Source organism: Macaca mulatta, chromosome 10 (genome assembly GCF_049350105.2).
Source record: "Macaca mulatta isolate MMU2019108-1 chromosome 10, T2T-MMU8v2.0, whole genome shotgun sequence".
In the NCBI taxonomy this organism is placed as follows: domain Eukaryota; kingdom Metazoa; phylum Chordata; class Mammalia; order Primates; family Cercopithecidae; genus Macaca; species Macaca mulatta.
Window position 1 is genome coordinate 104455750 of NC_133415.1, and position 288358 is coordinate 104744107.

The following is a 288358-nucleotide window of genomic DNA, read 5'->3' on the forward strand; positions in this document are numbered from 1 at the left end:
CTCCAGGCTCAAGCAATCCTCCTGCCTTGGTCTCCCAAAGCTGGGATTACAGGTGTGAGCCACTGCGCCCAGCCTTAAATTTTTTTTTTTGCCTAAAACTTAACTGACTGTTACTAAATGTTCCATCCCTTGATTAAAAAAAAAAAAAAAAAAAATTCCAGAGTCATTAAGGTCCGTGTATAGAAATACAATATGAAGCTTATGGTTTTCATCTTATTTTCCATTTATATCTATCACCTTTTGAAATTCTGACATGTCTGGGATGGACAATAGTACAGAATAATAAATAACATGCATTGATTTGTGTGTGTGTGTGTGTGTGTGTGTGTGTTTTTGCCAAAATCAAAATAATTTTTTGAACTGGAAAGAGTTTTCTTTACATTTCATGTACCATGAAATAAAGAGAAAATAGGAGCATTATAATAAAAAGTCCTCATTTTGACACCAGAATTCATGTTTCTGTACAAATTAGAATAATCCCCCAAGGCAGAACGTACACAAGCTTTATTGGGTAACAGCAACGAGCCGCGCTGGCAAACAATGAAAGTAGAGTCGCTCAGAAACACGAAAGATCCTATGTGTGTCATCACAGCATCAAGAATTTAAATCATCTGGAAGTTCCTGCTAAATTAAAGCATACTGTGCCAGAGCTCCCCTCTAATCAAAAAATGCTGTCCTGGTGAAAATTTGCAACGAGGATTACAGAGACAGAGATCAACTAATGAGGAAATCACGGACTCTTACATGAGTTTACAGTTAACCCCACTGCAACAAAATAATAAATTAGCCATAATTTGTTTTTTTGCAAATACCATGCCCCCCACCTGACCCCACAAACACAACAGTCACTGACAGGGCCCAGCTATGTTAACAGATTGTGCCTCAAACCATGCTGTGGTGGAGAAGACGGATTCACGGGTAATGCCGCTTTGGCCTGAGAAGATGTGTCAGAGCTCCAGGTGGAGGGGTGCTCACGCTGCAGGATGCTTTGCAGTTCCATTCAAAAACATAATATATTTTTTTCCAAGAAGAACTGGACATAACTCATGGGAATATTTTAAGTATATATAAACAGCAAAAAAGCTGTACATTAAAAAAGGGGGGAGAAATAAAATCTGTTGTATTTACAAAGCTCTTTGTATATTTTTTTAAACGAAAACAAAGCTGGAAGTGATAGAATTTTAATGCAATGAAAACCAAACAATTCTTCAAAAAACTTTACATGATATTCTCTCGCTCTTTCACACACACACACGCACACACACCCCACACACTTCAAACATACAGAAAAGGTTAAAGATAAAAATAGCTGATAGGTGTTTAAGTAGGATGGAGCAGAAGAATGTACACGTCCCATTTGCAATTTTGGCAAAGATTTAAAATGCTGCCCTAAAGGCACGCAAGCATGCCCAGCCCACTCCAGTAAAAACAAGACAAAGTATAAAAAGAAAATTCTGGCGGGGGTTGGGGGAGTCATTAGCATATCGATTTCCAATGAGCACAAAATTCAAAATACATTAAAAAGTAGCATGGCATACATTTTCAGCAGAGAAGAAACTGAGGAAATGTTCATAAAGAGACAATGGTTTTTAAGGTTTACTGTCACGAAAAAAAAAAAAAAAAAGGTTTCACTCCAGGGGAGCGGAACTGGGATGGAAATTTTACAATGCTAGTTCCAGCACGTGGCCTATTGGCCCCAGGGGCTGGAAACGGGAGGTTTGTTCCAACTTTAAGATGCTCCCTGGGATGCCTTCCAAGCAGCTGGAGTTAGTGCCACCTGTCTCACCTGGCACCACAGGCAACACACATGTGCACATGCATGCTTTCAAAATGAGGATCAAAACTGTCCCATATAAGAAATTACTCAAGATGGAAAAACTAGTCTGGTGATTTTCTTAAGAGGAAAAAAAAAAAAGAGACAAAAAGGAAGGAGGTGGAAAAAAAAGAAACCAAATAGATCCTGCTGCCCCGTCACACAACCATCACCAAAAGACATATGAACAATAAAAAAAAAAAATAACAGAAGTTCTTACTCTGGCAGAAATAGCTAGTGTTGTCAGAGGGCGCAGGGAGCTGTGAGTTTTGCTTTCAGGAAAAGTGTTCAAACAGTGCTGACTGTGTACCTCGAGGCCCTCTGACCTCAAATTAAATTGGCTGTCAAAGACTTAAGGCCCATGGAGCTCCCAGGTGAGAGTGTCAATGGCGCTTTATGTAAGTTCTTTCCAGATTGATGAACCAAGAAAAAGGTCAACTGAATCCTTATGCTTAAGGTTTACAAACTCAGGAGAGTTTCTTGTACAGTAACTCTAGTTTCTTGTTTGCTTATTTCTTTGTCTTCCCCACCACAACTAAGATAACCTCCGAGAAGTGCCCAAGCACCCCTGGGGTTCTCTGCTGGGCTTACAGTCTGATTCGTGCAGGTAAAGATCGTGTACTCTCACCGGACTGAATCCTCCTGCCTTTGCGTCTCCAGCGTTTAAGAAGCGTGGTGTGGGCATTCCTAGATGCTCAGGGACCGTCCAGTGAATGGCGTCAGCCAGCTGCCCGTGGATGGGATGAGCCAACCACGTGGTAGTTTGCACTTGAGTTCTGGTCCTTCTCACCCTTGACTGCCTCCGCCCCAGTGCGGCTGAGACAACAGAGTAAAAAGGTTTGTGGAGAACACTGACGAGTACCTTCCACTTCCAGCTGTGGCTTCTTCAGCCCCTCCTGGAAGCATTCTCCCTTGAAGATGTCAACCAGTATCTTAAGTGTTGGCTTTAACGGTCAACTTGTGCATCTCAATCAAAATTGAGAATAGAAGGAAAAGGCCAGGGAGACCATCTTTATTCTGCTTCTGCTGGAAACCTCTAAAACCTCCTGATGAGGCTCCCACACGCCCTGCCTGCAGGATCCAGCATCCCGAATCTCCAAGCAAAGCCAGGTAGAGTTTCCAAAGTGTTGACAGAACTATCTTAAGACTTCCCAGAGTTACAGAGCCAGGTTCAGGGTCTGCAGACTCTAAACAGGACTATCTTAAGACTTCCCAGCGTTACAGACTGACTTCCAAGAAAACAGAGGCTTAAAAACTTCCAACACAACTTTCTCCTCCACCTTTGAAAACAGAAACTCACTCAATGAAGACATCAGATTTGCTCAATCTTTCTGAAATTTTTGGACAAAGATCCTATCCTTAACTATTCATTCAATACATCTTTTCTGCTGACCTTTTCCCTCTGGCAGAAATGGCTGAATCAGATAGGGGAAAATACTGCAAAACTGCAGAATCATAAGACAAAATAGATGTGGTGTCAACAGCCAATTTATCAGTACCTGCAACGTAAAACATAAAGTCATTCTAGAACGTTTTAAAAGGACAACACAAAATACAAAAGCTTATCAAGAGTGCTCCAAAGGCAAGGGACTATCTGATCCTCATGTCTCCAGGTCTCCAAGAGCAGGAGTTAGTAGGCGTCAGACACCAGGCTGTAACGCACATCTCTGAAGCACACAGAAGTAGCGCCAGGCGGAGGGTTTGAAGGATATGTACTCATCAAGAAGTAAACGCAAATCCAAGATTTCAACCACACTTGGCTCTTGAAGATCCACCAACTTAACCCTTATGGCATGCATATGTGGCTTCTGCAAGAAGTGACTTGAAAACCCAAGAATGCCTTGCTCTACCACGGCCAGCGACTGCAAACCCCCCTCCTCCTCTGAAACAAACCACAGCTTTATAAGAAACATGCACGCATGTAGTCCATCCTGGTAGGGGAGAAATCTTTACCACTGGCTGCCTTTCAGCAAGTTCCCCTTGAAATCTGCCGGCAGTGGAACAGATCCCAGATCCCAAAGCTGCAGCCTGGGCGTCCTCCCACCGGGGGTTCCTTGTTCTGAAAGCTGCCACCAATGAATGGCAGGCCGGCAAGATGCCTCCGCCTTTGTGGGGTCATCCTCCATCGTGCCTCCTAACAGGAAACAGGCTTCTATGGAAGAGAAGAGTCCCAGCCCCCTGACCTTTCCGCTTTGGTCTTGGAGGATCTGAGTCACATCTGCCATGTTGTCTAAAGAATTAGTTGAGTCTCTTATCATACTGTCGACACATTTAGGGGCCATGCAGTGGCACGTTTCCGGCTAAAACAACTCTGCTGAAAACGTCTGAGGTCGTTCTCAGACAGCCACTGGCTTTGTAATTGTTACCAGGTCCCAATAAAGCGGGATCACACCTCTGAAAGTCTTTTACGAGGTGGCAGGTGAAGTCAACTCACACACTATGGTTGCTGAATCAGATCAAGGATAACAGACTGGATTTAGGACACTCTCTCTCCCTCTCATTTACTGGTTACGATCCCAGGAATCCAGTGTAACTTGGGTAAGCAGGGCTGGCTGGAGATGATACTGAGCATTTCCGAATGGAGGTGATCGTGTGGATAAGTTTTTACCAAATGTCATTGTCTTTTCCTCCCAAACTGACACCACGAGCTTTCTATTTTCCTGACACCTCTTTGTAAGAGCAAGAAAGACATAAAGAATACATACACATTAGGACTGTTAGAAAAAAAAAAACAAAACAAAACACAAGCCTTCTACAACCTTCAGCTACACAGAAACTTTTATCACGTGACGACAAAATTCAAGTCATAAGGAAGCTCGCACAGTGACCCACATAAACCTCCCAGCTGAGCCACCAGCTTTAACATATTCACATTCACTCAGACATGAAGAACGAGGGGTTCAGACAGGCCCAGATGGGTCTCTTTCAGGACCTTCCCTCCCGTTGATGCAGCGTTAGGGCTCCGTTTAGGCGCAGAGCCTCTTCCCATTAAAACTGCACGTGTTAGCAATTGCTGCAAAATCCACAGGTGGCGATTAGTAGAAATGGAACTTGAGCTCTGTCCATCAGGGAAGCGCCGAGACCAGGGCCCCCTCCAGCGAGCACACGGCCTACGATGTGAGCTTTGAGTAGCTGGGGGGAGAGAACCGTCTTCGCAGGTACTTGAGGACATAGAGAGGGAGGCAGCTGACCAGAGTGATGACGGAGACTTTCCACAAGAATGACAAGGTGGCGATGAAGTACACATCTGCAAGCAAACGGGAAGACAGCAGTGAGCAGGCAGGAATGTTCCGGAAGGCACGTGTGGTCCAGAAACAGGTGTCACAGCTATCAAAGGGAAAGTCATCTCCTATTACAAACACACAGCCTCCTGACATTGGCCCTCTCCTTCCATGGACTGTAAGGGAAGGTACCGTGGCTGAGAGCACACAGCGCCGCCAGCTTGATATTCCTCGCTCTCTCTTCTGTAGCTTCCTGATAGTGAAATGCTACTTTCAACACCCAGGAGAAGAAAACTATGGGGGCCACTAGATGCAGTGGCTCATGCCTTAATCCCAGCACTTTGGGAGGCCAAGGCGGGCAGAAGACTTGAACCCAGGAGTTTGAGACCAGCCTGGGCAACATAGCAAAACCCTGTCTCTACAAAAAATACAAAAATTAGCCAGGCATGGTGGTGCACGCCTATGGTCCCAGCTACTCGGGAGGCTGAGGTAGGAGGATCATTTGAGGCCGGGGAGCTCGAGATGACAGCAAGCCAAGATTGCACCACTGCACTCCACCCTGGGCAACAGAGTAAGACACTGTCTCAAAAAAAAAAAAAGAGAAAAAAAAGAAGGAAAGAAAATTACAGGGGAAGAAAACCCAGAGATGCTTTTGATTTGGTATTGTCTAACAGTTGGAGAGTCTTTCTTCCTAAGCCCCGGCCACTGGCGAGCGGAAAGTGACATTCAAATGCACCTTCTGCTTCTAGTGATGGTCGCAGAAAGCCACGGGATAAATCTGGGTCATGGTGCAAAGTGGGCTCAGACCCGCTTGTCAGACACAGGCTTAGGCTGAGCCTCAGGGACTCTGATGGAACGTGTGGGGTGGGCGCGCAGGGGTACTGCCTTTCCTGCTGCAGGATTATAAACCTGGTTATGAAGTTTTCTTAAGAGAGGAGTGACAGCTTGTGGCTTTCAATATAGCAGAAGCCAGAGTAAGCCCCTTCCCCACTTTTTGAGCACAGGATGCTGAAATGCAGCTGGTACTGAGGCAGCACCTACTAAGTGCCAGGCCCAAGGCTCAACCCGCCCTGTGGTTTTCCTACACCTCTGACCCGGCTCTGTGGTGTGTCCCTATCAAAAACAAGTTGAGATTCCTGAGCAGGGGCCACATCTCTGTGACCACCTCAGGCCCAAGCCTTTGAGCACACAGTAGGTCTCACAAAACGCTGTCTAGAGACTAGTGACAAGGGTGAAACTGCTTTAAAACTCCACTTTTTACAGCGATGCTCCCTTAGTTCTTGGAGCGTGCAGTAAATGCTCACAAATCCTTTCTAGAAACTGGTGCCGCAACTGTGAAACCTTTGCTTTTCAGGGGATGGTTCTTTTACCTTTACTAAAACCTTCAGGAGCTTTGGAAGCTGTCAGAAGAGCCGTGATCAAAGATGCTTCCAGGGTAAGGTCGAGTTTCTCTGCCTTTTTCTCGTTATTGCCCCTTAAGGAAGCTTTTTAGACTTCTTTTCTTCCCTAATCAACCAGCTCCATGAAATGTTAATGTCACAGGTATACTGTGTATCTGTTTATAATATTATAGATACATCTCCTTTATATCTAAAGGATCAGGGTTTGTTCACACCCCACCAAAGACCAATGTTTGTTCCCCAGGTGGTGGGGACCACATCACCCCCACTGAGAAGGCCTGGGGCAAAGGAGCAAGGGATGGGCCACTGCGGTCCCCTGCAGGCTTCCCACGGAGGATGGGGCGTGAGAGGGTTGTCATAACTGAAAGTTTCCCCCAGAGAGAGTCTATCTGCAATCTTGAACACACATGAGCTTCTTTAGCAGAGAAGCAGCCTCAGGGCCTTGCTCCCTCAGTTGATAAAGGAGAAACAGTATCACTCTGAGGGTTTTTTGTTTAAATAACACAGACAGAAACTTAAACGCTTCTACTGAAGAGGAAAGAGGTGTAAAGAGGGCTGTCTGCTGCACCAGCTAGACTTTCAGGATGACCCCTGGCCCTGAGGTTTCAAAGCCATAGCGGCTTGAGTTTGCCCTGCGCAGGGGAAACCAAGATTAGAGTTCAGAATCTATCCACAGCACAACACAGAAAATGCTGGGTCATCTGAACTGTGCCCGTGTTCCAAGTTTATGACACTGAACTAGAAACAGGTTTCTAGACAGGAATTAAAGCCTGTGTCAGCACCCGATGGGGTCCGTAGCACAGCATGGGGTCATGTGGGTGGCCCTGCAGGGACTTGTGGCTCATTCAATTGGGAAGAAATTAACTGATATGGCAAAGCAAATGAGGTCAGCATGGAAGGGTGATGAAACCAGGCTTGTCCATCCAGAGACAGTGGCTGACACTGGACAAGCCCAAGAGTACCTGGAATCACTACTGAGGTCAGAGAAATCTGCCGCCACCCCGCCTTAGGATGGGCCGACAATCCCCCATCTCTACATTCCCATAACTTTATTTATTTATTTAGAAATGGAGTCTTACTCTGTCACCCAGGCTGGAGGGCAGTGGTGCGATCTCAGCTCACTGCAACCTTCGCCTCCCGGGTTCAGGCGATTCTCCTGCCTCAGCCAACCAAGTAGCTGGGACTACAGGTGTGTGCCACCATGCCTGGCTGATTTTTGTATTTTTAGTAGAGATGGGGTTTCACCATTGTTGGCCAGACCAGTCTCGAACTCCTGACCTCGTGATCTGGCCCGCCTCAGCCTCCCAAAGTGCTGGGATTACAGGTGTGAGCCACCGTGCCCGGCCTCCAAAACATTTTTTATTTGGGGTCTGCCTGGGCATCTAGCACCTCACCCCGTTTTTCTCTTGGTAACTTTGATCACATCTGATACTCCTGTGCTCACAGACTCATTAATGTGTGTTTATCATGTGTTCCCAACAAGAACAGCAGCTCCCTGGAGAGCCCGTCCACCTCATCTGCCACCATAATCCTGGCACACAGCAGGGACTCCCACGTCTACGGAACTGGCGAGTACCTTCAGCACTTGGTTTGCTGTGCGGAGCAGTAGATTTTATTCTGAGATCCATGGAGTCCCTAAGGAGCTCTATCAGGACACAGCAGCAAGGCAGGGCTGCACAGGCAAGGTTGTGGGGCTCGGCACCTCCCAACACTGCCACTTTGCCATCACAAGTCCCCTTTTATCAGTTTCATAGATTGGACTTCAGATTAAGATTTCAGGAGAACAAAAAGGTTTTGTGGCCCAAAAAAGGTGACAAAGCAAGACTCCGACTCAAAAAAAAGAAAAAGAAAAACACTGTCTACTGCAATCACACCCTGTCCTCAATTTCACACCCTGAAGCACAACTACACCTGTCCCCAGGGAACACCTGTAAGAAAACGCGGATGGCTGAGCGGAAGGACGGCTGGAGCAAGAGCCCAGGCCGAGCGCTGGGAGCCCCCTTCCCTCATACGGCAGTGAGACCTCTGGGCCAGATTCACTGGGGGTGACGGACGGGGCTTAAGCATCCAGGGGTCTTACCGATGAACTCGTGTAAGAACACCAGGGAGGCGATGTAGCAGGCCAGGCTGAGCAGCTCGGCCACTGTCATGAGCCAGTGCCAGGTCTGGATGGTCAGCGCCACCATGAGCAGCTCGGTGAGGATCAGCGAGGTGAAGGAGATGGCCACGATGTGCACGAACTCCGACTCAAACAGCAGCAGCGCGCCGTACATGATGGTGCTCCCTGCAAACGCCAGAGACGGGTGTTCCCCTCGCCCCTCCCTGCAAAAGCTGCGCCCTGCTCGCTCACACCTGGTTCCTTTCCGCGTTTTTCATTTAGACATGAAAGGTACCACTTGCTACATGAGGTTAATGACTGGTGCATTGTGCAGGTCTGATCCTATAGTTTTCTGATTTTTCCTCTTTGACTTTGTAGGATAAATAATCTATAATTACAAAGTGAGAACAAGGGAGAAAAAAGGAAGTAAGGCAGGGAGGGAGAGAATAACTGTCTAGAGTTGATGAAAGAAATAGAAAGTTAAATATAATATTTAAAATGAGGGAGCCACGGCCAGCTGCAGTAGCTCATGCCTGGAATCCCCACACTGGGAGGCCAAGGTGGGCAGATTGCTTGAGCTCAGGAGTTCGAGACCAGCTTGGGCAACATGGTGAAACCCCATCTTTACAGAGAATATAAAAATTAGCCAGGTGTGGTGGCATGCACCTGTAGTCCCAGCTACTTAGGAGGCTGAGGTGGGAGGATCACTTGAGCCTGGGAGGTGGAGGTTACAGTGAGCCAAGATTGTACCATTGCACTCCAGCCTGGGTGACAGAGTGAGACCCTGTCTCAAAACATTAAATAAATAAATAAATAAATAAACAAACAAACAAACAAATAAAATGATGTGGTGACTCACACCTGTAATCAGAACTTTGGGAGGCTGAGGCGGGTGGATCGCTTGAGGCCAGGAGTTCAAGACCAGACTGGCCATCATGGCAAAACCCTGTCTCTACTAAAAATACAAAAATTAGCTGGGTATGGAAGTGCATGCCCGTAGTCCCAACTACTCAAGAGGCTGAGGCACGAGAACTGCTTGAACCTGGGAGGTGGAAGTTGCAGTGAGCCAAGATCGTGCCACTGCACTCCAGCCTGGGTGATAGAGCAAGACTCTGTTTCAAAAAAAAAAAAAAAAAAAAAAAAGGAATAAACCCCAATAGGTGACATGAACAGTAAATTTATTTAAAAAAAAAAAAAAAACCCATGGCCAGGCACAGTGGCTCATGCCTGTAATCCCAACACTTTGGGAGGCCGAGACGGGTGGATCACGAGGTCAGGAGTTCGAGACCAGCCTGGCCAATATGGGGAAACCCCGTCTCTACTAAAAATACAAAAATTAGGTGGGTGCGGTGGTGGGCACCTGTAATACCAGCTATTCGGGAGGCTGAGGCAGGAGAATTGCTTGAAACCGTAAGGCGGAGGCTGCAATGAGCCGAAATCATGCCACTACACTCCCCAGCCTGGACAAAAGAGCAAAACTCTCTCTCTCAAAAAAATAAAATAAAATAAACCCCAAATATACATGTTTATTTGTAAGTTATATATATGTACCTGTCCAGATATATAGAAATATTAGGACCATTTCACAAACATATGCACTACAAAACATACATAAAAATGGAAATACTAAAAAAGAATGAGGATTCCAGGCACAGTGGTTCGTGCCTGTAATCCCAACACTTTGTGAGGTTGAGGCAAGAGAACTGCTTGAGGCCAGGAGTTTTGAGTTCAGCCTGCGCAACACAGTGAGACCTCAAGTCTCTACAAAAACTACAAACATTAGCCAGGTGTGGTGGTGCACACCTGTAGTCTATGATGCTGAACTAGAAACAGGTTTCTAGATAGGAATTAAAGCCCGTGTCAGCACCCGATGGGGTCCACAGCACAGCATGAGGTCATCTTGCTGGACCTGCAGGGGCTCTTGGCTCACAGTCAATTGGGAAGAAATGAACTGATTTGGCAACTGATTTGGTGGTGGTGCACACCTGTGATCCCAGACGCAGAAGGCTGAGGTGGGGGGATCACCTGAGTCTGGGGAGGTCGAGGCTACAGTGAGCCGTGACTGCTCCACTGCACTCCAGCCTGGGCAACAGAGTGAGACCCTCCGTTGCCCAGGGTCTCACTCTGTTTCTATATATTACATAAAATATATTTTGTAAGTATATAAAATCTATTATGTGCACCACAAAACATACATAAAAATAGAAATACCAAAAAAAGAGGATTCTGGGCACGGTGGCTTTGCCCTGTGTCTCAAAAATATATAAATAAATATATATATATATATTATATATATGTAAATGTAAAAGAGTTAGAAAAAATAAATACAAACAGAAGTTTTGCTGTTCTCTTCTTATATCCCAATAGGTCATCTTACAAAGCCTCTGTAGTCTGGGAGACTCCCTCTGGAGGCCACTGAAGTAAACATGTTTTTCCAAAACTAAGACTTGATCTGACTCTCAGAAAAGGTTTCAGAACATCCCAGAAAGCAACCACCTTTTGCCTCGTGGGTAGAGCAGCCCCACAGGCTTTGACTACTGTCCGCTGCCTTCCTCTGGCTTCACTACCTCATTTCTCGGGCAGCACCACTGCGCATGTTTGATGTTCAAGTCCTTATACAGGGTGATCAGTGTCTCCCTTGGGTCACGCTGCCACCCTCCTTCCTGCTTCTTCTACAGGCAAGAAGGGGACACCCTTGAGTCAGTGCCAGAGCACAAGACAAACAGGTGTCTCCACTCATCCTTACCTTGATAGATGCTAATCAAAACCCATATTAAGAATGTCTTGTAGGACAATGGTCGTCCCTAAATGAGAGACAGAGAAAGGTTAGAGCCGGTTTCGTAGGGGCCTCACACAGCATCAGTGTTCACGTTATTCTCCCGCTAACTAGATAAGGCAACCCATCTGTCTTCATCAAAAAAGTGGCTCACACACATTTGAACACATTGGAGGAATTAGTTCTTTAAAAAAAGAATTGGCCAGGCGCGGTGGCTCACGTCTGTAATCCCAGCACTTTGGAAGGCTGAGGCAAGTGGATCACTTGAGGTTAGGAGTTCGAGACCAGCCTGGCCAACATGGTGAAACACCCTCTTTACTAAAAATACAAAAATTAGGCATGGTAGTGCACGCCCATAATCCCAGCAACTCAGGAGGCTGAAGCAGGAGAATCGCTTGAACCCAGGAAGTGGAGGTTGCAGGGAGCTGAGACTGAGCCACTACACTCCAGTCTGTGTGACAGAGACTTAGTCTCAAAAAAAATAAAAATAAAAAATAACATTAAATGGGAATAAATCTTCCCTTGGGTAAAAAACCCTTGAAGACAAATAAAATTATGCACATGCCTACCCACACACCATCACACACACACACGTTTTGGAAGTGTACACAAGAACATCTCTGGGAGCAAACGTAAGTCGCAGCTGCAAAGCAGAACTGTCAGGGGCTTTTTCGAAGTCGTGAGTTGGCTTGTTTTCAGTTTATCTATTACTGTACTCTTTCACGTTCTTTATAATAGTGCATATATTACCGCTTTAAGAAAAAACGTAAACTCCCACACCTTCCCCCCAAAAGTAAGAAAGCTACCAGTTCAAATGTGTCCAAATCAGAAATGGAGGGTCTGTGCGAAATAAATTAAAAGGGAAAAAGCAGGGAGGGAAGGAAGGAAGAGAAAAGGAAAGGAGGAAGGAGGAAGGAGGAAGGAGGGACTGAGAAGCTAACAGAACCTTGAGAAGATCCTTGTAGAGCTCAGGATACAGCATGGCAACTTCCGACTTGACATCTTTGTCCAGGACCAGAGAAAACACAGGAAACATGGTGTAAATTGTGGAGTACCTAGGAGAGAAAACCGCCATAGGTAAGACCTGGCCGACGCCATCAGAGCTATGTGCTATGCCAGCCTCTGGCGCCCAAGTCCCATCCATGCCTCTAACAACTATTTACCGCTTGTCTATTATGCTCCAGAGCTGGCTGTAAGCACCAGAAACCTAAGAGGAAAAATGGACAAAAATGTCTGCCCTCAAGAGCTTTCATCCTGGTCAGTGAGTCAATAAACAAATAAATTAGGTAAACTCTATGTGTGTTAGAGATAAGTGCTACAGAGAAAAATATAATGGGGTAGAGGAAATAAGGTGTGTGTGTGTGTCTGTGTGTAGAGGGGTGATGGCACAATTTTAGAGGCTGAGGAACAGAACATTTGAGTGAACACCCACAAGAGGTGAGGGCCAGCCAAGCCAGTCCCAGGAGGATGAGCTTTCCAGGGAGAAGGAACCACCAGTGCAAAGGCACTGAGGTGGGAATGGCTGTCATGTCTGAAGAACAGCCAGAAGGCCAGTGGGGCTGGGGCTGGGGCTGAGGGCGACAGAAGAGGAAATGAGGACCCATGGGGAAGATGGGACCAGGCCATGGAAGGTCACACAGAGCAAGCTCAAGGAACCCCTGACTCTATTCTGTTATGTTCCTGTACTCTTCCAGAATCCGACAAAAGACAGGCCGCTTTTCCAGTTAGAAGCAGGCAGCATTCCAGTGCCTCCTCTCAGGCTGAACTCATCGGCCAACACAGTAGGATGGAGAGCAGACTCTGTGAGACTCTCCAGAGCACAGCTGGGCTTCCGGCGCCCTCCGTCTCCTCCTAACCAGCAGTGGCCTCAGCTGCATGTATCTGTATCTAGGGCACTCGGTAACCAAACTCCACCTACCTGGGTGATTCAGAGACTGAGCACATTCTCTGAAAAGGTCAGAAGGATCAGCCTGAAGTTCCAGGTCAGTAATGGGAGTGGGTTTGCGGGCTGCAAAGGCTCAAGTGACACCATCTCTGTCACTGTGGCACAGCAGTCAAGCTCTGTTGCTTGCACGTCCCCGAGGCAATGGACTCGGGCCCTCCTTGGAGCTCCAAGGACAGGACTTCCACAGGGCTTGGTTCAGGCCAGGAGGGCATTTTTCAGATCCCCCTTCCCTTTTTATTAAGACCCCAGTGAAATCACCAAGTCTGCAAACCTTCTGCCTTGCTCTCCTCAATCAACTGATAACCCTGGAGTATTTTTTCAAGACCAGGTATAAATGGCAAAGTGCAACACACCACATACATCTCCAACTCCACTTCCTCCATCTGGTTAAGGGCTCAACAGCTCAAAACCTGGTTAATTCAAGGAGGTTCTAAAGCATGGTGCTGGGCCTGCATTCGCTGGGGCTGGGAACCAATGTGGCTTAGGAACCCAAGAATTTTCCCACCATGTTTCTTCTCTCTGCTGTGGCATATGAAGAAGGTTTTGTAAACAATTAATTCCTTGGCAGGATTTCCTTACCCAATGATGAGGAATCCTTGATAGAGAGGGACGGAGGCAAAGTAAAACACGGAGGAAAAGACAGCCTGTGCCAAGGAGAAAGGAGGATGTCACCAAAAGTCATGACAAAATCCCTTACCTTTACAGAATAAAAATAACACCTGATACTTACATAGCACTCACCCTCGCCGACACTGCTATAAGGTACTTTACATGGATTTGCTCATTTCATTCTCACAACATCAACAACAACCCTATGAAGTAGGTACGATTTTCGTCATCCCCATTATGCAAAGCAGAAAGTGAGGCACAGAGAGGGTACGTGGCTTGCTTAAGCCCACACAGCTCCTAAGCAGCAAATCCAGGAATCACTCCCGGGTAGGGTGATGTATTACAGCTCCAGGGTCTACTCAGCCCACTGTGAACATTTACTAAGTTCCAGGACCCAGGAATGCTTTGCACGTGAGCACAGCTGATCTCCAGAGCAGCCACACGATCAAGTTCTACTATCACCCACGCTTTACAAAAGGGGAGGCTGAGCAGGTGAACTGTAGGACTCAAGCCCAGCTGTGGCCCCAGAGCGCACACTTCTAAACAGCTCGGAACCCCCACCTCTGCAGGCACGCACGCTGCTAACCGCGCTGCCGGAGATACGGAAACGCATACGGAAAAAGAGCCTCTGAAGTGTCTACGGGGGCTGGGATGGCAGAGAAGGCTTCACTTCTTATATTACATGTTTCAGTATTTGGGGAAATTTTTGAAAAGAACACATGGTGACAGATTATTTTTGCAATTAGACAGAAGCAATGAAGATATTTACAAACCCTCATGGAAATGTCTGCTTCCTGCTTTGGAAAATATTAGCTGCTGGTAATGATGAATAGGCTGAGGAGGACCCATGGGGAAGATGGGACCAGGCCATGAAAGGTCGCACAGAGCACAGCTCAAGGAACCCCTGACTATATTCTGTCATGTTCTTGTACCCTTCCAGAATCAGGCTTGAAGCTCTGTTAGCTCCGTCTCTGGACCTCTATGGGCTAACAGAGGAAACATGGTCTCCAAGCTGCTACCTATTCGTATAAAGCTGAAGGAAGGCCAGAGACAAACGCTGCCTGAAAGCTTTTAGAAAGAAGGAGAAAGCAAGGCAGAGATATCCTAGTAATTTGAAATAGCACAGACCAGGGCTAGCTCCCCAGAGCACCTTCAATGGACACAGAGAGAAAGCATGTGAGAAACACGTGCTTTCTCGGCACAGAGCTCAGAGCGCAGGTGCTCCTGAGCGCCATGGTCACGGGAAGTCACGGTTCGCCCTGGCTGCGCCGGAAAAGCCACTTTTCTGGTGACTTTTCACCCAGGCTGGGCTGCTGCATAGGAAGGACGGTTGTAAAAATATCAAGAATCTGGTGTTTATTTTCCAAACCAATATCAGGAGCCCCCTCCTCTAAAAGAGTCATCCTAACCACACAGTCTTCATCTTGATGATAGCACTTTGGGAAAAATAAAAGCACGGTGGTCTCTGGCAGACCCACGTCCTGGTGCAATTCTAACTGGGACTTGCTCTTGGCCATTTTCAGCACAGTGGACAGGGGTTAAAGGCATTTTCTTTAGCACAAAGAACAATGCCTCATTCTGGAATTCTTTTTCTACATCAATGTTAACGGTAACATCCAGTTTTTGAAGAAGTCAGCTCATCCCGGCCAGCTTTTGTGTATGTGTCCAAGGAGGGGCTGATTAATCTCCCAATGATTAAAACCACAGCATTATCCTGTTCAATTGGCGAGTTAACATAAAAGTACAGATGTGGTCTGGTGAACCACAGCAGCTGTTTGGGTTTAGATCATTTTGATGAAAGTCACTTTAAGGCTCCCCTACTCACAAATGCAATAGATATTTAAAACATAAAATCACCCCCAAAAAACTGGGGTGTTGCCAGTGGATGGTGAATTCTCACATACCCAAAGCAGCACTACCTGGTGTTTGAAAGGCACACTGCCTTTCAAGTATGATTAAACAAATTAAAGTATCACCTGATGTTTACATATTACCTTGTTTCACTGCTACTAGTCATGGTAAGGATGCCTTAGCACTGATGTCTTAAAAACCTCTCTGTTTTTCACAGTGGCCCTGTCCGAGGGCAAGGAGGGTCTCATCATCCCCATTTTCCAGGTGGGAAGACTGAGGCCTAGAGTGGTAAAGTTATTTGCTCAAGGTCTCACAGATCCCTAGTGGTATGGCCAGAAAGAGATGTGAGTTCCAGGATCTACTGCACCTACATTCTCACCACTCAACTGGGAGCATTTTCACCTCAATGCCCAAAAAGGAAGATCAATCAACAGCTTTGCAACACCAAAAATATTTTCTTTCCCTCCTTTGGCCTCCTTTCTACTCCACACTTAATTGCTACAGACTGACGGCAAATTTTGTTGTTGTTGGTTTTGAGATGGAGTCTCACTCTGTTGCCCAGGCGGGAGTGCAGTGGCGCGATCTCAGCTCACTGCAACCTCCACTTCCCAGGTTCAAGTGATTCTCATGCCTTAGCCTCCCAAGTAGCTGGGATTATAGAAGCGCGCCACCACATACAGCTAATTTTTGTATTTTTAGTGGAGACAGGGTTTCACCATGTTGACCAGGCTGGTCTCAAACTCCTGACCTGAAGTGATCCGCCCACCTTGGCCTCCCAAAGTGCTGGGATTACAGGCGTGAGCCACTGTGCCTGTCCTGTGATGACATATTTTGAAGGAGTTTGTGAGAGAGAAGGTGGGAAAACATATACTCTAGAATCCTTTTATGAAAAAGCAAGAGGGGAGCAAGATGTTAACTTCCAAGGGTATTCGTGATCATAATAACCACACTCAGTTCCCCCACTGGGCTCTGCCGGGAGACAGAACCGTGATGCCAAGGCAACCTCAGTGCCAGGTGTCATGCTGACCCCTGCAAGTGGACACAGTCCCAGGCCCTCCATGACGAGTGTATCAAGAAGGATACTCAGATTGTGACTGCAGGCTTTGAGGTCCACCTGCCTGAGCTGACTGAATCCCTGCGGGACACTTCAAAATTTATCATCCATACTCAGCCTCAGCCTCCCCATCCGTAAAATGGGCTCAGGCTATTGTGAGGCTTATGTGAGACACTGCATTGCGAACACTTAGCCTGATGCCTAGGGCACAGGAAGCACATAAGCAAAGTAAGTTCTTCTTCTTTAGTGGTTGTTCTCTGATGGCCCTTACCTCTGCAAAAGGTGAAAATCTGGGGGCTGAATAGTCATTCAGCATTTAACTCTGCATCTTTCACTCCAGCAAACAAATTATAACAACCTACCCACAATTAAAATAACTCATGTACATTCCACTTGCCCCATGCCAGGTACTGGACGTCACCACTGCTAACACACACACATCCACACCACATGGCAGGAATGACCAGCACCGCTTAACAGGGGAGGAATCTTGAGTACCAAGAAGTTCAGGGACTGGCTCAAGGTCTATCAGCTGGAATGTAGCCAGGTGGGGGATTTAAACTGGCGAGGTGGGGGTGACAGCTCCAAAGCATAGTCTTCTAATTCCCAGGCTTTTTCCATGATAATCACATAGCCATATGCACCTGTGCAGAGGGACCAGCTGTCCACTTACCTACATGGTACAGCCACATGTACATGTGCACAGAAGCCAGCGGTCCACTCACCTGCATGGTGCTGATACACAGGCTCCTGTGAATCACGAACTGGCTGAGGGCGGCTGACCGCTTGTAGCTGTTCCGGCCGTGCACCATAAGCAACCGGCCAAGATGCTTAAATTGAGTGATGGAGAAGTCTGCAGCCAATGAAGCCTGTTTTCCTTCCTAAAATCCAATAAAATGAGGCGCCGTCAGAAGCACAAGAGGTCAGGGCAAATACATTTTCTTTAATTGAAAAAGCAAGACATTGTAAGGAGATCTCTGAAGAACTTCAAGAAAGAAATTCTTTGGCTTCAAGCTAAACGCAGTTGGTGGTCGAAGTCTAAATTTAATTTTAAAAGGGGAATTTATTTAAATAAAAACCATTCTGAATCGATATAGTCATAATTTGGAGGTCAACTGGATCTAATATTAGGCCTTGGGAGTTCAGCCCACCCCATAACTAACAAAGAATCATTTAAAGATAGATATTTTAAAACATTTAGTTCCCTTAAGAGCTAATTAAACATGAGGCGAAAACCCGGAGCTACTAAAAATGTTAGACAGGATATTCCTGAATATACAGCTCTGCACACTCACAGAAGTGGGAATAACTTGCAGTGCAACCACATAATGGAATTCTCCCATTTTGTATTTTTTGTTATTTTTTCTTGAGACTGGGTCCCACTCTGTCACCCAGGCTGGAGTGCAGTGGTGTGATCTCGGCTTACTGCAACTTCTGCCTCCCAGGTTCAAGCCATCCTCCCACCTCAGCCTCCCGAGCAGCTGGGAGCACAGACACGCACCACCACACCTGACTGATTTTGTTATTTTTCGTAGAGATGGGGTTTCTCCATGTTGCCGAGGTTGGTCTCAAACTCCTGAGCTCAAGCCATCTGCCCACCTCAGCCTCTCAAAGTGCTGGGATTCCAGGCATGAGCAGCTGCACCTGGCCAAATTCTCTCATTTTAAAAGGCGGTGACAGCCAACATTAAAGGGACAGAAGGAGATGAGAGCCTCTGGATGTGACGTAACAGGAAGAACACGAATTCCCCTTGTGCAGTGCTCATGCCAAAGCAGAATCGGAACCGAATCAATCTGACGGGCTCAAGGACTGCGTGCCATGAGACACTCTACAACTGTCCTGAAAGCTTCAAAAATACCACTGACATGAAAAACAAAACACCCTCCAACGAAAAAAAAGAGAGAAAAGTGTTCTACAACAAAGAAGATCAGAAACACGAGGACATGCTAATAAATGCGATTTGCAATCCTTCCTGGAGCTTTTATTATTTAAGCTATGAAGACACTTAGAGGACAGATGGGGGAATTTGAGCATGAATATTATATAGTCCATTATATCAATGTTACATGGAGTTGAGCATGAATATTATATAGTACCATTATATCAATGTTACACGGGGTTGAGCATGAATATTATATAGTACCATTATATCAATGTTACACGGGGCAAGGGGGGTTATGATGTTACTTTCTTTGTGTGGGAGAATGTCCTTGTTCTAAAGAGATCCAGCTGAAATATTTAGGGGTAACATTACATGCAATTTACTTTCTACTGATTCAAAGAAAGAGAATGTGGCAAATAGTAACAATTGGCCAAAGTGAAGGGTAGATGGATGCTCACTGTTCTATTTCAACTTTTCCATTGTTCTATTTCAACTTTTGACATTTTTCAAAATAAAAAGGTAGAGTCAGAGCAAGAAGTGATGGCTCTGTATGCTCTCACGTAGGAACAAATCCATGATGTAACAGATTTAAGCAAGGTGCATAACAAAATGTACTGTGTTTTCACTTAAAAAAATACATGAAAATTATATATATATATACATGTGTAAGATATGTGTATAGATAGCAAATATACACACACTCATAACCAGTAATATACACATAGAAAAAATGTTGGGAGAAAAACCAGTGTTACTCATTTGATGCAGTTACCTAAAAGACGCGTTTTACTTTTAGATTTTTTATGTTATATATTTTTTTGAGACAGAGTCTCACTCTGTCACCCAGAGTGCAGTGGCACAATCTCCCTCACTGCAACCTCCGCCTTACAGGTTCAAGCAATTCTCCTGCCTCAGTCTCCTGAGTAGCTAGAATTACAAGAACCCACTACCATGTCTGGCTAATTTTTGTATTTTTAGTAGAGATGGGGTCTCACCATGTTGGCCAGGCTGCTCTTGAACTCCTGACCTCAAGTGATATGCCCACCTTGGCCTCCCAATGTGCTGGGATTACAGGTGTGAGCCACCAAGCCTGGCTTAGATTCTTTTCATTTTTTATAGTGAGCAGTATTACTTTTATATCCCAAGAAACAAAGGAATCAGAATATGATTTTTAGTAGAAGAGAAAATGCTTTAAGTTTTATAAGAACTGGTAGAGAATTCCATTAAACTCAAACATGCTTCTTAAAAACTGTATTCAGGAAATCTATACAGACTTCTGATATATCTCATTCAAAAATCATTTCATTCCGCAACTTCAAATCATCGTCATCTTGCTGAGAACCAGAGAACCAGAGAACCAGAAAGGGTGGGAAAGTGGGGGGAAAAAAAGCTGTAAGGGTCAGCCAAAGTCATGAAGTTATGCAACAGTCTGGACAGGGGAGCATCTCTCCTGCTCCTTCCGGGCCTTGGCACTCCGATACTTCACACACACTTCTTTTCCTTTTTTTTGAGATGGAGTTTTGTTCTTTCACCCAGGCACGAGTGCAGTAGCTCAATCTCGGTTCACTGCAACCTCCACCTCCCGGGTTCAAGTGATTCTCCGGCCTCAGCCTCCTGAGTAGCTGGGATTAGAGGCACCTGCCACCACGCCTGGCTCATTTTTGTATTCTTAGTAGAGACAGGGTTTCACCATGTTGGCCAGGCTGGTCTTGAACTCCTGAGCTCAAGTGATCCTCCTGCCTCAGCCTCCCCAACTGCTGGGATTACAGGCATGAGCCACCACTTCCAGCCCTTCACACACAGTCCTAACAAACTCGGTGACCCATCTTCTTGCCTCTTGTCATTTAGAGGTCACAAATTAGGGCTGAGTAAACTATAAGAGGCAAGTGCACAATTGGCAAGGAGAAAAAGACAGAAATAATATTTTATAACACACCAGCTTTTAAAAATTGTAGCTGCCAAGGCCTTTTGGTGAGAAGTGAAGCAAGCGACATTCTTCCGTTGCGCGCCCAAGAGCTCAGCACAGAGCAGGATAACTAAGGCTTTTACTGACAGTGCTGAGTGTCCCAGGGAAGTCTGAATTACACTTACCATACCCTAAAGATATGGAGAAATGCTTCTTTTTTTTTTGAGACGGAGTCTCACTCTGTTGCCCACGCTGGAGTGCAATGGCACGATCTCGGCTCACTGCAACCCCTGCCTCCCGGGTTCAAGCAATTCTCCTACCTCAGCCTCCCAAGTTGCTGTGATTACAGGCACCCACCACCATGTCCAGCTAATTTTTGTGTTTTCAGTAGAGACAAAGTTTCTCCATGTTGGCCAGGCTGGCCTCAAACTCCTGACCTCAAGGGATCCACTTGCCTTAGCCTCCCAAAGTGCTGGGATTACAGGCGTGAGCCCCCACGCCTGGCCTAGAAACACTTTCTCTTTTTTTTTAAATTTAGGTCTGGGCAAACAAAAAGCCAACATTCATCTGTCTGCACGATGTAGCAATACAGACCTCTATCTTCCCAGTGACATGAGGTAATTGTGACACATGGTTCCTTATGTCTTATCATTCTTTATCTGGAATTTCCAGAAGCCTTAAAGCTCTGTCTTTGAGGGAAAAAGAACCAAGAAACTCCAGCAAGTGGATGGAGCCCAGCAGAGGGAAACACTCTCACCTTTCCCTCCACTCCCACGCCGCAGTCAGATTCCTGAATCATGCTGACGTCATTGCCTCCGTCCCCTGCGAGCCACAGACCAGAGAGAAAAGAGGTTTCATTCTTCCCTTAAACGAGAACGCATGCTTGTCTTTACTGCAGTCTCGTCTGTCACGGAACGCTCGCCGAGTGCCTGGCCTGCCCTGTCCATACCATGTCTCCAACCCCTTGCACTACCAAGATCCTGTTTCACAGGCAGAGTGGCTCAATGTCAGAGAGCCCAGCGACTTGCAGAGGGTCCCGGCACCGAGCGGCAGCAGTGGGACTGTGTCCACATAGGACAGGAATGACCACTTGTCCTCCTCGGAGGCCGGGATACCCCAGGATTACCATCGGCGGCAACTCGCTGTGCTCTTATTGGACACTTTCCACACGGCGTGGCAAGCACATTTTAAAGGTGATCCTTTTTAGGCTGGGCACAGTGGCCCATGACTGTAATCTCAGTACTTTGGAAGGCCAAGGTGGGGAGATCACCTGAGGTCAGGAGTTCGAGACCAGCCTGGCCAACATGGAGAAACCCCGTCTCGACTAAAAATACAAAAATTAGCCACACGTGGTGGCACGTGCCTGTAGTCCCAGCTACTTAGGAGGCTGGGGCAGGAGAATCACTTGAACCCGGGAGGTGGAGGTTGCAACCAGCTGAGATTGTGTCACCGCACTCCAGCTAGGCGACAGAGCATGACTCCGTCTCCAAAAAAAAAAAAAAAGTGACCCCTTTGAGTCCTCGTGACACCATTTGAGGAAGCCACAATTATTATTCCCATTCTACCACGAGCAAATGGAGGCTCAGACGGGTGAAAGAAGCCATCTGGGGCACCCACTGGGAAAAGCCAGTGGAAAGATTTGAACCCAGATCCAACCCCACAGTGTGTGGTCTCCACCCACTGGAAGGCTGCACTCTTCAGCCACTGGCAAAGGAGTAGAGGCCTGGCACACGCTTATCTGCTCTCCAGGGGAAATATTAAAAATAATAACAAAAAGAGCCAAAGTCTGCGAGGCGAAGAAAAATCATGACCTGAACAAAGGGGCTGGGGAATGTGAAGAACGAGCAACAGTGTCCAAACATCCTTAGGGTAAGGGAGCCTGGTGCACAGGCAGGCCAGGGCCAGCGGCACAGCCTGAGCCGCGCCTACCTACGGCACAGGTGAGCTTGCCCGTGCGCTCCTGAAGCAGGCGCACGATCTGGGCCTTCTGGGTGGGGGCACAGCGGCAGCAGACTACGGCCGGGCACTGGCAGGCCAGCTCCATGAACTCGTACTCATAGTACTTGAGGCAGACCTGCAGGGTGGAGGGAAAGGTGGTGCATTGGTGGAGGTCACTGCCCAGCCTGCAGTGCCCCTGCCGAAGCCGGATAAGCCCCAGGCTGCCGGGAGGACTGGCTCTCAGGGGTCCCCAAGCTCACCTCCAGGGAGTCTCCCGAGATGACCAGGGCGCAATCGTGCTTCCTGCGGAAGGCGTTCAACTCGAGGTGAGCCTCCCCGCGGTTGGTCACCTGGAAGGGAACAGGGATGGAGAAGGAGGCATTGCTCTCCGGAGATGATAAAACAATAAACAGTGGCTTCCTGGAGCCGGCATGAAGACAACGGCCACCCCAGCCAAGGGTCCCTCCCCTCCCCTGCCACCAGAGGCAGCAACAAATGGAATCCTATTGGTTATGACTCTGCAGGAACCAAGAGAGCCCATGTGCCAACCTCCACCTACAAATTCCCCCAGGACTAAAAATGCCTGTACTGGCCGAGCGCAGTGGCTCATGCCTGTAATCCCAGCACTTTGGGAGGCTGAGGCAAGCGGATCACTTGAAGTCGGGAGTTTGAGACCAGCCTTGCCAACATGGTGAAACCCACTCTCCACTAAAAATAGAAAATTAGCCAGGCGTGGTGGCGGGTGCCTGTAATTCCAGCTACTTGGGAGGCTGAGGCAGGAGAATCACTTGAACCCAGGAGGCGGAGGCTGCAGTGAGCCGAGATCGTGTCACTGCACTGGCAGCCTGGGCAACAGAGCAAGACTGATCTTTAAAAAAAATTTAAAAAGCCTGTACTTTCACCATAAGCCAGGTATTGGACAACACACCCTGTGGAGTGCGTAGTCCACAGCTCTATGAGGTGCCAAAAGAAGACAGCTCTATTTTGCATCTAAGGAAACTGAAGCATGGTGACATTTGCTAGCCTGACTAAAGGCACGCGGCTAGTATGCTATAGTACAGGTATGCAGAGCCAGGCACCTAGCAGGGCCCGGGCCACTTTTCTGTAAAGGACCAGATGTTAACTATTGTAGGCTTTGAGGACCACGTGGTCTCCATCACAACCACTCAGCTCTGCCGTTATAATCCAAAAGCAGTCGTGCACCATACGCAAACGAGTGGATCTGTCTACACTCCAATAAAACAAAATACCTGCTGTTGAGAAAAACAGGTGGCTAGCACATAGGTCACTAGTTTGCAATCCCTCAATTCTAGAACAGACAGTCAATTCTCATTATTTATAGTAGCTACGTTTTCTAAAGTCACTGTGAACACTGAAATAGCAAATACTAAACCATCCCCTCTAGGGGAAATACAGGGTTAGGTTTTTGCCCCTGGTCACGATATCTTCATAAATTTATAACCTTATTTTATGTGTGTTTCTATTTAAAGACACCTTGATTCATTAACATTGAACTCACAGTCATCAGCGCTGTAACTCATGCCTGAAGGAAGCTCATCTAGCACATGCATTTTCTCCATAAGTCACATCAACAGCCTTCCTGCACTTAAGAACATGAGCCAGCAAAGCAGCGCTGTGCCGGGGCCATTTTAAATGACAAACTGCCAACGAAAAGCACAGAAATGCGAAAAACCCCATACTTAAATGGACTGCAAAAAGGACACCTGTTCACCACGAGGCTGAAAAAAGGAGGCAGTGCATGGCCTTGTTCGACCTCAGGTGGGAATGTGCGTCTCAGGCAGCTAAAATTTTAAGCCACTCTAGGCCGAGTGTGGTGGCTCACACCTGTAATCCCAGCACTTTGGGAGGCCGAGGTGGGAGGATCACCTGAGGTCAGGGGTTTGAGACCAGCCTAGCCAGCATGGTAAAACCCCGTCTCTACTAAAAATACAAAAATGAACCAGGTGTGGTGGCAGGCACCTGTAATCCCAGCTACTTGGGAGGCTGAGGCAGGAGAATTGCTTGAACCCGGGAGGTGGAGGTTGCAGTGAGCCAAGATCGCACCACTGCACTCCAGCCTGGGCAATAAGAGCAAGGCCCCATCTCCAGAAAAAAAAAAAAAAGATTTAAGCCACTCTACGTATAACTGTGAAAGCATCAAGAGTACCGATTCGGAGGTCACAGACAGATTTTGGGAGGAGGAGAATTCACCAAGAATTTGTGAATGATGAGAACTGCCCACACCTGCCTCTACACAACACTATGGTATTCCAAAAATCCCTGGATTTTTTAGGCTTCTGTGTGCTGTGGACCAAAGGCAGGGGTGAGGGGGAGACCCCCAAAGATCTAGAGACCCTCCAGTTGTTTGCCATCGTGGCTCTGATTTCAGTGGGATTACTATATCCTGCCCCAAAGAGGACCCAGTCCCCCCACCTCCCCAGTGCAATAAAGCCTAGAACAGTCCTCACTGGAAGCAGTTCCTGACGTGTGCCTTGCCTCGGTCAATGCCTGCCACAAGGGCAGGCGATTTCTCATTTGCCCATGCAATGCACCTCCTTCAAAAGGCTCCTCAATGGTCCTAAATGCTTCCCCCCTCAGGAGGGCAGATAGACCAGTATCTGTGGCCTGGAATTTCTTTCTTATCCAAGGACTTGACTTTCAGGGGTTCAGTGAAATCCCAGGAATCCCATGCATAATTTCATGTGTATGAGTGGATCTGCATCTTTCAGGGGGAGTGCCTGACTTTCACCAGCTTCTCAAAGGGACCACGACCCCCTAAAAGGTTAAGAGCACGGCATTAGCACAGGACTAGAAGGAGGTGCGCCTAAACCACTCCTGGAAGGAACTCTGCAGCCGGCACCTGGGTCATTAATCATCCCACCCAAGGCAACCGTGGTTGACGCTCCCCACCCTAGGTGACTCACATGCTGCCCCTCCCTTCTCAAGGGGCCCACTCGAGGTTATAGGACAAATCGAACATCACCCCCACATGGCCCTAACACAGAGGACACTTTACCAGCCGAAAAACGTGGATGTCTTGGTTTCTGGTCACCAGATGCGCATTCTTCGCTGTGCATGTGGCTGTCTCCAGCTTGTCCCCTGTCAGCATCCAAACCTGAAATCATGGCATGACAGAGGTCCTGTCTGTTAGTTTTTGAGGCTGGCCTGTCATCTGCAACAGATGAGTTTCCAAGAACATGGAGCTGAACTTGGTATGTTCCGTTTACCTCCTGCCGACTCATGCTGTCCCCAACACAACACAGCAAGCGCCCTGGCTGAAGGGCTGTGGGACTCCAAGCAACCACTGCTGGTAGTGGCAAAAACTGGCAGATGCTTCTAGAAAGGGCCGTTTGGCCACATACTACAGGAGGTACTATGAAGCTCAGTCCTTGGACCACATAATTCCCCTTCTGAGGATTTTTCTTAAAGTGATAAATATCCTAAAAGAAGGGAAAGGCTGCATGGGTGAGGGAGCACTTCTGTGTCCTAAGGAAACACTCACTTTTGATGCTGTGGACTTTCTATGTAGCTGGATGAGCAAGACAGACCCTTCTGGGGTTTAACTCAGCTTATAAAACGCTGACCGTAAATGAGTCAGGTTCTCCCACATCATGTATTAGCTCACACTGCATTTCTCTGCTGTGGGTTCAGAGAGGGTAGATGACTTGCCCCAAACCACACAGCTACCTCTTGCCCTAACCAGGCCCAGAATCCGGGTCTTCAGAGTCCTCATGGAATGTCCTTCCTGCTCTGTGATTTTACCTCATTAACCCTTTTGTTCTCCTTGCTCCCAGCTGGGAGCAGTCTTGGGGCTACCGGTCAAAGCAAATCTGGAGAGCAGGGAAAGTACAGGAAAGAAGATTACGACACATGTCTCCCGAGTGTCCACTACGCGCCCAGCACCCACGCTGAGCTCCCTGTCACCTTCATGACGGCTTCTGGAGGCTGGAAATGGAAGCGCTAAGAGGTTCAGTCATTTGCCAAGGGTCACAGAAGTAAAGGGAGAGGTAGGATGGGAACCCAGGCAGTGAGACGGGCAGAGGGAAGGCACCGGGCACCTCTCAGGGCTGAGCCTCTTGGGCCCTCTCCCCTGGCTAGGTCTGTTTTCCCTCAATATCCCGCCTGTCCTAAAAACAATATTCTTTTTGGTGAGCCTCGTTTAGTCATAGTTCTCAGGGTTTGATGTAAGAGAACAAACACTGGGGAAGGAATTAGGAAGCTCAAGTTCCAGAAAGGCATGAAAAGAATGACCAGGTGCATGATGTGACTAATGTCCCATGCTGGGATGATGGGAAGGTGGTACAGAAAGGGCCCGAGACCCCAGCTCCAGTCCCAGCTCTGCTGCTTCCCAATGTGAGAACCTGGGGAATAGAGATGCCTCACTCAGCCTCGGTTTCTACATCCATACAAGGGGCTGAGGTCGAAAATATCCTGTGCAGCTGGCTGGGCACGGTGGCTCAAGCCTGTAATCCCAGCACTTTGGGAGGCCGAGGCACGTGAATCACCTAAGGTCAGGAGTTCGAGAACAGCCTGACCAACATGGTGAAACCCCACCTCTACTAAATATACAAAATTATCCAGGCATGGTGGCACATATCTATAATCCCAGCTACTTGAGAGGCTGAGGCAGGAGAATCTCTTGAACCTGGGAGGTGGAAGTTGCAGTGTGCCGAGATCACACCACCACACTCCAACCTGGGAGACAGAGTGAAACTCTATCTCAAAAAGAAAAAAAAAAGAAAATTTCCTGTGCAAGGTCCTATCTTAGACTTTAATTACCAACCAACCTGCCCCATCCCAGGCACTCCCCTCCCCTTCTCATCTAACAGGAAACTAGAAAGAGAAGAACCCGGGAGGCAGAGGTTGCAGTGAGCAGAGATTGTGCCATTGGTACTACAGTTTGGGCAACAAGAGTAAAACTCTGTCTCAAAAACAAAAAAAAAAAAAAAAAGGAAAGAAAGAAAAAGAAATTAGGGAGCCGAACCAGGTGCGGTAGCTCACACTTGTAATCCCAGCTACAAGGAGGTTGAGGCAGGAGGATGGCTTGAGGCCAGGAGTTTGAGACCAGCCTGGGCAGCATAGCAAGACCCCCGTCTCAAAATAAATGTGCAAAAAAACTAGAAAGAGAAGTCGCATGCACACCCTGTGAATAAAATATCTCGTCCTAGGATAACACAGTTTTGAGAAGGAGAAAAACTCCAAGACAAAGATGGAAGCAGAAAATGGAAACTCCAGAAGTCTTAGGAATGGCCAAGGCCCAACTGCAGACCCCACAATGGAGCAGAAATGGGCCAGACTTCCGGAAGCAAGGTCCCGTTGGTGATTTCCTTATGACGAACCAGGCCTGTGAGCCGAATGCACGCGACAGAATTGTGTTTACAAGGAAACAGGCCACGCAGGGGTGGGAGTCCCCAGTGGGCCCAAATGTTGCCAGACGTCTAACCTGTCCTCCTCCCAAGGCCCTGCTGAAAGGACAGGCCCCAGGATGCAGCAGAGAGCCACTTCTGAGTGGAGGCCGGTGGCAGGCACACGTTTCCAGGAGCTCCAGGCCAAAAAGTTTGTTTGTTTACACCTCCCTTGGTCCACTGAGGACCAGGTCCTCACGCGCCCTCTGCTGGCCTCTCCAGATTCAACTCCTAGTTTTTTTTTGTTTTTTTTTTTTTTTTGGCCCCAAACGGTAGAGTGCAAAATGCTAATAGGACAGTGTGATGGCACTGGTGGTCACTCTGCTGGGTGGTCACTCACTCACTCGGCCACACAGCAGACAGACTGGCATGCTGCCACTCAACTGGAATTTAATCAGCAGCCGTGCACACCAGACGCCGCTCGGCCCTGAGCACCAGGGAGCCCAGTAGAGTCAGGGGAGTCATCGGTACAGTAAAGGCAAACGCTATACAAGACACCTTCCAAAATCAGGGCTGGAGGGCCAGGCACAGTGGCTCACACCTGTAATCCTAGCACTTCGGGGGCCGAGATGGACAGATCACCGGAGGTCAGGAGTTCAAGACCAGCCTGGCCAACATGGTGAAACCCTCTATCTACAAAAATATAAAAATTAGCCAGGCGTGGTGGTACATGCCTCTAATCCCAGCTACTAGGGAGGCTGAGGCACAAGAATTGCTTGAATCCAGGAAGCGGAGGTTGCAGTTAACCAAGATCGTGCCACTGCACTCCAGCCTGGGCGACAGAGCAAGACTCCGTCTCAAAAAAAAAAAAAAAAAAATCAGGGTTGGAGGAGCAGAAACAGTGGCTGTGGCCCATTGCAGATAAGGCACTCCTGGTCTCCTCTGCTGCTCCTCCCGCCCTTTCCCTCTCTGATCTCTCTGCACTGCTAAGGGATAACTGGCATCGCTCCGGAGTGCCCTTCCCTGCGGCCAGCCCACCCTACCTTGATGCCAGCGTTCCTCAGGGTCTCCAGTGTGGGTCGCACGTCTGCCTGCAGCTGGTCCTCCACGCCCGTCAGACACAGTAGTTCCATCTCCATCTCCAGGCTTTCGATCACCGTGGCCACTTTGAGGGAGCGGTCGTGCACACTCAGCTTGGCCTGGACGTAGCGGGCCTGGGACACATCGGCAGATGCAGTCACTGCTTAGGGCGAGGAGAGGCCAGGCTGACTGGCCAGTGCCAAGAGTGCAAGGGCCGCACCCGATCCCCGCCACACAAGGTGGGGACCCCAGCAGGTGAGCTGCATGCACCCCACTGGGGTGACACAGGCTTCCGGCTTCCTCACAAGTCCTCCATGTAGACACTGCACAGACCTGAGGCCCACCCTACACACTACACTTACCTGCTGGGAGACTTCCAGCAAGTCACTTAACCTCTCTGAGCCATGGCCATGAAATGGCAATAACAGCACCAACCTCACTGGATTGTCTCAGGGACGGGCACAGCCAAGAGCTCAAAAAAACAGTAAGTTCTCCCATACACAATATGCACTTTGTAAACCAAACTTTGAGTCACCAGGTTTTCTAAAGACCAAGTCGAGTTTCTGAAGACCATCAACCCAAACTTCCGCTTCTTGTCTTTATCATGTTAGCAAAAACCTGGAGGAAAACCAGTCATCTCCTAACGGGCCTGCTCAAAGCACATGCTTTTAAAATTAAAAGGCAGGTAGCATTTATCAGGGCTAGAACGCTTGTTAAATAATGGCTTACAAATAACTCAAATACATTAGAGAGATCCAGGCAGTTTCTCCGTGTGGAGCAGGGCAGGGCCCCAGGAAGCATTTCCCGCCTCCCTCCCTTGCATTCCTGCCCGCTGGCTTTAGGCCAGGCACCAGAGACACGCAGTGAACAAGACAAGGACCTTCCCCTCAGGAAACACACAATCTATGGGATGGGATGACAATAAATAAGTCAATAATCTGGTTCAACCCCAACATTTTTACAGCTTAAAGAAATTAGGGAGGTCGGGTGTGGTGGCTCACGCCTGTAATCCCAGCACTCTGGAAGGCCAAGGTGGGCAGATCACCTGGGGTCAGGAGTTTGAGATCAGCCTGGCCAACATGGCAAAACCCTGTTTCTACTAAAAATACAAAAATCAGCCAGGCGTGGTAGCACATGTCTGTAATCCCAACTACTTGGGGGGTTGAGGGACGAGAATCGCTTGAACCCGGGAGGCAGAGGTTGCAGTGAGCAGAGATTGTGCCATTGGTACTACAGTTTGGGCAACAAGAGTAAAACTCTGTCTCAAAAACAAAAAAAAAAGGAAAGAAAGAAAAAGAAATTAGGGAGCCGAACCAGGTGCGGTAGCTCACACTTGTAATCCCAGCTACAAGGAGGTTGAGGCAGGAGGATGGCTTGAGGCCAGGAGTTTGAGACCAGCCTGGGCAGCATAGCAAGACCCCCGTCTCAAAATAAATGTGCAAAAAAAAAGAGAAAAGAAATTAGGGCTCAAAGAGAATGATTTATGCCACATTTTCCTGAAGGCATACCATGTGCCAAAGATTATTTTTAACTATCAAGGATACAAGAATAAACCAGGTCAGGCGCAGTGGCTCACACCTATAATCCTGCATTTTGGGAGGCCCAGGCGGGTGGATCACCTGAGGTCAGGAGTTCGAGAACAGCCTGGCCAACATGGTGAAACCCTGTCTCTACTAAAAAAACAAAAATTAGCTGGGCATGCTGGTGGGCACCTGTAATCCCTGCTACTTGGGAGGCTGAGGCAGAAGGATCCCTTGAACCTGGGAGGTGGAAGTTGCAGTGAGCCAAGATTACACCACTGCACTTTAGCCTGGGCAACAAGAGTGAAACTGTCTCAAAAAAAAAAAAAAGAAGAAGAAGAAGAAGAAGAAGAACAAACCAAACTTGTAAAGTCCCTGCCCTCAAAAATATTTTATTCTGGAAAGGAGATGGATAAGATCAGTGTTAAATATATATATGTGTGTGTGTGTGTGTGTGTGTGTGTGTGTGTGTGTGTGTGTGTGTGTGTGTGTGTGTGTGTGTGTATATGAATAGGGTCAAGTTTATATTTTTCTGGCCTCTCCAGATTCAACTCCTAGACATATTTTTTGGCCCCAAATGGTAGCACACAATGATAGTGACAAGTGCAACGAAGAAAGTGAAATGGTGTGATGGATGGAAAGTGAGCGGCCGGGCGCGGTGGCTCAAGCCTGTAATCCCAGCACTTTGGGAGGCCGAGACGGGCGGATCACGAGGTCAGGAGATTGAGACCATCCTGGCTAACACGGTGAAACCCCGTCTCTACTAAAAAATACAAAAATTAGCCGGGCAAGGTGGCGGGCGCCTGTAGTCCCAGCTACTCGGGAGGCTGAGGCAGGAGAATGGCGTGAACCCGGGAGGTGGAGCTTGCAGTGAGCCAAGATCACGCCACTGCACTCCAGCCTGGGCGACAGAGCGAGACTCCGTCTCAAAAAAAAAAAAAAAGAAAGTGAGAAGGAGCCTTACACAGGTGGTCCAGCAAGACTTCTTGGAGGACATGGCTTTTGAACTGAGACCCAAAAGAAGCAAGGGAATGGGCCATGGGGCTCTGTGGGTGAAGAGAGTTCCAGGCAGACAGAACAGCAACAACAGTGAACCTGGTGTGCCCAGCAACGACATCAGAATGGCGCGCACAGAATGAGGGATGGTGGAAGGAGTGACTGGGAGGCAGGCATGGCTACAAAGGCAATGGAAAGGTTCCAAAACAACTTACTTCGAAGTCCTGATACTGCTCCTCCGCGAGAGACTTCTTTGCCACCACAAGCACCCGCAGCCCTTCTCGGGCCATGTTGCCACACTGAAAAACAGACCACGGTCAGAGTGGGAGTGGTGCCGAGAGCTCCTGACTTCACTGGGAGGAGGAGGTTGCAGTGAGGAACCACTGCCCAAGTGGACGTGCCCCTCCCACAGGGACAGGGAAAATGGCAAATCAGAAAGTTGCTTTCCCCTACAGCAATCCTCCCTGGACCAAACCTTCTACAGGGGAGGTTGCAGAGAGGCAGCCGGTGGGCCAAACACGGCCCACACACAGATTGTCTTTGACTAGCACATGTATGTTTCCAGAGTCAACGTTCTATGGTCTCACACACTAATCTGGATTGCTGAATGGGTGGAAAAACTGAGCATCTGACAAAACCAGTGCATTTTCCCAAATCACCACGATCAATGATGGCTGAGGAGCGGTGGCCTCCGCGTGTTCCCAGGACGCGGAGGTGTCAAGTGAAGAACACTTCAGCACATTTTACACGCCAAGTGCAACTCGGCTCAAAACCACAACCTGCTCGTTCATTTGCATTCACTGCCAGGCCCCTGGAGACGTTTGAGTTTGCAACCCTCAAGCTGAGAATCTAATGCAAAATGTAAATTCCCCACCTAGAGCTAAGAGATGGGACAAAAGTGGCCCGAAAAGCCTGAGCACTGTTTCCCCCCTGCTGCTGGCCAACTGTCCATGTCACAAACCAGGTTGGGCAGCCCCTGATGGGGCCCTCACAGACCCCATCTCCTGGAACTCACATTCTGTTATAATTGCCCATCCTTTGAGTGTGTGCTGGCCCTAGTGACTTGTCCCTAACAAACAGGATGGGTGAGAGTGAGGGGATGTCACATCTGAGATCAGGTTAGTAAAGACAGTGACTTCCATCTTGTTTGCCCTCTCTTGTTCCCTCACCTGCTCTCTTTGATGAAGCCAGTTGCCAGTCTGTGAGTGGCCCTATGGGAGAGGCCCACCTGCAAGGATAGAGGGCAGCCTCTGGCCAACAGTCAGCAAGAACCGAGACCCTTAGTTCAACAGTCCAAAAGGAGCTGAATGCAGCCCATAACCACTGAGCTTGCTCACAAGTGGATCCTACCCCAGTCAAGTCTTGAGATGAGACCACAGCCCCAGCCAACATCTGAATTACAGCCAGTGGGAGGCCCTGAAGCAGAGGATGCAGTTCAGCCACACCAGGATCCCTGACCGACAGAAACCATTATATATCAATTGGGTGCTGCTTTAAACAGCTACATTTCAGGGTGGTTTGTTACACAGCCACCAATAACAAATACAGAGACCCACCTTACCACGCAAGGGGCTGCCTCTGCAGAACGTGCTTCCAAGGCCTGGTTTAACTTCCTGCATCACACTTACCTCTTCCTCCAACCAGTCGTTATACTGCACAATGCCAGCCATGACCACATCTGCTCCCTTCATGTAAAACGTAATTTCTCCAGTTGATTCATCCTAGAGAGGGAGGCCGGAAGGAATGAGAAACTGAAAGGAACACCCTCTTTCGGCTGCAAACCTGCTTCCCATGACAGACGGTAGATAAAGTGCACTTAACAGACACCAATGCTTTTTCACTTGGCTGAAGATGAAAAGCAAGAAGGGGCTTCATTTAGGGGCAAAGGCTACAGAAAGTAAAAGGAAAACTCGAAGCATTTGGAAGATTATTCAATGATGAAAGCAAGATCAAATGGATTTAAGACCTTTGTTTTGAAAGTTATTACTATTTCAACTGGAATAAACTCGCAGGCTATGATTTTAGATTTACACTTGGAACTGCAGATATCATCAAACTGTGGTCCACCAAAAGAACAGGGAAGATAAGGACTAGAACAGGGAGTCTCAACCTCGTCACTGTACACATTTGGGGCGGGATTAAGTCTTTGCTCTGCGGGGCCCCTCCTGTGCACTGTACAATGTTGAGCAGCAGCCCTGGCCCCTACGCACCAGATGCCAGTCATACTCTCCATGGTGACAACCAGAATGTCTCCAGACTTTAGCAAACGTCTCCTGGGGGCAAACTGGCTGTCTCAGCTGAGAATAATTCCAGATCCCTAAGTCTGAGGACCTGCCTAGAGATCCAATTACCCAGAGTTTCAGTTCACCCTGACCAGATTTTCTGGGTAGTGGGTAGCACCATGGCACAGGCATCAAATGCTTGGGCCAAGTACCAGTTCCTAGTTGTGCGCAGCTGGACAAGCTACTCCTCTTCCCTAAACCTCAGTTCTCTCATCTGTAAAACAGAAATCAAGCATGTAGCACAGAGAATGATGCACAAAAAGGGCCCCTCAGTGGTATAACTGCTGCTGGGATGAGAGTGACTTCCCAAGTCCCCCAGCCATACTGTACATAGACAGCAAGGCTCAGCCCAGTACTCTCAACAGGGCAATGTGGCCCTCCAGAAGACATGTGGCAATGTCTGGAGACACTCTAGGTGTCAACGCAGGCGATGTCCTACTAGCATCTGACGGGTGGAGGTCGGGGCGCTGCTCACCCTCCTGCATCACACAGGACGCCCCCAACCACCACCAGGAATTCCTCCAACCCTAAAAGTCAACAGTGCTGAGACTGAGAAGTCCTGGCTTTGAGGAACGATGGCACAGCCACAGATCCTTCCCCCATTTCCCCCCAATGATTTGCGTCGCTGGGAGGTGGGAGGCAGCAAAGACAGGCAGGAAAATTCAGCATGGCCATCAATACCTTGTGCCTAAATTTTGCTACTCCAGGAAGCCCAGAATAAATGCCCGTAAAGTCTTCACTGAACATGGAACCATGGAGACAAAAGTGACTGCATCTCAAGCCGGGTGTGGTGGCTCACACCTGTAATCCCAGCACTTTGGGAGGCTCAGGTGGGTGGATCACCTGAGGTCAGGAGTTCGAGACCAGCCTAGCCAACATGGTGAGACCCTGTCTCTACTAAAAATACAAAATTAGCTGGGCGTGGTGGTGCATGCCTGTAATCCCAGCTACTCAGGAGGCAAGGCTGGAGAATCACTTAAACCTGGGAGGCGGAGGTTGCAGTGAGCTGAGATTGCACCATTGCACTCCAACCTGGGCAACAAGAGTGAAACTCCATCTCAAAAAAAAAGTGACTGCATCTCAGATGCAAAGGCGCCATGCTGCCTTCTGATTAGCCCAGTCCTGTGAACACCCCCGATTCCTACTTAATTCACCGTCCTTCACGTAAGAACATGTCAACCTTGATGTTATCACACAAATTACAGGTGATGACACACACAGCCTTCTTGCCTCTCCTGGAAGGTGCCTGCAATTGTCCTGCTGGGGCACACGGACTCTTTCCCTGTGGTATAAGCCCTGGGTCTAAGGAGTAACAGTGTGGAGATGCACCCGTTTTGCTGCCACCCAAAACTACACTTCTGTCTGTTCAGGTCCCCCAAAAACCACGCTTCTATCTGTAAGTTTCCCCAATAAAACACCCTTTAACAACAAACTGGATTTGTCTGCCTTGTTCTTTGGTTTTGGGCTCCTTCGGGGGCCACTTTGCCTATACAGCCCTTTCATGGAACAGAAATACCCAAAATCAGATTAGTGGTAGAGTTTCCTCTTTTATTATAACTTTCAGATGCCCCTTAATCACCGACAATCTTTTAGAACAACATGCTGACTCATAAAAGCACCCCCAGGCCAAGACAGGCACCCGCGTTGTAAAGCATTCAACTGCACACTTTATCTTTGATAGACTGCAGCTATGCCTGCTCTTGACGCAGGCCAAAGAGAGCTGTGGGGTCTGCACATTAAAGCATCAGAGTTTTTATTTTTTCCTTCCCCCCCACAACCAAAGGGTGCTCAACAACATGGCTGTAGGAAATGATGCTCCCAGCCCAGCTTCCTCACTATGAAAAGGGCTCGAGCGAGTTCAGAAGTTCTGTCCAATATAAATACCGCATCGACGATCTCCTCCTATGAGTCACTTCCTCCCACGGAGTTCATCACAAGTTTACTTCGTTCTCATATTATGGCAAGATTACGCCATAAATTTACAGAGATCGGCCGGCTGTGTGGCATTGTTTGGGGGCCTCATCTTTTCCCACTGTGGTCGGCATCTGGCACCTGCTCAAAGGCCTCTCTTAGTCCAGCAGTGACAGTGCTATGATGATCTACAGCCACGATCCAAACCCGTGGCTCCACGTGGGAAGGAGGAGAAGGCATCGGAACATCTTGTACGCCACGAAAACAAAACAGGGACACAACCTTCCTGCAAAAAGACAGCACACGAGTCCTTCTCCAACCTTGCCTGATTTCTTAAGAGACAAAGATTCACACAAGGAAATGGCCTTGTTTTGTGGGTGCAAGAAGGTGCCATCTTGCACTGTGCGTGTGCTCACATGTGTTTTAAAAAGAGACCGGGGAGACCCAAATTGGGGCTGTCCACAGTCACTAAACCAAGTTGAGAGAAGTTTTCTTTTTTTTTCTTATTCTTATTTTTTTCTTTTTATTTTTTTGAGACAAGGTCTTGCTGTGTTGCCCAGGCTAGAGTGCAACAGCACAATCATGGCTCACTACCTCCTCAACCTCCTGGACTCAAGTGACCTCAACCTGGACCTCCTGACCTCAACTTTCCAGCAGCTGGGACTACAGGCATGCACCACCATGCCCAGCTAATTGTTTTGCTTTTTGCAATGATGCCCAGGCTGGACGGAAACTCCTGGGCTCAAGTGATCCTCCTGCCTTGGCCTCCCAAAGTATTACAGGCAAGAGCCACCGTGCCAAGCCTAGGAGAAGTTTTATAACTGAACTAAAACTTCCTCACATCACGTACTTGGACAGTCATTTGCATACAGCATTTGGGTTATATGAACACATCACAATAGGGTTTCTCAGGCCCTTCCTCATGGTGGGGGCTGCCCTGTGCATTGCAGGATGCTGGGCGGCATCCCTGCTCTCAACCTATGAGATGCCAGCAGCACTCCCAGCCTCTGGTTGTGACAACCACAAATGCTGCCAGACACTCTCGAATGCCCCCAGGATGAGAATCACCACATTAGAGGAGTGTGGTGAGGTTTGTGCCAAGGGGAGAACTAGTCCAAAAGCCCCAGAGGCCCAGTTCCACCCACCCAACCAAAGATAAAGAGACAGGTCAGAAAATGAGAAAAAATAGCAAAATAATACTTATTTCATTAAAGACAACCTCACCAAGATGGACATTCACAGCACTATTTTTAGTAGTCAAAACTGAGAAACAGGCTAGGCGCAGTGGCTCACACCTGCAATTCCAGCACTTTGGAAGGCCGAGGCTGGTGGATCTACCTGAGGTCAGGAGTTCGAGAGCAGCCTGCCCAACATGGTGAAACCCCGTCTCTACTAAAAAATGCAAAAATCAGCCAGGGGTGGTGGCGCGCAACTGTAATCCCAGCTACTCAGGAGGCTGAGGCAGGAGAATCACTTGAACACAGGAGGCAGAGGTTGCAGTGAGCCAAGATTGCGCCACTGCACTCCAGGCTGGATGACAGAGTGAGACTCCGTCTCAAAAAAAAAACAACTGAAATGAGACACAGCCTAAGCAGCCAAAAAATAAGTTAATGAATGAAATAGTGGCATATTCTTTCAACAGAACATTACATATGCATTAAAAATCATTAAAATCAGATTTTAATAATATGAGAAAATTCTCATTGTATACATAGTTCAATGAGGGAGGAAGTTTAGGAAGCCTTCTATGGAGTTCTGCGCCAATTTTATCAAAATGTGTGTGGATATTTACACTCGGATATGCTTAGAAAAGAGACTGAAAGGAAAAGGTAAAAGGTCTTTTGGGGGTGAAAATGGAGATGAATTGGTCAAGCACGGTGGCTCATGCCTGTAATCCCAGTACTTAGGGAGGCTGAAGCCGGAGGATTGCTTGAGGCCAGAAGTTTGAGACCAGTCTGTGCAACACAGAGAGACTTTGGCTCTACAAAACAATGTAAACATGAGCTGGGCATGGCAGTGCATACCTGCAGTCCCAGCTACTTAAGAGGCAGAGGCAGGAGGATCCCTTGAGTCTAGGAGGTCAAGGCTGCAATGAGTCATGTTCATACCACTGCACTCCAGCCTAGGTAACAGTGAGACTCTGTCTCGAGGAAGAGAGAAGAAAAAAAGGGAGGGAGAAAAAGAAAAGAAAAGAAAAGAAAAGAAAAGAAAAGAAAAGAAAAGAAAAGAAAAGAAAGAAGGAAGGAAGGAAGGAAGGAAGGAAGGAAGGAAGGAAGGAAGGAAGGAAGAAAGAGAGAAAGGAAGGAAGGAAGGAAAGAAGGAAGGAAGGAAGGAAAGAAGGAAGGAAGGAAGGAAAAAGAAAGAAAGAAAGAAAGAAAGATAGAAAGAAAGAAAGAAAGAAAGAAAAAGAAAAGAAAGAAAAAGAAAGAAAGAAAGAAAAAGAAGGAAAGAAAGGTGGAAAGAAGGAAGGAAAGAAAGGTGGAAAGAAAGAAAGAAGGAAGGAAGGAAAGAGAAGGAAAGAGAAAGAAAGAAAGAGAGAAGGAAGGAAGGAAGGAAGGAAGGAAAGAAAGAAAGAAAAGGGAAAGGGGAAGGGGAAGGGAAGGAAAGGAAAAAAGAAAAGAAAAGGGAAAGAGGGAGAGGGAGAGACAGAAAGAGGGAGGAAGGAAGGAAGGGAGGGAGGGAAGGAGGGAGGGAGGGCAGGCAGGCAGGCAGTTTTGATCCCCCTCTTTACCTATAATTTTTTGTTCTAAATGCCTTAACTGTGAATGTTTTTCAATAACCTGGGAAGGGGGGCATGCCAGGTTAAATCGAAAATAGATTTGCCCATCTGACAGCATCACAGACTCTCAAGCACAGAGTCCCTGTTCTTCCTGCTGGAAGACACATGAGCCACATCTCAAAAAAATGTAACACGTCCTTCATAACTAGATGAAGAGTGGCATAAGCCATTCAGTTATTCTAGAATGGCTGATATTAGGGACTGTTCAATGATGAGTCAACCTTCAAATGACCTTAGCAGAGCCCACGGCCCTAGATCTTGACAAAATTCAGGCTGGAACAAAATTAAAGTAATTCCATAGGAGATAATGACACTCATTCCCCAGGAAACACCCCACCCACAGGATTTATGCTGCTGCTTCCAGACCACAGATGTTCTTGACATCAGATGCACACTCAAGATACAGTTTAGAAGCCAGGGATCCAGCCAGGTGTGGACCAGTGGGAAAAGCAGCAGCTGTGTGGGAGAGAAAGCTCCGTCTCCACCCAAGAGTTGCCAAGGACACAGGCCTACAGAGTCTGAAAGAACCTATTGGCCTCTGGACATAAAAATCCCCTAACGTAGGGCCAAACACGGTGGCTCACTCCTGTAATCCCAGCACTTTGGGAGGCCGAGGCGGGTGGATCACCTGAGGTCAAGAGTTTGAGACCAGCCTGACCAACATGGAGAAACTCCACCTCTACTAAAAACACAAAATTAGCCAGGCACGGTGGCACGTGCCTGTAATCCCAGCTACTCGGGAGGCTGGGGCAGGAGAATCGCTTGAATCCAGGAAGCAGAGGTTGCAGAGAGCTGAGATCATGCCATTGCACTCCAGTCTGGGCAACAAAAACGAAACTCCATCTCAAAAACAAACAAAAAAAAATCACCCTAACGTGTGACGTTTCAAGCACATTCATGGTGTGCGTCTCTGGTTCCTCAACACAAGAGCTCAGTGCCACCTCCATCTCCTCCAAAAGCCTTGAAAGTGGCTCGCAACGACCCACACCTCCTGGTACTCATGCCGTGCGTCAGCCACCCCGCCGGAATAGGGCTGGACCCAGTGACTTGCTTCTGATAACGGCATGAGGCTGACGTGAGGGGAGGTCACCTCTGAGAGTGGGTGACAGAAGACTGTGGCTTCCATCTCATTCACTCTTACCTGCCCACTCTGATGAGGCAGCTGATGTGGAGCTGACTACAGGGAGGCCCACATGGGAAGGCACTGAGGGTGGCCTCTGGCCAACAGCCAGGAAAGAACTAAGGCCCTCAGTCCAACAACCCACCCAGAGCCGAACTCTGCCAACAACACTGACGTCTGTATGTGGATCCTACCACCATAGAATCTTAGATGCCTTAAGCCCAGGCTGTGAGAGACCCTGAGCCAGAGGACCTAGCCAAGCCTGCCACAGAAACTGTCCTGGCCACAGAAACTATCAGTTAGCAAATAGAAAATAGAGCCCCCAGTTAGGTGTGGTGGCTCATGCCCGTAATCCCAGCACTTTGGGAGGCCGAGACGGGAGGATCATTTGAGCCCAGGAGTTTGAGATCAGCCTGGGCAATATGGTGAGACCCCATCTTCACCAAAATCATAAGAATTAGCAGAGCATGGTGGTGTGCACCTGTAGTCCCAGCTACTTGGGAGGCTGAGGCAGGAAGGTTGCTTGAGCCTGGGAAGTTGAGGCTGCAGGGAGTCGTGATTATGCCACAGAAAGAAAGAAAAAGAGAAGAGAAGAGAAGAGAGAAAAGAAGGAAAGAAACGGAGGGGAGGAGGAAGGAAGGAAGCAAGGAAGGAAGGAAGGGAGGGAAGGAGGGGGGAGGGGAGAAGGAGAGAGAATGAGGGGAGGGGAGAGGAGGGGGGAAGAAGGGAGGAGAGGGGAGGGGAGAAGAGGGGAGGGGAGGGGAGAGGAGGGGATGGGAGAGGGGAGACAGGAGGGGATGGGAGAGGGGAGAGAGGAGGGGATGGGAGAGGGGAGACAGGAGGGGATGGGAGAGGGGAGAGAGGAGGGGATGGGAGAGGGGAGAGAGGAGGGGAGAAACTTCCTTATTCCAGGGAAATACATTTTCTGGAGTGAGGGAATGCATTTCCCTGTAAGAAAGACCCCAGTGGATGTCTAAGACCATAAATAATACTGACCCCATATACATTATGTTTTTTCCTACACATACATACTTATGATAAAGTTTAATTTATGAATTAGGCACAGTAAGAAATTGACAATAACTTATAACAAAATAGAACACTTATAATATGCTGTAATAAAAGTAAATAAGGCTTGCTTGAACACAAGCACTGCAATACCATAACAGCCAATCTGAAGGTTCCTGAGTGTCTAGCAAGCAGGCAGGTAGATGGCGTGAGTACACTAGACAGAGATGATTCATGACCAGGAGGATGGAGTAGGATGGCATGAAATTCATCACACTGCTCACAATGACACACAACTTAAAACTTATTAATTATTTCTGGAACTTTCCATTTCATATTTTTAGACTATAGTTGACCATGGGTAACTGAACCTGCAGGCAAGTGGGGATTATCATATTGCTGTTTTAAGCCACTAAATGTGGGGTAATCTGTTACGAAGCAACACGTAGTTAATATCCTACCCTAACATTACTGTGGGTCCTTTGTGAACTTTTCAATGTCCCTCTCGTCACACCCCAGCCCTAACCTCTAAGTCCTGGGGTAGAGAGCTGGGAGCTGGAAGCCAAGCAGCCTGGAGTGAGTTCCAGCCCCCCCAATTCCAGCTGTGTGAACTGGGATAGGTTTCCCAGCCCCCCCAATTCCAGCTGTGTGAACTGGGACAGGTTTCCCAGCCCCCTCAATTCCAGCTGTGTGAACTGGGACGGTTTCTGAGCCTCCTTCCACTTCAATTTTCTCCTCTGCCAAACATCAGTCCTAATGGCACCTACCTCACATGGTGACGTATTAAATGAGTTACTTTATGCAAATCACTTAGAACAGCCTCTGGCACACAATAAGCCCCATTTAAATGTTACCTGGGCAGGGTAATCCCAACACTTTGGGAGGCCAAGGTGGACAGATCGCTTGAGGTCAGCAGTTCCAGACAAGCCTTGCCAACATGGCAAAACCCCGTGTCTACTAATAATACAAAAAATTAGCCAGGCCTGGTGGCGCATGCCTGTATCCCAGCTACTCGGGAGGCTGAGGCAAGAGAATTGCTTGAACCTGGGAGGCGGAGGTTGCAGTGAGCTGAGATGGTACCGCTGTACTCCAGCCTGGGTGACAGAGTGAAACTGTGTCTCAAAAAATAAATAGTTACCTGTCATTCCTGTCATTCTTCTTACTACTACTGCTGCTAGTGGCTATTACCAGTTCTACTACTACCCCAGAGGTGCCCATGGCACTAAAGCTACACAGTAAATGATCAAGGAGAAGAGTGGTGAAAAGCTAGGAAGGCGAGAAAAAGATTTGAGTTTTTTATTTTAAGTATCTTATTTGATAACTTCCCTAACATTAAAAAAAAAAAAAAAAAAAAAGACAACTGGCAATCACTGCTGAATCCTGCTCACTTCGGCAATGACTGTGAGTCTACTGTGTGCCAGGCAGGAAAGCTAGGCACCGGAGACATGGGAGGACCAAAAGGATCCTGGCCCCTGTTCTCACCCGCAGGGAGAAAAGACAGGTAGTGACAAGCAAATCCACAGGAAATCAAGAATTTCAGTGTGACGAATGCTATGGAAGAAGGAGGAGATGCTATAAGAGGTGGAACCTGTAAGGCTGAAGGAGAAGTTGACAAGCCAAGCCTTAACTGAAAATACTCCACCAGCAGGCAGGGGGCAGGGCCACGTGCCCAACAATCTACGTTACCAATTTCTACCTCTCCTAATGCACTCGATTTTTTTTTAATTTCCATAGGTTTTTGGGGAACGCATGGTGTTTGGTTATATAAGTTTTTAAATGATGATATGTGAGATTTTCATGCACCCATCACCTGAGCAGTATATACTGAACCCAACTTGTAGTTTTTTATCACTCACCTTCCTCCCACCCTTTCAGCCCCCCTGACTTCCCAAGTCCATCGTATTATTCTTATGCCTTTGCATCCTCATAACTTAGCTCCCTCTTATAAGTGAGAACATATGACATTTGGCTTTCCACTCCTGAGTTACTTCACTTAGATATTATCCAGTTTGCTGCGAATGCCACTAATTCATTCCTTTTTATGGCAGAGTAGCATTTCATCATATTCATATACATATATATGATATATATATACACAGATATATATGTGTGTGTATATATATATATCTCACAGTTTATTCACTTGTTGACTGATGGGTATTTGGGCTGGTTCTGTATTTTTGCAATTGCAAATTGTGCTGCTATGAAAATGCATGTGCAAGGATCTCTTTCCTCCATGAGGCATGAAACACTTAGGTAGATCAGGGTAGAGAGGATTCCCATTTGTCAAGAAAAAAAAGAAAAGAAAAGAAAAAAGTCCAGAAAAGATGAAAGAGCCTTATTCCAAAGATTCTTAAGATTTGAAGCAGAGTTTTCTCCAACCAAGCTAAATAATGTGAAGAACCACCCCGTTCCAAAATAGGTGTGGGATTGAACCAAGTAATTTGTATTTTTAAAGTTCCCTTGGAAAAATCAGATGATCATGCAGGCTTCAGAACCACCAGACCAAGTGGCATATGAATACCAGATTTTCCATGCTCCCCAGGATGGAAAGTGTGGTCTCCATGGGTAAAGAGAGAAAATAGAGGGATGGGCACAGTGGCTCGCACCCGTAATCCCAGCACTTTGGGAGTCCCAGGCAGGAGAATCACTTGAGGCCAGGAGTTTGAGACCAGCCTGAGCAACACAGTGAAACCCTGTTATCTATTAAAAAATGAGTCAGCCATGGTTTTGCAAGCCTGTAGTCCTAGCTACTCGGGAGGCTAAGGTGGGAGGATTCTTATGAATAAATTGAAAAACAACATATCAAATCAAATCAGACTCTTCAGACTGGCAAAATTTTTTAACGCGCCCGGCCACAAGGTATTCTTTTGGAGTGATGAAAATGTTTTGAAACATGAGGGAAGTGGTGGCTGAGCAACACTGTTAATGGACAAAATGCCACTGAATTTTTCACTTTAAAATGATATTATGTGAATTTCACCTCAATAAAAAAATCCATATTTAATATTAAACAAAAGAGAATGAGCGATGTACTACCAAGAAATCCCCAATGGATGTTCTCTTTAACTTTCACTCCGGAACCACGGACACCATAAGCTGATCAGAGTTACGGGGTGTGTCCAATCAATGAACTCGTTTCCCTTCTGCTTAGGGAATGATGATCCCTGGTTAGTCTGGGTGACAGATACCACAGTAAAGGGGGTTAGAAAGAATGTCAACCCGGCCGGGCGCGGTGGCTCAAGCCTGTAATCCCAGCACTTTGGGAGGCCGAGACGGGCGGATCACGAGGTCAGGAGATCGAGACCATCCTGGCTAACACGGTGAAACCCCGTCTCTATTAAGAAATACAAAAAACTAGCCGGGCGAGGTGGCGGGCGCCTGTAGTCCCAGCTACTCGGGAGGCTGAGGCCGGAGAATGGTGTAAACCCGGGAGGCGGAGCTTGCAGTGAGCTGAGATCCGGCCACTGCACTCCAGCCTGGGTGACAGAGCAAGACTCCGTCTCAAAAAAAAAAAAAAAAAGAAAGAATGTCAACCCGCAAGGACACATGCAGCACACCTGGGGTTCTTAACCACTTTAAGCCAGGAATAAAAATGACTCACCCGCACAATGATGCCCATACGTTTGCTTTCGTAGGTGAAAGGGAAGATCTGCAGGATGGTGAAGTTCAGGATCTGGTCACCAGGGGTCCTCAGCTGCATGGAAGACTGGTCTCGGCCCACCAGGGTTAAGCCCACACTTTCGGTCCACTGTACCAGGGCCACCTAAACATAACACAGGGTCGCAGGTCAGATGCACAGCCGAGAATCCGGGTGCACAGGCTGTGCCGTGCACACAAAGGCGGAAGGGGGCTCAGAGACAGGGGAATCACAGCAGTCACTGCCCTTGGGGACGCCGAGTGCTAGCGCATGACAGTGTCTGTTCCTCTGGGTCTGTGAGGGCTCTCACACTGAAAGCTGCCCCTCTCTAAGGCACAATTCATCTTTTCTAGGTTCAAAGCAGGCTGCACACCAGAGGCATGGCGGAAAGAGGCGGCACAGGATTGACAGTGATTGCAACCGGGCGCAGTGGCTCAGGCCTGGAATCTCAGCACTTTGGGACGCGGAGACGGGCAGATCACCTGAGGTCAGGAGTTCCAGACCAGCCTGGCCAATATGGTGAAACCCTGTCTCTACTAAAAATACAAAAATTAGCCAAGCGTGGTGGCACGTGCCTGTAATCCCAGCTACTCAGGAGGCTGAGGCAGGAGAATCGCTTGAACCCAAGAGGCAGAGATGCAGTGAGCTGAGATCACGCCATCGCACTCCAGCCTGGTTGACACAGTGAGACTCTGTCCCCGTCCCCTCTCCCCCCGAAAAAAAGAGTGATTGGCACAATTATGGATCACTCCTGGAAGACTCTGCAACAAGTTAAACCACAAAAAAGGAAGAGAATGCTGACTGACACAGCCCGTCACCTTCAGACTCTCCTTTCAGTCTCATGCACTGCACTGGGGGAGCGTCTTCAGTGGTTCTCAACTGGGCGACTCTGTCCCCCAGGGGACCTGCGGCGACATCTGGGGGAATTTGTACTTGTCACAACTGGAAGGAGGTAATGCTGGTATCGTGGGCAGAGGCCAGAGATGCTACAAAACATCCTGTAATGCACAGGACAGACCCCACCAGAGAATGATCTGGCCCCAAATGTCAACAGTGCTGAGGTGGAGAACACAGGTCACACAGAAGAGGAAACCGAGGCTCAGAGCAGTTAATGAAGTGCCCCAGGTGACAGCGCTGGCATGTGGTAAAGCTAGGCCAGGCTGGCACCTAGATCCTCCTGGTGCAAAGTTCCACAGCACACACTCTTCCCTTCCAGGAGGCACCACACAGGTGTCGAGTCAGAACCTTCTCATGGCCTCAGTTAGACGTGCTCAGCTTAAGGTCAAAGGCATGAGGGTTGCAAACTCCAAGACAGGGGCCAGAGTGGTGATGCAAATAGCGAAGAGGGCTGAGTGGGGGCTGTGGCAAGCAGGAGCCAGCCCCAACCAAAGGGGCTGCTGCCACTATACACACAGGTGACGGTTACTGCCCTGCAGGGATGAGGGCCAGGGTGGATGGAGTTTCCAGTTTCTCAAGAAAAAACAGAAATCTAGACTTCTCCTCGAGACGGCCTAACTGTACACAACTGGCCAGGTGCTGTGACTCACACTTTTAATCCCAGCACTTGGGGAGGCTGACACAGGAGGATCACTTGAGCCCAGGAAGGTTGAGACAAGCCTAGGTAACACAGGCAGACCCCATGTCTAAAAACATTTTTTTTTAATTATTAGGGTGGTGGCTCATGCCTGTAATCCCAGAACTTTGGGAAGCTGAGGCAGGCAGATCACCTGAGGTCAGGAGTTCGAGACCAGCCTCGCCAACATGGTGAAATCTAGTCTCTACTAAAAATACAAAAATTGGCCGGGGGTGATGGCATGTGCCTGTAATCCCAGCTACTCAGGAGGCTGAGGGAGGAGAATCTCTTGAACCTGGAAGGTAGACGTTGCAGTGAGTAAAGATCGCACCACCGCACTCCAGCCTGGGCAACACAGCGAGACTGTATCTCAAAAAAAAAATTATTATTAGGGTGCAGCAGTGCATGCCTGTCGTTCTAGTTACTCAAGAGGTTGAGGTGGGAGGGTCATGATCCTGGAAGGTGGAGGCTACAGTGAGCCATAATGGTGCAAGAGTAAGACCCTGTCTCAAAAAAAAGTAATAATGAAATAAATGTAAGCAACAAATTCTCATGTTCTAAAAGCTCATGAAGAAAACATGTCTGCAGATAGATCTAGCCTAGGGTCTCCAGGAATTAAAATGAAATAGAGTAGGAAAGGCAAGAAAATATGGGGAAAGAGGAGAGGCAGGGAGGAGCTGGAGACCCCGCCCCTGCTTGCCCTTCACCCCTGCTGGGCGTGGGGAAGCATGAACAGTATGAAGGGCCTGCATGTGCCTGCCCAGCTGGATGACAGGCTCATCATGCTCACTCCCGGGACAGCAGAGGCCTGGTGAGCTGCTCTTGGCTGGCAGCTGTGACAGGCTGGGACAGGATCTGCTCCTAGGTCTAGCTGACCTCAGTAAGAGGCACAAGGGACAGTAGTACCATCCCAGTTCATCAGATGCCCCTTCTTGAATCACAGGGGCCTAAGTCAGGGTGCGCGCACATCAGTACGTCTTCAGTGGGGGGTAACCCAAACCCGCTATCACCCATTAGAAAGTTGACAGGAGGTGTGGCAGACAGAATAATGGCTCCCAAAGAGGCCCACGTCCTAATCCCTGGAACCTGAGAATGTGACCTGACATGGCAAAAGGAACTTTGCAGATGGGATTTAGTGTAAGGACCTTAATAGGCAGAGCTTATCCCAGACCACCCACGTAGACCCGATAAGTCACATGGGTCCTCAAAAGGGAACTGCTCCTGGTTATGACCAGAGACAGACTCACGAACAGAAGAAGGGTCAGAGAGACACGATCATGCAGACTTTGAGAATGAAGGAAGGGGCCATATACCAAAGAATGTGGGCAGCATCAAGGGGCTAGAAAAGGCAAAGCAACAGATTCTCCCCTAGAGCCTCAGCAGCAACGCAGCAATGGTCATCAAGCGACCTTGATCCTGTCTCGGTGAGACCCTCATCCCATGTCCACCCCTGATCTATAGAACTGTAAGAAAATCTATTTGTTTCATTTTAAAACAGATGCTGGCCAATGCGGTGGCTCACGGCTGTAATCACAGCACTTTGGGAGGTTGAAGCAGGTGGATGATTTGAGGTCAGGAGTTCGAGACCAATCTGGCCAGCATGGTGAAATCCCATCTCTGTTAAAATTACACAAATTAGGTGGATGTGGTGGCAGGCACCTGTAATCCCAGCTACCTGGGAAGCTGACACAGGAGAACTGCTTGAACCCCGGAGGTGGCGGTTGCAATGAGCCGAGATTGCACCACTGCACTCCAGCCTGGGCGACACAGTGAGACTCCATCACGAAAACAAAACAAAACAAACAAAACAAAAAACAGATGCACAATAATCTGGTACAGCAATAACAGGAAAGGAATATAGGAGGGCTTCCAATTTCAATGCCAAACAAGCTGTCACTTTATTCCCAATCAAGTCCAAAGGTACAGTGTCTACAAAAAAACAAGAAAGCAAAGGAAGGCTCTCCCACTTTCCTCTCATAAAGCTTAATCTTTAGAGGGAGAAGGGGGAGGCAGCTTTGAGGAGGGAGTTGACAGGGGCTGTGGGTAGGTGGGTAGGTGATAGGGAGAGGGGTACTCGGGAGGCGTCACCTCCACTGGGAGTCTCTGGTTATCTTTTTTTTGTTTGTTTTTTTGAAATGGAGTTTCACTCTTGTCACCCAGGCTGGAGTGCAATGGCGCGACCTCCGCTCACTGCAACCTCTGCCTCCCGGGTTCAAGTGATTCTCCTGCCTCAGCCTCCCTAGTAGCTGGGATTACAGGCGCCTGCCACCACACCCAGCTAATTTTTTGTATTTTTTTTTAGTAGGACGGGGGTTTCACTATGTTGGCCAGGCTGGTCTCGAACTCCTGATCTCAGGTGATTCACCCACCTCAGCCTCCCAAAAGTGCTGAGATTACAGGCATGAGCCACGGCGCCCGGCTCTATGTTTGGTTATCTTTAAGCCTAGTGGTAGGTAAGTCTAACTTTCCGCATGCCTTAAATAGTTCATGGTAATTGCTTTTTCACTGAGGATGGTGGAAGGTAAAGAGTCCATTTTCAGGGAATCCTGTAGCAGCCCAGCTGCCTCCTGTATGTCTGTTTAATCAGGATTCCTGCTGGGCGCAATTGCTCACACCTATAATCCCAGCACTTTGGCAGGCTGAGGTGGGAAGATCGTTTGAGCCCAGGAGTTCAAGACCAGCCTGGGAAGAAGACCTCGTCTCTACAAAAGATTAAAAAATTAGCCAAGGATGGTGGCACGCACCTGTAGTCCCAGCTACTGGAGAGGCTGAGATGGGAAGATTGATTGAGCCTGGGAGGCAGAGGCTACAGTAAGCTGAGACCATGCCATGCACTCAAACCTGAGTGACAAAGTGAGACTCTGTCTCAAAAAAAAAAAAAAAAAAACACAACCCTGGGGCTCCTCTGGAGTTTCCGTTCCTTTTACCAAGAGAGCTCTGCAGAAGCCACAAGGCAAAGGTATGCAGCTGTCCACCCCCAGTCCTTTCTTTCTCTGGAACCCCTGGATGTCATCTTGGCTGACCTGCTATACCCTGAAGAAGAGATGAAGCTGGAGCTCAAAACTGGGGTTCCAGTCCCTGCTCTGCCCCCAGCCCCCAGCCCCCACAGGCCTCCGCAAAATAAAGATCTTGAAGCAGATGACAATTTCTCATTTCTGCTCCAGCTCTGAAAATGTGTCGTTATGCATCCTTAGTCTACTATGCTCAGATACCGAATTCAGTTTCTGTTGCTTCTATTAACTAAATTTACATTAGCAAGAAATCATTTTTCAAGACTCTACCTTATTTAAGTTCAAGCCTAATGAGTCAGCCAGCACTAACTAGCTTTGAGCTTTGACCAGTGGAAGAAACTATCATACTGACCTCTAACTGTCAAAGAAAGGACCAATCAAGTAGTGGGTTTTTCTGTTTTTCTGTGTGTGTTTTTTTAGTTTTAGTCTTTGGCTACTGGTCTGCCTAAGTCTTTGAAAACTCATTCACTTAGTTATTTGTTTAATTTAATGGCTGTGCTATAGACAATGTTTATGTCCCGTAAAATTCATATGTTGAAACCTAATCCCCAATGTGATAGCAGCTGGAGATGGGGCCTTTGGGAGGTGATTAAGTCATGGGGGTGGGGTTCCTCATGAGTAGATGAGTACCTTTATAAAAGAAACCCCAGAGAGCTCCCTCGCTCCTTCTGCCACGAGAGACGGCGTGAAAAGAGGGCCTTTTATCAGCCAGGAAACAGGCCCGCACTAGACACCCAATCTGCCAGTATGCTGACACAGGACTTCCCAGCCTCCAGGACCAGGAGAAATAACTTCTGTTGTTTACAAGATACCCAGTTGATGGTATTTTGTTGTAGCAGGCCAAACAGACTAAGATGCTCTAACTTTCAATACAGCCCTGTTTTGTCGGCTAACAATTGTCTTCCAAAGTTTAAAATTAACAAATCAGTAATGATTCGCATATATAAAATCACACCAGCCAGGCGCAGTAGCTCATGTCTGTAATCCCAGCACTTTGGGAGGCGGAGGCAGGAGGATCACCTGAGGTCAGGAGTTCAAGACCAGCCTGGTCAACATAGTGAAACGCCATCTCTATAAAAATACAAAAATTAGGCAGGCATGATGGCGGGTGACTGTAATCCCAGCTACTTGGGAAGCTGAGGCAGGAGAATCGCTTGAACCCGGGAGGCGGAGGTTGCAGAGAGCAGAGATTACACCACTGCATTCCATCCTGGGCGACAAAGAAAGACTCTGTCTCAAAAACAAAACAAAAAACAAAACAAAACAAAGCAAGAACGTTCTCGGTCTCTTTGGGAGCTGATTCCAACAGGATCTGAGCCCTGCAGGAAGTCCTTCCTTCTCCCCTTCCACTCTCCTCCACTTTAGCTTAAATCAGTGTTAATGTAAAGCTACTTGCTAACAGAACACATAACATCCCCCAGAGTCCTACTCAGGGAAGGCCAGTTTAGAAGTGGGGTACTCACCAACACCTCTCAATTGTGGGCCAGACAAACATCTGGGGAGTGAGCTGAGCTAACTGCATTCCCTCCCAAAATAAAGTGATATACAACAAGGTTACTTAACATTCTGGCAGTTCCGGGCTTCTGTTCAAAGAAATCACCCCTTATCACACAAGAGAGAGGATTTCAGGGACGTGGGTCTCACTGCTGTTAAGAGCCTGAGTTAGGGTCTCAATAACTGCAGGTCAAGCCAGCAGCAGAAAACGCAGCCTCGTTAAGGTAGATGAATGAACAGATAAATTAGACATGAACTGGATAAAATGCTGGAAAGGTAGAAAGCGCGGGAAGGGGATCTTGTCTCAGGAGTCTGTTGTGTTTTCTGCTTTGGGTGAAAAGAAATCAAAGGGGCAGAGCCCACACCTTTCCCTTCCTCAAATGCCCATCTGAGGAACTCATGCCGGAAACCATCCGTGAAAGAGCTTTTTCATCATTTCTTAGTCAGCAATAAACCACCTGTGACAAGTTCTTAAAGTTTCCTCTTTGTACCTGGGATGCTGTGCTTGGGAAATAAGCCAGATCACGCTCAGTAGCCTTGAATTCTTGTCAAAAGCAGGATACACACCAATCATCAGAGCACGTACAATAAGAGGAGGGAATGCGACATCTGATAAAAGGGGTTATTTGGTGGCATTCAATAAGATAAATACTCAAGCTCACAAAGAGTCACCAGTCAGGCCTAATCCAGCCTTTCAAAATTATAAATCTATCCAAAGACACACGGTTTTCTTCACTCAATAAGAAAATACATTCAAATGCACCAGACAGTGGTTGCAGATTCAAATGACGACAGGGGTTGGGAGAGGAGCAGACAGGAGTAGGGCAGAGCCATGTGGGGGTCAGAAGAAAACTGAGATAGCAGCTGCCCAGCCTGGCCAACCATTGCCAGGTAGAAGTTGGGCCCACTATTTCGAGACCTGATCTTTCTTGAGAAAAGCTGATTTTTATATAAAATCAAGTGATTTTTAAATACTGCTTCATTTTTTTTTTTAACACAGCATGAAACAAACAAAAGACAGCCCGCGAGGAATCCGCGGAAGAGACAGTTGCATAAAAGGTCACTTCTTGCTGGACGCAGTGGCTCACGCCTGGAATCCCAACACCTTGGGAGGCTGAGGTGGGTGGATCACCTGAGGTCTGGAGTTCAAGACGAGCCTGGCCAACATAGTGAAAATCCATCTCTACTAAAAAAAGTACAAAACATTAGCTGGGCGTGGTGGTGGGCGCCTGTAATCCCAGCTACTCAGGAGGCTGAGGCAGTGGAATTGCTTGAACCCGGGAGGCGGAGGTTGCAGTGAGCTGAGATCATACTACCACACTCCAGCCTGGGCAACAGAGCAAGACTCTGTCTCAAATAAATAAATAAATAGTCACTTTTTGATCCAAATGTCTTGTCCTTGAAACTGAACTTCCTATCACTTGACTCTGATAAAAATAAATACTTAAGAAAGAATAGCATCATCTTCCTAAAATGTGATCATTAAGAAATGACTATTTATGGGCCGGGCACAGTGGCTCACGCCTGTAATCCCAGCACTTTGTGGGGCCAAGGAGGGTGGATCACTTGAGGTCAGGAGTTCAAGACCAGCCTGTCCAACATGGTGAAACTCCATCTCCACTAAAAATACAAAAAAGTAGCCAGGCATGGTGGCGCACGCCTGTAATCCCAGCTACTGGGGAGGCTGAGACAGAAGACTCACTTAAAGCCGGGAGGCGGAGGTTGCAATGAGCTGAGATTGTGGCACTGCACTCCAGCCTGGGCAACAGAGTGAGACTTCACCTCAAAACAAACAAATAAATAAACTAAAAATACAAAATTATCCGTGCATGGTGGCGTGTGCCTGTAGTCCCAGCTACCCTGGAGGTTGAGGCAGGAGAATCGCTGGAACCCAGGAGGTGGAGGTTGCAGCGAGCCAAGATTGCGCCACTGCACTCCAGCCTGGGTGACAGAGCAAGACTCTGCCTCAAAAAAGAAAAAGGAAAAGAAAAAAAAGTAATGACTATTTATTAACTCCATTCTGAGCCAACACTAATACCACACGGTACAGAGCTTTTGCCTCGAAGGCCCAGGGATAAGCTAACACCAAGGGAGGCACATCTGACAGTTTCCTACAGTGTCTGTACAACACTGTCCAGCCCTGCTCAAACAGCCCCCACTGTCTTCCTCTGAACAACCACAATCCTTCGGTGGTTAATCAATAACACGGATGGAGGAGGTCCCCTACAGTTCCTGACCTCTGTCCTTTGACCTTACCCCTTGGGTCCAAGGTCATGGCAACGTGGTGGTAAAACTCCAGCACCCTCCTAAATCTTTCTGCTTCACACTCCGAGCTCATTCGGGTACACATCTGAATGCTGTCATTGTCTGGACCTGAGGCTGAGGCTCAGACTATGCCCAGGCATTGAGGGGAACTGCATACATCTTATGGTTCACCAAGAATGTGCTCATAAAAAAACAAACCAACCGACCTCGTAGCTGCAGAAGGACCACGAGATTGCCTGCCCTCTCCGGCGCCATGTACTTGAGCTCCCTGGCAGTTTTTACACTCACATTCAGCAACAAGGTCAAGACGACGCAAAAGGAGACAACTAGGACCTTTCACACACATGGTCACAGATGTGCAGAGAGAACATGGAAGGCAACGCATCGTGGCATGATTTACGATAGCCAAAAGTGGGAAACCTCCTAAATGGTAAGCTTGGGAGACAGAACAAACAATCTGTGGTGTACGTAGGCAGAAGAATATTGTATAGCCATTAAAAATCCTCTTATTGGCCCAGTGCAGTGCTTAAGCCTATAATCCCGGCACTCTGGGAGGCTGAGGCAGGACAACTGCTTGAGTTCTGGAGTTTGAGATTGGCCTGGGCAACATAGCAAGACCCCCATTGCTACAATAAAATACAAAAATTATCCAGGTCTGGTGGCATGTGCCTCTCATCCCAGCTACTTGGGAGGCTGAGGCGAGAGGACTGCTTGAGGCCAGGAGGTCGAGGCTTCAGTGAGCCAAGATTGCACCACTATATTCCAGCCTGGGCAATACAGCAAGATCCTATCTCAGAAAAATAAGTAAAACACACTAAAAAAGAAACAAATTCTGTCACTTGCAGCAACATGGATGGAACTGGAAGTTGTTACGTGAAACATGCTCATTTTAATTTTCCTTTCTAAGGGATGAATCCGAATGAGGTTGGCAGTAAAGGCAAGATACTCAGAAGGTAGGCTGTCAGGGTCTGGTAGAAAAAGGCTTATTTTCACCAAACTCGGAAGCTTCCCCAGATGAGAAAAGAGGGAAGCATTTTGCAGATGTAGATGTAGGCTGAGGTGGGTGGGTCACAAGGTCAGGAGTTTGAGACCAGCCCGGCCAATATGGTGAAACCCCATCTATACTAAAAATACAAAAATTAGCTGGGTATGGTGGCATGCACCTGTAGTCCCAGCTGCTCGGGAGGCCAGGGCAGGAGAATCACTTGAACCCAGGAGGGGGAGGTTGCAATGAGTCAAGATCACGCCACTGCACTCCAGCCTGGGTGACAGAGCGAGAATCCGTCTCAAAAAATATATATATACATATATTTTTTTTTAATGAAGGGTGCGGGTCATTCTAATACATGCAAATAATTATCTCTGCAAGGATACTCAGATATTAATAACAGTGGGTGCCTCACAGGAAGAAGCCTGGGAGAATGGAAGTCAGGGAAGGAGAGAGACGGCCTTCTCACTCTGTGCCACGAGCATGTGCTAGCCACGCAGATACTCTGCATGTTACCTCGCGCTGCTGATGCATTGCTCTGGAATTATTCAGCTATTCAACGCAGGGTGAAATACGGCAAGCAGCTTTCATTCATACACACACGTGCATCCATGTGCACACACATACTCATACGGTACATGGGCAAATACATCACACATACACACACACACACACATATGCCTGCACACAAGCATAAGTCCAAAGAAATGTGAAAGTCATATGACTTTCTTTTAGTTTATTTTTTTGAGACAGTCTCGCCCTGTTGCCCAGGCTCAAGTGCAGTGGTGCAATCTCAGAAAGCCATGTGACTTTCTAAAGGACGTTACTTAATTCACCCTCCTTCCTGTTCAATTATACGTACTACAGCATGATTCTGTACTGGTCCTCTCTCTCTATATATATACACACACACACACACACACAAAGTAAATATTATTTTATATATTATGTCAATATTTATTTAAATTATATTTCTTTACATTATATATTTATATAATATAGTTTATATAATATGTTTACATAACATATATTTATATAATATGTAAACATTTACATATTATATAAATGTGCATGTCTTACATATTATATAAATACACATAAAATAAAATAAATATATATATATATATATTTAAATATGCATGTATTTAGAAGGCGTCTGAGAAAATCTATACCAGAACATAAAGAGTAGTAGTTAAAGCCAGGTGGTAAAAATCACAAGTTATTTTTTATCTTCTTTTTGATTCTATAATTCCTCCCTTTTCTGTAGTGAAGACATTAGTACTTGTGATTTTAAAAGCTTTTTTGGCCAGGCGTGGTGGCTGACACTTACAATCCTAGCACTTTGGGAGGCCAAGGTGGGTGGATCATTTGAGGTTAGGAGTTCGAGACCAGCCTGGCCAACATGGTGAAACCCTGTCTCTACTAAAAATACAAAAATTAGTCAGGCATGGTGGTGGGTGCCTGTGGTCCCAGCTACTCAGGAGGCTGAGGCAGGAGAATGGTTTGAACCCGGAAGGTGGAGATTGTAGTGAGCCAAGATCACACCACTGCATTCCAGCCTGGATGACAGAGTGAGACTGTCTCAAAAGCACCCGGCCAAAAAAAAAATTTTTTTTTAATATGAAAGAATTCATGGAAAAGACAAGTGAATGAGCCATGGACAGAGCTGATCCTAGCTGCTTGCAGGACAGCACCTCCTGGCTCACACCAAGAAACAAAGGCTTGGAAAGTTGCATTATCACCACGGCCCCCACTCCCACTCTCCACCACCCCCCACCCCCCACACCCCACTCTCAACGCTGTGGAACATCCTGGAAATGGTGGGATGTTGTCAGGGCCGAGGCCGGCTGGCTCCAGCGTCTGAGCAGTGCTCCTCCGGGTCCGACTGTATCCATTTCATTTCCCTGGTGAGTTACTGTACGGTGGCAGGGAGGGCCCAGCGCCCCCAGGCTGTAATCAATAGCTGAATAAAGACACTTCAAGGTTCCCAAACTGGAATGTACACAGGAAACCAATTTAGGAAATCCTGCTTTCTGTTACAGGAAATGAATCCTACGCCAACTGGTAGAAATTACTCCAGCAGCTCCCAAGTAAAATGCATACTGGTTTCTATACGTCTTCCATAAACTGACCTTGCCTAGACTAGCAATGTTTTATTGATATTGAATTTCAAAGGCACGATTCTAGAGCCAGCCAAGTCTATGTGGAATCCTACAGGGACTTGGAAACAGTATGACTTTCTGAAAGATTTCACTTGAACTAGATTTAGCCTCCTTTGAGCCTCATGAGGCATTTAGATAAACCTATTTGTATTTGGCAGTAGTTTAGAAGGCTGATCAGGAAGACATTAACAACGACTGTATCTTTAGTAAGATTATGGGTTACTTTTTACTTTTCTGATAATGCATTCAAGTGTTCTACTATAGCCATAAAATAACTATGCAATGCAAAATAATAAAAGTTGTTAAAAAACAAACAAAAAACACACATACACGCAACGCCGGGCGCAAGGGCTCACGCCTGTAATCCCAGTACTTTATGAGGCCAAGGCGGGCGGATCATGAGGTCAGGAAATCGAGACCATCCTGGCTAAAACAGTTAAACCCCATCTCTACTAAAAATACAAAAAAATTAGCCGGGCGAGGTGGCGGGCGCCTGTAGTCCCAACTACTGGGGAGGCTGAGGCAGGAGAATGGCATGAACCCGGAAGGCGGAGCTTGCAGTGAGCTGAGATCGCACCACTGCAGTCCAGACTTGGCGACAGAGCAAGTCTCCGTATCAAAAAAAAAAAAAAAAATCCACACACACACACAGCAAAAAGGTAACACGGGCCTCTGAAGACACCAAAGACCAAAGGAAAAGTAGTTCTTTTTTTAATCTCAATCATGATTCAGAATCTTAGAAAAACAAGACAAATCTGAACTCAAGTGCAATTCATCCACGGGAGAGAGAAAGTACCATGAGAAAAAGGGACCGAGAAGCACAAAGCATTCCATGACACATTTACCCTCACGGAAAAATCTTTGCACAGCCCTAAAACAAATACATCCAAGTCCAGTGGGAACAGAGGAGCGGGCGACAGGCGTTAAAGCCTCCAGAGATGCCGACATGAGCATCAGGGGCCTCGGGCAGGACTTGCTTCTCAGATCGTCAGCATCTGGAGCTTGCTCAAATTTGAATTCTGCCAGGCACGGTGGTTACGCCTGTAATCCCAGTACTTTAGGAGGCCAAGGCAGGTAGATCGCTTAAGGTCAGGAGTTTGAGACCAGCCTGGCCAACATGGTGAAAACCCTGCCTCTACTAAAAATACAAAAATTAGCCAGGAATGGTGGCGCATGTCTGTAATCCCAGCTACTTTGGGAAGCTGAGGTACGAGAATCGTTTGAACCCAGAAGGTGGAGGCTGCAGTGAGCCGAGATCACACCACTGCACTCCAACCTGGGCGACACAGCAAGAAAAAAACAAAAGGCTGGGCACGGTGCCTCATGCCTGTATTCCTAGCACTTTGGGAGGCCGAAGGATCACTGAGGTCAGGAGCTCAAATAAAAAAAAATAAATTTGAATTCCATCAAATACCCACAGGTTAACTGGTTCCCAGTCCATAGCTACCAAAAATATGGCCCTCTCTGACATCGTTATCCCACAGTATCATTCCCAAAGGGAAAAACAGACTAAACCTGCCAAGCCACAGAAAGAAGAAACGATGACAAACCTGGTCACTTACTACGGCACATGTCCAGGTAGATTAGGACGATCACCCAAACCTATCCTCCCTCCCCCTCTGTCTTTCTGCACACAATTCCCACCTCAGAAGCTGGCCAGGGGGTGCAACATTTTTCACTCCTAAAAAGCCTGGTTCAAATGTCAACAGTCACAGATGAACTGGGTTTTATAGCTTGAGCTGTTCCACAAACACCCTGCAGACTGGAAGGAGGAGTCTCCCAGGTGACAAATCCCGCCACCTAAAAAAGGGAGAAAGCAGCACCGGGACAGGGAAGGTGACACTCAAGTGTTATTTCATTTGTGAACTTTGGAAAAGATTTTCATTGTGCCATCCCCCAACTGCCAGGAACCGCAGGCTCACCGATACTTGCAAATTAGTCCGGAACTTTAGGAGCCCCATTCTTCCGAAAATGAATTTTAAAAATAATTGGGATTCCTCCCGATGTTGGTAGAAGAGTTAAATGGTTAAAAAAAAAAAAAAAAATTCTGGGAAGCACTCTGGCCATAGTTACCATGAGCCTTACACTCATTTAAAGCCGGGCATGGTGGCGCATGCCTGTAGTCCTGACTACTCAGGAGGCTGAGGTGGGAGGATGGCTCGTACCCAGGAGTTCAAGGCTGCAGTGAGCCACGATCGCACCTGTCAAGAGCCGCTGTACTACTCCAGCCTGGGCAACATAGTGAGACCCCATCTCTAAAAAAAAATACTCGGCCAGGTGTAGTGGCTCAAGCCTGTAATTCCAGCACTTTGGGAGGCCGAGACGGGCTGATCACGAGGTCAGGAGATCGAGACCATCCTGGCTAACACTGTGAAACCCCGTCTCTACTAAAAAAAAATACAAAAAAACTAGCTGGGCGAGGTGGCAGGCGCCTGTAGTCCCAGCTACTTGCGAGGCTGAGGCAGGAGAATGGCGTAAACCCGGGAGGCAGAGCTTGCAGTGAGCTGAGATCCGGCCACTGCACTCCAGCCTGGGTGACAGAGCGAGACTCCACCTCAAAAAAAAAAAAAAAAAAAAATTCATTCATTTTGACCCACAAGATATATGACTGCCTACTCAGGGCCTCACAACTGTGGGGGTTCCATGGCACAGATCTGGAGGCACAGCAAGCCTAAGTAACTGCCCAAGTGTGGAGCTGGATCCCGGGAGTGAGTCACACGCTATATACTGTGTCACACAAGCCTCTTCCCCAGGGGCCTGGGGCTGCTGTCTTGTTCAGCACTGTCCTCGCAGTGCTAGTCTACTCAAAAGTATCTCTTGAATTCACAAACCCAATCACGCCACTTCTAGAATTAGAAGGTTTAAGGATGTTCATTGCAAAATACTTATAAATATCATTGCTAAAAATTAGGAATAACCTAAGTTCCTACAATATGAGAAGTTCCAATTATGAGAATAGTTAAGATATTATAATGGGCACATGTACAGGTAGCAATTCTTAAAGAATGTTTTTAATAATATTCAAGATGGTTGGAAACAGAAATGATAAAATAGTAAGTGAAAAAAGGAGGATACAAACTATACCTATAGGAAAATTCACATTTTAAAAAGTAAATTAAGATATTGAAAGGTGGCCAGGTGCTGTGGTTCACGCCTAAAATCCCAGCACTCTGGGAGACAGAGCCGGGAAGATCGTGCCACTGCACTCAGCCTGGGCGACACAGCAAAACAAAAACAAACAAACAAACAAACAACACCTCAACAAAAAGACAAATAGACCAAGTAAAAATGGGTAAAGGATATGGATAGACATTTTTCCAAAGAAGATATATAAATGGCCAATAAGTACATGAAAAGATGTTCAACATTAGGAGCCATCAGGAAAACACAAATCAAAACCACAATGAGATACCACTCCACACTGACTAGGACGTCCAGAATCCAAAGAACTGACAGTAACAAGTATTGACCAAGATGTGGAGAAATGGAAACTGTCATACGTTGCTGGTAGATACATAAAACAGTGCAGCCACTTTTAGAAAACAGATCCTCAAAAGGTTAACTATAGAGTCACCATATGACGCTGCCAACCCACTTCTAGGTATATACCCAAGAGAAACAGAAATCTACACCCACTCAAATACTTGTACACAATTGTTCATAGCAGTATTATCCATAATAGACCAAAAAAACCCAAACATGCATTAATTGATGAACGGATAAATAAAATGTAATATAGCCATAAACAGATTATTATTCAGTTATAAAAAGGAATGAAGCATTGATGCATGAATATGCACGGATGAATCTTGAAAACATTACACTAAGTAAAAGAGGCCGATCACAAAAGGCCACCTATTGTATGGTTCCAGTTATTTGGAGTGCCTGTCACAGGCAAATCTATAGAGGTAGAAAGTAGATTAGTGGGTGCTTTAGGACTGGAGGAATGAGGAAGAGAAGGGGGTACAGCAGGAAAGTGGGTATAGAATTTCCTTTGTGGTGATAAAAATATCCTAATTTGATTGTGATGATGGTTGTAAAAAAAAAAAAAAATCCTCAAATATACTAACTATACTAAGAAGACATACTGACCAACACAGTGGCTCACGCCTGTAATCCCAACACTTTGGGAGGCCAAGGCAAGTGGATCAACTGAGGTCAGGAGTTCGAGACCAGCCTGGCCAACATGGTGAAACCCCACCTCTATTAAAAATACAAAAAATTAGCCAGGTGAGGTGGTGGGTGCCTGTAATCCCAGCTACTCAGGAGGCTGAGGCAGGAGAATCGCTTGAACCCCGGAGGCAGAGGTTGCAGTGGGCCGAGATCATGCCACTGTACTCCAGTCTGGGCAACAGAGTGAAACTGTATCGCGGAAAAAAAAAATAAAATAAAAAAGTCATACTTTAAATGGGTAGATTGTAAGGAATGTGTTTATCTTAATTAAGATCTTAATTATTTACATCTTTTTTAAAGAATGTGGTTTAAATGGGACCTTGTGCCCCTGTTATGCTGGCCTTCTGAGTTACAAAACAAAATCTCTAACTTTCCTAATTCAGGCTATACCTCAAGTCCAAGGCTATTCTTTTTAGAGGAAGAGCAGTTCTTTCTTGTATTTGAAAATGTGTCTCCCAGCAGCCTCGCACCATCCTGGCTCCTGTCTTCCCTGACACATGGTTTCCTTAGAAAATGCCTAATTCCAGCACAGAGAAAACAAGCAGGGCCTCCCCAGGCCTTGCCACACCTGCCCAGGTTTACCTCATCCGGGCTGGATGCCTGGTACACGCGGCAGGAGTCTTCGTACTGCTTCTCGGCCTCAGCCTGGTCGGTCACACCGTTGGACTCGTACACAGGAGTCACGTTGTGGCAGAGCGCGATGGCCTTCACAGCTTCGTGCACGCGGCTACTCATGGTCCGCCGGACTTTGGTGGTGAGCGTCGGGCCCTTCTGAGCAGGTGGGTCCTGGGATTGCTACAGGAAGGAGAAATGAATAAAGAAGATGACCAGAGGCAGGAATGATTTGGAGAGTGTGGAAGAACAGCCGTGCAACTATTGCTTTTCTTCTACTGTTCCAACACACAGAACTCTTAGGTATATCTACGATGATATTGCAAATAAATGACATGCAATTTTCAGGGTTTGTCATTTATGCTTGGCAAAAAAAATAAAAAATAAAAATAAAAAATAAACAGAGGAAAAAATTACAATTTAATGAACGAAAATGATTCTACCTGCAGACTGAGTGAATCTATCTTCCCTGGGGTGGTGTCAGGGGCTTTTTATTTAATTTATTTTTTTCTTTTTGAGACAGTCTCACTCTGTCGCCCAAGATGGAGTGCAGTGGCACGATCTTGGCTCACTGCAAGCTCCACCTCCCGGGTTCACGCCATTCTCCTGCCTCAGCCTCCCCAGCAGCTGGGAATACAGGCGCCCGCCACCATGCCCGGCTAATTTTTTGTATTTTTAGTAGAGACGGGGTTTCACCGTGTTAGCCAGGACAGTCTCGATCTCTGGTGTCAGGGGCTTTTGACAGGATGAGGACCCCACTGCACTGAAAGGGATCCCGGTAGTTCAGAGCACGGCTTCCCCATTTGGGTGCTCCTGTGTTGGGGGACATTATAGGGTGTTCAGCAGCATCCCTGTCCTCCAGTCACCAGATGCGCTGGATGCCAGCAGCACTCCCCTAGTTGTGACAAGAGATGTCACCAAATGTCCATGGGAGGCCAAAATCATCCTCGGCTTAGAACCATTGTTTAAGCTCACAATCTTCTTGGTTTACAACAGAAGGCAGCAACCTCATCGGGTACCCTATGCAAGTAACAACCATCAACAACAAGCAACCCAGGGCAGTCCAGCGAGGCGTCAGGAACAGCCGGAGGAAACCTTGGCTGGATGGGACTCACCGCAAAATGGCACCTGGCCCTCCACTGAAGCCAGACTTTCAGGAGTAATGGTAACTGTGCTCAAATTTTGCCTTGCAGGCTGACTTTAGACCCTGGCTCTTGCCTGAGAGGCAGCTCCATGGCACACACAGGCCTTCTCCATCCCCTCCTTTACAACTGGCAACACAGCTCAGCCTCTGGAGGGCCAGGAATGGGTTAAGTCCTGGAAAAATGGTTTTGAGCAACATGGTAAAAAGAGCACTGAAGGGTAACCAAAGCTGAGCCTTATTCTTGGATGGGTGGTAAGCAGCTAGGAGACCTGCAGCAAGCGATGCCTGTTCTCTGAGCGTTTCCTGTCAATGAGAGGAGTGAGCTAGAGGTCGTTTTCAATCCATGCTCCACACTGAGCCCCAGGAATCCTGAGAAACCCACTCAGCACCACCAACTGCAGCAGGATGGGAAATGCCGTCTGCGGCTCCGTTCCTGTGCCACACATCAGGTGCCACCTATGTTTCCTTTTCTTTTTTTTTTTGGGGGGGGGAGGGGACAAAAAAAATCTTTTTTTTTGTCTCTCCAAATCATTTTTGACTCTCCAAATCATTTTTTTTTTTTTTGAGATCACTCTGTCACCCAGGCTGGAGTATAGTGGCTTGATCTCAGCTCACTGCAATCTCCCCCTCCTGGGTTCAAGTGATTCTCCTGCCTCAGCCTCCCGAGTAGCTGACATCACAGGCGCCCGCCACCAAGCCCTGCTAACTTTTGTATTTTCAGTAGAGACAGGGTTTCACCATGTTGGCCAGGCTGGTCTCAAACTCCTGACCTCAAGCGATCCACCCACCTCAGCCTCCCGAAGTGCTGGGATTACAGGTGTGAGCTACCGTGCCTGGCCCCTACCTAGGCTTCCTTTGAAGAAAGGGTTCTACTGCTTTAGAATATAATGAAAATTAAGATTACTGCAGGGGTAAGGAAAGGCACTTAACAATCTATGGCTCATTGTTCAATACAAGCCAAATGCCCTCGCATCTGATCAACACCTGCCTGCGTCTCCAGCTGTTCCTCATGTCATCTTCCTCCTGTTCCCTCCACTCCAGCCATGCTGGCCTTTCTGTTCTTTGGGCACTGCCAAGCTTCTTCCTGCCTGAAGGCCTCTGCACTGGCCATGCCTCTGCTTGGAACCCCATCCCCCAGCTCACTGCAGGGCTGGCTTGCTCAGTCTCATCATTCAGGCCTCAATTCAACTTTACCTCCTCAAAGGGACTCTCCCTGGGCCCCCCAGTTCATGACACTCCGCTTGCCTTCCCATTGCAAGTCATGTTTCAGCAACACCGTGTGTTACTCTCTTCATTGTCTGAATTGGCCTATTTACCTGACGGTTCCCTCTCACTAGACCACAGAAACAGAAGGCTCACCTGAGTGAGTTACTCATCACTGTATTCTAGTACCCAGGGCACTGTCTGGTATGCAACAGATATTTGCTGAACAATTAAACAAATTAATAACTTAATATTCCCAAGGTGGTGGTGGGGAGTCCTCAATTGACATGAATTTTTTTTTCATTTTCAAGAAGAAACAACTATGAAATCAACATCAGTTTCAGATTTTAAATCACAGATTTAGACAAATGGTCACCTACAACAGTCTTATTGAATCCACAGCTAACTGAATCATGGAGGCTAGAAATGTGTATGGAGTTACCAGATTCTACATTCTATTAAAAACATATTCATCCAACGGGAGAGAAGTGATCTGATCCTTTAAAATAAGTCGCACTTTACACCCATGACACCCGATTGCCCAAAATAGAGAACAGATGGGTTACAAGAAACAAGAAAATGACTTTCATTTAATTTTTTAATACTATTTTTAGTAGTAGCATTAGACTCCTCAGGTAATTAGACAATTACTAAATTATTCTGGTCACTGTGGGGACACAGTGCTCTGGCTTCCTGCTCTGTTAACCTCTGGTGTCAGGAGCACACGAGTTTCACTTCCAGGCCAAAGGGCACTGCATGGTAACAATAATTAGAGTAATGAATCAGAACTCCGGTTTAAATGAATCATTATTTGCCGAGTGCTTTTAATTATAAAGAATTTAACTCTAAAATTATAAAGAAAAGATTTACAGAAAGGTTCTCTATTGGAGAGACTAAATCGAATAACTTTTTTTTTCAATTCTGTAATTTACGTTCTAGTCACGAACATGTGTCTTCATTTCTGTCCGCATTCCTCAGCACCTGGACCAAATCGTTATTTAACATTAGGTGCAATAACAAGACCTTTGACAAAGTAATTACTGTGGTTGGCAAGTTTCAGTAACCACGGGTTTAAATGAAAAGCTGTACTGAGGGCATCCTTCATGAACTTCTGGATTTTGTAAAGCAATCTGATTTCATGTCTACAAAAGTCAAACGCTTCCACTAATATTTCAAACATGGGATAACAGAGCCACGGGATTTTGTATTCCAGGTGAAACAACTCCCAAGCAAGGCAAAAAGAGACCCACAGACGGTCAGAGGTTCACAAAGGCCTCACTTGTGGCTCAGGGGACCATCTGACAATGAATGAACTGGAAGACAACTATGATAGCCTGACCAACATCACAGGCCACAGGTTCAATGCCTCCACCCACGTATCTTTATTTCTCTCTTAAATTAATACTTTCCCACCTTTCCTACTAAAATGTTCCAGGAAGGAGAGGAAATAGTCATTGGTCCTGAAACTGCTTCTTTTAATTGTCAAATAAAGTCTTATTTGCACACCAAATGGTCATGCACATACATCCTTAAGGCACTGAAACTGACCAGGGGCTGTGTTTGGATGATGCCTGTCTTAGGTCCGGTCTTCAAACATCCTCACATTCCCCATATGGAAGAGTTTCACATTGTACAGTGTTTATCTCTAACCTCCTCCCCATAGGCCCTTTAACCTACACACATTTCTTCTTACTTAAAAAATACCAGGGGAAAACAAAAACAGATGTGGCATCCACAGAGGCAGGTTATGACTCTTTCTGCCCTGGGGAAAAACCACTGGTCCCCTTATGGAGGGAGGGAGGGCAGAACAGCTCCACACAAGGTCAGAAGTGACTTCAGAACAAGCACAGGTCACTACTGGGAGAGGAATTAAGATCTCCAAATACAAAGGGCCCTGACTTGGGCCGCTGGGTGGGTGTCTCAGATCCTATAAAGCCCCCGAGTCATTTATAGCATCCCAGCCAATAAATGAGACACCAAGGCAGGGAAAATAGGCTTCCCTTTCCCATGAGTAATCCACAGCTAGGGCCATTTCCCGACAAGAACTCCAGCCTGTATTATAGAAAAGATTAATACAAAAATTAAGCGTTGAGTCACCAAGAACGCCAATTGTCTTTCCAAATGCAGTTAAGACCTCACCACATAGGGGCATTCATACTATTAATGGATATTAGGAATGGGCTGCAGTTGATTGAAATACACTTTTTTTTTTTTTTTTTTTGAGACAGGGTCTCACTCTGTTGCCCAGGCTGGAGTGAAATGGCATGATCACAGCTCACTGCAGCCTCAACCCTCTGGGCTCAAGTAATCCTCCCACCTCAGCCTCCTGAATACCAGGACCACAGGCATGCACCACCATGCCCAGCCTTTTTTTTTTTTTTTTTTTTTTGGTAGAGATAAGATCTCCCTCTATTGCCCAGGCTGTTTTCTAACTCCCAGGCTCAAGCCAATCTCCTGTTTCGGCCTCCCAAAGTGCTGGGATTACAGGTGTGAGCCACTGTGCCCAGCCAGAAATACACTATTAAAGATAAGGAATTTCTGTCATAACCCTAACCCGCCACCTCAAAAAAGCTCAGAGCTGATGACTCATTCACCTCAAAGGGCCACCATCACAAAGACAGGCTCAGAGCTACTACCTCCAAATGAATCAGCTGAGCTACAGGCTGATTAAGTGACTGAGTAAATCCAGTGTTTACTGTTTTAGAGCAGACATCATGATGCAAGACAAAGTCAATAAATTTCAGTGTACCCATATACCACCATCATTCTCAACCTGGATGATTTTGCCCCTCGTTTGGTCATGTCTGGACACACAGTTGGTTGTCACAACGGTGAGGGGACAGGGGTGCTATAGGAATCTGTAGCGTGCTGCCAAACCTCCTGCAAGGCACAGGACGGCCTTCCATGACAAAGAATAATCCAGCCCCAATACATCAATAATGAGAAGCCTGATAGCCACAGAAACTGTAAATCCAGGGCTAGGACCAGGGCGAGTTAGTGCAGCTGAACTGCGCTAGCACCAGGTTGGATCTTGCCTTCATTTAAAATTTCAGTATTTCGTTCTTCATGAATTTTTTGCACTTGAGTTTTAAAAATACTGCACTGCGCCAGGTGCGGTGGCTCACGCCTGTAATCCCAGCACTTTGGGGAAAGACGAGTGGATCACCTGAGATCAGGAGATCGAGACCAGCTGGCCAACAGAGTGAAACCCCGTCTCTACTAAAAACACAAAAATCAGCCAGGCATGGTGGCAGGCGCCTGTAATCCCAGCTACTCGGGAGGCTGAGGCAGGATAATTACTTGAACCTGGGAGGCGGAGGCTGCAGTGAGCTGAGATCGCGCCACTGTACTCTAGCCTGGTTAACAGAGCAAGACTCTGTCTCCAAAAAAAACAAAAAAGTTCACCAAAACGTGATTTGCTTTATTTTTTTTTTTGGCACCTGGTTGAATTTGCTATGTGAGTTCCTCACTTGTCTTACTCTGTAGTCTGGACTGTGTTATGAAACCATTAAAAACCTTGACAAGAGTGAAAAGAAGGAAATTAAATAGGGTTATTCTGGCAGTGGTTCTTAACCAGGAATAACCAATAAAGATTTTTCAAAATATACACGCCAGGCCCAGTGGCTCACGCCTGTAATCCCAGCACCTTGGGAGGCTGAGGCGGGCGGATCACCTGAGGCCAGGAGTTCGAGATGAGCCTGGCCAACATGATGAAACCCCGTCTCTACTAAAAATACAAAAATTAGCTGGCGTGGTGGCAGGCATCTGTAATCCCAGCTACTCAGGAAGCTGAGGCAGGAGAATTTCTTGAACCCACAAGGCAGAGGTTGCAGTGAGCCAAGATCACACCACTACACTCCAGCCTGGACAATAAGATCGAAAACTCTGTCTCAAAAAAAAAGATTATTAAAAATATGCATACTTAAGATCCAGACCCAAAGAATGCAGTAGAGCCCAGGCATAGATTTATATTTATATTTTTTAAACTTTACAGGCAATTCTGGTGGTCAACTCCAGTTAAAAAAGAAAGGAAATATGATGGGTTCTCATTGAAAAGAAAACACACACAGGGAGAACCAAAGAACACATCTATCCAGACACAAAGGCAAAGCATTTGGCGTTTTGTCCGCCCAGGTGTTAATACTGGTTACTGCTGAATGATGTGAATACAGGTGAATTCAATGTTTTGTCTTTGTGCTTGGCTGTATGATTTTTTCTGCAAAAAAACTTTCATACTTTTTTTATGAAAAGTTTTTTGAATGAGTAAAAAATGAAATAGGCTCCATGTCCCAGAGAAAACCACACTGACAAAAAAAAAAAAAAAATTTCTTCCTCAAGAGAACATAAACTCAGTGGCTCACGCCTGTAATCCCAGCACTTTGGGAGGCCATGGCAGGCAGATCACAAGGTCAGGAGATCGAGAACATCCTGGCTAACATGGTGAAACCTCGTCTCTACTAAAAATACAAAAAATTAGCTAGGCGTGGTGGCGGGCGCCTGTAGTCCCAGCTGCTCGGGAGGCTGAGGCAGGAGAATGGTGTGAACCCGGGAGGCGGAGCTTGCAGTGAGCCGAGATCGCGCCACTGCACTCCAGCCTGGGCGACAGAGTGAGACTCCATCTCAAAAAAAATAAATTAATTAAAAATAAAAATAAAAACTACAGAATAATATGCTTAAAAGAGCAAATTTTATGGTTTTTAAATTGTATCTCCATTTTCATTAAAAGTACTAGTAAATGGTCAGGCATGGTGATTCAAGCCTGTAATCCCAGCACTTTGGAAGGCAGAGGCAGGCAGATCATCTGAGATCAGGAGTTCGAGGCCAGCCTGGCCAATATAGTGAAACCCCGTGTCTACCAAAAATCCAAAAAAAAAAAATTAGCCGCGTGTGTTGGCACATGCCTGTAATCCCAGCTACTTGGGAGGCTGAGGCAGGAGCGTCTCTTGAACCCGGGAGGTGGAGTTTGCAGTGAGCCAAGACAGCACCACTATACTCCAGCCTGGGGCGACAGAGTGAGACTCCGTCTGAAAAAAAAAAGTACCAGTAAACGAATAATCCAGGGGAAAAATTATCACAAGTCCTTAGCTGGTTATAGTTTTCTCTCCTAATGTGTTGCCATTTTCTTACTGTTTACTTGGCCTTGTATTAATAATCTGAAGCTTTCCTGCAGGAATCTTTTAAAACCACTTGCTCTCTTTATGAGGCCAGTTTAGTTCAATCACATCCTTAGAACAAGTCACCTGGACACTCATAAACTGCGGCCTACATTTCAACACTGGAAAAATAAACAACTGTAGAATTCTAGCCCCTTCCGCAGGACACCTCAAGGACCAGACCTGACAAGTACCTGTCTGATATATGGAGTGAGGGCCCCTGGGTCAACCTCAATACTATTAGTAAGATTTTCATTTTGCATTAATTTTAGAGATGAAATTGAAATGTAAAGAGGCGCTTCCTGTACCCCGGTGGGTCATCTTGCAAGCTCTGCCTTGGAGTCCACAGGTTTAGATACCCATGCTCTGAACAGAGGTGAACCTCAGTTTCAAAGCAGCTGTTCTCCAATGCTACCGTCCTCTAGAAACACCTGGTTCACCTGTTAAAACTGCAGGTCTGGGCACAACTCCTTGTGCTCCTGACTCTGGCACAAATGATCTGGCCCAGGGGTTCCAAAGGCCATACTTTAAGAAACACTAGGTCGGGCATGGTAACTCACGTCTGTAATCCCAGCACTTTGGGAAACCAAGGCAGATGGATCACCGAGGTCAGGAGTTTGAGACCAGCCAGGCCAGCATGGTGAAATTTTAGTCTCTACTAAAAATACAAAAATTAGCCGGGTATGGTGGCAGGTGCCTGTAATCCCAGCTACTAGGAAGGCTGAGGCAGAGAACTGCTTGAACCCAGGAGGTAGAGATTTCAGTGAGCCGAGATCGCACCACTGCACCTCAGCCTGAGCGACAGAGTGAGACTGTACTTCAAAAAAGAAAAAAAAGAAGAAAGAAAAAGAAGAAAGAACCACTGGTATAAGAACCCCTTACGAAGCTCTAAAGGTGGGAGGAGTGACTGCAATGGGTGCGGGGTGGTGGGCATATCCTAAGGTTAGATAGTTGGGATGGTTCCACAGCTGTAAATTTACTAAAAGTCACCACACTGTGTATTCAACATGGCTGAACTTTCAGGTATGTAAATCATCCCTCAATAAAACTGGTTTTAAAAAAGCATGCAAAAGCTTCCATATGTCCCATCACACCCGTGTTCCTCTGTTTATGACAGGATTTTTAGACACCATGAGAGAAGGATGCACACAGCGTCACTTGGGTAGCTCTGTACTGGAATTCTGAGCTCACCCCAGCCTCACAAAGACCTAACCCCACAACACACAGCTATCTGAGACTCAAGGCCGGGATGGGCAAACTGATTTACGAGCTTCCCCTAAGGAAAGAGTATGAGGCGGGGTTCACGGTAAGAAGTGTGGTTTTCTGAATTTCAACACTTTACAGAGTGTTATCTGTGCCAAGCCAAAAATGAACCATAAAAGCTAAAATACACAAATATCCTGAGATGGGATGGCTTCCATAAACACCAGGAGCTCTTAAAAATACCAGCGACATGGCATGGGTGTAACTCCCACCGGATGTACACACCGCCACCTATGAAGCTGTCTAATATAATCATCAAGAGTCAGCAGAGCTGAGAGGGGCTGGGAGCAATACAGACATCTAGCTGGGTGCTGACATGCATGTGAGTTAGGTAGTGACAATCCAATCAATGGGCCCCCCAAGAAGGAGCCTGGTGGGCATTTGGGGTTGGTGGTTCCAAGGGAAGGGTCTAACTTAAGACACAGAAATGAGGCAGCTCACCCTACCTGGAAGGCTGAACTGCGGGAAAGGGGAGGGGATGAAGGCTAAGGCTGGATCCCACTGGAAGTCTCAGGCCCCGCCACGGAGCTGATGGTACCAAGAGGCTCCCACGCTCCTGAGAGGAGAGCAAGAAGGAAAGCCGGGCAGCTACTGTGCAGGGGGTCACGGCAGACAGGCGAGGGAGGAGGTCACCTTGCTGAGTGAGTGAGAAGGGATGAAGACAAAACGCCAAAGGTGGCTGGGCGCAGTGGCTCATGCCTGTAATCCCAACACTTTGGGAACCTTTGGGAGGTGAGAGGATCACCTGAGCCCAGGAGTTCAAGTCCAGCCTGGGCAATACAGTGAGAAACCTCGTCTCTATAAAAAAGAAACCAAATTAGCCAGGAGTGGTGGTGCATACCCAGTGCACACTTGCAGTCCCAGCTACCTGGGAGGCTAAGGTGGGAGGATCGCTTGAGCCCAGAAGTTTGAGGCTGCAGTGAGCTGTGACTGCACCACTGCACTCCAGCCTAGGTGACAAGGTGAGACCCTGTTACAAAAGAAGGAAGGGAGGGGAAGGGGAGGGGAGAGGAGGGGATGTGGGAGGGGAGGGAGGGGAAGGGAAGAAAGGGAGAAGGAAAAAAAAACGAAAGGCCGAAGGGGTGATCTAGTGATCGGGTGGGAGCAGGTACTGGAGAAGGGGCAGTGGCTGTCAGCTGGGGTGACGGGGGTACTGGGAAGGAGGGCGTGGCATGCACTGAGACAAGGAGCCCTGGGAGAGAACAGGTTTAAGGGATGAGGGAAGAAAGTCAGGAGGGGTCCCAGGTATAGCATCCTTATGAGCCACGTGCAGCGATGTCAAACATTCAGCTATGTTATAATCCAAAGCTCCAGGTCAGGCCCAGAGATGGAGATAGAGGCAGAGCCATCAGCATCCAGGGAGCGATGGAAGCAGGGTGAGGGGCCATCCGGGGAGCAACATAGCAGGGTCCAGCACTGAGCCCCAGAGACACCAAACCCGAATCACCACGCAGAGGAAAACGGTCAGAGAGACAGAAAGGAAACGGAGGCTGTGAGGCTCATCCTCCCTGTCCAGGGAAGCTCCTCGTCATTTCTTAACAGTGCTAAAGTACATCTTTGAAAAAGGTCCATGGATCCATTTGGAGACCAGCCACGACACCTCCCCATGGAGCCTGGAACAGCAACAAGGTCTTTGTTGCTGGTTGTAGATGATGGCACGAACTGTGTCAAGTCAGCTCTTCTAACTTAACATCTACTCCCACTGTCACACTGTCCCCTGCTCTGCCGTTTTCAGGAGACAGCCTGGAAATCCAGCCCACTGACAAATGTTTCAGAAAATTAAATGTCAATTATGACCGTATCAAGAAGTATTCAGGGATTCTGCCTTTAACCTGTATACAGAGATAATTCATTCATATTTCTTACTGGTCTTCTGACTATGGAAAAGGTCTCTATTTCGATGAATTTAAGCAAAATATGACCTCCTTATTCCCTTGTTATCTCCAAACAAGTGCTGCAACATGGAGCTGGTCTAATGTGGTCTGGCTCAGCACTGGATGTGCCTCAGAATTAGCAAGGAGTGTGTCTGTCTTGCTTTTAAAACCCAAAGCCACGCCCTGCCCTAAGTCTTAATGAATAAGAATCTCCAGTGTATCAAGCCCAAATAAATGTCTCTTGTTTTTGTTCTGTTTTGTTCTGAAACACCACCAGCAATTCTGACACACCGCCAAGATGGGGACCCACCGGTCTAACGTTTTAGGAATAGGAGGATATGTGCCAGTAGTACTTTCTCTGAGAAATGACTGGTTCTGGAAAACTTGGTAGGAAAAATAAAGGCAGGAACAGATAAGCTGCAAGTCATCTCTGATAAACTAATTTCTTCAACATGATTGTTGAGTTGAATGTAGATGAGAAACCAAAGGTAATCAATAACGTCATGATTATTTCACAAGCAGACCATTTGTTACTGGTGTTCTGGCTCATAGCCAGGGAAAGGGAAAACATCAATATGGTCGTAAACTTGAAGTATAATCAGCCAGCAGGTTCCTTCTGGTTCTATCTGTTGGGCATACAATTTTCTCCCAGGTTTTTCCTAATGTCCATTAGCACTTCAGTGGAGCAGATTAGCCCGGAAGATGAGGAAGGACCCCAAATGCAATTTTATTCAAAGTGTAAAGGAAGTGTGGGTGTCATGGGTATAGAAGGGAGGTATTGGGGAGTGGCTGCTGATGGGTAGAGGGTTTCTTTTTGGGGTGAACATAAAATCGATTGCAGTGACAGTTGCTCAACTCTGAATATGCTTTAAAGAAAAACAATGAATTGTACTCTTGAAATGGGTGAATTGTACAGTATTGTGAATTATATCTCAATAGAGCTGTTAAAAAAATGTCAAGGAATTGCTTTGGGTGTTGAAACGGAAGGCTTTACCTGGGTGTAAATGCTGAAGATGTGGCTTTGCACTTCGTCCATTGAGTCGAGGCCGTAGGCTACTGTTCCGAGATGGAGCCGTTTGAAAACCATCTCGTTCTGGGTAAGAGTGCCTAAAACACGAGACAAATGAGTGGCCGGCCTGTCTCTCAGGATGTTTGTTATTATTAATAGTAATGACAGCTGCCGTCTTTGGAGAGTTTGCTATATGTCACACACTGCAGTCAGTACTGTCCCTGCTGGGGTAAACACCTGTAGCATTTTGCCTGCCTAGAATCCCATTCCCCTTTTGAAAACAGCTTCCTAGGTTTCCCAGGGGAAATTAACCACACCATGCCCATTCCCTAAGGTGGTCCAAGAGGACTGTCCATCAGGGGCCTGGCCCACTCCGTTGGCCAAGAGGGTGACAAATGACACACTAGAGCAATCAGATTCTATCTTGAAGGATTCTGACCCTTGAGTAGAAAGATACATCCCTAATAGCAGAGCCCTACAGAGACCACCTGGAGGGTCCTAATGCTGACTTGTCCAGAACTTTCCTGGTTGCTCTCCTTCCAGAAACCTCACTTTTCTCTGATTTGGTGAGCTGCCCAGGATCTTTGCATTAGCTTCCCTTCTACCCCATGGACATTAAGTGGTAGAGATGAGGCTTAAACCAGATCTTCCCACTCCCAATCCTTGCTCTTTACCACTATGATCACTATAGCAGTATCAGGGTGTGGTCAGAGATCAGGCCTGACTGCCTGAGTTAAAGCTTACTTCGGCTACTATGCGCCGGTGACAAGTCACTCACCCTCTCTGGGCCACATTTCCTCATCTGCAGAAGGGGGACAGAAACACTACCTAACTCACAAGTTCAGGTGAGGACTGAAGGAGTGACCACACTGAAACTCCCCAGAACTGTCCTCTGCACATAATTCGCCCTCAGTAAGGGTTTGCTGCTGTTATCATCATCTTTATCACCAAAGAATCTTCATCAAAAGATGAGGAGAATAAAATAGCAGCAACACGCATCTCTCCTAAGTCCAGAGAGAGCCCAAGAGTCTCAGCCAAAGCCCTCAGGCACCTTCTCTCACCGGGAATCCTGTGCAGGTCCCAGAAAGCGGCTCACCTGTCTTGTCGGTGAGTAAGTACGAAATCCTGCCCAGCTGCTCGGGAATCGTGCTGGAGCGAACCACAGTCCCGGGGATTTTCGAGTCCCTTCGAATCACCCAGCTGTACACGATCTTGCCCATGTCCAGGTTCACGCGCAAACTAGTCACAAAACCAGGACAAACAGGTTAGCAGGACAGATGTAAGGCTCCTTGGATCTTTATAAAAACATGGACTCTAAACACATTAGTGCCATCACATCCGGACTCACTCCCTGCAGACGCACACTGCCGGAGCTGAACGCAGACTGAGCGAGAGCCAGAACCACCGTCAAGTCACACACAGAACAAATCCGTTATTGTTCCGAAGCTCATGTTATGGACTGAAGTCACTTAAAATACAGAAAGGGTAGTGGTTTCCGTCTTCACCTTTTAGAAAAATTACTGATCCCTTAAGCTAATGTGTTTTTGATGCTATATTCATTTTTTTAATTATGGTAAAATATACACAACAGAAAATTTACCATTCTACAGTACTGAGCTGAATTCACATTGTTATCAGCCATCAGCATCATCCACCTCCACAACTCCAATCTTCCCAAACTGAAATTCCACACCCAGTCAACAATAACGTCCCATTCCCCACCAACCCTAGCCCCAGCAGCCCCTGGCAACCAGCACTCTACTTACGTTTCTATGAATTTGACTACTTTTTTTTTTTTTGAGATGAAGTCTCACTCTGTTGTTCAGGCTGGAGTGCCGTGGTGCTATTTCAGCTCACCACAACCTTTGCCTCCCAGGTTCAAGCGATTCTCGTGCCTCAGCCTTCAGAGTAGATGGGATTACAGGCATGTGCCACCATGCCTGGCTAATTTTTTGTATTTTTAGTAGAGATGTGGTTACACCATGTTGCCCAGGCTGTTCTCAAACTCCTGGGCTCAAGCGATCCACCTGTCTTGGCCTCCCAAGGTGCTGGGATTACAGACGTGAGCCACCACACCTGGCCGGAACTTAACTAACTTAGATACTGCATGTAAGTTGAATCATACACTTTTTCTGGCCTTTTGGGGGGTTTATTTGTCTGGCTTACTTTGCTTAGCATAACAATCTTAAGGTTCACCCACACTGCAAGGTGCATTAGAATTTCCTCCCTTTTGAAGGCTGAAAACTATTCCATTGTATGTATTATATTCATTTTGAAATTTAATTTTATTGCACCAAGTAAACAGAAGTCTTCAAATTAATTGATCATCCTATAAACTAATCAAATTGCTTGCCATTTTACTGGCTAGCCTTGGGCCATATGAAGAGTCGATTCACCAATTTTTACTCACGTTACAGACACAACTTTGAAGGCTACTGTGTCACTTAGATCACACCATGAATACTTGTTTGGCTCACAGTCAAGTCACTAACATGGATGTATTTATCCTCTGAATCCACCATCCAGAGCACACTGACTTGGGCACAATCCCCCTCTCTTTGTCACACTGTTTTACATAAAACCACAATCTCTGTCCCCAGAAAAAGACAAATTCTCACCAAGATGATCTAAATATGCAAAACAGCAAGACAAAATATAATATATCAAGTATAAAAGAGAGTATAAGCACTGAAAGTTTCAGGGAAAAAGATACGTAGTTTAATATTTACTGATTATTATGGGGAAAAAGTACAAATAGAACAATATGGGGAAAAGCAGATTGCTAACCCACATCACAGAGAAGCTCTAAAAAATGATGGGCCACCCATACAAGTGATGAGAAATGTTATTCAAAACACACTCTGCTCCAATTTTTTTGTAAAAGCAGATTTTGGTAGACCAAAATCCCCTTTTTCTAAAATCAAAAGCACTCTAGAAAAAAGTATATCCCAAAGTATTAACAATGATTATCACTTGGTAGTGAGAGCAGAGGTGATTTATGTTTTATTCTTTTGCTAATACAGGTCTTCATTTTTTTCTACTATGAAAATCTATTCTTTATATCACTTTAAAAAACCAGGTCAGGCACAGTAGTTCATGCTTGTAACCCCAGCACTTTGGGAAGCTGAGGCGGGTGGATCACTTGAGGTCAGGAGTTCTAGACCAGCCTGGCCCACATGGTGAAACACCATCTCTACTAAAAATATAAAAAATAGCCAGGCATGGTGGCAGGAGCCTGTAATTCCAGCTACTCGGGAGGCTAAGGGAGGAGGATCGCTTGAACCCAGGAGGTGGAGGCTGCAGTGAGCTGAGATCGCACCACTGCACTCCGGCCTGGGCGACAGAGCAAGACTTCATCTCAAAAATAAAATAAATAAATAACCATTTATTCAACCTCCAAATCAGGTAGGCAAATGATTGGCATGTGCCACCAAGCTTTCATTGCACATCTACAGCAGACACTGCTGTCGATCACAACACCATTTCCCTTTGAGCCCATATTCAGGCTCAGAATCCTTCTTAACACAGCAGTCCCAACAGCCACTATCAACCTTGCAGAGCTGGCTGATGACAGGAGTTCTAAATGGCATCCCTAGTATAGACTGCTCAAGGCAAGGAAAGATCCCTGATTCAAGAAAGGATGGCTTATGGAGGAATGTGATCTTCCGGTGCTAAGCCTCAGTGTGGTCCACACTCCTGACTCTGATTGCTTTTGCTTCTCACTCTACAAAAAGATCTGCTTCTTTTAAAAGCCGACGGGCATGGTGGCTCACACCTATAATCCCAGCACTTTGGGAGGCTGAGTCAGGCAGATCACCTGAGGTCAGGAGTTCAAGACCAGCTGGCCAACATGGTGAAAACCCATCTCTACTAAAAATACGAAAATTAGCCAGGTGTGGTGGTGCATGCCTGTAATCCCAGCTACTTGGGATGCTGGACAGGAGAATCACTTGAACCCAGGAGGTGGAGGTTGCGGTGAGCCGAGATCGTGCCACTGCCCTCCAGCCTGGGCGATAAGAGCAAAACTTCATCTCGAATAATAATAATAATAATAAAAGCCACAGAATTATCACCTTTGAAAGAGTAAAGAGAAGAAGACGTCATGGCAGCCAAACTCAAGCTTGTCGCCTGCTTACCTAATGGGGATGATGTTGGAAAACAAGAGGAGGAAGCGGATGATCTGCAGGTACCAACGACCTGCAAAGTGCTGAAGGGCAACCATGACCAGCGAGACCACCACCAGGGCACCAAAGAGGATCTTGGTGAGGCAGTTCACTTCCAAGTCGAACAGGCCGATCTGTGGGACGAAGCACAAACCGGGGCTTGAGATTAGCTGGAGCAACTCACAGCCTGCCAGAGAGCCAGTCCTTCCCCCACAAACACCTCTACCCCAGGTAGGACAGTGGGACCCATCGATCCTCATATCTTTGGTCTGTGAACACTGTGCTTCCATGGGCTGGAGTTCATAACAGGCATCCAAGGGAACTCAAAGAATTCTGAAAATTCAAAAAAATGTTTACGACTAACGAAGATTTACACTTGGAAATATCTCAGCGAGTTACTGCTGCGCTGGTTGGTTGTGCACAGCATAGCCTCTACCACCCTGCATAATGCCTTGGCCTTGTAAAATGACTCAGATCCTAAATTCGGAGCACCCTACCCAGCACCAACTCGGTAGTGCCTGAAAGTCTGGGGCACACGCCAGCGGTGGAAACCTAATTTTTAGGTGATGCATTAATGGACGTTATTATTTTATTATTTATTTATTAATTTATTTATTTAGAGATGGAGTCTCGCTTTGTCACCCAGGCTGAAGTGCAAGGGCGCAATCTCGGCTCACACCTCCTGGGTTCAGGCGATTCTCCTGCCTCAGCCTCCCGATCAGCTGGGACTATGGCGCCTGCCACCCCACCTGGCTAATTTTTGTATTTTCAGTAGAGACAGGGTTTCACCATGTTGGCCAGGCTGGTCTCAACTCCTGGCCTCAGGTGATCCACCTGCCTCGGCCTCCCAAAGTGCTGGGATTACAGGTGTGAGCCACCGCGCCTGGCCCTGGACATTATTATTTTAATAATAACACACTTATTTTCATGTATAGTCTTTTAAAAAGTAGCAAATCATATCCACAACTTCACAGAAATATGCCCCAGGATAAGGCTAAAACATTAAACAAACGATTTTATCGTTGTAATGATGGCTGTAACGTCTAATGGTAGAGTGACCATGACGGAAATTTAGGAGACACAGCATTCCTTCCTGCTATTGACAAAAGACATTATTCCGTAATGTTCTGACTCTTAAAAATTGGAGGAGGGGTAAGCTGAGACGGCGGGTCACGGTTTGAATCACATAGGCCTGCCCGGTCCTCACTGTGTAGCCTGGACAGTGCATGGTGCTTCCTGAAGCCGTTTCTCACAGATAAAGGAAGCACGGCACTCGCAGGGCTGTTATGAGGATGAAATGAGATGCATGTGAAGGCTGAAACACAAGACGTGCAAACAGCACGTGCTCTGTAGTTTAACCTAAAAGCACAAAAAATGCTGGGTGCCATGGCTCACACCTGTAATCCCAGCACTTTGGGAGGCCGAGGCGGGAGGATCACTTGAGGTCCGGTGCTTGAGACCAGCCTACCCAACACAGTGAAATCCCATCTCTACTATAAACACAAAAATTAGTCAGGCATGGTTGTACATGCCTGTAGTCCCAGCTACTCAGGAGGCGGAGGTGGCAGGATCGCTTGAGCCCAGGAGGCAGAGGTTACAGTGAGCCAAAATCGAGCCACTGCATTCCTGCATGGGCAGCAAAGCGAGACCCTGACTCAAAAAAAAAAAAAAAAAAAAAAAGGCACAAAAAATGTCATATATCCACAGATATGTGACTACATGTTTATGTATTGTATTATATATGTGTATGTATATGTATTTATGTGTATACACACACGCATATGCATAAAAAGATAATGTCTGTATAAATATCACTCTTAGGTGTCCCTATTTTAATATCTCGTCACTCACCCACCAGAACCAACCAGCCCACGGCTGGTCAATGCACCCCATGACCTCGTACACACCTTACTTCGGGGATTTGAGGTATTCATGACACTCCGGAGTTCTCTGCCAGTGTAAAGAACAACACCCACAACAGTACCTAAAATGGAAAAAAAAAAGAAAAGTAATATTAATAGAGACAGGCAGGCTTGCAGACAGAAGAGTCTGATCCTTTTGAGAGACTGGTTTCTTTTTTTTCTTTTTCTTTTTTTTTTTGAGACAGAGTCTTGCTCTGTTGCCCAGGCTGGAGTCTGGAGTGCAGTGGTGCAACATGGGCTCACTGAAAGCCTCCCGGGTTCAAGCGATTCTCCTGCCTTAGTCTCCCGAATAACTGGGATTACAGGCATGCACCACCATGCCTGGCTAATTTTTGGTTTTATTATTATTATTATTTTTGAGACGGAGTTTCACTCTTGTTGTCCAGGCTACAGTGCAATGGTGCGATCTCTGCTTACTGCAACCTCTACCTTCTGGGTTCAAGCAATTCTCCTGCCTCAGCCTCCCGAGTAGCTGGGATTACAGGCATCTGCCACCACACCCAGCTAATTTTTGTATTTTCAGTAGAGACAGGGTTTCACCATGTTGGCTAGGCTGGTCTTGAACTCCTGACTTCAACTGATCCATCTGCCTCGGCCTCCCAAAGTGCTGGGATTACAGGCATGAGCCACCACGCCCAGTCCCTTTTTTTGGAGAGAGGGTCTTACTCTGTTGCCCAGGCTAGAATGCAGTGGCACAATCACATTAATGGCTCACTGCAGCTTCAACATCCTGGGTTCAAGCGATCCTCCCACCTCAGCCTCCTGAGTAGCTGGGATCACAGGCACATGCCACCATGCTTGGCTAATTTTTGTGTTTTTTGTAGAAATGAGGTCTCACTAGCTGGGACCACAGGCACATGCCACCATGCTTGGCTAATTTTTGTGTTTTTTGTAGAAATGAGGTCTCACTACGTTGCCCAGGCTGGTCTTGAATTCCTGGGTTTGAGTGATCCTCCCACCTTGGCCTCCCAAAGTGCTTGGATTACAGGCATGAGCCACGTCACCCAACCTAGAGACCATGTTCAAAACCCAACAGCCACACTATGAGAACATCATAGGTTTTACATTAGAGCCAAACCAAGGGCCAAACCAATGATCTGTGGCTACACTGACCAACAGAACAGCCACTAACCACTGAAAACCCTTTAAGTTTAAATTCAGTCAAATTAAATACAGCGCCCACCCTCCCTAGCCCATTTCACGGCCACACGAGCTAGGAGCTACCTCATGGAACAGTGAAGACCCAGAGCCTTCTCCTTACCGCAAAACCTGTACTGGTGAATGCTGGTCTACAGGACCCAGCGGCTTCTAACGGAAGGAGACTAGGGAAAGGGGTGGCTTGCCCTTTGTGCCCCCGGTCATAGAGGCTTTCAGAGGTGCCTAGAACATTCCTACCTTCATCAGCTATTATGGAAACTTGGAAAGAGATGCTTCTTTTTAGAGCACATTCTTCCTGCTCAGCCTGATCCCTTTCAGCCTAACTTACCCATTTGGGGGACGCCTGTCCCAAGGACAACTCTTTCCTAAGAACTCCCACCCCTTCTAGCCCCCAGGCACAACAAGAAAAAGCATCAATCCTTCGAAAGTCAACAATTTACTGAAGAAATAAACATGGCCAGTGAACAAGAGGAAAATGCTCAATCTAGGAAATAATCAAAAAATGCAAAATAAACCATTTTTATCCCAATTAGACTGGCAAAAATTCAAAAAACTGAGAACCACCAAGGTTAGCCAACAGCGGGGAAAGTAAATCCTGTCATACACACTGCTGGCCGACGTGCACACGGGTGTGATCTATTTTGGAGAGAAATTTGGCAGTATCTGTCAAAATTTTACTTCTCTCCCCTTCTCAGTGTGTGCCAAGAAAATCAACACAGCGGGAAAGATAGAGAATAAAGAAGGAAACCAAGAAATACTGCATCACAGGGAGTGAGCGGTGCTAGGCTGAAAGTCAAGTCAAGCGGAGAAACAGGCAGGACCGGGTGGCGGGGCAGGGGGCAGGAGGCGGAGGGGGCAGGCAGTTCGTACTGTCTCCGTTCACGTCATCTGAGCCGAAACTTGGAACACGAAGGAGCCAGCCCTGCCAAGCTCTCAGGGAAGATCCCAGGAATACAAGCAATTTGGTCTCTGCTGGAAAGACAAAACACCTCCCTCTATGTGCTCTCTCCCCCTCCCCCTCAGGAATGCCACTGTCAGGAGACACAAAAATCCAAAAAGGCTGAAGCACATCTGCGGTAAAGAGCCCACCCCCAAATGCAGCGCGGGGACCACATCTTGGACAAAGAGCCCTAGGAGGAGACGCTGAAGTCCCTCCAGGGTCTAACACACTCAGCCAGGCAAACAATGTTCTCCAGGACAATGCAGTTCCCTTCCAGGGTGGCTCCCAGCAGATGGCAGGCCAGGGAGAGCTTGTGGTGGCTTCTCGGCAGATGGCAGGCTCCTGTGAACACAGGCAGCCCCTCCCTTCAGGCCCCTGTCACCACAGCAGATGGCTGGACAGTGGGAGTCGAGCCCAGGCTGAGCTTGGGATGACCACACAACCGCTGCATCCACTCCTAAGCAGATGCAGCTCAGCCTCAATCCCCAGAGGTCAGGGTTAGAGAGGGCCCCAGTAACAAGGAGGACCCCAAAGGGAGTGTCTCCCACACCTGGCCTGGCCAACCTTGATGCCATCAGATGCTGCTGAAAATGGCCTTTCCCATCCCATGCCTTCTTGTGCTTAGGACACAGGCTCTGCCTCCACAAGATCCAAACCCCAGCCTCGTCCTCAGTGAGGCCACCACCTGGAGAGGATGCACACAACAGATGCGCATTGGCTTGGTCTGCACGGTGCTTTCAAGGTTCTGAATAACTGGCCACTTTTAAATTCAGGAGCCTGCCTATTAAAAAAAAAAAAAAAAAAAAAAGAGGCCAGGCACAGTGGCTCCCACCTGTAATCCCAGCACTTTGGGAGGCTGAGGCAGGTGGATCACCTGAGGTCAGGAGATCTCAGGTTGAGACCAGCCTGGCCGACGTGGCAAAACCCCGTCTCTACTAAAAATATAAAAATCAGCCCGGCGTGGTGGCACATGCCTATAATTCCAGCTACTTGGGAGGCTGAGGCAGGAGAACTGCTTGAACCCGGGAGGCGGAGGTTGCAGTGAGCCAATATCACGCCACTGCACTCCAGCCTGGGTGACGGACTGAGACTCTGTCTAGGAAAAAAAAAAGAAAAAAAAATCTTAAAAAAGAGATCTCTGGCTTTTCCTGGAAGAGTGGAAGATCTGATGACACTGAGTCCACGTTCCTCATGCTACACCCAGTGAGTGTTGACGAACAACCACTTCTTAGACACGTGCTCTGAGCTCACCATGGTCCCCATCCGCCACTATCCACTCCTTTAAATCCCCTGCCCAATTTGTAACTGTTGACCTGAAAGTATCCACCCCTAGGCCTCTGGTCCCCTCCTTCCCCTGCTGTCACCTCTGCAGTCCCTCCTTGCTCTCAAGGTTCTCTTCACTCCCACCCTCTGCAGCCTGCAGGCCACGCAGCCCTTTCCATTCTCCCAGCCAGTGTCCATCTGGTTTCTCCAAAAGGCCAAGAGGTCACGGTCAGGCATTTCACAGAGTTCTACTGACTCTCTGGAACAGTGTGGTGCTGCCTTGGGGTCAGGGCTATTCTGTGACCCCTTTGTTCCTCATCCACGACAAAATAAATGCTGAACCTGAGAATCAGCATTTGGAAATGTTGTTTTTTTTTTTTTTTTTTTTTTTTTTTGAGACGGAGTCTCACTCTGTCGCCCAGGCTGGAGTGCAGTGGTATGATCTCAGCTCACTGCAAGCTCCGCCTCCCGAGTAGCTGGGACTACAGGCGCCCGCCACCACGCCCAGCTAATTTTTTGTATTTTTAGTAGAGATGGGGTTTCACCGTGTTGGCCAGGATGGTCTCTATCTCCTGACCTCGTGATCCGCCCACCTCGGCCTCCCAAAGTGCTGAGATTACAGGCGTGAGCCACCGCGCCTGGCTGGAATTTTTATAGCAATTAAATACTGCTGCAATATTCGGGCATGTGATCAGAGGAGTCCTCTCATCAAATGGGGTATAGACCATGGAGGCACTATCAAACTGTTGTGGGCCGGGCACGGTGGCTCATGCTTATATTCCCAGCACTTTGGGAGGCTGAGGCAGGTGGATCACTTGAGGTCAGGAGTTCGAGACCAGCCTGGCCAACATGGTGAAATCCCATCTCCACTAAAAATATAAAAATTATGCAGGTGTGGTGATGGGCGCCTGTAATCCCAGCTACTGGGGAGGCCAACGCAGAAGAATAGCTTGAACCCGGGAGGTGGAAGTTGCAGTGAGCCGAGATCGCACCACTGCACTCCAGCCTGAGTGACAGAGTGAGACTCTGTCTCAAAAAAAAAAACTGTTGTGGCAAGGTGCACATAGTGTGGCTGCATATTACTCACGCACAGAGGCAGGACCACAAATCAATCTTCTACACAATAGGGGGAAAACCCAACAAACCGGTCCCCCTCCACTAAAAGCCTGAGAAGGTTTTTAGAACAGGGCTAGAGCACCAGTTCTTCTCACCTTCTAAGAGGTGGCTGTTCCTCAACCTAGGCTCTGTAACATTCAGGCCACCTTCTCTGCCAAGCCCCTGGTCCTCCTCCATCCCTTCCCTTATCCATCACTCTTGTGCTGCCTCAGCCTTGCAGCCCTGCACTGGCTACCATGGCAACCACATCCTCTACAAACTGATGCCAGCTGATGCAGCTGGATCTCAGCACTGCTTGGCAAGCTTTTTTCTTTTTTTAAAAACTTCCAACAGGTAACAGCAGACCTGTTATCTGTTATCTGTAACCGAGAGGCAGGAGTTACATCCCATAGGGAACACAGAAGTGAAATCTCACATAGTTAAGATGACTCTTGCTGGCTGTTCCTTGTGTTGAGAACTAGAAGGCAATGGCTTATGTTTACATTAGAATCAGAGGGCAATTAGATGTCTACTCAGTGAGATGCAGGGGAAACTGAGGCCAATTAAGGAAGCAGTCAATGCCCAGATGCTCATACTGACTCCAAATCATACACCGACTAAGGGGCAGGGCAGGCAATGCCATCAGATCACTGCTGTGCTCTCTCTCTCCTACTCACCCCCCAAAATAACCGAGCACACAGAGAGGAATTCAGACAAGGGATCTTTAACTCCACAAGGCATCTCCCATGAACTGTCTGAAATATCTTTCCTCTTCAAGATGCCAGTTTGCCTTCCACTCTCCTCCTCCCAGGAGATGACCTCTCCAAGGCGTGTGACCTTGAGCAAGTTGCTTAGCCTGAGGCTCAGTGCCTCATCCCATTAAATGTCCTCGTGTAATGTTATGAGACCAAATCAAGAGAATGGCAGCAAAACAGTTCGTCGATTAAAAGTAACTGATAATGAAGACGTAATTAGTACTGCTCATCTCTGAGATTAAGACTGACAAGCGGCCTTTCCAACATTGCTCCTTCCACCTCAGGTTTCTCTGCATTTTCAGCTCAACTATTTTCCTTTTTACTGGTTTCAAAGGAAATACAAAAAACTCTCTCCCATTTCTTCTATAGCCCATCCTAAATTTCTTTTTTTTTTTTGAGGAGTCTCACTCTGTCACCTAGGCTGGAGTGCAGTGGTGCAATTTCGGCTCACTGCAAGCTCCACTTCCCAGGTGCAAGCAATTCTCCTGCCTCAGCCTCCCAAGTAGCTGGGACTACAGGTGCGTGCTACCACGCCTGGCTAATTTTTGTATTTTTAGTAGAGATGAGGTTTCACCATGTTGGTCAGGCTGGTCTCGAACTCCTGACCTCAAGTAATCCACCCGCCTCAGTCTCCCAAAGTGCTGAGAGTACAGGTGTGAGCCACCACGCCTGGCCTCCATCCTAAACCTCCAATATACCATAAATCCCATGTTGTGGGCATAGGCATCTGTCTCTTAAGGCACTACCACAGCACTGGGACCGGCAATGGATCTCAACACAGAACAGGTGCACTCTTGCTACATGAAAAGGAGGAAGGAAGAAGAAAATCACCAAAAGGAAAAACAAACAGGCATATGAAAATGCATTTATTACTGAAATGTTAACATTTTCAGTAGCCAAGGTGGTGATTACCCTTGGGCGGATGCTGGGGGAGCTAGAAGGGAGTGGAGGGGAGCTTCTTCGGGGCTGGGAAGTGATAACACCCTGTTCCTTGATCTGGGTGCTAGCCACACAAATGTTAACTGTGTTAAAATCCATCAAGCACAGGGTGGAAGGAGGGTGAGGATCAGAGAACACTATCTACTGGGTACTATGCTTACTGCCTGGGTGACAATATCATCTGTACACCAAACTCCCGCAACATGCAATTTGCCCGTGTGACAAATCTGCACGTGTACCCCCAAACCTAAAACAAAAGTTGGAAAGAAAAAAAAATCCACCAAGCACTATGTTTAGGATTTTCTGTGTGTGTACTATCCTTCCACAAAAGGTTTAGAAAAGAAGAAGAAATGGTGAACTGTCCACAAAAAATGAAGTACATCCTATTCATGTGGCTGTCTAGTAAGGAGACGGGCACATGACAGGCAGTCATGAATTTCCAGCCCCGCCTACGCCAGATGAAACAGGACATGACAACTTTACCCTCATCTTGTTCTCATCACCTTTAACACCTCTCTGTTCCACCCAAAGACACAAGCATTTGACACAGACATCCTCTACTCTAAAGTGTGTTGCTTTTCATTGTATCCTTTTTTTTTTTTTTTTTTTTTGAGACAGAGTTTCCCCCCTGTGGCCCAGGCTTGGGGTGCAACAACGCACCTGTAGTCCCAGCTACTCGGGAGGCTGAGGCCAGAGAATGGCATGAACCTGGGAGGCGGAGCTTGCAGTGAGCCAAAATCACACCACTGCACTCCAGCCTGGGCGACTGAGCAAGACTCCATCTCAGAAAAAAATGGTGCAACTTCTGCTTCCTGGGTTTAAGTGATTCTCCCACCTCAGCCTCCTGAGTAGCTGAGATTACAGGCACGGGCCACCACACCCAGCTAATTTTTTGTATTTTTAGTAGAGATGGGGTTTTACCACGTTGGCCAGCCTGGTCTTGAACTCCTGACCTCAGGTGATCCACCCACATTGGCCTCCCAAAGTGCTGGGATTACAGGCCTGAGTCACTGCATTCAAGACGAGCCTGACCAACATGGTAAAACCTCATCTTTACTAAAAATACAAAAAATTAGCCAGGCGTGCTGGCTCACACCTGTAATCCTAGAACTTTGGGAGGCTGAGGCGGGTGGATCACGAGGTCAGGAGATCGAGACCACCCTGGCTAATGCAGTGAACCCCGTCCCTACTAAAAATACAAAAAATTAGCCGGCCTGGTGGCAGGCGCCTATAGTCCCAGCTACTTCGGAGGCTGAGGCAGAAGAATGGTGTGAACCTGGGAGGCGGAGCTTGCAGTGAGCCAAAATCACACCACTGCACTCCAGCCTGGGCGACGGAGCAAGACTCCGTCTCAGAAAAAAATAATAATAATAATAAATAATAATAATAATAAATAGGGTCTTGCTCTGTCACCCAAACTGGAGTACACTGGTGATCACAGCTCACTGCAGCCTTGACCTCCAAGCTCAAGCAATCCTCCCACCTCAGCCTCCTATATAGCTAGGACCAAAGTCACACAACACAACACCTGGATAATGTTTTGTTTTGTTTTTTTAATTTATTTTTTTTTTTTTTTGAGACAGAGTCTGACTCTGTCACCCAGGCTGGAGTGCAGTGGCGCGATCTCGGCTCACCGCAAGCTCCGTCTCCTGGGTTCACACCATTCTCCTGCCTCAGCCTCCCAAATAGCTGGGACTACAGGTGCCCGCCACCAGGCCGGCTAATTTTTTGTATTTTTAGTAGGGACGGGGTTCACTGTGTTAGCCAGGATGGTCTCGATCTCCTGACATTGTGATCCGCCTGCCTCGGCCTCCCAAAGTGCTGGGATTATAGGCATGAGCCACCGCGCCCGGCCATATTTTATTTTTTGTAGAGATGGGTTTTCATCATGTTGCCTAGGCTGGTCTCAAACTCCTGAACTCAAGCAATCCTCCTGCCTTGGTCTCCCAAAGTGCTAGGATTACAGGTGTGAGCTACTGCGCCCAGCCTCATTTTACACTTTCATTCCCCGTAAAGCTGCTTGTTCACACAGGGCCAGACACGCAGACTGGGCCTAAAGGTCTGGAGCCTGGAGTCTGACCTGAGGTAGTATTCCCTTGCCAGTTAGCTCTCCTAACTCTATTCCTTAAACCAAGTATTTTAATATAAGACTATATAAACACTCCAAAAAAAGTCAGTGGATATTTTTATAATTTTAGAGCAGAGAAAATTTTCTTAGCACGGCACAAAAAACAGAAACCATAAACAAAAGACCCCAGCCTGGGCAACATGACAAAACTCCGTCTCTACAAAACATACAAAAAGTTAGCCAGGTGTGGTGAGGTGTGCCTACAGTCCCAGCTATTCAAGAGGCTGAGGTGGGAGAATCATTTGAACCCGGGAGGTCGAGGCTGCAGTGAGCCCTGATCATGTCACTGCACTACAACCTGGGAGACAGATCAAGACCCTGTTTTGAAAAGAAAAAAAGATCAATAGGTCTGACTAGATAAAAACTGCAAACTTTAGTTCCAAAATACTAATGAGATCAAGTGAAACAGTCATTGCAATTAAGTCAACAAATAAAAGATTAACATTCTTATGACATAAACAATTCTTACAAATTATTTTTTAAAAACCCATAAGCAGAAAAAATAGACACGGGACACAAACTGGCCATTCACACATATATTTAAGAAAATACAAATAAATAGTAAGCATAAAGGAAGATGTTTGTACAAATAATTTTTCTAAAGGCAAATCAATATGTTAACATTTGTCCAATATCTATCACATGTGCAAAAATTAAAAAGTCAGACAAACACACTGCTGGCTAGGTACACATATAAGTTAAGACTATCAGGTGCCAGGAGGCGGAGTCTGGAGAATGGCATGTAACCGGGAGGCGGAGGTTGCAGTGAGCCAAGATTACACCACTGCACTTTAGCCTGGGCAACAGTGCAAGACTCCATCACACACACAAAAAAAATTATCAGGAGAAGAGGCAAGTTTGCTGGGTGAATCAAAACATAAAATGCACATGCCCTTCCAACAGCAATCCTGTTTCTATGAAAACATAGGCACATGCCTGTAATCTCAGCACTTTAAGAGGCCGAGGCAGGTGGATCATGAGGTCAGGAGTTTGAGACTAGCCTGAGAAACATGGTGAAATCTCATCTCTACTAAAAATACAAAAACAATTAGCTGGGCGTGGTGGCAGGCCCCTGTAATCCCAGCTACTTGGGAGGCTGAGGCAGGAGAATCACTTGAACTCGGGAAGGTGGAGGTTGCAGTGAGCTGAGATCACGACACTACACTCCAGCCTGGGAAAGGAGGAGGAGGAAAGGACAGGACAGAACAGGACAGGACAGGACAGAACAGGACAGGAAAGGAAAAAATGTAGGCAATACCAAAATTTAGAATTTCTATATGGTAAAAGAAAATAAAGCCCATCACAAACAAAACAAAAGACAAACAAAAAACTGAAAAAATATTTATAATCCACAACAAGTGTAAGTTTGAGATTCTTTCCTCTATAAGGCATTCTAACAGAGTAATGAGAAAAAGAACTACAAAGGAAAGCAGAGAGACCAGAATATTAAGAATTAGCTGACAGGCAGAAAGACGTTCAACTATATTTGCAATTAAATCAAAATTAAAACAGTAGGCTGGGCGCGGTGGCTCATGCCTGTAACCCCAGAACTTTGGGAGGCTGAGGTGGGCAGATCACCTGAGGTCAGGAGTTCGAGACCAGCCTGGCCAACATGGTGAAATCCCACCTTTACTAAAAATACAAAAATTAGCTGGGGGTGGTTGCACACACCTGTAATCCCAGCTACTGGAGAGGCTGAGGCAGAAGAATCACTTGAACCCGGAAGGCAGAGGTTGCAGTGAACCAAGATGGGTGCCACTGCACTCCAGCCTGGGTGACAGAGACAGAGACACTCTGTCTTTTTTTTTTTTTTTTTTTTAAGCCAACTAGTAACTTACAAAGAAACAAAACAGACAGATGCGAAGATGAACACCTGCCAGGTAATCTAGGAAATTCAAACTGAGATACTTATTTTTCAGTCAAATTATCAAAGAATAAAATGTAATTAATTATTTGTTAATAAATGACTTGAAAGTGGGAAAAAATTGGTTCAGGTGACATGGGTGGAAAGTGGCGAGGAGGGGCGGGATGTGAACATCCGCATGCTGCGTGCCCTGGGTGGCTGCGCTCAGGCGTGGCCCAGGCATGACCGTGCAGAATGTCTCGCTCTTTAGTCATCAGGGGGCCTGAGAGATGTTCCAAAGTATGATGAAAACAAAGGCACGCAGTGGAAATAAAATGTGGCAAAAGAACCTCAAGAGAGAGTGCATCTCTGCCTATTTGTATTAAGTAGTGCACGTGTGGATGGTGACACATGGTACTCTGGGGATAGTTTGTGCTGCTTCGTTCCCTCTCCTTGCCACACAGGATCCTAATCGAGTGTCTACTGGACTAAAGAGCGACAAAGAAGGAACAGGCAAGGTGGTTTACACCTATGATCCCAGCATTTTGGCTGAAGCAGAAGGATCATGTGAGTCTGAGAGTTTGAGACTAGCCTGGGGAACAGTGAGACCCCCATCTCTAAAAAAGTACTTAAAAATTAGCTGGGCATGGTGGCATGCACTTGTAGTCCCAGCTGTTTGGGAGGCTGAGGCAGGAGGACTGCTTGAGCCCAGGAGTTAGAGGCTGCAGCGAGCCATGATTGCACCCCTGCACTCCAGCCTGGGTGACAGAATAAGACCCTGTCTCAAAAGAAAAAAAAAAAAATGAATGAATGAATGAATGAAAGAGAGAAGCAACCAGCAGAGGAAAATGGCTTGATGGTGGGGAGTGGAGAATACTATGTTTGAAGAATGGAAAAAATTGATTCCTCTAATAGTAAAGACAGAAAGTCACCAGCAGTAGAATTATCATACTAATTATACTATTAAGTTAATGATATCACAAAATATAAGAAAATGATGGCTACACAGTAAGTTCTGTTTCTGGAGCAAAGTGCCTAGGTTCAAGTTCCAACTCTGCCTTTTACCTGCTGTGTAACCTCAGAGCAAGTTACTTAACCTCACTCAGCCTCAGTGCCGTCATCTGCAGAATGGGCATAATATGAATAATAGTATCTACCCTCACGGTGCCTTTAGGAGGGTTAAGTGCAGGGTGTAACACACATAAGCACCCAGCACAGGGCCTGACACATGGGCTGCATGCCGCTGATGTTAACCACTGCTATCAGGGGTCATATTCAGCCCATGCAGTCACGATCAGTGTCATCCCAGCACTGAAAGACACCAATGGGCCAGGCGCAGTGGCTCACGTCTGTAATCCCAGCACTTAGGGAGGCTGAGGTGGGTGGATCACTTGAGGTCAGAAGTTTGAGACCAGCCTGGCCAACATGGTGAAATCCCATCTCTACTAAAAATACAAAAACTAGCCAGTGTGGTGGTACGGGCCTATAATTCCAGCTACTTGGGAGACTGAGACACAAGAATTGCTTGAACCCGGGGGGCAGAGGTTACAGTGAGCCAAGATTGTGCCATTGTGCTCCAGCCTAGGTGACAGAGTAAGACCTTGTCTCAAAAAAAGAGAAAAAGAAAAAGAAAAGCACCAATATCCACTTCCTCTTGGTGTTTAAACACAGAAGCTCCAGCTCAATCAGGCCCACGCCCTTTCCTAGGGCCCCAGTGCCAGCAGTCCCAGCACAACATACCCTACAAACACAACCTCCAGCCAGAACATCCAGGCTGCCTCCAGCTCTGGGACAGATTAGAATGTCAATCTGAAGAGGCAATTACAGCTATTCCCAGCGTGGACACTGCAAAAAGGTCCACAGGCCATGCCAGCTTCTCCCCCAGGCGTCTCTAAGTGTCCAAGCTGCAATTAGATGTCAGTTTAATTCCCTGGAGGTGTCGGAACAAGTGGAAAACGTCATTTGAACGAGCACTCCTTTTACCAACTGACAGATGATTATTCTAATTACGAAAGGATTTTCTTTCCTTTTCAAATTGCTACCACATTCCTCGAAATGGCGCCTTACCTGATGCGACCACGGTGCCAGCCCACAGCGTGTTCTCTATGCTCAGGCTCTCGCTGATCGGGGGGTCGCTGTCTTCCTGGAAAAGACCAAACGGACACACGTTCACCCTGCACGGCTTCCCTGGAATCCACAGGCAGCTTCAAGCCTGGTCCGCTCGCGATAGAAAGAGAGGCTCCCCCTGAGGAAACTGGGGACCCGGTTTGGAAGCCGACGGCTCCACCATGGGGGGAGGGCCGAGCTCTTCCACCATTGCCCTTGGGGTTGTCACCTCCCACAGAAATACGTGAAAAAGTTGGCCTGTGATTTAAGAAGCGCGGGCCTCTCAGCACTGAAAAATGTTTTACGAGGTAAGAATCAAAATGTAAAAGCAAACCAATTAGGCTGTTTGCAGGGCAACTTTGTTTGTGGCTTATAGAAAGAGAACATGGACAATGTAATGTGGGTTCTAGAAATCAGTCAACCCATATTCCTAAAATAATTTTTTTTTTTTTTGAGATGAAGTCTTACTCTGCCACCCAGGCTGGAGTGCAGTGGTGCGATCTTGGCCCACTGCAACCTCCACCTCCCAGGTTCAAGCAATTCTCCTGACCTCAGGAGATCCGCCTACCTCAGCCTCCCGAAGTGCTGGGATTACAGGTGTGAGCCACCACACCAGGCCTCCTAAAACAAATTAAATCCAAATTTAATTTCTCTTTTGAAAGGTCTGGAAGTGGCTTAAAAATTATGAAAACGGCAGATAGGATTTGTATGAATAAAAGATGACCAAAGTTGGGTACGGTGGCTCACGCCTGTAATCCCAACACTTTGGGAGGCCAAGGTCGGTGGATCACCTGAGGTCAAGAGTTCGAGACCAGCCTAGCCAACATGGTGAAACCCCGTCTCTACTAAAAATACAAAAAATTAGCCAGGCGTGGTGATGCACGCCTGTAATCCCAGCTACTCAGGAGGCTGAGGCAGGAGAATCGCTTGAACCGGGGAGGCAGAGGTTCCAATGAGCCAAGATCATGCCACTGCACTCTAGCCTGGGCGACAGAAGGAGACTGCCTCAAAAAAAAAAAAAAAAAAAAAAAAAAAAAGGCCAGGCACAGTGGCTCATGCCTGTAATCCCAGCACTTTGGAAGGCCAAGGCGGGCAGATCACGAGGTCAGGAGATCGAGACCATCCTGGCTAACAGTGAAAACCTGTCTCTACTAAAAATACAAAAAACTAGCCGGGCGAGGTGGCAGGTGCCTGTAGTCCTAGCTACTCAGGAGGCTGAGGCAGGAGAATGGCGTGAACCTGGGACACGCAGCTTGCAGTGAGCCGAGATCGCACCACTGCACTCCAGCCTGGGCAACAGAGTGAGACTCCGTCTCAAAAAAAAAAAAACAGAGGACATAGATCCATCTGAAGGACAGAGAAAGAAAAACTGCTTTCAGACGTCAGCATTCATGTGAATTATAGCAAAGCTTGGCTCTAAGTTGTTGGGTCATTCAAGCCGTTCCAAGGTCGGAAGAAAATTCTAGTTGTGTCGACCTTACTGAGAAACAATACGTTGGCTTTCAAGGTGGTGCCTTCTTTACGTCCCCACCCGGCATAAAACTACTTCCTGACAAAGAACTATCAGTACTTCTCAGTCTTCATCCCTTACACACTCCCGGTGACAGGATCCTGTGGGAAGTAAGCTCGCTTACTCGGGTAAAAGTTCCCACGAAGTTGTGAATGTCAATATTTGGCTCTTCCGCGTACACATACGATCGAATCTGAAGAAGGTCCTGTTCAACAGAAGTCACATTCGGGAGTCAAAACAAAATCACTTCACAATTCAAGACTTCAGGAGGCATCCACTATTTTTCAAAAGCAACTATATTTCCCACACACAGCAAACAGGCCCTTAAAATTACAGGGAAGGTGGAAACAAGAGGAAAGTCCTCTGTTAAGTAAGTTTAGGAGTCGCCGCATACAGTATCTCGAGACACCCTGAGAGACTACAGTGAAGACCCTTGTTTCTCTATGTTTACCCAGCACTTTCCAGACTTGATGGGGTGATGCTACACACCTATGAATACCCTGGAAAGTGGCAGATCCTCCTCTGCTAAATTCTGGCTTGCAAGACTTGTCTGTACCATTGAAAATACTCATTCAAGCTAGGCGTGGTGGTTAATGCCTGTAATACCAGCACTTTGGGAGGATGAAGTGGGCGGATCACTTGAGGCCAGGAGTTCGAGACCAGCATGGCCAACATGTTGAAATCCTGTCTCTACTAAAAATACAAAAAAATTAGCCGGGCGTGGTGGCGCGTGCCTGTAATTGCAGCTACTCGGGAGGCTGAGGCAGGAGAATCGCTTGAACCCGGGAGGCGGAAGTTGCAGTGAGCTGAAATCGCGCCACTGCACTCCAGCCTGGATGACAGAGTGAGACACCATCTCAAAAAAAAAAAAAAAAAAAGAAAGAAAATACTCATTCAACAAATGATTACTGGGCATCTACTCGGTATAAACCTCTGGGAAGAGCTGAAAAAGCAAGTAAGAACGCCTCTCACCCATAAGGATGGCTATCAAAACAAAAACAAAAACAAGTATGATGAAGAGGTGGAGAATCTGGAGGCCCTGTGCACTGTTGCTGGGAACGTCAGATGGTGCAACAGCTATGGAAACAGCACAGCACTTCCTCAAAAAATTAATCAGAAAACTACCAAATAATCCAGCAATTCCACCTCCGGGTATACACCCAAAAGAACTGAAAGCAGGGACATGACGTGATCATCTGTCCACCTATGTACGTAGTAGCATTATTCACAACAGCCAAGAAGTGGAAGCAAGTCAAACAAGCATCAGTGGATGAATGGATAAAGTGTGGTCTGTCCATGCAATGGAATATTACTCAGCCTTAAAAAGGAAGAAGTTCTGACATAGGCTACGATACGGATGAACCTGGAAGAAGACCTCATGCTCAGTGAAATAAACCAGTCACAAAAAGACAAAAACTAAGTGATTCCACTTATAGGAGGAACTTAGAGTAGTTTAATTCATAGAGACAGAAAACAGAAAGATGCTCGCCAGGGGTTGGGCCAAGGCGGGAATGAAGTTACTGCTTAATGAGTCCAGAGTTCTAGTTTTGAAAGATGAAAAAAGTTCCAAAGATGAACACGGCTGATGCCTGCATGACAAGGTCAGTGTACTTCAGGCCACTGAACTGTGCACTTAAAAATGATTACGATGGCACATTTTATGTTATGTGTCTTTTAGTATAATTTTTTTAAAAGCAAACAAGAAGTCAACCTTAGGTGATAAAAATGCCAAAAGTGAAAGATCTGGGCAAAAACTACATTTCAAAGCAGCATATGTGAAGTGGCATAAGACAGGTACAGTCAGGGGGAGCAGCAGTCACTTCTAGAACAAAGAAGAAAGGAAGCAGACGGGGACTGGGCACCAGGAAAGGCGACGGAGGGGGCAGGGGTGAAGCCCAGGAGGAGGAAGGGACAGGCCAAAGCGCAGTGTGGAATGGAAATAAGTTCAGAAGCAGAAAGCCCCATCGAGCGGGGACAGGACGGAATGATTCCCTGCACTGGCACAGGCGGGTCCCGAGAGGAAATGGCAGGGCGTGGCCCAGATCATGCAACAAGTTAAAGGCCAAGCTAACAATGGATGATTATGTCATATACATACCCACTCACACATATATATGGCATGAGGACAGGAGGTTATATTATAGTGTTGTTTTTTTCTCAGTTGCTTTTCTTCTTTTTTTTTTTCTTTTTGAGATGGAGTTTTGCTCTGTTGCCAGGCTGGAGTGCAATGGTGCAGTCTCGTCTCACTGCAACCTCCACCTCCCAGGTTCAAGCCATTCTCCTGCCTCAGCCTCCCAAGTAGCTGTGACTACAGGCGCATGCCACCACACCCAACTAATTTTTTTTTTTTTTTTAATAGAGACAGTCTCGATCTCTTGACTCGTGATCCACCCGCCTCAGCCTCCCAAAGTGCTGGAATTACAGGCATGAGCCACCGCGTCTGGCCTACTTTTCTTCTTTTTTTTTTTTTTTTTTTTTTGAGACAGAGTCTCGCTCTGTCACCCGGGCTGGAGTGCTGTGGCCGGATCTCGGCTCACTGCAAGCTCCGCCTCCCGGGTTCCCGCCATTCTCCTGCCTCAGCCTCCCGAGTAGCTGGGACTACAGGCGCCCGCCACCTCGCCCGGCTAGTTTTTTGTATTTTTTAGTAGAGACGGGGTTTCACCGTGTTAGCCAGGATGGTCTCGATCTCCTGACCTCCTGATCCGCCCGTCTCGGCCTCCCAAAGTGCTGGGATTACAGGCTTGAGCCACCGCGCCCGGCCTACTTTTCTTCTTAACAGGAAGGTCATCTGCTACGGGGGGCTCTTGAGTTCCCATACTCGGCCAACTGCCTGCTGGTCAAAGATGAGGCTTTGCACAAAGAGAGCCAGGAGCAAACCCCAGCCCCCACATACCAGTCGTATGAATTTGGAGAAATCAGTGACCCCTCTGTTCTGGCCCTGACCTGTGAAACAGCCACACCACCACTACATTTTAGGGGAGCAGTACACAGACACCATGGGGCCCCGCTTCCACGCCTGCTGCCCAGAGGGACACAGCTGCCCTTGGATGGACAACAGTGACCACAGGACCTGTGCTTCATCAGGGCACCCTGAGGCCACGGCTGCCGTCACCGCAGCCAGCTCTGTACCAGCACCTGGTTATTGGATCTGTTTCTTCTCCTCTCTTCCTTTTCCAGATTCTTCTTACTTCCTCTTCATTTTAACACAATTATTTCAAACCCATACTGCCAATCCTGACGACGTGGCCCAGGGAGGCCCGTTACTCCTGCAGGAGAAGGCAGTCCAGCCATGAAGGAGCCAGCTGAGCTAGAAGCAGGCGTCTTGTCTAAACTTCGCAGCTCCCGCCAGCAGCCTGTTGTGGCATGTCCCCATCCCAGTCATTTACAAGTTTCTTTGTACCCTGTCTTTACCTGACCTTTTAAAGGGTAGTAGGAATCACTGCCAGAATAAAAGGAAGCAGGGATTGCCTTACTAGATAAATCTTACTTCATAACCAAGACACCCAATTATAAAGTGATAGATATACCAAAAAATGTCCAGAAATATTAAAAAATGGGAAATGGATATATTGTGATAGCCACATGTCTTGGAATATTATGCAGAAAAAAAAGAATGAAACTACACTCCAAGGTGGGACATAGTAGCTCACACCTGTAATCCCAGCACTGTGGGAGGCCGAGATTGGTGGATCACTTGAGGTCAGGAGTTCGAGACCAGCCTGGCCAACATGGTGACACCCCATCTCTACTAAAAATACAAAAATTAGCCAGGCGTGGTGGCAGGTGCTTTTAATCCCAGCTACTCGGGAGGCTGAGGCAGGAGAATTGCTTGAACCTGGGAGGTGGAGGTTGCAGTGAGCTGAGATCACGCCACTGTACTCTACCCTGGGCAAGAGAGGGAAACTCCATCTCAAAAAAAAAAAAAAAAAAAAAAAAGAGGGAGGCCAGGCATGGTGGCTCACACGTGTAATCCCAGCACTTTGGGAGGCCGAGGCAGGCGGATCACTTGAGGTCAGGAGCTCAAGACAAGGCTGACCAACCTGGTAAAACCCCATTTCTACTAAAAATACAAAAAAAAAAAAAATTAGCTGGGCGTGGTGTCACACACCTGTAATTTCAGCTACTCAGGAAGCTGAAGCAGGAGAATTGCTTGAACCCAGGAGATGGAGGCTACAATGAGCTGAGATCACACCATTGCACTCCAGCCTGGGCAACAAGATTGAAATTCCACCTCCAAAAAATATATATATATATACTGTAAATTTTGTTTGTTTTTGCAACAAAGTCTCGCTCTGTTGCCAGGCTGGAGTGCAGTGGCGCGATCTCAGCTCACTGCAACCTCCGCCTCCCAGATTCAAACTATTTCCCTGCCTCAGCCTCCCAAATAGCTAGGACTACAGGCACACACCACCAAGCCTGGATAATTTTTTGTATTTTAGTAGAGATAGGGTTTCACCATGTTGGCCAGGATGGTCTCGATCTCCTGACCTCGTGATCCACCCGCCTTGGCCTCACAAAGTGCTGGGATTACAGGTGTGAGCCACCATGCCCAGCCTTCTCTAAATTTTTAATGAAATGAACTATCAACATTTAAAATTTGGGCAGGGCGCGGTGGCTCAAGCCTGTAATCCCAGTACTTTGGGAGGCCGAGACGGGTGGATCACGAGGTCAGGAGATCGAGACCATCCTGGCTAACATGGTGAAACCCCGTCTCTACTAAAAAAATACAAAAAACTAGCCGGGCGAGGTGGCGGGCGCCTGTAGTCCCAGCTACTTGGGAGGCTGAGGCAGGAGAATGGCATGAACCCGGGAGGTGGAGCTTGCAGTGAGCTGAGATCTGGCCACTGCACTCCAGCCTGGGCGACAGAGCGAGACTCTGTCTCAAAAAAAAAAAAAAAAAAAACATTTAAAATTTGAGTGATTTCACATGAAAATCTGGATTTCTGGGTGCTCTTTCAGAAACAATCAGGCAAACTTGGCCAACAACGCCACTTGGCAACAAGGGCCAAGAGATGGTAAAGGCTACCAGCCACCCCTTCAGGCAGAGCCTGCACTCTTGCTAACTAACTAGGAGGCACCATATGCATACCGCCTCTGTGTATTCATAAGGCTCAGAGACACACTAAACGTGGAGTAGGGCCAGTCGTGGTAGCTCACGCCTGTAATCCCAGCACTGTGGGAGGCTAAGGCAGGTGGATCACCTGAGGTTAGGAGTTTGAGACCAGCCTGGCCAACATGGTGAAACCCCATCAATACAGAAATTAGCTGGGCGTGGTGGCTCACGACTGTAGTCCCAGCTACTCGGAGGCTGAGGCAGGATAATCACTTGAACCCAGGAGGCAGAGGTTGCAGTGAGCTGAGATGGTGCCACTGCACTCCAGCCTGGGCAACAGAATAAGATTCTGTCTCCAAAAAAAAAAAGGGCCAGGTACGGTGGCTCACACCTGTAATCCAAACACTTTGGGAAGCCAAGGCGGGTGGCTCACGAGGTCAGGAGATTGACGCCATCTTCGCTAACACGGTGAAAGCCTGTCTCTACTAAAACTACAAAAAATTAGCTAGGTGGGGTGGCAGGCACCTGTAGTCCCAGTTACTCAGGAGGATGAGGCAGGAGAATGGCGTGAACCCGGGATGCAGAGCTTGCAGTGAACCAAGATCGCGCCACTGCACTCCAGCCTGGGTGGCAGAGTGAGACTCCATCAAAAAAAAAAAAAGTGGAGGGTGAAAAAAACTGCAGAACAACGAATATAGTCTTATGCCATTTATGTGAAACCACATACCACAAACAAGTCTGCATTTGTATATTCATAAGTAAGTGCATTGAGAAACATCTGGAAAGACCACTATTGACTTCACATGACCCTTGATTCCCTCTGGGAAGAAGGTAAGATCTGAGGTAAAGGCTGTGAGCAGGATTTCTCACTTTTTCTTCCACAGCTTTCCATACAGTTGAACTATTTTTAACAAGAATATACTCATGTATTAATCAGGTCATCGTTTCATATAAATCTTTTTTTGTTTTTTTGAGACAGGGTCTCCCTCTGTTGCCCAGCCTGGAGTACAGTGGCACAATCTCAGCTCACTGCAACCTCCGCCTCCCAGGTTCAAGCCATCCTCCCACCTCAGCATCCCGAGTAGCTGGGATGATAGGTGTGCGCTACCAGGCCTGGCTACCTTTTGTATTTTTTTGTAGAGACAAGGTTTCACCACATTGCCCAGGATGGTCTCAAGCGATCTGCCTGCCTCGGCCTTCCAAAATGCTGGGATTACAGGCGTGAGCCACTGCGCCCAGCTCATATACATCTCATTATCTAAAATTGTGTTAAAATGCTGCTCCTCACAGAGACCACCCCCCAATAATCACACTAAGGCCGAGAGTTCCTTGACAACAAAGAAGACAGGATCTCATCTTTCTCTGAAACCTAGTCCGAGCCTGGACCCAACGAGAGGCAAAGCGAGCGTTTATTAAACTGCATCATGCTTCTAAAGCATGCACCAAGTAATGCGATCCCATGCTGCGGAATCTGCAGCACCTTCCCTTCCATGCCCCCCTAACCTGTCTCTAGAACAGAGCTTTTAAATTGTTTTGAGGATCAGAATTCTGTCGTCAGGTTAGCTACACCTCACAGGCATGACGGTGGCTGCTACAAGTCCCCAGGGGCTCCTAGCCAGTAGTTAGAAACTCACTGTTCTAACATTCCTGGTTTAGGCCAGGCGCCGTGGCTCATGCCAGTAACCACAGCACTTTTGGGAGGCTGAGGCAGGTGGATCAACTGAGGCCAGGAGTTTGAGACCATCCTGGCCAACACCACGAAACCCTGCCTCTACTAAAAATACAAATATTAGCCAGGTGCGGTGGCGGGCGCCTGTAATCCCAGCTACTCGGGAGGCTGAGGCAGGAAAATTGCTTGAACCCAGGAGGTGGAAGTTGCAGTGAGCCAAGATCACGCCACTGTACTCCACCCTGGGCAACAGAATAAGAGTCCGTCTCATAAATAAATAATAAAATAAAATTCCTGGTTTAAAATTAACAGTAATAATGGTGCTATTTCACTTTGTATTAGCCATGAAAAATCATTCATAGGGTGGCTACATTTCTTGTTATGTCAGTCCCACCAAGACGTGGACCTATCCTCCTCCCTCAGGGGACACAGTAAGGAGTGGCTTCGATACATGTGACGTGAGGACAGGGGAAGCTTCTGTGTTCCACTTCATCCTTCCAGACCACGGTGGGGCACGCCAGTCACCGGGCACTTAAGTGACACTTGACCAACTACTGCGGCCATCCTCTCAGCCAGGGCCGGCACCCCGCCATGCACACTGGGGATGCGGCAGAGAATACAACAGGCAGAGCCCACTCACAGGGACGCTGCCTGGAAGTGAGTGAAGTGGGGATGCAGGGAGAGGAGGGCAGAAAGAGCCTCTCCGATAAGGAGACTCGTGAGCAAAAGCTCAGTGGAGCGTGGAGATGACCTGCCAGGCAGACTCGCCAGAGATCAGAGGGCTCCCGGTGGAGGAAATGGCAACAGTAAACATCCAGGGACAGAATGACAGACCCGACAGGCTGGCAGGCAGAGGAGAGAAGGCCAGGCACTGAGGTCACAGCCTCAGCAGAGAGACAAATGGGAAGGACCTGAAGATGACAGCAAGCACCGCAGAACTGATTCTCAGTAAGATGAGAAATCTTTGGAGGGTTTTTTTTTTTTATTTTATGATTATTACTTTTATTAGACACAGGTCTCACTATGCTGCCCAGGCTGGAGTGCAGTTGCTATTCCCAGGGACAATGACAGCTCACTAAAGCATCGAACCCATGGGCTTAAACAATCCTCCTGACTCAGCCTCTCGAGGAGCTGGGACTACAGGTGCATGCCGCCGAGCCTGGCCTACCTTCGTAGGTTTTGAGCAGAGCAGTGACATGCTCTGGCTTACCCTTTAAATTCTGGTGAGGCACATGGGCAAGGCTCCTTACGGTTTTCAGCTTCCCACGGGACAGCGCACTGCCTACCCTCAGGATCTGCTTTTGGCCTGGCCACATCAGGGAAGCCAACTAATCCCAGGGGCTCTCCAGGACCCCACGCTCCCCCAACCGCCCCACTTCACAGCTGCCGTCCCATTCCTGGCCCCCAAGGCACTGAGTTCGAGGACCCTGCTAAGACAGGTTGCCAGCATGGGCTTCTGCAGGGAAAGCTACTCACGGCAGCCGTGGGGAGCCTCTGCGTGCAGGCCACGGGAAGCCGCAGCTTCCAGTCCGTCTCCCCATCCAGCTGATCCGTCCGCAAGAAGCACGACCCTGTGGGAAGGAAGTCGGGTGCTGTCACCTGCACCTCAAGCACCCTTCCCTCAGCAGCTCTGGGCAGCGTCTGCTCTGGTCCTTGTAAAAACAGCCAACCAATGGCCAGCGACCACAAGGGAAAATACATATCGTAACTCCCACTTCTTCCAAAATAAGCTCTGGGATCAGAAAGCTCAGAGTTCAAACCCTCACTCCACTACTCTCTCTCAGTGAGATCCCAGGCTAGTTTCTTGGCCTTGTTAAGCTCCAGTGTCTGTAAAATGTGGAGAAACGTAGACCTCACAATCTTGCTGTAGAGTTTCAGTGGAGAGATAGAACGGGGACCAGCACAGGGTGACCAGCATTCCTAGCTGTCTGGCCAGGCATCGCCAGCACCTTCTCAGGACCCAAACCACCTGAGTGCAGGTCCAGGCTCTGCCACATACTAGCTTTGTGCCCTGATAGTTGCCTATCCTCTCTGAGCCTCAGTTTCCTCGTCTGTAAAAGTGGAGATAGGGACAGTCCTGACCCTGCAGGGGTGATTCGTGCATAGAGCTCAGAACAGCACCGATCAATCCAGGCAAGCACGAGGTCATTACGGGCTGGCACATTTCAGAGGTGTATCTTTCAGTCTGACATACAGATCCATGCAAGTAGTCAGCTGTACACTCCATCAGATACAGAACACACCCCATTCACGACACTGCAGTTCAGTCTTTGAGAACTATTAACGTAGAACACACATAGTTTTGGTTTTTTTGTTTTTTTTTTTAAGAAAAAAAGAGCATGTCAGGGGCCCTGATAACTCCATAATGCTCTGTTTTCACTAAATAGAACACAAGAACAAATTTGAAGACAAAGCCGTAGTTTTTCAAAGACTGTTTTAATCTAGTGCCTTTTACCTCCTGTCCTGATTACATATCAGTATATAATTTTACTTGTACTTTAATTCCATTAATAATGAAATACGTTGCAGCGTCCTCAAAGGAATACGAATGTAAATTTTTCACGTGTTCAGAAACCTCCAATCATGCCAGGTAAGAGAAAAACAGCCTTATTTCCTCAGAACAGCTTAAATAACAAAAATTAAAATCAAGGCCATTTTGGCCGGTCGTGGTGGCTCACACCTGTAATTCCAGCACTTTGGGAGGCTGATGGATCACTTGAGGTCAGGAGTTCAAGACCAGCCTGGCCAACACGGTGAAACCCCATCCCTACCAAAAATATAAAAATTAGCCAGGCATGTTGGTGCACGGGAGGCTGAGGCAGGAGAATGGCTTGAACCCAGGAGGCAGAGGTTGCAGTAAGCTGAGATCATACCACCGCATTCCAGCCTGGGCGACAGAGCAAGACCCGGTCTCAAGAAAAAAAAAAAAAAAATTAAGGCAATTTTAGTAGACTGATAGGGTGGGCAGGCAATGGTAGCTGCCACCCTAGGGAACAACTGCAAGGAGTGAAAGGCCTTGTAGGAGACTTCAGAGATTCCCAGCCCGCAAACTCAGGCTACAATAAATAAATCAATAAGTGCTATGGGCAAGGTCCCCGACTCATGAACAAAGGGCAGAAAAGACAGCCCCCTCTCCCCAGTTTCTATACTGCCCCCACTCATGACACATCTGCTGGTATCAGCTTAGAAGAGAGAGGATTTCTGTTTACTTCTACATGTTAGAGACACTTCCTCGTCCCAGCTCCTGAGGCTGAGCTTAACACAGCCCGGAGAGGAAACCCAAGGCCACTGTATGCGTGACTTGACCAGCTGTGAGTCAGCCGGTGTTCCACAAACTGTATTTTTTAATGACCAAAATCTATGGACTTTTAAACACCAACAACACTGTTTAAAAAGAACGGTCTATTGAAAAAGATGCTTTTGATTTGCCTCCATGGCTCCAAAATGATAATCTACTTTGTGACATTTTCAAATGATTATTTTACCAAATTACCACTGAAAGGTTAATGGTTATTTTCCAAATTGATCTCAGATGTTTACCGTTTTTTTCTGATGTCCTCAGGAAGATCATGTCGGCAGGGACCCGCTGGTTCTGTGTTATGAAAAGAAAGACTGTTACTGTGAATGAATGACCATGTGCCGGGTGGGGGGAGGGAGGGTTTCCGCCTCCACCCCCAACCCCTCCTTGGGTTGTGGGGAGGGGGCACTGAAACTCACAGCCTCTTTTAAGTTTCTGCCTTTGTCAAAGACAGATTTGGGGATTTATTTTGAATCTGAAAAACCTTGCACACTGCTGCTACTTTACTAATCCCCTATCAAAATCTTATCTTGGAAAGAGAGCTTCTAGTTTTCTGGCGAATTCAACCATTACCTCCCAAAATCCCGAAAGTCTGCCTCCCCAGCTGGCTCTCTTCCAGGCTGTCTGCTGAGACTCAAGACAGACCCTGCGCTCACGCTTTCTGCATCTACCAACTTCCCAGCTTGATGTTTGGCTTTTAGTGGATTTTAATAAGGAAGGAAAGTAGTAAGCAGCAACAAAAGCCATTCTCAAAAACACTGGGGGAAGCGGGGGGAGCCAGCAGCCCCCATTTAATTATGAACAGAAAAGTATGTGATAACATAGAGGGGGTTTGTGTGGTTCTTCTGAGCTACCACCCAAAAGAGTTTCACTTTACCTCAAAGCAGCTTTGAGTTCTTGGATTTAATCCTTTTAAAAGAGCATAGCTCAATTTCTACAGAAACAAGTTAAGACACAACCCTTTTCTAATCAAATATTATTCCAAGCCTCTCCAGAGCCACCCCCCAAAATCCAATACCTTCCAAATATACACACTAGAAAAAGATATGAGTGTTTGCTAAAGTAACAAACACACTGACACAGCTATTTTTTAAAATGTATTTTTGGTCTTTTTACTGTTCTCAGGTTACACTTAACCCCTGCTCCCCATAAAATAAAAAACAAGCACAATGGTTAAGTTGGGAAATACAAGCTAAAATGGCTCAAAAGGTAAATTTTATAAATATTTTAAGTGTCTATATAGTAAGTAGACTTCTAGGAAAGATTTTATTATATTTTTTTTATCCCAAAATAATAAGCACATTGAACAGGAAATCAAAACTTGTACTTGTGTTTGTAAGCAGGATTTCTGGCTAACCAACACATATAAACCTTGAAAAAATATTTGTGTGTGTGTGTGTGTGTGTGTGTCTCACAGGAGATTTTTCTCCCGAGGCAAAGTTTTTGGATAGAATCCCAAAATGCATCCTTCACTTCGTCTACCAGATACACAAATGACACGTTAGGACCCATGAAGTGGTATTCACACACAAGCTTCCAGATCCTGCTCACCTTTTCAACGATGATAAGGTCTCCAACTTGGATGTTAGAACTCTTCACCTTCACTGTGCCTGCAACGCAACAGGTTCAAGATACATCACCATCTTAATTCATTTCATTTCAACATGTCTTTACAGAGTGCCCAGCCTGCAAACACACAGCACACCCAGAAGTACATGCTCCCACCCGCGGCTGCCACCGACTCCAGCACCATTATCTCCTGCCTCTCCAGGAAAGGGCTCAACCACTGCAGAGGCCGCTGCAGACAAAAATGCCCACTTCACAGAGCACTGGAATAGCTCGAGCCCTTCGTGAAAGACCATTTATTTGCCTTAAGAGTGACTTAGATGGAAAGTACTGGGGGAAAAAAGTCTTAATTTTCAACACCACTTAACAGTGACTTCGATGCAAAGTACTGGGGGGAAAAATGTCTTAATTTTCAACACCACCGAAAAGAAAGCAGCTAACTAATTCCAAAGGACTGATTTACTTTTTAATTGATAATTGCTACATGCTTTGATTGATAGGATTATGATCAGACTGTATAATTTTGCTGGATGTTTAAGCAGTAAAAGCTAACATTAAATGCTAATTCTGTGCTCAGCCCTGTACAGACTTTGACGTTTCACTTAATCTTCACAATAGCCCTCAGAAGAAGGTAGTTCCATCCCCAGCTTTCAGATGAGGAAAGGAGACTCAGGATGTTCCCCCTTCCCCCAAAGTCTCAGAGTTAGAACAGGCCAGTGCTGGGATTCACACCTGCATCTGACTCCAGAGTACAGAAGAAAAGCAGTGAGTTCCATTCAACCCAAAAAACATGGCTGGGCCAGGCACAGCGGCTCACATCGGTAATCCCAGGACTTTGGAAGGCCGAAGCAGGCAGATGGCTTGAGCCCAGGAGTTCAAAACCAGCCTGGCCACATGTCAAAACCCTGTCTCTACCAAAAATATAAAAATTAGCTGGGTGTGGTGGTACATGCCTGTAGTCCCGGCTAGTCGGGAGGCTGAGGTGTGGGAGGATCGCTTGTGCCCAGGAAATAGAGGCTGCAGTGAGCTGTGATCATGTCACTCCAGCCTGGGCAACAGTGAGACCCCGTCTCAAAAAAATAAATAAATAAATAAACACGACTGAGGTCTGTGTCCTGGGGAACCAAGGATGAAGACAGTCCCCATATTCTCAGAGAGCTCCTAGCCTAGGAGAGGAGCTGACACAATGATTCTGCAAAGAACCAGAGAGTCAATAGTTTACGTCCTGTGGCCAAGAGCCATGTCTTCCACCCTCCCAACTACTGATCCCCCTAAAAAGGCTCATAGTCTTTTGTACATGTATATTTTACGTTTTAAAACATAAGAAACATCCTCAGCTCTCGGGCCATACAAAACCAAACGCAGAGCTGAACTGGGCCCACAGCCTTTGGTTGTCAACCAAAAATCTGGCAAGCAAGACAGCCAGACAGATGCTGTTAGTGCAAAACAGCCTGCGAAACGCTGGCAGTGCACCCCGTGTACTGAGAGAGCGGGAAGGAGGGAAATTTCACCTCGTAAGAAGTACCTAGAGCAGCGCCCAGTACACAGAAGGCACTTGATTATTCACTCAACACCCAGGCAGCATTTACTGAACATCTGCTGTATGCCAGGGGTTCTAAGGGCTGGGGATACATGAGACCCAATTCCAGTGGAGGGGAGGAGGCAATAAACAAATAATGGATGAAGGGGGTTGGAGGATCAGAGGGATGGCTGTCAACAAACTCTCTGTGGGAGAGTTGAGGCCAGAATTAGCCGAAGGACACTGTGCTTCCAGTAACAGACGACAGGCACCCTGAGATGTGAGAAAGTGGGACAGGTGAATAGCTAACAGCATGCACACAGCCAAAGGCTAGAACTCTTTCAGCAAGACGCGAAGCATCAGGAAAGCAGGCAACAGCAAGAGATGAAAGTGGAAGGGGCCAGTTGGGGCCAGGTGACCCCACATGCTGTGAGTGAGTCCAGAGAGGAAGAGAGAATGTATTCTGGTGATAGGTTAAATTCACATACAGGGAGCAACACCCCAAAATCTTTGTGATACTGATATCTTGTAACAAGCCCATGTAACTTACAAATGTTCAGCTAAGAGAGAGGTAAAAAGTAATTACAGCCTGGGCACCACAGTGTATGGGCTCATAATCCCAGCACTTTGGGAGGCCAAGGCGGGTGGATCACCTGAGGTCAGGAGTTCAAGACCAGCCTGGCCAACATGGTGAAATCCAGTCTCTACTAAAAATACAAAAATTAGCCATGCATGGTGGCAGGCACGTGTAATCTCAGCTACTGAGGCAGGAGAATCGCTTGAACCCGGAGGTGGAGGTTGCAGTGAGCCAAGATCTCACCCTTGCATTCCAGACAAAACTCCATCTCAAAATTTAAAAAAAAGAGCTTAAAGACATGAAATAATCTAAGTGCACAACTCTAGATTTTTAGTGTCTCACATATTTTACATTTTAACATAATTTAATATCATTTGTTTTTTAAGGATTTCACTACCATGGAGATTTTTCAGAGGATTCCAATGTTCTCCTATTGAAACAACTCTCTTTAATCGGTTCCATAAGATTTGATTTTAACTAATTTTTGTATGTCATTAAATCTTGTCATTAAACAATTAGTAGAATTGGCATCAAAAGGTCTGATACAAACACTACTGACTTCTTTTTTTTTTTTTTTTTTTTCTTAGACAGAGTCTCACTCTGTCGCCCAGGCTGGAGTGCAGTGGCGTGATCTCGGCTCACTGCAACCTCCACCTCCCACGTTCAAGCAATTCTTCTGCCTTCAGCCTCCCGAGTAGCTGGGACTACAGGCGCCTACCACCACGTCTGGCTAATTTTTGTAAGTTTTAGTAGAGACGGGGCTTCACCATATTGGCCAGGCTGTTCTCGAAGTCCTGACCTTGTGATCCACCCACCTCAGCCTCCCAAATTGCTGGGATTACAGGCATGAGCCACTGTGCCCAGTCAACACTACTGACTTCTAGAAAGCACTCAACTAACGATGGCGAGCTAGACCAACCCTCAATTGCTGGTAAGACTTCTGGACTCTCCTACTGTGAGTATCTCACCGTAAGTGAGCATCTAGCATCTAATGGCACCTCATTTTCATAAAATGTGATGCTAAACTCAATCCAATGACCGGAGCTGACCTGCTAGAGAGAGACCCACTGGCCTCGTTTCATTATGTCTTGGGCTTTGGTCAATATATTTACAGAGAGACTGGAAAACATCCAATTAGATGACTAGAAATGGGCCAGATGCAGTGACTCACACCTATAATCTCAGCACTTTGGGAGGCTGAGACAGGTGGATCGCTTGAGCCTATTAGTTCAAGACCAGCCTGGGCAACATGGCAAGACCCTATCTCTACAGCAAACACAAAAAATTAGCCAGGTGTGGTGACGTGTGCCTGTAGTCCCAGCTACTCAGGAGACTGAGGTAGGAGGAATGCTTGATCCCAGGCAACCAACGCTGCTGTGAGCTGAGATTGTGCCACTGCACTGCAGCCTGGGAAAAAGAACAAGACGCTGCCTCAAAAAAAAAAAAAAAAAGAGAGAGAGAGAGAGGGCCGGGCACAGTGGCTCACGCCTCTAATCCCAATACTTTGGGAGGCCGAGGCGGGCAGATCACCAGAGGTCAGGAGTTTGAGACCAGCCTGACCAACATGGAGAAACCCCATCTCTACTAAATACAAAATTAGCTGGATGTGGTAGCGCACACCTATAATCCCAGCTACTCGGGAGCGCTGAGGCAGGAGTATTGCTTGAACCCGGGAGGTGGAGGTTGCAGTGAGCCCAGTTTGCACCACTGCACTCCAACCTGGGCAACAAGAGCGAAACTCTGTCTCAAAAAAAAAAAAGAAAAAAGAGAGAGGAAGAAAGAGAGAAATGGGTAAAGAGAGGGTCTCATTGGCAGTACAATTTCATGGCCTGAACCAATCTTCTTGCTCCACAAGGGGGCAAAAGGAAAAATAGACACAGACGCATCATTTTTCTGGGAGCTCAGGAAGGTATGACTTGAAGGAAGACCGTAAATTCAACGTGGCCCTCAGCGCCAATGAACTTTTCCTTCACTTGAGCTTGTCCCAACTTTCCCAAACATAAATTTACACATTGTCTTTGGTTTTATTACTAAAATTGATGTTGCTGGCCTGTCCCAAATGATCACGCCTGGGTTCACATCTTCAAGCTCTAGTCACAGGTTCCCTCTTAAAATCTAACTCAAAGAAGAGTATATGTGTTCATTCTTATTAAATAATAATCACCTATGTACATGTGTGTATGTTAGCAGGACAGAGGACAAACTCAGGGAGATTCTCCTGAAAGAATCAGCAGGGCTTTCTCTGGCACATTTATTTTCCAAATTTTTCACATGAATTATTTTTCCATTAAGCATAAGGTTGCTTTCCTAATAAGAAAAAATAATAATAATTAAAATTAGCTCAAATTTTTTAGTGACCAGACCCAGATTTTTCCCTTCTGCAAGTGAGTCCTGATTTACGATCCATTCATTTGAACTCTGCCTCTCTCTGTCCATCTGTTCTGCCTCAACAAAAACCCCTTTAATCCTCTGTGTTTGCAGAGCAGTTTCTGAGTAACCCCAGCAGACCAATCCTTCACGCAAACACACCTACTGTACCCGACTGTCCGTCAGCCAACAGGGCTCTTGCTCCTCCTCTAAGGGAGGAAGCAGGAGCCACACCATCGCACCATCGTGAGGTCACTTGGGTTTTTTACCCACGGTCATTCATTAGCATTTCAGTGTTTTGGGGGAATGAGCCTCGGATCTCCAGCTTGAACAAACACAGATTCCCAGACTCTCCCCTTCTGTTGAGCCACTGCAGAGTGCTGTCAATTTGGACTTCTTGCCCCATGTTGCCTTTTCTTTTGGTGATCAAAAATATGTAGTTTGGCTGGGCACAGTAGCTCCCAATCCTAGCACTTTGGGAGGCCGAGGTGGGTGGATTGCTTGAGCCCAGGAGTTTGAGACCAGCCTGCGCAGCATGGCAAAACCCTGTCTCTATTTTTCAAAAAAGTTAATTAGGCTGGGCGCAGTGGCTCACGCCTGTAATCCCAGCACTTTGGGAGGCCGAGGCGGGTGGATCATGAGGTCAGGCATTCGAGACCAGCTGGCTAACTTAGTGAAACCAGGTCTCTACTAAAAATACAAAAAATTAGCCAGGCATGGTGACAGGCGCCTGTAATCCCAGCTACTTGTGAGGCTGAGGCAGGAGAATCGCTTGAACCTGGAAGGTGGAGGAGGTTGCAGTGAGCCAAGATCGTGCCACTGTACTCCAGTGCCACTGTACTCAGGGCGACAGTGCGAGACTCCGTCTCAAAAAAAAAAAAAAAAAAAGTTAAATTAAATATCTATATGGTTTGGGCCTTCATGCTGGGCATGGTATGTGTGCGTGTGTGTGTGTGTGTGTGAGTGTGTGTGCATGTAATGAGAGAAAATACAAAACCAGAATGAAAAGGAGAAAAAGCACCAAGAAGAAAAGAGATTTAAAAAAGCAGATACTGTTATTTACATTCCCATATTTACTGGGAGTTTTCCACCAGCCAGGCCCTAGGCTTGGCTGTCAGTATTTGACTAAAACGTCCCCCTCTAAGGAGCTCTCAAGTTGGTAGAGAGAAAGAGGAAGAGAAAAGAGAGACCAAAGTTAGAAGTGAGGAATCACTGGGCATTCAGTGGTTAGAACTGACTCCCAGAATGAAAAAATTGGTAAGGGTGTAGAAAGGGCTCAAACACATGATTTCTAACCTCACATCAACCACTGTTCTGAGTCTTCTACATTGTTGCAAAAAAGGGGAAGAACAGGATACACAGAAGCAAACTGACAGAAAGGCTCCTATGTCCTAACAAAGTAACAGGAGAAAGAAAAAACAGCACATTGATAGCAATTATTACCAATCTCAAAAAAGGGCAGGAACCCTCCCTACAGTTGATCTGGCAGGGAAGAAAATGCCCTCCCAGCGCGCCTCCGGCTGGCACACTTCCCAAGCGCTCCTTGGTTTTTTGTCATTGTTCTGTTTTGGTCTCATCTTCCCCAGAGACTCCTAAGATAGAAAAAGGACCAATACACAGGGCTCCCAGCTTGGACGATGCTTTACCATTAATGTCTTAAAATTGTCAGTTTTTTTTTTTTTTTAACTCAAGATCTAACCATCTGATCTTAATAATTTTTGAACAAGCCCCTCCCCCCCCCGCACCATTTTTACTTTTCACTGGGTCCCACAAATTATGTAACTGGTCCAGAAGGCTAGTAAAAACTCCCAATAATACCTTCTTTATAAAGTGTGCAGGAAAACCTGGCCCTCTCCTAAGAACCAAGGCCACAGAACTCTGAACTTTTCCTGTAACACCCCATCTCCAAAATCAAGGCTCTAAGATTTTTTAATGCATTCGCAGAAATTCTACAAAAGGTAAGAGATTTTTGCAAAAGTTAAGCAGAAAATTCGCTGCCTGCCACATCCTAAATCATTAAAAGTCTTCTAATAAATCTATCCCTTTCAGCTTTCGCCACTTCACCCAAGTCGTCTCTCAATCAGAGTTTATAACGGGGAACAAACTTCCAATTATTAGAGCTGTTTATTTCTGTAGCGATGGACCCCAAGCCTTTCATAAGCAAACCTATTGAGCCCAAACCATGCCTTTCATGGATGACAGCTTCAGAATAAGAGCAGTTTGTCTACATTGCAGGGAGAAACCAGATGTTTCCCTTGAGTCGAAACAAGCAAATGACAATTCAGTCAAACTGCAGAACAGCCTACCAAAAAAATTTTTTTAAATAAATTCCAGGGCACTAGTATGTGTGGGCCTATTTTTTGACCCTGAACACCTCCAACTATACTTGTATTTTTCATTGTTCATGCAGGACATTGATTGCTTTTGTAGATCTCTAACAACAATCTCCATGCACTAACTCTGGTTAATGTATTACTCTTTAACTCACACTCTAATCTAACTGTGACAGTGATGAGTTGTAAATTCTGCTTCATGTGTACATTTCCTGGGGTTGACATTAAAACGCCTCTGCAGACCCAGCAGAGTTCAGAGGTTTAAAGTTGAAATTTTCATATTCAAATAGAGTTGTCTGCCTTCCCCAAAGCCAAAGAAAAGACTGTTATTTGAAAACAGGCAAAGAGTTGAAAGGATTATTATAAATAATCACCAGCACTTCCTGGGGCTTTTGTTTAAATAGTGGGAACTTAGAAAAAAAAGGCTGCAGTTTAAATGTAACGAGTTTATACCCAACAGTGGCTTTTAAAATATATAAATGGTCTTGCCGGTTTATGGTGCCCAGAAATGATGAAGCAGACGAACACCCTTACAGGGGGGAAGTACCTTTTGGGAATAACAGCGCAATTTGCAAGTTTGAGTTTTTGGTGTTTTTTTTTTTTTAATTAAACAATAGATCAGTTCACCAATTACTTGTAATAAAATGAAATTGAGTTCTCTGAAAGGAAAATTTGAACTTTGTGGATCTTGAATAACTTTATATATAAGCTGGGTACAGTGGCTCAGGCATGTAATCCCAGCACTTTGGGAGGCTGAGGCAGGTGGGTCACCTGTGGTCGGGAGTTCGAGACCAGCCTGACTGACATGGAGAAATACCATCTCTACTAAAAATACAAAATTAGCCGGGCATGGTGGCGCATGCCTGTAATCCCAGCTACTCGGGAGGCTGAGGCAGGAGAATCGCTTGAACCTGGGAGGCGGAGGTTGCAGTCAGCTGAGATCTCACCATTACACTCTAGCCTGGGCAACAAGAGCGAAACTCCATCTCAAAAAAAAAAAAAAAAAAAAAACACACTCTATATCTGCATCAGGCAGTATGAAAAAGTATTCGCCAAAATCTGTTATAAATAAGACTCATTCATAGCTGCTGATGCTCTGAATCTTAGACAAGGGAAATTTGGGAAGGGAGTTCTTTGTTCACTGAATTGTCTTTGAGGTCCTTAGTGAAGGATCTTTGCAGCAGTTTTGCTGCAGTAACATTGAAAAGTCTATCAATACAATTCTCTTCTTTAAAAAAAATCATAACGCATATCTTAATGTTCTCCCATGTCTGGACAGAGTTTATACTTTGAAACATAAGTAGTACTTGTGTTTAGGAACGTAGAGTTTCAATTTAGTTAATTATTAGCTAAACAACTCCCCGTTAATTAATGTACCTTTCCTACATTATTATACCTTCTGATTAACCCCAATGACATACAACTCCAAAAAAGAAAAACGTGCATTCTTAGGTCTTGAAATTTAAGTCACATTAATTGCAATCCTAGATAATGGTACATGGGTTTTGTGCTACACTGAAAAAATATATCCTCAAATGGAGGTGAGATCCTTGAGGTTACAAGTGATTCTGTAAATGAGAAAGAGTGAGCAGAGGGCATCGCTTAACTATCTAGAAAGAACTGGAAAAGGAAAGCTATCAGATCGATTTTTTATACCACATATGTAGGAGAAAGCTGAAGATACGCAAAAGAGCGTAGACCTTTGGCTTATGACTTACGGTCAGCCTGCCCAGATGTCCCCAGCAGGAAAGAAGCATCAGCAATTGTGTTAATTATGCCTCTGTTTGCACTTCTTTCAAGGCTAATTATCTGCCTGCTTCATTTAGCCCTTGATCACAAGTTAGTCTGGGAAAGCATTCCTGGTATGAATACCCATGGAATTCATCTTGTGAAAATGCAAATCCCATTTCCCTCACCACCTGTGATAATCGAGGCAACCCCCCACCCCCATTAAACTTTTGGTTTGGGGAAGGCAAGTACAAAGAGAAATAATTCCTTCACTAATTATTTTTTTCCAGTCCAACCCAATTCTCCCGAGTAACAAAACTAAGTTTTGCTGGATCTGCTACATCTCCAAGATCTTCTCCTTTCTGGCTTTATTTCCAGTGCCACGGAATGCTATTAATTTAGGAAGACAGCTCTATAATTAAAACCATAAAAATTCATAAAGGTCTAAGAAATGCTCTTAAGTCTCTGACGTTTAAATGTGAATTTTAAGTAGGAGGAAAAGGATGCTTGTTTATCCAAAAGCACTACCCCATGTGGTTTTCACCAGTTTGTCCATCTGACAATGAAGAGGCTAGATTGATATGTTTCTTTGGACTCAGAGATGTGTTTTAAAATGACTCAGATCTTAAAAGCACCTCTGTAGCACATGTATTAAGGCTGAACACTATAGCAACTGTTCAGATATTATATGCCAAAGTGCTGAGCTCAGCTTCTGGCACATAGTAGGTACCTTGATTTAAAGGCTAAGGTTTTACATGCAAACAAGCCTGGGTTCACATCCCAGCTCTGCCCTTTGCTAGCTCATCATCCCAGACAGGATGCTTTTCCTCTCTTTTGTTATAGGGGCCTCAGCCATGAACCTAGCAATGAGTGAGAGAAAGAAATTTTTCCCTTCCCTACATCTACACTCATAAAAGCTACCTTCACAGGGCTATCTAGAAGACTACAGACTAGGCTGGGCACGGTGGCTCTTGCCTGTAATCCCTACACTTTGGGAAGCCAAGGCAGGAGGATCATTTGAGACCAGCCTGGGCAACTTCATCTCTACAAAGAATTAAAAAGTTAGCCAGGTGTAGTGACCTGCAACTATGGTCCCAGTTACTTGGGACGCTGAGGTGGGAGAATCACTTAAGCCTGGGCATTACAGACTGCAGTGAACTGTGACTGTGCCAGTGCACTCCAGCCTGGGTAACAGAGTGAGACCCCATCTCAAAAATAAAGAACAAGAAACTACAGATTAAACCTTATCTAGCACCTGGCTAGCTGATGGCAGGTAGCCTTTCTTCATTTTTTCTCCTGCTTCCTAATTTGAACAGCAATTTTTCAAACAGCTCAGTGCCACCTTTTTCCTACAGCATGCCTGTACTGTATATGAATTCCTGAAACACAGGATCAACCCTTCCAGAGCCTCAGGTTATTACTGGCCTGGGTGGTCTTTTCTTCTGTTCTCCCAGGAGGGAGAGGCTCAGGAAACGTAGCCTAATTGGGAACAGCAAGCTGGTGTTGGAACCTGGGTTCTGTAGCCTGCCACCCCAGCCGTCACAGGCTGCAGCCTTGCATTCGACTCGATACCCTTTTTGGAGAACTCTTTACCATGGCATGCCATCTGGGTCCTGGCCTGAGTTCCATGTTCAGGAGGGTCCCGTACTTGCTTCAATGCCCTGCTGTTGCCATCTTGAGATTCTTAATAAAATAAAGGTCCTACATGTTCATGTGCATTGGGTCCCACAAATCATGTAGCCAGTCTCGCTCTCTTCCCTCCTCTAAGACTCAAGATGAAGGTCACCTCTTCTGGAAAGACATCACCAGATTGTCTGATGGACTCCATCACCCCTGGCTCATACCTCCATTAATCCACCCACTGACACTTAAGAAACGCCTGCTGCAATACCATCCACACTGGCCTCTCTCCACCATGCCAAGTCCCAAGGCACAATGCTGAGCTCTTCCCATGCAGGAGCTTCACTTACAGCAACCCTCTAAGGTAGGTGCCATTATGTTCCCTGATTTAGATTCATTTACTGAGAACTTAAAGGATCTACCCAGGTGGAAGCAGGACTCCTGAACCCTGGCAGAGCAAGCTCGGAACCACTACTTTCAACTCCTGGGAACGATGCTCAGAACCGAGAATGCAGTGGCCAGAAAGGGGACATTCCTTATGAGGACCACCACACTCATGCCACTTTTTGTAATTATCTGTTTACAGGCCTGAATACCTCACTGGATATGACTTCCTGGGACCCCAGGCTCTCATGTTCATCTCTGTGATGCAGAAACCTAGCATAGACTTGGTACATGATGAAGTCTCTTGTGTGTGTGTGTGTGTGTGTGTGTGTGTGTGTGTGTGTGTGTGTGTAGTGTGTGTTTTAGAGATGGAGTCTGGCTCTGTCCCCCAGTCTAGAGTATAGCAATGTGATCATGGCTCACTGCAGTGTTCAACTCCTGGCCTCAAGCAATCCTCGTACCCCAGCCTCCTAAAGTGCTGGGATTACAGGCATGAGCCACTGTGCCCAACCAAATACTTCCTAAAATAATGACTAAAAGGTCATTTCCATGTGGATAGCTAATTTGATTATCAAAGTACTTCAAATACATCTTATTAAGCCATGGCAGTTGTATCGAAAATTAATCCAACTGATGTTGTTCGAGATACACCTTGACTGGGCACAGTGGCTCACACCTGTAATCCCAGCACTTTGGGAGGGTGAGGCGGGTAGATCACTTGAGCTCAAGAGTTCGAAACCAGCCTGGGCAACATGGCGAAACCCCATCTCTACAATTAAAAAAAAAAAAAAAAAGGATAAACCTTGATTGAAATAAGATGATCTAAAATGTTGAAAACAACTAAAACAAAGTAACAGCAATAAAAAAAAACCTGTCATCCATTTTTTCCTCCCAACAATGAGTTCCTATTAATTCAGCTGTTTAAAATAAAATTACTGGCCAGGCATGGTGGCTCACACCTGTAATCCCAGACCTTTGGGAGGCCAAGGTAGGCGGGTCACTTGACCAGCCTGGCCAATATGGCAAAACCGCGTCTCTATTAAAAATACAAAAATTAGCCAGGCATGGTGGCACACACCCGTAATCCCAGCTACTTGGGTGGCTGAAGCAAGGAGAACTGCTTGAATCCAGGAGGTGGAGGTTGCAGTGAGTTGAGATCACGCTATTGCACTCTAGCCTGGGCGGCAGAGCAAGACTCCATCTCAATAAATGAACAAACAAATAAATAAAAAATAAATCTAGTTTTGAGGCCACATCCAACAAATACAAATGGAGTGACAGGATACAAAGTAACTGGCTTGAAACCAGCCTGTCCTCTTCAAAATGTCAAGATAATGAAAGACAAAGAAAACCAAGGAACTCTGCCAGGTTAGAGGAGACCAAGGAGAGAGGACAACTAAATATAACTGATGAACCCAGTCTATTCCTGAACTAAGAAAAAAATGCTATCAAAAAACATTTTAGGGACAAATGGCAAAATTTTAAAAAAGATTATAAATTAATAGCAATATACTGATGTTCAATTTTTTTGATTTTGGTAATTGTACATAACTATGTTATATAAGAGAAATGTCCTTTAAGGAATTAAGCACTTAAGTATTTAGGCACAAAAGGGAATGATGTCTGCAACTTGTCTCCAATGACCCCAGATATACCTATATGCATATGGACATGAGGGGAAAGAAAGTATTAAAAAGCAACTGTGGTCGGGTGCAGTGGCTCACACCTGTAATCCCAACATTTTGGGAGGCTGAAGTGGGCCGACTGCCTGCGGTCAGGAGTTCAAGACCAGCCTGGCTAACATGGTGAAACCCTGTCTCTACTAAAAATACAAAAATTAGCAGGGCATGGTGGTGCACACCTGTCATCCCAGCTACTCAGGAGGCTGAGGCAGGAGAATCACTTCAACCCGGGAAGCAGAGGTTGCAGTGAGCCGAGATGGCGCCACTGCACTCCAGCCTGCATGAGGAGGTTTAGAGGGAAGAAAAAACGCAACTGTGCATCCTGGGCAACATGGAAAGCCCATCCCTACAAGTAAAAAATAGAAATTTAGCAGGGCGTGGGGGTGTGCACCTGTAGTCCCAACTACTCGGAGGCTGAAGTGAGAAGACTGCTTGAACCTGGAAGGCGAAGGTTGCAGTGAGTCCAGATCCCACCACTGCACCCCAGCCCAGGTGACACAGTGAGACCCTGTCTCTAAATAAATAAATAAACAACGTGGTGAAATGTCACATTTCATGAATCTGGGTTAAGGGCATACTAGAATTCTCCATACAATTCTTGCAATTTTTTTGCTAGTTAGGAATTATTGCGAAAACAAATTTTAAAATTTAACTACAATGATACAAGTACTGCTATTACTATTCATCACAAAAGGATGTAGCAAGTAGGTAAATACCATGGCCTATAGTTTAGTGATCAAGGCATTCTGACTCCTGGACATTTTCATCCTGTAAAATACTGTTGAGAAGTACATTTTAAGGTTTCATGTGAGGCCGGGCGTGGTGGCTCATGCCTGTAATCCCAGTACTTTGGGAGGCTGAGGCAGGTGGATCACCTGAGGTCAGGAGTTCAAGACCAGCCTGGCCAACATGGTGAAACCCCGTCTCTACTAAAAATCCAAAAAAATTAGGCGGGTGCGGTGGCAGGCGCCTGTAATCCCAGCTACTGAGGAGGCTGAGGCAGGAGAATCGCTTAAAGCCGGGAGGTGGAGGTTGCAGTGAGCCAATATCGTGCCACTGCACTCTAGCTTGGGCAACAAGAGCCAAACTCTGTCTTTAAAAAAAAAAAAAAAAAAAAAGAAGACTTCATGTGATAGAAAGAAAACAGTCCATCATGAATATACATATACATACTTATTTCACTTTGCTTTGGAACTAAGTGAAGACGTTTAAGTTTTGCTCAAGGAAATATTATGAAGGAATTTAACAGGAAAGTTAAAAAAGGCTTCTTTTTCTCCCTCTTCCCTGCAATCTCCCAGCTTAGGTTTGCTACCCTGGCCCTCCCCCCAAAGCGTATCAAATAACTAAACTCGCCTCGATCACTTTCCAAACTGACAGTTTCTTCAGTGTTTTGTTGGGCTTTCACAACAAATTGCAGCGCCAGGGTCTGGGTTAATATTCAGAACTGTGCTCTGTTTTCCCTACAGTGGCATTGGCATGACAATGGACACCACGGGCCACAAAGGGAGACCCACAAAGGAAGACAAGGTTTTAATGCTAGAGCCATCTGCCAATTCTCCTTAGGACCTTTTCAAGAGCTGAGTGAAGTTAAAGCAAGAGCTGGGAAGGCGTGTGCAGCAGAGGGCAGAAAAATCATTCACGGGAAAAGCAATTGCAATATGAAAAGAACCAAAGGAGGGTCGAATCCTGGATGGATGAATGAATGGAATCCGAAGGCCCCTTCTCTTGAGCTCTAAAGAGATCCACCGCACTCTCTCCGATGGGGCTTTTGTTGGTTGCCAAGCGTTGTAAATGTTATAGTAAGAATATGTTATTAAGGGAGGATTTAATATACACGAACCACACACAAAAAAAGCCCTCCAGAAGGGTCTTCTGACCACTCATGCGGAAAGCCCAAGCCACCTGCCTCTGCAAAGATTACACTGATTCTTTTTCTTTTGGTAGCAACATGTTCTAAATACAGTAGTTTAGCATGAATAAAGCATTTCTTTACCAACTCTAAATTCCCCCTTCTCCCAGAGACCTGCACATTTTTAAGACCACCAACCATGACAGTGTATTCAAATACACTAGAACAAAATATTTTCATACCCTTGGGAAATATAATTAAAATCTGCATTTCTTTTAGCCCAAAACATACACCTCTGACATTTTTCCCAAAAGGAAAACTCTACTGAAAACCCCGAAGAAACCGTGGATGGACTGCCTCCTTGGAAACATAAAGCAGTCAACAGCAGTTCAGACCCTGGCTCAGGTGCTAAGTCCCTTGGCATCAAACCACCTTATCTCTTTCCAAATTCTCAATTTCCTGAAGGCAACGCGTAGCCTTTATTCCCCTCCTCCTCTTTAAACAGCATTAATCCCCGAATGGGATCAGTAATCTTAGGGGACAATCGAATAGACGTTCCATAGCCAGATTAGTAAACTTTAGGTAACATTCTCTCATTTCTGAATGCAACCTTACAGTAAATCTATTGTAATTAGAAACAGAAGTCAACACTGGCTGGGTTGTTTTGTGGCTCTTCCACCGTGTGAGTGGGTTTTTAAGATCCAGCATTTAAAATGCACATATCTTGCAAGAGGGGGTCAATGATAAAAGGATTTTCATATCCCTGGGAAATGTTATTAAAATTTCAATTTCAATTTTTTTTTTTTTTTTTTTTTTTTGAGATGGAGTTTCCCTCTTGTCACCCAGGCTGGAGGGCAATGGTGTGATCTTGGCTCACTGCAACCTCCGCCTCCCAGGTTCAAGTGATTCTCCTGCCTCAGCCTCTGGAGTAGCTGGGATTACAGATGAATGCCACCATGTCCAGCTAATTTTTGCATGTGTAGTACAGACAGGGTTTCCACCATGTTGGCCAAGTTAGTCTTGAACTCCTGACCTCAGGTGATCCACCCACCTCAGCCTCCCAAAGTGCGGGATTACAGGCGTGAGCCACTGTACTGGGCCAAAATTTCAATTTTTTGTTTTTGAGCCCAAAACATATAACTCTGACATACAAAACTGGTCATTTATTTTTGGATCAGACTCCATGCTCTCCAGGCCTCAATTTCCAGGATTTATAAAATGCCTTCAAAGAAATCTTCATGGATGCAGTATTTACCTAAGTCTGTTGCCTTTCCAAAGACTAAAGTAGCAACAGTTTGATGTTAAAGTAATCACTGCCAAAAGAGTATCTTTGAAAACGGTTTGCAGACTCCCATGTGAACAGCAGGGGCGCCCTCCTTCAGCCAGGAAGCAGGAAGGGAAAGGGATTAGCCAGCCGGGACGACCCCGCACAGAATGTAATTCCAGGTTGATGACACACAAGTTATTTGACAAGACCAACACCAAGAGGCCTGTGGACGCCGCCGGGGCCTGGTGGGATCCCGTCAACCTGTCATCCAGGGCAGATGGAGGCCTCCCTGGTGCTGGAGTAACCAAGTGACTGTTCTGCCACGTGGCATGCCCACACCCGCAGCCCAGGCCTTGAACTCTTCTCCCCTGACTGTCAGCGGCCTGTGATTGAGCTGCAACCCTGTGGCCCAGGAGCCAGAAGGCTGACCTCGTGCTGTGAGCCGGCTGTAGACCTGGGAGTTGACTTCCTTGTCCCGCACGTAGCATCGGATCTCCTCCACCGCCTCACGGATGACAGTGACGGCCAGGACGAAGCCCTGCAGAGAGAGACGACAGTGAGCCTTTCTACAAGCGGTGAGCCCTGCTGCAGCCAACCGTCCCCTCCTGGTGCCGGGGCAGAAAAGGCGAGAGGCCACTTGGGGGGGCAGGGGGGCAGGACCTGTGAGTTATTCCAAACGTACACACCGCTGCAAGCCCCCCTCTCTGAATCTGTCTTAGGGAACACGCACTCCCACACACACCCTGGAGAAACACTACCTTAGAGAAACCCTCGCTGCCACACACGCACAAGGACGTCCATATTCACCACCTCAGAGTGAGGGTGACACACACAGGAACACTCAAACTGTCCCTCCACAAGCAAGCGATGGTGACTATTAATACTGTCTCTCACACACCATGTGCTGGGCACTATTGTAAGTGCACTTCAGCCTCACAACAACCCTGAGATATGCTCCTATAACTGAGCTCCCCATGCAGATGAGGAAACTGAGGCACAGAGAGGCTGAGTAATCTTGCCCAAAGACATAAAGCTGCTAAGTGATAAATGGGAACTGAAATGTAGGAAATCTTAATCTTTACTGCCACTGTATCTAGAGAAACTTAGGTGGATGGAGCCCTTAGGAGGGACCACCAGGCAACAGTTAAAAAGAGTAAGATACATCCATTGCATTCACAGAGCCCAGCAGAAAAGACCAATCTTTCAGGACATACACTGCAACCCCATTCATATAAACAGCAACAAAATTTTACACACTTAAATGTTTTCCAATTTCCTTAACTACAGGTTAGATTTCTCTGCCGGGAAGGAGACTAGGATCAGGATAGAGAGGGACTGAAAGGAGCTTCAGTCTATCTCTAATGTTTTAAGTTTTTTGTTTTGTTTGTTGGAGTCTCGCTCTCTCGATAGAGAGTGCAGTGGCTCCATCTCGGCTCACTGCATCATCTGCCTCCTGGGTTCAAGCAATTCTCTTGCCTCAGCCTCTCGAGTAGCTGGGACTACAGGCACGCACCACCACACCCAGCTAATTTTTGTATTTTTAGTAGACACAGAGCTTCACCATGTTGGCCAGGATGGTCTCAATCTCTTGACCTCGTGACCCGCCCACCTCGGCCTCCCAAAGTGCTGGGATTACAGTGTTTTTTTGTTTGTTTATTCTGAGATAGGGTCTCGCTCTGTCACCCAGGCTGGAGTGCAGTAGTATGACCCTGGCTCACTGCAATCTCCACCTCCCAGGCTCAAGAGATCCTCCTGCCTCAGCCTCCGGAGTAGCTGGGACCACAGGCGTGTGCCACCATGCCTGGCTAATTTTTGTATTTTTGGTAGAGATGGTTTGTTGTTTGCTGAGTCTCACTCTGTTGCTCAGGATGGCGTGCAGTGGTGCCATCTCGGCTCACTGCAACCTCCGCCTCCCAGGCTCAAGCGATTCTCTTGCCTCAGTCTCCTCAGTAGCTGGTATTACAGGTACCCACCACCATGCCTGGCTAATTTTTGTATTTTTACTAGAGACAGGGTTTCACCACGTTGGCCAGGCTGGTCTCCCGACCTCAGGTGATCCACCCGCCTCGGTCTCCCAAAGTGCTGGGATTACAGGTGTGAGCCACCATGCCCAGCAGAGATGGATTTTTGCCATGTTGTCCAGGCTGATCTTGAACTCCTGAGCTCACACAATTCACCCACCTCAGTCCCCCAAAATGCTGGGATTACAGGCATAGGCCACCATACCCAGCTGTTTTAAGTTTTTATAAGGAAACTATATTAAAGTATTAACTGCATAAGTAGAAACTAATAAAAATTTAAAACTTCCCCAACCTTCCCCTGAGTTGGGAACCCTAACTCATAAAATCTGGTTGGATGGAGGGAGTCACCCATAGCAGAATCCACTTCCAATCTAGATTTATTTCTTCTTGTAATCGATAAAGCCAAAATCAGTCATTCATTTTACTTACTTGCTTACAGCCATTCATTTTCCTTGTCACTCCTCCCCCTATCCCCTTTTAAAGCTTGCCCTGACAGTTATTTTTTAAATACAGTCAGCATAACCACCCAAGGGTTAGCAGTTGTGGTTCTTGGAGAATTTCACTTTCATACTGTTTACGCTGTGAAATATATTAACTTCGATTCAAAGGACTTTAAATCTCTTATGTAAATCTATCCAGAGATGTGCTGCCTTGTGAAACTCCTCCCCACGCCCATACATCTTTACAATCAAAGGATTACTCCTGTTTCCAATCAGATGTAAAGTACACACTGCAGCCAAAAGAAACTGGTACATTTCAGAATCAAAGCATAACCAGACCACATAGGGAGTGAGAGAAAACCTGTCTGCGAGGAGCACAGACTCGGCGTGCAGAGCGGCCCCCTCCACCACGCTGCTATTTTCTTGTTCTGTGCCAAAACCCGAGTTTTTGTTGTTGTTTGTTTTTTCGAATGTTCTAGTTTCTATTTCTCTCTGCGTGGGCCTGGCTAAATCCCATTGATGTTCATGGAAAGTGTGTGCTCATACAAAGACAGGAGCCACTCACTAACCTCCCTGCTGCAAATAAACACCACCTCCTAAATTATCATGTCTCCCCCCACACATACACACACAGTTCCCATTAATCCTAGGGGCCACGCCATGCCTTAGATTAGAAATTGCTTTACAAAGAGATGCAAATTTAGTCCAGGAATAAATTCCAACCATCCAATTTAGGAGGTCCTTAATATCCATTCACAGGTATTTAGAAAGAAGCTTTAGTGGGCGGGGGAAGGGGGACGGTTGAAGGAGACAGCTGTCTGAGCTGGTGAAGAATCACAGGCAGTGACAACTCATAGACAAGCAACTCTGAAAGTGCAAGCCTCTTTTGTAAAGTTGTACATCAAAAATAAATTTACTAAAGCAAAGCTAATCTATGGGAGATAGAAATCAGAAAAGCAGTTGCCTGGGGTGGTGGGGGCGGGTGGGGAGATAGGAACAGGCACTGGGGAACTTCCTGGGGTGAGGGAAATGCTCCGTATCTTGATTGAGGTGGTATTTATGTGGGGGCTGACAAATGTCAAAACTCAATGAATTGAAAACTGAAGATCTGTGTATTTTATGGCATATAGATTATATCTCAATAACAAAAATACCCTACATTTATTTGGTCATCATATTAATGTTATAGATTATTTCTGCTCTCTTGAGTTACTTCTCCCCTAACATATTAGTACCAAGAAAAAAATTATTGACCGGGCACGGTGGCTGACGCCTGTAATCCCAGCACTTTGGGAGGCCGAGGTGGGTAGCTCACAAGGTCAGGAGATCAAGACCATCCTGGCTAACGTGGTGAAACCCTGTCTCTACTAAAAATACAAAAAATTAGCCGGACGTAGTGGCGGGCGCCTGTAGTCCCAGCTACTCAGAAGGCTGAGGCAGGAGAATGTCGTGAACCCAAGAGGCGGAGCTTGCAATGAGCCTAGATCGCACCACTGCACTCCAGCCTGGGCAACAGAGCAGACTCTGTCTCAAAAAAAAAAAAAAAGAAAGAAAAAAATTATTAAAAGCTAAAACATGGCTGGGTGTGGTGGCTCACACCTATAATCCCAGCATTTGGGGAGGCTGAGGCAGCAAGATCGCTTGAGCCCAGGAGTTCGAGACCAGCCTGGGCAACATAGGGAGACTCCATCTTTACAAAAACTACAAAAAGAATTAGCCAGGTTCTACAAACGAAAATAGAAACCTGAAACTGAAAAAAAAAATTAGCCAGGCATGGTGGCTCATGCTGTGGTCCCAGCTACTCAGGAGGTTGAGGCAGGAGGATTATCTGAGCCCAGGAGGTGGAGGTTGCAGTGAGCCGAGCTCGAGCCACAGAACTCCAGCATGGGTGACAGAATGAGACCCTGTCTCAGGGGAAAAAAATTAAAAAGCTAAAACTTAATCGAACAATGAAAAACACATCATTAGTGGCAGAATTTAAAAATTAAAATGAGAATGTTTCCTGAGAATTGTATACAGCCACATGAACCATTTTACTTGCAGTAATTCATTTAAACAAACCTCCCAACAAACCAAAGCAGTAGAAAGGATGGTTCCTTTTTACAGATGACAAAACTGAGGCTCAGAAAAGTAGGCTTGGTTCAAATTACACGACTTCACAGAGTGCAATTAAGAGGTAAACACGGTCAGCCATGGTGGCTCACACCTGTAATCCCAGCACTTTGGGAGGCCGAGGTGGGTGGATCACCTGAGGTCAGGAGTTCAAGATCAGCCTGGCCAACGTGGTGAAACCCCCGTCTCTATTAAAAATACAAAAATTAGCCAGATGTGGTGGGCACCTGTAATCCCAGCTCCTCGCGAGGCTGAAGCAGGAGAATCGCTTGAACCTAAAAGGCGGAAGTTACAGTGAGCTGAGATTGCACCACTGCACTCCAGCCTGGGTGACAGAGAGACTCCGTTTCAAAAAAAAAAAAAGAGAAGAGAGATGTGGCTTGAGAGATGGGGTCTGGAGCATTCCTTGCTGGGGGCCAGGGAGGGGCCTCCTGAGCCCAAAAGCACAGGGGTGAAGTAATAGGAAAGTCCCTCATCTTCAAAAAGAGCAGAGAGGCCAAGGGACAGCCTGAACAGACACACACCAGGAAAAGGAATGAGTCCAATTCACATACTGCTTCAAATTGTTTTTTTTTTTTTTTTTTTGAGACGGAGTCTTGCTCTGTCACCCAGGCTGGAGTGCAGTGGCGCGATCTCCGCTCACTGCAAGCTCCGCCTCCCGGGTTCACGCCATTCTCCTGCCCCACCTCCCAAGTAGCTGGGAGTACAGGCACCCGCCGCCACGCCTGGCTAATTTTTTGTATTTTTAGTAGAGATGGGGTTTCACCAGGATTGTCTCAATCTTCTGAGCTCGTGATCCGCCCGCCTTGGCCTCCCAAAGTGCTGGGATTACAGGCAGGAGCCACCGCGCCCGGCCTAAATCATTTTTAATGAGTTGTTGATGTTTAAAAATCAAGAGAAAAATTACACTAAAAATTTTAAAAATGATTCAAAACTATGGGTATCTTGTTTTGTTCCTAAAAAGAAGAAACATGGGCTGGGCACGGTGGCTCACACCTATAATCCCAGCACTTTGGGAGGCCAAGGTGGGCGGATCAAGAGGTCAAGAGATTGAGACCATCCTGGCCAACATGGTAAAACCCCGTCTCTACTAAAAATACAAAAATTAGCTGGGCGTGGTGACACGCACCTGTAGTCCCAGCTGCTTGGGAGGCTGAGGCAGAAGAATCGCTTGAACCTGGGAGGCAGAAGTTGTAGTGACCCAAGATCGCACCACTGCATTCCAGCCTGGCAACAGATCGAGACTCCGTCTCAAAAAAAAAAAAAAAAAAAGAAGAAGTAGTAACGGGCTGGGCACAGTGGCTCATGCCTATAATCCTAATACTCTGGGAGGCCAAGGCGAGAGGATCACTTAAGGTCAGGAGTTCAAGACCAGCCTGGTCAAAAATGGTGAAATCCCCATCTCTACTAAAAATACAAAAATTAACTGGGCATGATGGCACATGCCTGTAATCGCAGCTACTCAGGAGACTGAGGCAGCAGAATCACTTGAACCCGAGAGGCAGAGATTGCGGTGAGCCCAGATCATGCCACTGCACTCCAGCCTGGGTGACAGTGAGTGAGACTCTCAATGAATCAATCAGTAAAAAGAAAGTGGTAAGAATTTTTATTCATCGTACTCGTTTGTTCACAAAGCAACTCTGGAGGGAAGGACAAGAAATGAAAGTATTTGGGAGGCAAAACTGGATGGAAGTAGATTCTTCAAAAGGGACATCGGTATATTTCTTGAGTCATGTAAATGTACTACCTTTCAAATAACTACACTTTAAAAAGATAACCAATAAAAGGCAATACGATAATTGATATTTTATATACATTGTAGACTAACTTTGTTGTTTTTTTTTGTTTTTTTTTGAGACGGAGTCTCGCTCTGTCGCCCAGGCTGGAGTGCAGTGGCCGGATCTCAGCTCACTGCAAGCTCCGCCTCCCGGGTTTACGCCATTCTCCTGCCTCAGCCTCCGGAGTAGCTGGGACTACAGGCGCCCGCCACCTCGCCCGGCTAGTTTTTTGTATTTTTTTTAGTAGAGACGGGGTTTCACCGTGTTAGCCAGGATGGTCTCGATCTCCTGACCTCGTGATCCACCCGTCTCGGCCTCACAAGGTGCTGGGATTACAGGCTTGAGCCACCGCGCCCGGCCGACTAACTTTGTTAAAGTAACTTATGGTTTGATTTTTATGTAAGTATATAGTAAACAGTTGTAGAACTAAAAAACTAAAATGAAGTTAAGAGTATTTCACATAAAACTATAGAGTTTGTAACTCTTGGGTCTGGCACCTCCTGGTCCCTGTTTGTACCTGACTGGGCAGAGTAGCCAACAGGAGGTTCTCATTCTCCCAGGGCTTTACTGTGTCAGCCCAGCTCTAGGGCATCTCAGTTTATAAGGTAAAGCCAACAGTTTCCTAGGCCTAGTGCAGTGGCTCACACCTGTCATCCCAGCACTTTGGGAGGTCAACATGGGCGGATCACTTGAGGTCAGGAGTTCCAGAGCAACATGGCCACCATGGTGAAACCTCGTCTCTACTAAAAATACAAAAATTAGCCAGGCGTGGTAGTGGGTGCCTGTAATCCCAGTTACTCAGAAGGCTGAGGCATGAGAGTCACTTGAACCCGGGAGGTGACGGCTACAGTGAGCCGATATCGTGCCACTGTGCTCCAGTCTAGGCAACAGAGCGAGACTCTGTCTCCCAAAAAAACAAAAACCGTTTCCTGATTATCACAGTATCAGTGCTTAAAGGCACAGGCACCACCTGGCACTTGGTTAAGCATGCCACCTGACATAAGCTCTCATCCTGAGAGCTAGAAAGGCCCTTCAAGCATCCTTTCCCTTCTGATAACAGACATTCTTGCCTGTGTCAGGTGGCATGCTTAACCAAGTGCCAGGTGGTGCCTGTGCCTTTCATCTCACACAAAAAAACAACTCAAGATGGATTAAGGACTTAAAATCTAAGTCCTGAAACTATAAAAATTCTAGAAGATAACTACTTCACCCCAAAATGCCTCCGAGCAGAAAAGAACTATTCTTGTCATTCCAGAAGCACCTGCATTGTTTGTGTGGAAAAAAATGACCTCCCTTCCTTTTCTCAGGGCAAGAGCTGCTGGCATCGCTTGTCTGATAACATGGCACGTATGGCATATGCACACCCGCTCCCTGGTCCCTGAGCATCTGGCTTCCTCTGCTCCACAAGCACCTCTACACCAAATCTTTATCATCCCACACCTGCTGCCAACAGCAAAAAGGTTTATTGTTTTTGTTTCTTTAAGGAGAGCCTAAATCTTTTTTATGTTTACAACTTTCTCTTAGTCAAAAAAATTTAATAAGTTGGGTGTGTCAGCTCACATCTGTAATCCTAGCACCTTGGAAGGCCAAGGTAGGTGGATTCCTGAGCCCAGGAGTTGGAGATGAGTCTGTGCAACATAATGAGATCCCATCTCTACATAAAACTTAAAAATTAGCCAAGAGCATCATTCTTCACAGAATTAGAAAAAACAATTCTTGGGCCGGGCACAGTGGCTCACGCCTGTAATCCCAGCACTTTGGGAGGCCAAGGTGGGCAGATCACGAGGTCAGGAGATCGAGACCATCCTGGCTAACACAGGTGAAACCCCGTCTCTACTAAAAATACAAAAAAATTAGCCGGGCATGGTGGCGGCACTTGTAGTCCCAGCTACTCAGGAGGCTGAGGCAGGAGAATGGCGTGAACCCAGGAGGCGGAGCTTGCAGTGAGCCAAGATCACGCCGCTGCATTCCAGCCTGGGCGACAGAGCGAGACTTGGTCTCAAAAAAAAACAAAAGAAGAAAGAAAAAAGAATTCTAAAATTCACATGGAACCAAAAAAGAGCCTGCATAGTGAAAGCAAGACTAAGCAAAAAGAACAAATCTGGAGGCATCACACTACCTGATTTCAAACTACACAATAAGGCCATAGTCACCAAAACAGCATGGTACTGGTATAAAAATAGGCACACAGACCAATGGAACAGAATAGAGAACCCAGAAATAAACCCAAATACTTACAGCTGACTGCTCTTCAACAAAACAAACAAAAACATAAAGTGGGGAAAGGACACTCTTTTCTACAAATGGTGCTTGGACAACCGGCTAGCCACATGTAAGAGAATGAAACTGGATCCTCATCTCTCATCTTATACAAAAAATCAACTCAAGATGGATTAAGGACTTAAAATCTAAGTCCTGAAACTATAAAAATTCTAGAAGATAACATTGGAAAAACCCTTCTAGACATTGGCTTAGGCAAGGATTTCATGACCAAGAACCCAAAAGCAAATGTAATAAAAACGAAGATAAATAGTTGGAACTTAACTAAAGAGCTTTTACATGGCAAGAGGAACAGTCAGCAGGATAAACAGACAACCCACAGAGTGGGAGAAAATCTTCACATCTGACAAAGGACTAATATCCAGAATCTACAATTAACTCAAACAAATCAGTAAGAAAAAAACAATCCCATCAAAAAGTGAACTAAGGACATGCATAGACAATTTTCAAAAGAAGATATACAAATGGCCAACAAACATATGAAAAATGTTCAACATCATTAATGATCAGGGAAATGCAAATGAAAACCACAATGCAATGCCACCTCCCTCCTGCAAGAATGGCCATGATCTAAAAATCAAAAAACAATAGATGTTGGCGTGGATGCAGTGAACAGGGAACACTTCTACACTGCTGGTGGGAATGTAAATACAACCACTATGGAAAACAGTGTGGAGATTCCTTAAAGAACTAAAAGTAGAACTACCATTTGACCCAGCAATCCCACTACCGGGTTCTACCCAGAGGAAAAGAAGTCATTATATGAAAAAGATACTTGTACACGCATGTTTATAGCAGCACAATTCACAATTGCAAAATCGTGGAACCAACCCAAATGCCCATCAATCGACAAATGGATAAAGAAACTGTGGTATATGGCCGGGCGCAGTGGCTCAAGCCTGTAATCCCAGCACTTTGGGAGGCCGAGATGGGCGGATCAAGAGGTCACAAGATCAAGACCATCCTAGCTAACATGGTGAAACCCAGTCTCTACTAAAAAAATACAAAAAAAAAACTAGCCGGGCGAGGTGGCGGGCGCCTGTAGTTCCAGCTACTCCGGAGGCTGAGGCAGGAGAATGGCGTGAACCCGGGAGGCGGAGCTTGCAGTGAGCTGAGATCTGGCCACTGCACTCCAGCCTGGGCGACAGAGCAAGACTCCGTCTCAAAAAAAAAAAAAAAAAAAAAAAAGAAACTGTGGTATATATATTCAATGGACTACTACTCAGCCATAAAAAGGAATGAATTAACGGCCTTTGCAGTGACCTGGATGAGACTGGAGGCTATTATTCCAAGTGAAGTAACTCAGGAATGGAAAACCAAACATCATATGTTCTCACTAATATGTGGGAGCTAATATGTGGGAGCTAAGCTATGAGGACACAAAGGCATAAGAATGATGCAATGGATTTTGGGGATTTGGGGGAAAGAGTGGGAGGGGAGCAAGGGATAAACCACCACAAACAGGATGCAGTGTATACTGCTCGGGTAATAAGTGCAACAAAATCTCACAAATCACCACTAAAGAACTTATTCATGTAACAACATGCCACCTGTACCCCAATAACCTATGGGGAAAAAAATGAATTAAAAAAAATTATCCACGCATGGTGGCATGCACCTGTAGTCCCAGCCACACAGGGGGCTGAGGCGGGAGGATTCCTTTAGCACAGGAATTTAAGGCTGCAGTGAGCTATGATTGTACTCTGCACTACAGCCTGGGCAAGACAAAGTGAGACCCTGTCTCTAAAAGCAAATTCTTTTTTTTTTTTTCTTTTTTTCTTTTTTGAGATGGAGTCTCGTTCTGTTGACTAGGCTGGAGTGCGGTGGCACTCACTGCCACCTCCACCTCCCGGATTCAAGCGATTCTCCTGCCTCAGCCTCCTGAGTAGCTGGGACTACAGGTGCATGCCACCATGCTTAGCTAATTTTTATATTTTTTTAGAGAAGGGGTTTTGCCATGTTGGCCAGGATGGTCTCGATCTCTTGACCTTGTGATCCGCCCATCTCGGCCTCCCAAAATGCTGGAATTACAGGTGTGAGCCACCGCACCCAGCCTAAAAGCAAATTCTTTAATTAAAAATAAAAATAGAGCCAAGCGCAGTGTCTCACACCTGTAATCCCAGCACTTTGGGTGGCCAAGGTGGGTAGATAGCCTGAGGTCAGTAGTTCAAGACCAGCCTGGCCAACAGAGTGAAACCCTGTCTCTACAAAAATTAGCTGGGCACGGTGGCGGGCGCCTATAATCCCAGCTACTCAGGAGGCTGAGGCAGGAAAATTGCTTGAACCCTGGAGGCGGAGGTTGTGGTGAGCCGTGATTGCGCCATTGCACTCCAGCAGCAAGAGCGAAACTCCATCTCAAAAATAAATAAATAAATAAAAATAAAAATGTTAATGAGATTTATGAACAGAGAATCCAAGTGTTCCCCCAGGTCCCACTTGTTGAGAATATAAACAGCAACTGCATTTCATAATATCTCAGTTTGGAGAAAAAAGGGTATCCATTCTGCCCTCTCCACAGCTCAGTTACATTGGACCTCTTTCTATTTCTCAAATGCTCTAAGCACATGCCTGCTGCAGGGCCTTTGCATTGCTGCCCTCTGGAATGTGCTCCTTCTTCCCATCACCTTTCAGGAGGCCTTTCACAGCCCACAGGCTAACGCTGCCCCTTCACATCTCCTACCCTTCACCTTCATTCATGCAAAAAATACTAAATGTACCTGGGATACCCCATCTGTCCTATGACCTTATTCTGTTACCTTCAGAGCACTTTTCACAATTTGTAACAATTCCGTTTATTGGTTTATTGTCTACGCCCTCTGAACATCAGCCCTACAGGGCAGAAGTATTCGTCTCCTCTGTTCATTGCTGCACGCCCAGAACCCAGCACAGGGCCTGGCACACAGCAGGTACTCTACCACCATCTGCCAAAGCAAGAGAGAAAGAAAAGGAGACGAGGGAAGGAATAGAGGGGCCACTCGGTCCTGCCACACATCATATGCACAAAAGCAGATACTGCTACTTTTCCAACCCCTCACACTCAAATACTCTACATTGGATAAAAAGAAAATGTGATCTCAGAAAACAATCCAAACACAAGGTGAGCATCCCTGATGCAGAATGTTTGGGAGCCGAAGTGTTTGAGATTGCAGATGTTTTCAGACTGGGGAACATCTGTGCCATCCTTACCAGTTGAGCATCTCAAATCCGAAAATCTAAAATCCACAACGCTCCAGTGAGCATTTCCTTTGAGTCCCATGTTAGTGCTCAACAAGTTTTAGATTTTGGAGCACTATTTTTATTTATCTGGAATTTTTTGTTTGTTTTTGTTTTTGTTTTGAGACAGGTCTCTCTCCATCACTCAGGCTGGAGTGCAGTGGCGTGATGTCAACTTACTGCAACCTCTGCCTCCTGGATTCAAGCGATTCTCCTGCCTCAGCCTCCCAAATAGCTGGGACTACAGGCGCGTGCCACCACACCCCGCTAATTTTTTATATTTTTAGTAGAGATGGGTTTCACCATGTTGCCCAGGCCAGTCTCGAACTCCTGGCCTCAGGCAATCTGCCCGCCTCGGCTTCCCAAAGTGCTGGGACTACAGGCATGAGCCACTGCACCTGGCCAGATTTTAGAGCCTTTGGGATTTTGGATTTGGGATGCTTAACCTGTGATACAATCCATGAGGACAGGGGATTTGTCTTTCTCATTTGCCACTGTGTTCCCAGAGTCTAGACTTGTGCCATATACAATAAGCATGCAATAAATCCTTGTTGAGATAATGCAAGACCAAACACCTAAACGAATGAATGAATGGCACAGCCTTTGCTGTAGTTTGATCCAGGTGGTATATGAAACGGAGCTTCAACATTAAAGTCTCAGAGACTCCCAATGTGTTGATCTGAGGGCATCCACTCCCTTACAAGGCCACCATCCCATTCCAGATACCTCAGCGAGAGAAACAAAGAACTTTCTGTTTCCCAACCTCTAAGGTTACTGAACAAACAATGCCGATTAACTTACCAGGGGAACCCAGTAGGTATAGAGTGCGCCAAGCCTCATTTCGGGAACAAACTGAGAGCAGGCAAGAAGTAAGAAATAGAGGTTGAAAAAGTATTTGAACTGGTTGAACAGCACCTGGAATGGAGGGAGACAACAGAGAAAGACACTCAGGGCTTGTCTGATGAAATCTGGAACATTGTGGGAAACTAATATTTAAAAACATTCCTGCAGCTAGGCGTGGTGGCTCACACCTATAATCCCAGAACTTTGGGAGGCCGAGGCGGGCGGATCACCTGAGGTCAGGAGTTCGAGACCAGCCTGACCAACACGGCGAAACCCTGTCCCTACTAAAAATACAAAAATTAGCCAGGCGTGGGGGTGGGCACCTATAATCCCAACTACCCAGGAGGCTGAGGCAGGAGAACTGCTTGAACCCAGGAGGCGGAGGTTGCAGTGAGCCAAGATCGTGCGACTGCACTCGAGCCTGGGCAACAAGAGCGAAACTCTGTCTCAAAAAAAAAAAAAAAAAAAAATCCTGCATAAGAATACAATTTACACCATACTTTTCACATAGAGCTTAAACACTTCCATATGTTGTTTAGAAAAACACACATGAATAATAAAAGTATCTTTTGTAAAAGAAAGAGTAAATAATGGTATACATGGAAATTGTAAACACCAAATTCAGAAGAGCAGTTACTTCCTGGGGAAGGGGTAAAATCTAACATGGAGGGGCACACAGGGGCATCAACTATGTTACGTGTGTTTTAGGGTTTTGTTTTTTGAGACCAGGTCTCGCTCTGTCACCCAGGCTGGCATCCAGTGGAGTGATCGTAGCTCACTGAAGCCTCGAACTCCTGGGCTCAGGCAATCCTCCTGTCACAGCCTCCCAAGTAGCTGAAACCACAAGCATGCACCACCATGCCCAGCTAAATTTTTTGTTTATTTGTAGAGACAGGGTGTCCCTATGTTGCCCAGGCTGGTCTGAACTCCTGGGCTCAAGCGATCCTCCCACTTCAGCCTCCCAAAGTGTTGGGATTATAGACCTGAGTCACTGCATCCAGATTGTGTTTTTGTTTTGTTTTGTTTTGTTTTGTTTGGGTTTTTTTTGAGACGGAGTCTCGCTCTGTCCCCCAGGCTGGAGTGCCGTGGCGCGATCTCCGCTCACCGCAAGCTCCGCCTCCCGGGTTCATGCCATTCTCCTGCCTCAGCCGACCGAGTAGCTGGGACTACAGGCGCCGGCCACCACGCCTGGCTAATTTTTTGTATTTTTAGTAGAGACAGGGTTTCACCATGTTAGCCAGGATGGTCTCAATCTCCTGACCTTATGATCTGCCCGCCTCAGCCTCCCAAAGTGCTGGGATTACAGGTGTGAGCCACCGCACCCGGCCGGACTGTGTTATTTCTTAGACTACATATTTTGTATGTGCAATAGGCCACTCAAGATGTTGTTTAGGAGGAGGTTTTTGTGTAAAATGCTTATGCTATAAGGTTGAGTGCAAAAAGAAAGATAAAAAGTTATGTCTGGCCAGGCACGGAGGCTCACACCTGTAATCTTGGCACTTTGGGAGGCTGAGGTGGGCAGACTGCTTGAGCTGAGGAGTTCAAGAGCAGCCATGGCAACATGGTGAAACCCCATCGCTACAAAAAATACGAATATTGGCCAAGAGTGGTGGCATGCACCTGTAGTCTCAGCCACTGAGGAGGCTGAAGCAGGAAGATCAATTGAGCCCAGGAGGCAGAGAGAGAGCCAAGATCACGTCACTACACTCCCACCTGGTGACAGTGAGTCCCCCATCTCAAAAAATAAAAAGTGAAACTCCATCTCAAAAAATAAAATAAAAAATTATTTTTAAAAACTTACATGGCCGCGCACAGTGGCGCATGCCTGTAATCCCAGCACTTTGGGAAGCCGAGGCGGGTGGATCACAAGGTCAGGAGTTCAAGACCAGCCCGGACAACACCGTGAAACCCATCTCTACTAAAAAATACAAAAATTAGCCAGGCATGGTGGCACACGCCTGTAATCCCAGCTACTCAGGAGGCTGAGGCAGGAGAATCACTTGAACCCAGGAGGTGGAGGCTGCAGTGAGCCGAGATCGTGCCATTGTACTCCAGGCTGGGCGACAGAGTGAGACTCTGTCTCAAAAAAAAAAAAAAAAAAAAAGTTATGTCCACAATATGACCTCTATTCCATAAAATAACACAGTCGAATCCTCCCCTGGGGAGCAGTGTGGTTCTGACCATTGGCAAGGACCCGAGAGTCAGACTGAGACCACGTGACTAGTTTGGGCCAACAGATAATGAAGTACTGTGTCTCTTTGAGGCTAAGGCAGCTAAGAGCCATTGGTGCCTCTTGTGCCAACCTGGTGACTTTGATGGTCACATATTCCAGGTGGCATCGCCAGGAGATGGAGGAGTGTGGCCCAGTCTGCATCAGACTTTCCATGAATGAGAATAAACCTATTTCTCACTTAAGGTACTGAGAGTTGGGGGGCGTTGAGGAAACTGGCAATGAATATAGTCAAAATCACCCTTAAAAAAACACTCACGGCTGGGCACGTTGGCTCGCACCTATAATCCCAGCACTTTGGGAGGCCGAGGTGGGTGGATCACCTGAGGTCAGGAGTTAAGAGACCAGCCTGGCCAACATGGTGAAACCCCATCTCTATTAAAAATACAAAAAATCAGCCGGGTGTGGTGGTGGGTGTCTGTGATCCCAGCTACTTGGGAGGCTGAGGCAGGAGAATCGCTTGAACCCAGGAGGTGGAGGCTACAGTAAGCCAAGATGGCACCACCGCGCTCCAGCCTAGGTGACAGAGCGAGACTCCATCTCAAAAAAAAAAAAAAAAAAAAAATTCAAACTGCTGTTCGGGAGGCTGAGAGAGGAGCATGGCTTGAGCCCAGGAGTCTGAGGCTGCCATAGCTCTGATCATGCCACTGCACTCCAGCCCAGAAAAGACAGTGAGATCAGGTCTCTAAAAAAAAAATTCCAACTGAATAGATTTGTGCCTCTGTACTATCACTCAATATCTCACACTGCCATTATGTTCCTTTCTGCACTGGAGCTGAGTGCTACTGCTGCTTCTCAAAGTCAACTGGTGTGTGTTTGGAGGCTGTGCTGGATAAAAATAGATATTCAATTTGTGTGCATGTTAGGGGGAAGGTTTGCTGAGCACATGTCCATGGATTTGTGTAAGCTAATGTGGAAGTGTTACACCACCAGAAACATTTATCATTAGCAAAAACATTAATGAAAATTCTCTCTATAGATGGTAAGATTTTTTATTTATTTATTGTTATTATTTATTATTATTATTATTATTATTTTTGAGATGGAGTCTCGCTCTGTCACCCAGGCTGGAGTACAGTGACACAACCTCGGCTCACTGCAACCTCCACCTCCCAGTTCTCCTGCCTCAGGTTCCTGAGTAGCTGGGACTACAGGCGCGTGCCACCACACCCGGCTGATTTTTTATTTTTAGTAGAGACGGGGTTTCACCATCTTGGCCAGGCTGGTCTCAAACTCCTGACCTTGTGATCCACCCGCCTCAGCCTCCCAAAGTGCTGGGATTACAGGCTGAGCCACTGCCCCCGGCCTATAGATGGTAAGATTAAAATGCATCTTTATTTTTGTCTCCTCTAAGCTATTATCTCCCAACTTGCCAATACTGACTACATGTGTCATGATGGGGGGAAATTTAAGCACTGCTGACATTCTTTTCTGCTGTTTTGGTCATAATGCGAGGTACCCAGAATGACTTTTTCACTCTTAGGCTCAGCACACCAAATACATGTCTAGTTACTCTAACCGAGCAGGTGGAGTCACACAGCCTTGAAGACAGAGGCAGGTGCCCCCTCCACCCACCCCACCTCCAACCCCGCCACTACCCAGTGCTGAGCTCAGGGAAGATGAACAACCAGGGGCTAAGGTGGCACAGAAAAGTCACCGACATCTGCCACAGGGAACTCAGTCTTTCAGGACTGTACCGGCAGGCAGGGTGGCTCACACCTGTAATCCCAGCTCTTTGGGAGGCTGAAGCGGGTGGATCACCTGATGTCAGGAGTTCAAGACCAGCGTGGCCAACATGGTGAAACCCCATCTCTACTAAAAATACAAAAATTAGCTGGGCATGGTGGCACACACCTGTAATCCCAGCTACTCAGGAGGCTGAGGCAGGAGAATCGCTTGAACTCAGGAGGCAGAGGTTGCAGTGAGCCAAGATTATGCCACTGCACTCCAGCCTAGGCGACAGAGTGAGACTCTAAAAAATAATATAACATAATATAACATAACATAATATCACATCACATCACATCACATCTGTACCAATGCATGTAATTGTGATGGAAATAAGAAAAGAACATAGTCCCTGTCTGCACATACCCCAGGAAGAAAGGTGAAGAAATTGTACTTCTGATTGTTGATGACATTTCGAGGATACCTCTGGTCCCTCTTCTCGGGGTGCCCCAGCCAGACAGTGCGGGGCCTGGCCTCCCCTCCACCGCAGCATCTCAGCCACTCGCAGCACCTGTGGGAAAGACAGACCCACGCATCAAGGCCACGCCCACACATCAAGGCTGTGCTCATGCCTGCCCACTCTTCTCAAAATGCTTTTCTCTATAGCATCTTCTCTGGCGCAGGACCACAGTCATATTTAAGGCTTCATCTTTCAGTGAAAAAAGAAAAGAGAACAGAAGCTCCCATGAAGCTGTGGTCAAAATAAAAGATGCTTTGTCCTGGCCGGGAGCGGTGGCTCATGCCTGTAATCCCAGCACTTTGGGAGGCCAAGGCGGGCAAATCATGAGGTCAAGAGATCGAGACCATCCTGGCCAACGTGGTGAAATCCCATCTCTATCAAAAATGCAAAAATTAGTCGGGCGTGGTGGCGCATGCCTGTAATCCCAGCTACTCAGGAGGCTGAGGGAGGATAATCACTTGAGACCTAGAGGCAGAGGTCGCAGTGAGCTGAGATCGCACCACTGCACTCTAGCCTGGCGACAGAGTGAGACCTTGTCTCAAAAAATAAATAAATAAATAAAAAGATACTTTGTCCCCAATCCCAAATTATTTACAGTCATGCAGTTTTAAGCAACAGGGATATGTTCTAAGAAATGCATTAGGCCGTTTCGGCACTGTGGGAACATTCTAGAGTGACTTACACAACCTGGATGCTATCACCTGCTACGCACTAGGCTGCGTACAGCCTATTACTCCTCAGCTACTAACCTGTACGGCATGAGACTGTACTGAATAAGGCAGGCAGTCGCAGCACAATGGTAAGTACTTGTGTCTGAACATATCTAAACACAGTAAAAATACAGTATTCCAATCTAATGGGGACACAGTTATATATGTGTTCTGTGGGCCGGGCACGGTGGCTCATGCCTGTAATCCCAGCACTTTGGGAGGCTGAGGCGGGCAGATCACAAGGTCAGGAGATCAAGACCATCCTGGCTAACATGGTGAAACCCTGTCTCTACTAAAAATACAAAAAATTAGCCAGGCATGGTGGTGGGCACCTGTAGTCCCAGCTACTCGGGAATCTGAGGTAGGAGAATGGCGTGAACCCAGGAGGCGGAGCTTGCAGTGAGCCGAGATCACGCTACCACACTCCAGCCTGGGCGACAGAGTGAGACTGTCTCAAAAAAAAAAAAAAAGTAGTCTGTGGTAGGCTGATATGTCAGTATGTGGCACAAGACTGTGTTCCAAAAAGTAGGATTCGTCCAGCCATGGTGGTTCATGCCTGTAATCCCAACACTTTGGAAGGCCAAGGCGGGAGGATCATTTGGGTCCAGGAGACTGACACCAGCCTGGGCAACAAAGTAAGACTCTCATCTCTGTTAAAAATAATTTTTTAGCCAGGTACGGTGGCTCACACCTGTAATCCCAGCACTTTGGGAGGCTGAGACAGGCGGATCACAAGGTCAGGAGTTCGAGATCAGCCTGACCAAGATGGTGAAACCTCATCTCTACCAAAAATACAAAAATTAGCCAGGCATGGTGGCGGGAGCCTGTAATCCCAGCTACTCAGGAGGCTGAGGCAGGAGAATCACTTGAACCCAGTAGGTGGAGGTTACAGTGAGCCAAGATATCGCCACTACACTCCAGTCTGGGTGACAGAGCAAGACTCCACCTCAAAAAAAAAAAAAAAATTTTTTTTTTTAAAGATAGGCTTTATTTTAGAATAAAAGGATTTAAGAAAATAAATATATCGAGCCAGGTGCAGTGGCTCACACCTGTAATCCTAGCACTTTGGGAGGCTGAGGCAGGCTGATCACGAGGTCAGGAGATCGAGACCATCCTGGCTAACACAGTGAAACCCCGTCTCTACTAAAAATACAAAAAAAAAAAAATTAGCCACGCGTGGTGGCGGGCGCCTGTAGTCCCAGCTACTCAGGAGGCTGAGGCAGGAGAATGGCGTGAACCCGGGAGGCAGAGCTTGCAGTGAGCCGAGATCGCGCCACTGCCCTCCAGCCTGGGAGACAGCGAGATTCAGTCTCATAAATAAATAAATAAATAAATAAATAAATAAATAAATAAATAAATCACAATAAGCAGTAGTACTACATCTATGCTTCATAGATAAGTGAGAAGCTTGGGCCGAGCGAGGTGGCTCACGCCTGTAATCCCAGCACTTTGGGAGGCTGAGGCAGGCAGATTACCTGAGGTCAGGAGTTTGAGACCAGCCTGGCCAACATGGTGAAACCCCGTGTCTACTAGAAATATAAAAATTAGCCAGGTGTGGTGGTACACGCCTTAATTCCAGCTACCCAGGAGGCTGAGGCAGGAGAATCGCTTGAACCCGGGAGGCAGAGGTTGCAGTGAGCCGAGATCATGCCACTGCACTCCAGCCTGGGTGACAGAGGGAGACTCCGTCTCCAAAAACAAAACAAAAAAAAGGGGCAGCTTGCAACAGTTAAAGCACCCAAGTCTGCAGAGACATAAGAAACAGCTGGGTCTGGCCTTGAACTGTGTCAGCCTTATTTTAAAGCCTAGTCTTTTCCCCAACCCATGCTGTCACAGCTGCTGGTTCCACCAAGATTGCTATATAAAGGAAAAAGGGGAAGCGGGGGAATCTCCTCTCCACCCCTAGCTTTCCTTTTCAGCAACACATTAGAGGAGCAAGGCACAAAGATGATGTCCCAGAGCTCGATATAACCTGGAGAGAAGCCAGCACACCAGCTGTTGGCAGAATGACCCCAAGGGCGCCCCCAACATGGTTTTCCCAAGAGGGCAGCACATGGGTGCCAACCTCAGCACCCCACTCCCAGGTCACCCTCCCACAAGGCAAAGGAACACTGAGGAATCTGGGCTGCTCTTGCAAAACAAAGCTACTCTGAGGACCCCAAAAAGGGCAGCTTGTCCTTCAGAACAGCTTTATTAAATAAGGCATTCTGAGAAGTGCCAGCTCCCGAAAAACTGCAACAAAAACGTCCCTCGTTGGACTGCTCACCTCACTGCCCCAGCACTCAAAGGCTGAGACAAGGTCCCAGCCCTGCCAGCCCCGCCAGCCCCCTGGGATGTTGCCAGCTGAGGTGAAACCAACAACTCACATATTACTCGTCTACCCAGACCTTCCTTCTTCCCTTCTTCCCACAGGGCAGGTCCTGGTGGGTGCTGGGGTACAGAGCTGAGCAAACACAGTCTCTGTGCACCAGGACCTTAAAGATGAGTGAGCCAGCAGGCTGCCTGCTCAGATGCTCAAAATTTCCATGATGAAACACAATGCTCTTTCTTAAAAATAGCATCCTCATTCCAGTAAACCGGCATTCATGGTGGAGTGTGGCTCTGCTAAGAGATTTCATTTCTAGTAACTCATTCTCGTTAGCCCCTTTCTAAGTTGTCCAAAAGCCAGAGACACACACAGAAGCCTCAAGGAGTCCACTCACTCTCCCCACTCCTGTTCCCAAGTGCAAATCGCCCATGCTGGCCATCAGTGGACACTCACTGAATACATTTTGAATGAATGAAGCAAAGAGGGAGGGGGAGAGGAAAGGGAGGAGAGAAAAAGGGAAGGAAAGGAAAGATTCATTTGTCAGAAAATACGCATCATTGTATTTGCAGAAACCTTACTGGATGTTTAAGACTGACTCCTCTATGAGCCAGGATTTCTCTCCCTCTCTTATAATAATCCAGTAATGACTGTTTTCATAGTTGCATGGTTCCAATGAAAGATGAAAAATGAATTTAAGAGAATCATAAACTGTCAGGTTGACTGTTAATACAACATTTTTGTTCTGTTTTGTTTTAGCAGAAGTTTCCACACATCGAGCTATCCAGATATGCTATTTATTAATTGCTTAGCCTATCATCTTTGTGCATATGCACAAAGTACAGGTCACTCACTCCACTGTGGGAGCAAGAGACTGGAAACAAATCTAACCATTTGTTTCAGTCCCTTCCTGCTACTATAACAAAATACCTTAGACTATGTAATTTACAAACAACGGAAATGTATTGCTCCTAGTTCTAGAGGCTGCAAAGTCCCAGATGGAGACACCAGTAGATTCAGTACCTGGTGAGGCCCATTCCTCATGCCTTTTTTTTTTTTTTTTTTTTTTTTTTTTTCCCAGACGGAGTCTAACTCTGTCGCCCAGGCTGGAGTGCGCGATCTCTGCTCACTGCAACCTCTGGGTTCAAACGATTCTCCTGCCTCAGCCTCCTGAGCTGGGATTATAGGCATGCGCCACCATGTTCGGCTAATTTTTGTATTTTTAAGTAGAGACGGGGTTTCACCATGTTGGTCAGGCTGGTCTTGAACTCCTGACCTCATGATCCGCCCGCCTCGGCCTCCCAACTCCCAAAGTGCTGGGATTACAGGCGTGAGCCACCGCACCCGGCCTTTTTGTTGTTGCTGTTGTTATTTATTTATTTAATTTTTAATTAAAAAGTCACTCTTACCCAGGCTGGAGTACAGTGGTACAATCACAGCTCACTGCAGCCTCAAACTCCTGGGCTCAAGCAATCCTCTTACATTAGCCTTCCAAGTATATGGGACTAAAGGCATGTGCCACCATGCCTGGCTAATTTTTTAATATTTTGTAGAGTCAGGGTCTTGCTATGGTGTCCAGGGTGGTCTCGAACACCTGGCCTTAAGCTCTCCTCCCACCTTTGCCTCCCAAAGTGCTGGGATTACAAGTTGTACCACTGTGCCCGGCCCCTCATGCCCTTTTTTCTTTTTTTTCTTCTTGAGATAGGGTCTCTCTGTTGCCCAGGATGGAGTGTAGTGGCATGATCTCAGCTTGTTGCAGCCTCAACCTTCCAAGCTCAACCAATCCTCCCACCTCTCAGCCTCCCAAGTAGCTGGGACTACGGGCAAGCACAATCACACCTGGCTAATTTTTGTATTTTTTTGGAGAGATGGGGTTTCACCATGTAGCCCAGGCTAGTCTCAAATTCCTGGGCTCAAGTGATCTGCCCACCTCATCTTCCGAAGTGTTGAGATTACAGGTGTGAGCCACCGCACTCAGCCCCTCCTGCCTCTTTTATAACAATTCATGAGGATTCTGCCTTCATGACCCAATCACCTCCTGAATGCCCCACTTTATACAACTATCACATTTACGGGGAAGGGATACATTCAGACCATAACACTGGTTCATCAAAGGAAGACTGGTTAAATAAACAGGGATAAGCCATAAATGAAATTCCCAACCCCCTCTAAAGAATGAAGTCCTCTTCCAGTTCCAGGCACTTCGGGAGCTGTGGGTTCCGGTGCAGACATGTCCAAGTCCACATACAACTACACACAACCAGTCCAGAAAATGGAACAGAAATGGCATCAAGAAATCTCAGTCCACATGCATCCTTTTTTTTTTAGAAGAAGTTTTAAAAAACAAACAAACAAAAAGAAATCCCAGTCACAAAGATATGACTTTCTTGAGACGGAGTCTCGCTCTGTCGCCCAGGCTGGAGTGCAGTGGTCGGATCTCAGCTCACTGCAAGCTCCGCCTCCCGGGTTCACGCCATTCTCCTGCCTCAGCCTCCCGAGTAGCTGGGACTACAGGCGCCCGCCACCTCGCCCGGCTAGTTTTTTGTATTTTTTTAGTAGAGACGGGGTTTCACCATGTTAGCCAGGATGGTCTCGATCTCCCGACCTCGTGATCCGCCCGTCTCGGCCTCCCAAAGTGCTGGGATTACAGGCTTGAGCCACCACGCCCGGCCTTTTTTGAGTTTTTTTTTGTTTTTTTGAGACGGAGTCTTGCTCTGTTGCCCAGGGTGGAGTGCAGTGGCGCGATCTCGGCTCACTGCAAGTTCTGCCTCCCAGGTTCACGCCATTCTCCTGCCTCAGCCTCCCGAGTAGCTGGGACTACAGGTACCCGCCACCACGCCCGGCTAATTTTTTTGTATTTTTAGTAGAGATGAGGTTTCACCGTGTTAGCCAGGATGGTCTTGGCATCGTGACCTCGTGATCCGCCCACCTCGGCCTCCCAAAGTGCTGGGATTACTGGCGTGAGCCACCGCGCCCGGCCGATACAACTTTCTTAAATGGGTGAACCCCAAGTTGAGGAACATGCACTTTGCCAAGAAGTACAACAAGAAGGGCATGAAGAAGATGCAGGCCAACACCACCAAGGCCATGAGTGCACATGTTGAGGCTATCAAGACCCTTGCAAAGTCCAAAGATGTTGAGCCCAAGATCTCAAAGGGTGTCGGCAGCAAAATTCATCGACTTGCCTACACTGCCCACTCCAAACTTGGGAAGCGTGCTCGTGCCCACACTACTAAGGATCTTAGGCTGTGCTGGCCAAAGGCCAAGGATCAAACCAAGGCCCAGACTGCAGCTCCAGCTTCAGTTCCAGCTCTCTCTCTCCTACTTGTAGGACAGCACAAGCCCCATCGAAAGTGTATGCCTCTCGGCCGGATGTAGTGACTCACGCCTGTAATCCCAGTACTTTGGGAGGCCGAGGTGAGCAGATCACCTGAGGTCAGGAGTTCACGACCAGCCTTGCCAACGTGGTGAAACCCTGTCTCTACTAAAAATACAAAAGTTAGCCAGACATGGTGGTGCATGACACACCTGCAATCCCAGCTACCAGGGAGCCTGAGGCCGAAGACTCTCTTGAACCCGGGAGGCGGAGGTTGCAGTGAGCAGAGATCACACCACTGCACTACAGTTTGGGCAACAGAGCAAGACTCTGTCTCAAAAAAATAAAATAAAATAAAAATAAATAAAAAACAGGCTGGGCGCAGTGGCTCATGCCTGTAATCCCAGCACTTTGAGAGACCGAGGCGGGTAGATCACAAGGTCAGGAGATCGAGACCATCCGGGCTAACATGGTGAAACCCCATCTCTACTAAAAATACAAAAAATTAGCCGGGCGTGGAGGTAGGCACCTGTAGACCCAGCTACCCGGGAGGCTGAGGCAGGAGAATGGCATGAACCCGGGAGGCGGAGCTTGCAGTGAGTGGAGATCGGGCCACTGCACACCAGCCTGGGCGACAGAGCGAGACTCCGTCTCAAATAATAATAATAATAATAATAATAATAATAATAATATAACTAAATAAGTAAATAAATAACAAAGTGTTTGCCTCTCTCCTTTTCAGAGCTCCAGTGTTAAGCTTTCTCAGTAGAGAACGCTGGAGGGAGGCTGGGTGCGGTGGCTCACGCCTGTAATCCCAGCACTTTGGGAGGCCAAGGTAGGTGGATCACTTGAGGTCAGGAGGTTGACCAGCCTGGCCAACATGGAGAAACTCCGCCTCCACTGAAACTACAAAAATTAACAAGGCGTGGTGGCAGGTGCCTGTAGGCCTGAGTCCCAGCTAGTCGGGAGGCTGAGACAAGAGAATCGCTTGAACCTGGGAGGCAGAGGTTGCAGTGAGCTGAGATCGCACCACTGTACTCCACCCTGGGTGACAGAGCAACACTCTGGAGGGACACGTGTGAACCACCAGCTATGACTCACCAGCCCCATCTGCACTTGGAAGGTTGCTTTCCCCCTTCCCCATGGGTGCAGACCAGCTCTGGCCCTGCAAGCCCGCCAACTTTCTTGCCATCCAACAGCCTGGACCCCAATGTCCCCAACCAGGTCTGAACCCTGGCCCCAGAGAGGGGCCCCTTCCAAGTATGTCCTTTCTTAGGTCTACTCCCTCAGTCCTAGGCTGCCATACAGAGTTTTCTTCTATCCTACACTTACTCTTTTTTCTTTTTGAGATGGAGTTTTGCTCTGTCTCCCAGACTGGAGAGCGGGCAGCACGATCTTGGCTCACTGCAAGCTCCGCCGCCTCCTCCCTCAGCCTCCCTAGTAGCTGGGACAACAAGCACCCACCACCACGTCCGGCTGATTTTTTCTACTTTTTAGTAGAGATGGGGTTTTACCTTGTTAGCCAGGATGGTCTCGATCTCCTGACCTCACCTACACTTACTCTTTAATCATGGTTTTAAAAGTCAATTTCCTCCATCTTCTTTCCACGGGGTTTAGCTGAGCCCAACCCCATCTCTGAATTTCAGGCATGATGAGTGCAGACTCCAGGCTCAGCCAGGGAGAGCCCTGGATGTTCTGGACATGATGGCTTGAGAAGGGACAGTGAGACCCCTGGCTGGGATTTTGCTAGAAATACTTGGAAAGACGTGCTCTTCTCCCTGGGGTTGCTATGGTAGCAGAAAACACGCCTGGGCAGGGGACAGACGCCCTGTTCCCATTTAGGGACTAGTCGGCCTGAAAATGAAGCCCCCAAGGAGGACAGCAGAGACGAGAAGTTCCTGATAACCTCGAGAGAGTGCAAAGATTCACCCATCCCCAGACTTTCAGTCTCAGAGTCAATAAAATGGCTTTTGTTGTATTTTACTTTGCTCAAGCCAGTTTACTTTGTTTCATTATTATTTATTTATTTAGAGACAGGGTCTCACTCTGTCACCCAGGCTGCAGTGCAGTGGCGAGATCATAGCTCTCTGGAGCCTCTACCTCCTGGACTCAAGCAATCCTCCCACCTCCGCCTCCCGATGGGACTACAGGCATGCACCACCACACCTGGCTAATTTTATAATTTTTTGCAGAGTCAGGGGTCTCCCTATACAGCCCAGGCTGGTCTCAAACTCCTTGGACTTAAGGGATCTGCCCGCCTCAGCCTCCCAAAGTGCTGGGGTTGCAGGTGTGAGTCACCATGCCCCAGCCAACTCAAACCAATTTTAGTTGGGAGTCTGTCAGCCGCTACCTAAAATCTTTTAAGATTCCTGTCTGGCAGGCCAGGCGCGGTGCTTCATGCTTATATTCCCAGCACTTTGGGAGGCCAAGGCGGGTGGATCACCTGAGGTCAGGAGTTCAAGATCAGCCTGACCAACATAGTGAAACCCCGTCTCTACAAAAAATACAAAAAATTAGGCTGGGCATGGTGGCTCACGCCTGTAATCCCAGCACTTTGGGAAGCCAAAGCGGGTGGATCACCTGAGGTCAGGAGTTCAAGATCAGCCTAACCAACATGAAGAAATCCTGTCTCTACTAAAAATACAAAATTAGATGGGTGGTGGCGCATGCCTGTGATGCAAGCTACTTGTAAGGCTGAGGCAGGAGAACTGCTTAAACCCAGGAGACAGAGGTTGTGGTGAGCTAAGGTCGTGCCATTGTACCCCAGCATGGGCAATAAGAGTGAGACTCCATCTCAAAAAAAAAAAAATTAGCCGGGCGTGGTGGTGGGCACCTGTAATCCCAGCTACCCTGGAGACTGAGGCAGAAGAATCGCTTAAACCCAGAAGGTGGAGGTTGCAGTGAGCCAAGATTGCACCATTGCACTCCAGCCTGGGAGACAAGAGCAAAACTCTATCTCAAAAAAATAAATAAAAAGATTTCTCTGGGCCGGGCGCGGTGGCTCAAGCCTGTAATCCCAGCACTTTGGGAGGCCGAGACGGGTGGATCACAAGGTCAGGAGATCGAGACCATCCTGGCTAACATGGTGAAACTCCGTCTCTACTAAAAATACAAAAAACTAGCCGGGCGAGGTGGCGGGCGCCTGTAGTCCCAGCTACTCGGGAGGCTGAGGCAGGAGAATGGCGTAAACCCGGGAGGCGGAGCTTGCAGTGAGCTGAGATCCGGCCACTGCACTCCAGCCTGGGCGACAGAGCGAGACTCCGTCTCAAAAAAAAAAAAAAAAAAAAAAGATTTCTCTCTGCCACACGGCTGGGCCATGTGTAAAGACACATTCCTGTTGGTTTTATATGTCTTCAATTCTAATGGGTTTTGTGTTGTTGTTTTTGTTTTTTGAGACAAGGTCTCACTCTGTCGCCCAGGCAGGAGTGCGGTGGCACCATCATGGCTCAGTGCAGCCTCCTTCTCCCCAGGCTCAAGTGATCCTCTTGCCTCAGCCTCCCATGTGGCTGGGACTACAGGTGTGTGCCACCACGCCTGGATAATTTTTTTTTATTTTTTTATTTTTAGTAGAAACAGTCTCACTGTGTTACCCAGACTAGTCTCCAACTCCTGGGCTCGAGCAATCCTCCCACCTCAGCTTCTCAAAGTGCTGGGATTACAGACGTGAGCCACGATACCCGGCCCCAATTATAATGTTTAAAGAGTACAGTCTACACCTTAAAGCCTGCATTTCATCATCCTGTCCTTACTACTCTGACTTCTTTACAGTTGTGCTGTCCACCTTGGCGGCTTCTACCACATGTGGCTATTTTAAGTTTCAATTAATTAAAATAATTCAAGTCCTCCTTTTCCCTGGCCGCACTGAGTGCTCCATAGCTACATGTGACCACTAACTACAGACTAGACTGTGCAGACACAGAACATTCCATCATGGCTGAGAGTTCTACTGGCCAATGCTGCTGGAGAGCAACCCTTTCAAGACACCTCCTTCCACCTTAATCTTGAACTGATGTCAGTGGCAAAGGACGCACACATGAACGTGAGTAAGTGGATCTCATAGGCCAGGCATGGTGGCTCACGCCACTTTGGGAGGCCAAGGCAGGCGGATCACGAGGTCAGGAGATGGAGACCATCTGACCAACATGGTGAAACCCCACCTCTACTAAAAATACAAAATTAGCCGGGCGTGGTGGTGCATGGCTGTAATCCCAGCTACTCGGGAGGCTGAGGCAGGAGAAGAGCTTGAACCTGGGAGGCTGAGGTTGCAGTGAGCCAAGATCACACCACTGCACTCCAGCATGGACAACAAGAGCAAAACTCCGTCTAAAAAAAAAAAGTAAGTGGACCTCACAATGGAGGGAAGCTTGCCTGAACAGAGTTTCCCAAACTTCAGCCATTTTCATACACACATGGGATTTCTATGATCTCCAAATACCTCTAGCTTCTAACTACACGATTTTGTCTAAATTTGATCACCTTATATCAGTGGTTCTCAACTGGAGGCAATTTTGCACCCCCAGGGTGGGTATCCTGCAATATCTGGAGACACTGTTGGTTGTCACAACTCCAAGATGCTACTCTCATCTAGTGAATGGAGGCGGCCAGGGATGCCGCGAGACACCTTACAATGCACAGACAACCGCCACAACAGAGAAGTATCTAGCCCAAAACGCCACTTGTGCCCAGTTGAGAACTCCTGCTCTAGGTTTTATATATAAACTATTTGTTTAAAATAGATTCACCCCATTTACATAAATGTATTTTAAATGATAATCTCTGGCCAGGGATAGCTCACACCTGTCATCCCAACACTTTGAGAGGCCGAGGCGGGAAGATCGCTTGAGTTCAGGAGTTGGAGACCAGCCCGAGCAACATGGTGAGACCTCATCTCTACTAAAATTCAAAAATAATTAGCCAGGCGTGGTGGCACATGCCTATAGTCTCAGCTAGGTGGGGGTTTAGGGACGGAGGATCGCTTGAGTCCAGGAAGTCGAGGCTGCAGTGAGCCCTGATCATGCCGCTGTACTCCAGACTAGGGAACAGAGCAAGACACTGTCTCAAAAAAAAAAAAAAAAAAAAAAAAAGATAACCTCATGCCATTACCATAACTAGAAACCAGTATCACTTGCCATAAATAGAAGATAAATAACAAAACCAGCACAATGAAAAGCAAAGTGTGTTACTCCACTCCGGCTGGCTGCTGCAGCTGGCAGTGCCTCTGAGCCCGAAGCCTACCCTGCTGCTGCTCCTCCCTTCTTTTTCTTTTTCTGTTTTTTTTTGTTTTTTTTTTTTTTTGAGATAGAGTCTCGCTCTGTCGCCCAGGCTGGAGTACAGTGGCGCAATCTCAGCTCACTGCAACCTCCGCCTCCTGGGTTCAAGCAATTCTTGTGCCTTAACCACCCAAGCAGCTGGGATTACAGGTGTGCACCACCATGCCCGGCTAAGTTTTGTATTTTTAGTAGCGACGGGGTTTCACCATGTTGGCCAGGCTGGTCTCGAACACCTGACCTAAGGTGATCCACCCGCCTCGACCTCCCAAAGTGCTGGGATTACAGGCATGAGCCAACGCGCCTGGTCCCTCCTTTCTTTATTGCTGAGAAGTTAGCAAGTGTTTGGTGCTAAAAAGTGGGCCCTGACAGGGCTGTAAATATTGAAGGGAAATTGAAAAATAAATAAGCATCTTGCTAAATGTCTCAATGCGATTCAGTTCCTGCCCATGAATTCTTTAAATTTATCATGCAGCATCCAGAACCATTGCCTGCCCAACATTTTGGAACTGTTGTCCCGCAGCAGAAACCTTGAGCTTGGTGGCAAATTTACAAGTGACCAAATTCCCCCACATCTGTCCAAACAAGAGAGGTGACAGCCAGCCTTCCTACTGAGAAGTGGATTTATACACGCAGCTCTCTCTTCCCGGGGAAGCTGCAGCCACACCCCGTGTGTCGCATGGATGGACTTCAGCTCCCTGGCGCCTCAGGGTTCCAGAGGAGCAGTGGCCCGAAGCTGTGTTGTGGCAGCTGTCACCTTGGTGGTGTGGGTGCTGCTGTTGTTCCTTAACACCAAACTGAAACTGGACCGTCTGACACTGCCATGACAAATAAACTTCCATCCCACATTCCAGACAGGCTGGGGAGATGGGCTGCAAGACCGAATCCTTTAAGAGTAAGAAATTAGGCCAGGCGCGGTGGCTCACGTCTGTAATCCCAGCTCTTTGGGAGGCTGAGGCAGGTGGATCATGAGGTCAAGAGATCGAGACCATCCTGGCCAACATGGTGAAACCCTGTCTCTACTAAAAATACAAAAATTAGCCGGGTGCGGTGGCAAATACCTGTAGTCTCAGCTACTCAGAAAGCTGAAACAGGAGAATCGCTTGAACCCAGGAGGTGGAGGTTGCAGTGAGCCGAGATTCTGGCACTGTACTCCAGTCTGGGTGACAGAGTAAGATTCTATCTCAAAAAAAAAAAAAAAAGTTCTTTCTCTTAAGCTATTTTTCCAAATAAAAAAGGAAAATATGAAATAACTTTCTCACCCATTGATAACAACAGCCATTCAACTAGGTTAAAATGTAAGTTTAGAAATAACTTAGTTTACATTGTTTCCTGCTCAGACCATTTATTTATTTATTTATTCATATTTTATTTTATTTTTTTTTTTTGAGACAAGGTCTCACTCTGTCACCCAGGCTGGAATGCAGTGGCCCAATCTCGGTTCAACATAACCTCTGCCTCCCAGGCTCAAGCGATCCTCCCACCTCAGCTTCCTGAGTAGTGGGACCACAGGCCTGCACCACCACGGCCAGCTAATGTTTGTATTTTCAGTAGAGATGGGGTTTCACCATGTTGGCGAGGCTAGTTTCAAACTCCTGACCTCAGGTGATCCACCCGCCTGGGCCTTCCAAGGTGGATGACAGGCATGAGCTACCACGCCCAGCCTAGACCATTTATATAAAGGAAAACCGAAATGGATTTTCTTAGGATTGGACTCTAAGACAAATAAAGGTTTTAACAGCAGATAGTCTGCTAACCAGATACACAATGGTTTCATACAATCTGGCTGAAATGCAAGGGAAAAGCAAATATTAGAGGAGCAAAGCCGAGGGAACAATGTTTCTGAAAAAGGTAACTAATATAACAAGGAGTAGGGAAGGAGTTGGCGTCCGCAGACACCATCATCTCTGCTGCGAGTTCTTATAGTCAGTACGCACTGCGCAAATATTTGCTGAATTCTCTGCACGACACACGAACCTTCCAGGAAGTTACAAGGTCCAGGAAAGAACAGTCTCAGCACTGACGTTGGGCAGATCCAAAAAGAACACCAAGAAAAATTAAAAGTAGCCAGACATGGTGGCTCATGCCTGTAATCCCAGTACTTTGGCAGGCCGAGGCGGGCGAATCACTTAAGGTCGGGAGTTCGAGACCAGCCTGGCCAACATGACGAAACCTTGTCTCTACTAAAAATACAAAAATTAGCTGGGCATGGGTCAGGTGCGGTGGCTCACTCCTGTAATCCCAGCACTTTGGGAGGCTGAGGCAGGTGGATCAAGAGGTCAGGAGATCAAGACCATTCTGGCCAACATGGTGAAACCCCGCCGTCTCTACTAAAAATACAAAAATTAGCTGGGTGTGGATGCAGTCCCAGCTACTCAGAGGCTGAAGCAGGAGAATTGCTTGAACCCAAGAGGCAGAGGCTGCAGTGAGCCGAGATCGCGCCACTGCACTCCAGCCTGGGTGACAGAGCGAGACTCTGTCTAAATAAATAAATATATATATATATATATATATATATATATATATATATAAAAGCTGGGCATGGTGGCAGGTGCCTGTAGTCCCAGCTACTGGGGAGACTGAGGCAGAAGAATCGCTTGAACCCCGGAGAAGGAAGTTGTAGTGAGCCAATATTCTGCCACTGCATTCCAGCCTGGGCAACAGATTGAGACTCTGTCTCAAAAAAAGAAAAGAAAAGAAAAGAAAAGCAGTCTGAATTAGTCAACAGCAATCGTTCTCAATAACAGGGCAGGGTTATTTTGCCCCTGCAGACACTTGACAATGTCTAGGGATGTGTTTGATTGTCACAACTGCAGGGGAGTGGGGTACTACTGACACGTAGTGGGTAGAGCCCAGGGATGCTGCTAAACATCCCAAAATGTCCAGGAGAGCCCCACCAGAGAGGGTAATCTGGCCCCAAATGTCAACAGTCCCGGGGTGGAGAGCCCTGCTCTGGCGCAGCACTGCCTGCTAGGTTTTTGTGATGATGGAACCATTCTATACTGCACCATCCGACACAGTAGCCACCAGTCACATGTGGCTGCTGAGTACCCAAAATGTGACATTTAAAGTTTATTTCAATATCCGAAGGAATATAAATCATTCTACCACAAAGACATCTGCACACAAATGTTCCCTGCAGCACTATTCACAAAGCAAAGATGTGGAATCAACCTCAATGCCCACCAATGACAGACTGGATAAAGAAAACGTGGTACATATGCATATGGAATACTACACAGTCATAAAAAAAGAACAAGATTGTGTCTTTTGCAGGACATGGATGGAGCTGGAGGCTATTATCCTTAGCACATTAACACAGGAAAAGAAAGTGTGGGAGTGGGACGACATGCGAGTCATACTTCTATAAGAGGAGTCAGGCCTGCTGAGCAGCAGAATATTCACAGGGAAAGACTGAGGGCCGGAGAGACAGGGAAAGGCGATAGTCCCACAATGATCCTACAGCTATCAGACTCAAGTCCAAGGCTCTCGTCTTCTCACCTTTTCATCTCTGCTGTCCCATTACCAAGCCACTCTCCTGCAACCAAGGCAGGCATGCCCCAGGACCCTACGCTCTCATCTTCCCCCACTGCTCCATTTCTATCAAACTACCCAACATGTCTGTAAGACCCACTCACACCAGACATCCTCCTGCAAGCCTGTCCCTTTATCTTCTATCTATCCTTTCAAACCCAACTCTGTGCTCTTCGCAAAGAGAGGAGGAAGCAGTTCGGGCTCTCTTAGACTTTACTGGTCTGTTTCTCTCTAGACCAGGACTGGCAAACTCAAACCTACAGGGGCCCAGCAAGCCACATAAAAAATACATAGGCTAGGTGCAGTGGCTCATGCCTGTAATCCCAGCACTTTGAAAGGCTGAGGCAGGAAGATCACTTATGGCTAGAAGTGCGAAACCAGCTTGAGCTACATAGTGAGATCCCATCTCTATTTGTTTTTTAAAAATAGAAGAGAAGAAAAGAAGAAAGAAGGAGGTGGAGGAGGGGAGGGAGGAAGGAGGAGGGAGGAGGAGAAGGAGAAAAAATAATTAATGAAAATAAACACAAGGTCCAGTGGGATGGGGCACACCTCCAGTCCAGTTCCTACACAAGCCTAGACCATCTGATTCTTCAAGACAAAGACATTCTGAAGAGTAAATATTCAGTTATAAAATGTTGGCAACTGACTCAATTTTTAAATATTATACAAAACTAAAACCACACCAAGATATCATTTTTTTATGACCAAAGTCAAAAATCTTAATAAAGGCAAGGATGGACAAACAGGCGCTGTCACTGCTGGCAAGGATCTAAGTCAGCATAACTTCACGGAGGACATTTTGACGATGCTATCAAAATTACAAATGTACATTCACTTCAGCCATTCCCCTTCTAGATATTCCATACAGTCTAACATGGGCACAAAGACTTGTGTGACATTCCTAGTAATAATAAACCATTAGAAAAAATAAATATAACTGACCAAGCTCAGTGGCAAACGCCTATAACCCCAGCACTTTGCAGGCCCGGGTTCACTTGAGGCCAGGAGTTCAAGACCAGCCTGGGTGACAGCGCCTCTAAAGATAGCTAAATAGATAAGTAGGTAGGTAGGTAGGTAGATAGATAGACAGACAGTAGATAGATAGACAGACAGACAAACAAATAAAATGGAGAAATAATCTAAATGACCATCAGTGGTAGATTGGCTAAACAAACTACGGTACTATTCAATGTAATACTATGAAGGCATTAAAATAATGATCAAAGGCCAGGTGCAATGGTGTGTGCCTGTAGTCCCAGCTATTTGGGACGCTGAGGCAGGAGAATCACTTGAACCCAGGAGTTTGAGACAGTCTGGGCAACATAGCCCCCACATCTCAAACAAGTAAATAAATAAATAATTTCAAAAAGGTAGTGAAGAAGGTTGTTATATACTGACACGGAATGAACTCAGAATTTTTTTTTTTGAGACGGAGTCTCACTCAGTCGCCCAGGCTAGAGTGCAGTGGTGCGATCTTGGCTCACTGCAACCTGCGCCTCCCAGGTCCAAGTGATTCTTCTGCCTCCTCAGCCTCCTGAGTAGCTGGGATTACAGGCACCCACCACCATGCCTGGCTAAGTTTGGTATTTGTAGTAGAGACAGTTTCACCATGTTGACCAGGCTGGTCTCAAACTCCTGACCCCAGGTGATCCGCCCACCTTGGTCTCCCAAAGTGCTGGGATTACAGGCGCGAGCCACCGCCGGCCAGAATGTACGGTTAAGTGAAAAATACATGTACGGTGTAGGGCATATTAATAACAGAATAAAAAAGAAAAATATATATCTATTTATCTATATAAAGATGCATGGTGTTTTTTTTTATAAATGCTTAAAAATGTCTAGAACAATACAGAAGAACATGGTAAGACTCACTGCCTGGGGAAGGGCACAGGGTAACTGACTAGAGAGAGTGGGAGGGAAACTGACTTTGCAATGGCTACACCTCTATCCTGTTAAGTATTAAACCTTGTGACTCTGACTCAGTACATTTTTTTCTAATTTAAAAATAAAATAGGCCGGGCGCGGTGGCTCACCCTGAAATCCCAGTACTTTGGGAGATAGGCAGATGGCCTGAGCTCAGGAGTTTGAGACCAGCCTGGGTAACATGGTGAAACCCTGTCTCTACTTAAAAAAAAAAAAATCCAATAAAATTAGCTGGGCACAGTGGTGGGCACCTGTAATCCCAGCTACTTGGGAGGCTGAGGTGGGAGAATCGCTTGAATCCGGGAGGCTGAGGTTGCAGTGAGCCGAGATTGCGTCGCTTGCACTCCAGCCTGGGTGACAGAGCAAGACTCTGTCTCAAAAATAAATAAAAAAAATAATAAAATAATAAAGCTCACCCTGCTGCCCAAACAGCACACAGCTCTGTCTGCAGCCTCGGATCTTGCCATGAGTTTGTAGGTCAGAGACCAGATCCCATTCACCTCCCCCAGGCCTGGCACACAAAGATGCTCTGTCACTAAGCGCGGGCTGATGACTCATTCCCCTTTCACATGCCCCAGTGCCCAGCACCCCTCCCTCACCTCACGCATTTGTGTTTACCCAAGACACTCGGTCATAGGTTCTAACACAGGCCTAGGCCACAAAGCCTGGCTGGCAACCCCACACAGCATGGCCCACAAGATTCCAGAAAACAGAACAGAATCCAGTGGAAAGCAATTTCCTAGACACCAAAACAATAAGCGAAAACATGAGTAAGTGCCGAGTGTGTGCCAAGCGCTGTGGCAAAGCCCTCAAGGCGAATGACTTGCCTTGCTCCTCCCAACCATCCTACAGTCAGGGGCTTCTATCCTCGCCCTCTTGTAGATGAGGACACTGCACCTTACAGGGTCTTACAGCCTGTAAGGGGCAGAGCCAGGATGTGAGTCCAGCAGGCTGACCCCGGAGCCAGCCCTCTTAGCCAGAGTCTGGCAATCTCACCAAGCTGTAGAATCTGAGAGCCACCTCTGAATTGTCTAGATGGCAACCTAGGGAGGAATCCAAATGGCAGGAACCCAGTAGGGACACACCAAGGGTCCCCACTGGCACTGCCAAGCCTGCCTTCCTCCTCCCTCCAACCCTGCTACGGTGGCTGGCACTGCTATGGGAGCTTCCATGAGACACACAAGGGGGTCTAAGAGCTCCACATCCAACAAGAGGCAGGAGGCTGGACGTGGCTCCTTCCTTGCAGCCATGGGTCATGCGGATAAAGAAGGGAAGGAAGGAGGGAGACGTAACAGGAAGGAAGGATTCCCTTTTTCTGTGCAGATGAGGATTCCATTGTTTATCCTCCTTCTGGCTCCAGTGCTCAACATGTACCCTCACTGAAGCCCACTGTGGGTCCTACCACCACTTATACCTCTCAATGAATTAGGAATGTAAAGCTCTTGAGATTTTTTAATGTTTCTGTTTTTTGGGTTTTTTTTTGGGGGGGGGGGGTTTGGAGACAGGGTCACACTCCATCCCAGGCTAGACTGCAGTGGCACAATCATGGCTCACTGCAATCTCAAACCCCTGGGCTCAAAGGATCCTCCGACTTCAGCCTCCCAAGTAGCTGAGACCACGGGCATGCACTACCATGCCCAGCTAATTTTTTATTTTCTTGGTAAAGATGGAGTCTCCCTGTGTTGCCCAGGCTGGTCTCCAACTCCTGGGCTCAAGAGATCCTCCCACCTCTGCCTTTCAAAGTGCTGGGATACAGGCGTGAGCCACCATGCCTGTTGCTCCTATTCTTTATTCACTAGCTCATTTAATCAAGCAGCCAGTATTTACTGAGCACCTACTATGTGCCAGCCTTTGTGCTAAGCACTGGTACTCTCACTAGTCAAACGAGGGCACTGCTCTCACAGAGCCTACATTTTGTAGTGGGCAAGGTAGGAACAAAAAAAAAAAAACAAGCAAAAAAAAAAAAAAAAAAAACCCAAACAAAAATATGCCACTCAGCGGTAGGTGACTCCTACAGAGTGAATGGTCTGGAAAGATGTCCCAAAGAGACAGCTGAGCTGAGACCTGGGAGACAAGAGACAGCAGTTTACGAGCTGTGGGACCCTGGACTAGTTAATCCTGCTAAGCCTCTGTTTCCTGGAAAATAGAACCATGACAGTACCTAGTATTGGACAATGCCATTAAGACAATCCACTTAAAATACCTAAGACAGTGATGGTGGCACCCAATAAACCAATGGAGTTTAACAAAATTCTTACAAGAAAATCTACTGTGTGTCACTAGAATGGAAGGCCCATGCTATCAGGGATTTCTGTTGCATGTGTTGACCGCTATATCCCTAATATTAAAACTGCCAGAGACAGAGTAAGTGCTCAGGAAATGTTTATGGAGTGAATGAACGGATGGAATCAACAGTAGCTATTTTTAGTCTTCATACTATAAACCTCTGTTAACTTTTCTATGACTGTGTAGAGATCTGGATGCCCTTTCAAACAGCCGGCAATTCTCTGAAACATGCAAAAACAAGGCCAAGATTCTTAAGCACTGGTTTTCTGTGGTATCACACACAAAACTGAATTTTTGAGTGCTTCTTTGCTGGTCAGGCTTATCCATCCCAGACAGGTGACTTCTCAGGCCCAGGGCAGGAGTCAGTGCCTCTCTCTACTTTCTCTTTGTTTGCTTTTGGAGGGCCAGGATTTGGAATGAAAACATTACTTGTGGCAGGGTACAGTGGCTCATGCCTTTAATCCCAGCAGTTTGGGAGGCCGAGGTGAGTGGATCACCTGAGGTTGGGGGTTCGAGGCCAGCCTGGCCAACATGGTCAAATCCTATCTCTACTAAAAATACAAAAATACTGGGTGTGGTGGCACCCACCTGTAATCCCAGCTACTTGGGAGGCTGAGGCAGGACAATCACTCGAACCTGGGAAGCAGAAGTTGCAGTGAGCCAAGATGGCGCCATTGCACTCCAGCCTGGGCAACAAGAGCCAGACTCTGTCTCAAAAAAAAAAGAAAGAAAGAAAAGAAAAAGAAAACATTTCTTGTAAAGTGAAAATAAAATACAAAGCAACTTGTGAGAATATAAAGCACTGGTTAAGTAAATTAGAGATGTCTATTCAAAGAAATATTATGCTGTCATTCAAAATGTCATTTGCATATGGCAAAACCCCATCTCTATTAAAAATACAAAAATTAGCTGGGCGTGGTGGTGTGCGCCTGTAGTCCTAGCTACTTGGGAGGCGGAGGCAGGAGAATCACCTGAACTTGAAAGGCAGAGGTTGCAGTGAGCCGAAATCATGCCATTGCAATCCAGCCTGGGCAACAGAGTGAGACTCTATCTCAAAAACATAAATAAAATAAAATAAAATGTTATTTGTTAAGTACACTATAACGTAAAAAATGCTTTATAGTAAAATGCTAAGTGGAAAAAGTAAAACATAAAAACCTATGTGCCACACTCGGCAATATAATGAGACCTCGTCTCTCTAAAATATCTAAAAGTTAGCCAACTGTGGTGGTACACACGCCTATGGTCCCAGCTGTTTGGGAAACGAAGGTGAGAGAATCACTTAAGCCCAGGAGGCAGACATTACGGTGAGCAGAGATTGTGCACCTCCACTCCGGCCTGAGAAATGGCGTGAGGCCCTGACTCAAAAAAAAAAAGCCAGGCGCGGGGGCTCACGCCTGTAATCCCAGCACTTTGGGAGGCCAAGGTGGGCGGATCACAAGGTTAGGAGATCGAGACCATCCTGGCTAACACGGTGAAACCCCGTTCCTACTAAAAATACAAAATATTAGCCGGGTGTGGTGGCGGGCGCCTGTAGTACCAGCTACTCAGGAGGCTGAGGCAGGAGAATGGCGTGAACCCAGGAGGCGGAGCTTGCAGTGAACTCAGATAGCGCCACTGCACCCCAGCCTGGGCAATGACAGAGCGAGACTCCGTCTCAAAACAAAACAAAACAAAAACCCATGTGCTACATGGTCCCTACTCATAAAACAAGGTACACGCACAAACAGGAAGAAAACATCATCTGCTCAAAGGTTTGTGTTCATTGTGATTGTCTCTGAAGGAAATATAACATACCAGCATTATTTCCTTTATCAGTTTTCTCTGTTCTCTCATTTTTCTTTTTTTTTTTTTTTTTTTTTTTAATGAGACTGAGTCTTACTCTGTCACCCAGGCTGGAGTGCAGTGGCACAGTCTCAACTCACTGCAAACTCTGTCTCCCGGGTTCAAGGAATTCTCCTGACTCAACCTCCCAAGTAGCTGGGATTACAGGCACGTGCCACCATGCCCAGCCAATTTTTGTATTTTTTTTTTATGGTAGAGACGAGTTTTCACCATGTTGGAACAGGCTAGAACCGAACTCCTGACCTCAGGTGATCCGCCCACCTCAGCCTCCCAAAGCGCTGGGTTACAGGCACAAGCCACCATGCCCGGCCTGTTCTCTCATTTTTCTTACGTGGATATGTCCTCATTTTTCAATTAGAGGAAAACAAAGATTAGACTTTTTCACTGTTCCTCTTATAACATAAACTACTCAAGAAGAGTGTGCCTGGCCAGGCCCTGGAGCCTGGAAACCCACAGGAGGACAGGCCACCCTGGCATGACAATTTAAGCTCAGTGTTCCCGTGACTAACCTGTATGTCTAAAACGCAATCTCAGATAAAGAAAAGGAAGCCAACGCTGGGCATGGTGGCTCATGCCTGTAATCCCAGCACTTTCGGAGGCCAAGGCAGGTGGATCACCTGAGGTCGGGAGTTCAAGACCAGCCTGACCAACATGGAGAAACCCTGTCTCTACTAAAAATATAAAAAATTAGCCGGGCCTGGTGGTACATGCCTGTAATCCTAGCTACGTGGAGGCTGAGGCATGAGAATCACTTGACCCCAGGAGGCGGAGGTTACAGTGAGCTGAGATTGCACCAATGCACTCCAGCCCAAGCAACAAGTACAAAACTCCATCTAAAAAAAAAAAAAAAGAATAAATTTCTTAGGTTGGGCATGGTGGCACACACCTGTATTCCCAGCACTTTGGGAGGCCAAAAGCAGGCGAATCACCTGAGGTAAGAGGTTTGAGACCAGCCTGGCCAACATGGCTAAACCCCATATCTACTAAAAATATAAAAAAAAAAATAACTGGGCACGGTGGTGCATGCCCATAATCCCAGCTAGTTGGAAGGCTGAGGCATGAGAACTGCTTGAACCCAGAAGGCAGAGGTTGCAGTGAGCTGAGATCACACCACTGCATTCCATCCTGGGCAACAGAGTGAGACACTATCTCAATAAATAAATAAATAGGCCAGGCATGGTGGCCCACGCCTGTAATCCCAGCACTTTGGGAGGCCAAGGTGGATCATGTGAGATCAGGATTTTGAGACCAGCCTGTCCAACATGGTGAAACCCCGTCTCTACTAAAAAAAAAATACAAAAATTAGCCGGATATGGTGGCACATACCTGTAACCCCAACTATTCAGGAGGCTGAGGCAGGAGAATCCCTTGAACCCAGGAGCCGGAGGCTGCAGTGAGCCGAGATTGCACCACTACACTCCAGCCTGGGCAAAAGAGTGAGACTTCGTCTCAAAAAATAAAAAATAAAAAATAAATAAATTTATTGGCTGGGCGTGGTGGCTCACACCTGTAATCCCAGCACTTTGGAAGGCCAAGGTGGGCGGATCACAAGGTCAGGAGTTCGAGACCAGCCTGACAAACATGGTAAAACCCCGTCTCCACTAAAAATACAAAAATCAGCCAGCGTGGTGCCGCAGACCTGTAATCCCAGCTACTCAGGAGGCTGAGGCAGGAGAATTGCTTGAACCCAGGAGGCGGAGGTTGCAGTGACCCGAGATCGTGCCTCTGCATTCTAGCCTGTGGGTGAAAGAACAAGACTCCATCTCAATTAAAAAAAAAAAAAATTCTTGTAATATCATTATGCTCACATCACAATGGCTGAAACGAAAGGTGACAGACAATACAGTGTTGGTGAGGACATGGAACAACTGACCAGCTTGGTAGAAGTATAAATTAGTATAATTGCTTTGGAAAATTATCATTTTCTTCTAAAGCTAAACACAAATGTATACCCTAGGGCACAGCAAAGCCACATAAGACATACTGAATGACGTGTTCAAGAATGTTCATAGCTGTACTATTCATGACATTAATTTCAAATGAAAGCTTAGTAACACTAAGAGATACCACACATGCCACGACAGCAATAAATGAGATGCTTCCTACATTAGTTTCCTTGGGCTGCCATAATAAAATATCATAGACTGAATGGCTTAAACAACAGAAACTTATTTTCTCACAGTCCTGGAGGCCAGAAGTCCAAGAACAAGGTGTCAGCAGGGTTGGTTTCTCCTGAAGCCTCTCTCCTTGGCTTGTAGACAGCCACCATCCCCCTGTGTCCTCACACAATCTTTTCTCTGGTGTCTCTGTCTTTCCTCCCTCCCTCCCTCCCTCCCTCCCTCTCTTTCTTTCTTTGTTTCTTTCTTTCTTTTTTGAGATGCAGTCTCGCTCTGTCACCCAGGCTGGTTCACTGCAACCTCCGCATCCTGAGTTAAAGCAATTTTCCTGCCTCGGCCTTCCTAGCAGCTGGGATTACAGGTACACGTCACGACACCTAGCTAATTTTTGTAATTTTAGTAGAGACGGGGTTTCACCATGTTTGGCCAGGCTGGTCTCAAACTCCTGACCTCAAGTGATCCGCCTGCCTCAGCCTTCCAAAGTGCTGGGATTACAGGTGTGAGTCACCATGCTCAGCCTCTCTGTCTGTCTTAATCTCCTCCTATAAGGTCACCGGGCAGAATGGAAAAGGGTCCATCCTAACAGCTTCATTTAATTTTTAATTTTTTTTTTTTTTTTTTTTTTTTTGAGATGGAGTCTCGCTCTGTCGCCTAGGCTGGAGTGCAGTGGTGCGATCTCAGCTCACTGCAAGCTCCACCTCCCGGGTTCATGCCATTCTCCTGCCTCAGTCTCCTGAGTAGCTGGGACTACAGGCGCCCGCCACCACGCCCAGCTAATTTTTTGTATTTTTAGTAGAGATGGGGTTTCACCATGTTAGCCAAGATGGTCTCGATCTCCTGACCTCATGATCCACCCACCTCGGCCTCCCAAAGTGCTGGGATTACAGGCGTGAGCCACCGCGCCTGGCCTAACAGCTTCATTTTAAATTGATCACCTCTTTAAAGGCCCTGTCTCCAAATTCAGTCACATTCTGAGGTGCTGGGGGTTCCAGCTTCAAACACGTGAATTTGGGGAGGGATGGGGGATCCACATCTGCAACATTTCCCAAATGTTCTAACAGCACAAAGCTTCCTTAATTACTAAATCAGAAAGCTGACCTCACAGCAAGAACAATAGTCCAGACTGTATGATTTCTCATCCAACAGATGTCTTGAGTTTTGTTTTCGTTTTTTTTTTTTAAAGACAGGATGAGACACCTTAAAAGGACAATAAAGAATATGGCCACTCAGTGAATATCAGTTTCCTTAGTCCAGTGGCTCCGAGGGCCATTCACTCCGCAGAGGACACTTGGCAATGTCTGGAGACATTCTTGATTGTCACAAGGCGGGCGGGGAGGGGATAGTACTGGCATCTAGTGGGTAGAGGCCAGAGATGCTGCTAAACATCCTACAATGCCCAGGACAGCCCCCATAACAGGGAATCATCAAACCCAAAATATCGGCCAGGCGCGGTGTATTTTTAGTAGAGACAGGGTTTCACCATGTTGGCCAGGTTGGTCTTGAACTCCTGACCTTAAGTGAGCCACCCACCTTGGCCTCCCAAAGTGCTGGGATTGCAAGCATGAGCCACCAAGTCCGGCCCCAAGCCTGACTTCATCTCGTCACTGCAAACTGTCCGCGGCATGTGGGAGATCCTGCCAGGCTCATGTTAGGAGCAGGGCACTGCTGACACTACAAACTGATTCTTCCTTGGGGACCACTGCCAACAGGCTCTTCCCTGGCATTTGCTAAATGCCACAGAGATTTAATTGGGACGAAGGAAGAGCATCCGGCCCAGTTCACCTTTCCAACTCTCACCAGAAGCCTTTCCCTGCTCCCACGGGGCCTCTTCCAACTGCCTTCCCCCAGAGTTTCTGCAAATTCTGTTTAGACAAAAATAAAAGCAGGGCCAGGCACAGTGGCTGGCGCCTGTAGTCCCAGCACTTTGATAGGCCGAGTTTGGCGGATTGCTTTAGCCCAAGAGTTTGAAAACAGCCTGAGCAACATGGAGAAACCCCATCTCTATAAAAAATACAAAAATTAGACAGGCATGGTGGTGCATGTTTGTAATCCCAGCTACTGGGGAGGCTGCGGCGGTAGGATCGCTTGAACCCGGGAGGCTGAGGTTGCAGTGATATCACACCACTGGACTCCAGCCTGAGCAACAGAGTGAGACCACGTCTCAAAAAAAAAAAAAAAAAGGTTTTAAATGTATAAGCACAACCAACCCTCCTATTTCTTTCCCCTTGTAGCAGTAACATTATGTGTTTAGACTGTGCCATTTCAGCATGGGCCACTAATTCCTAAATGTCAGGCATGACTTGGGGTATCTACAAATCTCAGGAACTTTTACAGACTTCATGGTTTTCTTTAATTGACTGCCTTTTCTTTAAATTCTAAAAGGAAACTTCCTGCCATGACTACAACAAGAAAGCAAGTATCATTTGGTACAAACAGAAGGGCTCATAAAAATAATTGCTAATCTTTCATACATATATAAATCTTTCAAACTCACACAAATTAGAGAAAACAGATACTAGTTATTAAAATCAGAATCATTCTAAATGTCATCAATAAAAATGTTACAACTAGTCTTTTTCTTTCCAAATTAAACCAAAGTCACCACCTTCATGAGTGACCCTGAAGACACATCCCATCCCCCTTCAAAGGCAGTCATAAAATACAGCCAGCCCTTATCACCAACTTTCAACATTTCCATCTGAGTAGACACTAAAAGAACATTCTGTTCTGAGAAGTAAGGGCCAAAAGTCCAAAGATGGCTGGTTCAATGCCTTGCCTGCTTTTTCCAACTTGTCGCATGCAAGGCAGAGGTCAAGGTCAAAAGGTGCCCCCAACTCCTTGGGGACTGGAATACAGGGACCTCCTCTCACCAGCCAGCTGGACAGTAGGTAGAAAGAGCCCTTTTGGGCAGGGTGCAGTGGCTTATGCCTGTAATCCCAGCACTTTGGATGGCCAAGGTGGGTGGATCATGAGGTCAAGCGTTGAGACCAGCCTGACCAACATGGTGAAACCCCGTCTCTACTAAAAATGCAAAAATTAGCCGAGCATGCCGGCATACACCTGTAATCCCAGCTACTCAGGGGGCTGAGGCAGGAGAATCGCTTAAACCCGGGAGGCAGAGGTTGTAGAGAGCTGAGATCATACCACTGCACTCCAGCCTGGGCAACAGAAGAGACTCTGTCTCAAAAAAAGAAAGAGCCCTTCCGCAGGGAAGCCAGACAGGCACAGCGCCCATGTCCACCCTCCATCCTTCAGAGTCCCTCTGTGGGTTTGCCATGACGCATCTTCTGGTCTCCACAAGGGCAGGGAGCAGCTAGTCTAGTTTTGGTCAGCACAAGGCAGAGCGAGGGAGGACCTCTGTAACTGAAGGGGATGGCACAAGTGCAGCTGGGCGCTGGCAAAGGACAGACAGCACAGCCCCATGGGCTGCTGTCAAGGCCTGCTGCACTGTTCTCATCCCAGGGGCGCAAAGAGCTGTTGGTGCAACTCTCTACTCCAGCCCAGAGAGGGGAAGGTCGGTGGCCGAGGAGGGGGGTGTCTCTGGGTTTCACCCACCAGCACAATTCCCTCCCTCAAAACATACCCCTATATGTTTCATACCTAATACTCCCTCCACCACATCAAAGAAAGGATATTAAAATGTACACACACGGCCGGGTGCAGTGGCTCACGCCTGTAATCCCAGCACTTTGGGAGGCCAAGACAGGCGGATCACGAAGTCAGGAGATCGAGATCATCCTGGCTAACATAATAAAACCCCATTTCTACTAAAAATACAAAAAAATTAGCCGGGCAAGGTGGCGGGCACCTGTAGTCCCAGCTACTCGGGAGGCTGAGGCAGGAGAATGGCGGGAACCCGGGAGGCGGAGCTTGCAGTGAGCTGAGATGGCGCCACTGCACTCTAGCTTGGGCGACAGAGCAAGACTCCGTCTCAAAAACAAACAAACAAACAAACAAAAAACAAGAATGTAAGTAAGTCCTGAGAATGAGAATCCTACCCAACACCACACCTCCATCACATCAAAGAGAAAGGGCATTTTTGTTTCCTTATCAGTAAAGTAAGAATAAAAAAAAATACCAACATCAAAGGGCCATTGTGCAGCATGAAAGAGGAAACGTCAGTTCAGAGCCAAAACACTGCGGTTCCTAAATAAATATTCATCTTTTTCCTCCACCGTCAGATAATGAGTCACATAAACATGCTGATGTAAGATCTATGCTCTCAGGCAAAACGTAGGACCTCTGAAATGCCTCTGATGCCTCCACCTAGGCAGGGGGCTTCCTGTCTAGACTCCAGTCCCCTTCGCAGGATGGAAAGAGGAGCACAGGGTCTGCAGCACACATCCGTGTGTGACAGCTTCTCCTCATTGCTGTAACAAATTACCACAACTTGAGTGGTAATGCAAGTCTATTACCCTATAGTTAGGTCTGAAGTCCAAAATGGGCCTCATGGGACTAAAATCAAGGAAGGTGTCAGCAGGGCTGTGTTCCTTCTGGAGGCTCCAATGGAGAATCCGTTTCCTTACCTTTTCCAACTTCTAGAGTCCCCTGCATTCCTTGGCTAGTGGCCCTTTCTTCCCTCTTCAAGCTAGCAGTGCAGCCTCTCCCAATCTTTCTCTTATGCTGATACTCACTCTCCCGCCTGTCTTTCGCTTTTAAGGACCCTGTGTTAACACTGGGCCGGGTCAGGGTCAGTGGCTCACGCCTGTAATCTCAGCATTTTGGGAGGCCAAGGCAGGCAGATAACTTGAGATCAGGAGTTCGAGGCCAGCTTGGCCAATATGGTGAAGCCCCATCTCTACCAAAAATACAAAAATTAGCTGGGTGTGGCGGTGGGCACCTGTAATCCCAGCTACTCGGGAGGTTGATGCATGAGAATCGCTTGAACCCGGGAGGTGGAGGTTGCAGTGAACTGAGATCATGCCACTGCACTCCAGCCTAGGCGACAAGAGTGAGACCCTATCTTAAAAAAAAAAAAAAATTTTTAAGGTGATATATCCACACATGGGTTTTTGTTTTTTGTTTTTTGGGGTTTTTTTTGAGACAGGGTCTCACTGTGTTGCCCAGGCTGGAGTGCAGTGGTACGATCAGGGCTTACTGTCACCTAGATCTCCTGGGGCTGAAGCACTCCCCTAACTCAGCCTCCCAAGTAGCTGGGACCACAGGCTCAAGCCACCATGCCTGGCTTTTTTTTATTATTATTGTCTAATTTTTGTAGAGACAGGGTTTCACTATGTTGCCCAGGCTGCTCTTGAACTCCAGGGCTCAAGCAATCCTCCTGCCTCATCCTCCCAAAGCGCTGGGATTACAGGTGTGAGCCACCAAGCCCAACTGGAATTCTATTACACAATAAAAAGAAACTTCAAAAACTTCATGGTAAATAAAGCAGCCAGACACAAAAGGCAACACGTGGTATGATTCCATTGATAGACAATTTCCAGACAGGGCAAATCTATGGAATCCGAAAGTGGATCACGGGCTGCCTGGGACTGGGGCAAGGGCAGGGATGAACTGTGGATGGGCTGAAGGAGACTTTCGGAGGTGATGGAAACGTTCAAAACCCACGCCGGAGTGATGGTTGCGTAATTCTATACATCTGTTTTTCTGAAATCAATGGTTTGTACACTTTCAATAGATGTATGCTGTATAAATTATACCTCAATAAAGCTGTTTAAAAAATTGTAGTAGACAATGTACCTATTCAGTTCTTCTTTCTCAATCTGATTCATATTCAAAACTTCCTAGTCCCCCAAATCCAAATATATCAAGCATCAAAGCATCCTCATCCAATGTGGCCACAAAACATAGATTGTTACAACGAGGCAAAGTCTTCGGCCACCTGGTACCTAAGCTCCCATCCTTGCCACATCACCACACCAGGGCCTCGACATACCTGGACGGAATGCTCTATATAGTTACTCATTTACCTGAGTTTCATCAGGAAAAAGCAGTGAAATTCATAACATTTCTAAATTTCTCATAAAAGGCCCCTCCTCAAAGAAGCACACTGCAGATCCCAACGGTAAACTTCATGCAAACATCCAGTGATCCTAAGGCATACTGAGCACTTATTCTCCTAAACTTTACATGGACTAAACTTTACATGGACTAATCAACTCTATGAGATATATAATTATTGTTATTCCCATTTTACTGATGAAACAACTGAGGCTCAGAGAGTTACAGTTATTTTCCCAAGATCACACAGCTAGTAAGCAGCAGAGCCTGGGTGTGAACCCAGCTCCTCAATGGATTCCTGAGTTCTGGCTCCTAACAAACAATCCCTGCCATTTCACCAAGAAAGGAGCTCCAGGCAGCCACAAGCAAAGGATGTGATGTCATAAAATGGTTTCCAGCAATGGAGGTGAAATACCTTGTTTCCTAACTACACCATTTCAAACTTTTTCTCAATATCAGGATGTGGTAACTTTCTCAAGAGAGAAAAGAACTTTGAAGCCGGGGGATTCCTCCAAAAATAAGCTGCGAGTGTTCGCAACATATGCCGAGTGACCCCAGAAATAACTGCATTCTGTCCCCTACGACATATGGCATCTTGTTTTTGTTTTTTTTTAACCACAAATCCTCCAACCATTCCACAGTTTTATTGCCTAGAACCATCAGGTGAAATGGGTGGATCTGGTTCAAAACTGCCTCCTCTCACTTACAACCTTCAAGACCAGGAACACATTAACATCAGTGAATCTTTGCTTCCCTGTCAATAAAATGGGAGAATTAACTCTAAAAACTCACACGGTTGTTGTAAGGATTAAAACAGCCGTATTTATCTCAAGAGTCCAACAGAAAGCCTGACGGATTACATATTACTTTCTTCTTCCTTTAACCACCCACCCACTTCAGCCCTCAGGCTGTCATCCCCCAGCCCCTAGTCTATTTCAGGAAGCTCCTCCATCTCTCTGCGCTTCTCAAGTGTTTCTAAACTTCAGGATTCCCACCTTGATGTTGCTACTCCTGAAAATGCAGATTATATACAAGAGCATTTATGCAAATGCACAGCAACCCTGATACACGATGTGAATCCAAATCCATGTCACTGTTTAAGAAATAGATTGGCCGGGCACAGTGGCTCACATCTGTAATCCCAGCACTTTGGGAGGCCAAGGAGGGCGGATCACCTGAGGTCAAGAGTTCGAGACCAACCTGACCAACATGGAGAAACCCCATCTCTACTTAAAATACAAAATTAGCCGGGCATGGTGGCGCATGCCTGTAATCCCAGCTACTCAGGAGGCTGAGGCAGGAGAATCGCTTGAACCTGGGAGGCAGAAGTTGTTCACACCGCTGCACTCCAGCCTGGGCAACAAGAGCGAAACTCTGTCTTCAAAACAAAAACAAAAGCCAACCCAGGAGACTACCTCCAGGAGGTTGAGGCGGAAGGATTCTTTGAGGCCAAGAGTTTGAGACCAGCCTGAGCAACATAGCAAGGTGGTCCCCTGCTACTCCCTCATTTAAAAAAAATAATAAAATAGTCGGGCACGGTGACTCACACCTATAATCCCAGCACTTTGGTAGGCCGAGGTGGGTGGATCACGAGGTCAGGAGTTCAAGACGAGCCTGGCCAAGATGGTGAAACCCCCGTCTCTACTAAAAATACAAAAATTAGCTGGGCGTGGTATCTGGCGCCTGTAATCCCAGCTACTCGGGAGGCTGAGGCAGATAATTGCTTGAAGTCGGGAGGCAGAGGTTGCAGTGAGCGGAGATCTCGCCACAGCACTCCAGCCTGGGCAACAGAGCGAGACTCCATCTCAATAATAATAACAACAAGGAACGCAAAACAGAGAAGGGAGGAGTGAGGGAACTATCTTTGGGTCAGACAATCCGGAGTTCAATCTCCATTTTGCAGAGTCTTCCCTACAGCCCTTAACCTCCGTAAGCTCCAATTTCCTCCTCTGGGTAATATCAGTGAGGCCTCTTCATCGGAGGATTCAGGAAGCCAGGGACAAAGACCCCACAAAATGGCCGCCAGCACCATTCTTTTTTTTTTAATTCCACTGACACCTGGTGAAGCCACCTTTAGGGTTTACCCCACCCTCTGCGTCTACTGTTCCGAGCAACTGACGCTGCAATAAGCAGCCGCCACCGGGAAATGCCCAGGGAGGACCGGACACCCGAGCAAGGGCGGAGCAGAGCGGCCGCAGGCCCCGCCCAACACCGCGTTCAGCCTCCGGCGGGCTCCAGCCTCACCTGCACCGCCTGTGGAAATGCACATCTCCAGGCCCCGCCCCCCAGAACTCTGATTGGCGGGTCTAGGCGGGGGCCGGGGAATCTGCATTTGCACCAGCGCCCACCCCTGTCCTTCCCACCCCCGCCCCTCATGCCCAGGTAAGTCTATGGCAGGCAATGCGAGAGCCCCGCCAACCTCAACATGTCACGCTGCCATCCTCCGAACAGGAAGACGGCGAGGCGCAAAATACCAACCCATCCCCTCTCCCCAAATGCGGGAAAACCCTCACATGTTCCGCGTCTAGGTTGCCCTCGGGGTCTCCTGCTAAGGGGAAAGACACAGCAGGCGGCAGCCCCTGTCCCAGCCGTGGGATTCCTTCCCCTAAATTGTGGGGGGAGAACACAAGGGGTAGTGTCACCAAGCCGCCAGTTGGAGCCCCTCCCACCCTCCTGCGGCTGCTGGTTCGGGTCCACCCCGGGGCGGAGGGGGAAGGGGCCACCGGAGCGCAGGTGGTCTCGGCGCAGCCTCCTGGGGTTGGGACCCAGGGGCGCTGATGGGGTACCCCGTGGCGTAGGCCGTGCCCCCCTAAAAGCTGAGCATATCTGGGCTCCCAAGTAAGGCTCCAAGCACAGAGCTCGGTGTGACATTGACCAAATCGTTACCTCAACGACAGATATTAATTACGGAACAATGAAACGGTGAGAAGGCATGGCAGATCCGAATTCCGCGAGTGTGTAAACAGCGCTGGGGTGGGCCCGGCTTCTCGGGGTTTCTAAAGGAAGGTGGGCAGGGAGGCCAGGCAACCGGGCGCTCGAACCCCAAAGGGCCGGCATCAGGCTAGGGGCCGCCCGGGGCTGGAGCGCAGGGACCCCCTCGCCGCCTCCCCGCCTCCCCGGCCCTGCCCCGGGCTCATGGCGCCGGGCAGGGCGCGCGGCCAACCTGTCAGGCCGGGCCAGGCTGGCCCGAGCGCCGGCTCCGGGAGGCGCGGACAAAGGAGAACGCGAGCCGGGCCCACTCACCCGGCGCGGGGCCTGCTGTCCATCCGCTTCTTCTGGCGCACCGGCTGCAGCGGGATGTTGTCCGTCATGTCGGCGGCGCCGCCCGCCTTGGCCGCCGCGCCCCCCGCGCCGCCTGGGCCGCCGCCCGGTCCGGCCTCCGCGCCGCCGCCCGCCGGCGCCGCGCCGCCCCGGGGGAGGAGGCGGCGGCAGCGGGCGGGCCGGGCCCGCAGCGAGGGGGCGAGCTCGCGAGCGCCGGGCCACGCGCGGAGCCGCCCGCGCGGCCCGACCGACGGACACGGGCGCACCATGGGCCCGAGCTCCGCGCTGCGCCCGCTCGCTCCGCGCCGCGCCTGCCACGGGGGGCGGCCGGGCCGTGTCCGCGCCGCCGCGGCCGCTGCAGTGTCCCCGCCCCCGGCCCGCGCCGCGCGCCCCCCACGCGCGCCCACCCGGCCACGCGCCCCCCGCCCACGCCTGCCGTGCGCGCGCCCTGCCGCCACACACCCCCAAAATCCCACATTCACAATCACATCCCAGCCCTACACACGGGCGCTGTCACACTCATCACACACCAACATCAGACATGCACAATCACACGCGCACCCGGCCACTTTCACCCCATCAGTCATTCTCACTCACTCTTGCACCAACGTGCACATTCATGCCCAGGCCCCACACACACACACCTGCCACTGCTCACTGCCGGCAACATCCAGCATTCACAATTACATGTGAGTCATCCACACACATAACACGCTCACCCTCCTGTTGGTCACTATCATCTATGCACCCAGTTTCTCAAACTTCACACCCATGTGCCCGCAGAAATCAGAGGGACCCTCAGCTTTTCAGACTCCTTCACCCTCTGACCTTCACCATCCTCACTCTCATTCTCTATCTGGATTCTGGGAACTCACCATCACACACACACGCAACTGCCTCTTTCATCCAAACACCCTTCAGTAATCTGAACACCCTCATTCTCACACCAGCCACTTTCTTGGACTTGCACATGGGCCCCACTCTCAGGCCTCAGACAGTCACCCTGCATTACCTGTCACTGTGATTCACGGTCTCACACACCGTGAATCTATCTCCTTCACTGCAGACCACATCCACACTCACTTCCACACTCTCCCACAGTGTCTAGGACCCATGAACTTTTCAAAGGCCTGATAAAGTTATGAAGGCAGGAAAAAAAAAAAAAAACAGTGGGAAGAAACAAAGTGAGGGAGTTTAAAAATCAATATGTAACTAAAGAGCCTGAAAATGTAATACCATATAAACTAAAGCTGACTTTTACATAGTTACATCTGATGACAAATCATGTTGGACACCATTTCTTTTCTTTTTCCTTTTGAAACAGAATCTCCCTCTGTCGCCCAGGCTGGAGTGCAGTGGCGAAATCTCAGCTCACTGCAACATCCGCCTCCCAGGTTCAAGCAATTCTCCTGCCTCAGCCACCCAAGTAGCTGGGATTATAGATGTGCCATCACCATGCCCGGCTAATTTGTGTATTTTTAGTGGAGATGGGGTTTCACCATGTTGGCCAGACTGGTCTTGAACTCCTGTCCTCATGTGATCTGTCCACCTCGGCCTCCCAAAGTGCTGGGCTCTTCCCTGGCATTTGCTAAATGCCATAGAGATTTAATTGGGACGAAGGAAGAGCATCCGGCCCAGTCCGCCTTTCCAACTCTGACCAGAAACCTTTCCCTGCTCCCACAGGCCACTGCGCTTGGCCCTTTTCTTTTATTTTTTTGTTTTTTAACTTAGTGCTAACTGCCAGTAAGTGGATGCCATACAGGATGGAACCACCAAATATCCCAGTGTCTGAGGTGGATCTCAAACCAAGAAGTGTGACTTATCTCGTGCCCCAGAGAAGTTCCTCAAGAAAAGAAACATGTCATTAGTAATTGCTGCATTGCACTTTTGGAGCAGAAATAGCATTCTCCAGCCAAGAGGGCTGGTGTGCCTTGCTTCCTCCTGTCCCTTCTACATCTAAAATGATGCTTCATACATAGCATGGCACAAGCTGGCACTCAGTAAAGGCTTCTTACGTGGAAGAAGTGTAAACACCCTGACATGCCAATTATGGCCTCAGTGTGGGTCCCACCATCTCCCATCTGCTTTGCTAGACATCCCCCTTTCAAACTCCACACCCTCTTCTCAACCCCATTACTACACAGGGTACAAGAGAAGACCGAGGAGCCTGGGCACAGTGGCTCACACCTGTAATCCTGACATTTTGGGAGGCCGAGGTGGGCAGATCACTTGAGGTCAGGCATTCAAGACCAGCCTGGTCAACATAATGAAACCCTGTCTCTACTAAAAAAAAAAAAAAAATACAAAAAAATTACCCAGGTGTGGTAGCTGCGCGCCTGTAATCCCAGGTACTCGTGAGGCTGAGGCAGGAGAATGGCTTGAACCTGGGAGGTGGAGGTTGCAGTGAGCCGAGATGGTGCCATTGCACTCCAGTCTGGGCAACAGAGCCGGAGACTCTGTCTCAAAAAAAAGAAGACCAAGGAGATGGGGAACATAAAACTTTAACCCAGGGTTCCCTACGCTGTTGCAATTCAATGAATGTGAGCTATCGTTTTTATCAAGCCCCTGCGACATGCATGTAGTTCCACATTTAACACTCCCAACAGTCCTGCCAGTTCAGACTAAATAATCGGACCCATTTTACAGGTGAAGACTTAGAAGCTCAGAGGGACCTGCAGAAAGCCACATGGTTAGCAAGGAACTAGGCGAGGCTCCGAGGCCTGGTCTTTCATGCTTCAGAAAGCAGGAAAAAATGGCCTCCTGTAACCAATGGAACCACAGTTACCGTGACACCTCCAGGCACCAACTAATCCTGATTCCAAGTAATTTTAAGCTCCCTTGCGGAGCTCACCTCGGCCATCCTCATCAGAATGCCTTATTTTCTTTCTTTTCTCTTTTGAGACGGTGCCTCACTCTGTCACCCAGGCTGGAGGGCAGTGGTGTGATCACCAGCTCACTGCAGGATTGACCTCCCAGGCTCAATCAATCTTCTTCCCTCAGACTCCTGAGAAGCTGAAACTACAAGCACCTACCACCATGCCTGGCTAATTTTTGTATTTTTAGTAGAGACGGGGTTTTGCCATGTTGCCCAGGCTGGTCTCAAACTTCTGGATTCAAGCCATCTGCCCTTCTCAGCCTCCCAAAGTGCTGGGGCTACAGGCATGAGCCACTGCACCCGGCCAGACTGCCCTATTTTCTAAATCATGGAACAACAATAGTGACTCCCTCCTCTGGGATCCGGCATCACTTCCACTACCTTCCAGCTGTGGAACTTGAGGCTGGTGACAGACTCTGCTGGGACTCAGTTTCCTCATCTGTAAAATGGGCCTGCTGATAGTACTAACCTCATAAGGTTATTGAAAGGATTAAATGAGTTACTCATATACATAAAACAATTAGAAGGGTGCCTGCACACAGAGGAAGCAGTCTCTGAGGGTCATTGTTGCAGGGTTTTTGGAATGATTAAGTGCAATCATGAAAACATGTAAAAAATAACTTTATATGATGTCTGTCACATGGTAAATGCTCATCAAAGGTTAGCTACTCGCCGGGCACAGTGGCTCATGCCTGTAATCCCAGCAGTTTGGGAGGCCAAGGCAGGCAGATCACAAGGTCAGGAGTTCAAGACCAGCCTGGCCAACATAGTGAAACCCTGTCTCTACTAAAAATACAAAAAATTAGCCAGGCATGGTGGCAGGCACTGGTAATCTCACCTACTCAAGAGGTTGCGGTAGGAGAATCACTTGAACCCGAGAGATGGAGTTGCAGTGAGCCGAGATCATGCACTCCAGCCTAGGCAACAGTGAGAGACTCCGTTTCAAAAAAAAAGAGAAAAGATTAGCTATTGAAAGTCCTGCTTCTATGATATGAATATTCATAGTTTTCCCTAATTCAATAATGAATACAAGAGCATTATCAATGATCATCTCTGAAAAAAAGATTCCAGGTGGGTTTTTAAAATACAATTTAATTAAAGTTTTTTTTGTTTTAGTAGTTTTCCATTTATAGAAAATGTAAGCAATTAGCACAGAAAGTTTCATATGTCCCCATCCTATATCCATGTCCCCAGTCCTGGGGACAGTTTCCCTTATTAACATTTTGTGGTACATCCAGGTGGATCTTAAATATTTCATCCTTTTTTTATTTTTTGTCAACACTCAATACTTTTTCTCTAGTGAAACGTGTTGCTTTGCAATAATTTTTTCTTTAAATAAGTTTTTAAAAGATCAAAGAGCCCATTATTAACCTTCAAAAGTACTAACATTCTCATATGGAAAGGGAGGGGGAAATTGTAAGTGGGTGTTTTTGCCTTTTTACTTTCCACATTTTCTTTTTGTTTGTTTGTTTTGAGATGGAATCTCACTCTGTCGCCCAGCCTGGAGTGCAGTGGCATGATCTCAGCTCACTGCAAACTCCACCTCCCGGGTTCCCGCCATTCTCCTGCCTCAGCCTCCTCAGTAGCTGGGACTACAGGCGCCCGCCACCACGCCCAGATAATTTTTTTTTGAATTTTTAGTAGAGATGGGGTTTCACTGTGTTAGCCAGGATGGTCTCAATCTCCTGACCTCGTGATCTGCCCGCCTCGGCCTCCCAAAGTGCTGGGATTATAGACGTGAGCCACTGCGCCCAGCCTTTACGTTCCAAATTTTCTTTTTTTTTTTTCTTTTTTTTGAGACAGAGTCTTGCTCTGTCGCCCAGGCTGGGGTGCAGTGGCCGGATCTCAGCTCACTGCAAGCTCCACCTCCCGGGTTTACGCCATTCTCCTGCCTCAGCCTCCCGAGTAGCTGGGACTACAGGCGCCCGCCACCTCGCCCGGCTAGTTTTTTGTATTTTTTAGTAGAGATGGGGTTTCACCGTGTTAGCCAGGATGGTCTCAATCTCCTGACCTCGTGATCCACCCGTCTCGGCCTCCCAAAGTGCTGGGATTACAGGCTTGAGCCACCGCGCCCGGCCAATTTTCTTTAGTATACTTTCATAATCAGAGGAGAAAATACATTTAAATACTTTAAAAAAAAAAAAAAACTTCTTTTTGTTTTTATTTTTGTTATTTTTTGAGACGGAGTCTCACTCTGCTGCCCAGGCTGGAGTGCAGTGCAGTGGCGTGATCTCAGCTCACTGCAACCTCCGCCTCCCAGGTTCAAGCGATTCTCCCGCCTCAGCCTCCTGAGTAGCTGGGACTACAGGCACACGCCACCACAACCAGCTAATTTTTGTATTTTTTGTAGAGAAGAGGTTTCACCATGTTAGCCAGGCTGGTCTCAAACTCCTGACCTCAGGTGATCCACCTGCCTCAGCCTCCCTAAGTGCTGGGATTACAGGCATGAGCCACTGCGCCTGGCCATTTTTATTTTAAGAGACAGAGTCTTGCTCTGTTGTAGCTGGGACTACAGGTGTGCACTGCATGCCAAGCTAATTTATTTTATTTTTTTGTAGAGACAAGGTCTCACTATGTTGCCCAGGCTGGCCTTGAACTCCTGGGCTCAAGCCATCCTCCTGCCTTGACCTCCTAGTGTCCTGGGATTACAGGTGTGAGCCACTGCACCAGGCCAAAACTCCTTTTCAGCAAGGTGATCCCTCAGAAAGAGAGGCACTTGCAGGCTTAAATCTCATCTTGAGAGAGAACCAGATGCCTGCTTGGGATGAGCGAGACACCCAAGGGATCACCAGAGCGGTGCCAGGGCCTGGGAGAGGGGCAAGGCTGGCGGCAGTGATGACATGTGAGAGGTTAATCTGAGGCCCCTTTCTGGGGACACAACACCCCTCTTCCTGACACAGCACTACCTTCTGCCCAGAAATAGTCACCTCATGGTTCTGCTTCCTCAGGAAACGCCCCTTGACAATCCTCTCCATCCAACAGGCCCTGGGTACAGTACACCCCTGACTCCTAGGTACGTGGAGTGGAAAGGTCCTGGAGGGATAAGCCAATCTAGTCCGACTTCTACTTTCCAGAAATCAGAGAGACTGTGGCCCACAGAGGTCATGTCACATGCCGTCCGTGCCTGATGGATTGCAGGCTGGAGCTGGAATATACCTTGAAACTCTCATTGTGGCCCACCATGAAGCCTTATGTTCATAGACCTCCAAGCCCACTCCTGCTTTATTATTTGTTTGTTTGTTTGTTTGTTTGGAGACGGAGTCTCACTCTGTCGCCCAGGCTGAAGTGCAGTGGCATGATCCCAGCTCACTACAATCTCCAACTCCCGGGTTCAAGCAATTCTCCGGCCTCAGCCTCCCGAGTAGCTGGGATTACAGGCGTGCGCCACTACACCCAGCTAATTTTTGTATTTTTAGTCGAGACGGGTTTTCGCCATGTTGGTCAGGCTGGTCTCAAGCTCCTGGCCTCAGGTAATCCACGCACCTCAGCCTCCCAGAGTGCTGGGATTACAGGCATGAGCCACTGTGCCCTGCCCCACTGCTACTTTGGACCTCCTGTAAAGAAGGAGTATTTGGTGGTAAGTGGGCAAGAAGTCAAGGGTAACGGCAGTGATGAGAGATGGAGGAGGCAGGGAAAATGGGAATAAATAATAAACATGCTTTGGGTAAACTCAGGCTGGGAGAAAATAAAATCCTTTTAGTGCCTACAATTCTCTCTCCATGAATTCTCTCTGGATAAATATTCTAGGTATCCCCCAAAGCAGTTTCCCTACTTCGGCACTATTGACATTTGGGCTGAATATTTACCATGGGGGGCTGTGCTACGCGTTATAGGAAATGTAGCAGCATTCTTGGTTGCTACCGACTAAATGCCAGTAGCCGCCTCACCCCAGCTGTGACAACCACAAATGTTTTCAGACGTTGTGAAATGTCTCCTGGGGGGACAAAATTGTCCAGGTTAAGAACCACTGGGCTAGAATGTGATGTTAAATCATTTTAAAATCTCTAATAAGACTGTGTGTGTGTGTCTTTTTTTTTTTTTTTTTGAGATGGAGTCTCGCTCTGTCACCCAGGCTGGAGTGCAGTGGCGCCATCTCGGCTCACTGCAACCTTCGCTTCCCGGGTTCAAGTGATTCTCCTGTCTCAGCCCCCCGAGTAGCTGGGATAACAGGTGTGTGCCTCCAAGCCCAGCAAATTTTTGTATTTTTAGTAGAGATGGGGTTTCACCATGTTGGCCAGGCTGCTCTTGAACTTCTGGCCTCAAGTGATCTTCTCACCTTGGCCTCCCAAAGTGCTGACATTACAAGCCTGGTGTGAGCCACTACGCCCAGCTGTGTCTCTCTGTAACACTTACCAATCCAATCCTTTCCCAACCTTTTGTTTTTTGTTTTTTTTTTTGGAAAGAGAAAGAATGTCTTAGGTTGAGAACTTTCCATAAGCAACAATATCTAGCTAAAATTTATTTATTTTTTTATTTTTTTGAGACGGAGTCTTGCTCTGTAGCCCAGGCTGGAGTGCAGTGGCCGGATCTCAGCTCACTGCAAGCTCCGCCTCCCGGGTTTGCGCCATTCTCCTGCCTCAGCCTCCGGAGTAGCTGGGACTACAGGCGCCCGCCACCTCGCCCGGCTAGTTTTTTGTATTTTTAGTAGAGACGGGGTTTCACCGTGTTAGCCAGGATGGTCTCGATCTCCTGACCTCGTGATCCGCCCGTCTCGGCCTCCCAAAGTGCTGGGATTACAGGCTTGAGCCACCGCGCCCGGCCTCTAGCTAAAATTTAATAATATTCTGGGCTGTGTCTGTGTTTTTGAGATAGAGACTTGCTCTGTCCCGCCCAGGCTGGAGTGCAATAGTGCGATCATGGCTCGCTGCAGCCTTGGCCACGCAGGCTCAAACTATCCTCCCACCTCAGTCCCCTCAAGAAGCTGGAACTACAGGCATGCAGCTAATTTCTGAATTTTTTTGTAGAGACTGGGTTTTCCCATGTTGCCCAGCCTGGTCTCAAACTCCTGAGCCCAAATGAGCCTCCTGTGTCAGCCTCCCAAAGTGCTGGGATCAGAGGCGTGAGCCACTACACCCAAAAATATTCTGTTTTTACCTCCAAAAAGGGCACTAAGAAGGTTAGGGGGAGAGAAAATCAACAGATGTCCAATCATTCCGTCAAGTCGTCTTCACTAAACACCTACAATGGTCTATGCATAGGGGGTACAGTCAGACACAGCCCCTGTTTCAAGGAGATGACATCCTAGTGAAGGTTGTTAAAAACTTTGAAAGCATCGGCCAGGCACGGTGGCTCATACTTGTAATCCTGGCACTTTGGGAGGCTGAGAGGGGGCGGATCACTTGAGGTCGGGAGTTCGAGACCAGCCTGACCAATATGGTGAATCCCCATGTCCACTAAAAATACAAAATTAGCCGAGCATGGAGGCGCATGCCTGTAATCCCAGCTACTCGAGAGGCTGAGGCAGGAGAATTGCTTGAACCCAAGAGGCGGAGGTTGTGGTGAGCCAAGATCAGGCCATTGCACTCCAGCCTGGGCAACAAGAGCAAAACTCTGTCCCAAAAAAAAAAAAAAAAGATTGAAAGCATCAAAAAGATGGCTTGATAGCCTGCCTTAGCATACCCTTCCAGGTTCCTTGTGTCTTTCATTGTCCTTGAGCTATTTTACAACTCTATAAATTGTGGAAAACTGATAATTATGCAAATGATTCTTGTCCATAGAAATGCAAATGTACTTTGTCCAGTGGAATGCAGTTATTGCCTGTGGATATTGATCATGTTTTGCATCTGTTTGTAAGTTCTTTTCTTTTTTTTTTTTTTTGAGACGGAGTCTCGCTCTGTCGCCCAGGCTGGAGTGCAATGGCTCGATCTCAGCTCACTGCAAGCTCCGCCTCCCGGGTTCACGCCATTCTCCTGCCAGGCGCCCACAACCGCGCCCGGCTAATTTTTTGTATTTTTAGTAGAGACGGGGTTTCACCGTGGTCTCGATCTCCTGACCTTGTGATCCGCCCGCCTCGGCCTCCCAAAGTGCTGGGATTACAGGCGTGAGCCACCGCGCCCGGCCTGTAAGTTCTTTTCAACGTTCCTAATTGCCAGCAATTTAGGAGCTCATTTTAAATTCTCCTCTGAATCAACTGTAAATTTGTTAATAATTCTTTGACATGTGTTCATTTTATACAAGCATACCTGAGAGATATTGTGGGTTTGGCTCCAGATGAAAAAAGAAAACAACTCTTATCTCAGGAATGCAAGTATTTTTGAATTATCAAGCCCAGAGAGACATTAAAATGAAGCAGCAATCACTTCTACTCCCTCTTTTGAGTATGTATTCATCTCCTGAAACCACTCGTTATTGCCACAAGTAGCTAGACATTCACCTAATAATGCTGCACCAGACACTGTAACTCACGCCCCATAAGTTAACAAGGTATAGTCAATTATTAATCAATGTTATTTCTGTAAACCAATGAGAATTTCTGATGAACAAGTATCAGCCCACTCCCTGTCCGCTTTCTTTCCGCTTTAAAAACCTGCTTATGGCCTGGTCCAGTGGCTTGCGCCTGTAATCCCAGCACTTTAGGAGGCCGAGGAAGTAGGATTTCTTGACCCATCTGTACAAAAAATAAAAGAATGAGCTGGGCCATGGTGGCACACGCCTGTAATGCCAGCTACTTGGGACGTTGAGGTGGGAGGATTGGTTGAGCCCAGGAGGCTGAGGCTATAGTGAGCCATGATTGTGCCACTGCACTCCAAGCTGGGTGACAGAGTGAAACCCTGTCAAATAAATAAATAGGCCAGACTCAGTAGCTCATGCCTGTAATCCCAGCACTTTGGGAGGCCAAGATGAGAGGATCACTTGAGCCTGGGAGTTCAAGACCTGCTTGGGCAAGATAGTGAGATCTTGTCTCTACAAAAAATACAAAACTTAGCTGGGCATGGTGGTACATGCCTGTAGTCTCAGCTACTCAGGAGGCTGAGGTGGGCAGACTGCTTGAGCCTGGGAGGTTGAGGCTGCAGCGAGCCATGTTCACATCACTGCACTCCAGCCTGGGCGACAGGGTCTTGCTCTGTCACCCAGGCTAGAGTGCAGTGATCAATCAATCAATCAACCAACCTGTTTGTAACAAAAGCCGTACAGAGGTCATATCCAGGGTTATTTGGGTCTGAGTCTTCCAAGCAGCTATCCTCACTTTGGCGCAAGTAAACTCTAAATTGTATTTTGTGCCTTAGTCTCTTCCTTTTAGATCAACACAGACCACAACAATAAAGCAAATATTGCAATAAAGCAAGTCACATGACTTTGGTTTCCCAGTACATATAAAAGCTATGTTTACACTATATCCTGTTAAGTGTGCAATGGCACTATATCTAAAAAACAATGTACAGGGCCGGGCGCGGTGGCTCAAGCCTGTAATCCCAGCACTTTGGGAGGCCGAGACGGGCGGATCACGAGGTCAGGAGATCGAGACCATCCTGGCTAACACGGTGAAACCCCGTCTCTACTAAAAAATACAAAAAAAAAACTAGCCGGGCGAGGTGGCGGGCGCCTGTAGTCCCGGCTACTCGGGAGGCTGAGGCAGGAGAATGGCAGGAACCCGGGAGGCGGAGCTTGCAGTGAGCTGAGATCCGGCCACAGCACTCCAGCCTGGGTGACAGAGCGAGACTCCGTCTCAAAAAAAAAAAAAAAAAAAAACAATGTACAGGCCGGCCGTGGTGGCTCACGCCTATAATCCCAGCACTTTGGGAGGCCGAGATAGGCAAATCATGAGGTCAGGACTTCGAGACCAGCCTCGCCATCATGGTGAAACCTCATCTCTCCTACAAATACAAAAAAATTAGCTGGGCGTAAATCCCAGCTATTCAGAAGGCTGAGGCAGAATTACTTGAACCCAGGAGCCTGAGGTGGCAGTAAGCCGAGATCACACTACTGTACTCCAGCCTGGGTGACAGAGTGAGACTCCATCTCGGGAGAAAAAAAAATGTACATACCTTAATTATAAATTCCTTTATTGTTAAAGATGCTAATGATCCTCTGAGGCTTCTGGAGATGTAATCTTTTTGCCGGTAAAGGATCTTACCTTGATATTGATGGCTGTTCAATGATCAGGGTGGTGGTTGCTGAAGGTTGGGATGGCCATGCCAATGTCTTTAAAATAAGACAACAATGATGTTGGCTATATTGATTGACTCTTTGCGATTTCTCTGTAACTTGTGATACTGTTTGAAATTATTTTACCTACAACAGGCTGGGAGTGGTGGCTCATGCCTGTAATCCCAGCACTTTGGGAGGCCGAGGCGGGCAGATCACAAGGTCAGGAGATCGAGACCATCCTGGCTAACACAATGAAACCCCATCTCTACTAAAAATACAAAAAAAAAATTAGCCAGGCATGGTCGCTGGCACCTGTAGTCCCAGCTACTTGGGAAGCTGAGGCAGAAGAATCACTTCACCACGGGAGGCAGAGGTTGCAGTGAGCCGAGATCGTGCCACTGCACTCCAGCCTGGGTGACAGTGAGACTCCGTCTCAATCTCAAAAACCACTTTCTTTGCTCATCTGTAAGAAGCAGTTCTTTATTCATTCAAGTTTTCTCCTAAGATTGCCACATTCAGTCACATCTTCAAGCTTCACTAGTAATTCCAGCTCTCTTGCTATCTCCGTCACATCTGCAGTTACTTCCTCCGCTGAATTTTGTTGTTTGTAAAGACAAGATTTCACTGTGTTGACTGGGTTGGTCTTGAACTCCCATCTCAAGCCATCCTCCTCGGCCTCCCAAAGTGCTGGGATTACACACATAAGCCATGGTGCGCCTGGCGCTGTCACTGAAGTCTTGAACCCACCAAAGTCATCCATGAGGGTTGGAAGCCACTTCTTCCAAACTCCTGTTTATGTTGATATTTTGACTTCCTCCCATGAATTATGAATGTTATTAACAACATCTAGAATGGTGAATCCTTTCCAGGAGGTTTTCACTTTACTTTGTCCAGACCCATCAGAGAAATCACAAACTATGGCAGCTTACAAAATGTAGTATTTTTTTTTTTTTTTTGAGATGGAGTCTCGCTCTGTCGCCCAGGCTGGAGTGCAGTGGCGCGATCTCGGCTCACTGCAAACTCCACCTCCCAGGTTCACGCCATTCTCCTGCCTCAGCCTCCCAAGTAGCTGGGACTACAGGCCCCGCCACCAGGCCCAGCTCATTTTTTGTATTTTTAGTAGAGATGGGGTTTCACCGTGTTAGCCAGGATGGTCTCAATCTCCCGAACTCGTGATCCGCCCGCCTCGGCCTCCCAAAGTGCTGGGATTACAGGCATGAGCCACTGCACCCGGCCTAAAATGTAGTATTTCTTAAATAATAAGACCTGGAAGTTGAAACTCTCAGAGGCATTTGAACCAGAGCTACTCCATCTTGAATAGGAGCTGGGTAAAATAAGGCTGAGACCTACTGGGCTGCATTCCCAGGAGGTTAAGGCATTCTTAGTCACAGGAGATAGGACGTCAGCACAAGATACAGCTCATCAAGACCTTGGTGATAAAACAGGTTGCAGTCAAGAAGCCGGCTAAAACCCACCAAAACCAAGATGGTGACAAGAGTGACCTCTGGTTGTCCTCACTGCTACACTCCTACCAGTGCCATGACAGTTTACAAATGCCACGGCAACATCAGGAATTTACCCTAAATGGTCTAAAAAGGGGAGGCATGAATAATCCACCTCTTGTTTAGCATATCATTGAGAAATAACCATAAAAATAGGGAACCAGCAGCCCTCAGGGCTGCTCTGTCTATGGACTAGCCATTCTTTTATTCCTTTACTTTCCTAATAAACTTGCTTTCACTTTACAAACTCATCCTGAATTCTTTCTTGCGCAAGATCCAAGAATCCTCTCTTAGGGTCTGGATCCAGACCCCTTACAAGTAACAAAACTACTCCTTGATCCTGACGACAAAATGAATGTTGTGTTAACAGGCATGAAAAAGTGTTAATCTCCTTGTATACTTCCATCAGAGCACTTGACAGATGCATTAGATGCATTGTTAATGAGCAGCAGTGATTTTTGAAAAAAGTCTATTTTTTTTTTTTCCTGTGCAGTAGGTCTCAACAGTGGGCTTAAAATATTCAGTAAATCATGCGATAAACAGATATGCTAAGCTGGGCATGGTGGCTCACACTTTTAATCCCAGAACTTTGGAAGGCCGAGGCGGGTGGATCACTTAAGGTCGGGAGTTTGAGACCAGCCTGGCCAACATGGTGAAACCCCATCTCTACTAAAAATACGAAAGGCAGCGGGTGCCTGTAATCCCAGCTACTCAGGAGGCCGAGGCAAGAGAATCACTTTAACCCAGGAGACAGAGGCTGCAGCAAACTGAGATAGTGTCACTGCACTCCAGCCTGAGTGGCAGAGCAAGACTTCATCTCAAAACAAAAACAAGGCCGGGCGTGGTGGCTCACGCCTATAATCCCAGCACTTTGGGAGGCTGAGGCAGGCAGATCACGAGGTCAAGAGACTATCCTGGCTAACACAGTGAAACCCTGTCTCTACTAAAAAAACCCAAAAAATTAGCTGAGGGTGGTAGCAGGCACCTGCAGTCCCAGCTACTCAGGAGGCTGAGGCAGGAGAATGGCATGGACCCGGGAGGCAGAGTTTGCAGTGAGCCAAGATCGCACCACTGCACTCCAGCCTGGGTGACTCCGTCTCAAAACAAAAACAAGGAGAGATATGTCAGCATCCAGGCCTTGTTATTCCATTTCCAGAGCACATGCAGAGTAGAAATAGCATCATTCTTAAAGGCCCTAACATATTCAGAATGGTAAACGAGCATGGCCTCAGCTTAAGGTCACCACCTGCATTAGCCCCTAACAAGAGTCACCTTGTCCTTTGAAGCAAGGTGTTTTTTCCTTTCTAGCTATGAAAGTCCTAGATGGCATCTTCTTCCAATAGAAGACTGTCTTGTCTGCATTGAAAATCTGTTGGTTAGTGTAGCTACTTCAGTTACTGTAGCTGGATCTACTGCCTTACCTTACTTTTTTTTTTTTTTCCTTTGAGGCGGAGTTTTGCTGTTTTTGCCCAGGCTGCAGTGCAATGGCACGACTTTGGCTCACCACAACCTCCGCCTCCCGGGTTCAAGCGATTCTCCTGCCTCAGTCTCCTGAGTAGCTGGGATTACAGGCATGCACCACCCGGCTAATTTTGTATTTTTAGTAGAGACGGGGTTTCTCCATGATGGTCAGGCTCGTCTTGTACTCCCGACCTCAGGTGACCTGCCCCCCTCGGCCTCCCAAAGTGCCAGGATTACAGGTGTAGGCCACCGTGCCCAGCTGCATTTTTATATTAGGAAGATGTCTGCTGGGTGCAGTGACTCACGCCCGTAATCCCAGCACTTTGGGAGGCCCAGGGGGGTGGATCACCTGAGGTCAGGAGTCCGAGACCAGCCTGACTAACATGGTGAAACCCTGTCTCTACTAAAATTACAAAAATTAGCCAGGGATAGTGGCGGGCACCTGTAATCCCAGCTACTTGGGAGGCTGAGGCAGGAGAATCGCTTGAACCTGGGAGGAGGTTGCAGTGAGCCGAGATCATGCCACTGCATTCCAGCCTGGGCAATAAGAGCGAAACTCCTTCTCAAACAAAACAAAACAAAACAAAACAGAACATGTCTTCTTGGACCTGGCGCGGTGACTCACGCCTGTAATCTCAGCACTTTGGGCAGCCAAGGCGGGTGGGTCATCTGAGGTTGGGAGTTTGAGAACATCCTGACCAACATGGTGAAACTCTGTCTCTACTAAAAATACAAAAATTAACTGGGCGTGATGGCGTGCACCTACAATCCCAGCTATTCAGGAGGCTGAGGCAGGAGAATGACTTGAACCTGGAGGCGGACGTTAAAAAATTAATTGGTACTTAATTATTTTTTCTTTTGTATTGAGATAGAGTCTCGCTCTGTCGCCCAGGCTGGAGTGCAATGGCATGATCTCGGTTCACTGCAACCTCCACCTCCTGGGTTCAAGCAATTCTCCTGTCTCAGTCTCCTGAGTAGTTGGGATTACAGGCGCACGCCACCACGACTGGCTACTTTCTTGCATTTTAGTAGAGACGGGGTTTTACCGTGTTGCCCAGGCTGGTCTCGAACTCCGGAGCTCAGGTAATTCGCTCACCTCAGCCTCCCAAAGTGCTAGGATTACAGGCGTGAGCCACCATGCCCGATCTATAAACGTATTTTAACACAGAAAAGGTAGAGTAAAAATTAGTATTACAATCTTATGGAACTATTGTTGTACATGTGGTCAGTAACTGACAAAACAAAGTTATGATCACACTATGTGGCTATAAGCTACCTGCATAGGTACAATCACAATCTACTCTTTAGAACTGACTTCAAAGATTAAGGCCGAGAGGAATGGTGCACACGCGCACGCGCGCGCGCGCACACACACACACACACACAGTGTTACAGAAAACAGCAAACACACATAAAAACAGTGATAATCTTTTTCCCTGATATCCCAAGTAGGAATTTACCCTGGAAATGAACTCAAGTGTAAGAAAAGAAATACCCCAAAGGCAATCAAAAACAAAATAAAAAAGCTCAGGAGGCCAGGCACAGTGGCTCATGCCTGTAATCCCAGCACTCTGAGAGACCAAGGCCAGTGGATCACTTGAGGCCAGCCTGGGGAACATGGTGAGACCATCTCTGCCAAAAACAATTAGCTGGGAGTGATGGTGTGTGCCTGCTACTCTGCAGGTTGAGGTGGGAGGATCACTTGAGTCCAGGAGCTCAAGGCCACAGTCAGCTGTGATCATGCCACTATACTGCAGCCTGAGTGACAGGGAAGTTTATGGGTAAACACCAGCAGTATTGTCAATAGATGACTAGACATCATTGTTACATAATTGCAGGTATGTTAAAGGGTTAACCGGAATTGGGTTTTACCTTGGAAAGATGTTTGAAGTATGTGAGAGGGGAGAAAACAGGCTGGGCAAGGTGGCTCGTGCCTGCAATCACAATACTTTGGGAAGCTGAGGCAGATGGATCACTTGAGGCCAGGAGTTCGAGACCAGCCTGGCCAACATGCTGAAACCCCATCTCTACTCAAAATACAAAAATTAGCCAGGTGTGGTGGCGGGCCCCTGTAATCCCAAGTGAGGAGGCTGAGGCAGGATAATTGCTTGAACCTGGGAGGCCGGAGGATGCAGTAAGCCAAGATCGAGCCAGTGCACTCCCTTGAGCCTGGGAGGTCAAGGCTGCAGTAAGCTGAGATCATACCACTGCACTCTAGCCTGGGTGAAAGAGTGAGACCCCGTCTTAAAAAAAGAAAAAACAGGCCGGGTATGGTGGCTCATGCCTGTAATCTCAGCACTTTGGGAGGCCGAGATGGGCAGGTTCACCTCAGGTCGGGAGTTTAAGAACAGCCTGACCAACATAGTGAAACTCTGTCTCTATTAAAAATACAAAGTTAGCCGGGCGTGATGGTGCATGCCTGTAATCCCAGCTACTGGGAGGCCAAGGCAGGAGAATCACTGGAACCCGGGAGGCGGAGGTTACAGTGAGCCAAGATCATGCCATTGCCCTCCAGCGGCAACAAGAGGGAAACTGTCAAAAAAAAAAAAAAAAAAAAGAAAGAAAAGAAAAGTGAGGCAAGCATGGACATAACCACGTCTGCATCTTTTTGACTGTAGGAACAAGAGTGTCACGAGGCAGCTGGCAGTGATTGTCAAGTAAACATTCTCAGGTATAGAACAGAAAGTACCAGAAAAACTTCCATATACACCTGGGTGAGAAAAAAAAAACATTCAAAATTTATTTTCCAACAGACAGACAGCATCAGCAGGTACAACTACAGGGGTTTCTCTGTGGATCATACATTCACAAGGCATTATTAGCTCAACAGTGAGAAAGCCACTGGTGTGTTTTCTGTAACAATATCCACTTCACAGTGTAAACAGGTACTATTATCGTGTTCACTTACAATTCCAGAAGGAAAGGCACAACTTGGCAAAAAAAAAAAAAAAGGGGGGAGGGAGGGGGCGGGATCCTAAAGTCAGGTGCAACGATGAAGAACAACACTTTGGCTATTCGTCTTGGATGCATATTTCCATCAGGACCTTCCACATAGAGGGGAAAGACTTTTCTCCCAGAAGTTAGTTTTTTTTCTTTCTTTCTCCCTTCTTGTTAAACCAAGAGCAATGTTTCGTTTGCTCAGTATCACGTATACAAAAGGAAACTACACAAAAAAAGGCATCACAAAATCATCTTGAACGTTCACCTCTTCCCACCAATACATCAACTCTTAGGTTTTAGACAGGGCCTGGGAATACTTCAGCGGTCTTAAAACAGGAAAACAAACACTATGGCTACAAAAAATAAAAAATAAATGAGGTAGATAAATTAAAGCTTTCACACCCAGGACTTGCCTGTTCTAACTTCGTAGCCTTCATGAAATATTCAGCAAGAAAACAAACAAAACAAAAAATCTTCATAATTACTTGGCATAAGTCGCACCAAGGAAATTCAACAAAAACAATCAGTATGTGAACCTGTGATGGGAAACACGCCCTTCCACGAGTTTCTCCTCGAGCATGAAAACCCAGTTCTTCAATAGAGTAGGCACTGGCAAACTAAGTCACCTGAGATTCCCCGCTCAGGTGCCCACCTCTTCTGGGGTTCGGGAAGAGGAAGGCATCTAAGAGGTGTGGGGAAAACATTGGCACTCTCGGGGCTCCAACTGAACTTTATTTAAATAAGCAGCAACACATACATTGACTCCCTAAGGACTAACGTTAAGTCCATTTGAGGGCCTCCTACTTAAGGTTCTAAGGTTGAAGCAATTTTATAATTCTACAACCCTAGTTTGTTGTTGTTCCTTTTTTAAGTACATTCAAAAAAAACAAACAAGATGGGGACAGGATTGGGGCATATAAAACAGGTCCCTAAAGAGATGACAGACCTTGTCCTTTTACCCACGTCCAGTTACCATATAAGTATACAGTACCCCTCTCCCCTCAATTAGGCTGTGTAGTTGTCTTTTCCACTGTTGTTCAGTAAGTTCCAACAATTCTACCTTGAAATAGGTAAGTCTTTGGAAAAAGTCATTCTAGGTTGTACAAAGGTTCTATGTATACGTCTGTTACAAGTAACAAAGCTACTTTGCAAGACCCGCTTCTTTCCAAAATTGAAAAAAAAAAAAAAAAAAAAGTGCCAGGCATGGTAGCTCACACCTGTAATCCCAGCACTTTGGGAGGCCAAGACGGGTGGATCACGAGGTCAGGAGTTCGAGACCAGCCTGACCAACATGGTGAAACCCCATCTCTACTCAAAATACAAAAATTAGCCAGGCGTGGTGGCACGCGCCTATAATCCCAGCTACTCGGGAGGCTAAGGCAGGAGAATCACTTGAACCCGGGAAGGGGAGGTTGCAGTGAGCCGAGATCAATACCACTGCACTCCAGCCTGGGTGATAGAGCGAGACTCCATCTCAAAAAAAAACAGTCTGTATTTGTTTTGGTATGAATTTTTTTATTTTTTCAACTTTTTGCAAAGCAGCATAGCAACAATTGTGATTGTAGGACTTGCCTGAGGTTGTGGTCACAACCATCGTAAACATCATTTGCATATCAGTAAGAAAAAGAAAACAGGAGGAGATGAGTTCTTACAAAACAAAGCAGATTCTAGAGATTTCACGGTGTCTGCATTGCTCCTTCCACTCAAGTTCTCCCTTGCTTAGCTGACCGCAATCTTGTTTTCTTCTAGGAAGTGAGGAAACTGGTGTTTGGGAACGCCGTCAGTAGCACTTGGTTTTTCCACATCGGCACTGATACTCGATTGGGAGCCATCCATCTTGGAGACAGTGGCGTTACTCACAACGGAGGTGGCCCCCAAGGAAACAGGGAGGGTAGGAACCCCTCCACTCTGGATCACAGAGATCTCATTGGTCTTCACAGCCAGACCGCCATTGAGCATGCTGGTATACTGGTTCCACACCACAGGGTCCACATTCACCGAAGGGGCCAGGATTTCCTTGGGAAAGATTTCTGAGACTCTTTTTCCGTCCGTACCTAACAGAGCCATGGTGTTCTCGATGGCCAGCTTCCTTCCACGGCGGGCTGAGTTATTGTTCGCCCCGTGTGTCATGTAGTGAACCTACGGGAACAGGACAGAAAGGTTCCCTATCAAAATAGAGATTTGAAGCTCACTGGCAAGCCAAGAATCAATCTGCATATGGATTTCATTCTACCCAGTGTTTTAACATATAGATGATCCTCGACTTACAGTGGGGTTATGCCCGGATAAACTCACTGAAAGTAGAAAATATTCTCAGTCTAAAATGCTTTTAATACACCTAACCAGCCAAACATCATAGCTCAGTTTAGCCTACCTCAAACACACTCAGAACATTTGCATTAGCTTACAGTTAGGCAAAATCATCTAATGCAAAGACTGTTTTATAATAAAGCATTGAAATAGCTCATGTAGGCATGGCACAGTGGCTCACGCCTGTAATCCCAGCACTTTGGGATGCCGAGGTGGGCAGATCACTTGAGGTCAGGAGTTCAAGACCAGCCTGGCCAACATGGTGAAACCCTGTCTACGAAAAATACAAAAATTAGCCGGGCATGGTGGCACATGCCTGTAATTCCAGCTACTCGGGAGGCTGAGGCACGAGAATCGCTTGAACCTAGGAGGCAAAGGTTGCAGTGAGCCAAGATCATGCCACTGCACTCCAGCCTGGGTGATAGAGCAAAAGACTCCGTCTCAAAAAAAAAAAAAATTAGCTCATAGCTCATGTGATTGAATACTGTACTGAAAACTAGAAACAGAATGGTTGTGTGGGTACCCAAAGTCTGATATCTATTGAATGCATCTCACTTTTGTACCATTCTAAATCAAACCATCTTAAGTCTGCACTTTATATTTAGAAAATCAGATTTCTTATATCACCTAATGAGCATTCCTCCCCAGAACAACCAAGATGGGGTTATAGTCTCCAACTGTCTCTGCTCCACCAATCATGGGTGTACCTATGTGAAAACCTACTATATGCTGGGCATTGATCCAAGTGCCAGGGTTAACTTATTTTTTTTTTCCTTGAGTCTTAATCTGTCACCTAGGCTACAGTGCAGTGGCACGGTTCACTGCAGCCTCAACCTCCCAGGCTCAAGCGACCCACCCACCTCAGCTTCCTGAGTACCTGGGACTACAGGTGCACACCACCATGCCCAGCTAATTTATTTTTATTTGTAGAGACTGGATCTCCTTATGTTGCCCAAGCTGGTCTCGAACTCCTGGCCTCATGTGATCCTCCCACCTTGTCCTCCCAAAATGCTGGGATTACAGGCATGAGCCACCACACCCAGCCTAGAGTTCACATTTTTAAAATGCACAAACCTACACAGGTAATAAAACTGTAGAGTACACAACATGCACACCTGAGTAGAAGTAAAACGGGAAAATCTGAATATGCTGATTGTAACAATGTCAATATCTTGATTATGCTACAGTTTTGCAAAGTGCTACCAATGAGGAAAACTGGGCAAAGCATACAAGGACATCTCTGTATTACTTTTCAAAAGTACAGTGAAAATCTATACTTATTTAAGTAAAAATTTCAGTTAAAAACAACTTGTGGGCAGGGCGCAGTGGCTCACGCCTGTAATCCCAGTACTTGGGGAGGCCGAGGGGGGCAGATCACCTGAGGTCAAGAGTTCGAGACGAGCCTGGCCAACATGGTGAAACCCCATCTCTGCTAAAAAATATATAAAAATTAGCCGGGCATGATGGCGGGTGCCTGTAATTCCAGCTACTCGGGAGGCTGAAGCAGGAGAATTGCTTGAACTCGGGAGGCAGAGGGTTGCAATGAGCCGAGATTGTGCCATTGCACTCCAGCCTGCGTGACAGAGCAAAACAGACCATACCCTGATGCAGTTGATATCTAAATATATAGAACATCAATGTCTAATAATTGCTACAGAGAAAAATGTATCTGGCTGGGAAAGCTACAGAAGGCCATGGTGGAAATAGGATGCTATTTAATCTAGGGTGGTAGGCGAGGCTTCCGCTAAAGAAGGGACCTTATTAGCATCTGGCTGCTTTCCTTAATTATTTTTCCTGTCTGGCTTTCAAGTTCTGAAATCCTTTTCAGCTTCTTTTTTTTTTTATTTATATGAATTTAATTTTTGTAGAGATGGCATCTTGCTATGTTGCCCAGGCTGGTCTTCAACTCCTGGGGTCAAGTGATCCTCCCACCACCACCTCCCAAAGTGCTGGGAGTACAGGCGTGAGCCACTGTGCCTAGCCCTTTTCAGCTTCGTAAGAGTTTAAAACTCTTAAGAGACAGGGTCTTACTCTCTTGCCCAGGCTAGAGTGCAGTGGTGTGATCACAGCTCACATTGCACCCTCGACATCGCAGGTTCAAGCAATCCTCCCACTTCAGCCTCCCAAGTAGCTGGGCCTACAGGCGCATGCCACCACGCCCAGCTAATTTTTATTTTGTAGTGACAGGGTCTCCTTATGTTACCTCCTCCCCGCTCAGCCTCCCAATTAGCTGGGACCCAAGCATGCAACACCACGCCCAACTGATTTTTGTTTTTTCTGTAAAGACATTGTCTCCCTGTTGCCCAGGCTGGTCTCAAACTCGTGGACTCAAGCAATCCTCCCACCTCGGCCTCCCAAAGGAGGAATGGAAGGATGGAAGAACTCATCACGGATTGTGCCAATAAGGAGAAGACACTCGGCGCCCAGCCCCCATCCTGCTGAAAGCCCACACAAACCCACCTTTAAGTTGCCTTTGGTGGTAAAAGCTCGCCCACAAATGTTGCACACAAAAGGCTTCTCTCCAGTGTGAGTCCGCTCGTGGATCTGAAGAGCGCTAGCAGACGAGAAGTTCTTCCCACACCGTGTGCAGCCATGTTGCTTGGCCTGTCGGCGTGGCTGGGCTGCTAACAAAGGGGTCATCCCTGGGGACAATGTTGAGGGTCCCACAAACGTGCCAGGAACTTCAACCTTGACATAGGTTGGCTGGGCTCGGATAAACGTGGAAGGGAGACTGCTCCGACCTAGTACACAGAGGGGAAAAAAGCCAGACCTTTATCATCCAACATTCATTCTTTCTCTTCAAAGCCAAAGAGATCTTTACAGATAACTGCCTGCTAGTTTGAGAGTCTGGAGCTGGCTTTGTAAGAAATTAACACCTTGAAAGCACCTTAACAGAAATTAACACCTTCCTTTGAATTGTTTATCTGCACAAAGAAGAAAGCCTCAAATGCTTGGGAAAAGGTACCACTTTGGGTTTTTTTTTAAGGTATGGGCAACATATAAACACATATCTAATTTAAGTTCAAATTTCTACATAAGAAACTACCTTTAAAGTATATGCCCAGACACCATCTTTCTTTGATTCTATGATACAGCTTTTCCCTTATTTTACCATTAATGACATCAACAGTCACCTCTCAGTAGATACGTGCATTTAAAATGGGTTCATCTTTCCCTGCTTCAAGAGCGGTTAATTTGTGAATATTACATCAGGCAGTGGGGCCTCAGAGTCAGGGAACCATGGCTTATTTCAGTGGTCAAAAAGCAGTGGCCACTTCCTCAAACATACTCTTAAGACACCCGTATACAGAATCAGTGTGGAGAAACAAAAAGAAAAAAACTATAACAAAATAGAAAGACTACCCCTACGTCCCAAGGGGCTCAAAGACAAAAATAAAAACCAACAAAAAAGGTATGCTGTCCATACCCATTTTGCATTGACCACCATAAACAAAAAGCATGTTCGTTACTAGGATAGTGGCAGTTACTATTGCCCTCTACCCAGAAGCACAGAAAAGCTAATTGCCCTATAGAAGGGGCTGCTTCAAGTCATACTCTCCGTTTGTAAAGTTCAACCCAGGTTCCTTTTTGATGACCTTGAGCCCAAAATGGACATAAGTTAAATCCAAAGCTCTATCACCTTCCATCTCAGTGCGGCTGTTCTCGGAGCTCTCTGCTTTGCTCCCAGCATCGGGAGACTTTGACTTGATGCTTTCGGCTTGACTATTGGCCGGGGAGAGTGCCTGGAAGGATGTGGTTTCCAGGATGTCTGGGCTTCGGCTCTGATACTCCTGGTCTCCTATCAGCGAGGACGAGTCGTTGGTCAAGCCGTCGCTCTCCACGGAACCATTTTCTCTGCTGCCCTGGCGCTGCAGGTTAAAAGGGGCAGGACCCACTTTCCCTGGGGCATCTAAGGAAGCCATCATGGCAAACCCTAGCGTGGGTGATGCCGAGTGGATGCTGGGAAGAGGCGTGGGGACCTTCGAGGAGCTGCTGGGAGCCTCCTGGGAGCTGACTTCCTCTAAATCGATGCTTTCGATGACATCATCATGGCAGATGGCGCTGATGCTGCCGTTCTCACCCACCGTCATTGGCTCAGAACCCGGAAAGTCACAGGGATTCTCTGGCAGGGGCGTGTTGGGAATCTGACCGCCCATGTGCATCCGAATATGCTGCTGCAGCATCACGGCGTTGGTGAACTTCTTCTGGCAGATGGGGCATGAATGCTGCGTCTTAATGGACGTGTTGGTTCGGTGAACCCCGAGGTGTGTCTTCAGGTTACCTTTGGTAGAAAAAGCTCGGCCACAGATCTTACACTGGAACGGTCTCTCCCCGGTGTGGGTGCGATAATGCATCTTGAGGGAGCTCTGGCAGCTTAAGACTCGGTGGCAAATGAGACATTCGTTGGGATCAGTGGTGGCCTTGTCAATGTTCTCCACCAGCTGCTGCAATTTCAGAGTCTCTGACCCTGGCTCAGGGGTCCCACTCCCTTGGAAGCCACCAGCCCTTGGGGAATTATGGTTTGGTCCCACCCCAGGGAGTGTGGGTCCACCCTCACTTTCTGGAGAAGGCCCAGGCTGCAGGTCACCGGGCAAGGGGCCACCCGTGAGGTCCTTGGGATTAGTCCCCGAAGAGAGATTCTGAGGTAGCCCTACAGAGGTGGTTACAAGGACAGGTTTGCTGTCTAAGGAAAGACTCGATTCATCTATGGGGTCAGGTACAGAGAGTGCATAGGGGATGCCATTGCCAGCCGCCACTTTGTCCTGGAACTCGGCAAACAGCTGGGGGTTTGCCTTCACCTGGGGATGTCGGTGAAAGTGCACCTTGAGGTTGCCCTTGGTGGTGAAGCGATGACCACAGACAGAGCACACGAAGGGTCTCTCTCCAGTGTGGGAGCGGAGGTGGATCTGCAAGGAGCTATCAGTCCCAAAAACCTTGCTACAGTACTTACACTTGTGCTTGTAGAGGACCGCCTCATCTTTGGGTTTGACATCCACCGCGGAGATGTTCGGGGGCTTCCCCTTCCCTTTCTTGGATGTGTCTAGCGTCACAGTGGAGAAAGGGCTCTGGAAGAGCACCGAGCCCGGGGCCTGAGGAAGCAAAGCACTCGGGAGGCGGGACATGACGTTCGGGAGTACCCGGGTCCCATCCGGCTTCAGAGCGAAGGGCGCCAGCCCTGGGGACAGGGAGCTGGTGGCAGAAGGGATGTTGGCATGAGGTAGCTTGGCTTGTTTCAAGGCATCCAGAGACAGACCTTGGCTTCCAGCTTTCTGGCTGAGCAAAGCCACAGCTGCAGAAACCTGCTGAGACATGTGGCTGCCCAAGGTCTTCAGAGTGTCAGCCCCTGCCCCACTCGAGTGGAGGGCGTGGGAGGCCCACATGTTCACCTGGATGCGGATCTGCTCGGTGAGCTGGATCTGCTGTAGCTGCTGCTGCTGCAGACACAAGATCTGCTCGAGGACCCACGGGATGCTGTTGGCGCCAGGCACGGGGGCAGGGAGGGCATCCGCGCTCCGCTGATTCACCGCCACCTTGGTGCCCCGCAGTGCCTGCAAGGTCACGTTAGTGTTGGCCACTTTGCCTTTGGCTAAATAGCTTATGTCCTGGGGGGTGGGCGGCAGGGCTGTCTCTGTCTTTAGGTACACCACAGACTCCGCGCCCGGCTTCTCCTTCATGTCCTCTGAGCTGCCGCCATTCTCCCTGTGACCGTCCTTACTGCTGGGGCTGGCAGGCTGGTGGCTCAGTACAGCTCTGGAGAAGTCTTCTGAAGGCACCGGCCCCTCGCTGTCATTCATGATGAGGACAGGTGGATTTTTAGTGCAATTTTTCTTATGTTCCAGGAACTCAGAGACGCTGAAGAACTCTGCACAGCATTTCTCACAGACGTGTGTCTCCTCCCGACGAAGCCGCTTTACTGTGGCTTCGTCCTCACTTGCCACCTCGTCATTCCCCGGGTGGTTCACTGGAGCACCTATAACAAGACAGAGAAAGCTAAGGACTCTGCCCAAGTAAAAGATATGGGGGGAGCTGGGCACAGTGGCTCACGTCAATCATCACAGCACTTTGATTTTTTGTTTTGTTTTTTTGAGACAGAGTCTCGGTCTGTCGCCCGGGCTGGAGTGCAGTGGCCGGATCTCAGCTCACTGCAAGCTCCGCCTCCCAGGTTTACGCCATTCTCCTGCCTCAGCCTCCCAAGTAGCTGGGACTACAGGCGCCTGCCACCTCGCCCGGCTAGTTTTTTGTATTTTTTTTTTTAGTAGAGACGGGGTTTCACGGTGTTAGCCAGGATGGTCTCGATCTCCTGACCTCGTGATCCGCCCGTCTCGGCCTCCCAAAGTGCTGGGATTACAGGCTTGAACCACCGCGCCCGGCCCATCACAGCACTTTGAGAGGCTGAGGTGGGCAGATCACCTGAGGTTGGGAATTCGAGACCAGTCTGGTCAATATGGTGAGACCCTGTCTCTACTAAAAACAGAACAATCAGCCAGTCATGGTGGTGGACTCCTGTAGTCCCAGCTACTCGGGAGGCTGAGGCACAAGAATTGCTTGAACTCAGGAGGCGGAGGTTGCAGTGAACCGAGATCGCGCCATTGCACTCCAGCCTGGGCAACAGACTTTTTTTGAGACTCTGTCTCAAAAAAAAAACACACACACTGATCCCTGAATTTCTTTTGTAACTGGGGCTTATTTACTTTAGGGTTAGTGCCAGCCTACACATTGCAACTCCGAACTTGGGACTACGTTTTAGCCAGATGCCGGCGTCCTTTACACAAGACGCCTGGCGAAGACTACTTCACTGTTCTCACCTCCCCGCTGTCCTCTCCGGAATACCCCATCGCCAAGATATCAATGGAGCCTGGGGCCACAGGACAAAGACAGGCATACCTCAGACCCAGCAGCTGAGCCTAGGAATCTAAACCACAGAAGACATTCACACAAGCCTACAATGATCTGGGTTTTTTTGTTTTGTCAGAAACGTTCACAGCAGCAAAGAAGTAAATTTTTGCCCACCCACCCATAGTGTAAGAAGTATGCAGAATTTCTGTATGCCATAGAAATTAAGTGAAAGAAATGGGTTGCGCAACAATGTATACAACATGACCATTTTGCTTAAAACAAAACCTGTGTTTGAAATGTACAAACATGGCTGGGTGCAGTGGCTCACACCAGTCATCCCCGCACTTTGAGGTCACTTTTGAGAGGCCAGGAGTTCGAAACCAGCAACACAGCGAGACCCTGTCTCTACAAAAAAATAAGAAGATAAAAACAGCTGACCATGGCGGTGTCCATGTATATAGTTCAAGCTACTCAGGAGGCTGAGGCAAGAGAATTGCTTGAGCTTGGGAAGTCAAGTCACTCCAGCCCAGGTGACAGAGTGAGACCCTGTCTGAAAACAAAACAAACAAAGTACAAATGCACAAGGAAAAGGCCAGGAAGGGCTGGAGTGCAGTGGTCCAATCTTGGCTCACTAACCTCCGCCTCCTGGATTCAGTTGTTATTATATTAACAACTCTGTAATTCTCATGCCTCAGTCTCCTGGGAAGCTGGGATTACAGGCGCCCGCCACCACGCCTGGCTAATTTTTGTATTTTTAGTAGAGATGGGGTTTCACCATGTTGGCCAGGCTGGTCTTGAACTCCTGGGTTCAAGTGATCCGTCTGCCTCAGCCTCCCAAAGTGCTGGGATTACAGGCACGAGCCACTGCATCCGGCCAAATCCATGGACTTTTGACAGCACAGTCCACCAACGGGTTTCCAGGAAAGACTGATCTTGAAGCATGGCCTTAACAAACTGGTTTAATCTTTACTTATTTCAGACTGGGTCACAATATGAAGTCTTGCAAGGTATGTGTAGGCTGGGGGTGGGTCAGGGGAAGAGACAACAGCCATGGGCAGGTCTGGCCTGCCAGAGTTAAGAAAGCTGGCCAGGGCCAACCTGGCCTTGCCTACCAATAACAGGTAGTTATTGATAGGCAAGTGGGTTCATCCCTAAGAATGCCTACTGAGCACACATAATCACGAGATGACAACCTCGTGATTAGATGATTAGATGCCTGGATTTACTGATTCAACCAGGACTGAGGAGAATGATGCCTTACAATAAAACAATGTAATGCCTCTCATTCCACAATACTGACCTCCTACTGTGTGCAAAGCAGGGGTTGGGGGCCCAATGGGTGAAAAGATGAGCCCCATTATCTTCCTATAATTCAGATTTTGTACCCACAGATGCCCACACTGTAATCATTCAATCCTATTACATATCAGCTCCATTTAAAGATGAGAAAAAGGCCAGGCGCAGTGGCTCACACCTGTGATCCCAGTACTTTGGGAGGCTGAGGCAGGCGATCACCTGAGGCCGGGAGTTCGAAACCAGCCTGATCAACATGGTGAAACTCCATCTCTACTAAAAATACAAACTTAGCCCAGCGTGGTGGCGCATGCCTGTAATCCCAGCTACTCAGGAGGCTGAGACAGGAGAATCACTTGAACCCGGGAGGCGGAGGTTGCAGTGAGCTGAGACTGCGCCGTTGTACTCCAGCCTGGGCAATAAGAGTGAAACTCCATCTCAAAAAAAATAAATAAATAAACAATGAAAAAATAAAGATGTGAAAAACAGAGACTCTGAGAAATGATGTTACTTGTGCAACATAACAGAAGTTATTGACAGATAACTTTTGAGCACTTACTTTGTATGTGGCCAGGTATGATTCTAAACAATGTATGTGGCCGGGCGCGGTGGCTCAAGCCTGTAATCCCAGCACTTTGGGAGGCCGAGACGGGCGGATCACGAGGTCAGGAGATCGAGACCATCCTGGCTAATACGGTGAAACCCCGTCTCTACTAAAAAATACAAAAAACTAGCCAGGTGAGGTGGCGGGCGCCTGTAGTCCCAGCTACTCTGGAGGCTGAGGCAGGAGAATGGCGTAAACCCGGGAGGCGGAGCTTGCAGTGAGCCGAGATCGCGCCACTGCACTCCAGCCTGGGTGACAGAGCCAGACTCCGTCTCAAAAAAAAAAAAAAATGTATGTTATTATATTAACAACTCTGTAATAGAAACTATTACCCTATTTGACAGAAGGGGAAACTGAGGCACAGAGGACATGAACTTGCCCAAGGTAACATGTCAAGTAAACCGCAGAGCCAGTATTAAACCCCAGACATGCAGTTCTCACACCCTCTATTGGAACCCTTCATTTGTACCCTTCTGATCATGTTTCTTCTGTTAAGACTGCAACTCTCTTTCCTCTCAGAGATGTTAAGGTGGGACAGGAGAGCCTGGGAGGTTGCCTTGGTTAGGAAGGGGTGGGAGTAGACCACCCATTCCTGTCTTATTTCTAGGACTTCCAGAAGTTGCTCTGAAAGTGTTAGGATGCAGTGCAATGCTGCCACTTCCAGGTAGAGTTCCAGTAGCAGATACCAGCACAAACTCTCCTTAAGCCCCAATACCGCTGCGAATCTGCCTCATTTCAATGATCAAGATAAAAATGCTCGTCAATTCCCAGAACCCTGGCAACTGTTTATCTGGGAACCACCAACTCTCAGATAAATAGTATCTATCTGTATGATTTCCCAAGACTGGAAACCAGCACTAAGTGGGAGTGTTAGGTGGCACAATCTTTCTAGAAAAGCAATTTTGACAATTATGTGTCAAGAATGTTAAGTGAAACTTTTTTAAAACAGTTTCTCTTCTCAGGGAAGGAAATACGTATTACTGGTAGGAGTGTATAGATGGATACAGCTCTTTCAGCAAGTCTTCTGGCAACATCTTCATTTTAGTACAATTTTCCTTTGACCCAGCAATTCCTGTTTTAGGAATTTCCTCGATATTCCTGCAAGGATTTAGGATAATGCTGCAAGGATTTAGGATATTCCTTGCAGCATTTCTCATGTTAACAGACAGCAACAAAAATGGATGCACCTTGGTCGTCAGTAAGATTTGGGTTAAATAAATTAGGGTGTAGAAAAAGCAAACACTTTATAGCCTCCAGAAATAAAGGAGACCAAGGCTGGGCACAGTGACTCACACCTGTAATCCCAGCACTTTGGAAGTCAAGGTGGGTGGATCACTTGGGTTCAGGAGTTTGAGACCAGCCTGGCCAACGTGGTGAAACCCTGTCTCTACTAAAAATAAAAAAGTTAGCCAGGCGTGATGGCGTGCATATCGCTGTAACCCCAGCTACTCGGGAGGCTGAGTTGGGAGAATTGCTTGAACCAGGACCCAGGAGGCGGACGTTGCAGTGAGCCAAGATTGTGCCACCGCACTCCAGCCGGGGCAACAGAGCAAGACTGTCTCTCAAAAAAAAAAAAAAAAACCTTCAATAAAGCCCATGCAAAAACATTAACCACTCCATTCTGCTAATTTTAGAGGCCAAAAGCTAACCACCACCAACCTCTCCAAGCAAGAACAAAAACATACTTCATACTCTTACACCTTAAGGTACCTTGTCTTACACCTTGTCCAGCCCAGGTCCAGGCCAGCTTTGAATTCAACCCAACACAAATTCATAAACCTTCTTAAAACGTAAGATAGTTTTACAATTTGTTTTAAGCTCATCAGCTATCATTAGTGTCCATGTCTTTTATGTGTGGCCCAAGATAATAATTCTTCTAATGTGGCCCAGAGAAACCAAAAGATTAGACACCCTTGCCTTAAGTCACTTTTCTGAGACGGAGTCTCGCTCTGTCGCCCAGCCTGGAGCGCAGTGGTGCAATCTTGGCTCACTGCAAGCTCTGCCTCCCGGGTTCACGCCATTCTCCTGCCTCAGCCTCCTAAGTAGCTGGGACTACAGGCGCCACCACCACGCCCGGCTAATTTTTGGTATTTTTAGTAGAGACGGGGTTTCACCGTGTTAGCCAGGATGGTCTCGATCTCCTGTCCTCGTGATCCGCCCGCCTCAGACTCCCAAAGTGCTGGGATGACAAGCGTGAGCCACCACGCCCAGCCCAGTCACTTATCTTCATAGCCACATAATCAAACAAGCTCCTTGGTTTCTATTTTGCAGATGTGGAAAACAGGCTCAGAACTAAGTGGCTCAAGATGACATACTGCTTGCTAGTTAGAAGATAGAGGTGACTTAAATACTATTTAACGGCACTAAAATGAGTGGCCCAATTCCTAATGGTTTCTTCTAGAGCAGTCTCTCCCCTCTATGGGAGAAACTTTTTCATCTTGCCCCTCTATGGAGGCTTTTAAGTTATTTTTCCCTAATAGCTCCCCCCTTATAAAGTTCTAACATCACAAACATATTATCTACATTTACATCCTTTGGAAGGACGTATTCCAAACCACTGTAATATCAATAAAATGTTTTCATAGCATTGGTGAAAATATCACCAATGTGAAATGTATCACATGTGAAAATATATATGTCATGAGAAATTATCACACGAAAAGATACATGTTCTGTTTAACACAGGCATTTTTAAACAGGGGGTCTATGAAATTAGATAAGAAAAAAATACTAATTTTCACTTAGCTGAACTAAAATTCAACATTTCGTTCAATGATGAATATAAGGAACATACCACAGTGGTATTAATAGTTGTGACTTTGTCATCAGTGGAGACCACAAATATTTTCATACAGTGTTACAAGTTGTTACAACTTGGAAATTCTTGTTATCTGATGGGCTATTAGATCTTGTTATTTATTGTATTAATAAAGTAGCTGATATTACTAAGTGAAAAATGTTTTCATTTTTGATGACTATATTTCAATGTAATTTATTTCCTTGGTCGTCTATGTATTTTATACATTACACCGAGAAGGGATCTATGGCACAAAAAAGGTTAAGCTCCCTCCCCTAGAAGGATCCAGCAGTTCCCAAGAGTGATTTACAGCCTGAATACCAGCTTGCCTTTGCTGTATACACAAGCTCGCCTCTTCTGTAGCCTCCACCAGCAACATCCCACTTGAGTCTTAAAACAGGAGCGGCTCTGTTTGCTTGTGCAGTAAAAAGCGCTCCTACATCCAGGCTGCCACTGGTAAATACCGAAACTGTATTTGCCAAGGAGTAAGAAGATTCTGTTATGAACAATTGCTGGACATGCTTAAGTTAACCCCAAAGGAAAAAAAGCAAAGTTCAGAGGGATTACACAGCAACTAGTTCTTCCATTTCTCCACCCCACCCCCACCCCGAATTTTAGGAATGTTATCTTGCAGCATCTAGTTATCCAATAAGTTGGAAGAATGCAGTAAACCCAGCAGGGGTCTTAGATTCAATCACTGCCAAATGGATAGAAAATACTCTTACTATTGTATAGGAAGAAAGTTCATCTACTAGTGACCAATCAAATTGTGGAGACACTGAAATGCTTAAAAGTAAAACCCGTATGTATATCTTGATAAAAGCATTATGACTCAAGCTTATCTTTTTTTCATTCCTACATTTAAAGAACTACAATGAGTAGATTATGTAAAGCACACATCTTCTACCCTCCCCCACCCCCAGGATAATTGCTTACCAAAAAACAAAAGGAAATTATGTGCCTTCTTAAGTATTTAACCAGTTGAAAGAAAAGTGCCTCTTTAGCAGTTTAATTTTAGCAGTCAAAAAGCCTTCAACTCAAGTCATAGAAGGCAAATTAGACTTTAAGTTTCTACCTAGTTAACATCTAAAAAAGGCAAAGTTTCAAACAGCCTTGAACCAAAACTCAGGGATTCTGTTGGAGAGGAAAAAAAAAGAGTAAATGGCTCAAAGAAAGTTTCCTAGGCACTAAGGCGTGTGACCTCTTTTTGCTTCCAAGGTTAGGGAAGTGTCCCACTCTGCCCCAACTAGAGATCAGGCAAGTTTGTAAACTCCATCAGGGCAGGGGTTTTTGTTGCCTGTCTCCAGAGTCCCCCTGAACAAAACCTGACACGACATACAATTCGCTGGGGCGGGGATTGGGGGGGATTGCGGTGACTGGCGATGCAGTTCTTATCTGGATTTAGTGGCTTTTAAAAATGTTTAGACATTTAAAAAAATAGTCAAAAGTACTGTAGGCTAAAGGTGATGAGGAAGAGAGAACTTCTGGAAGTCTTTTCGCCATTCATTTTTCCAGGGTAGTACAACCCAGAGAAGCCAACCAAACTCCAACTTTGTTTTATTTCTGGGACCTCTTCATCTAAACCACGTGAAGACACATCCCAACATTTAAGATGGCAGAATAGAAGCCACCAAACCCAACCCGCCAAGCACCAATCATGGCTCCCTTGTCAAAGATGCCAAAAAGAAAATCTCATCAAATCACCAACTGGCCTAAGGCTATTTAAAAAAAAAAAAAAAACAGTTCCTTGAACTCTGGGGCGAGGTAGAACAAGGCACCATGGAACATCAAGCAGGACAAGACACCACAGGCAAAGCCATTTCAAACAGGTGCTGCAATTTAAAATGAGTAAAAATATGACTATCAATTTTGGTCTTTAATTTCTTGAATTCAAGATAGCGCACTCAAGTCCCCAGCCAGGTGTCTGGCGGGCAGCACACTGCCGTTTCTGCTAAATTGTCTCAACTGGCAGCTCAACACCATCTTGACACAATAAACACAAATAAAAACATTTTGGTATTTTGAACAAAATTAGTACTGATCACATTCCCAATTCATAGTAGCCCTTCTACAGTTGAAATTATCTAAACAGGGCATTTTATCACCACTATATAGAGGAGGAGCCCAAAAACTCAGAGAAAAAAAACACCAAGCTGTCTTCAAGGTTACACAGCTGAAAGTCACACAGCCACACTGGAATGCGGATCCCATTCTAAAACCTGACTTCCTAGGCATCAACGTAAACTTCACATTTTAAAAAAAGGAAATGCTAACTGCCTTCTGCCTCCCAAGATGGTTCCCCAACCCACAGCCCAGGAGGAAACTCACTAACAGCAGCACGAATGACAAAGTATCATTTGCTTGCGCACTGCACATTTGTATTCAACAAAAGGAGCTGTTTGGCAAATTGTAGCTTCTCTCCCTATGGGAAACCCAGATGAAATCTAACGTAGAAAGCTGGCCTGAAACGTTAACTAACCTCAAAATCCTTCTAGCCAGCCTGGGTCATTTTGGTGAGTAATTGGAAATAGGAAGTCGTTCGAAACTTGGGAATCCTAATCGTTGATGTTTGTAATCCAGTTTAGCACAAAGGGCATTTGAAACTCTTTTGAGAAAATGCTAATTTTTCCTGTATGTAGTGTTAGCCCCGCGACCACCTGCAGATTTTTTGATCTGTTAATTGATCGCCAGACGTCATTTTCCTCCCTCGAAAACTGTATTCTCGAATGGCTTTGCAAAATAAGACCAGCTCAATCTGCATTCTAAAAAATCATGTGAGACATATACATCCAAGTTAGGTATATATGTCTGAATTATATATCTAACTATATAATTTTAGGCAGATGAAATGCAAACAACCCAAACGCAGCCATTACAAACGCACTGCTTGGGAAAACAACCTTCTGTCCCAAGGAAGATATTGGAGGCTCTGCAAACACATTCTAGCCGCCAGGAGTTATTACCAAGAATTCCAGACTTGGCAAAGAACAGCGGGCACAGACGGCGATCACGCAGGCGACGGGCACGAATCCCCTGGGGTGCCTCCTTGGCCCAGCCCAGTACTCTCCATTCACCCCCGCAACCGGTCCCATCCACCAGGTGTGAGCCAGCACCTGCGAAGGGACCCCGCCTCCCAGCAAAGGGCTATGCTTCAAGCTGGGCCTCCAGGGGGCGCCCGCGCGCAGGCCGGGTGGGCTGTCCGCGACAACCCTGGTGATCAATAGCCAACTCCCCTCCCTCCCAAATCGCAGTGGCAGCGCACGGCCAGGCCTGAGGTCTTAGCTCAGCTCAGGTTGACTCTGATTCCAAACTCCAACATCGTTAATTTCAGAAGCCCTCCCGTAACAAGCTTCCCTCCCTAAAGGTGCCAAACACCACCAAAAGCCCCACGTGTGTGCGCCCACCCAAAATGAAGGGGGAAGGGGAGGTCAGCGTAGGACCAGGGGAGGGGTCAGAGCCAGGAGCTCGCCCCTCCTCTCCGAAGGAAGCAGGCGGGCTGAGGGTTAACCCTTTTGTTCCAGGTGGGCCAGGCCACGAAGCCTTCACGCTCCCCTCAACCCCCACCCCACCCCGCCCCCAACCAAGGCACAAAGAGAGTCCCTCCAGGCGCCTGGGACCTCGGTTGCGCGTTGCGCTGACCACCCGGCGCCCCGAAAACGCCCAGCCGTCCCCTCCGTCAAGTCGATCCTTTTAATTTGCCCTGGAAAAATGTTAAACGGGGGATTCTATTGACCTATTATAAACTTGGGAAATGTATTACATTCGGTCTCCGACAAAAAGGGTGGAGGGTACGGAAGCCAAAAAGTGGCGACCGTCTTCTCGGGAAACCCCGGGCATCAGAAATAGGCTCTGAGAGTCCTCGGGGTTACCGCGCACACCCGTCTGCTGCAGGGAAATTAGAAAGCAGGCGGGGAGCGCAGCGACGAACAAGGCCGGAGAGGAGGCTACAAATCCCCCCTCCCCCCACGCGCACGCTAAAAACTTATCAGGCGACAATTTGGCGGGCCGGGATGGAGACGAGATAGTGGGAAACCGCCTCGCTCCTAAAACCTCTGCGGTGAAGTGATGAAGTGGGAACAGAGTTGGCCCCGCCGCTCCCGGCGCGGCTGGAGTCCCGAACTCCCCTCGATCCGGGAAACGCTGGCCGCGGAAGCGTGGGCCGGGTCCGCCGCGGGAGTTCGCCCTGGCCCCCCACCTCTCCCCTTTCACACCAGGGCGCAAATGTGGAAAGCCGAGCGCTCCAGAAAAGCCACGCAAAACGGGAGGCCGGTGCACCCCAGCGGGGCTGCCGCGCGTCCGCCACCCCGGCCACTGGGGGCTCGCACCCTCCTGCTTGCCGCGGTTATTTTTAGGAAGTCGGAAATCAAAGATGGCTGGAGGTCAGGCCCCGAAAGGTTAGGGCGAAGATCGGCAGGCGGCGCAGCCCGGGCAGAAAAGGCGAAAACCAAAAAAGAAAAAAATTTTAAAGGGAAACATTGAGCCCTCCTCCCCCACCTCTCCGTTCCCTCCAATGCCCTGCGCAGCGCGGGTGGCCCGCACCCCAGCTCCTGAGGGTGGGAGAGGTCGCGCCCCCTCCCCCCACTTGGCCCGGGAGGGGCGCGTGCAACAGATCGTCCTCCTCCGGGGGGTCTTCCAGGGGTGCGCCCCTCCTCCAGCCTCCAAGAAAAGCCCCCACGGGCTGGTGGAGAGGGTGAGGATCCCCCGAGGTTCTTTCTTTTGAGAGCGACGCGAGGGAGGGGGACCTAAGTTACAAGAGAGGGGGGGAACACCAGTGAGGGGAGTGGGACCAGTTAAGTGAGGGGCAGAGGACAAGGAGAAGGGAACCTTTCGGGAGCGAGGAGAACGGAGGAGCGAGTGGGGGTCAATTTTACAATAAGGGGAGAAAGCTGGGGGTGAAACTTACACAAGAGGGGAAAAGAAAAAAGTGTGAAACGTGCAAAAGGCGGGGTGGTGGGGAGAGGAGGCGACCTCTCCTCCCGGGCACTGAGCCCCCAAATCTCGGTTCCTGAATTTGCGCTGGACGCCGCCCGCTCCCCGAAGCCCGCGCCCTCGAGGATCCCGCGTACGTCCGGGAAGCTCCCCTCCCCGGGCGGGCGCCCCAGCCCCACTCACCCAGCTCCCCCGCCGCGGGCGCCGCTGGGGCCGCATCTGCAAACTCCGGGGTCGGCTGCTGCGGCTGCTGCTCGCCCTGGTCCTCCTCCGAGTTGATGTGCTGGGGTTTCGCCTGCTTGCGCCTCGACATGGTGCGAGCATCGGGGCGCCGGGAGAGCCGCAGTTATTTGCCCTCTCCGCCACAAATTCCTGGAGTTGGGAAATTTACCCCCCTTCGGCCGGAACGCGCATGTCCCAGTAATTATTATTATCAATAATGCATTGCGATTTATCATGAGCCCTGACAGCTGATTGGCCTGGGTCCAAGACCTCAGAGATCATTTAAATAAGCCCTCATTGATCAGGGAGGGGCGAGGCATTCTGGGCTTTGTAGTCCGGGCCTACTTGTGACAAAGGCGTGTTCATCAGGGGAGCGCAGCTAATTAGCATCCGGGCTCAGATTGGCTGGGGCGGAGACGAAATCAGAGGGGGACCCATCCTCGCTCCAACTATCTGAGTCCTTGGAGAGGAGAAGAAAATGAGGGGAAATGCGTACTTATTAAAAAGTAGGAGCGTAAGTAAAAGTTTTGGAACGGGTGTATTTGGTAGTATGCTCCAAAGATTACTTTGTAAGGTTGATGTCCACCAGCCGAGAAGGGAGGTCTCTTCACACTGGAATATTTTGGCTCCGTTTTCACATCTACACGCACACACACTCCCCCAAACCTGAGATGTGACCCGTGTCCCCTCCCATCTTTTTGATTACAAATGTTTAAGTTGAGTCTCGAGATAACTGAAGAATGATGAATGGTGGTGTTTTCGGCCCTCCCACCCATCCCAACTCTTAAAGTGAGCTCGGAACTTCCAAAATTTCAGATTACTCCACCACCACCGTGACTTACCTCTTTTAAAAGCTGATTGATAGCCTCCAGGATTCCTGTTCACAAAGACTGGTTTGTGGTTACGATGCGAACCTTGATTTTTTTTTTTAACTTCAAAATGACTGGCTACTAAATATTAGAAATGGCAAATTATAAGCAAGCATAGTCAGAGATAATATCAAAACAGCAAGCAATTGCATTTTTTCCCCCAGGAGCCATAAATGCCTGATAACATCATATTTTATTACTGAGACAATGCTCTTGCATCTCCCATGGAATGGTAATGGGGCACGGTCACAGTATCTGGTTGTTACTAATCACTACTGGAATTTTTTTTGCAATACACACATTATTACAGAAAAGGTGTATCGCTCAAAGTGATTGTATCATTCTGACACATGATGCCTGGAATTTTTTAAAGTTGGGCTTGTGTGTGTGTATATATTACATGTATATACATTTATACCATACATCCATGTATATGTAATTTGGCTAACTGCTTTGCGCAATGTACATGCTCAATAAATGCTAAATGAATGATGAAATCATCAACCTGCTAAGTCTTTGATTGGTCTTTCCATAACTGCTCTGGGCATGCGTCTTTGTTTGGCATTTACTTCATTGTAAGGGACTGTGCAGATATAAACCCTCCCTCCACATTTGTGCATTGCATTCTCTTGATTAGTTATTCATCACGTTCCCAGCTTGTAAACTCATCAGGAATACAAGCAAAATGGAATGCTGGGCTCATCAATGTGTTCACCTGGGTATTTGGACAACCCAAGGCAGAAAATAAATCAGCTTGATCATCTTTTTTATATTCGTGGCCATCAGTAAAAACTTATTGAAGGAAGATTAACCTTCAATTTTTGAGTCTCTGAAACAGTCTTGCCTTATTTTATGTATAACATCTAAAGCAAGTAAGACAGAATTATACCCAACAGCCAGATTGGAAAGGTAAGAATTTAGTTTAATAATACATGGAAGCAGTTTAGAATTCTGATACTGAGTAAAAAGGCCAATTAGCACCTTCCTTACTGACTAATCTACCGATATTCTCAACACCTTTTCTGTGTAAGGTAGTGTGGCAGGAGATCTAACTTACAAATCTAAACGAATGTGCAGTAGGTTTACAGCTCAAAAAATATTATTGGGTCAAGAAAAATTTCATTTATTATATAGTTGTTTATATTTATTTTAGTAGATGATAGTTGTAACATGTTAGCCTTAGAATGAGATAAAATTGTGCCACTTGACTCTCCAAGTGATAGTAATAATAATAATTGATTGAGCCCCTTGTACATGCCACAGACTGCATTAAATAAATGCACACCGCCTAGTTTTATCTTCCAGTGGAGGTCGGCCCTATTGTCCTCTCCATTTTGAAACTGAAGCTCAAAGACATGAAGTGACTTAATTAGAAACTGGCTGAGCTGGTGGTCAGTTTCTAAAATGGCGGTCAGTTTCTAAGTCTGACTCCAAAATTCTATCACATCCTAATACCTGTCTTCTAACTATAGCTGAATATAGACAAGATAGCTAAAGAAGAAAAATCGGAGTACAGTAAACATATGTTAAACTTAAAGTGTCCTAGAAAAATCTTGGGTTTTCGGAAATCACTCCAACAGATGAAGTCAAGAAGTTTCCCTCAAATGGAAACCTTCCACAAATGTCGTATCAAGAAAAGCAGGACACGGTACATGTTTTGAATCTACTTCCAGTTTAAGAACTGCAGTCAGGAGCCAGTTGGTAGAAAATAAAGTAAGTCCTAGAGCAAAGCAGGGGATGACTGGAGGGTGTAGCAACAGGCAAGTCCCTAATCAAAAGTTGTTTCAGGCTGAGCACATTGTCTCACGTCTGTAATCCCAGCACTTTGGGAGGCCCAGACTGGCGGGTCACCAGAGTCAGGAGTTCGAGACTAGCCTGGCCAACATGGTAAAACTCCATCTCTACTAAAAATACAAAAATTAACCGGTCGTGGTGGCGTGCATCTGTAATCTCGGCTACTTGGGAGCCCGAGGCAGGAGAATCACTTGAACCCAGGAGGTGGTGGCTGCAGTGAGCCAAGATCTAGCTACTGCACTCCGAACTGGGCAACAGAGTGAAACTCTGTCTCATATAAAAACAAACAAAAAAACAGTTATTTCTTAAACCAAAGGACCTGGGTGGGACCCGAGCTTGAACAGAAAATGTTCAGAGTAAAGGATGATATTAAACTTTTTAATGTAATGTCCTTTGTTAGGTGATTGGGTTTATATAATCCAGTCATCGTCAAAGTTTATGTAATCCAGTCATTTTCAGTGTTTCTGCCAGGCAGGAATATTCAAAAAGTACACTTCTTGGTATATTTTTCAGCAGTCTTATTGTTTATAAGGAGATTTGGGATGTGTAATCTCATTTTATCCTCACTAATATCCTTTTTCAATTGCTTTTTTTTTTTTTTTTTTGAGATGGAGTCTCACTCTATCACCCAGGCTGGAGTGCAGTGGCACGATCTCTGCTCACTGCAACCTCTGCCCGGGTTCAAGCGATTCTCCTGCCTCAGCTTCCTGAGTAGCTGGGACTATAAGCGCGTGCCACTACACTCGGCTAATTTTTGTATTTTTAGTAGAGATCAGGTTTCACCATGTTCACCAGGCTTGTCTCCAATTCCTGATCTCAAGTGATCTGCTCACCTCAGCCTCCCAAAGTGCTGGGATTTACAGGCGTGAGCCACCATGCCCGGCCTATTTCTATTTCATTTATGGAAAAACAGAAGCTCACAGCTCCCATCGGCTCCTAGTGAGTACTAACGAATGCATGCCAAATTCTGGATTCAGTAACTTTGCACAGGTCTCAGTATAAGGCAGGTCTTTCCCCGAAAACCCCACCTTTGCTCTTTTCTGCAAGGAATCTTCTTCCTTTCCACTGCTTGCCTCTCTTCACCTGGCCCACTCCTAAGAAGCCTGTAATCTCTTCAAATTTCCCTTCTTAAAACCAATCTTCCCTCTTCCAAACTAGGTCTCATTTATTAGTGCTCTCAGTCTTCAAGAAACCACATCTTTCTTTTTATACCATCGTTCAAAATATGTAATGACAGACTTTCTCATATATCTGTTTATTGCTTATTTCTCACACTGCAGCCTCCATGAGGGCAGACGCCGTCATCACGGTGTCCTTAGCACTTCGCCACAGTAATGGAACACAGAAGTCACAACAAATAAATAATGAATGACTCAATCCATGCTGAGTAACTTTAGAGGCCTGAATATGAAACAAAGTGTTAAAGGCAACGTGGTAGGTGGGAATGTAAAATGCTAGAGCCATTCTGGAAAACAATATGGCAGTTCCTCAACAAATGTAAAAAAGGATTACCATATGATCCAGCAATTCCACATGTGGGTATATATCCAAAAGAATTGAAAGCGGGGTCTCGAAGCAGTATTTATATACCCAGGTTCACAGCAGAATTATTCGCAATAGCTAAAAAGTGGAAACAGCTCAAGTGTCCATGGACAGAGGAATGAATAAAGTACATGCAGTCTATCCATACAATGGCATATTACTCAGCCCTAAAAAGGAAGGAAATTCTGACACATGGTACAACATGCATGAATCTTTGTATGCGTGTGGTTTTTTTGTTATTTTTTGTTTTTATTTATTTTTTATTATTATTTATTGAGACGGAGTCTTGCTTTGTCACTCAGGTTGGAATGCAGTGGCCAATCTCGGCTCACTGCAAGCTCCGCCTCCCAGGTTCACACCATTCTCCTCCCTCAGCCTCCCAAGTAGCTGGGACTGCAGGCGCCCCCCACCACGCCCAGCTAATTTTTTGTATTTTTAGTAGAGACGAGGTTTCACCATGTTAGCCAGGATGGTCTCAATCTCCTGATCTCATGATCCGCCTGCCACGGCCTCCCAAAGTGCTGGGATTACAGGCGTGAGCCACCGTGCCTGGCCCACATGGATGAATCCCGAAGACATTATGCCAAGTAAAATGAGCCAGTCACAGAAAGACAAATGGAGTAGTCAAATTCATAGAGACAAAAAGTAGAATGGTGGTTGCCAGGGGCTGGAGGGAGGGAGAGTGGGGGGTGGGGGGGGCAGTTACTGCTTAATAGGCATGAAGTTCCAGTTTTGAAAGATGAAAAGGGATCTAGATAAATGTTCAGATTTTAGCTGCTTTACCACAAAAACAAACAAACAAAATCAGGTAACAATGCAAAATGGATAGGTTCATTTGCTTCACTATGGTAATCTTTTTACTATCTATACAAATCCCATAACGTCATGTAGTATGCCTTAAATATACACAATAAAATTTATTTTTTTTTAAAAAAAGAGATATGTACTGGGCACGGTGGCTCACGCTTATAATCCCAGCACTTTGGGAGGCCAAGGCAGGCGGATCATGAGGTCAGGAGTTCGAGACCAGCCTGGCCAACATGGTGAAACCCCGTCTCTACTAAAAGTACAAAAATTAACTGGGCGTGGTGGTGGGCACCTGTAATCCCAGCTTCTCGGGAGGCTGAGGCAGGAGAATCGCTTGAACCCAGGAGGCGGAGGTTGCAGTGAGCCGAGATGGTGCCACTGCACTCCAGCCTGGGCGACAAAGCGAGACTCTGATTCAAAAAAAAAAAAAAAAGAAAAAAAGAGACAGATCTGGAAATTGGTTGCTCAACAATGTGAATGTACTTAACATTTCAAAACAGCATACTTAAAGATGGGTAAAACAGTAAATCTTATGTTAAGTGTATTTTAACACAATTGCAGAGTAAAAAGGCAATTACAAACTAGATTATCACAATGGTTGCATACTGCATGGATTTACTAAAAAGAATTCAACTGTACACTCAGAGTGAGTGAGTTTCATGATATGTAAAGCGTACCTACATGAAATGGTTTTTTTTTTTTTTTTTTTTTTTTTTTTGAGACGGAGTCTTGCTCTGTGCCCCAGGCTGGAGTGCAGTGGCGCGATCTCGGCTCACTGCAAGCTCCGCCCCGCCGGTTTCACACCATTCTACTGCCTCAGCCTCCCAAGTAGCTGGGACTACAGGCGCCTGCCACCTTGCCCGGCTAATTTTCTTGTATTTTTAGTAGAGACGGGGTTTCACCGTGTTAGCCAGGATGGTCTCGATCTCCTGACCTCGTGATCCGCCCGTCTCGGCCTCCCAAAGTGCTGGGATTACAGGCTTGAGCCACCGCGCCCGGCCTATGAAATGGTTTTTAAGAAGACAATTAGATACTTGGCTATCCCTGTCATTGAAAGGACCACAGTTATGTGTGTGTGTTTTTTTTCTGTGTGGGATTCCCAGCATCTCGAGCTTGAAATGACTAAAGTAGCAAGGTTGAATCCCATAAATCATGATCTGCCACTGCAAAAGTATCGCCACTTTGGACCTCTATTTATTCATGCCAGGAAGCACAGTCGACTGACTTGGTGACCACTGCTGCTTCAATTTGGGAAATGTAAGGGTTGGATTCGGGAAGTATCTCAACATGGATCAACTGCTTAGAGTCTATGGACTTTTATGTATCATAGTACATTTGATATCTGGCTACCTCAAATGGCAGCCTTGATCACATTCTAAAGATGTAGAAGTTGAGCTGCAATTGTCTCCAAAATCATGCTTGTAATTCAATGGGACTGCTTTATTATGGGGCCAAATGTCCACTTTTCTGAGTGTCCTGGCCCAGAGCCCTTCTGTTGGGATGATTTATGGTTGCAAAGTTGGCTAATTGCAATAATCACCACTTAACTGATGATATTTCCCCCGTTTTAATATCTCTCTGCTCGTTGCCATTTCATCAATTCCAAATTGGTATTGAACAATTTCTAGCTCCAATTAGTCTTCTTAGTTGCAGCTGATGTATTGAAGCCTACAACTGTGTATTCAAAAAAAAAAAAAAAAAAGGTAAAAATAGTCCAGGCCAGGCGCCGTGGCTCACACCTGTATTCTAGTACTTTAGGAGGCTGAGACTGGAGGACTGCTTGAGCCCAGCCCAGGAGTTTGAGACCAGCCTGGACAACATAGGGAGTCCCCATCTCTACAAAAAACAAAACAAAACAAAATTAGCCAGGCATGGTGGCACGCACCTATAGTCCCAGCTACTCTGGAGGCTGAGGTGGGAGGTCACCTGAGCCTGGAGAATTTGAAGCTGCAGTAAGCTGTGATCGTGCCACTTCGTTCCAGCCTGGGTGACAGAGTGAGACCCTGCTTCAGAAAAACAAAACAAAACAAACAAACAAATTAACCAGGCATGGTGGTGTGTACCTGTAGTTCCAGTTACTCAGGAGACTGAGGTGGAAGGATTGCTTGAGCTCAGGAGTTTGAGGCTGCAGCGAGCCTTGTTCACGCCACTGCACTCCAGCCTGGGCAACAGAGTGAGAGTCTGTCTCAAAAAACAAACAAACAAAAAAAGGCTGCACACAGTGGCTCACGCCTGTAATCCCAGCACTTTGGGAGGCCGAGGCCAGCGGATCATGAGGTCAGAAGTTCAAGACCAGCCTGGCCAACATGGTGAAACCCTGTCTCTACTAAAAATACAAAAGTTAGCTGGACGTGGTGGTGTGCACCTGTAATCCCAGCTACTCAGAAGGCTGAGGCAGGAGAATTGCTTGAACCCAGGAGGCGGAGGTTGCAATGAGCCGAGATCGTGCAACTGTACTCCAGCCTGGGACAGAGCAAGACTCCGTCTCAAAGAAACAAAAAAATTCTGGCTGGGTATGGTGGCTCATGCCTGTAATCCCAATAATTTGGGAGGCCGCGGTGGGCAGAGCATCTGAGGTCAGTAGTTTGAGACCAGCCTGGCTAACATGGTGAAACCCTGTCTCTACTTTAAAAAAAAAAAAAAATAGCCAGCATGGTGGTGGGCACCTGTAATCCCAGCTACTTGGGAGGCTGAGGCAGGAGAATCACTTGAACCCGGGAAGCAGAGGTTGCAGGGAGCCAAGATCGTGCCATTGCACTTCAGCCTGTATGATAAGAGCGAAACTCCGTCTCCAAAAAGAAAAAAAAAAAAGTCCAACAAGCTTATTAAAGCAAGAGTGAATAGTCAGAAACGATACTTTCTCCTGTAAGTTTGCTGGTGAAAGACTAAATGGATTAAGAATAAAAGAGTTAGGCCGGGCGCGGTGGCTCAAGCCTGTAATCCCAGCACTTTGGGAGGCCGAGGTGGGTGGATCACGAGGTCAGGAGATCGAGACCATCCTGGCTAACACGTGAAACCCCGTCTCTACTAAAAAAATACAAAAATTAGCCGGGAGCGGTGGCGGGCGCCTGTAGTCCCAGCTACTCGGGAGGCTGAGGCAGGAGAATGGCGTGAACCCGGGAGGTGGAGCTTGCAGTGAGCTGAGATCCGGCCACTGCACTCCAGCCTGGGGGACAGAGCGAGACTCCGTCTCAAAAAAAAAAAAAAGAATAAAAGAGTTTGTGGCCGGGCGCGGTGGCTCACGCCTGTAATCCCAGCACTTTGGGAGGCCGAGGCGGGCGGATCACAAGGTCAGGAGATCGAGACCACGGTGAAACCCCGTCTCTACTAAAAATTACAAAAAATTAGCCGGGCGCGGTTGTGGGCGCCTGTAGTCCCAGCTACTCGGGAGGCTGAGGCAGGAGAATGGCGTGAACCCGGGAGGCGGAGCTTGCAGTGAGCCGAGATCGCGCCACTGCACTCCAGCCTGGGCTGGGCGACAGAGCGAGACTCTGTCTCAAAAAAAAAAAAAAAAAAAAAAAAGAGTTTGTGTGACTAGCTTTTTTACTCCTCAGTCGCTTGAAACTCATGCTAGTCCAAGCACGCAGTCTTCCGGTCAATCTCAGGTACACACAGACGGTCGAGAGTGTTGGTTCTCTAAGTCTACAGCAGCCGTTCTTAATGGAGACAGTGTGCCTTTTCCCCCACGAGGGGACATTTGGCAATGTCTAGAGACATTTTCAGTGGTCACAACTGTCTAGTAGGTAGAGGCCCGAGGTCATGCTTAAGATCCTACAATGCCCAGGAAAACCTCCACAACAAAGGATTACCTGACCCAAAAAATCAATGGTGCCAGAGATAAGAAACGAGGTTTACAGGTAACATGATTTCAAGGCCATATTAGCATCTAACTAATACCATTAAAAGAAAAATAGTAAAGTCCTTTCTAATAAAACTTTAAGTATTAAGTCACAACCAAATCCTCTTATCTTCTCCAGGGGAGGCTTCTTAACCTTCCCAACTAAGTCAAACTTCAGCATTTTGACCCTTTCCCTCAAAGATTGCACAATTGCAGTCTTATATTCGCTCATGTGATGATCTATCTACTTCTCCTGCAGATTAGAGAAAGATAACATTTTGGAATTCTGTTTATTTCACTGAATGGGCTATCATAAGATTCTCCCGCCGCATTGAAACAAATCTTTGTAAATTTTTTGTTGTTGTTATTTTTTCACTCTGTGGATGAACGTTTAATTCACTTGACCCATCCCTGTTGTATATTTGAGATCTTTTTCTTTAGTAACATTTCACGAAATGTCTTTGCTCATATCGCTGTGCCCAAATTTTGGATTTCTTGCCTTAAGGCCTACCATCTTGAGTCTTTCTGAAGTGAATGTTGACATGAATTTCACAAATTCACAGCCCTTTGAGAGCTTTTTTCAAATACTATCTTACTCCTTTTGTGGGCTCTTGTGCAAGACCAGGGCCTCAGTAACATGAGTGATCAAGCTAAATGGGCCATCTCATAAACATGCTTATCGGGACACTCACATATTGCGTAACTGGACAGCAGAAATATATAGATTTTCAAAAACAAGCCAAAGGTTCAATTGATTGAACATTTTTTTTTTCTGCTAGAAATGCTTTCCCTTTCATTTCCTTTTTACATAAGTCTGATTCACTCTTTACTTAAATATTTCTGCACTGGTGTCCAAAACCTTTCTTAAAAGTTTTCTCTTGCCTTAAATTTTTTTTTTTTTTTTTTTGTTATCTACCAGGCACAAATCCAACCCCCTAGTCCCCTAAAAAGTGCCTGTTGTAAACTCTATGTTTAAAAAATATTACTGAGAAGGCACTTCTTTAAATTCGCTGCAAACTTTATTATAACAAAGCTGAAAGAGCTAAAAGCGCGGCACAATGGAAAGTTGACTGTTATAAATATCTATCCGGCTTTGCAATATAAATTATAATTAAAAATAAACTTGTCAGAGAACTCTGGGCAACATACAAAAAGTGAGACGTTTAGAATGAGGCAATTAAGAATGTTAATTGGAACACAGAGAAAAGCAAAGGACAGTCATTGTTAAGATAACTGCTCTATAAACACCTAAATGGATTCTGTGAAGGGGAAGAAACGATCATCTTTTGACCATGAAAGGGAATATAAAATGTTCTTTTCTTTGTTTTAACGTGTAGAGAGATTTTAAACTTCTTTTCTCAGCTCAGACACTCAAGTAAACAAATGACTTGGCCCTAGTCTGGTGTGGGTAACAAAAGAGAGAGAAATGGAGGGAAAGAGAGAAAAGCCAAGTGGGCAGATGAGAAGAGAAGAGAGCAAATGCTGAAGAAGAAGAAAACTAAGGGAGGATGATAAATGTAGAGGAATAAAGGGAAAAACCAAAACAGAAGACATAAACCCCTAGTAAACAGAACAAGGGTTAAACACAGAGAATAAGAAAGGAGTCATTTCACTTTTTCCACTCTCCAGATGATCTGCAAGTTAATTTCTTTCTTTCTTTCTTTTTTTTTTTTTTTTGAGACTGAGTCTCGCTCTTTCGCCCAAGCTAAAGTGCAGTGGCACGATCTTGGCTCACTGCAACCTCAGCCTCCTGGGTTCAAATGATTCTCCTGTCTCGCCCCCCTGAGTAGCTGGGACTACAGGCGCATGCCACCACACCCGGTTGATTTTTTAAATTTTTGATAGAGACGGGGTTTCACCATGTTAGCCAGGATGGTCTCGATCTACTGACCTCGTGATCCGCCTGCTTTGGCCTCCCACAGTGCTGGGATTACAGGCGTGAGCCACCGCACCTGGGCGCAAGTTAATTTCTTAGACAGCAGAGTGGACAAGCACAGGCAGACAGACCCAGATGTAGAGCTTGCTTTTTGGCAGTGTCCATCTGAGCTGGATAATTTCCACCAGGGTCTCAACCTCTCTATGCCTTGATTTCTTCCCTAGTCAATGCAAAGAGTAATCGCTGCTTGTGGCCTTGCTGCAAAAATCAGAAATGATTTGTGTAAAGCCCCTGGCATATAATTAGTGTTTAGGAAACATCTATTATCACATGAATTATTTCAGGGTACAGCAGGAATGTTTAGGGTTTCTCATAATATTAAGCAGATGCACAACATACATGTTAGTTTTGGAGTCAGAGTTATTTAATTTACATGGTCATTTATTTGATCATTCATTTATTCAAGGAGTAATTATTTTGTCTGCTTTGCACAGGGCCTTGAACTCACTCAGTGCTGGGAATTTAGACATGAAAAAACTTAAGTAGTTAAGTAGTTGAGTCTAAAATGTCTAAAAGTTTAATGTCAAAATTGTTGGCTTTTGCAAAAATGTTAGCCTGTGGGCCAATGGTGGTCTATGGTACATTGACTCTGCCTAGAATATGGCTGGGATGGGATGGAAACACAAAAGACATAATTTAGGACATATTGTTTTCCAGAATAAGCATTCCATGACAGAAGGGGACATGTTAATCTCATTCACCATTGCATAAACAAATTGCATTGCGTAAGCAAATACCTTTAATGAACAGCATCTAGGAGCAAGTGCTTTGAAGACAAAGCAAGATAAAAGGACGGAGGCCATCAGTGGATGCTTTTTTGCAGGGTGATCAGGAAAGGCTTCACTGAAAAGGAGACAAGTGGGTCGAGACATGAAGAGCCATATAGATCTGTGGGAATTGCATTCCAGACAGAAGCAACAGACACTGCAAAGGCCTTGGGGCAGGAACGTGCTTGGCGTGTTTGAGGAACCAGAAAAAGGCCAGTGGGGCTGGGGTGGAGTGAATGAGGAGTAATGGGGGCAGAGGACATATGACCTTAGAGATAATGGCTCTAGATACTTTGTTTTCCAATTTTTTTTTTTATTGTGGTAAAATACCCATAATATGAAATTTATTTATGTATTTATTTATTTTTCTGAGATGGAATTTTGCTCTGTCACCCAGGCTAGAGTGCAGTGGCATGATCTCGGCTCACTGCAACCTCTGCCTCCCAGGTTCAAGCGATTCTCCTGCCTCAGTCTCCCTAGTAGTTGGGATTATAGGCGTGTGCCACCACGCCCAGCTAATTTTTGTGTTTTTAGTAGAGATGGGTTTTCACCATGTTGACCAGGCTGGTCTCGACTTCCCAAACTCAGGTGATCCGCCTGCCTTGGCCTCCCAAATGCTGGGATTACAGGCGTGAGCCTCCGCGTTTCTATTTATTTTAAATGTCATCTCATAGTGGCAGCTTACCAAATAGAGATTCATATAACTGCTCGAAAATTTTAAGGTTTAAGAAATACTCAAAAGGAGTGATTAGTAGTAGAATGCTTAATACATTCTTAATTGTCAGGCTGAGCATGGTGGCTCACGCCTGTAATCCCAGCACTTTGGGAGGCCGAGACAGGTGGATCAACTGAGGTCAGGAGTTTGAGACCAGCCTGGCCAACATGGCGAAACCCTGTCTCTATTAAAAATACAAAAATTAACTGGGCATGAAGCCCAGCTACTCAGGAGATTGAGGCATGAGAATTGCTTGAGCCCGGGAGGTGGAGGTTGCAGTGAGCCGAGATCATGCCACTGTACTCCAGCCTGGGTGACAGAGCGAGACTCCATCTTAAAATAGTAATAATAATAAATAATACTAATAATACATAAATTCTTTTTTTGTTGTTGTTTGTTTTGTTTTGTTTGAGATGGAGTCTCACTCTGTCACCCAGACTGGAGTGCAATGGCACGACCTTGGTTCACTGCAGCCTCCACCTCCCAGGTTCAAGCAATTCTCCCGCCTCCACCTCCCAAGTAGCCGGGACTATAGGCGTGTGCCACCACACCCAGCTAATTTTTGTATTTTTAGTAGAGAGGGAGTTTCACTACGTTGGCCAGGCTGGTTCCAAACTCCTGACCTCATGATCTGCCCACCTCGTCCTCCCAAAGTGCTGGGATTACAGGCGTGAGCCACCGCTCCCGGCCAATAAATAAATTCTTAATTTTCCTGCAGCAAAAATGTCAAAGGCAACCAAGCATGGTGGCACATACCTATAGTACCAGCTACTGGGGAGGGTGAGGTGGGAGGATCACTTGAGCCCAGGAGTTCAAAGCTGTAGTACCCCATGATGATGACTGTGAATTGCCACAGTGACCCAGCCTGGGCAATATAGTGAGACCCGGATCTCTAAAATCAAAAAACATAAGAGTTGAAATATTTAAATAGGTTTCATCTTAATATGACTGCCAAGTCAATTAGCAATAGGACAGCCCTCCCCACCCCAGTTTTTTCTTTTTTCTTTTTTTTTAGAACTTTGCTAGGGCTGGGCACAGTGGCTCACACCTATAATCCCAGCATTTTGGGAGGCCAAGGCAGGTGGATCACAAGGTCAGGAGATTGAGGCCATCCTGGCTAACACGGTGAAACCCCTTCTCTACTAAAAACACAAAAAATTAACTGGGCGTGGTGGCATGTGCCTGTAGTCCCAGCTACTCGGGAGGTTGAGGCAGGAGAATCACTTGAACCTGGGAGGCAGAGGTTGCAGTGAGCCAAGACTGCACCACTGCACTCCAGCCTGGACAACAGAGGGAGACTCCGTCTCAGAGAAAAAAAAAAAAAAAAAAAAAGGACTTTGCTTTTTTTTTTTTTTTTTCTAGTGACATGAAAGGCTGTCAAGAGTGTTTTGAGCAGGGGAATGACATGATTTTCCTAGGTTTTAGGAGAACTCTGAGGAAGGTTATAGACCCAAGTAGGTGGGGGACAGGGTAGATGTGGGGAGAGCAGTGAGGATCCTACTGCAGTGGTTCAAGAGTGAGAAAATGGAGCTCAGACCAAGGTGGAAGTGGCAGGGGTGAGAGAGATAAAGAGAGACGAGGCGGATTTATTGTGATCACGTGGCTGATAGAACTTGCAAACTGATCGGATGCAGCTCTAAGACACAGGGGTCAAGGATGACTCCTAGATTCTCAGCCTGAGCATCCAAACGGTTGCAGGTACCAGGTACAGAAATAGGGAAGGCGGTGGGAGACGTAGATTTGGCAGAGGGGGGTGCTTCAGAACTCCTTTGGAACATGTTATGTTTGATTTGCCAATTGGAACTTCAAGTGGAAAAGTCAGATCAACAGTTGGAGACACCAGTCTGAAGTTCAGAGGCAAGGACCAGCAGGCTGTTGACATCAGTATGAGATGGTTTTTGAAGCCGAGAAACTGGCTGAGATCATCTAGGCAGTGAATGGAGATAGGGAAGAGAAAAATGCAAGGATGAGGCCTGGGGAACTGCTGAGTTTAAAGGAGGGAAGTTGAGGCCGGGCGCGGTGGCTCAAGCCTGTAATCCCAGCACTTTGGGAGGCCAAGGCGGGTGGATCACGAGGTCGGGAGATCGAGACTATCCTGGCTAACATGGTGAAACCCCGTCTCTACTAAAAATACAAAAAACTAGCCGGGCGTGGTGGCGGGCGCCTGTAGTCCCAGCTACTTGGGAGGCTGAGGCGGGAGAATGGCGTGAACCCGGGAGGCGGAGCTTGCAGTGAGCCGAGATCACGCCACTGCACTCCAGCCTGGGAGACACAGCGAGACTCCATCTCAAAAAAAAAAAAAAAAAAGGAGGGAAGTTGAGGAGAAACATGCATAGGTGCAGAGAAACAGCAGCCAGTGAATCAGGATGACAGAGGGAGCAGTCCAGGAAGCCAAGAGAGGAGCGTGCTTCACAGGGAGGCAGCGACCCACTGTCTGAACATGATACTGATGTGGCAAGGCAGACAAGCACTGGAACTGAGTGTCAGGTTTGGCAATATAGAGACAACCAGTCATTAAGAAGATGCCTGGGGATACCTAGGGCAAGAGCTGATTGGAGAGGGTTGGGGAAGAACAAGAGGAGGTGTTGAGCTCTTTAGGGTCAACTCTTTTAAAACTGTTTCATGGTAAGTGGGGAGTAGGGAGCATCGGGGTGAATATGAGTGTGAGGGAGATAACATAGCAAGTGCTGGATGACATTGGAAGGATCCAAGGGAAGAGGAAATGTCGACGATGCAGGAGAGAAAGGGAACAATCACAGAATACAGATGCTCCTTGACTTCTGATGGGTTTACCTCCCGATAAAACCACTGTGAGTTGAAAATAAAATAAACTGAAAATGCCTTTAGAGGCCTAAGCAGATGGATCACTTGAGGCCAGGAGTTTGAGACTAGCCGGGCCAACATGGCGAAACTCTGTCTCTACTAAAAATACAAAAATTAGTGAGGCTTGGCAGGGCTCAATGGCTCATGCCTGTAATCCCAGCACTTTGGGAGGCCGAGGTGGGCAGATGACGAGGTCAGGAGTTCAAGAACAGCCTGGCTAACATGGTGAAACCCCATCTCTACTAAAAATACAAAAATTAGCTGGGCGTGGTGGTGGGGGCCTGTAATCCCAGCTACTCGGAAGGCTGAGGCAGGAGAATCGTTTGAACCCGGGAGGTGGAGGTTGCAGTGAGCCAAGATCAGGCCAGGAGATTGGGACCATCCTGGCTAACATGGTAAAACCCCATCTCTACTACAAATACAAAAAAAAAAAAAAATTAGCTGGGCAAGGTAGTGGGCACCTGTAGTCCCAGCTACTCGGGAAGCTGAGGCAGGAGAATGGCGGGAACCCAGCAGGTGGAGCCTGCAGTGAGCGGAGATAGCAGCACTGCCCTCCAGCCTGGGCGACAGAGCGAGACTCCGTCTCAAAAAAAAAAAAAAAAAATAGGCTTGGTAGCACACACCTGTGATCCCCGCTACTTGGGAGGCTGAGGGACGAGAATCATTTGAATCTGGGAGGCAGAGGCTGCTGTGAGCTGAGATCATGCCACTGCACTCCAGCATGAGTGACTGAGAGAGAATGTCTTAAAAAAAAATGCATTGAATACACCTAACCTACCAAACATTACAGTTTAGCGTACCTTCCACATGCTCAGAACACTTACATTATTCTACAGTTGGGCAAACTCATCTAACACAAAGCTTATTTTATAAAAAAATGTTAAATATCTCATGTAATTTATTGAATACTGTACAGAAACTGAAAAACAAAATGGTTTTGAGTGCTTGAAGTACAGTGTCTACTGAATGTACTAATTGCCTTTGTACCACTGTAAAGTTGAAAAACCTTAAATTGAACCATTATAAGTTGGTTCATCTGTAATGATCTCAGGAAAGTAGGAAAGAGCTGGGCATGGTGGCTGCTCATGCCTGTAGTCACAGCAACCTGGGAGGCCAAGGCGGGGGGATCCCTTGAGCCCAGGAATTCGAGGTCAGCCTGGGCAACATAAGGTGACTGTGTCTCAATTTATTTTATTTTATTTTATTATTATTTTTTTGAGACAGAGTCTCACTCTGTCACCTAGGCTGGAATGCAATGGCGTGATCTCGGCTCACTGCAACCTCCGCCTCCTGGGTTCAAGCAATTCTTCTGCCTCAGCCTCCCGAGTAACCGGGATTATAGTCGTGCTCCACCACACCCAGCTAATTTTTATATTTTTTGCAGAGATGGGGTTTTACCATGTTGGCCAGGCTGGTCTCGAACTCCTGACCTCAAGTGATTTGTCCACCTTGGCCTCCCAAAGTGCTGGAATTACAGGCATAAGTCACTGCACCCAGCCTATTTTATTTTACTTTATTTTATTTCATTTTATTTTTCAGACAGTCTTACTCTATTGCCCAGGCTGGAGTGCCGTGGCGCATATTAGCTCACTGCAACCTCTACCTCCCCAGTGCAAGCGAGTCTCCTGCCTCAGCCTCCGGAGTAGCTGGGATTACAGGCACGTGCCACCAAGCCTGGCTAAATTTTTTTGTATTTTTTAGTACAGACGGGGTTTGGCCAGGCTGATCTTGAACTCTTGGACTCCCAAAGTGCTGGGATTACAGGCATGAGCCTTTTATTTTTTATTTAAAAAATTTTTTTTAAATCTTTAAAAAAGAAGGAGATGGAGTGCTGGTCTATGACATGGTAACATAGTTCATCGGCTGCAACATCAGGGAAGGCATAATAGTTGAGTGCAGTTCAAGGCAGGTAGGTTAATTTAGCTTGGGAATGTGTGGGAGTTCACTACTGATTGCATCTATTGTGTCTATTACATCAGTGAAATTAGAAACAAGAGTAAGGAAGGGAAGAGGATGCTTAGTGTTAGAAGAGAAAAAGGGGTAAAAGTCTTCCAGGAGAGAAAGAGAAAGAATGAAGAAGGGAAATGCAGTGGGGTGGCTGCGTCCATGTGGCTGGTCATGCATTTCTTTTTCTGTCTTCGTTTTCTCTCCCTTCCTTCTTTTCTTTCTTTCATTTTCTTTCTTCTTTTTTTTTCTTTCTTTCTCTTTCTTTCTTTTTCCTTCCTTCCTTTTTTCTCTCTCCTTCCTTCCTCCCTTCCTCCCTTCCTTCCTTCTCTCTCTCTCCTTCCTCCCTTCCTCCCTTCCTTCTCTCTCTCTCCTTCCTTCCTTCCTTCTCTCTCTCCTTCCTTCCTTCCCTCTCTCCTTCCTCCCTTCCTCCCTCCCTCTCTTCCTTCCTTCCTTCTCTCTCTCCTTTCTCCCTTCCTCCCTCCCTCCCTCCCTTCCTTCCTTCCTTCCTTCTCTCTCTCCTTCCTTCCTTCCTTCCTTCCTTCCTTCCTTCCTTCCTTCCTTCCTTCCTTCCTTCCTTCCTTTCTTTTCTTTCTTTCGACAGTGTCACTCCATCACTCAGGCTGGAGTACAGTGGCACAAACATGGTTCTGCAGTCTCAACCTCCTGGGTGTAAGCAGTTCTCCTGCCTTAGCCTCCCATGCAGTGGGACTACAGGCACCCACCACCACGCCCGGCTAATTTTTTTTTTTTTTTTTTTTTGACGGAGTCTGTCTCTGTTGCCCAGGCTGCAGTGCAGTGGCACGATCTCGGCTCACTGCAACCTCTGCCTCCCAGGTTCAAATGATTCTCCTGCCTCAGCCTCCTGAGTAGCTGGGACTACAGGCAATTGCCACCACACCCAGCTAATTTTTGTATTTTTAGTAGAGATGGGGTTTCACCATGTTGGCCAGGCTGGTCGCAAACTCCTGACCTCAGGTGATCTGCCCGCCTCGGCTTCCCAAAGTGCTGGGATTACAGGTGTGAGCTACCATGCCTGGCCTAATTTTTTATTTTTTATTTTTATTTTGTTGAGGCAGAGTGTCACTCTGTTGCCCAGGCTGGAATGCAGTGGTGCCATCTCGGCTCACTAGAACCTCCTTCTCCTCCCAGGTGCAAGCCTGATTCTCCTGCCTCAGCCACCCAAGTAGCTGGCTAATTTTTGTAGTGTGGTTTTTTTTTTTTTTTTTTTTTTGAGACGGAGTCTTGCTCTGTCACCCAGGCTGGAGTGCAGTAGCCGGATCTCAGCTCACTGCAAGCTCCGCCTCCCGGGTTCACGCCATTCTCCTGCCTCAGCCTCCCGAGTAGCTGGGACTACAGGCGCCCGCCACCTCGCCCAGCTAGTTTTTTGTATTTTTTAGTAGAGACGGGGTTTCACCGTGTTGGCCAGGATGGTCTCGATCTCCTGACCTTGTGATCCGCCCGTCTCGGCCTCCCAAAGTGCTGGGATTACAGGCTTGAGCCACTGCGCCCGGCCTAATTTTTGTAGTTTTAATAGAGACGGGGTCTCGCCATGTTGACCAGGCTGTTCTCAAACTCCTAATCTCAAGTGATCTGTCCACCCTGGCCTCCCAAAGTGCTAGGATTACAGGTGTGAATCACTGAGCCTGGCCTAATTTTTCTTTTTTTTTCTTTCTTTCTTTTCTTTTTTTATTTATTTATTTTTTTGAGACGGAGTCTGTCTCTGTCGCCCAGGCTGGAGTGCAGTGGTGCGATCTCGGCTCACTGCAAGCTCCACCTCTCGGGTTCATGCCATTCTCCTGCCTCAGCCTCCCCAGTAGCTGGGACTACAGTCACGCACCACCACCATGCCTGGCTAATTTTTTGTATTTTTTAGTAGACATGGGGTTTCACCGTGTTAGCCAGGATGGTCTCGATCTCCTGACCTCGTGATCCACCCGCCTCACTCTCCCAAAGTACTGGGATTACAGGCGTGAGCCACCACGCCCGGCCGAGCCAGGCCTAATTTTTCTGTAGAGACAATGTCTTGCCATGTTGCCCAAGCTGGTCTTGAACTCCTGGGCTCAAGCCATCCTCCCGCCTTGGCCTTCCAAAGTGTTGGGATTACAGACATGAGCCACTGTGCCCAGCCCCTGAAATATTTCTGTCTGTTCCTTTACAGAAAGAATGTGCCAACCTCTGGACTATATTCATATATCTCTCGGTGGAGGAAATGCTCAATAAATGTCTGATGTTATTGTTGATATATTATCATCGACACCTAATTCATAGGACTTCAAAACAACCTGGCTATGTCACGCAAAAGATATTAAACAAATGTTGGCTGGGCGCGTTGGCTCACACCTATAATCCTAGCAGTTTGGGAGGCCAAAGAGGGTGGATCACCTGAGGTCAGGAGTTTGAGACCAGCCTGGCCAACGTGACATAAACCCCGTGTCTACTAAAAATACAAAAATTAGCCAGGCGTGGTGGCACAGGTCTGTAATCCCAGCTACTCGGGAGGCTGAGGCAGGAGAATCGCTTGAACCCAGGAGGCAGAGGTTGCAGTGAGCTGAGATCATGCCACTGCACTCCAGCCTGGGCGAAAGAGCAAAACTCCATCTCAAATAAATAAATAAATAACAGAAAACAAAGATTAGCTATTGAATGAATGAGTGAGTGAATGAATGAGTCGGTAGGTGCAGTGGAGGAGGATGTGAAGTGGGTGGGAGTGAGGGTGCTAGAGATCTCCACATCCCTCACCAAGGCAGAGAGCTTATCAGGGGAGGAGGAGCAGAAGCAGTGAGTTCGTTTTCAGAAATGTTGCTGGAGGTGAGTTGACTAGCTCCACAGAAACCCTGGGAATGATCACTGAAGCTGGGTAATTTCACCATTGTCTTCACTATCTGACCCCTGATGGAAGATTCTGCAGCTTCACCCAAAGACCTGTATACCTCTGGAATATTTGTATAGGGAATATAAAAGAAATGAGTGTGGGATTTGGGGGACTGGGGAGAAGATTCTGAGGAGCTGGTCGTCTGAGAAGAGTTAATCAGCCAAGTCCAGTAATTATCCGGTTCCAACTACATCTGAAACACTGTGCCAGGACCCTTATGTAATTGTCCTTCCAACTCTGAGGAGTCATTTTATCCTTCCCTTTTCACATGTGCAGACATTGGGATAGGAATAAGCTGTGCGCCGTCCCAGGGCATCGCCTCCTCCAGCACTGGGTCTAGGTTTTGCACCAACCTGTCTGACTGCCAGCTGGCCATTTGTGTCTTCATGCTACCCACAGGGCCCTTGAGGCTCTAGCTCTGAGATTCAGCAAGGGAAGCTCGGTCCTGCCTGATGGAGCTCACAGTCCAGGGGGAAGGACGGACAATAAACAAGCAAACAATACACAAATAAAATAGGTCGGGCTTGGTGGCCCACACCTGTAATCCCAGCACTTTGGGAGGCCCAGACGGGTGGATCACTTGAGGTTAAGATTTCGAGACCAGCTATGGCCAACATGGCAAAACCCAATCTCTACTAGTAATACAAAAAAATTAGATGGGACTGGTGGTGAGTGCCTGTAATCCCAGCTACTGGGAGGCAGGAGAATCGCTTGAACCCAGGAGGCAGGAGTTGCAGTGAGCCAAAATTGTGCCACTGCACTCTGGCATGGATGACAGAGCAAGACTATGTCTCCAAAAATAAAATAAAATAAAATAATAAAAAAATTGGCTGGGCGCAGTGGCTTACACCTGTAGCACTTTGGGAGGCTGAAGCAGGCAGATCACCTGATGTCAGGAGTTCGAGACCAGCCTGGCCAACTTGGTAAAACCCTGACTCAGCCGGGCGCGGTGGCTCAAGCCTGTAATCCCAGCACTTTGGGAGGCCGAGATGGGCGGATCACGAGGTCAGGAGATCGAGACCATCCTGGCTAACACGATGAAACCCCGTCTCTACTAAAAAATACAAAAAACTAGCCGGGCGAGGTGGCGGGCACCTGTGGTCCCAGCTACTCCGGAGGCTGAGGCAGGAGAATGGCGTAAACCCGGGAGGCGGAGCTTGCAGTGAGCTGAGATCCGGCCACTGCACTCCAGCCTGGGCGACAGAGCCAGACTCAGTCTCAAAAAAAAAAAAAAAAAAAAAAAAACCCTGACTCTACTAAAAATACAAAACTTGGCTGGGTGTGGTAGCTCACGCCTGTAATCCCAGCAGTTTGGGAGGCCAAGGCCGGTGGATCACGAGGTCAGAAGATCGAGACCATCCCGGCTAACACAGTAAAACCCTGTCTCTACTAAAAAAAAAATACAAAAAATTAGCCAGGCATGGTGGTGGGCGCCTGTAGTCAGTCCCAGCTACTCGGGAGGCTGAGGCAGGAGAATGGCGTGAACCCGGGAGGCGGAGCTTGCAGTGAGCCAAGATGGTGCCACTGCACTCCAGCCTGGGAGACAGAGCAAGACTCTGTCTCAAAAAAAAAAAAAAAGAAAGAAAAGAAACAAAAATTAGCCAGGCGCGGTGACACACACCTGTAATCTTAGCTACTGGGGAAGCTGAGGCACGAGAATCGCTTGAACCTGGGAGGCAGAGTTTGCAGTGAGCCACAATCGCACCACTGCACTCCAGCCTGGGCAACTGTGCTAGACTCCATCTCAAAAAATAATAATAATAAAATAAAAATAAAATAAGAAATGCAGAATTGTTATAGGAGTTGTAAGGGAACAAGATAATAGAGTTAGGGGGAGGCTGCAGGCGGAGACCAGATGAGATGCTCATGGGGGACCCCTTGGAGACCTGTAGAGCTGCAGGAAGGATGTTCTAGAAAACACCAAGGGCCCTGAGGCAGGAAGGAGTTTTCAGGCATCAAAAATGAAGCTACTGTCCTTGGTGCACAGCCAAGAAAAAAAAGGTGGGAGAAGTTGAGGTTAGGGGTGGGTGGGACCAGATTACAGGGGCCTTGTAGGCCCTGCCTGTGGTTGGAATTTCATTCTAAGTGATGGGGGCTTTAAGCTGGGGAGGGAGGTGACCTGATTCACCCTGGAAAAGAGTGCCCTGGATGCTTGTGGAGAAGGAAATGAAGAGGGCGAGATGGAAGGCAACCTGGAGACAGTCCTCAAGGATGCCACTCCCTGCCTCACCCCCGTCGATCCCCAGAAGCTTAGGTGAAACCACCTTCTAGCTGGTCCTTCCAGTTCCTGCCTCTCTAGTTGAGGGGGAAGCCTAGCAAGTTGGGGTAGGGCCTGCTATATAATTAGCTGGGCCCAGTGCAAAATGAAAATAAGGACTCCTTGTTCAAACTTACTGAGAAATGCAAGATGCTGACAGCAGTGTTCAGCCAAGCAGGAGGCCCTTCTGAGCACAGATCCCATGAAGTTGACCCTGGGGAGAAGACTTTAGACCCAATGGTTAGGGAGGCTGCTCTGTGAAGGTGACACTTGACCTCCTTCAGAGATCATGGCCTTCTTGGGGCTGGTGTGGTGGCTTACACCTGTAAGCACTTTGGGAGGCCCAGGCAGGAGGATTGCTGGAGGCCAGGAGTTCAAGACCAGCCTGGGCAATGTAGTGAAAAGCTTGTCTCTACCACCGCGCCCGGCCTAGAAAAAAACTCTGGCCGGACGCGGTGGCTCACACCTGTAATCGCAGCACTTCGGGGTCTGAGGCGGGCGGATCACGAGGTCTGAAGATTGAGACCATCCTGGCTAACACGGTGAAACCCCGTCTCTACTAGAAATACAAAAAATTAGCCAGGCATGGCAGTGCGCGCCTGTAGTCCCAGCTACTTGGGAGGCTGAGGCAGGAGAATGGTATGAATCTGGGAGGCGGAACTTGCAGTGAGCCGAGATCGCACCACTGCACTCCAGCCTGGGTAACAGAGCGAGACTCCATCTCAAAAAAAAAAAAAAAAAAAAAAATTTAAATATTAGCTGGTATGGTGGTGCGTGCTTGTAGTTCCAGCTTCTCAGGAATCTGAGGTGGGAGGATCCATTGAGTTCAGGAGTTCAAGGCTATGATCTCACTGCTGCGCTCCAGCCTGGGTGACAGAGCCAGATTCTGTCTTTTTTAAAAAAAAACAGGCTGGGTGAAGTGGCTCACGCCTGTAATCCCAGCACTTTGGGAGGCCAAGGTGGGCGGATCAACTGAGGTCAGGAGTTCGAGACCAGCCTGGCCAACATAGTGAAACCCCGTCTCTACTAAAAATACAAAAAATTATCTGGACGTGGTGGCAAGTGCCTATAATCCTAGCTACTTGGGAGACTGAGGCAGGAGAATTGCTTGAACCTGGGAGGCGGAAGTTGCAGTGATCCAAGATCGCACCACTGCACTCCAGCCTGGGAGACAGAGTGAAACTCCATCTCAAACAAACAAAAAAACACAAAGAGAGAGAGAGAGAGATTATGACTGTCTTGGGACCAGCAGATGTTGCTTTGTAATCATCAAGTGGGGAGAGGGAGTGGCAGCCTGCCTTTTTACACACCTGGACCACATTGCCCAACAACACTGCTCCACCCAGTCTGCAAAACCTCCCTCAGAGGCTATCTTCACCTAACATAGACACCTATTCAAAGCATCCGATGAGGTCATGTGTGTGCTACCACTTGGGAAAATGAAACTAAGAGCACTATAGGAACAATGATGAATATGATCATCATCATATTTACAAAATGCTCGCATAGCACGCCTGTAATTCCAGCACTTTGGGAGGCCAAGGCAGGCGGATGACCGGAGGTCAGGAGTTTGAGATCAGCCTGGCCAACATGGCAAAACCCTGTCTCTACTAAAAATAAAAAAATAGGCCAAGCGTGGTGGCTTGCGCCTGTAATCCCAGCACTTTGGGAGGCTGAGGCAGGCCAATCACCTGAGGTCAGGAGTTCGAGACCAGTCTGACCAACATGGAGAGACCCCATGTCTACTAAAAATATAAAATTAGCCAGGCATGGTGGCAGGTGCCTGTAATCCCAGCTACTTGGGAGGCTGAGGCAGGAGAATTGCTTAAACCTAGGAGGTGGAGGTTGTGGTGAGCTGAGATTGCACCATTGCACTCCAGCCTGGGCAACAAGAGCAAAACTCCGTCTCAAAAAAAAAAGTTTGGGCCGGGCGCGGTGGCTCAAGCCTGTAATCCCAGCACTTTGGGAGGCCGAGACGGGCGGATCACGAGGTCAGGAGATCGAGACCATCCTGGCTAACACAGTGAAACCCCGTCTCTACTAAAAAATACATAAAAAACTAGCCGGGCGAGGTGGCGGGCGCCTGTAGTCCCAGATGCGCGGGAGGCTGAGGCAGGAGAATGGCATAAACCTAGGAGGTGAAGCTTGCAGTGAGCTGAGATCCGGCCACTGCACTCCAGCCTGGGCGACAGAGCTAGACTCTGTCTCAAAAAAAAAAAAAAAAAAGTTTGAATAAGTATTTATTATGCTAATATAAAATATTTATTATCAAAAAATAAACAATCTATTTGATTGAACCATCGTGTATCATCCTTCTTCTTAGTGGAAGACATTATATAGATACTGTATCTCATATTTCTCCTGATAATACTACAAGATTGATCCTTGTCCAACAGCTATTTCCTGAACACCTACTATGTGCTGCAAGTACTGAGATCCACAGTGCAACCCGGCAGCCAGGGAGCACCCCAATCACAGACACTGTGACCCCGCAGTGGACGGGCACCTCCGTCGCTGGAGCTCACTTTTCCTGCTCTGTTGTTGTCATAGAAGAAAGTTCCATACCCAACGTCACATTCTTTCCCTGTTTGTTTGTCTCTCTTTTCCTCTACAACTGCAGGAGCTGGGAATTTGAACTGTTTCATTCACTTCTGGATCCCAGCATTTAGAACAGGGCTCCACTCACAGCAGCCACTATTGCTAAAGAAGCAAATCCCGCGGGATTGCTTGAGAAGGTCATTGGACTTTAAAAGAGATGTCTGGGGTGGAGACAGGACTTGGGAAGATGCTGGTTCATGGATGGTGTGGGGGCTGCAGGAGGAGATGCCTGGGGAGAGAGTATTCAATAAGAAGTGACAACGTTGGCCGGGCGCGGTGGCTCACGCCTGTAATCCCAGCACTTCGGGAGGCTAAGGTGGGAGCATCACCTTAGGTTAGGAGTTTGAGACCAACCTGGCCCACATGGTGTAACCCTGTCTCTACTAAAAATACAAAAATTAGCCGGGCGTAGTGGTGGGCGTCTGTAATCCCAGCTACTTGGGAGGCTGAGGCAGGAGAATTGCTTGAACCCAGGAGGCAGGAGTTGCAGCGAGCTGAGATCATGTCACTGCATTCCAGCCTAGGCAACAGAGTGAGACTCCATCTCAAAAAAAAAAAAAAAAGAAGAAGAAGAAGTGACAATGTCCTTGGGTCTGCCTTGGTGCCGCAGGGGAGTGTGGTCATAGGATGAAAACAGAGGAAGAGCCATTAAGAAATGGGAGTAGCCCAGAGGGGTGAGTGATGGTTAACTGAGGGCTCTCTCTGGAAAGCAGGACTTGTCCACACTCCTTAGTATCTTGATGCTGCTGAGAGATCCTCAGGGCTGGGAAAAGGGCTGTTGGATTCAGAGAGAAGGAATGAGAGTCAGGAAGCACTCTGGGGGCCCGCTTCCAGGGACAGGGGACATCAATGGAGGGGAAATGAGAAATAAGTGGAACCTGCACCTTTTGCTAAGGGAGGCTGTTAGGGGAAGAGAGAGACGGGGCAGTTGCTAGAGGGATGGTGGCCAAGGGAGGGTTTGCTTTTTTTTTGAAAGATGGGAGAGATTTTAAGTGCTGAAGGGAAGGATGTAATTCAAAAGGAAATCTTGCGTATTCATGGGGGATCAGGAGTAAGGAAGGTTCTGAGGTGGCAGGCGGGGCTAAGAGGCGGGATTGGGTTTCGGAGGGACATCCTTTAAACGGAGGAGAGAAGCTGGGGACCAGGAGTGAAGCCCAAGGCCTTCCCAGGTCCCGGAAACCCTCTGTGCTGGGCCGGTCCCCTGCTGCTTCTCTGGTTTCACTCCCTTTCTCAGCCCTCTTCCCACTTCTGCTCTGGCTCCCGGGCTCCCTGACTTTTCCCTGAGTCCTCCCACCAGGCTCCCGCCTTTGCCTCACTTTCCCCTCTCCCTAGGATTTTTTTTTTGCTGTAGAGATCCATGTGGCTCAGTCCCTCACTTTATCTGGGTCTCTGCTCTCCTGTCCCTTTTTCAGAGCTCTTCCCTGACTACCACATAGGTAACAGCATCCTTCTATTACTTTCTATTCAGACCCTCCCGTTTACCACAGGGCCTTTGCACCTGCTACTCTCCCTGCCTGAAATACTGTGCCTTCCCTGATTATTATTATTATTTTGAGACAGAGTCTCACTCTGTCACCCAGGCTGGAGTGCAGTGGCATGATCTCGGCTCACTGCAACCTCCACCTGCTGGGTTCAAGTGAGCATCTATGGCTAATTTTTGTATTTTAGTAGAGATGGGGTTTCACCACATTGGCCAGGCTGGTCTCGAACTCCTGACCTCAAGTAATCAACCTGCTTTGGCCTCCCAAAGTGCTGGGAAATGGCAGTAGCCCAGAGGGGTGAGTGATGGTTAACTGAGGGCTCTCTCTGGAAAGCAGGACTTGTCCACACTCCTTAGTATCTTGATGCTGCTGAGAGATCAACGTCAGGGCTGGGAAAAGGGCTGTTGGATTTAGAGAGAAGGGATGAGAGTCAGGAAGCACTCTGGGGGGCTGCTTCCAGGGACAGCGGACATCAATGGAGGGGAAGGATGTTTGAAAGATGGGAGATTACAAACCTGGGATTACAGGCATCTGCCACCACACCCCCAGCCCGATTTTTTCTTTGTTTTTTTTAAGACTGACTCTCCTTCTGATGCCCAGGCTGGAGTGCAGTAGAGCAATCTCAGCTCACTGCAACCTCTGCCTCCCGGGTTCAAGTGATTCTCCTGCCTCAGTCTTCTAAGTAGTTGAGATTACAGGTGTCTGCCACCATGCCTGGCTAATTTTTGTATTTTTAGTAGAGACAGGGTTTCACCATGTTGGACATGGCTGGTCTTGAACTCCTTACCTCAGGTTAGCCACCTGCCTCGGCCTCCCAAAGTGCTGGGATTACAGGTGTAAGCCACTGCACCTGGCCTGATTTTTTTTTTATTTTTTGTAGAGATGGGGTCTTGCTTTGTTGCGTAGGCTGGTCTTGAACTCCTGGACTGAAGCTCTCCTCCCACCTCAGCCTCCCAAACTGCTGGGATTATGGGAATGAGCCAACAAGACTTGCCCCTTCCCTGATCTTTTTTTTTTTTTTTTTTTTTTTTTTTGAGACGGAGTCTCGCTCTGTCGCCCAGGCTGGAGTGCAGTGGCGTGATCTCGGCTCACTGCAAGCTCCGCCTCCCGGGTTCACGCCATTCTCCTGCCTCAGCCTCCCAAGTAGCTGGGACTACAGGCGCCCACAACCGCGCCCAGCTAATTTTTTGTATTTTTAGTAGAGACGGGGTTTCACCGTGGTCTCGATCTCCTGACCTTGTGATCCGCCCGCCTCGGCCTCCCAAAGCGCTGGGATTACAGGCATGAGCCACCGCACCCGGCCTTCCCTGATCTTGTTAATGACTCAAACTTCATCCCTAGCTCAGGCATCTGTCTTCACTCTTGTCTCTTCTTTCTCCCCGACTAGGTCAGATTCCCTCACACAGGACCCTTGGAGAGCTGGGCACTTCTCCAATAGCATTCATTGAAGTTACTATTGTTTATCTGTGAGATTGGCTAAGACCTCTTTCTTGCTCCAGACTACAGGCACCATCCAAGCAGGGGCCACATCCACCTTACCCAAATGTGTATTTTCAGTGCCTGCTAGAGTGCCAGGCTCCCAGCGGGTACCCAGAACTTAGGGTGTTGGGTGTACTCATGGATCAGAACTTCAATTCAGCCCGAGCTGTAGACCTGATGACTGAGGCTCAAGATATTCCATCATCACATATCGAGGGTGGGAGGGTAAATAAAAGAAAAAGAGCCAGGCGCAGTGGCTCACGCCTGTAACTCTAGCACTTTGGGAGGCCAAGGCAGGCAGATCCCTTGAGGTCAGGATTTCGAGACCAGCCTGGCCAACATGGTGAAACCCCATTTTTCCCGAAAATACAGCAATTAGGTGTGGTGCCAGGCGCTTGTAGTCCCAGCTACTCGGGAGGCTGAGGCAGGAGAGCCGCTTGAACCTGGGAGGTGGAGTTTGCAGTGAGCCGAGATTGTGCCACTGCACTCCAGCCTGGGTGATCAAAAGAGAGAGAGAGAGAGAGATCATCAATACTCATTTATCAAGTACTAAAACCCATATGTGTCTACACATGCTATTGACCTAAACTATATTTTTCAAGAATATTCTTCACTGCCCAGGCTGGAGCGTAGCGGCATGATCTCATCTCATTGTAACCTCTGCCTCCTGGGTTCAAGTGATTCTCCTGCCTCAGCCTCCCCAGTAGCTGGGACTACAGGCCTGCACCGCCATACCCAGATAATTTTTGTGTTTTTGGTAGAGATGGGGTTTCGTCGTGTTGTCCAGGCTGGTCTCAAACTCCTGACCTTAGGTGATCAGCCCACCTTGGCCTCCCAAAGTGCTGGGATTACAGGTGTGAGCCACCACGCCTGGCCTCAAGAATATTGTTCATTTACAGAGGCATAGAGGTTAAGAGTACCCTCTGGAATTACACAGCCTGGATTTGACTCCTAGCTCTCCCCTCTGCAATCTTTCTGGCACCAGTCATGTTGGTTCAGCTCCCTTGGGCCTCACTTACCCATCTGTAAAATGGGGATAATAACACCTGCACTGTACATCTATTAGGAGGATTAATGTGATTATCACAGGTAAAAGGCTAGAGCCATGCTTGACACACGATACATATTCAAATTCCAGTCCAGCTTCTCTTTTTGAATGCCAGGTTTCGTGCTAAACTCTTACTGGTTTTTACACTGAGCCCCCAAAGATTATCAACCCAAATTTCAGGGCGCATGTGTTTTTATTAATGTCTCAGAAAAGTCGGATTGGAAGTTGCATGCCCAATTCCTGCCGGAACAAAGTGCAGCCGTCTCTCTACGCTAATGCATTTCCAGCTGGTGGAGTTCAGTTTTTAAAGAGCAGTAAATACTTGCAAGAGACGAACCGCAGGAAGTGAATGAAGGAATAGATACATTTTTAAGATCCACTGACAGCTTGGACATTCTGGAAGCCATGTGGGGCAGGGGGATGAATTTATTGGCTTTCACGTCAGATGCTGTGCAGGTCGTGAGATGTGCCTTTTGTCCTGACGTCAGCTGAGAGCAGATCTTTGGAAGGATTTGTCCATTGAGCACATTTGCTGAAACATCTTGGCTTCATTACATTTATGAGTTTTAAAAGCATGTAAAATATTTTATGTGGTTCTTGCAAAAGGGTAACAACATAAATAACCTGCAGGGATAGGATGATTTTCAAGAAATGGGGTCAGCCAGCAAGCCAGTGTTCACTCTGTGGGTACAGAGTGAGTGTTCAGAATATTAATACTTCATTTGCCCCTCCGGATCCACTCTCCATTTTCTCTTCCCTGCTCTGTGCCCAAGAGGCTGAGCAGTGGGGACCACATCTCCTGGTTCTATGACATCCGGTTTCTTGCTGGGTTCAGCCAATGAGGAGCAGGAATGGGAGATGGGAGGGCCGAGGTGGGGCTGGGGTATTGACTCCCTGGCCGGCCATGGTCTGGCAATGGCTGTGCCCCTCTACTGAAACCCACAGCTCCTGTGGGGTGGCCTTTTTCCTATGGATCTTGCCATTTTCTGATAACCGCTCCCTCCTGCTGCCTTTGGAGGCCTTGGAGAGGGAAGGGCTTCTGGTTGTTGGTAGCCCTGGGGTGCTTCATCAACCCTGCTGGTTTCTCTATACCTTGTTTATATCTTGGTAAATACCCCTTTTATTAAACCCTCCTTAGCCGGGCATGGTGGCACGTGCCTGTAGTGCCAGCACTTTGAGAGGCCGAGGCAGGAGGATCACTTGAACCTGGGAGGTGGAGATTGCAGTGAGCTGAGATTGCGCCTCTGCACTCTAGACTGGGCAACACACTGAGACTGTCTCCAGGAAAAAAAAAAAAAAAAGGCACCACTAACAATAAAAAACCAAAAAACCAAAAGACTCCTCAGTTACTCTGCTCAAGTGAGCCTTTTAATTATCTTGGGGATCTTGAATAGGCACAGTTATTATTTTGTTTGTTTGTTTGTTTTGAGACAGAGTCTCACTCTGTTGCCCAGGCTGGAGCGCAGTGGTGTGATCTTGGCTCACGGCAACCTCTGCCTCCTGGGTTCAAGCAATTCTCCTGCCTTCACCTCCCAAGTAGCTGGAATTACAGGCGTGCACCACCACACCCAGCTAATTTTTGTATTTTTGGTAGAGTTGGGGTTTCACCATGTTGGCCAGGCTGGTCTTGAATTCCTGACCTTAAGTGATCCGCTGCCTCAGCCTCCCAAAGTGCTGGGATTATAGGTGTGAGCCATCATGCCCGATGGGCAGTTATTAATATCATGTTAGATTAAAAATCAAAATCTTATAGAAACTTAAGCCTTTATATCACGATGGCTTCCTATCCCTATAGCAAGGTAATCCTTAAGAGAGAGGCCAAGCTCAAAGCTGTAGCCAAATAATTTAATATCTGTGAGGTGACTTTTACATACCTCATACTAAATATGCAAGCTACACATGATCTCTATCATCCAGAAATACCTGTGTCAGCAGCGAAGATAGACAATCTGATGAGAAATTGTACTATGGGAGGAACATGGCTTGGCAATTAAGAATCTCTATTTGTTTCCTGGGGCTGCTGTAACAGAGCACCACAGATGGAGCAGCTTACATAGCACAGATGCATTGTCTGAAGGCTCTCTGGATGCTGTGAGGGAAGGATCTGTGCCAGGCCACTCTCCCTGGCTCGTAGATGACCGTCTTCTCCCTGTGACTCTGCTGTCATCTTCCCTCTATGTCTGTCTCTGTGTCCACATTTCTCCCACATGTCACCAGTCCTGTTGGAATAGAGTCTCAGTAAAGACCCTGTTTCCAAGTAGAAACACATTCTGAGGTGCTGGGTCTCAGAGCTCCAACATCTCCTTTTTGGCAAGATACAATTCAATGCATAGCAGAGGCTGGCTCCAATATCTCCTTTTTGGCCGGATACAATTCAATGCATAGCAGAGGCTGACATCCATGAGTTTCAATCCAGGTCGTGTCACCTTGGGCAAATTATTTATTTATTTATTTATTCATTTTTGAGACTGAGTCTCACTCTGTCGCCCAGGCTGGAGTGCAGTGGCGTGATCTCGGCTCGCTGAAAGCTCCACCTCCTGGGTTCGCGCCGTTCTCCTGCCTCAGCCTCCCCAGTAGCTGGGACTACAGGCGCCGCCACCACACCCGGCTAATTTTTTGTAATTTTAGTAGAGACGGGGTTTCACCGTGTTAACCAGGATGGTCTCAATCTCCTGACCTTGTGATCCGCCGGCCTCGGCCTCCCAAAGCGCTGGGATTACAGGCGTGAGCCACCGCCCCTGGCCAACTTTCACTATTATTAACCTAAAGTGTACTTTCACATAACAACTCCATTGAGTGTCTTCAGGCATCTCAAATTTCCCCATCCAGTTGGCTCGTTTTCCAATCTTACCCATCTTGGAAAATGGCACCCTCACCAGCCTAGTTACTCAAGCTGCCCATGATCCTTCTCTTCTCATCACTGACACTTTCACTCCACCAGTGAACCTGCTGGATACCCCTACAAGGACACGCTATATTCTAAATCCATTGCTTCTCTTCATCTCATCAGTTAGATCTGATGAGACGACCCTGCTGTCCTCTCGGACAGCCTCTTGAACAAAGCAGTAACCTCTTAGCTTGTTTTCCCACTTTCACTGCACCCCCACTAGAGATCATCCTCCGTACAGGAGCCAAGGGATCTTTAAAGACATGGATCCCAGCCAGGCGCAGTGGTTCATGCCTGTAATCCCAGCACTTTGGGAAGCCGAGGAGGGCAGATCTCTTGAGGTCAGGAGTTCGAGAGCAGCCTGACCAATATGGTGAAACCCCGTCTCTACTAAAAATACAAAAATTATCCAGGTGTGGTGGCGGGCACCTATAGTCCCAGCTACTGGGGAGGCTGAGGCAGGAGAATCACTGGAACTGGGGAGGCTGAGGTTGCAGTGAGCCAAGATCGTGCCACTGCACTCCAGCCTGGGTGACAGAGCGAGACTCCAAAGAAACAAACAAAAACAAAACATGGATCCCATCATGTCTTTTCCTGCATAAGGCTCCGGATTGCTTTCCATCGAAACTAGAACCACATCTACAAGTCTTTTTTCTAAGGCCCTCTTCCAAGGCCCTAATGATCTGGTCTCTGCTTGCCTCTCCAACGTGACTTCCTACCATTCTCCCCTGGATCACTACATTTTAGTTACGTGGGTCTTCCCGCTTTTCCTCCAATATAACAAGCAGATCCAGCTTCAGTGCCTGTGCACTTGCAGTTCTCTGGGCTTGGAATACCCTTCCAAGAACTTTCTCCCTTACTTCATTCAGGTCTCTGCTCAAATGTTACCTCTTCAAGGAGGTCTTCCTTGCCCACCGTATTTTTTTTGCCATGTGTCCAGTCTGGTCTCGAACTCCTGACCTCAAGCAATCTGCTCACCTCAGCCTCCTAAAGTGCTGGCATTACAGGCATGAGCCACCACGCCTGGCCGAGATTCCCTATTTCTTTTTTCTTTTGTTTTCTTTCTTTTTTTTTTTTTTTTTTTTGAGATGGACTCTCGCTCTGTCACTCAGACTGGAGTGCAGTGGCATGATCTCAGCTCACTCCAACCTCCACCCTCTGGATTCAAGCGATTCTCCTGCCTCAGCCTCCTGAGTAGCTGGGACTATAAGTGCACGCCACCACACCCGGCCAATTTTTGTATTTTTAGTAGACATGGGGTTTCACCATGTTGGCCAGGATGGTCTCGATCTCATGACCTCATGATCCATCTGCCTTGGCCTCCCAAAGTGCTGGGATTACAGGTGTGAGCCATTGCACCCGGCCAGCTCTTAACTGCATTATTTTATATTACCATTCTCACAGCATTAATCACCCTCAGCAGTTATATTTACGCACTTCTTTGTTTTGCTTATGGTCCACCTCTGCCATCAGAATGTAATTGATCTGATAGCTGAGGTCGCCCATGCTCACTGCTAAATCCCCATCACCTAGAACAGCGCCTGGCACTTAACAGGCATCTAGTAAATCTTTGCCGAGGTCGGGGACAGGAAGCAAACACAAAATGATATGTGGTTCTCTTCTTTCTTTTCCGCCCCTTACCAAACAAAACCACCAGCAGAGGAAAGAACCAAAAAGTCTATGAGTTGTCAAGATTTCTGCTTTGGGGCACAGTTGGTCATGACTGTGATCCCAGCTTTTTGGGAGACTGAAGTGGAATGATCATCTGAGCCCAGTTGTTTGAGACCAGCCTGGGCAACATACCAAGACTCCATCTCTAAACAAATTTTTTTTTTTTTTTTTTGGAGACAAGGTCTTGCTCTGCCACCTGCATTGGAGTGCAGTGTCACTATCATAGCTCACTGCAGCCTCAACCCTCCAGGCTCAAGTGATCCCCTCACCTCAGCCTCCCAAGTAGCTGGGACTACAGGTGTGCACTACCACACCTGGCTGATTTTTTTGTAGTGATGAGGTTTCGCCATGTTGCCCAGGCTGGTCTTGAACTCCTGGCCTCAAGTGATCCTTCCTCCTTGGCTTCCCAAAGTGCTGGGATTATAGGTGTGAACCACCATACCTGACTCTACAAAAATTTTCTTAAAAAGTTAGCCAGGCATGGTGGTACATGCCTGTAGTTCCAGCGAGGTGAGGTGGCAGCATTACTTGAGCCCAGGAGTTGGAAGCTGCAGTGAGCTTTGATCCTGCCACTACCTGGGCAACAGAATGAGACTCTGTCTCTAGAAAAGTAAAACAAAAAAAGATTCCTGCTTTGGAACAATGGCTAGGGGCTGGGACTCTAGGATGGATCCAGAGTGGCCAAGTCTTGGCTTCTTATAACTGCAGAATCCCACGATGGATGTGTGGGTGGGCTGGGGTAACAGATCTACACAGGGTGGGGGCTGGGGGTATCGTGAGGTGTTTAAGCCTGTCAATAAAAAAAGTGACCGCTGCTTTGTATCTGCAGCTACTCAAGGGAAATAAAGCCGTTTGCTTATAAAGAATTTCCATAAACATTTCTGAGGATGTGTATTAGGGGTAATCTTGGGATGTGCATTAAACTAAACAGGGTAGTATAAACACAGGAACAGGCTGAAAGAGGGAGAATAAATGGCCCAGGTTTGCCCTGGCCCGATGGCCTTAGGCAACTTGTGCAGCCTGCAGAAACAGAGACTTCAGTTCATTATTTAAAGAAGGCGGAGACAAAGAGGGAAAACCAAACGCAGCCCTCCCATGGGTAGATAGATTCTTGAACAACCTCTGGAATTAAGCTTTTTTTTCTCTCCTCCTAGTGTTCAATGCTTTGGATTCCTGAAGTTATCTATGTTGAAATACTCGAGAGATGGTAAGGAGAACAGAAACAGGTAGCTTTGGGAAGCACGTGCTCCGGGCTAGGCATAGTTCTAACAGCTGTGTGTGCACGATCTCATTTCATCCTCCCGGTACCGCTTTGGGGAAGGTAACACTATTGCCTCCACCTTGCAGATGAGGAAACTGAGGCAGAGAGAAGTGTGATGACTTGCAGAAGTATACAGAACTCATTAGAGTGGGGTTTCAGTGTCTGAGCTCTAGAAAAGATGCTCCACCCTAGGAAGGAAAAGGTCCATTGGTATTATCTATCTATCTATCTATATTTTTTGAGACGGAGTCTCGCTCCATCACCCAAGGTGGAGTGCAATAGCACAATCTCAGCTCACTGCAACCTCTGCCTCCCGGGTTGAAGCAATTCTCTTGCCTCAGCCTCCTGAGTAGCTAGGATTACAGGCATGCACCACCACACCTGGCTAATTTTTGCTTTTTTAGTAGAGATGAGGTTTCACCATGTTGGCCAGGCTGGTCTCGAACTCCTGACCTCAGGTGATCTGCCCACCTCGGCCTCCCAAAGTGCTGGGATTACAGGTGTGAGCCACCACACCCGGCCTGAACCATTTGAATTTGCTAACTCATTCATGTGTTGATAATATAAATAATTGTAAAAGCGTCCCCTTGTGCAAAACAATGATGAAAGCAGACCATGAATGGAGGCAGGTGATCAGCGTGTCCTGGAGTACCCTCAAAATAAACCCCAAAGCTCAGAACCACATATAGATGATGATAGGCTAGGCACGGTGGCTCACACACAAAAAATCAGAGGTGGGTAAGAATCCATATCTGCACCTGCCAGGAGCCAGGTGGGGGAGGATTAGGAGTTGGGGGAGGCTTTCCACTGTGCCCATTCTTTCTAGATTTTGGGTCATATGAATGTATTATCTTTTCCAAAATTTGAATTATTATTTTTGTTTTGTTTGTTTGTTTGTTTGTTTTGTTTTGTTTTTTCTGAGACGGAGTCTGGCTCTGTGGCCCAGGCTGGAGTGCAGTGGCCGGATCACAGCTCACTGCAAGCTCCGCCTCCTGGGTTCACGCCATTCTCCTGCCTCAGCCTCCCAAGTAGCTGGGACTACAGGCGCCCGCCATCTCGCCCGGCTAGTTTTTTGTATTTTTTTAGTAGAGACGGGGTTTCACCGAGTTAGCCAGGATGGTCTCGATCTCCTGACCTCGTGATCTGCCCGTCTCGGCCTCCCAAAGTGCTGGGATTACAGGCTTGAGCCACCGCGCCCGGCCTGTTTTGTTTTTTTGAGACAGAGTTTCACTCTCGTTGCCCAAGCTGGAGTGCAATGGTGCAATCTCAGCTCACCACAACCTCCGCCTCGTGGGTTCAAGCAATTCTCCTGCCACAGCCTCCCAAAGTGCTAGGATTACAGGCATGAGTCACCGTGCTCGGCCTGAATTATTTTTTAAAACCTTTGATAGGATATAAATGAAAAAAAATTGTAATGTGATACAAAATAATTTTTTTTTAATAAAAAATATGAAACTGGGCCAGGCGCGGTGGCTCACACCTGTAATCCCATCACTTTGAGGGGCCGAGGCGGGTGGATCACCTGAGGTTAGGAGTTCGAGACCAGCCTGACCAACATGTTGAAATCCTGTCTCTTCTAAAATACAAAATTAGCTGGGCATGGTGGCGTGTGCCTGTAATCCCAGCTATTCGGGAGACTGAGGAAGGAGAATCGCTTGAATCCAGGATGTGGAGGTAGCAGTGAGCCGAGACCATGCCGTTGCACTCCAGCCTAAGCAATGAGAGTGAAACTCTGTCTCAAAAAAAACAAAAACAAAAACAAAAACAAAAACAAAACAAAACTGAAAAGCTTTCAGGAATGCAAGGGCAATAGCCAGCAAGCAGGTGAGAGCAGAGATTAAAATGGTAATGAAGATGGCAATTCCACAGCCTTTTCTTTTTTTTTTTTGAGACGGAGTCTGGCTCTGCAGCCCAGGCTGGAGTGCAGTGGCCAGATTTCAGCTCACTGCAAGCTCCGCCTCCCGGGTTTACACCATTCTCCTGCCTCAGCCTCCCGAGTAGCTGGGATTACAGGCGTCCGCCAACTCGCCAGGCTAGTTTTTTGTATTTTTTTTTTTTTTTTTTTTTGAGACGGAGTCTCGCTCTGTCGCCCAGGCTGGAGTGCAGTGGCCGGATCTCAGCTCACTGCAAGCTCCGCCTCCCGGGTCTACGCCATTCTCCTGCCTCAGCCTCCCGAGTAGCTGGGACAACAGGCGCCCGCCACCTCGCCCGGCTAGTTTTTTGTATTTTTTAGTAGAGACGGGGTTTCACTGTGTTAGCCAGGATGGTCTCGATCTCCTGACCTCGTGATCTGCCCGTCTCGGCCTCCCAAAGTGCTGGGATTACAGGCTTGAGCCACCGCGCCCGGCCGTTTTTTGTATTTTTTAGTAGAGATGGGGTTTCACCGTGTTAGCCAGGATGGTCTCGATCTCCTGACCTCGTGATCCGCCCATCTTGGCCTCCCAAAGTGCTGGGATTACAGGCTTGAGCCACCGCGCCCGGCCTCCACAGCCTTTTCTAACTACATGGAAATTATCTTCCTTGACAGTAGCCAATCTGTGCTTCTATTCTCTCTCTTTCTCTCTCTCTCCTCCCACCTGCTTGCCATGACCTATTTCATAGTCCTGGCACATGTGAAATGCCTGGCAGGAACTTCAGAGGACAGAGACGCAGTGCTCCAAAAAGGTTGAATGGCAACTTTATCATGGATGTTTTTGGTGATTACAATATCTACATTTCCTGGGGGGTATCAGAATCAGAGAAATTGTTTCAAGTTAGCCCGAGGCTGCTCAACGCTGAGGTCAAAACATCTGGGAGAAAAGGTTAAGTAAAAAATCCGGTTGTTTCTATGTAACTGGATTCATTCATTCAATGACTATGTACTGAACACCCACCATGTACCAGACCACTCTGAGGACCAGCTGGAGGCAAGGCAGGCACCTCAGGCACAAAATGCAAGAAGGCCTCATTCTCTGTGGCTGCTACACCTGCCAAACCCCTAGTGTGAGTTCCCTTTGCATTTCCTGCCGGCAGTGCCTCCCTGGCCTCATCCTAGTGCCTGTTCCATACCAGACACTGTTCTAAGCACTGACACTGCAGCAGTGAACAAAACAAAAGAAGTTGGACAAATGATCAAGACTCCACATTTCAGAACTGGCTATTTTGGTGCCGAATTGACTGCGTTAAGAAACAGAGGTTACCCAGATACAGTGACTCATGCCTGTAATCCCAGCACTATGAGAGGCTGAGGCAAGAGGATGGCTTGAGCCCAGGAGTTTTGAGACCATATGGTGAAATCCCAGCTTTACAAAAAATATAAAAATTAGCTGGGCATCGTGGTACACGCCTGTAGTCCCAGCTACTTGGGAGGCTGAGGTGGGAGGATCACCTGAGCCCGAGGAGGTTGAGGCTGCAGTGAGTTGAGATTGTGCCACTGCACTCCAGCTTGGGCAACAGAGACTCTGTCTCAAAAAAAAAAAAAAAAAAGAAAGAAAGAAAGAAACAGGTTGGGCCCAGTGGCTCATGCCTGTAATCCTAGCACTTTGGGAGGCTCAGGCGGGTGAATCACCTGAGGTCAGGAGTTCCAGACCAGCCTGACCAACATGGCAAAACCCTGTCTCTACTAAAAATACAAAACTTAGCCAGGCGTGGTGGTACGCACCTGTAATCCCAGCTACTTGGGAGGCTGAGGAAGGAGAATCACTTGAACCCGGGAAGCGGAGGTTGCAGTGAGCTGGGATCACGCCACTACACTCCAGCCTGGGCGACAAGAGTGAAACTCTGTCTCGGAAAAAAAAAAAAGAAACAGAGGTCTTTGCCTACTCTTCAGCGTGGCGTTACTAAGTGATCTCAGTCTTGCCTCAGTTAACTTCTTACTCTGCATCCCCAGGTAGCCCTTTGTTGTTCAGGACTAGCCTGGGCAATGGGATGCCCCCCTTTCTGAGTGCTCCCCAGTGTCTGGGGCTATAGATAGATTGACCAATGCAAGCTATGTCATGCCCCATGAGGTGGGACCAGTGATTCTCTGATTCTTACCACTTTCCAAACTGAGGTCACAGTTGGTCTGAAAGCTGGGAGGGGTCACCCATAGAGAAAACTGGCCAAGACAAGATTCAGGTATGGCGTGGGTCCGAGAGACTCCTGTAAGGGTGTACTCTAGCACATTACTTAAGGTTGGTTGAGCTCTGAGGCACAGTTAAGTGTTGATGACTTGCTGAAGGCTGCAGAGCTCATTCAGATCAGGGGGCCAGGGTCTGAGCTCTTCAAAAGATGCTCCACCCTAGGAAGGAAAACGCTCGTTGTTATCATCATCGACGTTTGGTCACTGAGCCTTGAGGTTTATTTTGAGGAAACTCCAGGACACGCAGTGGAATTGATCACGTATCTCCATTCACGGCCTGCTTTCATCGTTGGTTTGTGCAAGGAGACGCTTCTAAAATTATTTATTTATATTATCAATATGTAGATGTATTAGCCATTGCTTCTCCCTGTCAAGTACAAGACCTGACAAGACTGTCATCCCCAAGGTGACCCCCGAGGTGCTGTCATTACTCACTGTCCTACCCTCTGGCCCAGCTGCAAAGAACGGGTCTAGCTTAGCTTTCTGATCCTTTCTGCCATCCCAACCCAATCTGCTCTGATTGGTCACTTCCTCCCTGAGCATCCTCACCAAAGCCCTTCAGCACCAGTGTCAGTAACAACAGCCAGTATGGCCTGGGTCTTCTTTCCTGTGCGCCTTCAAATAACACGATTATTACTGGACTGCCTATTATTTGCCAGGTCCTATGGTTGGCACTGGAATGCAACAATAAGCAAAAACAGACATGGTACCCATCTTCATTTAGCCCATAGTCTAGTGGAGGGAGGTGGACATCAGTTAAATAATCACCTCCAAGTACGCAGAGAGATCTCCTTGCACACTGATAATGGATATGGAGATAAAGTGTCAGGCACCAACACCAGGAGTTGAGAATGGTCCAGGAGGGCTTTTCTGAGGAAGGGATCTTGGCGCTGAAACCTGTAGGATGAGGCAACAGGATAAAGTGGGCAGAGAGAGCCTCTGGGCTGAGGGTCCCGCAGTGACACTGGAGAGGAAGCCAGAGGCCCACCTGGGAAAGACCTTGAGATGGGTCTGAGGCAGGTGATGGGGGACATCCATGGGGTCTTACTCTGAGCATTCATGGGATTCAGTTTGGGTTCTATCCAGTCCCTGCCGGCTGCAGTTGGAGAACTCACTGGAGGGAGGTGAGAGTGCATGGGAAGACCAGTGAGGAAGCTCCCGCCCGTCTACAGGTGACGGACGATGGGGATAGTGGGGTGGTAGCGAGGTATAAACAAATGGACTCATGCTGTACTTGGAGATTTGGTGACAGCGTGCATGGGGATAAGGAGGGGAGTGAGAGGTCCCTGACCTCCTGCTCAAGCAACTAGAGCAACAGTAGATCCTCAGGTGATCTTCCCAAATTCAAACCATCCTTCCCTCCCTTGCACAGGTGAGAAACAACATTGAAGGGTCTACACTGAAAACAGAACTTTGTGTTCCTATTTGTTTTTCTCTATGCTAATTAAAATGTCCTTTGTAATGGCCGGGCACAGTGGCTCACACTTGTAATCCCAGCACTTTGGGAGGCCGAGGCAGGCAGATCACCTGAGGTCAGGAGTTCAAGACCAGCCTGACCAATGTGATGAAACTCCGTCTCTACTAAGAATACAAAAATTGGGCCGGGCGCGGTGGCTCAAGCCTGTAATCCCAGCACTTTGGGAGGCCGAGACGGGCGGATCACGAGGTCAGGAGATCGAGACCATCCTGGCTAACACGGCGAAACCCCGTCTCTACTAAAAACACAAAAAATTAGCCGGGCGAGGTGGCGGCGCCTGTGGTCCCAGCTACTCGGGAGGCTGAGGCAGGAGAATGGCGGGAACCCGGGAGGCGGAGCTTGCAGTGAGCTGAGATCTGGCCACTGCACTCCAGCCTGGGCGACAGAGCGAGACTCCATCTCAAAAAAAAAAAAAAAAAAAAATTGGCCGGGCGCGGTGCCTCACGCCTGTAATCCCAGCACTTTGGGAGGCCGAGGTGGGTGGATCACCTGATGTCAGGAGTTTGAGGCCAGCCTGGCCAACATGGTGGAACCCCGTCTCCACTAAAAATACAAAAAAATTAAAAAATTAGCCAGACGTGGTGGCAGGCTCCTGTAATCCCAGCTACTTGGGGGGAGGGGGGTGCCAAGGCAGGAGAATCACTTGAACCCTGGAGGGGGAGGTTGCAGTGAGCCAAGATTGCGCCATTGCACTCCAGCCTGGAGGACAAGAGCAAGACGTCATCTCAAAAAAAAAAAAAAAAAGTACAAAAATTACCCGGGCATGGTGGCCTGCGCCTGTAATCCCAGCTACTTGGGAGGCTGAGACAGGAGAATTGCTTGAACCTGGGAGGCAGAAGTTGCAGTGAGCCAAGACTGCATCATTGCACTGCAGCCTGGGCGACAAGAATATATATATAACTCCGTCTCAAAAATATATATATAAAAACAAAATGAAATCCCCTTTGTAAATCAATCCAAAGGAAACTTTTCCTTTTTTTTGCCAATGAAATTAATTATGTCGAGAAACTTGAATCTCATCTCTTCTCTCTTCATGTCTATTACATTCTCAAAAGACACACTATCTCTCAGTGTCAGGGTAGGATAATGAGCTGAGCAGAAATAATTTTTCAGGTCACTTGAAGCTTAATTTCATTAGCAAATAAAGACTGCTTCAGATACCACCATTGGTCCTCTAAAGTTTATTTAATCAATTTAGGAAGGTCTCAGCTTCCCAGGTTGAAAATCGATTAAAGTGATTTTTCCTTCATAAAAGTTTATAGCTTGCCGGGCACGGTGGCTCACGCCTGTAATCTCAGCACTTTAGGAGTCCTAGCCAGGTGGATCACCTGAGGTCAGGAGTTTGAGACCAGCCTAACCAACATGGTGAAACACCATCTCTACTAAAAATACAAGAATTAGCTGGAGGTGATGGTGGGCGCCTGTAATCCCAGTTGCTTGGGAGGCTGAGACAGGAGAATCACTAGAACCGGGGAGGCGGAGGTTGCAGTGAGCTGAGATCACCCCACTGCACTCCAGCCTGGGGGACAGAGTGAGACTCTGTCTCAAAAAAAAAAAAAAAAAAAGTTTATAGCTCTACAGGCACACACAGCCTCCTTAGGTTTGCAAAGCCACATTCATATTATTTTCCAGAATGACCAATACCGGAAAAAAGTGAGTTGCAGAACAATAAGCAGATATGATCTCATTTATGTAAAAACAAAACAAAGCAGAGACAAAAGCTAAAACTGAAAATCACCCCGAATTCAGCAGCATTGGCATCACCATGGAGCTTGTTAGAAATGGGGAATCTCAGATCCTACTCAAGACCCACTGAATCATTTTAACAAAATCAACAGTTGATTCTTCAGCACATTGAAGTTTGACAAGCACTGCTGTGACAGTTCTTTTTCTTTTCTTCTTTTTTTTTTAAGACAGGTTCTTACTCTGTCACCCAGGCTGGAGATCACAGTTCACTGCAGGGGCTCACGCAATCCTCCGGCCTCAGCCTCCCGAGCAGCTGGGACTATAGGTGCATGCTATTTTTTATTTTTTCTAATTTTTCTCTTTCTCTCTCTTCCTTCCTTCCTTTTTTTTTTTTTTTTTTTTGAGATATAAGGTCTCACTATATGGCTCAGGCTGGCCTCAAACTCCTGGACTCAAGTAATCCTTCCACCTCAGCCTCCCAAAGGGCTGGGATTATAGGTGTGAGCCACCATACCCAGCCTATATTTATATTTCTACACACACAGAAACACTTGTGTGTGTTATATATGTAGATAAATATATTATCTATGTATCTAATATATCTATTATCCTAGACATACATAGATATGTGTATATGAACAGAAACATAAATGCGTAGAAAGGTTTGGACCAAACTCCTCACAGTGGTTAATTTTGAGAAGGAGAAAGGATTTCAAGGAGAATGTGGTGGTGAAGGGTAGTAAGTGGGAAATTCAAAGGGGGCTTTTGCATTTTACCAGATATACCAGATATCCTGGATTTATTGATTTAGTCTACAGAGAGAACTTCTTTTTTTTTTTTTTTTAAGATGGAGTCTTGCTCTGTCGCCCAGGCTGGAGTGCAGTGGCACGATCTCAGCTCACTGCAAACTCCGCCTCCCGGGTTCCTGCCATTCTCCTGCCTCAGCCTCCTCAGTAGCTAGGACTACAGGCGCCCGCCACCACGCCCAGATAATTTTTTTTTGAATTTTTAGTAGAGATGGGGTTTCACCATGTTAGCCAGGATGGTCTCGATCTCCTGACCTCATGGTCTGCCCACCTTGGCCTCCCAAAACGCTGGGATTACAGGTGTGAGCCACTGCAACCGGCCAGAGAGAACTTCTTAATACATTACTTGGGTAATTTAAATTTAAATATTAAGATAGTATAAAGCTGAGGACCTAAAAAACTAATCTTACAAATAACATGGACATCTCAAGTCCCTCCTCTCTTTGACCTACCAATTCCTCCTGGTGGGAGGTGCCCTCAGAATTACTCACACATGTGAGAAATGATGTGCAACCAAGAAAATTCAAAGGAGCACTGTTCGTAATAGCCCAATATTGAAGTCAACTTAAAGGCCCATCATAGCCCGGGCATGGTGGCTCATGCCTGTAATCCCAGCACTTTGGGAGGCCCAGGCAGGCAGATCACTTGAGGTCAGGAGTTCGACACTAGCCTGGCCAACATGGTGAAACCCCATCTCTACTAAAAACACACAAATTAGCTGGGTGTGGTAGTGCATGCCTGTAATCCCAGCTACTTGGGAGGCTGCAGCAGGAGAATCGCTTAAACCTGGGAGGTGAAGGTTGCAGTGAGCCAAGATGGTGCCACAGCACTACAACCTGGGTGACAGAGCAAGACTGTCTCAAAAACAATAAAGGCCCATCATTTGGGAATTGGTTAAATAGAATAAGGGATATTCACAGGGTAACACTATGCAGTCATAGAAAACAGAGATCAAAGGGCCGGGCAGGGTGGCTCACACCTGTAATCCCAACACTTTGAGACGCCGAGGTGGGAGGATCACCTGAGGTCAGGAGTTTGAGACCAGCCTGGCCAACATGGTGAAACCCCGTCTCTACTAAAAACACAAAAATTAGCCGGGCGTGGTGGCACACATCTGTAACCCCAGCTACTCAGGAGGTTGAGGCAGGAGAATCACTTAAACCTGGGAGTTGGAGGTTGCAGTGAGCCGAGATCGTGCCACTGCACTCCAGCCTGTGTGACAGAGCGATACTCTTGTTAAAAAAAAAAAAAAAAAAGAGATCAAGCTCTAAATGTGTTAAGATGGAACAATGGCCAAGAGAAATGGTTCATGCAAGGACAAAGTTGCCGAGCCGTCTGGATGGTATGTTAACAATTGTGTAGAAAGGGAGTGGGGAGTGGAATACATATTTACATTTGGTTATATATGCACAGTGTAGCTCTGAGTATCATGTTATACAACATAAAGGAGTGGTGGTTGGCTACGAGAAGGGGAACAAATGGGTGGCTGTGGGACAGTGGTTAAGAGACTTTTCACCATTTGTTAAACTTGGCGATTATTTGAAGCACTTGGATGCATTACCTATTCAAAATCTTACCAAAACAAGAACAAAACAAACAAACAGAAGCTTCTAGGATTCTTTATTTCTCTGAAAATCCTTACTGCTGGGAACTACGTCTGGGGAACTCATTGTGAGCCCAATAACACAAGGGCTTGGTTTCCCATGAAAAGAAGGCTGCCTTTCAAGGAAAGAGAGGGACATTCTCCATCCTAAGGGGACACCCCCCACCCACCCCATGCTTCCTTTATTGCCATTTCGTCCTTTGCTGCTCTCATTTGATGTGGCTCGGTGTTTTTTTCTTTAAGTTCCCACCAGTTCTCTTTAAAGACAGCACCAAAACGAAAACTAAAAACTAATGTAATTTTGCTTTTAAAGCACCCGACTATCTTTTATTTTTTTTTTAATTTTTACAATAATGAAGATCTTATTCTAGGATGAAAATAACAAATAAGAAAGAGCTGTTTATTCTTCCTTCTTCCCATCCCTGAATATTGAAGTAAAACTAAATAACAATGAAAGTGACTAGGAACAGCAGACCACGGGAAATATGTCAGGATCAGAACACCTCATGTCATCTCCAGGGCTGGGGGAGAAACATTTTTTGTGGTACAAGGTCCCAGTACCAAAGAAATACAATTTTTCAAAAAGTTCTGTAAGTGATACATGCTTGTTACAAAAAATCTCTACCATTTTCAAAGCTTAGAAGCCAGAAACTCCTTGTTAGTTGGTAATTTCTTTGTCTTTCTCATGCTCTCCTGATATGGAATTATGCTAGAGAAAAAGAGGAAAATAAAACAAGACAGAAAATAATGCTTCCTTAGGTAAATACAATCGGCTAAGAAAGGCTTCCAAGAAGAAGCATAATTCACTGAGTCCCAGTTTATTGAGAGAATCCCCAAACAAAGGACTTTTGTGAAGGGATCAGTCTCAGTCACCATAACTTAGCATACAATGGGACGGCTTAATAAAAGAGGTTTCCAAAGCCCAAGATGGTTATCGAAGATCTCCCAAGGAGAGAGGGAGAAGAGACAGAGAGAAAAAGAGAGAGAGAAAGAGAGAAGGAATAACCTTCTGGAATGTTCCCAACTATCTTTCCAATTAGCATTCATGAATACGTGAAAAGTTTCATATCACTTGGAGTCCCACCCACTTTTCAAAATAGGAAACTTCTCCCATTTTCTTCTGGATCTGTTATTGGGTCAAGAGAACTCTCTGCCTCTTGTCCAGGAGATTTGGATATTTATTATTTGTTATTTGTTTAGGAGATAGGGTCTCATTTTGTCACCCAGGCTGGAGTGCAGTGGCACAACCATGGCTCACTGCAGCCTTGACTTCCCAGGTTCAAGTGATTCTCCCGTTCCAGCCTCCTGAGTAGCTAGGACTACAGGCACCATCGCACTTGGCTAATTTTAAAATATTTTGTAGAGATGGGGTCTTACTATGTTGCCCAGGCTGCTCTCAAACTGCTGGCCTCAAGTGATCCTCCCCCGCCTTGGCTTCCCAAAGTGCTTGGATTGCAGGTGTAAGCCTCCCACTGCACCTGGCCTAGATTTGTAAGTTTATATAATTACTTTTCAATGAATGTAATGAATGTTGCAATGGATGTCTCCTTGTTTACCTTAGATGACTGGGTGAAATAAACAGCTCCTCAAATTTTGTTATGTTACTCTGCCATATTATATAACATACGACATATATTGTTATATTGTATTACATATGTATGTCTATACATATGTTTATGTGTATGTAGATGTTTATACCTACAGCATATTAAATCCATCAAGCTTTTCAACAAAGGTGAAAGGTTGTAGACTTCACACACTTAAATAATGTAGGTTGTAGAGTCAGAGCAACTTCTGGTTGTTCCAGTGAACTTGGATAAGTGACTTAACCTCTCCGGGCCTCCATCTCCTCCTGGCAGGTAGGGATGGTAACTGCCCATATGGAGGGGGTTCCATGAGATAAATTTGGAAAAACACAGGCAAGTGGCACAAAGCAGTGGTAGCTGTGGTTGTGTCCCCTCCGGAGAGTTGTTATTAAAAAGACTTATAGGCTGGGCACGGTGGCTCCTGCCTATAATCCCAGCACTTTGGGAGGCCAAAGTGGGCAGATCACTTGAGGTCAGGAGATCCAGACCAGCCTGGCCAACATGGTGAAACCCCGTCTCTATTAGAAATACAAAAATTACTGGGTATGGTGGCACAAGCCTGTAGTCCCAACCTACTCAGGAGGCTGAAGCATGAGAATCGCTTGAACCCGGGAGGCGGAGGTTGCAGTGGGCCAAGATGGCACCACTGTACTCCAGCCTGGGTAACAGAGTGAGACTGTCTCAAAAAAAAAAAACAAAAAAAAAACAGATGTATGTTCTGGGCTTTAGGAGACTGTCTTGGGGGCTGTGCAAACGCGGGCTACTCTATTCAAATTCTGGATTTCTTTAAAAAACAAAACCACAAACACCAAAATACTCTGATAGTGCCTCAAAACCTCATACTGGCCAGTGTGTGGCTCATAACTGTAATCTGGCACTCTGGGAGGCTGAGGCAGGTGGATTGCTTGAGCCCAGAAGTTTGAAACCCCATCTCTACAAACATGATAAAAGTTAGCCAGGCATGGTGACTATGGGCCTGTAGTCCCAGCAATTCAGGAGGCTGAGGTGGGAGGATCACCAGAGCCCAGGAGGTCAAGGCTGCAGTAAGCCGAGATCATAAGATCATGCCACTGCACACCAGCTTGGGTGACAGAGTAACACCCTGTCTCAAAACAAACAAACAAAAAAGCCCTCAATTCAGTGGTCTCAAAATTTAGAGTATATTCAGCAAAATAGAAAAAAGAATGAAATTCTTACTTGAGGCCGGGCACGGTGGCTCACGCCTGTAATCCCAGCACTTTGGGAGGCTGAGGCGGGCGGATCACCTGAGGTCGGGAGTTCCAGACCAGCCTGACCAAAATGGAGAAACACAAAATTACCCGGGCATGGTGGCACATGCCTGTTATCCCAGCTACTCGGGAGGCTGAGGCAGGAGAATCACTTGAACCCGGGAGGCGGAGGTTGCCATGAGCCGAGATCATGCCATTGCACTCCAGCCTGGGCAACAAGAGCAAAACTCTGTCTCAAAAAAAAAAACAACCAAAAAAAAAAAACAAAAAAGAAAAAGAAACACATGTTAGTGCACTTTCATATGCCCTGGGCACACTTGTTTAAAATGTAGGCTTGTACACTTTCTTCCAGGGATTTTGCTTAGAGAAACCATTCTGATGCCACTGGGGCCTTTCAAAGCTTTGAGAAACACCGCAGGAGACCTGACCCAAGTCTTATCCACCATCTGGACATCCACGGTGCCTGATGTTCCATCCTGAACACTTTGTTTTGTCCATCCTTTCTGAAATTTTATGTCCAGGTTGCTATCATTTCTTTATTTTACAGGGGAAGAAATGGAGCCTGGGAGACAGAGGTTGCAGTGAGTTGAAATCACGCCACTGACGCCACCACACTCCAGCGAAGCTCAGGGCTATGGTTTCAGTGGACCTCGAAGTGGGCAGATGGGGACTGTAGGTCAAGTGTGTTCTCCTGCAGCCCACAACTGGTCACTGCAGTTCTAGCGGCACCTAGGAATGTGGTTGACACAGGCTTTTCTTGCTGTGGTGGGCCTTACTATATATGACCCCAATATAGTAAAATACGACCACATTCCACATTCAGTTAAACAAATGTGCGTAATTTTTGAAATGTTCTGAAATGAAATGTGCAATTACTAATTTTGCTCAGATAGAATATTTTGCTCTTTTTTTTTTTTTTTTTTTTTTTTTTGAGATAGAGTCTTGCTCTGTCGCCCAGGCTGGAGTGCAGTGGCGCGATCTCGGCTCACTGCAACCTCTGCCTCCCAGGTTCAAGTGATTCTTCTGCCTCAGCCTCCCAAGTAGCTGGGATTACAGCTGTGTGCCATCACACCTGGTTAATTTTTGTATTTTTAGTAGAGACGGGGTTTCACCATATTGGCCAGGCTGGTCTTGAACTCCTGACCTCAGGTGATCCACCCGCCTCGGCCTCCCAAAGTGCTGGGATTACAGGAGTGAGCCACCACACCCAGCTTGCTCTTGTGATTTAAAGACCTCTAAAAACCACCAGTTACAGATGCCAATTAGCATGATGCAACAATTTGTAGCCATTTGTGAATTCTCTCTGTATAGCTTATCACTCTTTAAATTTTTATTTAATTTTTAGAGAGGAAGGGTCTTGCTCTGTCACCTAGGCTAGAGTGCAGTGGCATGATCATAGTTCACTGCAGTCTCAAACTCATAGGCTCAGGCAACTTCTCACCTCTGCCTCCCAAGTAACTAGGACTACAGGCATGCACCACCACACCAAGCTAATTTTTCAATTTTTTATAGAGACAGGGTTTTTTCATGTTGCGCAGGCTGGCCTCCAACTCCTGGCCTCAAGCCATCCTCCTGCCTTGGCCTCCCAACATGTTGGGATTACAGGCATGAGCCACTGCATCAGCCTCTATTTTTAAATTTGTTTTGGTAAGCTAGAATTTGATATTTTTCTTTGGTTCTTGCAAAGCTCTTGGGTCCTTGGATCTAGTACCCCAGCACCCTGTAAAAATATCCCTGAAAGTGTAGGCAAAGTCACCCTCGGTTTTGCAGTAGAAGTGATTCACTGGTTGTCTGGTTTCATTCACTCTTTATCTCAAAGCGCATTTCTGATTTCTCTACTTCATTCTGTCCAATGTAGCCTGAGGAGGTGAAGGTGGGGCTCTGAAGATGGCTGAGAGGTGGGGACTGGGTCCAGGTATGTCTAGTAATCTGAGTATTTCTTAATCTTCCAGTGTATGCAAATACTTTACTGAGCTACATGATAGGAAGAAATATAAAACAAAACCCCTTTAGAAGATTGCAAATGAATACTGTAGAGGAAGCTAGCAGGCACATATAAGAAAAGATTCTTGACCTCAGGCATTATAAGAAAAATGCAAATATAATTAGTACATCTTTTTTTTCCTTATCAGATCAACAGATATCCAACCTTTTGATAATGCTGTCTTAGCAGGGTGTGGGGAATCAGGCTCTGACATGCACTGCCAAGAGGGTGGGAGTTAAAAATGCTTTAGTCTCCTTGGGAGTATTTGGAAACTTAAACTAAAATGGATACTGTACATATTCTTTTTTTTTTTCTATTGAGACAGGGTCTCGCTCTATCGCCCAGGCTGGAGTGCAGTGGTACAATCAGCTCACCGCAGCCTTCACCTCCTGGGTTCAAGTGATTCTCGTGCCTCAGGCTCCAAAGTAGCTGGGACTACAGGCGCCCGCCACCACGCCCAGCTAATTTTTTTTTTTTGTATTTTTAGTAGAGATGGGGTTTCGCCATGTTGGCCAGGCTGGTCTTGAACTCTCAAGGGATCCACCTGCCTTGGCGTCTCATAGTGCTGGGATTACAAGCATGAACCGCCATGCCCTACTGATATGTACATACTCTTTGACCTAACAATTATTCTGCTGGAAATTCATCCTATAGACCCACACTCAGGAATATATGATAAATGATGTATGTATAAGGAAATACATTGCAACATTGTATATAAAAGCTAAGTAATAGAAGCAACCCAAATGTCCATTCGAGGAAGCTGTCAAAGCTGTCAAGTTCTGGTCATCTATGATATGGCATTGTATTTCTGCAGTTGGAGGCAGCTGTGTTTGAATTGATATTCTGTGAGAGATAGACTGAAATTAAAAACACAAGCTGGGGCCAGGTGCGGTGGCTCACACCTGTAATCCCGGCATGGGAGGCTGAGGTGGTCGGATCACCGAGAGGTCAGGACTTTGAGACCAGCCTGACCAACATGGTGAAACCCCATCTCCACTAAAAATACAAAAACAACCCAGGCGTGGTGGCGCATGCCTGTAATCCCAGCTACTCGGGAGGCTGAGGCAGGAGAATAGCTTGAACCCAGAAGGCTGAGGTTGCAGTGAGCCAAGATCGTGCCACTGCACTCCAGCCTGGGAGATAAGAGTGAAAAGTGAAACTTCATCTTGAAAAAAGAAAAGAAAAGAAAAGAAAAACACAAGCTACCTAACTGTTTTGGATACTACCAACTGAGTAGGAAAAAATATTAGGTTGAACCATGTGAAAGTACCAATATGAGACCATTTTTGACATATAAACACAATCGTTTCATGTACTTCAATGTCATATATAGGTATGTGGGCTTTTTTTACTTTTTATTTTGAAATAAGTGAAGATTCACATGTTTTTGCTGTTGTTGTTTTTTTTTATTTTGAGACGGAGTCTCGCTCTGTCACCCAGGCTGGAGTGCAATGGTGTGGCCTCAGCTCACTGCAAGCTCCGCCTCCCGGGTTCACACCATTCTCCTGCCTCAGCCTCCCAAGTAGCTGGGACTACAGGCTCCCGCCACCACACCCAGCTAATTTTTTGTATTTTTAGTAGAGTCAGGGGTTTCGCCGTGTTAGCCAGGATGGTCTCGATCTCCTGACCTCATGATCCTCCCACCTCAGCCTCCCAAAGTGCTGGGTTTACAGGCCTGAGCCACTGCACCCACTCAGCCTCATGTGTACTTTTAAGAAATAATAGCTACTGTGTAAACTTTACCCAGTTCTCCTAATGGAAACCTCTTACAAAACTTTAGTGCAGTATCATAACCAGGATGTTGACATTGACATATTCAAGATACAGAACATTTCCATTATCCATAAAGATTCCTCGTGTTATACTTTTATAGCCACACCCACTTCCCTCCAGGCCTAACCCCTCCTTCATCCCTGGCAACTACTGATCTGTTCTACATTTCTATAGTTTTGTCATTTTAAGAATGTGGCATAAAAGGAATCATATAGTGAATAATCTTTTGAGATCAGCTTTTTCTTTGTATTTATTTATTTTTTGAGATAGGGTCTCGCTCTGTCACTCAGACTGGAGTACAATGGCACTATCTGGGCTTACTGCAGCCTCTGCCTCCAGGGTTCAATCAATCCTCCCACCTCAGCCACCTGAGTAGCTGGGGCTATAGGTGTGCCCCACCATGCCCGGCTGAATTTTTTTTTTTTTTTTTTTTTGAGACAGGGTCTCATTCTGTCACCCAGGGTGGAGTGCAATGGTCGATCTTGGCTCACTGCAACCTCTGCCTCCCGGGTTCAAGTGATTCTCCTGCCTCAGCCTCCTGAGTAGCTGGGATTACAGGCACCTGCCACTATGCCTGGCTAATTTTTGTATTTTCAGTAGAGACAGCGTTTCACCATGTTGGCCAGGCTGGTCTTGAATTCCTGACCTCAGGTGATCCGCCTGCCTCAGCCTCCCAAAGTGCTTAGATTACAGTCATGAGCCACCGCTCCCAGCTGAACACAGTTTTTCTTTCTCTGTGATAAGTGCCCCGGAGCGCAACTGCTGGGTCGTGTGCTAGTTGCATGTTTAGTTTTTTTTTTTTTTTAACAAACTGACAGTTTTCCAGAGTGGCTGTAACACATGACATTAACTCCGGAAATGTATGGGTGCTATGTACAGAGTGGTACAAAAATCTCTGTTGCCAAACCATTTGTACTCTACCGAAAGTGGGGTGGGTGTGAACAAATGAACAAACTCTACATTGTATTAGACAGGGATAAGTGCTTTGGAGAGAATGAGGCAGCCAGTAGGGGTGGGGTCTGCAAGGATCTGGATGGATCAACTGCAGTGGTGAAAGGGAAGTCTTTGGAGGGAAAGTGATACCTGAAGATACAAGAAATGTGTTATCCTGGAATGCAATGCTGCGCCACTGTCCCCCAACACCTTTTTTTTTTTTTTTTTTCAGTGCCTTCAAGAGACTTAATCTAGCTGAACTCTCTTCTCACCTGCTTTTTTTTTTTTTTTTTTTTTGAGACAGAGTTTCTCTCTGTCACCCAAGCTGGAGTGCAGTGGCACGATCTCAGCTCACTGCAACCTTTGCCTCCTGGGTTCAAGTGATTCTCCTGCCTCAGCCTCCTGAGTAACTAGGATTACAGGTGCATGCCACCACACTCAGCTAATTTTTTGTATTTTTAGTAGAGATGGGGTTTCACTATGTCGACTAGGCCAGTCTTGAACTCCTGACCTGAAGTGATCCACCCACCTTGGCCTCCCAAAGTGCTGGGATTACAGACATGAACCACTGCGCCTGCCTTGATTTTAGATTCCCATCTGATGTTCTCTATAACTTTGATGGCTCCCCAAACAAAGGCTCCCGAACACACTCTGAGGCTTATGTTAATGAATTTAAATAAGCCAGCTTGTGTACTGGGTGTAGCACACGTCCAGAAGCAGGAGACCCTCACTGTAGAAGCTGCTGTTCTGTCGGGAACATTGTAACATTACTGCTGCTCCTATTATCAGTTTCATATCCCAGAATGGGAGTGGTTTCTTGCCATCCTTGACACAGTTGCCTTATCTTGATGACAGTGGTAGGATGAATAATAATTATCTACCATTGTCTAACTTAGACATCAAGTACTTTGTACCTACTCTTATTGAGTGCTCAAATAAACCTTAGGAGGAATATGCTATCAGTATAATTCCCTTTTTATAGCTAAGGCCACAAAGGCTCTGAGTGGTGAAGTGGTCCACGAAGGTCTCAGAGCAGTAGTGGGGAAGAATGAGATTTTGAATCCTAAAGCACTAGAGGAAATGTTCTTCAAATATGCCTCAGAGGTGTCCTGGAAAATCGGACCGGAAGAGTATTCACCAAATTTAATATTTGTGCTGCAACGATTGGAAATCCATAAGTAAAAGAATGAAAGTGGACTTTTCCCTCACATCATATGCAAAAAAAAAATTTGAAATGAATCAATAATCCAAACAGAAGAGCTAAAGCCATAACATTCTTAGGAGAAAACACAGGAGGAAATTTTCATGAACTTGGAATTGGTAATGGGTTCTTAGATATGAACACACAAAACGTGAGCAACAAAATAAAAAAGCACAAGCAACAAAAGGAAATAAATTGGACTTCATTAATTTCTTTTTTTTTTTTTTTGAGGCAGAGTCTTACTCTGTCACCCAGGCTGGAGTACAGTGGTGCTGTCTTGGCTCACTGCAACCTCTGTTACCCAGGTTCAAGCCATTCTCCTGCCTCAGTCTCCCAAGTAGCTGAGAATACAAGTGCGCACCACCACACCTGGTTTCACGATGTTGGCAAGGGTGATCTCAAACTCCTGACCTCAAAGGATCCTCCCACCTTGGCCTCCCAAGGTGCTGGGATTACAGGAGTAAGCCACCACACCCAGCTGGGACTTCATTAAATTTAAAAACTTTTGTACATCAAAGGACATTATCAAGAAAGGAAAAAGACAACTCACAGAATGGGAGAAAATATTCACAAATCAATCATAAATCTGGTAAGGGTCTGGGATCTAAATTTTTTTTGTAGCCACCATGCCTGGTTAATTTTTGTGTTTTTAGTAGAGATGATATTTCACTATGTTGGCCAGACTGGTCTTGAACTCCTGATCTCAGGTGATCCACCCGCTTCAGCCTCCCAAAGTGCTGGGATTACAGGCGTAAGCCACCACTCCCAGCCTGGGATCTAAACTTTGTAAGGAATTCTTGCAAAGCAAAAACAAGACAAACAACCCAGTCAAAATATGGGCAAAGGACTTGAACAGATATTTTCTTCCAAAAGAAGATGTACAAAAGGCCAGAAAGCACATGACAAGATTCTCAGCATCATTAGTCACTAGAGAATGCACTTCAAAATCACGAGGCATCATTTCACATCTACTAGGATGGGTATTATCAACAAAACAAAATAAAACACAAAAACAAAACCAGGCCGGGCGTGGTGGCTCACACCTGTAATTGCAGCACTTGGGAGGCCAAGGTGAGTGGATCACCTGAGGTCAGTAGTTCAAGACCAGCCTGGCCAACATGGCGAAACCCCATCTCTACTAAAACTACAAAAATTAGCCAGGCATGGTGGCATGCGCCTGTAATCCCAGCTACTCAGGAGGCTGAGGCAGGAGAATAGTTTGAACCTGGGAGGCGGAGGTTGCGGTGAGCCAAGATTGCTCCACTGCACTCTTGCCTGTGCGACAGAGTGAGACTCCGTTTCAAAAACAAAACAAAACAAAAAAAACACCAGGTGCGGTGGCTCACGCCTATAATCCCAGCACCTTGGGAGGCGGAGGCGGGGGGATCATGAGGTCAGAAGGCAGAGATCATCCTGGCCAACACAGTGAAACCCCGTCTGTACTAAAAATATAAAAATTAGCCTAGCTTGGTGGCACGTGCCTATAGTCCTAGCTACTCAGGAGGCTGAGGCAGGAGAATCACGTGAACCCAGGAGGCAGTGGTTATAGTGAGCTGAAATCGAGATCACGCTACTGCACTCCAGCCTGGGCAAACAGAGCAAGACTCCGTCTCAAAAAAAAAAAAAAAAAGAAAAGAAAGAAAACAGGCATTCAAATATACATACATACGTGTTCAGAGTAGCGCTATGCACAATAGCCAAAAGGTGTAAATATCCCAAATGTCCATCAACTGGTGAGTGCAGAAATGAAATGAAGTACTGTATAAGTTCTGTTGTACAAGAGAATATTATTTAGCCATAAAATGGAATGAGACACTGATGCATGCTACAATGTGGATGAACCTTGAAAACATTACGGTTAGTAAAAGAAGCCAGACACAAAAAGCCACATTTGATTTTGTTGATATGAAATAGGAATCTGAATCTGTTCATATTAACCAGAATAGCTAAGGCCACAGCCAGATGCCGATTGGTGGTTGCCAGGGCCTGGGGGCTAGGGTAGAACTGGGGAGCAACTGCCTACTGGCTACAGGGTTTCCATTTGGTGTGATGAAAATGTTTCGGTGCTAGACAGAGGTGGTGATAACACAATGCTGTGAATATACTAAATGCTCCTGAATTGGTCGCTTTAAAATGGTTAATTTTATGTTATGTGAATTTCATGTCAATTTTTTTTTTTTTTTTTTTTTTGAGACGGAGTTTCGCTTTTGTTGCCCAGGCTGGAGTGCAGTGGTGTGATCTCGGCTCACCGCAACCTCTGCCTCCTGAGTTCAAATGATTTTCCTGCCTCAGCCTCCTGAGTAACTGGGACTACAGGCATGCGCCACCATGCCCAGCTAATTTTGTATTTTTAGTAGAGACGGGGTTTCTCTATGTTGGTCAGGCTGGTCTCGAACTCCTGACCTTAGGTGATCTGCCTGCCTCGGCCTCCCAAAGTGCTGGGATTACAGGCGTGAGCCACTGCGCCCGGCTTCATGTCAATTTTTAAATTTCACGTTTGATTCCAGGGGTTGGGAATTTGCTGCCCCTCACCATGGAGTTTGCTGTAGCCAGTGCAGGGGTGAAAAAGGGAAGAGCAAAACAGGCAGATCTCCTTTAGGAGAGATACTACGATTTATCTGATGCTTATCTCTTAAGTCACTTCTGATGCAAAGAGCGCTGGACTTGGAGCCTGAAGAACTGAGACTTCCCGACATTTGGCCTTAAGCAAGCCTGAGCTTAGACTTCCTGAGCTTTTCCCGATGTTTTGTGTCCCCTGGACAGCTGCAGGGATGGAGGGAAGTGATGGATGTATGCGTGTGGGCCTGTTCCTTCCTTCTCTATTCCACAGGTTGTCAGGGTACAGGTATATTTGCACACAAGAAGGATGTTGGCCCTGGGGTCTCAGAGGCACCAAAGAACTGGCCAGCTTTGTCCAATTCATCCAAAATCTGGTGAATGGGGTAAAGAGGAAGCCATCACACCAGGCCTTTGCCAAAAGCAGACAGAGGCTGCCGGGCCCAGGAGCTGCCAACTCTTAGTCGCCTGTTGGTTTGAGCAGATGCAGCCATGACAGCAGGGTTACAAAGGCCACCCCAGCCAGGCCACCACCCTCCACCAGGGCTCTGCCAGGATGGATTGAACCCTGGCCCTCATATGTTACTTGATGACAGCAAGATATCTGATAAGAAACTGTTTGGATGTCACAGAGAACACATTTTAACAGCCCAGAGAGGTGGGATTATCACAGAGTGGTGTAAAAGAAGCAAAATTATTTCGGATAAACCATGAAGGAATTTTATTACCCAGTGCAGTTATAAATCAAGTTCTCTGTAAATGCAATAAAACAATTGTTTAGTCTGCATGATTCATACCACAAACCTCAGGATTCTTGGTTTTGATCTTATTGCCGCAATAAACTGTCTAGACAGCAATTAACAAACTGTTTTTCCTTCAGATGTTTGGAGTGCCGGTACAGCGGGAATCGGCACTTAGAAATTCAGGGACTTCTTCCTGGCTCCTATTAATTATCAGGCTGGGTGAGTGGGAAAAGCCCAGAATCTTCTCAGAATTAGCCTTCTGGAAGTGTCCTCCCCCATGAGTGCACCACTTCAGCATATAACACTCACTTATAACTGGCAGGAAATCTAAATATTCAGATTGTTCTTAAATCTTGGCCTGTTATTGCACTGTCACTTTAGAGAGAAGTGAGCAGAATTAACTTTTTTTTTTTTCTGGAGACACACTCTTGCTGTCACCTAGGCTGGAGTGCAGTGGCATGATCTCAGTTCACTGCAACCACCACCTCCTGAGTTCAAGTGATTCTCCTGCCTCAGCCTCCCAAGTAGCTGGGATTACAGGCATGCACCACCACGCCTTGCTAATTTTGTATTTTTAGTAGAGACGGGGTTTCACCATGTTGGTCAGGCTGATTTTGAACTCCTGACTTCATGTGATCCACCTGCTTTGGCCTCCCAAAGTGCTGGGATTACAGGCATGAGCTACCACGCCCGGCCTAGCCTTTGTATATCCTTGGATAAAAATTTATATACAGATAAATCATTTCTTCTTGTATTCATTCATTTATTCAGCATTAGGGTATAATAGTTTAGCACACTCACTCAGGAGTCAAATCGACTTTAGTGCCATTTCAGGCACATGATTTAACCTTCCTGGAACTTATTTTGCATATGTTGAAAGTCATGGTGAAAATTAAATGAAATTATGTGTGTAAATTGCCTGGAACATAATAAGAGCTCAAAACTGTTCACTCTTATTGTATATCATCCATGCATGCTTCTGTCCATCCACCTACTCACCATCCCTCTATCTATCCATCCATCTACCCACTTATCCATCCATTCCTTCACCCTTCCTTTCTTCCTTCCTTCTATCCAATTATTCCCCTATCTGTCCATTCTTCCTTCCTTTTCTTTCCTTCCTTCCATACATTTACCCATCCATCCATTCAGGCATCCACCCTTCTCTCCATCCATCCATCCATCCATTCATCCATCCATCCATCCTTCCATCCATCCATCCATCTGTCCATTTATCTACACACTCACTCATTCATTCCTTCTTTGCCTGCCACATTGTTGAGAATATAAAAGCAGATAAGACATATCCCAACTTCATGGAGATCCCAGTTTAGACGGAAAGACAGAATTAGGTATCTGGCTGTAGGGAGCATCTGATCCTGAAGGAAATAGTGAGAGAAACCTGGGGAAGTGTTTAGTTTCTGGTCTAGCCCTGGTGATTTAAGAAGATATGTGAGACTCACTCACCTCCCAGGGCTCCCGATGGCTCAGAGCTCAGTGGATGACCAAGGCTTCATCCACACAGTCAGTTACAGGGTGAGACTACACATTTGGCAAATGCCCCAAACAAACAAACAAACAAAATGAAAATTTGGGTTCAAGGTGACAGTAAATCACACTCTTCAAACCTAAATATTCTTCTCTAGGCTTCTTCCCACCTTTTCTTCCCTTCTTTCTGCCAACTCCTTCACCTCCATTTTGCATCAGACACCATGTGCATTGGGAGGATATTGCTAGGTCACACTGGGGACACTTGCTCTATTTACAGAGAAAACAGGGCTCCTCAGATTCACAGGGTTTGCAAAGGAAAGCCCTCCCAGAAAGGAATTCCAGCCTTCCCTTCTGAGGGTGGTGCAGCAGGGTTGGGGGCTGTAGGAACAGACCAGAGAAAGTGACTCAGAATTCCCTTCGGCCACAGTACGTTTTGGAGAACCATTTTAGGTATGAGCTGTGGCTCCCCTCTCGCTTTTTCCTCGGCCTCCAGGGAGCTGTCATTTAAAAAATCTTGGCCTGGCCAGGCACGGTGGCTCACGCCTGTAATCCCAGCACTTTGGGAGGCTGAGGTGGGTGGATCGCCTGAGGTTGGAAGTTTGAGACAAGCCTGACCAACATGGAGAAACCCTGTCTCTACTAAAAATACAAAATTAGCTGGACGTGGTGGCGCATGCCTGTAATCCCAGCTACTCAGGAGGCTGAGGTAAGAGAATCGATTGAACCCGGGAGGCAGAGGTTGCAATGAACTAAGATCATGCCATTGTACTCCAGCCTGGGCAACAAGAGCAAAACTCCATCACAAAAAGAAAGAAAAGAAAAGAAAAGAAGGAAGGAAGGAAAGAAGGAAGGAAGGAAGGAAGGAAAGAAACAGAGAGAGAGAGAAAGAAAGAAAGAAAGAAAGAAAGAAAGAAAGAGAAAGAAAAGAAAGAAAGAAAAAAAGAAATGGATTTCTTTCTTTGAGATGAGAAATGAAATGGATTTCTTTCTTTCTTATGTACCAACATCCAGATAGAAGCAGTCCAGGACGGGCATAGCAGCTCCTTTGGTAGAACCCACCTCCATTGTGCTGCCATGCCTGGCATGTTGCCCCCATCCCCATGGTCCACGGGTCCTCTCCTCCACATCCCCATCCAGCCAGCAGAAAGGGGAGACAATGAAGGGAAGGCACGCCCCAGAAGGATGTGCCTCTGAGGCCTCTCGCATCACTGGAATGCTCTTCCCATAGCCTAGGATTCAGTCACAAGGCTGCACAGGGGAGTTGCGCTCTTTGTTCTGGTTGGCCATGTGTCTACGTCTATTACTACACAAAAGTGGGGATGGCCATGGAGGGAGAACCAGCAAACTCTTTCATACCCTCCTATGGCCTTGGTCCAACCAGCGGGAGGATTTCTGAGCCCCTCACTTTTCCCACTGCCTCTTCTGCTGGGAGCATGATTCCCGGGCTGTGGAAGGACAGGCGGGTGCATTGAGAGTCTCTAGGCTTTGCTTGAATTGCAAACGCTCTGGTTTTCTGGCAAGATGGAGGTGGGTCTCTGGGCAGAAGTGTCAGAAGACCTGGGGCTGCCTCTGAACTTCACTGTTTCTGGGTCTGAGACCCTGGACTCGGAAATGAAAGAAACCTCTGAACCTCAGTGAAATGGGGGAAAAAAAAAATGACTTCCACAGAGTTATTGGGAGGACCAAATTGCATTACCAAATACATTCTGAAAAGGTAAAAGTTCTCCAAATTGTGTGTTTTATCAACTCTACCACCACCATTTTTCTTCTTTTTTTTTTTTTTTTTTTTTGAGACACAGTCTCACTCTATCGCCCAGGCTGGAGTGCAGTGGCACCATCTCTGCTCACTGCAAGCTCCACCTCTTGGGTTCACGCCATTCTCTTGCCTCAGCCTCCCGAGTAGCTGGGACTACAGGCTCCTGCCACCATGCCTGGCTAATTTTTTGTATTTTTTGCCACCATGCCTGGCTAATTTTTTGTATTTTTTGCCACCATGCCTGGCTAATTTTTTGTATTTTTTGCCACCATGCCTGGCTAATTTTTTGTATTTTTAGTAGAGACAGGGTTTCACCATGTTGGCCAGGATGGTCTTTTTTTTTTTTTTTTTTTTTTTTTGAGACGGAGTCTGGCTCTGTCACCCAGGCTGGAGTGCAGTGGCCCGATCTCGGCTCACTGCAAGCTCCGCCTCCCGGGTTTACGCCATTCTCCTGCCTCAGCCTCCCGAGTAGCTGGGACTACAGGCGCCCGCCACCTCGCCCGGCTAGTTTTTTTTGTATTTTTTAGTAGAGACGGGGTTTCACCGTGTTAGCCAGGATGGTCTCGATCTCCTGACCTCGTGATCCGCCCGTCTCGGCCTCCCAAAGTGCTGGGATTACAGGCTTGAGCCACCGCGCCCGGCCCGCCAGGATGGTCTTAAGCTCCTGACCTCGTGATCCGCCCACCTCGGCCTCCCAAAGTGCTGGAATTACAGGTGTGAGCCATGGCGTCCGGCCCATTTTTCTTTTTGCTTTATGCATGTATGTAGCTGAATTTGGGTATGTACAATGGATCCATGATGAGAGTCTATTTATTTAATTTTTTTTTTTTTCCAGATGGAGTCTCACTCTGTCACCCAGGGTAGAGTGCAGTGGTGTGATCTTGGCTTACTGCAACTCCGGCCTCCTGGGCTCAAGTGATTCTCCTGACTCCCAAGTAGCTGGGATTACAGGCACCCAACACCATGCCTGGCTAATTCTTGTGCTTTTAGTAGAGACGGGGTTTCGCCATGTTGGCCAGGCTGGTCTTGAACTTATGACCTTAAGTCATCCGCCCGCCTTGGCCTCCTGAAGTGCTGGGATTACAGGGGTGAGCCACTGCGCCTTGCCTAATTACAGAAATTTTATTTGGAGAGAAAGGTATGGTCTTTCTCTAAGCATTTCCAACATTACGTTCTTTCAAAGCAACGCGAACAACTTCTGAAAGCACTGGCCTGGGCTCTAGGCTCAGATCTGAGTCAGGGAAGATTCTGTGAACAGGCCCTGGTCAGGTTTAGGGGAGGCCCATGAGCAGGTCTTCTCGCCAGGAGCAATATCCCTAGGAAACCAACCCACAGAATAGAAATTGAAAGGGCAAAAAGGCTTCCATTTCCAAGAAAGGCCATGATGTCTACAGGAATAGCACAACTATCCCCTGCAGGGCTTATCCCAGAAGAGAACATTCAGAGGGGCCTCTGAGTTGCTCTGCACCCTCAGCAGATGCCCTGCTCCAAATGGTCTCTCTTGTCTCCAGCTCTCCACCCAGGCGCTACCTGGAATGCTCTTCTCTGATGTGTCCTCACACAGCTTCTTCACCTGAGCCACAGGCAGTGCCCCAGATAGGCATCCTGGTGGGTCCTGGTGGGGCTATCGTAGAGGCTCAATGAACTTTAAAGTGAGTTCAGGCCAGGCACAGTGGCTCTCACCTGTAATCCCAGCACTTTGGGAGGCGATGGCAGGCGGATCACCTGAGGTCAGGAGTTCAAGACCAGCTTGGCCAACATGGCGTCTCTACTAAAAATACAAAAATTAGCCAGGCATGGTGGTACATGCCTGTAATTGCAGCTACTTGGGAGGCTGAGGCAGGAGAATCACTTGAACCCGGGAGGCGGAGATTGCAGTGAGCCAAGACTGGCCACTACACTCCAGCCTGGGTTACAGAGCGAGACTCCATCTCAAAAAAAAAAAAAAAAATGTCGGTTCAAACATTGAGATTCAACAACTGGGTGACTTGGCTCTCTGGAGTCAATGAATTCACCAATCCATGGATACTGATGAGCTTGACCTGAGCTGCTTGGGAAGCTGAGCTGCAGTGAATACGCCACAGTAGACTGAGCCAATGCTGCAAAGCAGACCCGCAGGCAACACAGAGTTCCCGGGACTCCCTCAAAATCCTCCCCTTTATCTACACTGGCTCCCGCAGACCCGCAGACAACACAGAGAGTGCTTGGAACTCCCTCAAAATTCTCTCCTTTATCTACACGGGCTCCCACGACAGAGTCTCAACCCTGGTTGTACTTGAGAATCAGCTGGGAAACTTCTAACAGTTCCGATGCCTGAGCCATACCCACAGATCAATTATATCAGAAACCCCGTAGCTAGGACCCGGGCATTAGTATTTTAAAGCTCCCCAGGTGATTCCAAAGTCCAGCCAAGGTAGATATCTACTGCTGTAGAGACTTTGTCCATCCCACAGGTAGAAGGCCCCATCTGTGACCACTTTTCTGAGTTCCAGACTTGCCTATTTATTTTCTCAACATCACCATTTCAGTGCCTAACAGACATCTCATCTTGCCAGAGTAAAGTGGAGTATCCCCTCTACACCTGCTTCTCTTCTCGCCAGGGTCCCCCAGCTGTTTCAGGGCAAAAACTGAGCACCTTCTGATTCTTCTCTTTGTCTCACAACCCACAGCCAATGTGTTAGGAACTCTCATCAGCTGTAATCTCAAAATACATCACCATTCTAATCTCTGCTCCCTACCTCCCCTGCCAGCCTCGAGATCCCCTATTCTCCTTTTGAATTCTTCTAGTTTGCTCTCTGCCAACAACTCATGTAAAATCTATGAAAAAAATGAAACTCCGGGTTGGGTGTGGTGGCTCATGTCTAATCTCAGAACTTCTTGTTGTTGCTGTTGTTTTGAGACTGAGTCTTGTTCTGTCGCCCAGGCTAGAGTGCAGTTGTGAAATCTCGGCTCACTGCAACCTCCGCCTCCCAGGTTCAAGTGATTCTCCTGCCTCAGCCTCCTGAGTAGCTAAGACTGTAGGTGCTCATCACCACGCCTAATTTTTTTCTTTTTTTGTATGTTTAGTAGAGGCGAGGTTTTACCATGTTGGCCAGGTTGGTCTTGAACTCCTGACCTCAAGTGATCTGCCTGTCTCGGCCTCCCAAAGTGCTGGGATTACAGGCATGAGCCACCACACTCGGCCAGTCCCAGCACTTTGGAAGGCTGAGGTGGGAGGATTGCTTGAGCCCAGGAGTTGGAGGCTGCAGTGAGCCATGATTGTGCCACTGCACTCCAGCCTGGGCAACAGAGCAAGACCCTGTTTCCAGAAGACAAACAAACAAACAAACAAACAAACAAAAAAGCCCAAAAACTCAGCATGAAAAGATGCTCAGCTCATTAGCCATTGGGGAAATTCAATTAAAACCAAAAGAAGGGCTGGGCGCGGTGGCTCACGCCTGTAATCCCAGCACTTTGGGAGGCTGAGGTGGGTGAATCACCTGAGGCCAGGAGTTCAAGACCAGCCTGGTCAACATGGTAAAACCCCATCTCTACTAAAAAAAAAAAAAAAAAATTAGCCACGTGTGGTGGTGTGCGCCTGTAATCCCAGCTGCTCCGGAGGCTGAGGCAGGAGAATTGCTTGAACCTGGAAGACAGAGACTGCAGTGAGCCGAGATCGCACCACTGCCCTCCAGTCTGGGTGAAGGAGTGAGACTCCATCTCAATAAATAAATAAATAAATAAATAAATAAATAAATAAATAAATAAAAAGATATGTTGAGATACACAAATACCATTGTGTTACAATTGCCCACATTATTCAGGGCAGTAACATGTTGTACGTGTTTGTAGCCTAGGAAGAACAGGCCATATCGTATAGCCTGGGTGTGCAGATTCCCTCCATCATGTACCCATAATGACAAAATGCCGTAATACACCAACAGGAGAATAGGTGAACAAATTATAGTATGCTTATACAACAAAATACTACTCAGCATAGAAGAAATGAATTACCGACGTAAGCAGCAACATGAATAAATCTTAGAGACATTCCTCTGAGCAAAAGAAGCTGGGTAAACTTTATGAATGCATTTATATGAGGTTCTAGAAAAAATGATTCAAGGGTGATATGTCAGAATATGGCTCCTAGCTAGTGGGATGGTCAGAGGATTGACTAGATTGATTGAAAAGGAGCGTGAGGGAGCCTTCTGGAGTGATGGATGTGATGTTTTGTCTTGTTTTGGATGGTGATTACAGGTATCCAAAGTCACTGAACTCACTTAAGAGCTGTAAGTCTTGGCTGAGCACGGTGACTCGCGCCTGTAATCCCGCACTTTGAGAGACCGAGGTAGGTGGATCACCTGAGGTCAGGAGTTCGAGAGCAGCCTGGCCAACATGATGAAACCCTGTCTTTACTAAAAAAAAAAAAAAAAATACAAAAATTAGCTGGGCATGGTGACATGTGCGTGTAGTCCTAGCTACTTGGGAGGCTGAGGCAGGAGAATTGCTTGAACCTGGGAGGCAGAGGTTGCACAGTGCAGCCTGGGCCACAGAGCAAGACTCCATCTCAAAAAAAAAAACAAAAAAACAAAGGAACTGTAAGTCTCACTGCATGTAAATTATACCTGAAAAAAGTAATTTGGGGGCCAGGCACTATAATTCCATGCATGCCTACAATTCCAGAACTTTTGGAGGCCAAGGCAGGGGGTGCGGATCGCCTGAGACCAGGAATTTGAGACTAGGCTGGGCAACATAGCAAAACTCCATCTCTATAAAAAATACAAAAATTAGCTGGGTTTGGTGGTACACACCAGTAGTCCCAGCTACTTGGGAGGCCAAGATGGGAGGATTGCTTGAGCCCAAGAAGTTGAGGCTGCAGTGAGCCATGATTATACCACTGCATTCCAGCCTGGATGATGAAATAAGGCCCTGTCTCAAAAAAAACAAAACCTCAGAGTCCCACAAACCTCTGCTCAAACTCCCCCTACCCTCACTCCCAACCTTTAGGATGAAATCTGGAGCACCCACTCTAGTCTTCAGAGCCCTGCATGGCCTGTCCTCTTTTCCCTCCTTGGCAGTTTCTACAACCACCCTTCCCTTTGCTTTTTTTTTTTTTTTTTTTTTTTTTGACAGAGTCTCACTCTATCACCCAGGCTGGAGTGCAGTGGTGCGATCTCAGCTCACTGTAACCTCTGCCTCCCAGGTTCAAGCGATTCTCCTGCCTTAGCCTCCATGTAGCTGGGATTACAGGCATGCACCATCGCTCCCGGCTAATTTTTTTTGTATTTTTAGTGGAGACAGGGTTTCACCGTGTTGGTCAGGCTGGCCTTGAGCTCCTGACTTCAAATGATCCGCCCACCTCAGCCTCCCAAAGTGCTGGGATTACAGGCATGAGCCACCGCACCTGGCTGACTTTTCTTTACAGAATGCCTGCCCATGTAGACATTACTAAACAATCGTTCTTTTAGTTCTCACATACTTTTTTGGAAACACCATGCATTCTTTTGTACTCAGGGGCTTTGCTTTAATATGATGTTCCTGAGATTCATCCAGGACCACTATTAATTTTTACAGTCATATTCTAATCTATGATGATCACAAAATTTATTCACCCATTTTCTCGGGAAGGGGCATTTAGGTTGTATCCAGATTTTTGCTGTTACTCACAGTGCTGCCAAGAGCATTGTTGTACATGGCTCCTGGGACATGTATGCAAGAAATGTTTAGGGTATTTATCTAAGAGTGAAACTGCTTGGTCAGAGGGTATGCGCGTTTTCAGCTGTGTCTGATATTTCAAAGCTATTTTTTAAGATGGTTGTACCAACTACACTTTTCACCAACTGTGTAAAAGAGTTTCCTTTTTGTCCTACATCCTTATCAGTACTAGGTGCCCTTAAATTTATTAATGTTTGCCAATCTGGTGGTTTTAATTTGCATTGTCTCGATTATTAATAAGGTTAATCATCACTTTATATATTTATTGGGCATTTATCAAAAAATAAAGCTGTGTATTTTTAGATGGGAATGAATGCACAGAAAAAGATCCAAAACCGTGATTCTCTCTAAGAAGGGGAGTGGAAAAGGAGGGCTGGGATGTGAATACTTTGTTCTGTGTGATCTTGACATTTTTACAACAAAAACTATTTAATATGCTGATAAAATTAATATAAAAATGGCCAGGCATAGTGGCTCATGCCTGTAGTCTCAGAACTTTAGGAGGCCCTGGGTAGGTGAAATCACTTGAGGCCAGGAGTTCGAGACCAGACTGGTCAACATGGTGAAACCCCATCTCTACTAAAAACATGCACACAAAAAATCAGCTGGGCGTGGTGGTGCACACCTTTAGTCCCAGCTACTTGGGAGGCTGAGGCAGGAGAATTGCTGGAACCCGGGAAGTCAAGGTTGCAGTGAGGCAAGATCGTGCCACTGCACTCCAGCTTGGATGACAGAGTGAGACTCCGTCTCAAGAAAGAGAAAAAACTGGCCGGGCGCGGTGGCTCACGCCTATAATTCCAGCACTTTGGGAGGCCGAGGTGGGCAGATCATGAGGTCAGGAGATCGAGACCATCCTGGCTAACGTGGTGAAACCCTGTCTCTACTAAAAATAAAAAAATTAGCCGGGAATGGTGGTGGGCACCTGTAATCCCAGCTACTCGGGAGGCTGAGGCAGGAGAATCACTTGAACCTGGAAGGCGGAGGTTGCAGTGAGCTGAGATCGTGCCACTGCACTCCAGCCTGGGAGACAGAGCGAGACTCCATCTCAAAAAAAAAAGAAAAAGAAAAAGAAAAAGATGATATAAAAATTAAGCAAGATATACATCAGTATGCATCATTGATCTTATATTTTAAAAAATTATATGTAAACACACACATACATTCATTGCTTTATATGTATGTGTGTGTGTGTGTGTGTGTGTGTGTGTGTTTGTGTGTGTATAGAAGAAGGCCTGAAATAATTTTTTTTTTTTTTGAGACGGAGTCTCGCTCTGTCGCCCAGACTGGAGTGCAGTGGTGCAATCTCAGCTCACTGCAAGCTCCGCCTCCCGGGTTTACGCTATTCTCCTGCCTCAGCCTCCCGAGTAGCTGGGACTACAGGCGCCAGCCACCTCGCCCGGCTAGTTTTTTGTATTTTTTAGTAGAGACGGGGTTTCACTGTGTTAGCCAGGATGGTCTCGATCTCCTGACCTCATGATCCGCCCGTCTCGGCCTCCCAAAGTGCTGGGATTACAGGCTTGAGCCACCGCGCCCGGCCAGCTTGAAATAATTTTCTCAGAGTTTTTAAGGGTGGTTTTCTGTGTGGAGGTGGGGATGAACCTGTGCAGTGGTGGTGGTAAGGAGGGCAGGGATAGTAGAGGATGGTATATAATTGTTCCCTTTTAATTTGATATACCTTTTAAGTTGAATATTTTCTTCAATCTTTAACACAAAATTCACTAGCTCTGCAATTGAACATTTTTATAGCTATTTTACAAAAATCTTTCTGATATTTCCTTCATTCTAAATATCCAAATTTTCTTTTCTTTTCTTTCTTTTTTGTTGTTTTTTGAGACAGAGTCTCGCTCTGTTGCCCAGGCTGGAGTACAGTGGCACAATCTCGGCTCACTGCAAGCTGCACATCTTGAGTTCACGCCATTCTCCTGCCTCAGTCTCCTGAGTAGCTGGGACTACAGGTGCCCACCACCAAATCCGACCAATTTTTTTTGTATTTTTAGTAGAGACGGATTTCACTATGTTAGCCAGGATGGTCTGGATCTCCTGACCTCATGCTCCGCCCGCCTCGGCCTCCCAACGTGCTGGGATTACAGGCGTGAGCCACCGCGCCCGGCCTAAATATCCAAATTTTCTGTGGACTATCACAGGTATAAAGTAGTTCCCCACCCCCACCCCCACCATGTCCAAAAAAACCAAAAGAGTAAAACAAGGCTCCAGTGACCTGGAACATACCTAACTCTGCGTCGTTTGGTAACTCTGATATGAACAGCACACATCGCAGGAACACAGGGCCACTGCCGTGATATAGGTGGTAAATTCCCTTTATCATAAACATGTACAACGATTACATATCCATAATAATTAAAAATAAAAAAATTTAAAACGGTAAATCTAAGCAAAAAAATAAAAAATAAAGGTTCCCTTATGTTGTTGAGAGCTGAAAAGGAAATTATATGTACAGCCTTCACAATACCTTTTATTATAAATCTCTGCTTATGAGTTTAAAACTATGCTGTCCAATATGTAGCCACTAGCCATATGTGGCTATTTAAATTTAAATTGATTGAAATTAAATAACATTAAAAATTCAGTTCCTTAGTCACATGGGGCTATTATTTCCAGGGTCCAACAATTACTTTGGGCTAGTTGCTATTGTATTATATAATTCAGATTACAAAATATTTATACCAGTGTGGAAATTCTGATGAACAGTACTGGTTTAAAACCTAATAATATGCAGATATTATTCTTGTTCACCACCATGTGAGAAGATTTTTACCACAGGAAGGAATTCTTCGTTTTCTGTTTTTTTTTTTTTTTTAATTGAGACAGGGTCTTGCTCTGTTGCCCAGGTTGGAGTGCAGTGGCACCATCACAGCTCACTGCGGCCTCGACCCCCAGGTCTCAAGTGATCCTCCCACCTCAGTCTCCCAAGTAGCTGGAACTACAGGCACCCACCACCACACCCAGCTATTTTTTTTTTTTTTTTACTTTTTGTAGAAATGGGATCTTACTATGTTGCCCAGGTTGGTATGGAACTCCTGGGCTCAAGCGATCCTCCTGCCTCAGCCTCCCAAAGTGCTGGGATTACAGGTGTGAGCCACCATTCCCTGGGCCATTCTTGTATTTTAAGTACTAAGAGACATCCAGGAAAGGTAACCGAGTGGGTAACTCCAGCACTTCGGAGAGTGCCTTATGTGCGATCCTAAGCTCATCACTCCAGGGACGCACCACCCAATTCCAGCTGTGTCTTTCCTCCATTTAAATCACCCCCTGTGGATCCTATTAAGTATTCTCCCATTCTGGTCAAACTGGTTTATGAAACTACTATTTGAGAAGTCCAGTCTTGCAGGCTGATGGGACCCTGCCTTTGTGTGGCCGTAATAAGGTTATTTATGGGGGCTGGAGCCGATTCTCCGGGAAGATGAAAGGTTCGGTGGTAAAGGAAAGCAGAAGCTTGGGGAGCAGGTTTCTCCTTATAGCAATGACTCTCCAGATAGGATAAATCACCGGGGACCATTAAACCTTCAAGAAGAGTGCTCGTAAACCTCCGCTGGAAACTCACAAAGCATCTTCTCTCCTGGAGCAGCCTATGTAGAAAGGGACTTGCCTCTTTTTCCAAACCACCAGCCAGTCATAGTTTAACCCTGCTGCCATCTCTGCCCAGGACACTGAAGCAGAAAATCACTTTCTTTTTGTTTTTTTGTTTTTTTGAGACAGAGTCTCACTCCGTCACCCAGGCTGGAGTGCAGTGGTGCAATCTTGGCTCACTGCAACCTCCGCCTCCCGGGTTCAAGTGATTCTCCTGCCTCAGCCTCCCAAGTAGCTGGGATTACAGGTGCCAGCCACCATGCCCAGCTAATTTTCTGTATTTTTAGTAGAGATGGGGTTTCACCATGTTGGCCAGGATGGCCTCGATCTCTTTACCTTGTGATCTGCCCGCTTCGGCCTCCCAAAGTGCTGGGATTACAGGTGTGAGCCACCGTGCCTGGCTGAAAATCACTTTCAAAGTCATCCTTTCAGGTGGCCAACTGTCCCCGTTTGTCTGAGACGAAAGGGTTTCCTGGGACACGGGATCAGGAAAGTCCCAAGCAAACCTGGATGAACTGGTCGCTCTATTTCCTCTGTATCTTGGGGGCAAGCAATGCCTGCAACTCAACAGGACAAAAACATTTGTTCATATTTAGCCCCCATTTATGAGGCTCCGCAATGTGCCAGGTGCTGGGCAAAGACAGCGCTTTACCTGACTTGTCTCCTTTCATCTTAACAACCAAATGAGCTTGGTGTTATTATTTTCCTCACTTGACAGGTGAGGAAACTGAGGCTCAGAAAGCTAAAGTGACTTGCCCAAGGTCACACCTTTTTTTTTTTTTTTTTTTTTTTTGTGAGGGAGTCTCGCTCTGTCGCCCAGGCTGGAGTGCAGTGGCCGGATCTCCGCTCACTGCAAGCTCCGCCTCCCGGGTTTACGCCATTCTCCCGCCTCAGCCTCCCGAGTAGCTGGGACTACAGGCGCCCGCCACCTCGCCCGGCTAGTTTTTTGTACTTCTTTTTAGTAGAGACGGGGTTTCACCGTGTTAGCCAGGATGGTCTCGATCTCCTGACCTCATGATCCGCCCGTCTCAGCCTCCCAAAGTGCTGGGATTACAGGCTTGAGCCACCGCGCCCGGCCAAGGTCACACCTTAAACGGTGTCTGTGTCTCCATAGCTTATGCTCTGAATTGCTCTTCTAATTCTTCCTCATCTTTCTTTTCTGTTTGAGATGGAGTCGCACTCTGTTGCGCAGGCTGGAGTGAAGTGGTGTGATCTCGGCTCACTGCAACCTCCACCTCCGGGGTGCAAGCGATTCTCGTGCCTCAGCCTCCAGAGTAGCTGGGATTACAGGCGTGCACACACCCGGCTAATTTTTGTATTTTTATTTGTAATTTTTTTTGAGATGAAGTCTCACTGTATTGCCCAGGAGTACAGTGGCACGATCTTGGTTCACTGCAACCTCCATCTCCTGGGTTCAAGCGATTCTCCTGCCTCAGCCTCCTGAGTAACTGAGCTTACCAGGCGCCCACCACCATGCCCGGCTAATTTTTGTATTTTTAGTAGAGATGGGGTTTCACCATGTTGGCCAGGCTGGTCTCAAACTCCTGACCTCAAGTGATCTGCCCGCCTCGGCCTCCCAAAGTGCTGGGATTACAGGCGTGAGCCACTGCACTCGACCTGTATTCTTGGTAGAGACGGAATTTCACCATGTTGCTCAGGCTGGTCTCAAACTCCTGAACTCAAGCAATCCACCTGCCACAGCCTCCCAAAGTGCTGGGATTACAGTGTGAGCCACTGCACCTGGCCTTCATCTTTCTTAATCTGCCTCAGATTTTTGGGGTTCCAGAAGCTTCCCACAAAAAAAAGTCATTGGAGATACTTATATTGTTAACGAACGGGGTAAGAGAATGACTTACAGCTGAACTTTATTTGCACATTAAAAAGTCAAGTCTAATTTTCTAAAACTGTCTGGACTCTTTCACTGGCAAAAGCCAAGTTGGAAGGGAAGTCCATAAATCACTCACAAACCTACATTGGCCATGGCTAAATGCAAACCCAGTACTGCTGGTCTAGCCACCTGGGAGCACCAGGCATAGGATGGGGTGAGATTTCCCCACCAAATTCAGGGCACATCAGAGCTCAGAGTACCTGCAACCAAAGGGAAATACCCCGAACACTGGTTTCAGGAAAGTTCTCATTAGATAGATACAGGAAAGTTTTGCCTTAATCCTCAGTATTGGCTAATAGATCACTTTTATTGAGGGATTACTATGTGCCAGGCAATGCCCGTTTTCATTCACTTCTCATGTCCAGCTATCTGCGAAATAGATAAGATTATTATCCCAGCCCAGAGATGAGGAAACTGAGGTGTGGAGAGCTGGCGTGATTGATCTAGACCAGGGGTCCTCAAGCAGGGGAGGGTTTGCCCTCCATGCACATTTGCCACTATCTGGACACGTTTTTGATCATCACAACCTGGGATGGAGGTGCTGCTGGCATCTAGTGAATAGAGGCCAGGGATGCTGCTCCACATTCTACACTGCACCGAACAGCCTCCCTCTCCCCCAATAAAAAAATTACGTGGCCCCAAATGCCAATAGCTCTGAGGTTGAGAAACTCTTGTCTAAATCAAGAGAAGGGTTGCAACTCCTGGAGAACCCCTCACTCCAGAGCTTGAGGGGCTCACATGCCTAGCAAGGGGTCGAGCAGCAATTAGATCCCACTTGCTTTTACCTTCCTGTGCCCTGGAGAACGATTACTGAAAGGTCAGTTTAAGAGGGTATGAACTTGTTTTGTGATGCTGGAACAGTGCTGGGCACAAATAGGTGCCCAGTAAATCCTTGTTGAATGAATGAATGAATACTAAGCATTAATACCATTTATTGAGGGCTTTCTGTCAATGACCACACCAAGTATATTGCCAGCATCATCTCATTCGATCCTCAGAGTAGACCCCAGAGGCGGGTACTACTCCTTGCAGTCTTATTTTACAGAGAGAAGAGGTCTCATGCCAGAGTCATACAGCTTGGCCAGTGACTGAGGTTTTCTATTCAGGGTGGTCCAAGTTTAACTTCCAATTACACTGCCTCATAGCAGAATCTCTGGAAAGAAGAATAATTTCCAGGGCTTACATGTAGCAACTTTTTTTTTTTTTGAAACAGAGTCTCATTCTGTTACCCAGGCTGGAGTGCAGTGGTGCGATCTCGGCTCACTGCAAGCCCCGCCTCCTGGGTTCACGCCATTCTCCTGCCTCAGCCTCCCGAGTTGCTGGGACTACAGGTGCCCACCACCATGCCCAGCTAATTTTTTTGTATTTTTTTTAGTAGAGACAGGGTTACATTGTGTTAGCCAGGATGGTCTCGATTTCCTGACCTCATGATCTGCCTGCCTTGGCCTCCCAAAGTGCTGGGATTACAGGCATGAGCCACCGTGCCCAGCCCACATGTAGCAACTTTTTTCACTGTTCCAGATTTTATAAATATATCCCCTTTTTCAGAACTTGCTCTCTCTTACGTTTCTTTTTTAGGCGGGGTCTCGCTTTGTCACTCAGGCTGGAGTGCAGTGGTGCGATCAAGGCTCACTGCAGCCTCAACCTCCTGGGCTCAAGCAATCTTCCTGCCTCAGGCTCCCAAGTAACTGAGACTATATGTGTGTGACACCACACCCAGCTAATTTTTAAATTTTTTGTAGAGATGGGGTCTCACTATGTTGCCCTGGCTGGGTTCAAATTCCTGGGCTCAAGCTATCTCTGCCACCTCAGCCTCACAAAGTGCTGAGATTACAGGCATGAGCCACTGCACCCAGGCAGCCCCTTTCTAAAAAAATAAAACGGGCCGGGCGCGGTGGCTCACACCTGTAATCCCAGCACTTTGGGAGGCCGAGGTGGGTGGATCACGAGGTCAAGAAACCAAGACCATCCTGGCCAACGTGGTGAAACCCTGTCTCTACTAAAAATACAAAAATTAGCTGGGCATGGTGGCATGCGCCTGTAGTCCCAGCTACTTGGGAGGCTGAGGCAGGAGGATCGCTTGAACCTGGGAGGCGGAGGTTGCAGTGAGCTGAGATCACGCCACTGCACTCCAGCCTGGCGACAGAGTGAGACTCTGTCTCAAACAAACAAACAACAAAAAAGACGAGTTTTACACTATTCTATAAATAAAAGGGTTTCAGGGTTAGCCCATGAAAGGCCCCAGTGGCAAAGCTGTAATGTGATCAGAAATGAAAAGCTCAAAATAAGATTTCAGTTGGTGATGAAACAAGGCAAGGATTATTAATCTCACAGGCGTTTCATTTCTCCGGAAACTGAAGGCACCTTTGCCAGGAGAAAAAGGCAGTTTCTCATGGCAGGGACCCAGCCTTGACTTCCCCAGGATCTGTCCACATGAACGTTGTAATGAGTCCACCCAAGATGGGGGCTCTCCATTGTATTTCCATTTTATGACATCTTTTTATATTTCACAGGAGAGGATTCTGAATAAAAATGAGCTGGGCTTTTAGGGCTGTTTTTTATTATCAGCATTTGGTAAAAAACATCCTTAATGAGGTGTTAAGAGTCATCCTGCATCCTATTGTGGAGGAGGCCTGGGAGCTCATAAACCCCTGAAAAGCCACAGGGCAATTTATGATCCTTGATGCCACCCCTTCCTGACACAACCGCTTCAGACGGAGCATCTTTAGTTCTTGGGCACTTCCTGCAATTTACACGCCCAAGCTGCTTCGACTACAAGCTGAATTCAACCTTATTAAAGTTCAGCCCAGGATTCTTCTCGCCAAGCTGTTCACCTCTGAGAAACTCTGGCCAGCCTGCCTGAAATTAATGAGAGTTTCCGTTGAGTCTGGACTGAAGGTGTGGCTCTAGAAAGTGTTCACATTTCTCTCCTCACTGGTGAGGAATTTAACAGTTATGGTGCTGGGGAAAAACAGTAACAATAACAACAACAACAAAAACCACTTTTGCTTCTCTGCAGGAAGAGGAGTTCCTTGATAAATACTGTGATGTTTTACTCGTAAGTTAACATCCTTTCTGAAACAGACTTCGATTAAGACTGAGGATGTCCTTCTAAGCCCCAGAACGATATGCTACTCCATTGATAAAAAACAAATACCGCCACTCATATAAGGGATCTAAAATAGCCAAATTCATAGAATCGAAGTGTGGAATGGTGGTTGCCCGGGGGTTGTGGGAGAGGGCAATAGGGAATTACCGATCAACCAATAATCAATGGGCATAAGGTTTCAGTTAAACAACAGGAATAAGTTCTAGAGATCTGTTGTATGACATTTAACCTAGAGTCGACGACAGTGGATTATACACCGAAAAACTTGTTAAGAGGGCCAGCCTTGTATGGCTGGGCGCAGTGGCTCATACTATAATCCCAGCTCTTTGGGAGGCCAAGGCGGGTGCATCACCTGAGGTCGGCAGTTCGAGACCAGCCTGACCAACATGGAGAAATCCCGTCTCTACTAAAAATAAAAAATATTAGCCAGGTGTGGTGGTGTGTTCCTGTAATCCCAGCTACTCGGGAGGCTAAGGCAGGAGAATCACTTGAACCCAGGAGGTGGAGGTTGTGGTGAGCCGATATTGTGCCATTGCACCCCAGCCTGGGCAACAAGAGCGAAACTCCATCTCAAAAAACAAAGCAAAAAAAAAAAACAACACAAAAACGGAAAACAAGTATTGGCAAGAAATTGGTACCCTTAGATACTGTTGGTGGGAGTGTAAAATCGTATAGCCACTATGAAAAACAATATAGTGGTTCTTCAAAAAATTTAAAATAAATGGCTGGGCGCTGTGGCTCACACCTGTAATCTCAGCACTTTGGGATGCTGAGACGGGCAGATCACCTGAGATCAGGAGTTTGAGACCAGCCTGGACAACGTGGTGAAGCCCTGTAGCTACTAAAAATACAAAAATTAGCCAGGCATGGTGGCCCATGCCTGTAATCCCAGCTACTCTGGAGGCTGAGGCAGGAGAATTGTTTGAATCCAGGAGGCAGAGGTTACAGTGAGCCGAGATCGTGCTACTGCACCCCAGCCTAGGTGACAGAGCAAGACTTCATCTCAAAATAATTAATTGTTCAATTAATTAATGACCATAAAAAACTATCACCTGATTCAGCAATCCCACTTCTGGGTATATGTCCAAAAGAACTGAAAACAAGATCTCAGAGAGAGATTTGCAGCATGTGCACTGCGGCACTGTTGACAATAGTCAAGATGTAGAAGCAACCAAAATGCCCACTGGGTGAATGGATAAAGAAAATGTGGGCCGGGAGCAGGGGCTCGCACCTGTAATCCCAGCACTTTGGGAGGCTGAGGCAGGTGGATCACTTGAGGTCAGGAGTTTGAGACCAGCCTGGCCAACATGGTGAAATGCCACCTCCATTAAAAATACAAAAATTAGCCCGGCATGGTGGTGTGCGCCTATGGTCCCAGCTACTCAGGAGGCTGAGGCAGGAGAATAGGTTGAACCCAGGAGGCGGAAGTTGCTGTGAGCTGAGATCGTGCCACTGCACTCCAGCCTGGGCAACACAGCAAGACTTCATCTCAAAAAATAAATAAAAATAAAATAATAAATAAATAAATATACCCAGACAAGGCACTTGTTTATAGAATGAGAGCTGCAATTAGAAGGTAGCGTGGCCAGGCGTGGTGGCTCACGCCTGTAATCCCAGCACTTTGGGAGGCCGAGTGGGTGGATCACGAGGACAGGAGATCGAGACCATCCTGGCTAACACAGTGAAACCCTATCTCTACTAAAAACACAAAAAAATTAGCCGGGCGAGGTGGTGGGCCCCTATAGTCCCTGCTACTCGGGAGGCTGAGGCAGGAGAATGGCGTGAACCCGGGAGGCGGAGCTTGCAGTGAGCTGAGATCGCACCACTGCACTGCACTCCAGCCTGGGTGACAGAGTGAGACTCCATCTCAACATCTTAAAAAAAAAAAAAAGAAGGTAGCGTGTTGTCTTGTCCATGTCGGGCACTGCTCTGTGCATGTCTGCAAACGACCTTAAGAGCACCAGGAGTATTAATTTGAGGGTTACAAATAAATTTCAGTGAGTAGGTGAATTTGAAAATATGCAGGCCTCAATTAATGAGTATCACTGTCTTTTGAAGACCACCATTGCATAAGTGCATTTGGAAGAGCCAGCCTCATTCTGATGATGAAAAACTGGGGGAGTATTGCTGGAGAAATGTTAGGAGTCGAAATTTTTCCTTATTTGCAGCTGAGAGTCTCCTAACTGATCCAGAACCCCAGATTTCACCAAGAATTATGAATGAAAGGGAGTGTTTTCCATAGCATCTGGGAGACAGAGATTTCACACACCCAAGATGAGTCACAACTGATTATTGAGGGATTCTCTGTGGCTAGGATATTTCAGTCAAGAGCTGAAGAATGCGGAAATCCCTCCTCCATACAGGAGAGCCTATCTTATTATTTCCTTCTCTTTTGTTCCTAAGACATGGCTGTTTACTTTTTTTATTTTTGAGACACAGTTTCACTCTGTCACCGAGGCTGGAGTGCAGTGGCGTGATCTTGGCTCACTGCAATCTCCGCTTCCTGGGTTCAAGCCATTCTGCCATTCTCATTCCTCACCCTCCTGAGTGGCTAGGATTACAGGCATGGGCCACCATGCCTGGCTAATTTTTGTATTTTTATTAGATACGGAGTTTCACTAAGTTGGCCAGGCTGGTCTTGAACTCCTAACCTCAAGTACTCTGCCTGCTTTGGCCTCCCAAAGTGCCAAAGCACTCAAGTGGGTAGAGTTCGGGGATGCTGCTAAACATGCTACAATACACAGGACAGCTTCACACAAGAGAAGTATTTGGCCCAAAATGTCAGCAGTTCTAAGATTGAGAAACATGGTTTACAGGAAGGCACTTAGGTGACAGTTTTCTCTGTATGACCAGAATGCTAAATTCCTTAGGATCTGGATGGGTTAATTTGCAATTAAAAGCCTGATAAGGACTCTTCAGTGTATGTGGCATGGTATCTAGTTTCCTGGCTTAAATTCCTGGAATTCCTCGTGATATTTTGAATAGGATATTAAAATCCAGAAATTATTGCCCAGCTGTGTTTTTAGGTGTCCACACTTCCCTGTGAGACAATTCAACGGGATTCACATCACTCAGATCAAAAGGCATTTCTAAGGCTGGGTTGTTCTAGATCAAGGCTCTGTAAGATACGGTCCCGGCCAAGCTTGCCCATGAACAGAATGGCTTTCATATATTTCTTTAATTAGATGAGAAACAATCAAAAGAAGGTCGGATGAGGTGGCTCACACCTGTAATCCCAGAACTTTGGGAGGCCAAGGCAGGCAGATCACCTGAGGTCAGGGGTTTGAGTGAGACCAGCCTGGCCAACATGGCGAAACCCCATCTCTACTAAAAGTACAAAAATTAGCCGGGCATGGGCCGGGTGCGGGTAGTGGCTCACGCCTGTAATCCCAGCACTTTGGGAGGCCGAGGTGGGTGGATCACCTGAGGTCAGGAGTTCGAGGCTAGCCTGGCCAACATGGTAAAACCCCGTCTCTACTAAAAATACAAAAATTAGCCAGGCATGATGGCGCAAGCCTGTAATCCCAGCTACTTGGGAAGCTGAGGCAGGAGAATCACTTGAACCTGGGAGGCAGAGGTTGCAGTGAGCCGAGATCGTGCCATTGCGCTCCAGCCTGGGCTACAAGAGCGAAACTCCGTCTCAAAAAAAAAAAAAAAAAAAAAAAAAATTAGCCGGGCATAGTGGTGCACACTGTAGTCCCAACTATTCAGGAGGCTGAGGCAGGATAATTATTTGAACTTGAGAAGCGGAGGTTGCAGTGAGCTGAGACAGTGCCACTGCACTCCAGCCTGGGTGACAGAGCGAGACTGGGTCTCAGAAAAAAAAAAGAAAAAGAAAAAAAAAAAGAAAAAGAAAATAAAAAAATCAAGGCGGAGCTTGCAGTGAGCTGAGATCCGGCCACTGCACTCCAGCCTGGGTGACAGAGCGAGACTCCGTCTCAAAAAAAAAAAAAAAAATCAAAAGAAGAATATTTTATGACATGAAAATTATATAAAATTCAAATTTCAGTGTCCACAAAGAAAACTTCTTTGGAACAGTCACCACCATAATTTATATAAAAGTATTGCCCAGGGCTGCTTTTGTGCTGTAACACAGAGTTGAGTGGTCTCACCACAGAAGCCATAGGGTCTGCAAAGCTGAAAATATTCACCACCTGCCCTTTTACAGAAAGACTTTGCTAATTCCTGCTCTAGATACTAAAGACCTCAGTGGATTTTTTCTTTCCTTCCCTCCCCCTACCCATTTGTTCTTTTATTTTGTTAAGATCAAAATTATCCTGATAATTTGCAGGTGTAGACACAGAGCAAATGACCAAATGGACATTCTTCGGGAAGCTGAGTGCAGAGGGGATTAGCTTCCATGCAGGGGCGTTCATGTGAAAGATTCCCCTTAGATGAATTTAGGGAACAAAGACCTCGTGGTCAATGATTTCTGTGGGTATGAAAGTAAAAGACTGGCTGAGTTCTTTTGTCAGTTTTGCAGCACAGATCATACAGTTACTGAATACTCCCCTCCACGGTAGTATTCTTTTAATGCTTCACTCCATGACCTCACAAAAATAATTGCTGGGAAGCAAATTTACTTCGCCCTCTGCCTTTATTTGCTGACCAAGGGGCTCAGCCGATAGCCTTATTGTTGATGGAAATGCAGAAGTGGGTGGAGGGAAGAAGAAAGAATACAATTTGGCTAGGGAAGATGGATATATTGAAAAGATTCAAGGATTTGTCTTTGCTTTATAATTGGAGTCAGGATTTTCCTTCAAGTTACCCTGCGCGGACTGGAAGGAAACGTCTCCAGTCTCCTGTGCCCCCACGGCCTGTCAAACTCTTTCTCAACAATTTGAAATCTGGCTTTTAAATCCTTGTCATTTTTATGATTATATGATTATAGCCAACATTACAACTTGTCCAGTGAATGGGCTTTTTTTTACAAAAAAAAAATTTTTTTTGTAGTGAGCATCAGGCTATGTTGACCAGGCTGGTCTTGAACTCCTGGGCTCAAGCAATCCTCTTACCTTAGTCTCGTTTTTTCAAATTCTGAGACTGTCTTTATTCAGAAAGAAAGCAAAAACTGATTAAAAATGATTTGTATGCATTGGGAGCAGTTGGGATTTTTTTTTTTTCTCTAAGTCCACAGGAGTTTTCACCGATGGCTTTCAATTCACTTTGGAATTCTTGGAAACGGAAGCTCCCATCTTGGAAGCAAACCTACAAACAACCTTATATTGTCCCACACCCTCATTTTAGAAAACAGACCACTCTTTGATTACTGTGGGGATTACCTGGAGTGATCTGGGATTCCCTTGGCAGGCAACAAAGTGGAGAGATTTTCCAGCCCTTTAATTTGTAAAACGAAAACCTGTGTTGGCTGCTACTGGTAGAAAAATAAAAAATTAATACACCCAAAGTAAAAGTTAGCAACGATAACAGCCAGGCCAGACACAGTTTGTTGTAAGCCCCGCAATGTGCAATATTGAAAGTGGTTTCCTTCCCCCAATACTTAGGCGTCCAATCAGTCAAACCATCTGATAACTGCTTATCTCCTCTAATACGACTGAGGTGTGTTTGATGACCCTTTGCATTTCAATCGTAAAGCTCACCTTAGGTAAGCACCTTGAGAAGAAAAAAGAAATTCACAAGTCTCAGCTTTTGCATTCATGGAATTTTCTTTTCACAATGGAAGGAGAGTTAAGTTGGTGTCCATTAGGGGGAGGGGTGCAGAGATGGTTGAAAATCTTTGAAAGGGAGGGGCGCAGTGTTCAGTTTGTGTGTAGTGCACACACTCATACACAAAGGTAAAACACTTCATTTGGGTTAAATGGTTGAAAAGCAATTGAAAGAAGAATATTTTATGATGCGTAAAAATGATACGAAATTCCCATTTCAGTATCCATTAAGAAAGCTTTATTGGAATGTAGCTTCTGGTCTCAGAAGCCAAAATAGTAAAGCAAAGCAAAGCAATCCTCAGAGAGGGGGAAGATGAAAGATGAACTGGCTACTCTATGCTTAATTTTTAGCTACCCGAGGACACAGGAAAAATAGAAAATGTGGCCGGGCGCGGTGGCTCAAGCCTGTAATCCCAGCACTTTGGGAGGCCGAGGCGGGCGGATCACAAGGTCAGGAGATCGAGACCACAGTGAAACCCCGTCTCTACTAAAAATACAAAAAATTAGCCGGGCGCGGTGGCGGGCGCCTGTAGTCCCAGCTACTCAGGAGGCTGAGGCAGGAGAATGGCGGGAACCCAGGAGGCGGAGCTTGCAGTGAGCCGAGATCGCGCCACTGCACTCCAGCCTGGGCAACAGCGTGAGACTCCGTCTCAAAAAAAAAAAAAAAAAAAAAAATAGAAAATGTGTATAAGGAAAGATTTCCACGATTTTCATAATCATAACTTGGAATGTCTGACTCCCTGCACCCACAGTGCTTTTTATAATCCTCTACCCAGCAATCTTCTGTGAAATGGGGAAGAAGCAGGGTACCTCTCTCATAGGAGTAAAAGGTTGACAAATAGGCACACGTTTATTCTAGCCTGGCACACAGTACACGCTCAGAAAATCTTACCTGTTATTCTTATTGGGGTGGTTATTGTTAACAGCAGTTGCTCTTGTACTTTTTCATCTCCTATTGTTGGAGAAGTATTAGATTGGTGCAAAAGTAACTGTAGTTTTTGCCTTACTTTAAAAAAATTTTTTTTTTTTTTTTTCAGATGGAGTCTTGCTGCGTCACCCAGGCTGGAGTGCAGTGGTGTGATCTCAGCTCACTGCAACCTCCACCTCCTGGGTTCAAGAGATCCTCCTGCCTCAGCCTCCCCAGTAGCTGGGATTACAGACACCCACTACCAAGCCTGGCTAATTTTTGTATTTTTAGTAGAGACAGGGTTTCACCATGTTAGCCAGGCTGGTCTTGAATGGCAAGTTATAGTTGGTTGGTGCAAAAGTAATTTCTGCAATTAGTTGGTATAACTTCAACTTGGTTATAATTTGGTATAACTTCATTTGGGAGCAGTTTGGCAGTATTTGCCAAACTTTAAACATATACTTTCACCTAGCAACTCAGTTTATAGGAATTTTTCCTGTGGATCAACTCCCTCTTCATATGCCAATCAGAATTCATATTTTTGTTTTGAATTCCAAACCACACACACGTATTATTGTTTTAGTTCTGCGTTATCAGGATGTACATATTTAGGATAATATCACTTGGTGAATTGACTCCATTATAATTTTGAAATGTCCCATTTTATCCCTGGAAATATTTCTCAAATTGAAATCTATTTTGTCTGAAATTAGTGCAGCCATTCCACTTTATTAGGCTTTGTATTTGCATGGAGTATCTTTTTCAATTCTTCTAATCTACCTGGGTCTTTATATTTAAAGCGGGGTTTCAGGCTGGGAGCGATGGCTCATGCCTGTAATTCCACAACTTTGGGAGGCTGAGGCAGGCAGATAACCTGAGGTCAGGAGTTAGAGACCAGCCTGGCCAACATGGTGAAACCCCTTCTCTAGTAAAAATACAAAAATTAGCTGGGCTTGCTGGCGCGTGCCTGTAATCCCAGCTACTCGGGAGGCTGGGGCAGGAGAATCACTTGAACCTGGGAGGCAGAGGTTGCAGTGCACTGAGACTGTGCCACTGCACTCCAGCCTAAGCAACAGAGTGAGACTCCACTGCAACAAAATAATAAATAAGAAATAAAGTGGAGTTTCTTAGAGATAGCATATGGTTGGGTCTTGCTCTTTTACAAAACCAACAATCTCTGACTTGAATTGGAATATTTAGATCATTTAACCTTACAGGAATTTTTTATATGGTTGAACTCAAATTTATCATCTTGCTCTTTATTTTTTATTGTCCTATCTGTAGGTTATTCTTTTTCCTTCTTTTTGCCTGGCTCCCTTTGGATTGAGTTATTTTTTAGGATTCCCTTTTATTTCCATGACTGGTTTATTAGCTATATCTTTTTTTTTTTTTTGGTTGCCCTAGGGTTTGAAGTATGCATCTTCAGCTTATCACAATGTACCATCAAATAACACTTCACATATAATATAAAAATCTTGTAGCAATATAATTCCATCCTCCCATGTCTTCTGCACTGCATTTGTCATATTACTACTTATGTTATAAACCCTGAAATATTTTTTTTTTTTTGCTTTAGAGTCAATTGTCTTTTTTTTTTTTTGAGATGGAGTCTCGCTCTATCACCCAGGCTGGAGTGCAGTGGCACGATCTCGGCTCACTGCAACCTCAGCCTCCCGGTTCAAGTGATTCTTCTGTCTCAGCCTCCCGAGTAGCTGGGATTACAGGCGTGTGCCACCATGACCAGCTAATTTTTATATTTTTAGTAGACACGGGGTTTCACCATGTTGGCCAGGCTGGTCTTGAACTCCTGACCTCGTGATCCACCCGCCTTGGCCTCCCAAAGTGCTGGGATTACAGCCATGCACCACCACACCTGACCAATTCTCTTCTTTATAAATAAAATTTTAATTTTAGAATAGTTTTAGGTTTACAGAAAAATTGAAAAGATTGTACTAAGAGTTACCATATACCCTACGCACAGTTTCCCCTGTTATTAAAATCTTTTTTTTTTTTTTTTTTGAGACGGAGTCTGGCTCTGTCGCCCAGGCTGGAGTGCAGTGGCCAGATCTCAGCTCACTGCAAGCTCCGCCTCCCGCGTTCATGCCATTCTCCTGCCTCAGCCTCCAGAGTAGCTGGGACTACAGGTGCCCGTCACCTCGCCCGGCTAGTTTTTTGTACTTTTTAGTAGAGACGGGGTTTCACCGTGTTAGCCAGGATGGTCTCGATCTCCTGACCTCGTGATCCGCCCGTCTCGGCCTCCCAAAGTGCTGGGATTACAGGCTTGAGCCACCGCGCCCGGCCCTAAAATCTTACATTAGCATGGTACATTTGTTTTAATGACTTAAACTATTAGCCATACATTTTTATTTATTTATTTATTTATTTATTTATTTTGAGACAGAGTCTTGCTCTGTCACCCAGGCTAGAATGCAGTGGTACGATCTTGGCTCACTGCAACCTCCACCTCCGGGGTTCAATTGGTTCTCCTGCCTCAGCCTCCTCAGTAGCTGGGACTACAGGTGTCCACCATCACACCTGTCTAATTTTGTGTATTTTTAGTAGAGACAAGGTTTTACCATGTTGGCCGGGTTGGTCTCGAACTTCTGACCTCAAGTGATTCACCCACATTGGCCTCGCAAAGTGTGGTATTACAGGTGTGAGCCACTGCACCCGGCCAATTTTTGTATTTTTAGTAGAGATGCGGTTTTACCATGTTGGCCGCGCTGGTCTTGAACTCCTGACCTCAAGTGATTCACCCAGCTTGGCCTTCCAAAGTGCTGGGATTACAGGCATGAGCCACCGCAGCTGGCCAATTTTTGTGTTTTTAGTAGAGGTGGGGTTTTACCACGTTGGCCATGAGTCAGTCTCAAACTCCTGACTTCAGGTGATCCACCCACCTTGGCCTCCCAAAGTGCTGGGATTACATGTGTGAGCCACTGCGCCGGACCAGCCATACATTATTGTTAATTCAATTGCATACCATATTCAGGTTTCCTTGGTTTTCACCTAATGTCCTTTTACTGCATTAGGATCCTGTCTAAACCACCACATTACATTCAGTTCTAATGTCTCTTTAGGTTACACTCAGCCGTCATTGTTTCTTAGACTCCCCTTGTTTTGACAGCCTTGAGAGTTTTGAGGAGCACTGGGCAAATATGTTGTAGAATGTCCCTCAATTGAATCGCTGGAACCCGGGAGGCAGAGGTTGCGTTGAACTGAAATTGCGCCATTGCACTCCAGCCTGGGCGACACAGCGAGATTCTCAAAAAAAAAAAAAAAAAAAAAAAGAATATCCCTCAATTTCGATGTATTTGTTGTTAAATGTTTGTGGAAGGAAAACCACAGAGGTAAAGTCATTCCCATCACATCACATCAAAGGTACATTCTATCAACACGACTTACCATTGTTGATGTTAACTTGGATCTCCTGGCTGAGCTAGTATTTGTTTACTGTAAAGAAAATCTTTAGCTATGTGTTTATGAGCTCATGTCTACTTTCAAAACCAAAATGGCAGAAATGGAGAAGTAGTTTGCCAAAATCCCCAAGAACCATATACTTTGGATAACGACAAAATTTAGAGTTATTCTGGTGCAGGCACCTCTCCAAGTCACCCTCAGTCTCCTCACCAGTTCCTTACTACCTTGCTCCTCCAGCCAACTTGGTCATCAGA

The 288358-nt window shown here is 46.9% G+C and overlaps 2 protein-coding genes across 5 annotated transcripts; both read right to left on the minus strand.

Annotated features, from left to right (window-relative positions):
- Positions 1-489: 489 nt before the first annotated feature.
- Positions 490-168777, minus strand: ATP9A (ATPase phospholipid transporting 9A (putative)). 3 transcript variants are annotated; one of them, XM_015148777.3, is made up of 28 exons: positions 168442-168777; positions 135844-135988; positions 131478-131591; positions 119262-119370; positions 103492-103550; positions 102183-102234; positions 100119-100213; positions 92045-92125; positions 90372-90447; positions 78169-78245; positions 76235-76395; positions 73195-73337; positions 72084-72196; positions 60423-60635; positions 44139-44300; positions 33063-33155; positions 31650-31733; positions 28882-29052; positions 25510-25608; positions 22754-22843; positions 22485-22629; positions 21313-21377; positions 17493-17648; positions 13833-13897; positions 12255-12363; positions 11279-11336; positions 8515-8718; positions 490-5060 (listed from the first exon to the last, which is right to left on the minus strand). In XM_015148777.3, exons 1-28 carry the CDS (start codon positions 168726-168728, stop codon positions 4924-4926), a joined length of 3363 nt encoding a protein of 1120 aa, XP_015004263.3. In that variant the 5' UTR covers positions 168729-168777; the 3' UTR covers positions 490-4923. The 3 variants fall into 3 exon arrangements, with proteins under 3 accessions (XP_015004263.3, XP_077808122.1, XP_077808123.1); XM_077951996.1 differs by having other exon boundaries at positions 168362-168530; XM_077951997.1 differs by lacking the exon at positions 168442-168777 and adding an exon at positions 168085-168345.
- A 16323-nt stretch (positions 168778-185100) lies between these two features.
- On the minus strand, positions 185101-204618 carry SALL4 (spalt like transcription factor 4). Of its 2 annotated transcripts, none has more exons than XM_028828514.2 (4): positions 204279-204618; positions 192587-193606; positions 190096-190376; positions 185101-187464 (listed from the first exon to the last, which is right to left on the minus strand). In XM_028828514.2, exons 1-4 carry the CDS (start codon positions 204406-204408, stop codon positions 187045-187047), a joined length of 1851 nt encoding a protein of 616 aa, XP_028684347.2. In that variant the 5' UTR covers positions 204409-204618; the 3' UTR covers positions 185101-187044. The 2 variants fall into 2 exon arrangements, with proteins under 2 accessions (XP_028684347.2, XP_001093669.2); XM_001093669.5 differs by having other exon boundaries at positions 191276-193606.
- Positions 204619-288358: the final 83740 nt, after the last annotated feature.

Excerpts from the sequence above, each read along its gene's own strand:
- ATP9A (XM_015148777.3), bottom strand. The coding sequence starts at position 168,728 with ATGGTGCGCCCGTGTCCGTCGGTCGGGCCGCGCGGGCGGCTCCGCGCG. Across the intron at positions 72,197-73,194 it reads CTTACTCACCGACAAGACAG|GCACTCTTACCCAGAACGAG; the intron begins GTGAGCCGCTTT and ends CTCGTGTTTTAG. Across the intron at positions 22,844-25,509 it reads ACATCCACGTTTTTCGGCTG|GTGACCAACCGCGGGGAGGC; the intron begins GTAAAGTGTCCT and ends GTTCCCTTCCAG.
- SALL4 (XM_001093669.5), bottom strand. The coding sequence starts at position 204,408 with ATGTCGAGGCGCAAGCAGGCGAAACCCCAGCACATCAACTCGGAGGAG. Across the intron at positions 190,377-191,275 it reads CAGCCGCACTGAGATGGAAG|GTCGGAGCAGTCTCCCTTCC; the intron begins GTGATAGAGCTT and ends TCTGTGTACTAG. Across the intron at positions 187,465-190,095 it reads CCACCAAAGGCAACTTAAAG|GTTCACTACATGACACACGG; the intron begins GTGGGTTTGTGT and ends CTGTTCCCGTAG.